The 202862-nt window shown below is 42.4% G+C and overlaps 4 protein-coding genes and 1 non-coding gene across 11 annotated transcripts; 4 read left to right on the top strand and 1 right to left on the bottom strand.

Annotated features, from left to right (window-relative positions):
* Positions 1-12462: 12462 nt before the first annotated feature.
* LRP4 (LDL receptor related protein 4) lies at positions 12463-101311 on the top strand. Its single transcript, XM_041460094.1, has 38 exons — positions 12463-12632; positions 53169-53315; positions 64062-64178; positions 65773-65886; positions 66321-66437; positions 68877-69005; positions 69358-69477; positions 69608-69733; positions 71985-72110; positions 72559-72693; positions 72857-72982; positions 74019-74249; positions 74509-74665; positions 75016-75233; positions 81137-81313; positions 81835-81957; positions 82661-82869; positions 83484-83565; positions 84187-84292; positions 85079-85280; positions 85657-85846; positions 86096-86227; positions 86905-87045; positions 87734-87820; positions 88026-88197; positions 88280-88442; positions 88678-88903; positions 90297-90600; positions 90872-91090; positions 91402-91536; positions 91782-91890; positions 92221-92365; positions 92857-92970; positions 93280-93403; positions 94430-94497; positions 95102-95189; positions 95716-95857; positions 97991-101311. Exons 1-38 carry the CDS (start codon positions 12548-12550, stop codon positions 98324-98326), a joined length of 5742 nt encoding a protein of 1913 aa, XP_041316028.1. The 5' UTR covers positions 12463-12547; the 3' UTR covers positions 98327-101311.
* A 1625-nt stretch (positions 101312-102936) lies between these two features.
* Positions 102937-156530, top strand: CKAP5 (cytoskeleton associated protein 5). Of its 4 annotated transcripts, none has more exons than XM_041459941.1 (45): positions 102937-103025; positions 113334-113425; positions 113961-114154; positions 115244-115450; positions 117866-118037; positions 118965-119097; positions 119383-119486; positions 119858-119971; positions 120171-120275; positions 122825-122914; positions 123017-123181; positions 123963-124091; positions 124866-125048; positions 125960-126073; positions 127267-127377; positions 128506-128598; positions 129209-129394; positions 131039-131133; positions 132448-132505; positions 132585-132710; positions 133046-133182; positions 133333-133507; positions 134037-134150; positions 136232-136360; positions 136965-137159; positions 137797-137932; positions 138649-138737; positions 139567-139677; positions 139956-140078; positions 140726-140875; positions 141264-141467; positions 142154-142289; positions 143065-143258; positions 145458-145630; positions 146743-146916; positions 147356-147476; positions 148152-148331; positions 148782-148969; positions 149357-149429; positions 150227-150415; positions 150527-150661; positions 150941-151024; positions 151118-151277; positions 152916-153070; positions 154147-156530. In XM_041459941.1, exons 2-45 carry the CDS (start codon positions 113369-113371, stop codon positions 154396-154398), a joined length of 6213 nt encoding a protein of 2070 aa, XP_041315875.1. In that variant the 5' UTR covers positions 102937-103025; positions 113334-113368; the 3' UTR covers positions 154399-156530. The 4 variants fall into 4 exon arrangements, with proteins under 4 accessions (XP_041315875.1, XP_041315873.1, XP_041315876.1 ...); XM_041459939.1 differs by having other exon boundaries at positions 154144-154874; XM_041459940.1 differs by having other exon boundaries at positions 102970-103055; positions 154144-154874.
* On the top strand, positions 147524-147634 carry LOC121349600. The gene has a single exon (XR_005954564.1). It is a non-coding gene; the product is annotated as a small nucleolar RNA SNORD67 (small nucleolar RNA).
* Positions 156531-157336: 806 nt separating the features above from the next.
* Positions 157337-167481, bottom strand: F2 (coagulation factor II, thrombin). Its single transcript, XM_041460181.1, has 14 exons — positions 167214-167481; positions 166146-166309; positions 165178-165202; positions 164919-164969; positions 164337-164442; positions 164125-164255; positions 162217-162513; positions 161749-161862; positions 161350-161473; positions 160701-160868; positions 160202-160375; positions 159907-160085; positions 158602-158672; positions 157337-157855 (listed from the first exon to the last, which is right to left on the bottom strand). Exons 1-14 carry the CDS (start codon positions 167290-167292, stop codon positions 157712-157714), a joined length of 1827 nt encoding a protein of 608 aa, XP_041316115.1. The 5' UTR covers positions 167293-167481; the 3' UTR covers positions 157337-157711.
* A 7972-nt stretch (positions 167482-175453) lies between these two features.
* On the top strand, positions 175454-201032 carry ARHGAP1 (Rho GTPase activating protein 1). Of its 4 annotated transcripts, none has more exons than XM_041459881.1 (13): positions 175454-175562; positions 180026-180209; positions 181011-181103; positions 191560-191647; positions 191889-192020; positions 192497-192583; positions 193187-193285; positions 193996-194103; positions 195351-195427; positions 195819-195896; positions 196444-196572; positions 196723-196826; positions 197238-201032. In XM_041459881.1, exons 2-13 carry the CDS (start codon positions 180071-180073, stop codon positions 197415-197417), a joined length of 1314 nt encoding a protein of 437 aa, XP_041315815.1. In that variant the 5' UTR covers positions 175454-175562; positions 180026-180070; the 3' UTR covers positions 197418-201032. The 4 variants fall into 4 exon arrangements, with proteins under 4 accessions (XP_041315815.1, XP_041315814.1, XP_041315817.1 ...); XM_041459880.1 differs by lacking the exon at positions 175454-175562 and adding an exon at positions 175607-175882; XM_041459883.1 differs by lacking the exon at positions 175454-175562 and adding an exon at positions 176137-177587.
* Positions 201033-202862: the final 1830 nt, after the last annotated feature.

The following is a 202862-nucleotide window of genomic DNA, read 5'->3' as shown; positions in this document are numbered from 1 at the left end:
GAGATTCAAGTTGTCTAATTTAAGGTGTCTACTACTACGGGTTATTTAGGACTACAGCTGTGAGGGAGAGACCTTGATTTGAAGGTGAATTGTAATAAGCTAAAATCATACAATATGCTGAATTGTAAGGGACGCAGCAGAATCGTCGAGTCCAGCTCCTGGCCCTGCGCAGGACACCCCAGCAATCATTCCATGAGCCTGAGAGCATTGTTCAGATGCTTCTTGAACTTCCCAGGTCTTGCTGACCACTTCCCTGGGTTAATGAAGTCAATGTGTAGCAGCTTTGTTCCAGAGAGCAAGGAACTGAAGGTGTGACCAAGGAGATCCTGTAGGGTCATGTCCTTCTGTCCATACTGTCCCAGAGCTGGAATTTCTGCATCCCTTGTGCTCAGGAGAGGTAGGTATAGGGAGCCTCAGGAATTGTCCCTTCTGTAGATTCAAGTAGAAATGAGCAGAAAAGTCCTGAGTCGCAGGGCTCCTTCTGTTCTTGGCTGGGAGCTTGTCTGGGAATGGCCGTTGTACCAGGGATGTAGGAGTGGCAGAGCTCTTCATGTGGCTGGAAGCAAGCCTGCTGGACTCCTCTTTCCCAGAAGCTGATGTGGCTAAAATTCCCAAATTACTTCGCAGTTTCTTTCATTACCATTAGAAAAAATACCAGCCCAGGATGTAATCCTGGAGGTATTACAAAAAAACCTCAAACAAACCAACAAAAAAGGACTGCAGATGTTGTCCATGTTTTTAATGATAAATGCAAAATAACAGAAATTAAATCAACTATTTGTACATGCATATGATCTGCCTTCATTCCACTAGAGGAAAATGCGGAGGCATTGGTAACTCAGCTTTAATCTATATTTAAAGGACAGCCGCATTTAAAAAGGGCAAACAAGATGTTACAGCTTAGCTGTTAATATCCCACATAAGATTGCCTGGACTACTCCTTTGTCTTGTGTTCTGTCTTTAAAAGCATATGGCTTAGATAGAAATGTTTCAAAGATGGGCAGAGAGAATAGTTTAGGGAGCAGACAATGAAACACTCCAGCATGAAGAATGATTGAAAAAATGTAAGATTGCCTTAAAGAGGATAAGCATAACATATGAAATGATGTTACCTAAAATTATTTGTGCTACAGTGAAACTCATTCAATACTCCAGTTTGTTCAGTTTGACATTTTGTGCATTCTGTTATAGGCTAGAAATTTAAATATGGGATTTTCTTAGTAATAGATACAGTTAGATCACAGAATACATTGATACAAGATATTTTTGAGCACAGAAATTCAGCAGAATTTAGAAAGGAAGTGGATTCAAGCAGAATGAGGAAACACAGGATTATGTTGTTACACACATAAGCAGTGTCACTGTTTAAAAGCCTCTTCTGTAATGCTGGTCTCTTCCAGCTGAGCTGGTAGGAGCCTTCCACAGGTTGTGCACTTTTCTTTTTGTTGTTTAAACCATTTCTGTAAACCAGAGTTTAGCCTTGATTAGTAGCTAGCTAGAGCACTGATTTACAAGAGGCCTTTAAAGTCCAGTTTTGAATACTACATATTCTGACATCTCTCTGTTCTGCATTTTGTTTACCAAGGACATTTGGGCATCCAAATCAGTTTTTCAAGGAGGATCAGTTGCATTACATTGGTACATTTTGTGCACACCCTCTTTCAGAGTTAACGTGATCTTGATCTGATTTAGCTTAATTCACTTTGAAGTGTGGTTTAAGAAGAGTTTCAGAAATCATATGTTTAGTAAACTGGGCTATGTCCAGTGAGTCCATGTCCAAGAGTCCATGACCACAAGTTTGAAAATAGTTAGTTGTGTAATTTAAATTTCATTATGAAATAAAATGTCTTTATTATGTTAAGATGCATGGACTAAAAATCTTTCCTGTGTAAGTTTTGTAAGTGTTTCTCAACAACTTAGCTAAAATCAGGTTTCTGTTTTCCTCCAGAAACACATACTTTGCCCCTACTATATTAATTGCTTTGCTTACTCTCTGCTGATTTTATGTTCATCTTCCTGAATTATACTATCAATGTGGAACTAAAATATTTTCCTTTTATTAGACAAAGTTCTCCTGAGAAACAGCTCCTCTTTCAGAGAGTATTATATAGAATAATAAACAGGACTAGATAGCAAGAAAAAAATTCCAGAGGAAATGCCTTGTTTTAAACAGATTGAGTCACTTTGCCTGGCTTCTTTAATTTTTCTTGGAATGAAATATTTAATTTGCTTAGAATTTTAACAATTACTACTACAGTAGTTACAATACAGCCTGTTAGGTGCCTTAGAAGAAACAAAGTTTTTTTTCTTCAAGTGACTAATGTAAATGCTGTTGCTACAATGTACAAGAACTAAGCTCTGGGCAGTCTTCTGCATTGTTCCATCTGACTGTGAAATCAATGTAAGACAGTTTCACAGAAGCACTAAGAAAATGTCTCTAGCCTTTCTTGTTTATCCTTTGAGCATCCAAAGCTTTATCCTGTTTTAAAACATAGTTAGCTAAGAGCCTGTCTTGTGCAGAACTCAGATTTTTTTACTTTGATAGTGCTTTGTGTTCTTTGAGGCTTCCCACGTATTTTCCAGATGAGTTTTTCCTTGTACATAATAATTAATAAAATTGCAGGTGTGATAACAAAAAGACATGACACATGAAAAACAAATTATACTGTGAGGAAAAAAACATTGACTTAAATAACTGTCAATCTTTATTGATAATCTATTATTTTGGGTACAGTAGCAGAGATAAGTTTTGAGGAGAGATCTGAAGAAATGGAGAATAAGAATTTCACATGCTATTATTTATGTAAATTATTGGGAATCTTGTTAGTGAAATTAGAATTCTATTTTGTAAGTAATTTTAAAAATCAATGGCACTGAAGCTGGATGATTAATTCATGAGTCAGTTGCAAACCTATAAAAACCTCTCATTAAATTTTTGATTTAATAATTATTTATATGGATTATGATCAAACTCTCTAAACACATACACTAAAAATAAGATTATCTTAAATAAAATGGTCAGCCAAAACCACAGTGAAATTATGTGATGAAATCCATGTTTTTATATTGTTGGTTCCTCAAGAATCATTTACAGAAAAAGATCCAGTACTTCTAGTGCTTCTCCTAATCTGAGCCTTCTCAAACCGAATGAATTATTTGGTTCACAAGATTCACAGAATTCACAGAATCACTAGGTTGGAAGAGACCTTAAAGATCATCAAGTCCAACCCATGCCTTAACACATCAACTAAACCATGGCACTGAGTGCCATATCCAGTCTTTTCTTAAACACATCCAGGGATGGTGACTCCACCACCTCCCCAGGCAGACCATTCCAGAACTTTATTACCCGTTCTGTAAAAAACTTCTTCCTAATATCCAGCCTATATTTTCCTTAGTTCATCTATAGCACAGTGGTTTTTCACAAATAAATGAATTGTTTTTCCCAAATAATGCGGTATTAATTCTGGTTTACCTTTTCAGGTAAAACCTAGACAAGCAGGTTGGACTTACACTATTCTTTAAGATCTTCAGAGAAATAAGATTCACTAAGTTTCTCTCTCCTAGCGTCTGCCACAAGATGAATTCTGGAAACAACATGTTTTTCAGCTAGTGATAGGTAACATCAGCAGCTCTCTTAAGTAGCCAGCATTTGTACCATTACAGAGCTTAACTGTGACACCAGTAATTGTACCAGGAAGTCTTAAGTCAGGAATATACTTAACTAGTAAAATATCATAAGCATACAGGAAACTGTGCTGTGAACATGATGCCATCATAATTTTTATTTTATTTCCTAGTTTAACTTCATTTTAATCTGAATTGCTAAGATTTTATTTTCCCTCTTGAACTAGTGGACAGAAAGAAAGTAAAGAGAGATCTGATCTGATTTTGAGATCTGTCTGTATTGTTGATGTTGATTTAGGTCTAAACAAGCTCCAAGATCCTTGTATTTTAAATAAAAGTAGGTGGGGAGAAAAATACCTCTTGAAATAGTCTTCTACTCCTCAACCATAGGAGTACTTTTGAATTCTGCACAATGTGCTTATGAGAAAAGGGAATAGAAGTATGACAGATCCTGTGGCTCAGGGAGGCCACATGTTCGTTTTCAAATCAATGGTAGCTGTAAGTTGTATAATAGATTCCTGGCATGTATTAAATGCAATGTCCAAATTCTGATTTTGAGTTTAGTGTTTAGTAAACAAAGTTGGCTTTTTTTGTAAGAACAAACTGTTGAAAGACTCTCCTCCAGTTTTTGTTCCCATTATCTCATCAGGAAGGAAAGGACATCTTTAAAAGTACTTAAGTACCAAGTGAGTGACCCTTCTCTGTTGGAATGCCGCCCCACTAATGATGCAGGGAAGAAAAACAGCCATTTCTGGCAGAGTTTGCAGGATCTCTCATGCCAAACAAAAAGTCTAAAATGCCTGGTAAAAATAAATATCACTATGAAATTCTGGCATGGGAAGCATTTCTGACAGCCAAGGCTTAGCTCATCCTGGGGGGTAACCCATAAAGGCCAGAAATTTTCATTCTTTGTTTCTACTTATCGAAGGTTCCTTGCAAACATAAGCTGCCAGACTCTGTTATCCATTAGACAAGGTGTCTGTGTGAGAAAATTATAATAAGTAAATGGTTCTGTGTGTGTGTGCAAGAGAGCAGGCAGATCTAAGTGGGAGTGAGCTGTTGTGTCTGGGGATGAAGTGAAGCCCTGTGATGGCTGCAGTGGCCAGCTCTTATGGGAAAGGTGCATAACTTTCTGTGTGCAGAACAGAGATTAATCACATGCAAAGTACTCTGAAAATATTTTATCTTATAACATCTGCATAGAAAAGCAAATGATGGAATCAAGGGAAAAAACCAATAAAATGGAAGAAAGTGGAGATCACAGATTCATTAAAATAGTGGAATTCTTGCTAAATTCTAAGTCTGTTAGCTACACAAAAGGGCATTTGGAAGACAGCACTGCAGAACCCTGCCACTGTACAGGAGTTGCAGTCAAAATATTTTTCCAGCAAAAGCACACATCCATAGCCTGGTGATTCACTCCATGGTATAAGAGGACATAGTGATGAATGTTTTTTTTTCCTTTTTGCTACATAATGCATAAGTGTTTTCAAGAGTAACACCTTTATGGAGTCACTAGAGGAGAAGATAGAGATCAAACAATGATATGTCTGTTGGAGTACTTAGGAAGAGAAGCAAATCACTTACTGAGGGAGAATATAAGCCAACTGAGACTGAAACAGTAAATGAAGATTATGGCAATTAATTCTAAACAGACCAGAGGAAGCATGGAACATTTTTCAGAATATAGTAGAAAATTAAGACCTAATTAATTTTTATCTGAGGAATGTTTTTTAATTTTTCTTTTGCTTTGTTAACTTCATCATTCTAGTTTCTATACCACAAGAAAATAGATTGACCATTCTGCATTTGAATCTGATAATAACATTAGTTATTAAGAAAACATCCTTAAGACTCTAACATTAAGTGTTAAATTTTACACTGTGTTAGTGAAGGAAGAGGTGTCCCTTGAATATATAAAGTTTAGATGTGGATCTGAGTTTCAAATTCTGTGGCTACAGTCCATTTCTAATATTTACTAAGCATACTCAGTGTGCTCTGAGTTATGTGAAACAGAAACAAGAGAAAGCTATAGTCCCTATGACATGGTCTTCCCTGTGCATTAATAGTGTTGGGTTTTGCTCACTCAAATCTCTGATAGAGTGTCCAACAACTCTGACATAGAATGAAGCACAAATGGAAATGCAATACACAAATTCAGATTACCTTAAACTCTTAGAATGCTAATATCATGTTAAGTAGTCAAGTTTCTAAAATCCTAAACTTGCAATGAAATGGACACAAGTATATGTGGCTGGGAGGTTGGATGTGTGTGCGTACATGTGGGTGACTCAGGTAAAGGGGGTGTGCAAGTCTGGATCTTGCTCCCACCTGTGCTTTTATTCAGGTCTCACCCAGTGCTCATAGGGAGCAATTAATTTGTTCCCTCACTCCCATTTTTCAAGAGCTAGTATGACAGAGAGAGATATGTTAAGCGGTATCTCTGATTCAGCCACCTGATAGGAAAGCAGATGGTTGACATCTTATCAGAAACACTCAAGGGTTATATCTTGTTTGTGTTGGCAGTACTTGCCAGACCTATCATGCCAATAAAGTATGAGAAGTGAATCATCTTCAAAAAAGAAAACTCTCTTTATCATTCTGTCTACATTTTTATATCTCCATAGTGGCTTCTGCAAACAAGAAAGGTGTGTGAGCTGAGAGAAAGATGTTTATGTCTTTCACATCTATTCCCATGACTGCTTGTTTCTTTACAGGCCCAATTTATGTATTCTAGGTTTTTTAAGAAAGGAAAAGTCAGCTCATCGAAGATATTCCACATACTGAGATATAAGGTCACCTTTCTTCCTGATTGTATGATTGATTTTTACCACAAACTCCTTGTGTGAGTACAGAGACTATTGATGGCAAACTACATTAATAGCTGGAAGTCAAAGAAAGACACAGGTCCTAGTTCTTTACAAAATACTTCTCTGTGGAGTCAAAAATTAATTTAGGAGACACAACTTGCTACTTATCCATTTGAATGTGTTTGGGGAATAAAGGTGGCTAGGCTTCTATCCTCAAACTGAATTCTTCTTTTGCTGGCTTTTGAGAGAACATTTCCCTTTTAAACTCTTCCTCTTTTCCTTTTTTTCTGTGCCAGAGTCAAGGTATTAAGCTGTGCAGTTCCTAAGGGTAGGCCATAGGCTACCTTTGCAATGCAGACATTGTGCAAGGCCTGGATAGTTGCCATTTCACTGCAGGGAGGAGTCTCATCAGGAATAGAAGAGGGTGTTTATTTGCATCATTTTTACATAGAGGATGTTAGGGAACCAGCAAAAGAAGGAGCAGAACCAGCTTTCAAAAACACAGGAAGAGCTACCATCTTAGAGAAAACATTTGGTTTGGTCTATTTGGTTTTTTCCTATTTTTTCCTATTTTTCCTATTCCTATTTTGAGAGCTAATTTACTTATGGTTTTGGGTCCTTTTCTTCTTTTTTTTTTTTTTTTTTTTTTTCCTAGAGTAGAAGATTAAAGGGCCTTGGAAGTTGTTTTTTGTCCCATCTTCTAGATACACACACGAAAAGGGGTGGGTTAGATGAATCTGTACTTTGGACATGACATTACAAAGGACCTTTTGCAAGATTCTTTACATCTCAGCTTTTGAATGTAGCCATTTAATGTAATCTTTAGTTTTGCTGGTTTGCACTGCAAAGTAGAATTAATAGTAGTCCATGAGATGATCATAAAGTTTCCCAAAACAAATGTGCAGTTGGGAATGCTTAGAAAGCAGCAGTTAAATGAAAGGTCAAGAAAATTAAGTAACACCTAAATTCTCATCTGCTAACCTGAATTTTATATTTTTGAGAATGAAAACAATTGTGGTAACACTGCAGAAGATGGCATCTAGTTTTATTAAGAATAAGTGAGCAGTAACTTGAGAAACATCAAAGGGGACAATGGTGACAGTATTTGAATGTTTATGACACCTACAAGCATCTCTGGGTACACAGTAGTAGTGCCAGTACTTAGAAAACTTAAGGAAAGGCAGCAAAGGAAAAGGTGATCATATAAAATATAAATGAATGTTTAAATTTCATTTAATGTATTTAACATGGAGACCATAATTTACAAACTAGGTAACCAAAAGATGCAAAAGCTGTCAATCCCTCAGCTCTTTGGAAAATTAAACTATTTCTTTACATCAGTGAAGTTGGACACCCAACTGTCCTATGTATGGGTAAAATCTGACTTTTAACTTACCTGGCAACCCAAGCTACCACCTCTTTAGTTCACTGGTGGTATGGAAGAGGGAACTGGTGTGGGTAATGTACCAGTGAAATAACTAAAGAAATTAAAAGGGCCACTGGAAAATCTCATGGTCTAATACCTATAGTTTTATCTTAAACTTAGAGCCCTGTTGGGAACGTTTTGGTGCTTTCCTGTCTTTTCTGTTTATTTAGTGGAGGTCACTAGTAAAACAGAATTTGGTCAGAGTGCAGAGTTTGTAATTATCTTTCCAGTTTAGAATTTCCATTGTAGAACCTAAATTCGATAGGGGTTCCAAAATATCACCTCATCCAGTCTGTACTGCATCAAGACTAAACATATCAAGGCCAGTACCAGCATGCTTATCAAATTGTGTTCTAATAAAAATCCAGTGGAAGATCCACAGTCCCCCACGTCAAACTGCTCCGTTGTTGAAAAATCCTCAGATGGAATGCTGATCAGAAAAATCTTTTAAGTACTTCTTGTTGCAAATAAAGTTGACTCTTTCATGTCTTTCTACTGGAGCCATAGAGGATGGCTGATCAACATCTCTGTAATTAGCTGTAATAAATATCAGAAAGCTGCATCTGGCTTGAAGCTTTTATTTCTTGACTAGGCATACCTAATTCTTTCCGCTTTTTTCTCAAAGGTCTTGATTTACACATTTCTTGTTCTTGTTATTTTCTTGTTTCTCTCCAGCAGTTTTTATATTTCTATGGTGTTCAGGCAGGACCAGACACAGTATCCAACTGGGGCTTCAGTATTATGCGAATTTAAGAAATCAAATTGTCTCATATGTGACACACCTGTTAAGGTGTTCCAGAATTCAACACATTCCTGGCAGTGCTGCTGCACTGGTGTTTTATACTGCTTGTTATCCTAAGATGCTGTACCCGTCTAGCCTAAAATTCCTTGCAGTTTATTCATTTTTCATTCTGTTTACAAAGAATAATATGTTTCTAACTACTGTATTTTTCCTTGTTGGTTTTTGGACAACCTGACCAATTTGTCAGTAGGATTTGGTGTGTCTGATCTCATCCTTCCTAGTGTTTCCAGCCCTTTGCCTTTGTTTTGAAATTATCAGTTGTTGTAGCACAGATTTTACAAGCCTAAGTATTGCATCATTTAAGTTGTCAGTGAACATAGTAGAAAGAACAGAACTCAGGACATATCTTGAAACAGATCTGAAGTGCCTTTGCCTTTTGAAATAATGACTAATGACCACTGTGGTTTCCTTCTATCAGATGCTTGCACATCTTCCCATATCTATATTTAAAATGTTGTTCTATGGAAGTGTCTTGTGAGATGATGCCAAAAGCCATACAAGGTGTATCATGTGTGTTGCCTTCTGGTCACACAGCAAGTTTTACATGACTTAAAAAAGGGAACTTGGTTTAGCACAAATGCATTTTACTAATTTTTCATGTGTTTTTCATTCTAGTAAATTAATTAACTCTATCTCAAGTATTTAGAACATGATTGCTCCAAACCTTTCTGAACACAACAATTAAACTATTCAATGTGTTGTTCTCTTCTACGAAACTTGAGGTGTGGAAAAGCATCTTCACAAGGAAAAGCTCATTTGAGCCCTTTAAAAATACCTTGATAGGTGAGACTTAGACATTTTTTTCTTTGTTTCCCCCTTTCTTTCTTTAAACCTATTAAGATCTTTGCAGTTTCAAAATAGATAAAGTGTATTTTCCCTAATAATCCTACCTCATTCTGGTCCCTTTCTTCTTTTTCCAATGACACCATGTTCTTGGTTGTCTTTTTTCTGACACAGGTTTGTTATTTAAAATCACCCTGAAAATGAAGCAAACTATTAGTTTTATTTCAGAACACTTATTTTCTATCATTGGATTGGTTTATTTCTCTAATGTTTCTTTTTGGAGGGGGTGTATCTGAATTATATCCCAAAATGGTTATTAGGATAACAATCTTCTTCCTGTTCCATTTATAGTGACTGGTTGAGTTTTTTTGTTTGGGCATGTTGTCATATATATTAATTGTTAATTACATTTTAATTACTTCTTTCTCATCTGTCTCACAACACTTGCGTTATATATCACTTATCAGTGATCTATAAATTATTGCAGGTTACTTCATGGTGCTCCTCCCTCATAGGTGTGGGTAGAAGCAATTACCTACGTTGTGCATGGGTTGAAGTGTTTTCTGATATTTCCATAATCCTAAAGTTATTTGGTCTGAAAGAGGCAAGACCAAAGCATATGGTTAAATTTTACAAGTCTTATTTAGCAACTATTCTGCTTTTACCATAAATATCCATTTTACACTGCATAAATCTACTTTACAATTATTCCTCAAAGATCCCACATGTAATCAGGGCTATATTCAATCAAAGTATTTATCAACATGTAGGTAATTGAGAAGTTTATAATATAAATGTTCATCTGTTCAATTACAACCTATTTAGGAGATTTTTGGGAAAGATAATACTATGTGCTTCTTTAACATTTCACCAGGGCATTTCAAAATTACTAATAAGACAGAGATACAGTTTAAGGAAGTTGAGCTTAGAGAGGAAAGTGATTTGCCAGAATACAGTGCAGGATGCAGAAGACTGGTAAACACACTTTAACAGAGTGGGTAAAAACATCTGTTGTCTGGGGAGAGAAGAACTGAAGAGCTAACAAGTGAATTTATTTGTATTTGGGACAATATTTTTCAAGAGGCTTTTGTTTCAAACACAGGGAAATACTCATCTTAACAGCTGAGTGTTCCATGATCTAAGTAGATAATTATCAAGTTCTTGTCTGTGCTTTATCACACTCAGTACTTCAGCACCTAAACTTCTGAAAGCTTCTGTGAGCCTGAAGTCAGAAGGACTCCTCTGTGTTATACTACCTGATGATCTAGCCTTAATAAGAATATAAACTTCAATGAATTTTGGTTATGTTGCTCTGTATTTTAGGGAGATACAGTGAGGGTTCTGCATTCTAGTCAGTCAGCTGTTCAGTGTGAGGTTATTGTTTTCTCTTAACTTTAACCCACTATTCAGAATTCTTCCCCTTCTGTCATCTTAAACTCTGATATCTTGGAGTTTATTACTTTACCATAATGGCATATACTTTCTGTACCTCAGTCTGTCACTGACTCCAATGCAATATTAAAATAGAGAAATTTTTTAATCTCTTCACCTCAACAGTCCCTCTTGACTACCTGTATTTGTTGTTATCTTCTGCAACTTTGCACATATTGCCTATCTTGCACTAACATGGATCTATTCCTATCTTGAGGCAGTGGTTCTGCATATAAAGAAAAAGTCTGCTTTTTAAAAATTTTGGTGGCCATGTACAGAAGAATTTAAACATGGTTTGCTGCTTACTGTTTCTTGTGGTATTACTGCTCTTGGGAGTTCTCCTCAGTGAAGCTGTGTTGGATTATTTTCTCTTTTCACTGAGCACAATTTGTCAAGACTCAGTCCCTGTTTTAATTTTATGTTGACGTTTTTAATAATACTCCTTGTCTTCACCATTTTACACTTAATTAATAGGAATGGCATAATTCAATCACATGCTGTGCCATTTTCTTACTCTTGTGACTGTTTAAGAGATGGGATTAATTGCAGCTTCCTCTGGAGTCATCTATGGGAAGGCTTTAAATAACACTATTTCTATTACTGGCCCTTTGGTGTCAATTTGACAAAATTCTCATCTTCCTCTGTGGTCCAGAATTTGGACTATCTGAGTCAGCTTTCTGTTCAAGTTAATACTTTGAAATCAACTGAGATTAATTATTTAACAGTTCCTTGCATTGTCAACCCTATGCATTAAAACGTCAAATCATACCAAAAAGATCATAAAACTGGCTCTAAGGGCGACCTCCAGTGAAAGCCCGTCTGCTTTTTAATGCAGCACAGAGCATAAGCCAATTGTCCAAGAGTTCATTTCTACTCCTGCAGGAAACGACCCTAAATCTTTTTGTAGGGTACGTGAGATTCATACATAGTTAGCTACCTTCGGACACCGCGGCTATTAGAAAAACACAAAATAGCAGAATATTGTCACGAACTGAGGGAAAAATCAGATGTTTCTCATAGGTAGCAACATGCATGCTGGCCAAAGGGCTCGTGAACGTTTCCTTTTCGAAGGGAGTTTGGCAAACGGGGACGGGACGGGGAAAAGGGCTCTGCGATTTGTCCTGGGTACAGCAAGCTGGCACAAGTCGGGAAGCGGTGGCAACGCGCTGGGACCGGAGGGTAGCGGGCATCCCTGCTGCGGGCAGCCGTGAGCCCGGAGCAATGTTACTTGGCGATGCTGCGGGAGTTGGGACAGGGAGACACGACACCGACGGCCCCGAGCCGCTTTAGGAAGGGCTTCCCCGCCAGCGGTGAGGGAGCTGTACCGGAGGCTGAGGGCTCTGGGCGAGCCCAAGGGTCCCGCTGCGGTGACGGGCGACGGCCCCTCGGGGTGAGGAAAGGAGGTGCGCGCCTCGCCGCGGGACCGCCTCTGCCGCGCCGAAAGTTTGCGAAGTGCCTCGGCGCTGGGGAGAGCGGGGCGGGGGCTGCCCCGGCGGAGCTCCTCCTTCGGGGCCGGGCCTGGGCGGGCGGAGAGTGGAAGGAGCCCCCGGTCCCGGAGTGCCGCGGCTGCGGACGGAGCGAGCGGCGGTCGTGCCGGGGTGCTCCGCGCAGGAGGAGCCCGCGACGCTGCTGCGGGCGGCCCGGGCACGGGGCCGGGGAGCTGCCACCATGAGGCGGCGCGGCGGGGGTTGTCTCCTGCCCGCGCCTCCGCAGCTCCTGCTGGTGCTGCTGGGAGCGCTGCTCCGCTCCAGAGGTAAGCTGCTGCCGCGGCACGCTCTGCCCCGCGGCAGCGCGGGGGGCCCAGCTGCCGTCCCGGGCTCGGCGGCGGAGAACCGTGCCCGGGCACAGAGCCCTGCCGGCCGCGCCGCTCACCTGCCCGCGGGGCGGGGAGCCCTGCCCTGCGCCGCCCCGCCGCGCTTTGTCCGCGCCCCGTCCCGCGCCCGGACGAGGGGCTCTCGCCTTCGCCGTGTCGCGGCGGGCTGGAGCCGGCGAAATGCCCCGGCAGGCCGGAGCGCGGGGCGCGGAGAGGCGCTGCCCTGGGGGCGCCCACGCGGCCGCTGCCCCCCGCGGAAGTTTGGCGGCGGCGGGCGCGGGCTTTGTTCCCGCGGTGCGAGCGGCGGGCCGGGCCGGGGCGGGCGCGCAGGTTGCCTCGCAGGCTGCCGTGCCCGGCGTGTCGGGACAGCCGCCGCTCCGGAGCAGGAATGCAGCCGCGCACCCGCCGCGACGGGCCCCTTAAAGGTACAGCTCGGCTCCGCGGTGGCGCCCCGGGCTACCTGCCTCGTCTCGGCGGGGACTGGGAGTCCTCCCGCAGCGCCCTGGCACGGCGGGGCCGGAGCTGGAGTACCAAAAATAGTGATGAGGGGAGGGTTTCACTGCGCTCTTAGCGCGCCGGGAGGTAGTCTCTTGAAGTCTCGCCATGAAAACTTTAGCTTCGTGGTTGCTCTATCAACTGACATCTGCTGTTTCTTCGTCTTGTGCTGTGGTTCTTGATTTTTACAAGTGCGCCCGGTGGAGAAGAAAACATCTAAACGGTTCGCAGAATTATTTATAAAGAGTTACAAGGCTTTTGGGGGAGGGGTGTGGAGAGGAGATACGTACCTCATTTCTTTCCCTTCACTGCTTTGGCAGCTGCTGTATAATTTCACCCATCCGTTTTCTCCTGTGCTACTCTGAAATTACAGGAAGCATTTGCAGTAGTGCTGCTGACCTCTATCATTCTACAAGTATTGCCCCTGGGGCACAATCATAGGAAGTTTGGGTTTCAAGTAATATTATTTCTCTTCTAACAAAAAAACTAATTGCAGGCAGCTTTGAAGAATGTGCTAAGCCAGCTTGGATAGACTGACTAGAGAGGGCTGTAGTTCTGCATATCAGAAAGCCTGCTTTTTAGGAGCCAGAAGTGCTCTTGAGTTCCCAAATGCCACACAGATACTTAACTGCCCTCTAGGAGTGAGAAGGATCTAAAAGATAGATCTTAGTGTAGATACAGATCTGGATGTGTTTTATTTTGGCTGTTACCCAGGTGTTCCTAGTTAATGTGTCTGGGCTGTTAACAGCCATGTGGGGGATGTCTGATTGTAAAATGCAAGTTTGTTAGTAGGTGGTTGTTCCTTGATGTGTCTAGGATGCTTTTTTATGGCAGCATGTTTCTCTTTCAAGTAGTTTTCCCATCAGTGCACTTTTGTGTATCCTCTTGTCAGATGACTATAAGTTTATGATTGGATGTGCCAGCTGGTTCCAGAAGTGAATATCCTCTTTCCTTCATCAAAATATGAGGAAATAAGGACACAATTCTGCAATAAGGACACAATTCCTGAGCAATCTTTTTCCTATTTGAAGCAAGGAAAAACATGAGGAGAGATCAGGATGGAGGCAGCAGAGAAAATGCCAGAATTTGTGATGAGTCAGTGTTCTTTCACTTAGCTAGAAAATTTTCAAAGTTGTCCCTTAGAAGTACCTGCAGGGGTGGTGTGCAGCTTTACTGTCAGAAAGCATTCACGGAAGTTGTGATGCCAAACAGGTAAGCTGTTAGAAACATTTGGTCATTTACTGCTCTGCCTCAGTGCAGGAGAGCGTAAAGCAAACAAGTCTGCAAGACTGACCTTTGACTCTTTTGTAGTGGATAGTGGCAGATAAAACTGGAGAAGCCAAAAAATCCCCAAACCAAACCAACAAAAGAGGTCTGCAAGTATCTTGAGCTCTTGGAAAAGTGCATTGCAGGTAAAAACAGGTGTAGAGAGGGAATTTAATGCTAATTTCCTGCACTGCTGGTGGCTGGAGCAAAGAAGGACCTGGTGTTAAGGTGGTCTGTGTTAGTATAAATACAGAATGTCACAGAACCCGTCTGGCTGTTGTGTTTGCTGTTTTGGCTTCTGGAGCTCTGCCAGAAAAATACATAGCTAATATCAGAGCTTCACTTCTGAAACATCTTGACTATGTTTTGTAGTTGGAAACCTGAATGTGTTACTTTTGTGGAAGTATATTTTGCAGTGGGAATCGCAGTTCCAACTGCCTGTGCTTGGCATTGCTGTTGGTTCTGAAGCTATTAGCCAAGTGCAAAGCACCTATTTTCTTACTGTCAACTTGGAGCTGATAATGTTGTCCTTCCTGGGTGTGCTGAGAGTGCCAGGGTTTGCTGAATCATCAATTTAGATGATATTCACAGATCTCTTGATCACCCTGAATTATCTTGACTTTTTTTTTTTTTTTTCCCCAAAGTGATGATGACACTGAGTAGCATTCCCTATATTTCTAAAATGAGGAGCAACATGCTGCAGGCAGTAACGAGTGATGTTTTTTTTGTTTCGCTTTTGACAATTCTGTCTACTAAAACATAGTGGAAAAGCATATGGCATAAATCTTCCAATATGAAGTTAGCATTATTGTTTTATTTAGTGTGTATATAAGCAATTTTATATTATCTTTCTAGAAGCTTTCAGTTGTGTGCTATAGTACTGTTTTCTGCAGTAGAGAAACTCTTCTTGTATCTTGGGAGTGTGGGTGTGTGCAGCAAGAAAATTAATAGGTGCCTAGTTGCATAAAGTGTTTGCATTTCCAGAATGTCTTGTGAACCTTGAAGAGGGATATTCTCTTCCTGTGGGCCACAAAATGTGATTGCAGAAAACTGGTAGTTGTTTTTCTACATTGTATTCCTTGAAATTACAGAAGTAAAAAGTGTTTAGATGCAAACATTATCCAGTTGTTTGTAGTTCAAACCAGAAAACAGTACGTGCTGTATGTTAACTAGAAGAGAAATCAAAGTGATTTGTATTTTGTTTTTACTTGTAAATGCTCTCCAGACTAGTGAAATTAACATTAAAAAATAGTTAAAACATTAATTCTATGAGAATGATCTGTAGTCTGATAGTGCTCTTGAATCTTCATGCACTCTTGTGAAATAGGCAAATATTATCCTTGTTTTGTAAATGTGGGAAGTGAAGTAGAAATTGTCTTGCCCAAGGCCAACTCCATTTGCCCTAGAATGCAACTTACCGTCGAACACAATAGAATGTATGCTTCATAACACTTATAAAAGCTGATAAAGAGATATTATCTTAAAAACCAGTCAAGGTTTTAAAAATAGGTTTATATAGTAAGTGCATGATCTGCAGCTTCATTGAATTCCTTTGCTGCTTGTGAATATTTCTCTTTTTAATAATTTATATTGCTCTTGCTGATGGTCAAAAGATGATAAAACCACAGAAATTTTACTGACTCTGTTGGAAAGGGTGAATTGGTAAATAAAGTGTTATTAAAAGAAATGTAAAGGAAAGGTGGATACTTAATTTCTCTAGTCCTCTGTTATTTCTGGCTTAGCTATTTGTGATGTTTTCTTATATGGGTTTACATGGTCAGGTGGTATATATGTAGACTTAAACTGACCATCTTTTAAGATGTCTGGCTTTACCTGATAAAACATCCAGAACTGGAGCTCTGGCATACAACAAACCAACTCCTTTAAGTGCCATACTGTATTTAGCAGCTGCGTTTCACACAAATCATGGCAGAAAACACTAAATATAATTGTCATCCACGGGTCTTACTTTTGTGTCTGTGGTGTCAATGATTCTTTGCCATTGCTGTTGGGTTAGGTATTACTCTTTTATGGGATTTTGTTGTCTCTACTGTGTGAAAACTGGGCACTGTAATGCTCCCTGAATCTCTTCTTTCTTCTGTCTGTAGATTTCCATTTCCCTGTACTAAAGATAGTAAGCGTATGGATGCAGGGGCTTGTTATTCTGTAGACTTGTGGTTTATTCATGCTGTATATCTGGTTGCTCTGGGAATGTTACCTGGGAGTATTTGACTGCCCTCCTGTTGTGAGTGAATTCATGTTCAGGTTTTTCAGCTTTCCAGGCATGTTTTCTTTGCCTCTCTTGTGCAGAACTGTCTGTTAGATGCTGAAGTGTTCCAGCCTTTGCATTTAGTCTGGGGGACTCTTGATCTGCAATCATTCTTTTTGTGAGCAGCAGATCTCCTTGGCTGTTGTGACCCTAGATGAAAGGAGACTCACTGTGTAAGGGCAGGAAAATAAGTTTTCATAAAGACTTTATTAACATCAAATAGAGCTGATGTTTGTTGAATTTTGTAGTGCTGAATTGTGAATGACTGAAATTCCTCATATCACGGAATTAGGTAATTTAATATAGAAGACAAAGAATAAAAGGGAATTGAAGTATCATGTGCCCAATTCTGATGGTATGAGATACATTAAGCATTCTGGTGTAACACCTGTGGGTTGAAAAGTAGTAACAGAAGCTTTGTCTGTCATGATGTTCTTAGGTGATTAGGTTCTTCTGGTATTAGCCACCAGTCAACAAGTCACAAACCATTAAGACTAACAGACAGTAATGTAGATGTAATGTAGATATTCAGTGTTTGCACTGCCAGTTGCAGTTTTGTCAAAAAGTGTATGACCAAAGACAGCACAGATCTTGTTTCTCAAGCTGTTGTATGTTGATAGCAACTTTCTGGTGTTGCAGCACTCAGAAGTAAAAAGCACCAGATTTTTAGCTTGAATGGGTTAGGGTTAGAATAAATTCACCTTCCTGTACTGATGAGGTTTTGTAAAGAGCTGTTGTCCAGCAAAGCTTCCAGTAGATAACATATTTGCCTGAAAACAGCCCCCATGTTCTGTAGTGTCAAGGTGGAATTTTCTGCTTGGTGTTAAATCTACCAGCAGTGAGACGTTATCATGACTCCAGGCAGGGAAGACCCCTCTCCTGGCTACCAGCATGGTGACTTCCTCAGTATGCCCTAGCAGGGCATAGTCTTCTGTGTCTCTTTGTTACTGCCTGACAGCCCCTCCCAGCTGCTGGAGCTTTCTGTTTCTATTGCATAGCAGCAGTTCTTTAATCAGAAATCTTGTTAGTATTCAAGGATAATTGATCCGACTCTCTGGTAGGGGGTGGGGACCCAGCCTTGCATCCTTCTCCTACTTGCCACCCCCAGTTTGACCCCTGTTGTCTCTTTGTTTCCTCCTGTTAAGTTTGTGCCAGTGATATGTGTGTGTGCTGTTTTTCCAAGCAGCCTGAAGTTGGCTGTAACCAAGAGCAGCAGTTAAATAGAGCCCGATTTCCCCGCTTCCTGGCGTTCAGTTGTTCGGCTCCATTTTCTGGTCTTCAGTGTTTTTGATTTGCAGAGAAGGAACTTACTTGGTGCCCCCGGGCATCTCTTAAACCCATTAGAACAAACTCCATTATTTCACTGTACTTAGAAATCCTCCTCCTTTAGCCCCAGCATCCATCAAAATAATGTATCCTCTGTAAGGCCCTCTGGAAAATGTTTAATAGGATCTTTTCAAACTCAAGGAGAGTTCCAGTTGGAAAGGGGGAGGGGAGAAGGCTAATGGAAGATCTGACTGTGACTTGCAGTAAGCCTGAACTTGGCCTGTGTCAGCTCTCCCTTCACCTCCATGCTGAACAGAGCGAATCCAACACTGGGATCAAAGCTGGAAACAAAAGGCTTTGGGAGAAAAATTTCCCGTCTGGCCAAGAGGCAGCCACACAAAAGTGGTGCATAATTTATCACTCAAGGTTTATTTCTGCTGTGCTCCTTCTGGAGAGAGGAGGAAAAAAGAAGTGACTCTCCTGCTGTTTTGAAGTGGATAAGTGATGGCTTTGGAGATTTGAGGCAGGAAGGAGCTAGAGATACCATGGAAAAACCTTTTCAGTGCATTCTGTACCCAGCTCGTCTCTTCTCAGTCAGACATTATTTCTCTTGAGGGGAACCCTATTCTTGCATTTCGAAGTTTCAGGGAGTGAGGACTTTTAACTTCTCTGGTAATTTCCAAATCAGAGTGGAGTGGTGTTGCCCTTGGCAAAATCAAGGTCTTTGACTTTCCGAGGTGTTTTTCTTAACTTAAGGATTGGTCTAGATGCTATGGCTTTGTGTAACATGAAGGAAGAGGCTACGTTTGCCCCAAAGGCTTTATAGACTTAATTGGACATCTGACATCTGATAAGGATCAGGGGTGTGATAGTTCTACTAGGATAGATAAGGTCAATATTAAAATTGTATTGCTTTCTAATTAAATTTCCTTTAGCTTTGATTTGATGGGAAAAGCTTCCAAAGTTTTTCATTCCAATCACTTCTTAGAACAAGGATAGAGAGAGGTTTTGGGTAAGAGTTGGCATCAAAGACTGCTGAAAGCTGGTAACTGTGTAAATAAGGATGAGGAAGCAAATGCAAGAGTAGTGTAAACCATGAGAAGAAGGTAAAGGGATATAGGAGTATAGATATTAACAGAAGCAAAGATAGGCATTTTGGAAATGAGAGCCAAGGACTTGAGCTGGCAAAGGAACTGAAGAGCCGTGTAAGGAAATCCAAGTGGAGTAATTATGTGGAATCTGATGGCAGAAAGAGTTGTTAATTAGGTAGGATAAAAGATGGAAATTTTGAAAGTGAAGATGAGCATTAAGCATAATTTAACTGCTGAGACAGGGAAAGACTTATTTTACTAATGCTTTAAAGGAGGATGTGACAAATTGTTAGGAATCCGTGACAGTAGAGTCCCTGACCAAATGGAGTGATTTTATGAAATATTAGGAGCCTAGCAATGGAGTCAGAGGTGGAAAGGGAGACTATTAGCAGAACACTGAGATGGTGAGCCCATAAGATACCTCCATCACCACCTCTGTCTGCAGTGGTGGGATGTGGAATCTCAGCCTTGGGAGCACATAAGCTGGAAGGATTTTTGAGTGGGATGTCCCGGAAGGTATTTTGGCAGACAGTATTGTCTGGAAAAGTGTATGAACTGTGAGGGCAGAACTGAAGTGAGAGGCTAGAACTTTGGAGATAATTGCTTGGACAAAAGCATAAAGTGAGAATAGGAGAATACTATGGGTTTGGTAAGAAGTCTGGATATAGAAACAAGTGTAAGTCTGGTGGCAGAAAACTTCTCCTTTCCTGGAAAAGCAGCCTACTTCTCTTTGCCTTCCCCATTAAGAATTGCTGTGTGAAAGAGTGAGTCATTATAGTGAACAGTTAAAACAGACACCTGATGTTCTCAGCCTTCTTCTCTGAAAGGCTCATGAGAAGCATTCTGGGACTGTGCAAGGTTAGAGGGAAATACACACTCTGCTCCTTTAGCCTGAATCTCCAGCTCTGTCAGTTCATTTGACTTGGTGACAGCTGGTAGTGCTGGGAGAGGTTCTTGCTTAAGGTGCAGCCATTCAGTGTATCAGAACTGTCTTATGGGATCTAGGATTGGAATAAAATAAAGACACACCTTTCTTTCTTTCTTTTTTTTTGCCTTTGTGCTCCCACCCAATTTCAGTTCTGAATTTCCATAACTGCTGAATAGTCAAATCCTTTCTTTGCAACTCTGAGGGCAGGGGAAAAAAAAAAAGAGAGAAGTCTTGGGGTTGTAATTTCCTGCTTCTGTTCCAAGCTTCTGAGGATGAACCAGGAGGTGGGATAATTCTCTGAATTAAAACTGCGTTTGTTAAGAGGAAGCCAGCTTTACTGCTGTCCTTTCTTTGTTATTCAGACTTTGCCACTTCTTCAAGCTTGACAAATTTAAGAAATTAGGTTTTTGAGGCCTCAGAGACTGTATTCTCCTCACTGTGATTTTTGAAGCCTGCTACTCCTGAAAAGCCTGAATTGAGCTTGTTTTGGCTGAAGGACATGCCACTAATTTGTGTTGCCTTTATAAAAAGGGCCTTGATCAGCACCTATTAGTACCTATTAGCATGAGGAAAAACTTAATGAGTGTCTGTGAGAGAAATCTAGAGAGTTTGTGGTATGGGAAACAGGAGATAGATTGGAGGCTTTAATAGCCAAGAAACAGGAGAGAATAGTCATTGGTAAATAGGAACTACCTGCACTTCTGTCATGGATCTCAAATAGAAGTATTCAGTGTTTAAATCTTAAAAGCATGATGCAGGAATAAGTGAGAGACTGGGTCAGGAGTTCTTCAAGAGCAGTTGTCATTGCATTGCAAACAGACCTAAGTTAAGTACAAGGACAGAGCAGGTTGAGCTCAGAGCTGTGTTCGTGCAGAGATGAAGTGGTGAAGGGAATTTTCTTGGGCATTGTCTTGGAAACTGGGAAGGACTGATTTGTCCAGTTGGTGTGGTTATGGCCCTTTGCTATCTTAGGGAAGGCTGCCTCTGCATCTGACTTCTTCCCTGATCAGTGAACAGCAGCTGCAGGAGGGTATTGACTCATGAAGAGCTGGTTGCCGAGCAGTTGCCTCCCCCACAAGGGTGGCAACCTCATGTGTTCCAGTTTGAACTGTCACCACTCATGAATCAATACTGTCTGTAAGCCTTTGCTCACTGCATTTTTGAGTGTATGGAAGAATTCAGACCTGCAGTTAGCATTAGCTTAAACAGGAGACCTTTAGGCCTTTTGGATGTTAGTTGTTGGTTTTAGGGGGTTTGTTTTTGTTGTTTGATTGTTTTGTTGATTTTTTTTTCCAGGCACAAGGTACTTTTATCTGGGAAGCAGGTGGATCCTCTCCCTGTGCCTCAACTCCTCCAGAAAGGCAGATTTGTCATCTTTAAATCTTTACAGTTATGCTGAGTAATTTCTACGCTACCAGTACTCAAGCAAGAACAACCCTGGTGTTCCTGGATTTCTGCAACCTTCAACTACAAACTTTGGTTGAAGTAGCTTGCTCACTAACAGGAGAAGCCTGTTATTTCTCTGAGGTTTCTCTTGTTTGTGACCTGCCTTCTGTGAACTGGAAGAGGAGGAGCTGTAATCTTCTGTTGCTGTTAGTGCAAATTCTAGACTAGAGCAAAATAAGTAAATTGCTTAGGTTTAAGTTTTCCAGTCAATTGTCCCTAGAAAATGTTGGGTGTTTTTTTGGTGCTTCTTTTCTTGCTTTGTTATGGTTAGTTCTTTACTCATAAGTCTTTAGAAGTTTGGGAGCAAACTTTTAAACTTGAAATGAATATCTAAAAAAAAAAAGGGGGATAATTCCTTTGATACTCTGTAGTAACCTTTTCTTGGTTGATTGTGCTGGAGAAGCAAACTTGATGATGGTTATCTGGAAGAATAAGAGAAACTCAGATGATTTTTTTGAGAAAGGACCCATGAGCAGTTGTTGTGATGAGATGCTTTAGAGCAGACTGGCAAGAAATAGGGGGTGGCAGACACTTGCCTCCTTTAAATGCTTGGCAGAACCCCACTTAGCTTAATTGAATACCCAAGGTGAAACCTAACAGTTACGATATAGAAATAATGGGAGATACAGGGCAAATGAGACCTGTATACAGTTCATCAATTGTAGGATAAAAATAAACAGCACTCAGACAGTAGCCTTCGAGCTAGGAAGGGAGTGAGGCAGAGATGACATCTTTGGTATGTACATCTTGCCTTACCCGCTCAGGCGAAACAGCCTCTGAGCACAGGCTTCGATTAAGTGACTGGGACAGCTGCCAAAACACCTACGTTAGCTGGCTGATGTACTGCAGTGCATTGGTCCTGCAGGTTAATCTGGGAAAGGCATGGAGTGTTAGCTGGGTTTGTCTTGGGTTTTTTCTTGAGCAACATTGTAACAGCATGCTTTGCATCCTGTGTCAAGATCTTAAACTAAATGTGGTGGCAGTGCTAAAAGTGCTTCTTGAAGTGTTGTGAGGACAGAGGGCCATTGGAATTACACCCTAGAAGACCAGGTAGCCTAAGGAGCCAGCTTTGTTGACTGTGCAGACTGCGTACTAAAGTCTCTAATGTGTGCTTTATGGCCCCATGCCCTTTAGAGACAAGCAGAAGGGGAGTGGCTCACAGGAGCAGAGTGACAGTAACTCCATAAGGAGAATATTATCTGTTGTGGGATGGAACTGAGCTAAGGTGGGTAGACAGCACAGACCCTCTCCAGCCCCACCATAATGAGCCTCAGGAACCTTTGCATGCTTAAGGCTTTGTGTGGCTGTGCTGGCTGCATTAGTGGACCTAGCAAGTAGGACGTTTGAACTGTTCAAACCATTAGAACTGAATACACTGCTGAGATTTTTCTCCTATACTAATCAAGAGTAAATTAAATATTTGACTCCCACAAGAACGATCTCCAGAGCTCTGTATGTTCTTCCATTGTAACCAAAGGGAAGTCAGCTTTTTTATTTTCACATGTGCAAAGACATGAAGTTACTAGATCTAGAGATCTGTGTAATGATTGCTACAGAGTAGGACTGGGGGGATTTCCATTGCTGATCCTAGCAGCAGCAAAACCAATTCTTTTTATGCAATCTTATCCAAAGCAGCAAAAATTGTCTCTACCGGAGAGCCATAGGCTGAAACCAAATGAAAATGCTATCCAAGCCTATGAAAACATTGTTTCTGGGGTTTGACGCTCTTTTTGAGGCTTGGGAAGCAAATAATTTAATCCGAAATTCACATGAGAAACTAGTCAGAATCTAAACCAGAACACAAGTTTCTATAGCAGAAAAAAGAAGTCCGGACCTGTTAGCCAACTGAACTGCCACAAGTTATTGTGCAAAGTTATTCTGCTGGCACTTAGTGCCAAGTGAAATGTGCAAAATGAAGTCAGACTTTCATGAAAGTCGGAGCTGGCATGTGCAATTTGAGTTGCATTTGGATACAGGGAGAATACCATAAATGATAAATGTTGGAATGAGAAGTGAAAGGAGAGGCTGAGAAGAAAATTTTATGATCTTAGGAGTAAAAGACACAATATATTAAAGCAAGGAACATTTATCTTACTAGAAATAAAATGTTATTCTTTGGAACATTTTCATTTCTATCCTTGGACTCCAGGCCATATGTCCCTTTCTCTTAAAACCTCTGTGGAGACAGGCCCTTCATATGTTGAATCTACTTCTGGAAAAAACTCAAATGTGCTGCTTTTTACATGTGGGTAACACTTGCAGAGCTTGTTTTGCCAATAAAAGTGTCTTTGAATTGATTGTGGTGGGATGTGTTACAAGTTCTGATGTAATATGAGGCTCTTTGCAAGTGCAGATTTTGATGAGAACTCATCTCTAAAATCTCTAGTAATTTTATTTTCTTGTTGCTGTTGTGAATGGGCTCCTTTCTTTCTGTGGCCCATTGTTGTATGGATGATGTTTGGAAATGAAATGTTTTCCATCTGGTTAATAAATTTGATTTATCCGTGGAGGCCTGAACTGCTGTCTTTGCTAGCACGAAATAAACAATGTTCCAACTGTCGCACTTATCACCCACTTGCCTTTCTCCAGATCCATGTCTTTTGCAAGGATCTTAGAAGAAATGACTCATGGATTATGAATTGCATTTTACCAGTCTTCTGTTCCTTCATATCTATCCATTTAGTCCTTTCCTCCTGTTTAAACTTGGTAAATTAAACACACTGCTTAAAACAATTAAACAGTGGGCTGGACTGTGGAGGTCTGGTTTGCCTGGACACAGTTGGCAGCTTGTTTCAGGTGGCATGAAGAATGCTGCTCCAAATGACTTCCAAGAGTGTGTTACTGATTCAGAGTAGGGTTTAGTATAACCTTGCTTTATGGGAAATATTGTCATCAAAATACAGTTTTATGGTAATATATAGCCCATGTTTTGGAATAGCAGAATTGGAGGAGATTTTGCTCCTGCTCCCTTTTCTTTTAGCCAAACTTGATTTCTCTGAGAGACATGTTTTTTGGCAGGGATACTAGGATGTTGTCACTGCTGAGGGTTGTTCTTCTCTGCCTGCAGTGTGTGTGGCTTGGCCTCCAGCTGCTGGGCTTCCTTGGCCCAGGGGTGTGGTTTCTTGTTGTGCCTGGTCTGGTGTAACTGGGGGTCGTCCCAGAGAGCAGTCTCATTCTCTTGTCCCTTTGATAGGTCTGTGTAGATATCTGCTGGATGAATCAGTCCAGCTTGCTGGTTTGTCACAGAACTGGCTTGCAGAATGGTGAAACCACAGGTTGTGTGGTGTTGGCAAACTGAAGTGAATTGCTCCTCAGTGAGCTCATCAGTATAGACCTGATGGAAGGACACGGGGAGGCAAGACCAACCATTTTTTTGGCACCGACTTGCTGTTTCTTTGCTTTCCCTTGATAGTAATTTGGAAAGGCTTTCCCTAGAAATATGGAGAGGTGAGAATTCAAGCCCAAGATTTAATTTCTGTGGCTCACATAAGCATAGGTCTCTTTATTCTATTGTTACTTGTATGACAGTGCTGTATTAGCATCCAAGTGTGGTGAAAGATGAACCCATAGATGTTGCAACTGGTGCAGTACATTAATTGGTGATGCCCTTTGTGGTGGAAACTTCTCTTCATTAGGGTTGCAAGAAAAGACCTACTATCTTATTTTAGTTGGGCTACCACACACTAAAGTTATGAGTTGTTGCCAGAGAAATGGTCAATCTGAATATGAAAAGCTTTATTGCCTTGCTAGTGCCTTGATTCTTCTTCCTTAATCTTACCTTTTAAATGACTGATGTCTAGCAGAGAGTTGGTTTTTGACTCTTTATTCACAGACTCTGGATTAGAGTTTTGCTTGCTCTCCCCACCACTCTCCGCTGATGTAGTGTGATGATGGTTTCACAAGCCCAGCCTGGGTATGCACACAAAAGAAGGCACAATCCACTCTCTTCCTGAGCCGACGTGGAAGTGGCAGTGGTGATGCAAAGTGTCTGGCTAGTTACAGGAAGACAGAGCTAGCTGTGGGAAAGCATAAGCTGTCTAAATGGCCATTCCTGTTCTCCCTGAATGAATATGTGGCAGGCTGAAGGGGAAGATGTACATAGGATGAATCTTACACATGAATTGTCAATTGGCTCATGTAAAGATTCACTCTAATGGAAATCATAGCTTCACAGTGTTACATGCAGCATGTGCATAAAATAAGAACAATCCTTATTCTGAAGAATTAATAATTTCTACATGTAGTAAATTGATAGATGTATGAAGTAATGAGAAAAAAACTCCACAATGAAATACTGATTAACATAGTCAACAGAGGCTCCACTTAAGCTTTGCCTTCTAGTCTGTACAGTGATGCTTCTTCCTGCCTCTCTTTTGAAGCTGCCTTTCTCTAATTGTTCTTTTCCCCCTCTGATACAATGCACACAAGATTATCACAATTAGACATGTTTGTTGTGTCTGAGGTTTGATACTGTGAGAGTGAAAATTATTCTCAGATGTAATGTCTAAGAGGATTTAGTTGCTCTTTTTGCCCTGAATAGTTGCATGCTCCTGTTATCTGCCAGCATATTCAATAAACAGTCGGCACTAGTCTAATGAGGAGCATCCTATCGAAACCCAGCTCGCAAAGATCTGTTCTGCGTCCGTTACTCTTCCACTCTTTCCCCTATCCTGACTGTAGCATGTCTTCGGATGGATCACAAAATGGTATTTAACCATGTAATCACAAAGGTCAAGAAATTTGAGAACAGAAGCTTAACTTGGGTTAGAAATCCAAGTTTTAACCCTAGATTCCTGGCTTGGGATAGTTTAGCTGTTGCCAGCTTTACCTAATAATTGTTAAATGTTCATTTTTGCTGCTTTGTAGCAGCAAGGTAGATTGCTGGGTAGAATTCTGTAAATACATAATTAGCTCCAGTGGCTGTATTTACCCAATAGCTCAAGTGTTTTTCCCTGCACCCCCTGGAGATCAGCTGTACAGAAGGTGGGTTGGGAGTGTCATCTTTGCAAACTGTTACATAAAGATTCCCTATGTTTGTTGGGCCAGGTGTGCTAATGGCTAGGACTGGGATTTTTTTACTTTTCTCTCAGGGTAGTTGACAACTTTATTTTGGAGTCCACAGACTTTTTTCTTTTGAGGGTAAAGAAGTTAACCATGGTGACTAGTTGCTTAATAGCTGGGTTTTTTTTTGCACATTAAAGTCAGTGGTTTTTTTCCCAGATTAGAATGTTACATTTTTAAACATTTACTTAGTCAAGTGTAGAATGATCAAATTCCGTGTGTTTATTCCTTTTCATGAGAATTTTCAGCACAGTAGCATGCCTGTCCTACTGCCAAATGCACACACTTGGTAAGCGGACTGTAAGAAGAAAATCACGCATGGCCCACTGTAGTAAATACATTTTTAAAGCCTTAAACAGGAAATGACCCCAACTACTTCTGTCAGTTTGCCTCTGAGGTCATGGTTCTGCAAGCAGTGAAGCAACAGAAGGAATCAAACTGGGCTGGGTTAGGAAGAGTTGGAAGATTCTTCAGGTTTGCATCTTTATGAAGCTCATTGCCCACTGCATAACTTTTGCTTATCTGTGGGTTTTTTTATCAGACTGCACGAAGCTATGCCAGGTTGTAGGGGTTGTAGGACTGGCAGTTAGAGAAGGAGGGCTAAGAGCTCCTGAGGGTGGGACAACTGATCGATGTAAAATCACCATCCTGAGGCTTCTTTCTAGTTTTGAGCAAACATCATTGTGTTTCTGGAGAACCTGAGACTTGTGTTCTCACTTAAATATAGTTAAATCAAGACTGCTTTCTGTCCTTTGCTTATTGTGCGCAGAAGCAGGTTTGTTTCAGAGGGATACCTGGAAAGAAATCAAGAAACTAGATTACAGCATGAAGGGCAGAACATTTTATCTTCTCCATGGAAAACAGACATGTTCCTCTGAGGACTTGATACCTAAATCATCATGTATGTATTCAGTCTGCAAAGTGTTTGTGCAGTTTTAAGGGGGGGTATGGGAATGATTTCCCAAATGTTGTTGCTATTTGTAATTCCACATTATCAAACAGCACGTTTGATAATGTACAGTAAAAAAATGAAGGGAGGGTAATGAAACTCTAAGCAAGCTTCTCAAAATCTGACTTAGTGGACCACATTCAGTCTCAGAATAAAGGGCCAGGAAATGGGAAAGCTAACTGAACTCAGCCTCTGAAGCTGAGATGAATGCTATAATGACTGTAATGCTGTGTAGCTTAATTGGGTACTGTGACTTAAGCTGACCTGATCTTGACTCATCAAGGCTTGTTGGCTGAAGGTCCAAAGGTACCAGATGTTCTTACTCAGAGAATGAGCCATTAGAATAGATGTTATGTTCTTACCATGTCTGAGAACAGTAGCATAAGATACCAGAAAAATTCAGCAAATTTAGTCAACATACAAACTGGACACTAAGGCCTTTTCCCCGCCATCAGAAATACTTTTTTTTCTTTTTTCTTCCTGACTGAAAAAAAAGTAATTTTACTGCACAATTATTGAAAATAGCTCCTCCACTTAGGAGTGGAAAGAGAGGAAAAAAGTCTGTATTCAACTGAAAAAACTCCCAAGAACTTCTCAAGGTAGACTGTAATTAGTGGAGGTAAAATTCTGCTACAAGTAGACAAGTAGCCCTGTCACTTCTCTACTGTTATCCAGTCATTTTAGGTAGCATTTATAGCACTGATGGGCTTGGGTTCTCTTTGATCAGAGGAAGTACTCTATATTTGGCTGAATAATATTGTATTGCAATGCCCACAAATTGGCTCAAAAGCCTGATTCAACTTATTTTGTCTGCTGTACCCTACTCCCCAAAGTATGGTGGAATAACAGAAGGAAAATTGCTCTTGAGTCATTGTGGTAAGTGTATCTGTAAGGCAGGAGACATCACACTGTCTATTCATGGATTTTGGCCTTGAGATCGTGGTTCTAGCAAAAGGAAGTATGCTTGCATTGGGGACACAGAAGAGTTTAAAAGCTTTTCAAGTAGGAAAAATTCTTCCAGGGATGAATGATGTATCTGCTTAAATGATTTGAGCTTTATGAGGAATCTTTTATTTGGATAAGCACTTCAAATCCTGGAACTTGGTCCAGGAAGTAGTATCAGAAGCAGTTCTTAATAATATTGTTAATACAGACTGTTCTCATGAGAAAAATCCACAGGCATCTTTAGCCTGCTTTTGTATGGAAGCAGTGGTTATTTCAATATGTATGCATAACTTCTCACCCAAAAAAACTGGTCTCAGAGAACAGAAGTTTCATGAAAATAGGCAGCACAATAAAGGGAAGGGACCACAGGAGCAACCTGGCTGTGGGTGAAGATTCCTCATGAGTTTGCATTTTTTTAGGCATGAAAGAATCCCCTCCCTCCATTTGGCAACAGATGCATCAAAATTGTCTGTTAAGAGACGAATCCATCGGAAACTGCTTTATGAATCCTGTTTCTTGTGTAGCTATTGAGATTATTCAGGTGTGCAAGTTCAGGTCTTACTGGGCATAAGCCCATTTCCAGGTCCCCAGGCAGTGGCAATGGTCTGAGTGGTTAGTTCATCAAGCTGGGAGATGTTTAGTCCTCTCTCATTGGGAGGCAAAGGCCTTTAATGGGCTTTAATTGGGTTGCACTTTGGAACTCAAAAGCTTTGTTTGGTTTAGGATGTGGCTGCTTGGTTAGAGTGTAATATTTCTGGAAAGAAGCATGTTAAACCTGTGTTTTGAACTAACTGGCTGCTGGCTATTTCCCAAATATGAATGAGGTTTTGGGTGGATTTTTTAAGTTTTTTTTTTTTTTAATGTTTAAACTTGTGAAGTTTTTGGACTGGATGTTATCAAGTTAAGGTTCTGATATTGTGCTTATCCCCAGCTTAAGGGTCCATGGAGGCTGTGCTCTCTTGTATACCAAAAAATTCTAAGTAGAATATATGAAATAATTAGTACTCCCAGTGATCTGCCTTGTGCCTCTGAGTGACTGAATATGAGGTAAAATATTGCTGAATGTTACAGTTTACAGCCTGGCAACTTTAATTTATTTTAGCATGCTGGGTTATAACTGGAGATTTAGGAACTGTGCACAAGTGTCCTGAGGTAATGTATTGCCAGATAAGATCCTCTGGATTGCTGGGTCTAGTCTGATTGAACTGGAAGGAAGCTGCAGGCGTGACTCTCTTTTCCCTCTGGAGGTGTTCCTCTTGCTCTTCAGGCCGTGTTACAAGGCCTGCATGCCTCAGCCTGGCCAGGGCAGAAGATAGCTGAGGGCTTTTGCTGAGTGCAGGGAAAGGAAGGAAAGGTGTCCTATTTACTCTAAACATCCTCAGTGTCTTGAAGCACAAGAGAGACATTTTGTAATGCAAGTTGAACCAGTTCTGATAGTTTTTCCTAACTAGTTACATCAGAAAGGCCAAGGATCATTACTTCTTTTGCTGATTTTTTTTTTCCTTTTTTTTTTTCTTTCAACCTTCCTCCCCCTCCACCTTTTGTCTTACTTTCAGTTCACCCATCTGCATCTGGTCTTGCCCAGGCAGCTGCTGCTCTATTTGTATGTTCCCTGGGGGAGCTCTGGTGCTCCTTTAAGATCTCCTGTTGCTTTGGGAATTCACCTTTTAGACATGGTGCTTCATTAGCCTCTCTCATTTATTTAGTACTGTGAGAAAAGATTTCCCCTCCCAAAAAGCAGAAGAACTAGTTTCCAGCAGCATGTGCTTGAGAGAAGAGTGTCTCTATGTAAATAGAACAGGTTTAAAAGCAATTGGCAAGGGAGCAGCTGGAGAGGTTTTGAAGGAATATTGTTTGACCGAGTTGGCGCTGTGAGGCCCTTAGGAGGCTGAGGCTGAAGAAATCCCCCCTGCTCGTTCTCCATGCGGAAGGTTTGTCCACTGATGAGTGACTGCACTGCCTCTGTGCACTGCTGTCTCTTGTCCCCTGCCTCGGTCTCAGCACGGTTGCTCCTTTTTGTTGCAGCTCGTTAGAGGAAAAATAGCCATTTGGGATTTTTTCAACCATTGGGTTCTGCATTTCCTCATTTGCCGCCCCTCTCCCCTGCCGGGCGTTGTGGGAGTCGTCCCCTCTGCAGGCGATGGTGGGAACGACTCCGGCCTCACTTATCATCAGTGACAAATCAATGGCAGCCTTCAGAAAGCTGGCCCCCAGGATCCCCGCTCGGCACAGCTCTGGAGCAGTGGGAGGCTTCCCTGGTGGATAAAGGACTCCTTGCAGCCCTGACTTGTTGCCTTAAATCTAACTGAGGAAACCTTTTCAGTCTCTTCATCAGTGGCCCCCTCCCCTCTCGATTTGTCTTGGGGAAGGTGGCGGCTGGTGGAAGGGGGGCACATGGGGAGGTGGGGGCAGACGAGAGTGGGAGAGCATTGGGGTTTGTAACACTTTTTTCTGTTTCCTTTTCACAATAGCCTGGCTAGTGCATGCAGAGCTGGGCTCACAAAGCCTCCCCGAAGTGCCTGGAGTCCCGCAGGGCTCCTCACAGTGAAAGTTTGCTGTGTGTATTCCTACCAACAATACAGCTGGGCCCAGCAACAGGCTCCAGCTTTGGGCAAATATTTCTACAGCTTTTCCTTAATCGCTTTTGCGGGAAGGAGGGTGAGATGGGTTTGAGAGGTAGGAGGGTGAAAGAAATTTTGTATATGCAAAGGAGACAAAAATGCATATGGGTGGACGGATTTATCTCTGGCTTCTGTGGTCCAGGCTTCTAAAAGGAACCTTTGTCAGCATCTGTGCTAAAGCTAGAGAGGGTTTGGGGGGCATCAGTTGGATCTGAAGGAGAAGGGAGATTAAGGCAGACAGCACATAGTGGTTTCAGCTCTGCCAGTCTAGTTTTTTTGTTTTCCTTTAAGAAGGAAGCATAGTTGACAAGCCCTTTCTGTGTAGTTTAATCCAAAGTGTTGGTGTAGACTGAAAGTACAGCCTTTTTTTTGTGTTATGTCTAGCTCATTTCTGCTTTGCTGTTCTGTGGGGTTTATGCTTGAATTCCTGTTCTCTCTTTACCTGTGAATTCTCTCAGCTTCTAGTTTATTTGATCTGGTTCACAACTCAAGACTGGAAGAAATCAGAAAAGTCATGTCCCTTTAAAACAAATTATTTCACCTTCACTGTCTGATAGGTTTTGGACTTGGATGTTGCTTGAACCCACTGCTATAGCCCTGGGATAGACAGGTAGGTTCTTATCAATGTGCTGGTTTTGTCTCCTCTTTCTAAAGCTGCAGTGGAGATACCTAAGCAGCATGAAACTGCTTGATTGGGTCAAGAAGAGGTCATGTGAGCCCACTTCTCTGTTGCATTATGAGGAAAAGTTAGCCAGGACACTTTCTTTAAACATTGCTTTCTGCCTCTACAGGTCTGGCAGTAAGCTTGGTGTTCCTACAGTTTGGAGTTAAATTCTTACATTAGTTAAGCTGTGTTGCATGTCTGTTAAAGGTTCAAATGTCATCTTAGACCTGAGGTTTTTATTACGGTAGGAATGGTACCAGAAGCATAATCCTTGTTCCAGGTGTGTTATGTCAGAAATTAAATTTGGGCAGGAGGTGCTTACCTGTGTCAGTGTTCTCCAAGAGCAGGGAATACTTTTGCTCTGAGATCATGGTTCCACAGATGCTTCACACTGAGCATAACTAGGGGCTGCACATATGGAGACTGAGCTTCCTGGACTCTCTGTCCAAGGCCATATGCAGGATGACCGAGACTACTGTGCAATGGTAAAGCTGAGAGTAAAGTTCTTAGCATGGATATAACTACTGCTTTTAAATAAGGGATATCCTTGCCTTTCATTTGGAGATGAGCACAGAATATGAATCGTTATTTGTAGGAGGAAATTCCTAATAGGCCAAATACAGATCTGAGTAAAAAGAACATTAGAATAGCATCTGTCCTTATGTAGATGTTCAAGCACCTTTACCCTCACTAGCATTTGGTGACTGCACCTTTGTTTTCTATTACTGATGATACAGTGTTTGTAGAAGCATTCTATACATAGAACATCACAACTAGTAGTGAGGCAAGGTCTGTAGGAAAAGAGAACCACTTTAGTTAGGCCAACTAATGTGGCTGGAAAAACAAACAAGATTTAGGGAGCAGTTTGTCCTGAGAACTAAAATAGAAGCCTAAGTCTTTAAGTTAAGCACAAGTTGAGACCAGTCGCTTTGAGTTCATCTTGACTGTGTTGGTGAATTGGTTATTACAAAGTTCCTGATACTTCTGGAGCAGAAGGGGGATGATATGTAGGAAAGGAGTTAGCACATTAGAGTCCAAGCCTACTCCAGTCCTTGCCTGATTCTCTCTTGCAGTTGATTAAGGTGTCACCAATTTCTGACTTTCCAGGCTGAAACTTGAGGGAGAGAGAGAAGAGTTTCTGCTTCAAACTGTCTGTGTAGCTTAAGTTAGAAATTATTTGGTGAGTTTGGAGAATAAGGATGGAGAGTGCTTCCCCCGCTCCATGTTTAAAACCTTGCCATAGTACAGAAAAGTTGGAGGATGTTAGGGAGCCTCTCATATTCTAGAAATTTAAAAATAAAATAAAAAAATTAAAAAAAAAAAAGGAAAGGAAAAAACCCAATCCAAAACCAGGACAAGCTTAAGGATTCTTTAGTTTCTGAAATTCACCCATGAATAGTGGAGTTGTAAATACTTTGCAAATATTCAAATACTTCTAATATTTTAAGAACTCTCAATCAGTATTTGTATGTGCTGAGTAGGAGTTAAAAACCCTGCCAGCAAAAGCCTCTTTGATGCTCACTGTGGTGGACATTGACTATCCAGTCACACAGACTTGGGTTACCCAGGAGCTCTGCTCCAGTTACTGCTCCCTGCAAAGGGCTCCAGAGGAGCTCCGGTCCAGAGAATGCCTTCTGAGAGCTGCCCTGTGGGCTGAGGGCTTCTTTGCTGACCTACAGGCCATGAGGAGGAGGAGGAGAAGGCAGCTGCAGGAGGCTATTTCTGTGTGCCACAATGCAGTGTTGAAGATTGTGTTGCAATGCAAGAAATAGCATGGAGAGCTGAGTCTGTCATCCCACAAGGGATACATGCAAAACCAGTACAGCTGTGTGCTGTAAAATACCAAGTAATACGATCTGTCTGCCCGGTCAAATTATTCCAGGTAATTTTAAAGGGTTAACTTTTTGGTAACTAAGTGATCCGGATGGAAAAGAACTGCTCTTTTGCCATCAGCATGCACCTGGCTTAAACTTGTATATTTGTCCTCAGTGGGAATAGAGAGAAAAGTGACTGTGCTGGCATCTGATTTGGACCAAGATTGAATTTATGGACATTTTTCAGGGGAGGAAAAAAACAGTAAAGTTTAGAACAAAGGAGTAGCAGAAGAGAATTGAAGATTATAGAAGTGGGAAGCTTGTTAAGAGACAGAAAGAAATGAGGGAATGTGGGTGTGTGTAAGGAGGGTAGTGGGTGTGAGATGGGACACTCTGCCTCGAGCTCTTTTTCTCCATCTACTCAAACCTGTACCTCATCTCCCAAGCTCATCTAGCCTGTACCTTTTATTCCCAAGTCCTACTTTCCTATAGTGGCTCACCCACAAAGCAACTTTTATCTTTCACATTCTTTTCTGTAGCCTGTCCTTTTTCTTAGGAAAAGGGGACTTGCTGGTTTGAGAGGCCTGAGGCTGACCTGTTTGGCACTGTGTTTTACCTTCATATCACCTGTGTTACTCCCCTTCTGCAGTGTTTTACAAGCATCCAACCCTTCTGCAAACCATTCTTTGGCTTTTCAAGTTGGACACTTGGAAACAAGTTGGACACTTGGGTTTCTGTCGTGGGACTCTGTCAGAGGTCTAGAAAACAGAGCTGATGATACCATTTAAAGAAGTAAGATGTGAAGGTGTATCTGTGTTTATGAATTGCTTGACTGTTCTCCTGATGAATACCGTACAATAATTGTGCATTGAATTCAGGAGTTTGTGTTGCAAATAATACAGAGATTGTGTGGTGCCATAAAAGGGCAGAAGCTGTGCAGGTGAATTTAATTCTGGGATTTCATTAAAGCTTTTTCTACCTTGTTTCTAATGGATTTTAAATGTTCTGTGTAATCAGTAACAGCTGGATTTTTCTTCTGAAGCATGCTGCGTAAGATACTGTCTTTGCCAGACTGTTGTTCAGTTCTGTGTACCAGGAAGCAACCCTTTTAAATTCACACCTGTGAAATGAAATTTACTAAAATCTTCCAGGCCTCGGCCCCTCATTTCCTTTCAGTGGAGGGAGGGAGAGCTGGTGTTGGGGGTGTGTCTCCTAGTATGGTGTTTACTGCTACCTCTGGTTAACCTGTTCTTCATGAACCATTCAATGCATTCAGTCACACTAGTTATTTCCTCCTCTGTTGAGGAGTATATTTGTATATAATACAATATTTTTACTTGGACTTGTCCCATAGTGATTCCTTTCTCTTTCTGCTCCTGCAGGAAGAGAAGGTCCAGGTCTCTAGTACTGCTGTGCTTGCAGCCTCTTTCAGTCTCTTTTGACCCATTCCTGTTGAATGAGAACGTTGAGTAAAGGCCACAGGTCTGCAGATGAAAAACACAGGGAACATGAGTGGAGATCCATGTTAATTTCCCTCCGGAAACTGCTTCTCTGTAATTACAGTTCCAACATCCTCCAGAAGAAAAGGGCCCTGTCCCCCCCGGCGGCCCCCCTGGCAAATTTGATGTTCCTTGCAGCAGGGAAACCAGGCGTGGAGCGGAGCAGGTCAGCTGGGGCTTGAGAACGCTCCCTTTTGGTGTCTTCATTGCTGAAGGGGGGTGGGGGGGCTCTTGCTGTTCTCAACCCCCTTCTTGCCCCTTCCCTCAAATCTCCCAAGTAAATACAATTTTATTTTATTATATTGCTGCTGATCTGCTGTTGTTTTTGATACAAAAAAGGTGGAAGGGGCAAGAAGGAACGAAAGAGTCTGGCGACAGGAAGAGATGAATTGCTGAAGAATGACACTGGCAGGGACTATTGTTCATTTTAACGCTGGAGCAGGAGCAGAGAGAAACGTTCACACGCCATTCTTGGGCATCCTGCTGGGCAGGCTAGGAAAGGGGCATTCCAGCTGGTCGTGAGATTTGGCTGGACAGATTGAATTGGGCTGAATAGAGTGCTCGCCGTTTTTTATTATTATTATTATTTTTTTTATAAAGAAACCCACTGATTAATTGCAGTGGAACCCGATTAAAGGCAGAGTCTGAAACCCACACAGACATTAGACATAAAGCTGTCAGCCTACCAGCATGTGATGACTGGGCCTTAACCCTTTACAAGGCTAATGGGGGAGGGGGATCCTCACCAGAGTCAACGTTACTCAGTCTGTGGATACATGTTTGTGAGAGACCAAACTTCTGTCGTTTGGGGAAGGAGTTGTGTGCACAGCAGGAGACCTGTAAACAGACTATATCTCATGAAAGACAAGGGACTGGAGAATGAAAATAGGGTTTAGGGTCATTTTGTTCATGGAGAGGTTGTATGAGGGTTTGCTCAAATGTTACTGGCTATATTTTAATAGTTTTGCAGAATTCAGTAGCCCTTGTCCACCATATCTGTCTCTCTTTCTGTGCAATCCTGAATGTGACAGTAAGAAAAATTCTGCAAAGAGACCTGTAAAGTTCCACAGATTGCATGGGGAATATTGCAAAAGAACTTGGTAGAAACATGAAGAACATAAAAACCAGGTGAGTATATAAAGGAATGCTATAATGTGTGTGAGAGCAAAGCTGTAGTTGAGCTCAGTGTAGGAGCCGGTGTGGAAAGTGGATGGCAGCTTGGACATATACTGTGTCAGCAGGGATGGGATGGAATTTCAAAATGCTTAGAAACCGCTTTCTAGGACTAAGAACTCATTTCTATTATATATTGATTTAATTTTACAAATTTTGAAAAACTTCCACGTTGTGATACTTGTGGTTTTCTTTAACCTATTTTTTTGCTCTTCTGATTTAGTGTCTGGACATGGTTCAATGCTCTCTGCTCATTCTCTTCTTCTTTAATACCCTGTTTGTAGCTTGCTTCTGTTGAGAAGCACAGATGATTTATTCAAATAGACTCTTCAAGCTTTGAAAGGGGTCTCTGTGTTGCAGTGTGAGGAGATTGGTGGGGGGGCAGATGCTCTTACCCCCCAGCAATGCTCAGCTTCAAGTGTGGCACAGTAAAGGATGGCACATAAGTCCTCTAATGAGTGTGCTCTCCAGTCGTTTTATCTTTTTCTGCAGCACCCTGTGCACATGTGTGCCCACTGGCTTGGAAATGTTTCTGTAGAGAAGTGGAAAGAGTGGAGATACGGTTGGAGCAAACAAAGGTCCTTTGTGGGTTCTGGGAAAATGACAGAGGGGTTGCTTTTTGGTCTCTAAAGCTCCTCATTCTTTCCAATTCATTGAATAGTTAAGGTTGGAAGAGGCCTTTAAGATCAACGAGTTGAACTGTTAACCAAGTACTGCCAAGTACACCCCTAAACTATGTCATTAAGTACCATGTCTACTGCCTTTTGAATACCTCCAGGAATGGTGACTCTACCACTTCCCTGGTCAGCCTGTTCCGATGCTTGACAATCCTTTTGGTGAAGAAGTTTTTCCTAATAAAGCTAAACTAGGCCTTCCCATGTGTAACTTGAGACTACTTCCTCTTGTCTATTGCTTGTTACTTGGAAGAAGAGACTGACCCCCATTTCACTGCAACATCCCTTCGGGGAGTTGAAATGGTCTCCCCGAGCCTCCTTTTCTTCAGGCTAAATACCCCCAGCTCCCTCAGTTGCTCCTCATTAGACTTGTGCTCCAGAGCCTTCTCCAGCATCACTGCACTTCTCTGGATGTGCTCCAGCACTTCCATGTCCTTCGTGTAGTGAGGGGCCCAAAACTGGACACAGCACTTCAGGTGTGGCCTCACCAGTGCCAAATACAGGGGGACAATCACTGTCCTGGTCCTGCTGGCCACACTGTTGCTGCTACAGGCCAGGATGCCATTGGCCTTCTTGGCCACCTGGGCACACACATTGGGTCATGTTTAGCTGCTGTCAGCCAGCACTCCCAGGTCCTTTTCTGCTGCTCAGTTTTCCAGCCACTCTTCCCGCAGCCTGTAGTGCTGCATGGGGTTGTTGCAACCCATGTGCAGGACCTGACACTTGACCTTGTTGAACCTCATGCAATTTGCTTTGGCCCATGATCCAGCCTGTCCAGATCCCTCTGCAGTGCCTTCCACTGCCCTGCCACAGATCAACACTCCCACGCAACTTGTCTGCAAGTGACTGAGGTGTGCTTGATTTCCTCATCCTGACAAAGACAGTGAACAGGACCAGGCCTGATACTGAGCCCTGGGGATGACCACTGGTGACGGGCTACCAGCTGGATGTAGCTCCAGGCACCACCACTCTGGGCCCAGCCATCCAGCTGGTTTTCTAGCCAGTGAACAGTGAACTCATGTGAGCCATGAGCAGCCAGCTCCCCCAGGAGAATGCTGTGGAAAGCCGTGTCAAGCATTTTACTGAAGAGGAGGTAGATAACATCCAGAGCCTTTCACTCATCCACTAGGCAGGTCTCCTTGTCATAGGAGCTTTCTGAAGTGGAAATTGCTTCTCTTCCTTTTTTTCTCCTACATCTCTGGTCACTTCATTCAGAATGCAGGTTGTGCCTTCACTGGCTTGGCTTCACAAGAAGCAGCTGTCACATGGGGGAGTCTTCATGCTCACTTCCTGTTGGGAAAAGAAAAAAAAAAGTCAAAACATCGTTTTTAAACTCACTCTGTGTAGTCATTTGTATTTCATGAAGGGTTTGAATATTCAAGGAAGGTCATTATGCTAAGTCCTGCAATTCATCAGTAAAATGAAGAACAACATGAACTGATAGGATCTTGCATTATTTTCACTGCATCGTATTAATGAAAAAGAGACTGCTTTAAAAGTTCTTCCTGCAGACAGCTATGTACCACTCCCTTTGAGAACATGGGATCTCTTGAGGAATACTGGAAATACTCACTCTCAACTGACCAAGGATGGCAATCAAATTTTGTGGTAACTCAGCATCAGTGTAGCCCAAGGAATCAGGAATGACAGTTTCCTGAGATTCTTATTCTGTATTTTGAACGTGGAGATAGGAAGGTAGATGTTAACCGCTGTAGTGCAAAAAACCCTGTGAGCAAGTGGGACTTAAAATGTCTGCTGTTCATGCAGCTGAGTGTGGAGGGGAGGGACTAGGGGAGTCAAAAAAATCTGTACTAAAATTCTCCTGTTTCTTTTTCTGCTGTTCATTTGTGGCTTCCCTTCCTCTTCCCCACCACCTACTAGCCCTGCTGTAGTCCTTTCCTGCAGCTCTGTTAACGTTTAACAAATTTCCCTCCAGTTCCTATGTTTCTTTTGGCTGTAGCTCAAGGCAAACTCCCCAGATCCAAAACTAATTTAGGGCTCTGAGCAACAGTAGCATTTAAATGTTGGCTTTGTGCCATCAGGCGGGCAGCTCTTCACTGAGAAGAAATCTAATTCCAGTGTTTATTAGATTAACAGTGGCCTCAGGACTGGACTTCCTTTTAATGTTGTCCTTTTAAGAATTGTAAGGCTAATACAGGAACTTGGGAACCCCCAAGGAGGGTCTCAGGACCCTGGCTCTGACCTCTTTTTTTGGAAGCAGGACTTGGATCTGACTTAATTTGGGTCAGATGGTATAGGGGAGCAGACTGGTGAGGTAGAGCAGGAGGTGTTGACTTCCCAAGCAGTGTGTGTAAATCCTTCCATGTTTGTGCAATAGTGGCTTTGATTTCCTGCAAGTTTGTTTCAATAAGCTCTCTGGGGTAAGAACCTGGGTATGGAAGGGCAAATTGTGCCCTGCTTAAGTGGTGGACTGGGACTGGGTAGGATCTGTTTTAATTTCTCAGTTTGGCCACAAGCTCTTTGGGAAGTCACTTAAGGCTCAGGTTTCCAAGCGTGAAGACTGCCTGTGGTGGGAGGTATGAGTATTTTGTAATACTCAGAGTCAGTTCTGAGACTCTTAGGCCAGCCGTGTAATGATAGTTAAATGTCTAATTTTCTACTGATTTTAATCGCCTTAGGCACCCAGATACTCACAGTTCTGTGCTGTTTAGCTTCCGGTTTTTTTGCTCCTGTATTGAAGATAATACTTCTCTGCTTTTTAAGAGGTGTTAAAATTGTTCATGAGTAGAAAAAGGCAACTTGACACTGTAATAGTAGAGACCACCCACATACCTAGAAAGATGTGGTTCCATGACTGGACCATTTTGCTTTTTGTGTGTCTTCCTCTGCCTTCCTCAGTGTTAATGCTCTTATTTAATTGAAAGTGAAACCCAATGTGAACAGTATGAAACTGGCTGTAAGGGATTCTCTGGTGCTTTTTGCTATTATGTTTAATTTTTCTGGGGTGTGAGTATAAATGCACTGTGGAACCTGGGGGTTTTTAGAAGCAGCACCTGAGACTTCCAGTTTAAAGAGAGGAAGAGTTTGATGACCATGTTCTAAGTGTTGCAAAGCAGTCTGAAGTCCAGGTGCTGTGGGAGGTGTAGGTCGGTGCTTCATGGGCTGCCCTGAAAGCAAACAAATGTGGGTGGGCTAAATAGGGGGTGATGTACAGTATAGCTGCCCTGCAGTAACCCCAACACTGACATTCTTGTTCTTCTTGTTGGCAATTTTGTTAGAAAGAACTTACCCCACCTGAGCCCATAAAACATATTTGCATTAAACTTGTGTTTTTGAGTGCACGTCTGCGTGTGTGTGTATGTGTGCATATATATATATTTTAAAAATATTGCTGGTAAAGGTTTCTTTTTTACTTTAAAGTTAATCCAGTTCTCTGGTAGGCTGCACAGTTGCTGTGATGTCTCTGTGGTTGTGTGGTACCTCTCTTTTTGCCAGACCCAGCTCCATTCTTCCAGCTCAATCTGGCCAGTTAATAATTGCCCATTTGCCCCTCATCCTCTGAGGTCAACATAATATCATGTGTGGAGTTATTTTTTAGAAAACAACATACAGAACAACTCTCTTTGTCCCAAGATAGCTCCATTTATCTTGTGGTTTGTGCTTTTGAAGTCCTCGTGCCCGTGGGATTGCAAAAACGAGCTCCTGCCTCCTTATTGCCACAAAACCACATTGTGTATCCTATCCCTTCCCTGGAGGACTCCTCTGCTAGGCTGAACTCTTGTGGTTGGCTTCCCAGTCTCTCGTGTGGCAGAGCTGGAAAGCTACAAAGCTCAGATGCTCCACTGCTAACATGAGAGCCTCTTTACAGAATACCAAAATAAACTCCTTAACATGCTCTCTCTGTAAGAAAACAATCTCTATCTTGTCCAGGAACCTGGTCTTTTTTGTATCATGCCATAATGATGGGAAGAATCTGACTGCAGCCTGCAAAAGCCAAAATGGTTTTTTTTTTTGGAACCGCTTGATCTCTTTGTGCTATGTGCCTGTACAACTGCAGTCCTGCTAGAATCTAATGTTCCTTGAAAAGGAAGACTTTTCCATGGAAAGTGGACTTTTTCCCCTTTTACTTTCTGAAAAGAAGTGTATGGCTATCAGAATTGGATTGTTCTGGGACTGTACAGAAGTCTTGAAAAGGTTAAATAAATAAATGAATTTTCTGGGTTTTGGAGAGAAGTTCTGGAGGGTAGAATGTCCTTACAGCTCTTCCAATGCCTGGCGCGTCTGAAAGATGAAAGAAGCTGGCTGATAATTTCCTGTGGGACTAAGTTACTTAGAGTAGTTCAGAGAGCCAATGCCAGGTGAAACCTTGAAGACAGAATAAAAATGGCTTTGAAATTGTGTTGAGCAAGGTTATGGGTAATTTGTAAGTCGAGAGAGCACTGGAGAAGCACTGATGCAGTAATTAACAAAGATCATGAGTGGTGTGGCAGAAGGAGCTTTTAAATCAGAAGGAAAAGGATTTTCCTGTAGACTTTGTGGTAAGGAAGTGGCTGGATTCTGAATTTTCCGAAGCACATTTATCCTTGCAACCCAGATCGAAAAATGCCACTAGTTTTTCTTGGATCCCTGAAGCCTCTGAGCACAACTTCTCAAGCAAAGATGGTAATGGTGCTGCCTCCTCTTAACTGCCATCTTTTGACCACTCCATTTTCCTTTTGCTCCACCTGAAGGCACCTTAGCTGCTCATGACACTGCAGGTAAATCAGTGTAGTTTACAGACAGTAGATTAAAACAAATTGGCATTAATTCCAGTTTTTGTTAATGCTGTGACCTGTAACTGTTTCCTTAAATAGCCTTTGTCATGATTGGAAGCTGTTATTGTTTAACGCTATGTGGAGACAGGAAGATATATAGCTCTCCTGTATGAAACTGAAAACTGAGTGAGGATTTTTTTTCTGCTTGTTTTTAGCTCAATTCATATTTAGTTAATGGTGAGATGACAGCTGTGCCTTTCTCAGCTGTGAAGCAAGGAATTCAGTGAAACTCAAGGATGCATGCATCTTGGAAGAGGAATGGGAGCAGAAGCAGAATAGATGTTGGAAAAGCAGTGATTGTTGGTTTGGCTTCAAAATTAATACTTGAGTTACTTAAAATAAGAGAAGTGAAGTAGAAGAGGGACGAATGCGTGTATTCAAATTAAATCTTTATTTTCTCTTACTGTAGTTATGAGTGACAGATGCCAAGCTGGTTTTCATTAGGTCTTGTAGGTTGCTTGCATTCTTCTCCATTTAGTGAAGGGGAAAGATTGCAAAGAAATTCAGAATTTCTACAATAGCTCTGAGACTCTGATTCTTTCAGGTTGTTTCCTAGAAGTGACAGAGCATATCCTTACTGTGACTATTATAAACCTTTGATGATCCTGTAGCTGAGATAATGTAAGGATCACTTTAGGATAATTACTTCAAGGATGAGAGAAATATATCTATGAAGTAATGGAAAAGTTAAAGGAAAGCTCACAGAACTTAAAATGCCAATGTTTTCTGCCCCATAACTGGAAAAACAATGCCCAGTGTTTCACTTCCATGAACTTTGATATAGCAGAATGTTTTCTGACTGTTCAGTGACCTTCATTCGTAAGTGCTGTCAGGCTAGTGAAACTCATGGGTAACTGGACTAGGTGAAATACATCAGAAGTACCCTTTTCCTGTGGATTATCTGCTTCAAACAGCAGGTTTCTTCTCTACCTGGCTCTTACCAATTTCTTCTCTACCTGGCACGTAGTAATTTTGCGGGTCACCTGGTAACATTTCTGCTGTTGTGCTATTATTTTCTAAATTTTAGTGTACTGCATGATTCATGATAAATTGACAGTAAATTGTTTGCAACCTTTGTGGAACAGAAAAGGGTAGAGGTTGTTAGTGTGTGGATTAAAAAAAAAAAACACACTGAAAGAAATGGAAAGTTATGTGTCTCATATTGCTGAAGTGACTAATTCTTGCAAAGCATGATGTAGGCTTAAGGTAGTATTTTAAAGTGTTTGTCTAGCATGTGTGTGTATTTTAAAAGGGCCTGAGTCCTGTAGCTCTGCCTGTCAGGCCGTTATGGTCCAGCTAAACATTCCTGCAATGTTTGAGGTTGGATGATGATGTCCTTGAGTGATGTTATGCAGTAACAACCTTTTGTCATTCTGTCTATTTCTCAGTGGACAGTATTTAATTTATGTTTTAATGTGCTAAATTGGAATGATCCTGCATGACAGGTAATTTAGTGCTGGGGTAAGTCCCTTGGATTTTTTGTTGCAGGTCTCTATTGACATGCAGTTGCACAGGAGCCTGCAGCTATGTAAGAAAATGCTGCTTCATGTTAAAATCAGCAAAGCATGTTTCTTGATGGCATCCTTCAGGTATCACTCTGCACTTCATAATATAAAATGGATGACATGCTCTCTGCCAAAGAGAGAAAAGCTACAGGTAATGAAATGCCAAGACTGAAGGGATGCTTTTAACAGTAACATGAAAAAAATTTGCATGGTGGGAAACCAAATGTTCCTGCTCCTTGGAATCCAAGTAGGAAAAATTATTTGGACCCCAGAGAAAATATACGTATGTGGGTTAAAGGTATGTAGGAGGCTCAATCTCTTCCAGTTAGGGCCTTGGAGGTAAGAAGCAGAATGTCAGAGGTAGCATACTGCAGCTCATGGCTTTCTGAGGTCTTTGCACCTTCATAGATTCTTGGTAAAACAAACAGATGCTCCCACTATCTAATATTTTTGTGCACACTATAGGGAGAGTGGGAGAACCATCATGCCGAATTCTGATCTTTTGAAAGGCTCAAAGACTTTTTAAAAGGGCTATTTCTGTTAACATAGGACATGATGTTTGAAGCAGGCTGATATGGTGCTTGGTTTCTTGGATGTCAGCAGTGTTTGACAGATGTGTGGAGCTACAGAACAAAACCAGCATTTTCTACTCTCCTGCCAGCTCCAAATGTTTGACGGAACCTTGTAGTTACAGAAAGGACATTTGCCATTTAATGGCTATTAAATATGCAAAATGTGTCACTGTATGGTCACATTTCAGCCAAAATATCTGGAAATTAGAGTTGAGGTGTTTTACCAGGTCCTTACAAAGTAGTTCTGCTGTTCCCAGGAAGGGGCTGCGTAGGATTCTGAAAAGAAGGCTGAGGGAAGAAGTCACAGAATGGTTCAGGTTGGAAGGGACCACAGCAGGTATTCTGGTCCAACCCCCTGCTAAAGTAAGGTTATCCTAGATCACATGGCACTGGATTACACCTAGATAGTTTTTGAGTATCTCCTGTGAGGGAGACTCTTAATCTGTTCCAGTGCTTGGTCACCTGCACAACAAAGAAGTTCTTATTCTTGAGTGGAACTTTCTGTGCATCAGTTTCTGCCTGTTGCCTCTTGTCCTGTTGCTTGGCACCACCGAGCAGAGCCTGGCTCCATCCTCTGACACCCTCCCTTCAGATACTGACAGAAATTGATGAGGTCCCCTCTAAGTCATCTCTTCTCAAAGCTGAACAGGCCCAACTCCCTCAGCCTTTGCTCATAAGAGAGATTCTTCATCCCCTTAATCATCTTCATAACCCTCCACTGGACCCACTCCAGGAGCTCCATGTCTCTCTTGTGCTGAGGAGCTGAGAGCTGGAGATACCACTGGAGGTGTGGTCACTCAGATACAGCTTTCTCCTGTCTAGCCTCACCTGTTAAAATTCCTCAGTCTATTTGAAATAGTTGTCATTTACCTGATATTTCATGCCTGCTTTTGGACAAGAACTTAAGGCTGAGATTTTGATGTGTTTAACACGGTTTAGTAGTTGAAAGGTTCCTGTTTCTGTACTGAGATTTCATGTGTTGTCCACTGTGAGCTACTTCCATAGGCAACTAATAAGTTGCTCAGGAAACAGGGCATAATATGTTTCCTATTCAGAAAAAAACCCAAAACCTCATAGAATTGATAGTTGTTGCCTTTTGTCTGATTTCAAGAATTAAATAGTCAGCAGAGAATAAAAATACACCATGTTGGTTCAGGCTTCAAACAGAATCTTGAGTCTTGAGGGAACTGTGGGCCATAACACACTTTTGATAAATGTTTGGTTACTGTGGTTAGAATGTGATGCCTAATTTTCCTGTACAAGCCTCAGTATGGACCTTAATCTTACATTCCTCTTCTGCAGATGGGGGGAAAGTGTCTTCCTCCATGATGTGACATTTATGCATAATTAGCTTAAAGTAATTTTTTTGGCTGCCATATTGTGTCATAGCAGAAAGCAGTGGCTAGTCTTTTATTATTACTCCTTGGTTTTTTTAGGCATTGCTGCATCCCAGCCTTTTCTATTAATTTGCTCAATGTGTTTCAAATTAATTTCCACCAGATGCACTAGTTTAAAAAATATTTTTTTAAAGGTTGAATCTTAATTTCCTGCCCATAATTCTAATCTTCTAAGGTTCCTTCTGTATTATTTCTTTTTCCTCTGTTGTGTTTGGAGCAGAATATTTCCTATTTTGGTATCATTTGCAGACTCCTTTAACTTGATACTTACTCTTTCTTCCAGATCATTAACGAAGTTATTTAATGGGACTGGATCTAATGCTGATCCCTGTAATACCTACTAGCTATCTCTACCCCCTGCAGCTTGACTTGCTGCCATTTCTCATTATCTTTTGTTTATGGTCCTTCAGCTGACTTTTTTGATCTGTGTTTGCTGGTAGCCCAGCCAATTTGAATAAGATTTTGAGTAGGATTTCATGGCAATAATAATGCACAGTCTTCTATTCAAAGACTCTGTATATGTAGAAACAGATTAAACTTTAAGCCTCAGTACATTGTGGTGGCATAATAGTGGTATACCCACTTGTAGAAGGGAAGAAGTAATTTTGTTGAGCTCTGTAGAAGATATAGATAGAGTTAGGACAAGTATCTAGAGACCTCAGTTATAGTCAAACTGATTATTGCAAGGTGTTAATTTATGACTTTAAAGTTTTGGAAGAAGGAACTGTAACAGTTGCTTCTTAATCATTGAGTCTTTTTATGTTCAAATCAAATGCTTCTTCAGTGTATTTTTTCCATAGTTGTTTCTGTAAATGCTTTCCTGCTCCCTGAATGCAGGTAGAAGTTTTCAGTGGGATTGCTGGTCTTTAATTCTGTGGGATCAGAATTGGGATCCAGAGACTCAAGCACATTTTTAAAGGCCTCCTATTTCTCTCCCCACGCAGTGTTTCTGAAAATACAGCTTCTGTTCCAGTCTCACTCTAACTTAGTCATGCACCCATTGCACCAACACTCAGTCAATTTGCACTTTGTTGTACCCCTTCTTTTCTTCAAGTCCTAGTTAGCAGATGCACTGTGGAATTTCTCTTCCTTATGCTTTCTATTCTTTGTGCTCACATTAAGTGTAACATTTTTGAGGTCTAAGGTGTGTAGTTGTGCAGTTTAATATGGTAACTGAAGCTGATTGTGCTTGATAACGTGCCTCTCCCTAGCACTTAGTGCAGTCACGTGTCTAATTGAGAACAAGCTGGTTCAGGATTGGGGTTAGCCCTGCTTTTTCAAATTGAAAGGGGAACTTCTAGGACTAGGAAACTTTCATTCTCACTTGGAAACTGCCAAAGTAGGCATCATATTCCATTACCAAAAGGCTGTAACATCTTCAGTCTCTCCTCTGGTTTATGTGGTTTTGTTGAGGGTTATGTCTTTTTTTTTTTCCCCTTAACCTTTCCACTATCACATACTTCCTCAAACAAAACTGTAACAATTCTGTTTAAAGCTTTGAAAACTTTTCGATTGTTCTTCCTAGTGATGTTAACTTTAGTCTAGGCAGGCTTCAACAACTTGAAGACCATGTGGGTACCCAATCAAAACTGCTTCAGATGCTTCTGTAGTGGGAGTAGAAAAGAAGAGAAAACTGTTGGCTTTTTATCAGTGCCTGGTGCCCCTTCTGACATCCGGCTGTTGTGCTGTAATGTTGCCTTTTCTGTGTCTGCCAGCAGAGCTCTGAGTTTAAACAATGGTCAGCAAATCCCTCTTCTAAAGCTGGATTAACTGTACTTTTTCCTTCAGTGGAAACTGCTATTTGGGTAAGAGAGGAATCCAGAATTTTCATTTTCCTCAAGACAGGCAAGCAAATAAATCCGAGCTTCTTTGCTATAGGAATTCAGAGAAGTGCTGGATAAAAAAGCGAAGTGTATCATCTGAATTGTGCTCAAGACCATCTGACATATCCCCTCATCAAGATGTCTGTGTGATAGGAATGCAAAAGAGAGCCTGGCCTGGAAGTGGAGAAAGGAGCATAATTGTTTTCTGACACAGACCTTCTAGCAGTAGGTGGGCAAGGTGTTAAAAAGGCTATTAAAGGCTATACTGCAGAATTCACTAATTTTAACCCAAAGTAAACAGATGTTCATGAGTTCTTGAAATACAGAAGAAAGAAATTCAGTACATCTGTTGAAGCCGGGGCAAAATATTCTGATGCTTATTCCAGATTTGTTCAAAAATGCATCTGGGGATACCCTTCCATGCTTTCTCTGTGGAAAAAACCCTACAGCCTTATACCCATCACTATTAGGACTGAAATTCTCGCCTTTCACCTGTAATGCTATTAATCACATTCCATTTTATTTAAACAGTCCTTGATTTCTTTTTTCCTCTTTGTCACTCTAAGTGTCAAATGTGTCCTGTATTTTCATCTTCATTTAATATCCACTTATACCTTCTGTCCTCACAACACGTTTTTCTGTGGTAGAGTTAAAATTATAAAATATGGTATTGTCGTATTTTTGGTTCTGTCTCTTGTAATAATGAGGTTTGCAGAAAGATCTCTGCCTTCCATTGAAGGTCTTCTGTAGGCCACAATTAGATACCTCTCCATGGAGGGGGAGAAACCCAAATCCATATGTTACTCAGTGCTGGTCCATGAGAATGATTGTTCTTTCTAGAGGCTTCTGATTCTGAGCTGAACAGTCTGCAACTGTAAATAATGCCAAATCTGTTTGTAGTTCTGGCTTTTCTAAAGCTGTTGGCACTGTTTTCCTTGTAGCATGGAAGCGCTTAAGAGATACTTAGCCATGGTTTTAGCCGTGCTATCCAATGTTACAGGTACATGAGGAATTGGAGGGTGGTGCAAACAAACTGATGGCTGTGAACTTCCTGCTGCTGATTTTAAAAATAACAATAAGAGGTTCTGTGTTAGGATCAAAGGGAAAAGATAAAATCAACAGGGTGGTGTGGAGTGGGAGTCTCTTTTATGTAGCTGGTTCTTGATACCTGGATAAAGAAAATTTGGAAAGGCAGCATGGCATTGACTATTAAAGCCAGATTCTTTTGCAGTTGTTCATTGAGGAAACTTCATCCATATGTGAATATGATAAAGTTCTGATAGTGCTAGAATGCTACTAGAGACTGACAGAATGTGTTGATCCCAACAAAAGATGCTTTTTACAGTGAAAACAATCATGCTGACTCCCCTCTACCTCCCCAGAAACATGACAGAGTCCCTGACATCACTGGAGGTTCTCAAGATGCAACTGTACAGGGTGCTGGATAGTCTCATCCAGGCTCCATTCTCCACAAAAGGTTGAACCAGGTGATCTTTTGAGGTCCCTTCCAAATTGGGCTGTTGCATGATTCCATGTTGTATCAACAGCCTGTCAAAGGTTGAATTGCTGCAAAGTAGTGTTAAGAGCTGCCATGTGTCATTTTCATTAAAGAGGGAATGGGTTAGAATCTTTCTTTTTGGAATAAAGCATGCCATCAGGATTTAAACAAAACAGTGTTTTCACTCTCCACTTGAAATTTACTGTTTCTGTCAAAGCAACAGCTATGGAGCCCAGTTTGGTAATTATCCTGTCTACTTAAGTTTTCTTAAATAGAAAAATATTTTTATGAATCTGTAGCAAATAAAGGGATGCTCTGTAATAGCTCTGAGGGTTGCAAGTGACTTTGTCAGCAAAATGAAGTTGTGTATATTATTAGGTTTTGCTTTATGGGGCCATATTGTTTGGCCTGATGAAGAGTTACTGGGAGGTGAGGAAAGCAGAGTAACAACCTACTGTTTAAGCAGCTCTGCCCTTGCTTGTCTTCCCCCCACCCCCGAAAAAAACCAAAAAAGGACAGAAATAACAGGATGATAATTGACTTCTGCTTTTCAGCCAGAAATGACATAATTGCTTTGCCAACTTTAGACATAAAACTACATAGAGGCTAACTATTGTTTCAAGAGAGGTGGTGGCAACTCACCCTTCCTTAGGAGGCATTTAATTTATCAGATATATATGAAGTTTTGGAGGATATTTGGAAGCAATCTGAAGAAACTGAGCATACTATGCTAATTTTAAGGTGATGGCAGATGTTAAGTATGAGACTGTGTTTAGACTGACTTCCTGTTTTTAAAATCTGGAGGTTGTTTGTTTACTTTGCTAGAAAACTGTTTGGTTACTGGATCCTGCTGGTATACATCTGGAGGGAACCAAACTACGGACAGCGAAGATAATTTTTTAGTTGTTTGTACCCATGGGCAAGTGAGAGTAGGAAGTTTTTATGTAGTTACATGAAGGATCAGGAGAGGCCATGAAAATGGAGTGATATCAGCTCAGCATGTGGCAGTATCTCTGTTTAGCTTTTTTGTGTCATTTTGTATATATTCCGTTGCTAAAATATGTTAGGGTTTTTCCTCCTACATAAGTGAAAATATTTTTGAATACAGAGCTAGTAAAATGTCCAAGCCTGCAATGTAATGTAAAGTTTTGGGAAAAATATTTGTTGTTACTAAGCCCAGAGGTCCTGCTGTTGTTCCTGCTCCAGAATAATGTGTAGAAGTGCAATTAGATATGTCCCCTTTGATTGTTGGTCCAGTTGCCTGAACAGCAAGCACTGATTTCCATCCTGTTCCTGGCCCGCTGACTAACTGGGATTGAAATGTGACGCTGGAGCTTTATGTGTGTTTGGTCAGCCTTCTATCTCACTCTCCCAGTGTTTAATGAGAGTTTGAGGTAAGACAGTAGATCTCCTGCTAAGGCTTCTAGCACCAAGTGCACCATTTCCGCTTGGAGTTGGAAAAAACATGCTTCTCATCTTGATCCTTCCTGACCCTCTACTGTTACAGATACAGTTACAGGATAGTGTGACTGGAGCTCTGAGCACTGGGAAATATTCATGAAATGCCAAAGGTGAAATACTATCCACAGTAAAATAATTGAGAAAATTCCTGCTACCTTCAGGTGTGCCAGCTTTCATTCACCTTGTTCTTTTGGCTGGGAAAGACTAACCATCCAGGATTTGCTTCTGAAACTGTTCTAGGTTGAAATCAGTGTACTTTCCCAGCAATCATGTGCATTGCTTGACAAGTGCAAAACCAGGGTAGATCATGACTTATAAATGACTAGAAGGCTATTTCTCCTAAGGGTCACAAATCACAAACCATTAGATCTGCACTGGTTGTAATTTGAAATAGTTGTGCAAAGTGTGCTTACATAATGGCACTACAGACACCAGCTAGTGCATATGAGAGAGTGGTGGTATCTGGGTCATAGCGTGTCCTTCAGCTTCCAACAGTTTCAGTAGCATGATAAAATCACAGAGCAGAGATGATGGAACATAGCAACTTTAATGAGGTGAGAAGAACAGATTTAGTGTGTGTGTGCTTATATGTAACCTAATATTAGTAGCAACTTTGAAGAGCGCTGTGCGTTTGACAATAGAGCAGATTAAGTTACAGTTTGCAGACTGGGACAGCTGCACTGATTCTTTCCTTGCTGTTGCAGAGCTGTACTGCCATGCTGCTCATGGGGAAGGCCAGAAAAGCTGGTGAAAGGATTAAAGAACTGGTCTTCAGAGGAGGGGCTGAAGGAGCTAGGTTTAGCCTGGAGAGGAGGAAGCTCAGGGAGACCCTGTCATTCTCCACAACTACCTGAAAGGAGGTTGTAGGGAGGTAGGTGTCTTTTCTACCAGGTACAAAGTGACAGGATGAGCAGAAATGGTCTCAAGTTGTGTCTGAGGAGGTTTAGATTGGATATTAGGGAAAATTTCTTCACCAAAAGGGTTGTCAGCAGTGGAGGACAGACTACCCAGGGAATGGTAGAGTCTCCTTTCCTGGAGGTATTTAAAGGCATGTGGATGTGGCCCTTAGAGATGCATTTTAATGGTGGATCTGGCAATGCTGGGTTCATGGTTGGACTTGGTGACCTTAGAGATCTTTTCCAACCTAAATGATAGTGGTCTTGTGTACTCCAACAGGAAGGGGAGTTTAAGATAGCTGGGATGAGTGTTTAGGGGTGCTTTTGAGGATAATGGTAGAAAATTGCTTTGGAAAAGGTAGTTTAAAGAGCAGCTACTTTGGTTACAATGTACAACTAGTTCTGCCTTTTTAAAAGGTTGCAGCACCTACAACAGCAGAAGATGATTTATTCTGAGTTTTCTGTGTTGTCGGTTTGAAGAAACCTGTTTGATTTTTGTGGGTGGTTCTGGTTCTTCGGAATTTCCATTAGTTTATTTCTGCTAGTCTGAAATGTTGCATAGATGATGAATTGCTTTTCCTTAGGAATATCCATTGCTTTTTTTGCCTTCTGGCTACATCACCCACTTGCTGTCCTTTTGAGCCAGCCGTTGCCCTGGCCATACCTGGTAAGTCCTCTGAAGATGTGACTGCTCTGGCCTCTTGCATTCCTTTTTCACCTCCTGTTCTTTTAGCCTTTATCCCTTGTTATACCTGATGATGGCTGTATGTATGCAGTAATACCTTGAGATGTATGTTTTGTACTAAACCTTTCAAAGGTAACTTGTAGTGGACATGAGTGAAAGAGTAAAAGGTTTTCATGCCCATGACAGACTGAACAGAAATCCCACAACCATTTGTTGGGTGCAGTTCAGCTTGGAAAATAGTTTGCAGTTAAGGCCTTGCAACCTGCAGTGTAACATTTGCAAGCAGGCAGTTGAGGCTGGCAGAAATCTTTTCAGCCAGTTTTATGCAGAAGAAACATAATGTAATCCTTTTTCAAGGAAGTGCATTCTCTCTGAAATGAAATCTTTGCTTTACTGGCACAAGTGAATGTCTTCACTGGAGGGAATTCTGCTGTTCAAAGAGTTGCAGAAGTGTTACATCCCTTTTTGTAGATATTGCTCTTCTCCATTAGAATGGAAAATAAGGAAATTATGAGGCTTGTTATTTCTTTTTGCTTAATTGATACAGCAATTGACTATGGTTAATCACAGGTACACTAAATGCATGAGTGTGATCACTGAAATCAAAAAGCCTGAAAATAGTTCAGTATGTGATTACCACTTGGGGCAGGTATTTCTTTATAATTCTTTCCTTATGATCTGCTGTTTAATTTAAGAGCTTTAGGTTTGTTTGAATTGCAGAAAGAAGGAACCATGCAAAAAAATCCAACCAGAATGGGTTGAGGGAGTTGATTATTGATAATCATTTGTTTAACAGTGATATTGATTATATAGATTGTCTACATAATGTCAGACAGAACTTTAGGCATGACCTTTTCCTTTTGGGGTGTGGGGGGTGTTACAACCTGTTCTTTCTCAAGGTAGAGATTTTTTTTAAGAGAAAGTGTGGGATAATATCCTAAATAGTTGCATTTGCTCAGGGGTGAAAGTCAAGAGTTGTGTTAGAGTATTGTTCTGAAGGTGGGAAAGGAGGGCTGGGAGATCCTTGGGCTAACTTTAAGGCTGGAAAAAATATTCTTATCATGTGGACTGCATTTTCAGTTTGTAAAACTGAAAATCCTCTTGCTCTCATAAATGTCAGTTTTGCACAGCCTAGTGTAACAGTTTAATGTTTACAGGTAAATAATAAAAGATATTTTTTCCACTTTCACTGGAAACTGAAATGTCTAAAATAGTGACATGCAAAAGGTTTGCATCTAAAAAGTTTAGGGTTTGGAGAAGACTCTTCAAATAGCAAGGATTCTACTTCAGAGAGTTTTCCCTTGTATTATAGTGTCAGAACTAAGTGAAGAGCAGCAGCAGCACTGTGGTCTAGGAGAGGACTGACTTTGTAAAATAAAAGGGGTGTTCTGATACCTGGCATTCCTTGAATGTTTGTGATTAGCGCTGAGTTGTTTTTCAGCTGATTCCCAAGTCTCTTTTTGGCAGATTGCACTTTGCTTTTGCCTTTCCAAGAAACTGTGCATAGTAATTGATCTCCAATTTCAGCATGTGAGGAGGGTGAATATTTTCCTTGGCAGTCAAGGATGTGTTCTTACACAGTTGTGTGTACACACTCTGTGTGTACACAGAGAAAAATTGATGTCACTTTGTATTTAATGTTTACTCTAAAATAGATGGGATCTCTTCAAAGCATCTCTCTTTCTTTTTTTCTTCCTTTACAGGTATTACAAGTAGCACTGAGTGCTCCTGTGGGCGTAATCATTTCACCTGTGCTGTCAGTGCTTTTGGTGAATGCACGTGCATCCCTGCTCAGTGGCAATGCGATGGAGACAATGACTGTGGGGACCACAGTGATGAAGATGGCTGCAGTAAGAATACCATCCTTGACTTGTGTTTGGGAAAATTGAATATCTTTTTCTCTGCAGGTGCTGCCCTGTTTTACAGGCAGATCCTACCATTTGTGTGACAAAAGTTTTTGATTGTAGATGACTTGTACTTTTGACTGACTCGGAGTCAAACAAAGCCATTGTCCACTGATATAAAACACAGTGAAACCCCAACTTCAGCTTTTTTTGCAGCTGGTTTTAGGTGGTGGTTGGACATGAATATGTTAGAGGGAGAGAAGGGACAGAGAAAAGCACCTCTCATTTTTCCACCCTTGCAAAAGCACCTTCTCTGAGTTAAATTATATGATAAAATATATATATTTTGCTGTAAATATTAATGGAAAATAAACAGTGTGAAGAGGCATATTGAGGGTGTCTGCCCTCCTAAGGAACATTCTAGTTTCTGTCCTTGCTGCCCTGTGAAGGGAGGGAAAGGCAAGCACTGAAACAGCATTCATTGGTCTTGGGATCTGCTGAGAGCCATTACCTTGCAGGTACTGTGTATCTGTATAGTGTTGGCTTCTGTGTAGCTGAGCCCAGCAAGGTGAGAACTGATGGGACATGTCATTCTGAGTGGATGTAGCATGATAGAGATGAATAGAGAAAGCCTCTTTCTGTTGAGACACAAGTAAGTTCCTTTTTTACCTCATCTCTTTGGATTCCACAGAGCATGGTAGAATTGAAGAGTAGAAAAAAAGGGCTGGTTTCATGAAACTCCTTTCCTAAAAGTTGCCCTAGAGCTGAAAATTTAAGGCTCCTGTAAATGGACATGAAAGAGATTTATCTTCCTCTGCTGGATCTTTCTCTAACCTTTCCTGGTTTCTGCTGTTGATTACTGTATGGAAAGGAGCTTTCCTAATCTTTCAAATGTTGTCTTAAAGAATCTCTTCTTCCTTAAATGTGGGAGATGTAAATCCAGCTTCATGAAAATTTCCTGCCTTCTCAAGTCTTGTTTCTTAAAATTTTGTGAAGGTTAAGCAACATGGAAGACCTTGAGTCTTGGGGAGGTGAGGCATATCCAATAGCTAAACTGGTTTTACTGGCTTTTTACTAAACACGGTAAAAAATTCCTTTTCTTGTGGGTTTTTTTTTTTTGCAGGTAGGTGAGAAGATTGGGGGATGGTGGTGGGATTGTTTTAACTTTTTTTTTTATGGGCTCAGTAATGATTTAGACAAGAAATACTTCTTGATACGATTTTCCTGGTAATTCAACAACTTCCAGCACCAAAAATTTCAAGCTAAGCAGTCATGGTAGGACTTGGGGGTGAGTAAGATAAGATCTTCCATAGGAACTAGCAGGAGGTGCTAACAAGAGTTGCTTCATACAACATATGCTTAAACTGTGAATCTCCTTGCCACAAAACATTGATTCTGAAACTTCAAACATTCTCAGACAGCAATTTGACAAGTTTATGGATGTATAATCCACTAAGGGCTGTTAAAGATGAATATGCCACCTCTTGTTTGGGAAGTCTTTGTATTACAAGTACAGGCAGATTTTGTGTTTCAAGGAAGAACATGTTTTTCATGCTACTTTCTTCCACTCTTCTCTTGGTGTCTACCGATGCATCATGTCTCTCTCTCTGTGGCCCTAAAGAGAAGAACCTATTGGTCTTGCACAATAAGATATCATATATTAAGGAGATACAATATATTAAGGGGCTCTGGCCTGTATCTATTTGAATGGAAGCTGTGCAAACCAGGAAACAGTACTGAAGTGTGAGCAATCTGCTGATATTCTCAGGCAGTGGAGGTTAGGAACAATATAAAATAGAGGTAGACATATAAGTGACAGAATATAAAGTGATGCAGAGAATGTGGGAACTGGGTTTGACTTCTGCCTTTTTTAATTTACAGTTTCTAAGAAGGTTGGCCTCTGCAGTTAAGACAACAGAAAAAATTTCTATAAATACATTGGCAGCAGAAGGAGGGCTGAGCAGAGTCTTCACCCTTAGCTGAATGTAGAGGGTAGCATAGTGTCAGGGAAATGAGAAAAAGGCTGTGTTACTTAATGCCTTCTTTGCCTTAGTCTTTAATGCCAAAACCAGTTGTCCTCAGGATACCCAGTTCCTTGAGCTGAAACTTAGTGACAGAGAGCTGAGTGAAACCCCCATAATCCAGAAGGAAATAGTTAGAGACCTGCTATGCTGATTAGACACCCATAAGTCTATGAGCCCAAAGGGATGCGCGTAAAAGTAATAAGGGTGAAAGAACTTGCCAAATCACTTTCAGTCCTTTAGCAGCAGTCCTGGTTAACTGGAGAAGTTCCAGTTGAATGGAGATTGGCAAATGAAGCACCCACCTACAAGAAGAGTTGGAAGGATTGTCCAGGGAACAAGGCCTGTCAACCTGACCTTGGTACCAGGGAGGGTCATGGAGCAGATAATCCTAGTGCCATCATACAACATGTGCAGAACAACCAAGGGTCAGGCCCAGACAATGGTTTTACAAAAGGCAGGTCCTGCTTAACCAACTGGATCTCCTTCTATGACAACATGACCCATTTAGTGGATGAGGAAAAGGCTGGGTCGATGGGCTGAGACCAGTTGTGCAACGTTCAACAAGGTGAGGTGTCATATCCTGCCCATGGATCACAACAACCCCAGACAGCATTACAGGCTGGAAAGCTGCACCGCAGAAAAGGACCTGGGGGTGCTGGTCAACAGCAGCTGAACATGATCCAGTGTGTGTGTGTCCGGGTGGCCAAGAAGACCAATGGCATTCTGACCTGTATCAGCAATAGTGTGGCCAGCAGGACCAGGACAGTGATTGTCCCCCTGTATTTGGCACTGGTGAGGCCACACCTGAAGTGCTGTGTCCAGTTTCGGCCCCTCACTGCAAGAAGGACACTGAGGTGCTGGCATGTGTCCAGAGAAGCACAATTGAACTAGTGAAGGGTCTGGAAAATATGTACTGGGAAACTGGGGTTTAGCCTGGAGAAAAGGACGCTGAGGAGATCTCATTGCTCTCTACAACTACCTGAGTGGAGGTTGTAGTGGGGTGGGGGTCAGTCTCTTCTGCCATGTCTCAAGTGAAAGGATGAGAGCAAATGGCCCCAAGTTGCACCAGGCAAGGTACAGATTGGACATTAGAAAAGAACTTTTCGCCGAAAGAGTGGCCAGGCATTGGAATAAGTTGCCCACGGAGGTGGTGGAGTCATGGTCTCTGGAAGCGTCTAAGAGATGTCTGGATGTGGCACTTGAGAATATGGCTTGGGGGTGGTATAGGTTGACTGTTGGACTAGATAGTGTTGAGGGTCTTTTCCAACCTTCTGTGATCTTATTCAAGATATAACTTGTGCTGTAGGTCTCTGCAGTTTAGTGATAGAGGAAAGCTAACGTGTACAGAGGAGGACTGTAGGTTTGACAAGATGGAAGGGGAGATAAGGAGCTCCATTTATTCAGAGTAGTAAAGTCATTCAAGGGGGAAGGACTAGAATAGGAGCTGCCTTTTAAAATATTGCATCCTGGTCAAATAGATACAAAGAGAACTTTTTCAGCTGACAGCCAGCAGTACTTGAAGTGCAATTTAGTGGAAAGAAGAAAGCAGAAATAAAAGTTAACATTTCTGTAGCATCCTTCGCCATATTTCTTAAGTGCATGACTTCCACGCGCACATTCAGGGTTGCAGTGGAGGAGACTGAGGAACACTTACTCCTTTAAGCTTGTTATATCTTGCTCTGAGTGGCTGCTCATTATGAATCCAAGAATGATACTATTCTTAGCTTGTACAAACTAGATCAGCTCTACAGTGTAGGTTTGTGGTAATTGTCTGTACTGTTTTGTGTGTTACTTAGTTATTAGAGCACCAAACCTTTTTGCCAGAACAGGTTGCTTGCTAAATCCCTCTATTCTGCTTGGCATACAGGAGCCTTTTGAAGGTATACTCGTTTGTGGGGTTAACCTTCCATTTTCTCTGCTTGCTGACTGTGCCAAGCAGCAAGAGGGCAGCAGGAGTGCAAGAGCAGGAGTGGGGCTTGAGCCCCTTGGAACAGCAGCTTGAACTTTAAATCAATTTAAGCTTCTCACAAATCAGCAGTGATGCACACAGTACATGAGAACAGTTGGTTCGCTAATTTTTCTTTCCTTCCCTGGCTGTTTGTCTGTGACATGCATAAAGTTTACTGGTTGGAGTGAAATTTTGAGCATCTCTGTTTTGAACTTGATTTATCGTTTTATTTTTTGACTGAAATTATTAAATTTCTTTTAATACAAATACTGAGCTAAAGATTTGGGTTGTTCTGATTAAGTCATCCAGCAAGACCTAGATATACTAAAGGCCTACTTTAAAAATTCCTCAAAAAACATGGGGCTAGTCTTCATGCTGGAGTGGGCCCAGTTGTTTTTTCTGACTTATGAACCACAATCTGCATCCACTTTATATGGAGTCTTCTGAGATGCTAAAGCTATTTAGATTCTTTTCCAGCAATTGTATGGATGTGCAGCTCTGAGTTTTACAAGCAGGAATTATAATATCAAGTAGATGTCTCTGACTGGAAGAGTGAACAGATGTCTTTACAAGGAATCCCACCCTTCCACTGATCTGCTGCGAGCTAGTTTTAGAGTTACAGGATTTTCTTTTTTCTCCTGTGAATGTCCAAACTTTCCAGAGAAATAAGTCTGCAACCATACCTTTTTAGAGTGTACTTTTCTTCAGTGTATTATATGCTCATATGTGTACTCTAAGCCAATACAATAAGAATGAGTTCTATCTACTTCCTTGGGAAGAGGAGAGGAAAATGGGAAGACACTGGCCTACTGGACTCCTAATAAACAAGAGACTGAAACAGGGTGGGGGTTAAGGTGAAAATTACTTTAGCAGTCAAGATTCAGTCTTGCACCTGTGTCTATACAGTACTGCATATATGCTTGAGTAGTTGGCTGGAATTTGCTAAATTCTGTATTAATGCAATTTTCTAGCCTTGAATTGGTAGTCGGTAATTTTGGTTAAAGAATAACAGCTTGAAATGCAGTGTGTGGTGTAAAAAAAAAAAAAAAGAAAGAAAGCGAGATGCTTGATAGCGAGTGGAGTTACAACTGTGAAAAACAGGAGCAGACATGGGAAACACTCCTTTTGAGAGATATTTTCAGTTTAAAATATGGTGTTTTACTTTGTATTTTTAATGTTGTGTTGCACACTATAAAACAAATCACCACTTCCTGAGTTGATTGCAGTAAATTTTTCCTCAACTGTCACTGTTTCTGCACACCCCAGGCACTTTACATTTGTATCAATGTCCTTGGAACATCTCCATAGGTATTTTCTATTAGTTTTGGGAGAGCCCTGCCTCTGCTTACCTGTGACAGAAATGGCTCTCCTTGCAAATTTGAAGCCCTGCTGTGATTGAAGCCAATTATTCCGTGACATGTTTGCTTCCTGCTCTGGATCATGTTTACAAGCCAGAGTGCTGTAGTAATAAAATAGCAATAAGTAACCTGCCAGCTGTCGTGCCAGCTCCGTAGACTTTGCCTGGTGTCAGCTCTCTGGCTTGCTGACAGTGTCTGGCTTGGAAGCCCTTGCTGCACATGCACAGAGTAATTCAGCTGCCTTCCTGCCTTGTGCCAGCAGAGACTGCTTTGGGCTGTCCCTAACGAAAGCCGCATGCAAGAAGAGGAATGGTTTTCATTCTGCCCTCCTGCACGCGCTTTGAAGTCCCTGTGGTGTGAATGAGTCGTACTTCCTGTGGCAAGGGTGAAAGGACAACTGAGTAAACTTGGCCTGAGGACTGATACATAGTTCTGTTTCTCACAAGATACACCAAATCTCCCCATAACCATCCTTCCAGAAGAGCTTTCTTGCTCTGAATTTTGGATCTGTATCATATATAATTAAATTATAAATGTGTTACTTTTCTGGGTGCAGATGTGTTTGCTTACCTCCGTGCACAGTTGTACAATACTCCTTCATTTGAAGGGACTGAAGAAAAATTTACTTTTTACCTCGAAGATTATTGAAAGTGATCTGTTGTTCCCATCTCATGGAGAAATCTACATAGTTCCCGTTGAGCTACAGCTCATTCAAGCCCAGTAGAGGGTTTCTTCCTTGCCAGGCAGGGCTGTCGCTATCACCTGCTCATCAGCCCCACAAGAAACATTTTTAATGTGAGGTTAGGATAAAAATCTTACAGGTCTTTTATTAAAATTAATGGAAACTTTGAAAGAGTAATTTTCCTTCTGCCATTCACTCAATCAGGAGCTCAGATGCAAAGGCTCGGGTGAAGCTTCACTTCTAAACTTCAAGTTTTAAAATCTAGTAACTCTTGTCACAAGTTAAGTATTCTGTTGAAAACACACCAGTTCCCTATCTGCAATTTTGTCATGTTACTGGGCCTGGAGTATGTATGTTTCCTTTAAAAGGCACCAGAATTAATGCAATGCCCCCTCAGGCAGAGTGCTTGTGATCAAAGGACTGTGAAAGATTGGATGCTGATAGTCTTTATATTTTTTTTTAATTTTTTTTTCTTTTGACCCACAACATCCTTAAATACAGTTCAGCAGTGCAATAACATTTTATGTTAAACTGGAACTAGATTTTCCAAGATGTTTGTTAGTAAAATGCAATGCCTCCTTTTTCTTCCTGAGAGTGGACTAACCTCCTTTATTTTTGTCCCTGGACTTTTTGCCTGCTGTGCTGCAGATCTCAGCAAACAGATCTGTTTGAGGGTATGTGTGTGTTTATACATATGCACGAGTATGAACATAGCTGGGGGGTCAGGCTGCGCTTTTCTAATATCGGTAGCGTGTTTTTTTGGTTTTTTTTTGTTTGGTTTTTTTTTTTTTGTTTATTTTTGAAATTGACTTCTCATTCTTCACATGAGTGGGAGTTTGTCTAATTAAGCAGCCAGTATTGTTCAAGCCTCTCTGCGTTCCAGAATTTTGAACACCAGTTGCTTGCTGTCCTTGGGTACAAAGCAACCTGCTCACCACAGGCAACAGGGATAAAGTGTTCAAAGGACAGTGGGACATGATTCAGTCTGTGTTTCACCTTATAAACGTTCCTTTTCCCCTGCCCTCCCCCTTCTCCTTCTGCTTGGCAATAAAAGAGTGTCCTGTGTAATAGGAGTTGGGAGAGGGGGAGGAATAGCAGGCTTATGATAGACCTAGCTTTGCTGAAACATTGGATGATGTCCAGTGTGACCATGCAGAGGGATGAGCTCAGGGAAATGGTTGGAAGTTCAAAGGCCTTTTTGTATTACTCACTGTCAGTTGACAGATGTGCTCTCTTTAGCTGTTGCTGCCCAGCCTAGTTCTTCCCACTGACTCCCCTTCCTTGGGTTTGCTCCCCATCCTGCCTCTGGCTCTGCCTGGGGAGGCAAGTTAATACCTGTCTGTCTGGGCATTTGCCTGCTTTCAACTCCATCCTGGGACTTGCCTTGGCTCATCTCTCTTAGGAAAATATTGTTTCTTTGCATTGATAAGGAGAGATCAAGCTGGAATTGAGCAGAGAAGGGGGGTTGAGGCTTAACTGTGTTTACTGTTGGCATGGCCTAATCCTGCTGTGAGTACTGGTTAAAGCACCTTACTACAATCTATGATTGCTTTCTTATCAGGGGAAGCAATGCCTATGAAGGACTTGCTGCTGTTTCAGAAATTAATAAATATTCTTCATTTTACCGTTTGGAAAAGGGAGGAAAAGAGGCAGAACTGTCCCAGGGTCATGCATCAATATCAAGATGGGATGAGAATATGGGGATTCAGTTTCTAGTCTTCTTGATGCTAATCCAGCTTGTCCTCCAGCAAGATGAAGAGGTCTTGTTCCACCTCTGTCAGTGAAAAGAGTTCTTGCTGCTTCATTTGTATTTCACGTGCCTACCTTGTGACTATGGCTTTTAAAGTTAGCTGTATGAGTAAAAGCAATACACTTAACCAGACTCCATATGTCAGAACAAGACATAGAGATGGTTGTTTGAGTGTCCTAAGTGTGACCTCCTAACTTTTGAATTTCCTCTTGAAATTTCCAAACACTTTGAATGTATTTACAACAGTATTAAACATTCACTGTGGGCTAATGATATGGCCTTGGCTTTAACTCTATAGAAATAAAGCTCATCAAAATATGAGGTGATAAATGGCGAACAGAAGAGCTGATTAGTAACAACCCTAGAGCAAAGGGCTGTGCAGTGGAACTGGAGCCTGATGTCCTTAGAACAAATAGAAGGAAACTGGAATGTTTTTGTGTAAGCAGTGTGCTTTTTAGTGGGAAGAAGGGATTGAGAGGGCAGAGTTAGGAAGAGGGGGATTAGGAAGATTGCCCCCATGTGAAAGCTGCTCCCAGAATTTCTTGCATCTTCTTTTGAAGCATCTGTTTCTGACCATTATTAGATTCAGGTTACAGGTTTATGTGGATTCCTGCCCTGATCCCATTGGCAGTTCCTCTGCTCTAGGAGACATCATCCCTCATTCATCAGTTTGGGTTTTTTGGTCTCAAGTGGGTTTGTGGTTTTTCTTCCTCCTTTAAAGGAGAGCTCCTGTAGAAGGAGATTTAATCCCACCCTGCCCCCACCCCAGTGTTGTCTGGGCTAGCACACACTTGCTCTCTGCTGGGTTAGGGAATTTTGTCCTCCTTTGTATATGGCAGTTTGTATTTTGCTCTCTTCCCCTGTGCTTAAAGCTTGATTTTTATATCTAGGGGCAGTATGAAATTGGCTGAACTGTTCCCTGTAGGGGTGGAATTTCATTTTATGTTGTTAGCTCATGAAGGGATGCAGCAGTTCAGTGGGATAATGGTATCTGCTCTGAACCAGCGCTAATGGCTTAACCCTCTGGGAGCATGAAGAATTCTCCCCTGGAGAGTGAGCATGCAAATTCCCTTCCAGGTGGCTCCTGTGCAGTCCTTTGGTGATTAGTCATGCTAAAGCATATGCTGGGAGGATGGTCTTAGTCCTGAAATTGTAGCTGAGGCTAGGGAAGATTTTTCTCAGCGTGCAGTGCTTGGAAGTTGTTCTTAGGGGAGAGAGGTCTGATCTGTGGGACTGATCGTCTGAGTCCAAAAATGTCCTGGTTTTATTTGGAAGCAGAGTTTGGAAAGTGGAGAGTTTTCTACTTCTACTTGCCCTGAGGAAGAAGACAAAATTCCTTCTTTATTTTGCTGCAGCAAACCAGCAAAAGTGAAATATAAGGAAAGGGGTCAGCTATTGAAAGATCAGGATGCTGTCAGACCTGTGGAGGGAAAATACAGATTTTTGTGCTTCCATCTCCTTCATACCCTTCTGGAGCCTAGAAGTAGCTGGATATGAGATGGATAGATATGTGCATGGGGTAGCCTAGACATGATGGGAAGGACCTTTTCCCAAGGGCCAGTGCCAAATTCTTTGAATGTTGAGAACAATTACATCTGTAGTGATGTCCTCAGATACAGAAATGCCTGCTACACAACAACTGAAAAGATGATCTGAATTTGTGGTTAGAAAAATACATGTTAGAGAAAGTCTGAATTTATCTGCCCTAATATATTCTTAGAGAGGGGGGCTTTTAGGACAGGCCCTTGGTAAAAAATGTTGGACAACTTTTTATGGAGAGCAGTGAATGATTTAGTATGTATAATACATGCTTCTTTAACAGGACACTGGTGGCAGTCCTGGGCCAAGGGGAAACTGAGGGTTGAGAAAGCTGGAAAAACTGAAAATGTGACTGTTTGTTCACCTTATTAAATCATCCTCCTTTTGTGTGTGGCTGCTGTCTTCACCTTCCTTTTTTACTCACCTCCCTCCACTCTCACTCCCACCTCCAGGATAGTGTTGGCAGGAAAGGGAGTAGCAGCATAGCAGAAAAGGGCTGGCCTGCCTGGTGACAGATGGGAATTGCTGTCGGCAGGCTGGGCTGGGATGAAAGGGTTTCAGGCAGTAGCCTTTCTAGCCCTCGCCCCATCACATCGCCGAGCAAATGCTGTTCTTTGGAGAACACACCTGTCAGGAGCAGTCTTGTGCAGCCCCTTGCTTACCACAGCTGGCAGCACTTAAAAGCATTAACCTCTTGGAGTTGAGTGTTCCTCTCATCTGTGGGGGAAAGAACAGGTATGATGTTCCCCCTTGAATTCCAGCTTTGTGGCTCCAGGCCTCTTCAGACACTGTGGATTTTGTGGTTCCACTCCATTGCAAACAGACTCTTGTGTAGGCAAGCATCATCCTATGTCTGTCCCCTTCTTCCATCTCTTCTGGATGGAAACCTTGAGCAGGCTTTGGATTCTCTTGTCCACACCTGAGGTACAGAAAATTATCCCCATCAGTGGATTCCTGCTTTCTCAGCTTCTCCTTGCAGATTTCTTAGGCAAAAAAACCTGACAGAGTCCCTATGCTGAAACACACTGTAGCATGTTACTTCGTAAAGTCAAAACATTGCTTCTGATAGTTCTCACTCTAAGGAACTTGCTGTGTAATAGAAACAGGATGGACTGCCCTGGGAAGCATGCAGGAAAGATGTAGATAGTTTAATTTTGCTTGTTGTAAACCAAGTGCAGTTATGGGAGGACAGCAGGCTCAAGGAAAAATGAACTCAATGGGGCAATTGCGACAGCTTTGTTGTGGAAAGGTCAGTGTTTCTCTGGGGAAGAGAGATTGCCAAAGTACAGACCTACCCTGATCCCCCCTCTAAGGAACAGCTCTTCCTGATGACTTGAAATTTTGTCTTTTGTTTCTAAGAGATTTAGCTTTACTCCCTCAGGAGGGAAGGAACTTTGTTTTCAGGAAGGAAGCTGGTTGCAGCTCCATGAGGTGTTTCTTTGCTCTTTCAGTGCTGCCCACATGCTCCCCCTTGGACTTCCACTGTGACAATGGAAAATGTATCTGCCGGTCGTGGGTCTGCGACGGAGACAATGACTGTGAGGATGATTCTGATGAGCAGGACTGCCGTAAGTCACCTGTCTGAGGGAAGAGGGTGGGTGCAGTGCTTGCCTGCTGTGACTGGGGGAAGTTTGCCCTTTTTATTACAGGAATGTAAGATTCTATCCACTGAATTGGACCACTGGGTTGTAATAAGCTATATTCTGCCTGTGACAGAGGTGTGTACCTGTAAGCCCTGCTGCCTTGGCACCTGGCTTGCTGTTCAACTGCCTGTCTTGGGGGAGGGGATGCTTCTCCATCCAGCTGTAGAACCGTTTATGCCCTGCAGCCTTGCTAGTTAATGTCCCATGAAGCACTTCCCTGAGCTGGGCTCTTCATGCCCTCCCCTGTTAGTGGAAACACCTAACCCCTGCCAAATCCTACTGAACTGCCTGTCTGGCTGACTTCCTGTGGCCTCAGGTTCCACTGTCTGACTTTTCTGCAGTGCTGGCCTGTCACCAGCATCCTGTCCCTTCAAACAGGGCTCCTTGAGGAGAGGGAGGTGCTGTAGGGATACTGCCTACACAGAATTGTGTGCATGGTGCTCCAGAGTGACTCTGTTGGAGGAACCCCATTTGAAGAAGTGTAGGAATAAAGCTCTTGACTGTAAAGTACTCCATGTCCACTGCATGCATGGAAATGAGTTCACTTTCTAATCAGTTTATCCCTGATCTTTGCCTGCTTTTTGGGCAAAGAACTGGGAAGTAAAGTTCAGGGGTTGACATCCTGTGTGATGCTCTGGAATGCAGGACTAAGCTCAGTTTTCCAGTCCATTCAAATATATTAATGAAGGAAAAGATGTGTAGGTCTGAATCTCTTTGGTTTTCTGTTTTTCATGAAAGGTTGAAATGCCCTCATATGTAAGACAACAGTTGAGAAGGGTGTGATCAAAAGATTTGGAGACCAGTGAAAGGAGAAAGACAAGGTTCTGTCCGTGAGAGATTCCTGGAGGGGTTATTCAGGTTAGCAGTAACCATAGGAGGGTTTTTGTTGGACTGGAGTCCTCAGGTGCTAAATTTGCAGTTCCTTTCCTTTCCTTACTTGTCTGCAGACAAGCTTCCTTAGGAGACTGGCAAGGAGAGTGGAAGTAGGCTGCAAATACTGAAGTGTTTGCAAGAGGAAGTTCTAATTTTCTCTCTCCCTCTTCAGTGAACATGTCCTTTGTTTTGAAGACAGCTTTGACATTGTTGTGAAAAGAGGGTGGAAATACAACACTGCTAGCAGTTATCTGTTAGATAATGATAGAGACTATTAACTCATTTAAAAAGAGGCTAGGATTCCTTTTTTCTGTGTGGGATTGTCTTGAGTTTGGCTTGAGTACAGTGCTAGAATACATACCAGCATAGGATGGGTGGCTTCATCTCTCTGTTCCAGCTACTTCCTTCAACCTAAACCTCAAGTTTTAGAGCCTGCTGTACTGTTGGTGTGTGAATGGAGTGGAAAAGAGACACTCAAGAAATCTCCCAGTGGCTCTCCTGGTATTTGTTAGGAGAATCAACTCTCCAGCATCACTGTGTCCTTGGAGGATGACGTTGCTTGACTTGTAACATGTCACATATTTGGTGTTCTGCAAGCTAAATCTTCTTGCCTTTTCTTCACCTTACCCCTGTTGTGTCCTTGCAGCTCCAAGGGAGTGTGAGGAAGATGAGTTCTCATGTCAAAATGGATACTGCATTCGCAGCCTGTGGCACTGTGATGGTGACAATGACTGTGGGGACAACAGTGATGAGCAGTGTGGTGAGTTGATATAAATACTGCCCTCACAGTACTTAAAAGGAGTTGTCCAGCCTGTGCAGTTCTAGGATTCCCAGAACACAGCTAAGGCTCCCAGCTGGCTTTTCTGGGCTGAACTTGTGGGATATTCCATTCCAAGGCTGGCTGCTTAGGATCTTGGGCTATGTGCCTTACCTGCCAGGCAAAAAAAAATCACTTGAGACCTTTCATTCCTTGATGTGGCATTGTGAAGTCCCCTTGGGTTCCTGTTGAATCCAGCACTGTGTGTTGTTCAGTGAACAATGATGGTTTTGCTCAGGCCCTGCCTGACATGGGTATGTATGGTTTCATGAGCAATCTTGTTTGTGGGTGCCCTAGGAGCTTCAGGAGCATGGTGTGGTGCTTTCCTGGGTACTCTGAGAAAAGCCAAGGCTTTGTTTGCATTGCTGTCTCTGCAGATATGAGAAAGTGCTCAGAGAAGGAGTTCCGTTGCAGTGATGGCAGCTGCATAGCTGAACACTGGTTCTGTGATGGGGACACGGACTGCAAGGATGGCTCAGATGAAGAGAATTGCCGTAAGTACTTTTCTTTGTAATCGCAGGAAATAGCCCTTTGGACCTGCTCTTGCCTTGGGTTTTGGCATGTTTTCTGCTGCAGAGATCAAAAACAAGTTAGTTCTGCCTGTACTGGCAGCTATGCTACCTTCTGCTGCCTACCCCCGAGGGCACAAAAGAGTGGTGCCTCTCTTGTGTTACCTCACAGGCATACTTCATCTGTGCTGTGCTGCTTCTCTTCCTTCCCATAGCTGTGACCTTGAGTCAGAGCAGGAGGTTTATGCTTTACTGAATATAGCTCTCTATAAAACTGGAGGACTTGAAGGGCAGCTGGAAGGCGAGAATACTATTTCCTTCTTTTTCCTCTTGTCTGATTCCAGACTGAAATTTTGGAAGTGGAGGGGTACTCTGCTTATTGAAACCACCCTCAGGTACTGCACTCTGAAGACATCTCCTACCTGTCCAGTCTCTTTTCACTTAAATGCTTTTTGCAAGATGTTGCCCAGCAAGTGACCAATGCTGAAGGAGGGAGGTGGTGTTGGGGCATGAGAACCCCCAACAGTTGTTTCCTTCTTCACCTTCACAGGCTTGTAGCAAGTGGGACAGGAGTTTGTGTCCCTTTCTAATCCACACTGCTTCTCTCCTGAGTCTGTGAGCACTGTCCATGTCTCTGGAACTTGCAGTGGTCCCTTCCCCCTCCCTGCTCTCAAAGGCATTTTGCAGAATTTGTTCTAGATAGCAGGAAACTTCAAAAGGCTCTGGGAGGGGGATGAGGGCCGCCAGCTCCTGAAGGGCAGGGGGAGTGGATGCATGGGGGAGTTGTCTTTTATCTTTCCAGATAATGAGACTTGGCAGAAAGCCAGGGGCTGCAAACATTTCTGAGCCAGGAAAGGACTCTAAGAGGAAGTCAGCCTCTCTCCCTCTCCTTTTGCTTTCTGCCTTTCTCGTTCCCTTGCCTGTCACTTCACCGAAGGCCATGAATAGACCCTCAGGAAGGGAAGAGAGATGTTCCAACGTTGCCTCCTGTGGGAGTGGAGGGGCACCCAGAAGTGGTGTCCCTCCACTGTTCAGCTGTTTCTCTGAGCTGAAATGCTATTTCAGTCCTAGTTGTCAGTTGTCTCTATAAGACATTTTAAGTAACTTGCTAAGAAGTTCAGTTTGGCTACCTCCTGCTCTTTTATCTTCATCCATGTGGTTGTCATTTTTTTCTTATCTACAATCATGTTTGCCTTTCATCTGGGACAAGGTGGGATTATACTCTTCTTTCTTGTCTGGGTTTTTTTCTTTTCTTTTTGTTTCTTTTGGGGATGCGTGTGTTACAGTTGAATGATATATCATGATAATTTAAGTCACAGACTTAATTTTCTCAAGGAAACTGAAACACTCAGGCTCCTTTGGTGAAGGACACATTGACACACATTTTCATATCCAGCCACTGACACTCACTGAATTAAAGCTCTTAGCTCATGCCTTCAGGCTGTGCCCATTTCTTCAAGTTGGACAGGCAGGTGTAGTTCACTTCCTAGACTACTCTTTCTTTTCAGTCTTTCTTTTCCTTTTTGTTTAATAGATTTTTATTCAGAACTCCTCAGCTGGGAGACTTGTATATCTGAAACGTACAGTGCATTCTCCAGATAGTATGAGAAGACGTGTCAGATTCTGTTGTATGGGACTCAAAATATTTTTCATGCCTTTCCACTTAGTGTACTGTTGAACAGAGAACAGTAGGCAAATCCTTGACCATTAGTTTGTTTGGCTTTGCCCAGGGTCATCTCTCTGGCAGTGCTCCTTACTGAATAGGCATGGTTGTTTTGGCCAGAGCTTGAGAGGAAAGGGAGGGGGAAATCCTCAAAGGTCAGGTGCTGGCCTGGACACCCTGCTGCTTGCTTGCTTCCTTGGGTCTTCAAGTGCTTATTTTTGTTAAAATGTTAAAGGAATCATTCCCTAGTTTAACTTTGCATTCTGACATGCCGCAGTCCTTAATATGGAGCTATCCCTAAGGTTTCTTTATTTTTCTGTTTTTCTATCTACCTTTTTTCAGATTTATTAAACAATTTAAACACTTTTTTGGCACTAAGACTTTGAGACTAAGTGCTTTGAGCATAAGATGGAGGGTGACACTCTTGGATCCTTTTTGAGGCTTTCCCATCAATTCTTCATTCATATCTTTTTGCTTCTCTAGAATTTAACAGCTCTTGAAAAGTTTCATCTTTATACCCTAATATCCTATGTAACTTTTTTTAAAAATTGTATTTACTGGATTGTCTGCATGAGTGTCTTTATATATGAGTTTAACCTGCTTTTCAATGAAGCAAAACTAGCATTCTTCTCTGTAATACAAATCATGCAGGGATAAGCAGCTTTGAGTACTTGCCAATCCATTATGGGACTGAAAAGGTTGCCTCTAAACTAGACTGTGCCTTGTCACCTCACATATTTTTTCTTTGATTGCTTTGTTAGCATCAGATGTTCCAGCTGCCACCTGCAGCTTGGAGGAGTTCCAGTGTGCATATGGACGCTGCATCTTGGACATCTACCACTGTGATGGTGATGATGACTGTGGGGACTGGTCTGATGAATCTGACTGCTGTAAGTCAGCACAGGGTGATGTCCTTGTCCAAGAATCAGAGTTGCAAACCTAAATGCATTTTGGGTTGGCTGGAGAAGGGGTTACAGTGTAGATGGCAATCTAATTGTTCACACATAATCTGTCTCCTTCATTATTAGGGGTTTTGTTTAACTCTGGAAAGTGAGAATAGTGATGTAATCACTATTCTGTGTAATCAGTGCACTTCTGCTTACAAGAATTGCTACAGTTTCCAGAAGGAATCTACTCAGGACCAAATTCCTTAATAGTGGGGGGTAAGGGTGAAACTGAAGAGCTTTGGGGATTGTTACATTGGTCTGAATTTGCTCTTTTTGTGTTTTATCATCTCTGCAGCATCTCACCAGCCTTGTCGCTCCGGGGAGTTCATGTGCAACAGTGGCTTGTGCATTAATGCTGGCTGGAGGTGTGATGGCGACTTCGATTGTGATGACCAGTCAGATGAGAGGAACTGCAGTGAGTGCTGGGAACTGGTGGAAATATTATGGTTCTGTGGATGCAAAAGAGTGTTTGGGACAGTTAGCTTTGGAATTGGGTCTCCTCTGATCCTTCTTGCTCATCTGATGTTCCTTTTTCGGGCCCTCAGCTACATCTATGTGCACAGCTGACCAGTTCCGCTGCAAGTCAGGACGCTGTGTCCGTCTGTCCTGGCGTTGTGATGGGGAAGATGACTGCTCTGACAACAGTGATGAGGAGAACTGTGAGAACACAGGTTTGACATGCTACTTTTCTGCTTAATAGCTAATAAAGTTTCCTAAATCCTGACGATAGTAGGTAGTAAAGTCTCTTTTGTATTGCTTCAGGGACTTGAGCCTAGAGTTTCTGTCCTTCCCAGAGAATGGGATCTGTAGGCTGTCTGATATGCTTGCCAACTTGTGCAGGTCTGTGTGCTTACAGTAAGCTAGGTGAAGGTGTTTTCTGGTCAAGTATCCTCCTGTCTTGTCCCTACACTATGAATTACCACAGGGCTCTGGGACAATTCCATTCAGACTTGGAAACATCAATAATGTTACCAAGTTACTACCTTTGTCACAGGGGCTATACTAACTTATGCCTTCTAGGTAGTTCTGGATAGCTTTCCTGCTGCATTGTGAAGTTGCTGAACAATTCTAGCAGACAGTGGAATCAAGAAGGACATTTAATGGAAGAGAAGAACAAAACCTTTGTTTTTTTAGAGGATTAAGGGTGTCAGCTTCCCACTTAGATTTTTGCTTAGGAGTTGCTCTTTCTAGTATTCATTTCACATATTGCTATTCCTTTGTGTGATAGTGGTTATGGGGAGCAGGAGGGTTTCAACACACCCTAGTGTTATGGTAGGATTCAAGGAATGTCTAGAATCTTCTCTTTTCCTTAAAGTCTTCAGGATGCCTGTAGGTTTTGTTGAGGACTAGAGTGTGCTGGTCCATGAATTTATCCTAGTGAGTGGAGCCCAGCTATGTGTAATGATCCTTCTGCATCAGTGTATTCTGAATAGTGGTTTTAGGGGTGACAAAATGGATTTGTGAAACTGTACCTCTTGTTTTGGGGCTGTTGTGGAGTGGAGAATGGCTGTTCCATGAGGACAGCTGAGCTCAGAGGACCTGGAGAGGCACACTTTGTAGTCATTTGAGGGCAGCTGCTCTTGATTGGTCAGCTGTTGTGAGCATCAGTGTGGTGATCCTGGAAAAAGCAATTGTACTTAAAGACAAGCTGGTAACCCTGTTTCCTGATAACGAAGGTATTTAGAGATACTGAAAGAAGCCAAGTCAAACTTCCAGAGCCATTGAAATTCACTGTCTCCGTATCAAACCAAGCACAAGGTACAGTTACTGTAAGGTTATTTGTGCAATTCTACATTAGGCCTATAGTGAAAATTTAACTGGTTTTTCCAGAAAGTGTACTTGCTCATCTAAGTGACACAGTGTGGTGTCCCAATGTCTGAAGCAAGAGTTAAAATCCCCTTGGCCTTAGAGCAGAGTTACATTTTTATTGGCCATAGAGAAGATTCCTAAAATACTAGGCAACCAGCAGGTGTAAGGATCTTTATGTTTGATACGACAAATGAAGTCCAAGTTTCAGAATCCTTCATATACAGTATTCCTGTGCTCTGAAAAGTGAATCTGCATGTTGTCTGGTTTTATGTTCCCACTTGTTATGTCTATAGTTCTTAACTGTACTTGTTAATCTCACAACTACCCTTTTCCACACTGTTTACAGGCAGTCTGCCAATCTGATTGTTTCTCTGCTGGGAACTGTATTGTCCTATTATCTTTGTAAGATTATCAGAGGATGATGATTTAGGGACCGCTAATCAAGTTAGCTCAAGAAGTACAAGAAGTAAGAGGCAACAGGACAGTGCAATTATTGCTGAAGAAACAATCAGATTAGCCAAGTCCCTACAAACAGTATTACTTTGCTTACAAGAATTCTGTACAGTCCCCTTGCCAACAGCAGAAGTTGAAGCGTGTAGGTCATGTGAAATCCTGTTGCCTGAACTCAGATTTCAGGGATGCATGAAAATCTTATTCCAAGTCCATCAAAGTACAGTTAGGGCTAGACAAGATGTTCCTTTCTAGGCAGGCTAAAGATCCATAGCTGTTCTGGTGTGACAGATCAGATTATGAAAGTGAGGAACTGACTCCTCATTTGCACATGCTGAGTAGGGTTGTGGATTCTGGAACCGAAGGGAGCTAAGCCAGAACCTTCCAGTCATTCTAAGAGAAACTAGTCAGATAACTTCACAGTAAAGCAACAGTGGATGCGGACTGGCGGACAGTTTGCAGACCTCCAAATCAGCATAAAAATATGTGGAGCAGTAAGGACTGCTAGATGAGCTGAATTCAAAGGAAGAGAAAGTAATGGATTTGTGCTCATATGAAAAGTTTGTAACAGATCTTGGAAAATGTTCTGTGTTCTTTTCTTCACCATGACTATTGTTCCATCAGTAAGCTGTGATGTGCTACTTTTTCCTTCTTCTATTGCAGGCACCCCTCAGTGTGCCCCAGACCAGTTCCTGTGTGGGAATGGGCGTTGTATTGGCCAGAGGAAGCTGTGCAATGGAGCAAATGATTGTGGAGATGGCAGTGATGAGAGCCCACATCAAAACTGCCGTAAGTCCTCCCAAGTTCAGTCTTAGACGTAAATGGAGGCCCATTAATGTGTGGGAGTCTATCTGGTCTTACTGAAGGGTGTGTGTAGAAGGGAAGTCTGAGCTGTGATAGTGGGGACAAGTTAAAGATTGAGGGAAAAAACCTTGTTGTTTTTGTCAGTTAAAGACTGCACACGAGGAAAGATGGGGAAAAGATTATGATCTCAGATATCACCATTTGTCTGCAGAGACACTGAATCCTAAAAACATGTTAATCTGAGCTCCGTTGTCCCGTTCATTTGTGGCCTGCAGAGGAGAGCTCTGGCTGCAAAGAGGAAGTTTCCAGCACAGCTTGTGTCCTCCCCCTCTTGTTCAGCCTGCTTTGAAGGGTGACTGCTGCCTAACAGCTGAAGGCAAGAGCAGCTGCTTTGTGGTTTCAGCTCAGTTATCTTCACATGTTTCTTCCGCAGGTCCACGAACAGGGGAGGAGAATTGCAATGTCAACAATGGTGGCTGTGCTCAGAAATGCCAGATGGTACGAGGGATGGTGCAGTGCACTTGCCACACAGGTTACAGGCTCCTGGAAGATGGCCGATCATGCCAAGGTGGGTTTTTGGAGCAGTAGCCTCCTCCCTGCTCCTTTGGTATCTTTGAAAGTGGTGGCTGTGATAGGGTGAAAATCAGAGTATGAAAGCGGATGCAATCTGTCTTGAGATTTTCGGGTTTTTTGATGGTCTATCTAATGGTAACTTTCTCTGTAACATGCAGATGTGAATGAATGTGCTGAGGAAGGCTACTGCAGCCAAGGCTGTACCAACAGTGAAGGAGGCTTCCAGTGCTGGTGTGAGCAAGGCTATGAGCTGCGACCTGACAAACGTAGCTGCAAAGCTCTAGGTAAAGGGGAGTTCAACCTAACAACACAGCTGGTGTGTGTCTGTTGGTCCAGTTATCATAATTATGTCTTTAGTGCTTCACTGGCAGCATTGTGCTGTTCACCAAACAAACATATGAAGGAAAGGAGGTACCTGGATTTGTGTTAGATATGCCTACATTGTTGATAAATGTTAATGAGAATGTTGTGTGATTTTGACCATGGAGAGAGGTACTACACTGTTTACTTTCTCTGCCAGGGTGATGGCCCTTGCCTTTTCTTCCTAGTCTTTTGTCATTCATTGTGACTCAGAACCTGGGACAAAACAAGCTTTCTATCTCTGTTCAGGAAGTGTCTTATCCTTTCCAATGAGTGAGGTTGTATCACAACTCCTTGTGGTTTGACCCTTTATGCTGGTCACCAATCCTGAATGCTGTGAATGGCTACTGTATGGAGATCTGCTGGGGGTTTTTTTAAGATATCTATACACTTCTTTAACTTTATTCCTCCTCTAATGTAGGAGCTGAGGAATTAGAAATTTCACTTAAAAACTTTAGATTTCATTAGGAATTCCCCTAGTGATATCCATGAATGATGTTGATATTTTGGGGATGTTTTTTTGCAGTGGAAATATCTGCTGAGTTTATATCTGGCTGAGGCAGATTTCAACTGTGTCCTGTCTGTATTAGAAGGTGTAGTAGAGCATGTGTGTTTGCATGGCTAGGAAATGCATATAGGAAAAAGAAACTCTAGTCCAGCTGCCAAGTGGCTGTATAGCGATATGGTTTCAGAGGCTGAGGGGAGGCAGGCTTAGGTAGGACCTGGAATGATTGCTTCTTGCTGAGTTAATGTTTGCCAGGTTTAAAACTGCTCATCTTTGAGTTAGGACTATGTATACAGGATGTAAAACAGCTCTCTGAAGTGTTCTGCACTTGAGGATTGATTTCTGCTGCCAGTACTGCAAAACTCTGTTCTGGGACTTGGTGCAGAGGGAATGGTAGGCAGGACGCAGTCAAACGCTGTCAAATACTCCAATGCTGTCTTCCTGTATATTCTTAGGGCCAGAGCCCGTGCTGCTCTTTGCCAATCGAATTGATATCCGACAAGTGTTGCCTCATCGCTCTGAGTACACGCTGCTCCTGAACAACCTGGAGAATGCCATTGCACTTGATTTCCACCACAGCAAGGAGTTGGTGTTCTGGTCTGATGTCACGCTTGATCGCATCATGAGGGCCAATCTGAATGGTAGCAATGTGGAAGAGGTGGTTTCCACAGGGCTGGAGAGCCCAGGTGCGTCACCGCAAAAAAGGCAGTGGTGTAGGGTGGGTGAGTGGAGGAAAGTGGGGACCCAGCCTTCGGAAAAAAGTGCATCTCCCTGAGGAAGGGTATAGGTTGCATGGAATGGGTGTTAGGTGAGTGTCACCCTGGAGTTAATCTTGGCTAGCAGGAGAAGAAACTGGGCCTCCTCTGAAGCGGACAGAGAAAGGGAACTATTTTTTCCGTGCAGATCCATGGTTTCATTCTGTATTTAACTCTGTCTTGTACGTAGGTGGACTTGCTATTGATTGGATCCATGACAAATTATACTGGACAGACTCTGGGACATCTCGAATTGAGGTAGCAAACTTGGATGGCACTCACAGGAAAGTGCTTTTGTGGCAGAACCTGGAGAAGCCCCGAGCAATTGCCCTCCATCCTATGGAGGGGTGAGTGAAAATATGGGAAACCAGGGGGAAACCCCAGTGAACCCTCCATGTACATACTTTTTGTTGAACATTGAAAACCCCATTCTTGGTCACAAAGGTTACCTTGGGACTGAAGATGTGAGTTGGCACTAACAGTATGGGAAACCTGGCAATGCTGGGACCCTTCAGAGCCTTAAACGTGCTCTGCAGTTTTCAGCAGGCTGGGTGTTACTTTCTACTTCTCCCATGGCTGTGACCCAGTCTCATGCTTGAGGTCAGAGGACTGATGTTGCTTTGCCATGACAGGGAGTGATGTTGGGTGCAGTATGTGGGCCACAAGTTTTCTAGCTGTCTCTCCCTGTCTCCTCCAGTACTATCTACTGGACTGACTGGGGCAATACTCCCCGCATTGAGTATTCCAACATGGATGGCTCTAATCGGCGCATCATTGCGGATACACACCTCTTCTGGCCCAATGGACTGACCATTGACTATGCAGGACATCGAATGTACTGGGTGGATGCCAAACATCACGTCATTGAGAGGGCTGACCTTGATGGACGCAATAGGAAGGCTGTTATTAGCCAGGGTAAGTAACAGGCTTTCTCCAGGGAATGCTTTCTGCAGTAAAGACCACAGAGCAGCACAGTGCTGATCTGAGTTTGAGACACCGGCTCCTGCATCTGTGCTTGTCTCCTATTCTTCCACTGTGGAATGAATTCTCTCACCACTGAGGGATGGATTTTGCCATCTAGTCATCAGCAGCTGCATCAAAAGCAGGTTGAGGCAGGTGAATCTGCTCTTGTGAGACTCCACCTGGAATGCTGCGTCCATCTCTGGGACTCCAAACATAAGAAGAAAGTGGAACTGTTGGAGAAAGTCTAGAGGAGGGCCACAAAGTTGATAAGAGGAATTGGTGTACTCCCCTACAAAGACTGGAAAGAAAGTTGGGGCTGTTCAGCCTGGAGAGGAGAAGGTTGTGTGGAGACCTCATTGCAACCTTCCAGTATCTGAAGGGAACCTACCAGGAATCAGGAAAGGGACTCTTCATCAGGAACTGTAATGTTGAGACAAGGAGTCTCAAATGGACTGGATACAAATTAAAAAAGAAGGGAAATTCAGGTTACGTATTAGGAAGACATTTTTTACTTGTGAGGATGGTGAAGTGGTGGAACAGGTTGCCCTGAGAGGCTGCGAATGCCCCAGCCCTGGCACTGTTCAAAGCCGGGTTGGATAAAGCCTTGAGCAACCTGGTCTAGTGGGAGGTGTCCCTGCCTGTGGTGTGAGGATTGGGGCTAGATGATCTTTAAAGTCCATTCCAGCCCCGTAATGTTCTATCTTTGATTATAGGACAGCAAAGAGGAATTGTCTGTTAAATTAGCGTGAAGTGTATTTGAGCAGCTTGAGTGTGGGGAAGCCTAAGGGCAGTGGAAAGAGTATTCCTTGTCTCCCTGCTAGCCTGAGTCATGTTAGATGTGATCATATTCCTGTATTGGATGTCTGTAGTTCTTAACTGTACTTGTTAATCTCACAACTACCCTTTTCCACACTGTTTACAGGCAGTCTGCCAATCTGATTGTTTCTCTGCTGGGAACTGTATTGTCCTATTATCTTTGTAAGATTATCAGAGGATGATGATTTAGGGACCGCTAATCAAGTTAGCTCAAGAAGTACAAGAAGTAAGAGGCAACAGGACAGTGCAATTATTGCTGAAGAAACAATCAGATTAGCCAAGTCCCTACAAACAGTATTACTTTGCTTACAAGAATTCTGTACAGTCCCCTTGCCAACATCAGAAGTTGAAGCGTGTAGGTCATGTGAAATCCTGTTGCCTGAACTCAGATTTCAGGGATGCATGAAAATCTTATTCCAAGTCCATCAAAGTACAGTTAGGGCTAGACAAGATGTTCCTTTCTAGGCAGGCTAAAGATCCATAGCTGTTCTGGTGTGACAGATCAGATTATGAAAGTGAGGAACTGACTCCTCATTTGCACATGCTGAGTAGGGTTGTGGATTCTGGAACCGAAGGGAGCTAAGCCAGAACCTTCCAGTCATTCTAAGAGAAACTAGTCAGATAACTTCACAGTAAAGCAACAGTGGATGCGGACTGGCGGACAGTTTGCAGACCTCCAAATCAGCATAAAAATATGTGGAGCAGTAAGGACTGCTAGATGAGCTGAATTCAAAGGAAGAGAAAGTAATGGATTTGTGCTCATATGAAAAGTTTGTAACAGATCTTGGAAAATGTTCTGTGTTCTTTTCTTCACCATGACTATTGTTCCATCAGTAAGCTGTGATGTGCTACTTTTTCCTTCTTCTATTGCAGGCACCCCTCAGTGTGCCCCAGACCAGTTCCTGTGTGGGAATGGGCGTTGTATTGGCCAGAGGAAGCTGTGCAATGGAGCAAATGATTGTGGAGATGGCAGTGATGAGAGCCCACATCAAAACTGCCGTAAGTCCTCCCAAGTTCAGTCTTAGACGTAAATGGAGGCCCATTAATGTGTGGGAGTCTATCTGGTCTTACTGAAGGGTGTGTGTAGAAGGGAAGTCTGAGCTGTGATAGTGGGGACAAGTTAAAGATTGAGGGAAAAAACCTTGTTGTTTTTGTCAGTTAAAGACTGCACACGAGGAAAGATGGGGAAAAGATTATGATCTCAGATATCACCATTTGTCTGCAGAGACACTGAATCCTAAAAACATGTTAATCTGAGCTCCGTTGTCCCGTTCATTTGTGGCCTGCAGAGGAGAGCTCTGGCTGCAAAGAGGAAGTTTCCAGCACAGCTTGTGTCCTCCCCCTCTTGTTCAGCCTGCTTTGAAGGGTGACTGCTGCCTAACAGCTGAAGGCAAGAGCAGCTGCTTTGTGGTTTCAGCTCAGTTATCTTCACATGTTTCTTCCGCAGGTCCACGAACAGGGGAGGAGAATTGCAATGTCAACAATGGTGGCTGTGCTCAGAAATGCCAGATGGTACGAGGGATGGTGCAGTGCACTTGCCACACAGGTTACAGGCTCCTGGAAGATGGCCGATCATGCCAAGGTGGGTTTTTGGAGCAGTAGCCTCCTCCCTGCTCCTTTGGTATCTTTGAAAGTGGTGGCTGTGATAGGGTGAAAATCAGAGTATGAAAGCGGATGCAATCTGTCTTGAGATTTTCGGGTTTTTTGATGGTCTATCTAATGGTAACTTTCTCTGTAACATGCAGATGTGAATGAATGTGCTGAGGAAGGCTACTGCAGCCAAGGCTGTACCAACAGTGAAGGAGGCTTCCAGTGCTGGTGTGAGCAAGGCTATGAGCTGCGACCTGACAAACGTAGCTGCAAAGCTCTAGGTAAAGGGGAGTTCAACCTAACAACACAGCTGGTGTGTGTCTGTTGGTCCAGTTATCATAATTATGTCTTTAGTGCTTCACTGGCAGCATTGTGCTGTTCACCAAACAAACATATGAAGGAAAGGAGGTACCTGGATTTGTGTTAGATATGCCTACATTGTTGATAAATGTTAATGAAAATGTTGTGAGATTTTGACCATGGAGAGAGGCACTACACTGTTTACTTTCTCTGCCAGGGTGATGGCCCTTGCCTTTTCTTCCTAGTCTTTTGTCATTCATTGTGACTCAGAACCTGGGACAAAACAAGCTTTCTATCTCTGTTCAGGAAGTGTCTTATCCTTTCCAATGAGTGAGGTTGTATCACAACTCCTTGTGGTTTGACCCTTTATGCTGGTCACCAATCCTGAATGCTGTGAATGGCTACTGTATGGAGATCTGCTGGGGGTTTTTTTAAGATATCTATACACTTCTTTAACTTTATTCCTCCTCTAATGTAGGAGCTGAGGAATTAGAAATTTCACTTAAAAACTTTAGATTTCATTAGGAATTCCCCTAGTGATATCCATGAATGATGTTGATATTTTGGGGATGTTTTTTTGCAGTGGAAATATCTGCTGAGTTTATATCTGGCTGAGGCAGATTTCAACTGTGTCCTGTCTGTATTAGAAGGTGTAGTAGAGCATGTGTGTTTGCATGGCTAGGAAATGCATATAGGAAAAAGAAACTCTAGTCCAGCTGCCAAGTGGCTGTATAGCGATATGGTTTCAGAGGCTGAGGGGAGGCAGGCTTAGGTAGGACCTGGAATGATTGCTTCTTGCTGAGTTAATGTTTGCCAGGTTTAAAACTGCTCATCTTTGAGTTAGGACTATGTATACAGGATGTAAAACAGCTCTCTGAAGTGTTCTGCACTTGAGGATTGATTTCTGCTGCCAGTACTGCAAAACTCTGTTCTGGGACTTGGTGCAGAGGCAATGGTAGGCAGGACGCAGTCAAACGCTGTCAAATACTCCAATGCTGTCTTCCTGTATATTCTTAGGGCCAGAGCCCGTGCTGCTCTTTGCCAATCGAATTGATATCCGACAAGTGTTGCCTCATCGCTCTGAGTACACGCTGCTCCTGAACAACCTGGAGAATGCCATTGCACTTGATTTCCACCACAGCAAGGAGTTGGTGTTCTGGTCTGATGTCACGCTTGATCGCATCATGAGGGCCAATCTGAATGGTAGCAATGTGGAAGAGGTGGTTTCCACAGGGCTGGAGAGCCCAGGTGCGTCACCGCAAAAAAGGCAGTGGTGTAGGGTGGGTGAGTGGAGGAAAGTGGGGACCCAGCCTTTGGAAAAAAGTGCATCTCCCTGAGGAAGGGTATAGGTTGCATGGAATGGGTGTTAGGTGAGTGTCACCCTGGAGTTAATCTTGGCTAGCAGGAGAAGAAACTGGGCCTCCTCTGAAGCGGACAGAGAAAGGGAACTATTTTTTCCGTGCAGATCCATGGTTTCATTCTGTATTTAACTCTGTCTTGTACGTAGGTGGACTTGCTATTGATTGGATCCATGACAAATTATACTGGACAGACTCTGGGACATCTCGAATTGAGGTAGCAAACTTGGATGGCACTCACAGGAAAGTGCTTTTGTGGCAGAACCTGGAGAAGCCCCGAGCAATTGCCCTCCATCCTATGGAGGGGTGAGTGAAAATATGGGAAACCAGGGGGAAACCCCACTGAACCCTCCATGTACATACTTTTTGTTGAACATTGAAAACCCCATTCTTGGTCACAAAGGTTACCTTGGGACTGAAGATGTGAGTTGGCACTAACAGTGTGGGAAACCTGGCAATGCTGGGACCCTTCAGAGCCTTAAACGTGCTCTGCAGTTTTCAGCAGGCTGGGTGTTACTTTCTACTTCTCCCATGGCTGTGACCCAGTCTCATGCTTGAGGTCAGAGGACTGATGTTGCTTTGCCATGACAGGGAGTGATGTTGGGTGCAGTATGTGGGCCACAAGTTTTCTAGCTGTCTCTCCCTGTCTCCTCCAGTACTATCTACTGGACTGACTGGGGCAATACTCCCCGCATTGAGTATTCCAACATGGATGGCTCTAATCGGCGCATCATTGCGGATACACACCTCTTCTGGCCCAATGGACTGACCATTGACTATGCAGGACATCGAATGTACTGGGTGGATGCCAAACATCACGTCATTGAGAGGGCTGACCTTGATGGACGCAATAGGAAGGCTGTTATTAGCCAGGGTAAGTAACAGGCTTTCTCCAGGGAATGCTTTCTGCAGTAAAGACCACAGAGCAGCACAGTGCTGATCTGAGTTTGAGACACCGGCTCCTGCATCTGTGCTTGTCTCCTATTCTTCCACTGTGGAATGAATTCTCTCAGCACTGAGGGATGGATTTTGCCATCTAGTCATCAGCAGCTGCATCAAAAGCAGGTTGAGGCAGGTGAATCTGCTCTTGTGAGACTCCACCTGGAATGCTGCGTCCATCTCTGGGACTCCAAACATAAGAAGAAAGTGGAACTGTTGGAGAAAGTCTAGAGGAGGGCCACAAAGTTGATAAGAGGAATTGGTGTACTCCCCTACAAAGACTGGAAAGAAAGTTGGGGCTGTTCAGCCTGGAGAGGAGAAGGTTGTGTGGAGACCTCATTGCAACCTTCCAGTATCTGAAGGGAACCTACCAGGAATCAGGAAAGGGACTCTTCATCAGGAACTGTAATGTTGAGACAAGGAGTCTCAAATGGACTGGATACAAATTAAAAAAGGGAAATTCAGGTTCCGTATTAGGAAGACATTTTTTACTTGTGAGGATGGTGAAGTGGTGGAACAGGTTGCCCTGAGAGGCTGCGAATGCCCCAGCCCTGGCACTGTTCAAAGCCGGGTTGGATAAAGCCTTGAGCAACCTGGTCTAGTGGGAGGTGTCCCTGCCTGTGGTGTGAGGATTGGGGCTAGATGATCTTTAAAGTCCATTCCAGCCCCGTAATGTTCTATCTTTGATTATAGGACAGCAAAGAGGAATTGTCTGTTAAATGAGCGTGAAGTGTATTTGAGCAGCTTGAGTGTGGGGAAGCCTAAGGGCAGTGGAAAGAGTATTCCTTGTCTCCCTGCTAGCCTGAGTCATGTTAGATGTGATCATATTCCTGTATTGGATGTCTGTTGCAGGACTCCCACACCCGTTTGCTATCACTGTGTTTGAGGACAGTCTGTACTGGACAGACTGGCACACCAAGAGCATCAACAGTGCCAACAAATTCACAGGCAAGAACCAGGAGATCATCCGCAACAAACTCCACTTCCCTATGGACATCCACACGCTGCATCCCCAGCGTCAGCCAGCAGGTAACTGCAGAGCGGGTAGAGACTCATTTGAGCCACATCCTGAGCCCAGCAGGTGGACACACCCGTGCCTGTGCCCGGGGCTGTGGCAGAACTTGCTCCACCGCCCTCGCCCTCGTGTTGAGGTCGCTCAGGCGGTACCTCGGAGTTGGGTGTTACCGCAGCTCCCCCTGCTGACACCGGGGCTGGAGGCCTTTCAGTAGGAAATACTTGGGGCTTGTTTACACAAGAGATGTTTTGGGATGGGGAAAAATCATAAGTGGACGTTGTAATGACTGACATCTCCCTTACTCCTCTTCAATTGCCATTATCTACTCTCGAAGGGCATTGAGTTAAATGTTCATTTTAAAATTGTGCCCTAAAAATAGAGTTAGTGCTTTAGTTTACATGTTTCCTTATTTTCAGTTAACTTCTGGGTTGGGAAGTTATATCCACGTGGTCTTGACACCTTAGCTAGTGTTTTTCCTCATTCCTTTACTCTTTGCTTTATGTGTGGTTGCTCTTGTCTTTGGCTACTTGAGCAGGGAGAAACCGTTGTGGGGACAACAACGGAGGCTGCACTCACCTCTGCCTGCCGAGCAGCAAGGATTACACCTGCGCCTGCCCCACGGGCTTCCGCAAGACCAGCAGCCATGCCTGTGCCCAGAGTAAGTGAGGTGGGACCATGTGCTCAGATGTTCAGTGGGTGGCAGAGGGCTGGCAGTGGGACTAAGCATCAGTGGTACTTGCTTCCAAGGAAATGCAGCTGAATAGACTGAGTTAGAAGTATTAAGGGTCCTGCCAGAGGATGCGTCACCTTTTTGATGCATTTCCCTGTTCTGTATTCTCACTGCCCTCACTAGTCTTCATGGATGGGGATGCAGACAAATTCCACCCTTGGTCCTTATTTCAGGGCTGCTATTAGGACCATGCTACCTGGCACAGCTGGTTGTTTTTCTGAAATGCCCATAATGGCTGTTTAAGTGATGAACAAAAAATTCAGTCCTCATCATTGCCACATTTCTCTTAGTTTGTAACTACATGAAAGAATTTGACCAACTATCTCCCAGATTCTCAAGAGCTATTTTAAAATAGCTATTTGATTTAGAGGGATGTCTGTGCCATCCTTTGAAGAATATGGTTGCCCTTGTTCCCTCAGCATAGGTTACACCCCAGGAGAGAGCTCACAACCACTCTGACCCTTCTTTCCTATCCTCTCCCTGTGATATTTTGCTTCCAGTAAAAAAAAAGACCTGCCAGTGAGAGATGATGTAGGTGGTTAATGTTGTGAATATAGCAGGGAATTGTCTGTCTATCACTGTATTGTTGAACTTAGAGAAATTAAAAGGAGACCTTTCGACCTTTGATCAGGTCTTGACAAGTTCCTGCTTTTTGCCCGAAGGATGGACATCCGTCGGATCAGCTTTGACACAGATGACCTGTCAGATGATGTCATCCCCCTTGCTGATGTTCGCAGTGCTGTGGCTCTAGACTGGGACTCAAAGGATGACTATGTCTACTGGACAGACGTTAGCACTGACTCAATCAGCCGAGCAAAATGGGATGGATCAAACCAGGAGGTACAGTGTTCACTGTGTGTGGAGCTCATCTGGCCAGGAGACTCCTTGAGCATCAGATTTGAAGCCGGTGGGATACACTGGCTTTTTAAGGCACTGCAGTTCATGGTGGATCTTTTGTTCATTAGTGTGCCTAGTTCTGACAAACTGATGAGATCACTGGACACTTCATAAACAATTGGGTGTATGGAGAGCCTTGAATGGGGAAACATGAAGTGTGGTGATTTGTGGGCTGTGGTCAATTTCTTTGTTGTAGCCCTAGAATCTGAAAGAAAGAAGTATTAAATCCTCTGTTACATTAAAATTGGAACAAGAGTCATGCTCTTTGGGAATGCTTTTTGCTCACACTTCTAGGCTGATGGTACTATAAATAAGGCAAACAGAGTTCAAAGTTTGGATTTGCAGTTTGTACAGGCAAAAAATCCCAGAAGTTTCTCCAAATAAAAGCCTTCTTTGGACTTCAAAGTCCTTAATGTTCTCTCTTGTACAGCACTGCTCTGCTCAGGTTTTTGCCTTTTGAAAGTTAACATAATTTGTGAATGGGTAGTGCATTGGACAAGTACTTTCTCCCTAAGGTCTAATTTCACTAAGGATTTTTTCTTTTTGTTTTCATTTAGGTTGTGGTGGACACCAGCCTGGAAAGTCCAGCTGGACTTGCAATTGACTGGGTCACCAACAAACTATACTGGACTGATGCAGGTACTGGGATCCTCTGCTTTATGTAGACTTCTGTCTTCCTTATTAGTCATGAAAACTGAAAATCAGTTGGGTAGTTCTGTCTGTTTCATTCCAAATTTATCTAATTTCTGTGTAGCAGAAAGATGGAGTTTCATGTCATGTGCTTCTAACTGAGTGTGAATTGAGGCACAACCCTTAGTTTAATTCTCTTTGCAGTATCCCCAGTACTAATTCTATAAAAATAGTCATCACTGTTGTCTTGTTGCTGAGCTTGTGATTGTGTGCATTTATGTATCTTCCAGCAGTGTATCTTGTGGTGCAGCAGGTCATACTTGGAGCATGTTCTCTGCTGGAGAGTCATAGTTAAGAGAGATATAAGGAAGATTATTCTTTTCTAGCTGTTCTCTCATGGTATGGGGTTTTAGGTAAGATGTAGATTATATACAGGACTCCACAGCAGTGACAGGCACAGAGGTGACTTGAGAGGATGAAATGTGACACTTTAAGCCAGATTTCTTACCTCTCTTCCAGCTAAGAACACAGATGGATATAGGGGAAGAATGCACTGTTGTATGGAGGTTTTTTTGCCTTAGCTCTTGCAATTCCTATTTCATTTCTGTTATTTTCTCTTGACTTTTGTAGGAACAGATCGGATAGAGGTGTCCAATACAGATGGGACCATGAGAACTGTTCTAATATGGGAGAACCTAGACAGACCTAGAGATATTGTGGTGGACCCTGTTGCAGGGTAAGAGAGTCTTTCTTCTGGGATGACTTAACAATTCTTGCATGTCTAAAGACTTTCTGGTTCTTTGGTTTTGTACAATTTTCCTTCTTACTGGTGCCATTGTTCTACAACTTGCTAGTGACTGAAACTAGAGATGTGATTTTAGATGCTAATAGAACAAGATAAGCAGAGGTAATTGCCTGTTGTGCTGTGGAGCTTGCAGGAGCTGGCTGGTGTTTTCATTTGTTTATCCTGAGGATGTAAAACTAAAGATGTGGTACAAAAATGTTGAGAATGTGCCCATCTAGTTATTTTCTGTTTCTCTGTTGCACATATATGTTGAATTTGTATTCAAGCTCCTGCTTATTGACTTGACTTTCAGTTAGAAGGATGTTCTCAGACCTTTTGGAGGTGGGGATAGGGTGGGTAGGAAAAAGCTCACCAGCCATTGCTTTAGAAGTGTTGAATGAAAGAGTGCTATTCTTTCCTTGAGTGGACTACTGGAAGACAAATGCAGCAAAAGTGTAAAGGGCTAGTGGTGTACATTGCTAAATAATCAGTTAATTTAGACCTTGACCTATTTTCTTGAATTTTTCTCCTACACATGGTAATTAGGCCAGCCCATTAGCAGTAGAAGGTATGTAAATTTGATTGTGATCTTAGGTACATTACAAGAACCCAAGGCTGGACATGAGCACATTAATACTTTAATGCTTCTCCCTGCTAGGGCCTGAAGGCACCAGACTCGCTTGCTTCTCAGGCAGTGAAAAAGTGTGGGCATTCACTTCTGTCTGGGCTTCTTCTTAGGTTCATGTACTGGACTGACTGGGGAGCTAACCCAAAAATTGAGCGTGCTGGGATGGATGCCTCAAACCGCTTGGTGGTCATTTCCTCCAACCTGACATGGCCCAATGGCTTGGCCATTGACTACGAGTCACAGCGCTTGTACTGGGCAGATGCAGGCATGAAGACCATCGAGTATGCCAGTCTGGATGGAAGAAACAGGAGGGTAAGGAAGCCATCTTTGAGGAGCAGGTCTGGGAGTGTGAACACCAAGTGATGATGGTTCCTGCCTCTTTTTTCAATGGAAAGGAAAATGTACAATTCAAAGTACAGAGTGGCTTTCACTGAGGAAAGAACTCCCTTTCAATTTGAAAGTATGTGAGGGAAGTTTGAGGGCCAAGGTTGCATCACATTCTCCTTTTGCTGTAATTGTATGTTATGATGTTGAGAGGGAGCAAGGGAAGCCTCTTCTCCTTAGTGACTTCATGGTTACTAATATAGGTATAATTTATATATATATATATATATAATATATATTTTTAAAATATTTTAATTTATATAATACAATATTTTTCTTTGGGTGATGGGGGTAATCTGAGCAGGTGCTGATTGGGAACAATCTGCCTCACCCCTTTGGACTTACTCTTTATGGTGAGAGAATCTACTGGACAGACTGGCAGGCGAAAAGCATCCAGAGCGCAGATAGGAGAACTGGGCAGTCTCGGGAAACACTGCAGGACAATCTGGAGAATCTTATGGATATTCATGTTTTCCACCGGCACAGGCCACCAGGTACAGAGCTCACACCGAAGCCCCACTGAGCTGAGAGCTTGCTCAGGCTCTGCCGTGTGGCATGTCTTTTCTGCAAGGAGCTGACCTGTCAGCCCTCATTGTCTTAAGTGTCTGTGTGGAGTATGAGAGCATGAGAATTAACTCTTGACTTGGTATTTGAGGGCATTCTAGAATGCTTTTCTATAGCTGCTGCGTCCCTTTTTTGTGCCAGTGCTACTGGCTCATGGATTTTTATCCTCTTTTCCATAGTACATACAGCATGCAAAGTTAACAATGGAGGCTGCAGTCACCTGTGCCTTTTGGCACCTCTTCCAAAAGGCTACAGCTGTACTTGCCCTACAGGGATCAATCTGCAATCTGATGGCAAGACCTGCTCCCCTGGTGAGTGTTCTCTGTGGAATCCTCATTGCAGTTTTGTATCAGAGCTACATTTTGCCTCTGCCTCGTTAGAGAAAAAATTTCACTTTTATGTGCTTAAATGCTTTATGCCTTGAAAAACCCATTTGGTGCCTGTACCTTCAATTTGAGTGGGAATTACTATGAAGAAACTTACTGATAAATGGATTGATGAAGGGGACATTCTTCTTGAAATTATGTTGGCCAAGTAAACCAAATGTCACATTTTTTCCCATACTTTTGCCCTAATATTGAGGTGAATTCTTAAACTACAAGGTGATAATATTCTTTAATAGGTCTGTAAACACTCCTTCTGTGGGACCCTCTTCTGTGGATGGTGGAAGGCATTTGGCTTGAGGCCGTGGTAATCCACTTTTCCTCCCTAGCAGGAATAAAGTGACTCCTAATTTCAATTTCCCACACATATTAGCAGAACTAAGTCTTCTGTGAGTGTTATGCCTTGCAACTTGGATGTAAAGAAGCATTAAGTGATGCTCAAAAAAGTGAACTTTTTTTACACAGACTGTCCTTAAGCCAAGATCTGTCTGAGACACTTTCCCTTTTCCACTGAAGTGGTTGTAACACCAAAATACTTGATAAATGATGCCTACAGTTGACTGAACTTGTTCCTCACTAATATCTGTCCATTGTCCACTCTGCAGGAATGACCAGCTTTCTGATCTTTGCTAGAAGGACTGACATCCGGATGGTCTCTCTGGATATCCCTTACTTTGCAGATGTTGTTGTCTCAGTCAATGTCACCATGAAGAACACCATTGCAATTGGAGTGGATCCTCATGAAGGTCTGAACTTCTTTTTGTATCTGACTGTGTTTGAAAGGCAACAAGTAACTTCCTATCTAAATGTCTGAGTAAAGACCCAGGCACAGATCTTACTGTAGGCTGTGGATTTGGGTAGATTTTTATTTTCCTTGTATGTGCTGCAGATAATTTGTTTCCAGCGAGGAAAGGAATATCCTTACAGGAAAAAAGAGAACCTAAACTATATGGAAAAATACTGCCTGCAATATCGAGTGGGCTTTGTATTTGACAAAGTTCCTCTTCCTGAGGCCTTTTACAGCTGTAGAGCTCAGGCACTGGTTGTTCGTGTGTAGTTAACATCCGATGCTGTGGTGGGTGTAAACCATGTTGCACTGTAAGGTAGATGGTCTCATTTTGAGAAGTCAGAGGTGGAGCTCTACTAGTAGCTGATGGTATTGGGTGTTCTCCATCCCTGTGTGGAGGTCAGACCTTGTGTAAATATCCTACATATTTTGGGGAGAATTGGAACAAGAAAATTTGCAGTGTTTTATCACTCTAGCTTAATAATATTGTGCTGTTATTATTCCTGTACAATCAGATCCAGTTTGAATAGTGTAGCAGGTAGTCGGACACCTGGATCTGTTTTTTAAGGATTTTGCTGTTTGGTTGCTGGGGTTTGGTTTGGTTTTGTTCTGGGCTTTTTCAAGTTTCTCTTTCTTCTTCAATCCAGGAAAGGTTTACTGGTCAGACAGCACATTGCGGAAAATCAGTCGCGCTGCACTTGATGGCTCACAATTTGAGGACATCATCACTACAGGTGAGGGAGATTTTGATCTGAGAGCCTCTTTGTCCTTTGCAGTATGAAAAAAGAGATTCTCCGATACCCTGGTAGAATACATTTTTGGTGGAAAGGCAAGGAAAGACTAAAGCAGTTGCCTACGAGATGGACAAGAGAAATACTAGAAATTCCTGACTAAATAGGGAGAAAAAGCAGTGACCAAAATGTTTTGCTATTTTCTCAGGTCTGTTGACTACAGATGGGCTGGCTGTGGATGCTATCGGCAGGAAGATATATTGGACAGATACAGGAACAAACCGGATTGAAGTGGGCAACCTTGATGGCTCCATGAGGAAAGTCTTGGTCTGGCAGAACCTGGATAGCCCTCGGGCAATAGCTTTATACCATGAAATGGGGTTAGTGTTGTCACGAGATTGTCTAGGAGTAACACAGGACTTCTGACCTCCTTTTTCATAATACTTGCTTGCTTCTCTCCAGGTATATGTACTGGACAGACTGGGGTGAGAATGCCAAGCTGGAACGCTCTGGGATGGATGGCTCTGCACGTGTGGTGCTGATCAGCAACAACTTGGGCTGGCCTAATGGACTGGCAGTGGATAAGGCTGGGTCCCAGCTGCTCTGGGCTGATGCACACACAGAGGTCTGATTCTGTTCTTCAGTGTTGTTTGTCATTGGGTATTTGGAGGCTGCTTTGAAGCTCTTGAACAAGTTGTTGAAAGAGCAAGGGGAATGTAAGCTTTTCTGAGAGTATGGGCTATGGAGGGAGAGGTGAACCTGAATAACATCACTTGCCAAGATTGTTTCCTCCTTGCTACAGTAAGTGCTAGCAAGAGAAGTGTTTTGAGTATGGGCTGATGTTCCACTTCTTCCTGTAGCGGATCGAGGCTGCGGATCTCAATGGCGCGAACCGCCGCACCCTGCTGTCTCCAGTGCAACATCCCTATGGCCTCACTTTGCTGGACTCTTACATCTACTGGACTGACTGGCAAACTCGCAGCATTCACAGGGCTGACAAGGACACTGGTGCTAATGTCATCTTGGTGAGGGCAAACCTGCCTGGCCTCATGGATATTCAAGCTGTTGACAGGGCACGGCCCCTGGGTAAGTTGCTTCCCAGTTGGTGGGTGTCAGTGGTGGCGAGGGGAGTCCTTCAAAGCTGTCATTGGAAACAGTCCTTTGGTGTAAAGCAGGAGTGATAGAGTGACTTCTCAAAAATCAGCTTTTCTTATGATGCCTTCTTTTAAAGCATCACTTCTTCCCTCTTTAACTATTTTTGCACTTCTCTCTGTTTACCCGGCTCTATAGGTCTAGTGTTGATTACTGCATGCTTTTTGACCCCTTTGTCCCATTTCCTTCATTGGATTGCACTGAGAACCTCATTCTTGCACACAGCAGAGCCACTTTGTTAGGACAACTGAACAAGTCATGCCATATTAGGCTTCACCAGACTGTACTGACGTTGGACAATTTCCCTTCTATAACTCCAGAAAACTCTAATTCTTCTTAAACCAGTTGCTGAAATATTATTTCAAGTTCTAGTATTATTTCCCAATCACTGCAGGCTTCATCTTCTTGTCTGCCTCTTCGCTCTGCAAAATCTCTGCTGCTTTAGTTGCTCTTAATATATCATGTTGTCCAACTATTCTGTGCCAGAGTCAATTCTTTGTTACTCTTTGGGGATCCTGTAACACCCCATCTTGCCTCCTTGCTTTTCAGTGGAAATTGTTGCTTTGTGCTGTGGTTTTATTTTGGTGGAATTTCCCCAATACATGCTTCTGTAGGAAGCTCTGCTGTTTTTCCTGTGGTTACTAGCAGCAGAACATCACTCTTGACTGTATAACTTGGCAATAAAACTTAAAGCTGACCAAAAGTCTAGCCATCGTATCCACATTGTCTTCTTCCTATTCCCTGCAAGTGCCTCCTGGGCTTATTCCCTCCTAGTAAATGTATGCTGGGTTCTTTACAATTTAAAAAAAAAAATTATATGACCCTAATATGTCAGGCACTTCCAGCCGGCTTCTCTGATGCCTTTGTTTACTTGCCACTGTGTGCAGCTAAGTTGAAACAGAAGCTTCTTTGTCAGCCTGGCCTCTGGTACATTGTCACACTATTTCCCTGCAGGGTTGGATCTTTCTGTCAGCATTACCATTTGTAGCAGTAATAAAGTTAAACTGCAGTTGCATAAATCTGGGAGCACTTGGCTGTTTAGGAGCAGTTTTCCCTGGGAAAACTATGATTAGCAAGGAATGCGGGTTAAGATTTTTCTTCTAATGATCCCTCTTCTTCTGGACCCTCCTGTTCTCCTTGCCAATCATGCCCATACCTACCATGAGTCTTACAGAAGGAGAGCCTCTGTACAAAGGGTTGTAGCTTCCCAGCAAGGCTGGGATGGTAAGGATGAACTCAGCTGCTAGCAAGTTGTGCATGTATGTAGCCTTTAAAGTAAAGCTTTGGTCTGTGAGATCCTAAAACTACACTTTCCCTGTTTCTGAAGGCTTCAATAAATGTGGAGTTCGTAATGGTGGCTGTTCCCACCTTTGTTTACCTCATCCCACTGGCTTCTCCTGTGCCTGCCCCACTGGCATCCAGCTGAAGAGAGATGAGCAGACATGTGACTCTTCTCCAGAGACCTACCTACTTTTCTCTAGCCGTGCTTCCATCCGTCGTATCTCGCTGGACACCAGTGACCACACAGATGTGCACATACCTGTCCCTGAGCTGAACAATGTCATTTCTCTGGACTATGATAGTGTGGATGGCAAGATTTACTACACAGATGTATTTCTTGATGTTATCAGGTAGGTGCCAGTCAACTGCTTGGCCGGTGCCCAGGTCACCTGTGACTTGTGCTGAGTGTGCCAGTAAACTGGGGAGACTGAGCACTACACCAGTACTTAACACCTTGTCTTTGCTACACAGCATCATGCTGAAGGTGTGTTTAACCTGCTGGACACAGGGGCAAAAAGTCTTAGGGAGGTATTAGTATGCAGTGGCCCTGTGATTGATGGAGATCCAGCTTTCCAGGAACTAGCTGTTCCTCACTGCCCTTTGTCATTGATTTTGATCCAGGCGGGCTGATCTGAATGGCAGCAACATGGAAACTGTTATTGGTCAGGGTTTGAAGACTACAGATGGCCTGGCAGTGGACTGGGTTGCCAGGAACCTCTACTGGACAGACACAGGGCGCAATACCATTGAAGTGGCTAGACTGGATGGAAGCTCCAGGAAAGTGCTGATCAATAACAGCCTGGATGAACCTCGAGCCATTGCTGTCTTTCCCAAGAAGGGGTAGGTTTGGGGTTACTGGTGGGGCAGGGGGAAGGGCTGCACAGAGGCAGGCTGGAAGAGGAGGTTGTGGGAGGAAGAAGACATGTGCCATGTGAATCTGCAAGTACCAGTAAGGGGTTGACTCTGAGTGACTTGCACTTGTCAGGCAGACAATGAATTTGAAGGTTGGGCAGATAGCTGTGAGAAGCAGGCTACAGACTATATTATCTTTTTTGAACCTGAAGAATCTGGCAGTTTCATTCATAACTAAAACTTTCCTTAGGCCAAATGAAATGGTCTCCTCTTCTTACACTTGTCTTTTATCTCTTCAGGTATCTCTTCTGGACAGATTGGGGTCACATTGCTAAAATTGAACGGGCAAATTTGGATGGCTCTGAACGTAAAATCCTGATTAACACTGACCTAGGATGGCCCAATGGATTGACTCTGGATTATGACACCAGGAGGTTAGTGAAAGATTTTCCTATACTTGCATAGGGTTAAGGGATGTAATGAATTTTTTAGCACTCTTAGCTTCATTTATTGGAGTAGCACTGTGGGTTTGGGTTTGGTTTTGGAGTGTTTTGAGGCTTTCTTCTATAGCTTTTATTTCCTGATCCATCCTATGATTCCATGATCTTGGTCAGTAAATGACTAGAAAGTAAAGAGAGGTTGTATAGATGGAAGCTCACCTCTTTCCCTTTGCCTTCAGGATATACTGGGTGGATGCTCACCTTGATCGCATAGAGAGTTGTGACCTCAGTGGGAAGCTACGACAAGTGTTGGTCAGCCAGGTGTCACATCCCTTTGCTCTGACACAGGTGAGAAGGTTTTCCTGCTGCCACCATTCTCCCTGGTGTATTGATGAGTTTGTACAGTGGAGTTTGGGAACAGGGAAGTGTTACAGTCTGAGGAAACCAAGATGGCTGAGGGGATTGTAGTTAAATCTTCTCTGGAGCTAAGAAAGGAAGTTTGTCTGAACAGCGGGGTGTACACAGTCATCTTCTTTACAGTAAGAGGGTAAGGGTTTGAAAAGGCCTTTGTTTTGGGCCTTCTGCCACTGGGATATGTTTTTTCATGGGCACCCTGTGTCTACATGACTAAATATGCTAATTATGGCTGTGATTTTTCTTTGCTGTCTCCCTGAGCAGCAGGACAGATGGATATACTGGACTGACTGGCAAACGAAATCTATCCAGAGAGTGGACAAATACTCTGGGCGGAACAAAGAGACAGTCCTAGCCAATGTTGAGGGATTGATGGATATCATTGTGGTTTCTCCTCAGAGACAGACAGGTAAATAGAAGGACCTTGATTCAGGCAAATTCTTATTGGAGACCAAAAGAACTCTAGAACTACTGCACTATTGTGGATGTCAAGTAAGGATGACATTCTTTTTTATGCTCACACTACTAACTCATCTTCCCTTAGCTCATTCTTTGTCTGCCTGTGACTTTTCAGCCAAGCACATCTTAATGGTGTTCACCCAACATTGTGTTAAACCAGAAGAATGTGAGGTTTTTGGGTTTTTTATCTCTGCAACTGTGTTGTCTGGGCTTCTGTCTAAAGAGTTCCAGTACCTTCCTTTCAAGACTGCCCTAATGCAATTCAGTGTTTGGCTATTGTCATTACTTTCTTAGCAATCAGATGACGGGCATATGCCAAAAACATAATAACTTGCTGGATTTCTAAGACGTATTTCTGGCTGAGCAGCAAAGAAGGTTGTTGTTCTGAGCCCCCTTTTTGTTCAGATGTAACATATTTAGAAAATTTTTTGTTCCTTCCAGGTAGTAATGCTTGTGGAGTGAACAATGGAGGCTGCACTCACCTCTGCTTTGCCAGGGCTTCTGACTTTGTCTGCGCGTGTCCAGATGAGCCAGATGGGCGGCCCTGTTCTACAAGTGAGTTTACTGAGTGTCACTTGGGCAGTAGCTTCCGTAAGTGAGCCACTGCTACTGCTTATGCAGTGGCAACCAGAGCAGCTGAGGCTGTCCAGTGTATAGATCTTACACAGTCATGTATTGGAACCGAGGCCAGTGGTTGTGAGTGATAGAGCCTTCTTGTCCTTTCTGCTGACAGCCTGGGCTTGAGATGGGAAGGCTGCTCATATAAGATATAAAGAGTTTTGGAAATGGCCTAGACAAGCCTATCACACTTGTTTATCTGCCCCACAAAGTTGGAGTCCTACTTATTTTTCTCTGTTGTTCTAGTTCCTGGTGTGGTGCCTCCTGGTCCGGAACCAACCAGTGTAAGTGAGAGGAGTCAAACACCACCTGGCAGACTAGGTACTTCAACAACCAAACCTCTCACATCTCTGGAAACAGTGGAAGGAAAGTAAGTGTTCTTGTTCTCTTGGAACAAGAGAACAAGTGTTCTTGTTCTCTTGGGGTGTGAAAGCCCCAGCTTTTGCAAGGTTCCACATGCAAGCCCCCTCTGGTTACAATAATCTGAATATACTTATCCCTAGCCAAAAGAGGATATTCCAGCTCCAGATTTCACATTCTTAATGAATGAAACTATTACGACAAAGATGCAGTTGAGATGGCAAAGAGCCATTGTTGAGATGGCAAGAAACAGGTGGAGATCCTTTGTGTCCGTTTTGTTGAAATGTGTGTGTAGTCTGACTGTACTGAAGTGTTTAAATCTGCCTTTAGCTCATGTATCATTCATTTGATTGATTTTTGAGTCTCCTAATTTTGAGAACTTATTTCTGAAAGGAGGACAGAGGAGTCTGTTGCTTCAATTCACTGAAACATCTCAGACTAGACCCACGCAGCTGAGAAAATGGTTCTGCCCTGGGAAGGGGATAGCTTGCTTGGGGCAGAACAGAATCTTTGCAGCTCTAACATTTAATTTACAATGCGGGTAGTTAAGAGACTCTTTTCTGCTAACTCCCTACAGCCTGGTATTTATACAGCTCAGCAAAAGAGTAGCTCCATAGTATATGGTTGAGTTATTTACAGAGCAAAACTTGCACTCAGCTGAGTATGATTTCTTGGATGGAAATGTCTTCATGCTGACTCTGAGACATTTTGATTTTTGCTTCAGCACTGATGCTGAAATTTGTTTCCTGAAAGATATGAGTACACTTGTGTACCTGAGAGGCAAATCTAGAATGAATTGGATATCAAGATACTGCAGACCGGTAATGATCTATCCATGCACACCCCCTATATATATGTATGTATAGTTATCTTTTCTCGGGGTGCAGAATACAGAAGAAGAAAAAGGAAGATCTGTGGTTTTTAACTGGAAAAGGAAGGGTTTTCAGTGCTAGCCCATTCCATCCTGTTTTTTGATACCTTTATTACTGTTGATTCTACTTTCAGTAAATAACTGAAATGTCCTTCTGTCTTTCAGCTGCTCTGACAAAGATGCCAGGCAAGGCTTGTGTACTCGTGCCAATGAGGCAGTGTTGGCCACCATGGGTGAGTTGCTTTTCTTTAACTCTTCTCCACCAGGGTTGTTCCTCCAGATGTGCTGAGGGCATTCCAATCCATAGTGTCTGAAACTGAAATTTCTGAAACTAAGACTTGAATTACTCAAATGCTCTCTGAGTAGAGCAAAATGCCTCTATAGGCATTCATTAACCTAGATGGGGACTTTACCAAGTGACTCTTTGGTCTGAAGAATAGTTGTCTTTTCTTTCATCCTATACCTCATCCACTGGGCTCTTCCCATTAAGAGTACTCTTATTTCTCTGTCCCCTTTGTGTTTAGTTGAAGATGGTTGACTGTAGTAATTGCTTCCCAATGAAGGAGTAACCTGTCAGCAAGGGGGGTCTAACTCCACCATTACAACCCCATTACCAAGATCTTCACACTGCTTGGTTTGCTGGGGCCTGGGTGGGAGGAAAGTTGACCATATGTTTGTTTCCTATGAAGCCAAACAAAACCCTCTGCTAAACCTTAATGTGTTGACATTTTAGTTTACATACTTCTGTATGGGTAAAGCCCCAGCATCAGGCATTACACCAAGGTCAGTATTATCCAGTGAAATATAAAATGAGTTACTCTTGGTATTCACTTTCAGGAGAAGGACTGCATGTCAGCTACATTATTGGAGGTCTTCTCAGCATCTTGTTTATTTTGCTGCTTATTGCTGCTTTAATTATATATAGGTAAGTGATCTTTTTTCTCTCTCCTGGCCAATTGTAAACTCTTGAGTTGTAGGAGAAGGTCTCTGAAAGCACTAAATCTTTCTTTATTGTCCTTTACAGTCCTTCTTTCCTCCATTGGAAAGAGTGCTTGATGATTTTATTTGCAAGGTTTGAGTCCTGTGCCTCTAAAGTGTTGGTCTGCAGTTCTACTATTTGAAAGCTTATTGGCTAAATTTTCTGCAGAGAGCTTATGAGTTATGGACAGGAATGTGAGATAATTCGTATCTCAGTAAATATGTGAGCTCATGTGCTTTCTGACAGATAACTTCACCAGTTACTGCCATGACAGCCTTTGTGATTACATGGCAGTGCCTTGCTGTAGTGGTAGCTAGTAAATGGACTCATTCCTGAAGAGCCAGGTGAAGCCAGGATTCTGTCTTTGAGGGACAGTGGAGATGGCTGAAGCCATCCACTTGCTGAGCATTCAGGAGCATTTGGATCCTGGCAGGGGGTTCCTGTGACTTTTCTGACAGCTCTCTCCCTCTAGGCATAATAAGTCCAAGTTTACGGAGCCTGGCTTGGGGAACCTAACCTACAGTAATCCTTCATATCGGACATCTACCCAGGAGGTGAAGATTGAATCCATTCCCAAACCAACCATGTACAACCAGCTGTGCTACAAGAAAGAGGTAAGAACTGCTACTAAGGACATGGGAGCTCAGCTCAAGCTGCTGTTGAGTATTACAGGCCTCACTATGTGGAAGGATTCCAACTTGTGAGCATTGACTTTTAGGACACAGAAGGACAGCTTCATTGAATTGTTCAGACTGCTATGGACATCAGCCAGCAGCACTTCTTCCCCAGTGAGCTGTAGTGAATTTGACCTGTCTCTAGTTCTCTGCTTCTTACCCACTCCCACAGTGTCTTGTATTTCATTTGCATTGAGTGATGGCCCTCAAAAGTGCACGAGCCAATTGAAATTGTCTTCCTTGGATACAGGTCCTGGTTAGTGACTGTTGCACCAAGGCTGCTTTGGACAGTCACCAGGGGAACCAGGCAGCCAGAAGGGGTTTGGTAACAAGAAAGTGGCTCCTGGCTGTGCATGGCCTGAAAGGGGAGGGATAGGGGAAAAAAATAGAGGCCTTATTAAATAGAGCATTTTAAAGACCCTTCAGAGGTCCGTACTTTGTGCCGCATGATGGAGAGAGTTTAATATATCTTGCAGCACTTAGTTTCTCCTCTCTTTTCTCCTCAGAAGCTTTCTTATCACTCAGATAGCTTCTCATCTTCCCTCTTCTGATTTCCGTCCACATCCTCACATCAGGTATCACTACTCTGTGTGTTTGATCTTGCCTCCCTCACTCAAGCTCTGCTGTGTGGCTCAAGCGCTGTCCATACTAATTGCTCTTTCTTGGTCTCCTCCTCTGCTTTTATGTCCTTAAACTAGCTCTACTGTCTGTCAGGAACATATAAGTTATTTTCTATGGCAGATTTTTTGGTCTGGGCTTTGGCTACTCATACTCACTGATATTTTAAAAAGACAATTTATGTTAGGACTATTTGTGATTATCTGTTAGATCGCTTGGTTCGTCTGGCAGGGATCGCAGACTTACAAAGGGAAGAGTTTTCCCTTACTGTTTTTCAAAGGTACTTGTAGCTATATTTTATTAAAAATCCTTTCCTAGGATTTTTCCCCTCCAGAGGAGCTAGGAGCCTCAGGAAAGAAATGTAAACAATAACTATCTGCTGCTGTGGAATGCAACAGGTGCATCTTCCATTGGTCCATGTGGATTGTTTTCAATTGATGACCAATCACAGCCACCTGTGCCAAGGCTGTGAGCAGACACAGGATTTTGTTATGCATTCTATTCTATTCTTGTTCTTTGTAGCTTCCTGATATTTCTTTCCTCTCTGTTCTTTTAGTATAGTTTTAGTGTTGCATTTTAATATAATATATAGCATAATAAGTTAACCTTCTGAAATAGAGTCAAGACTTGTGTCTCCACACACAGAGAGTTCATCACAACAGGTACTATCCAATAGATTCCCCAAATCATCAAGCCATTTTAGCCCTATCTATTAAGGATAAGCCAGTATTATTTATCTGGGAATCCAAATCCTTTCTGCTTTTTTCTTAATTCCAATGCTCCTTGATATACACAGATGTATATTTCCCCACTGCCTCCACTTTCTCCTCAGGGGTAGATCAGGTGCTCCTTATTTCCTAGTGAGCCAAGTTAGATTTCACTATTTTAATCTCAGTGTGGTCCCTATTGCCTCTGATCATTTTCGTTGTTTCCCTATAATATCCTTCCCCTGTGCTGCTGTGAGACTTGGACTCAACAGTGGTATTCCAGCTGTGCTTTGCTGAGAGGTGAATCTAGAATGACTCAGATGTAAAGATTTGCAAACCTAGAATTGATCTTCTGCCTACTTTTACCATGTTTTCTGTTTGTTTCTGCTTCCCATTTTGTTTGGTGGGGCTTTTTTCCTTCCTTTTTAGGCTGTGTTCTTACTCTCTTCTGTCAGGGAATATGTATAGTTGAATGAGAAGAGCAGCCTCATTGTCATTCTGCTTCCACGACTGAAGAATCATAGAGTTTGGAATGAGAGCCCTTGCAGGGAGGGCTCGTCTGGGGGTGGTTCCGAAAGAACTAAAGGAAGCTTAAAATGGGCTCTGTCATTGTGGCAGTTAAAGCCAGTGTCTGTTTACATGGAGGTCCAGCTCTTTGTCTGCTTCCTTGTCTTCATTCCAGCTCTGCATTGCTCTTTGCCATATTTTTCCATAGACCTATTTTTTCATTCATCTGTCTTCTCCCTAGACTGGTCCTGACCACAGCTACACTAAGGAGAAGATCAAGATTGTGGAGGGAATATGCCTTTTATCCAGTGATGATTCTGAATGGGATGACCTTAAGCAGATTCGGAGCTCCCGTGGAGGGATCCTCCGGGACCACGTCTGCATGAAGACGGATACGGTCTCTATCCAGGCTAGTTCTGGTTCACTGGATGACACTGAAACTGAGCAGCTGCTGCAGGAAGAACAGTCTGAATGCAGCAGTGTTAACACAGCAGCAGCCACTCCTGAGCGGCGGGGCTCACTCCCAGATACAGGCTGGAAACACCAACGCAAGCCCTCCACAGAGAGCGAGGTCTAAAGTACACGTGACTTTGGAAACTGTTGTACCCTCCCTACCCTCTGCTCGCACAAAAACCACAGGACTCTGCCTGCCTGGCAAGGAAGGGCACAGAGACCAGCCTCTCTTGCAAGGGGCCTGAGACTGGGACTGCCTTTCAGCATGGAGCTTGGGCAGCTGTGTTGTTGTGTTTGGAGAAGGAGGATGGGTGGGTTGGTTGGAACCCAGAGACCCTTTTGACTCATTTTCACTGTCTGTGGTTTATTTATATGTTCCCTTTTCCTGGAAGTTGCCACGTTAACTTTCGCAGTGACTCGTCTGGCCTGAATCTGGTTCAGAGTGTCTGTTCCCTGGCAACCTGCAAGTCCTGTGTCATCCAGCTCACGGTCAATGCCCATGAAGAGAGCAGAGCTGCCTCATTGCTGGCTCGTGGTCACAGAAGTACCCCTGGTCATTCCAGCACTAGCAGCACTCTTTGAGGCTTTGTGTTGAGGGGTCTCTGACATGAGAGAGGTCTTGGTATAGATGGGATATACTTTGGGGCTCAAGAGGACATTGACACAGCATCAGGTCACCTTGTAAAGACATAAAGAGGATAACCACAGTTGCCAAGACTCACTTCATGAGAGCATCACTGCTTACTTTCATATCTGCTACTAAAAACTTTAAGGAATGCTCAGATTGGAGCACTGTGTCTGTTGCTGGCAGTGGACACTGCTCCTGTTCTCCCCTTTCCTGTTAAAACACGTTTCTACTCTGGAAAAACAAGAGTCAGCAAATGCCCCTTTCACAACTGTTCCCTGTGGGTACTAGAGTCTGAGTGCTGAACTTCAGACAAGAAGAAATTGATATTTTACTTAGCTCTACAGAGCTAATGGGGGAAAATGGATCTCAGTAAGACCTAAATTTTACTGATCTTTGCATAACTGATATATAAAAAAAGAAAAAGAAAATTTGCTAGGTCCCCACTAGTCCCAGTTCTGCAAGGTCCCAATTCTTTTGGCCTTTAGGACCTTTGATTACCATAATAAGGGAAAAGAGAAAATTCCTAGGTCGAGTCTTTCCCAGGAGAATGCTCAGTGCTGACAGTTAGGAACTGCTTTATTACTAGGCTGAGCCCATTTGACCTAGAATGGGAGACAATAATCAGGAGCTGCAAGGGCCATTCTAAGTAGTTGTTTATCAGAATTGCACTTTAAGTTCTTCTGTTACCACTAAATAGCTCTCCTTGCCAAAATAATTTTTCCCATCAGCTGCATGAGCTTTAGTTCTCTGGCCTCCGAGACTCTTACCCTTTAGGGAATGTCATCCTACCCTTGCAGCCAAAACCCAGCATCATTTGGAGCTGGGTCCTGCATGCTCCCAAGGACTATTGCCACCTTTTCATACTCTTTTGTCATCTGTTTGTTCAAAAAGAAAAAAGAGAAAATAATGCTTGACACTTGTTCAAAAACAAAACGTATATTAACCCCTCAAATCGCATGGTAAAATATTAAGCATTGAGCCAGATCCTTGGAAGCAGAACTTCCCTGAAAAGAATTTCTCACTGCAAACTTTGTAACCTCTTTTATCGTGTGGAAGGAGGTCAAGTACATTCCCATCCATGGTGTAAAGAGAGCAAAACATACACTGGGGTATGGTTCAGAGGTAGGGGGAGGGTACATCTCCCATGCAATATTTTTTTTCAGATGATTAAAAAGGAGAATCATCCTACACTGCTCGAACCTTATTTATATGCTAACAGGCCTGCTACCCCTGAAGAACACAACAGTTGCCAGTAGTTTGCCTGTACTTTTCACAGTAGAGGTAGCTTTGGGATAGATGGGGGAAGGTTGCAGCTTTGACCTGGCTAGGTGGCTTGAGACTCTGTCCCTAACTGCACCATTGGGCTGACTGGAGTATATTCCTGTGGAAAATGAACTGGAGCTAAGGCTTGGATTTCCCTGTGTTAATGTGGGACTCTTCCCTATTCCCAGAGGGATTTATTTTTATTTTTTTTTTAATTAGATTTTTATTTAATTATTTATTTGTTTGACTCCAGCCTTGGAAGCATTGATTTTGTTGAGCAGAGGCACTTTTGGATTGAGGTGTGGACTTGACTGGGAACTGAGAAAGGAGTGCATATCACTGACATGGACACTGCTAAGCCACTTCACGCAGGGACAACACCAGAGGGCTCAAGCATAAGCAGAAGAATCAATTTGAGCAGAAACCATGTGTAGGGGCAGAGGCATCAGGGCTGGGAGTGGGGAGATGGGAGAGGAAGGCTCTGACCTGTAAGAGAGCAGGGTTCCTTAGGGTTTTGGAATGGGTTGTTCTTTTTTTTCCCAATAGCTTATGTGACCATGCACCAAAATCCTGAGGTGGGACAGGGGTGAAGGGAAACATCTGCCCAGACCTGTCACTTAATCTTAAGTCAGCCTGTTTTAGTAATTGCTGTCCAAGTTGCAAGTGTGGAAGGGAAAGGAAAAACACAGTCAGTCTTTTCAACAACTTATGGTGTTTGTGATCTCCACCTTGATCAATATTCTCTGCTGCTTCTTAGGAGAGACCCTGTGCACTCCAGCCTAACAACCATTCATAACTGCTCTCTGCTCCCTTCAAATGGTTATGGTGAAAAGGAGCAATAAAATGTCACACAGCCTCCTCCACGAGTGAGGGGGACAGAAGTTCATGTCTTTTTTTCTAGGGACAGCCCCAGTGAGATGCTGCCTTGGGGATGCATCATGGTTCCCCATTCTGGGGAGCAGAAGACCCTCCTTGCACTTAGGATGTTAAGAATGTAGAAAGGCTACTGGAGGATGATCTCTTGAGCACTGATTTACTATGTAAAAAGCAAACCTCTCTCCTGTCTGTCCCGAGCTAACGTCAGTGATTTCCGTGTGTTCCTGTGTAATGGTTTTAACGTTACTCACTGGAGACATTGGATTTTCTGGAGTTATTTAACCACTGTGTTCAATATTTTAGGGGTTGATGATAATTTAATATAAATTTAGCTTTTCTTAACCACTCTGCCTGGCTTTTGGTTGTGAATCATACGTGTTATTTGGACTCTCCTTTGAATGAGGAACTCCCAAACCTGCTCAGACAGAACCTCAACGTTGCTTCATTTGAGAGGAGCAAGAAGATAGGAACAGACTTGGGTTCTTAGAAAGCTGAATGTAGCATACACTGTACCCCTATTGTTCTGAATCAAGGACACGATATCTGTACTCACTTCTGCAGATTCTTTCACACACGTAATACTTCTCACTCTGCCCCAGCTTGCTTTTTCACCCCCTCTTTAACATGGCAATAGCAGAAGGGGCTGTTCATATTGGCGTGTATTAGGACTATAGAGATCTCAAGCCTCTGCTGAGTGGAAAATAAAGTTCTGAAGAAGAGCTGCTTTTTCGTTCTGTAGGGGGTTTTGTTTAAGTTTCTGTTGCCTTTTTTTTTTACAACCAAGAGTTTAAATAGTGCCAAAGGCTGAGTAATGAATGAAACGTCCACTAATAACTGACACTGCAGTACTGGTGCTAATCTTGTAACACATTCTGTCCCTTTCTGATGAAAGAACTACCTAAAACATTTAAAACAACTGTATTTCTGCTCATTTCACAACTGAAGCACAGTGCAGAAGCCATTTCAGTCAGGTCATGAAAAATTGCCTCTCTTCCAAAAAACTGATGGTGCTCACATGGCATGGTGGGGAGAGGGCAGTGTAAGATTAATTGCAGTTGTTGCATGGCATTCTGCTGTCCCTTGTCTTCTATTCTGATCACCCATAAAATTTTTTCCTTCAATTTTTTAAGGTGAAATGAAGAAAAGGAGAGAAAACACACTGTGCTCCAAAACCAGTTCACGGAATAGGTCAGGGTGGAGAGGACACTGTGGGTCACCTGAGCTAACCTCTCTCATCAAGCAGGGTCACCCCAGAGCACATGGCACAGGACAGTGTCCAGACAAATCCTGTGATCTCCAGTGAGGGAGACTCCACAGCTTCTCTGGGCCATTTCCCAGTGCACGGTCACCTATACAGTAAGGAAGTTCCTCCTATTCACGTGGAATTTCCTGTGCATCAATTTCTGCCCGTTTCTTCTTGTCCTATGGCCGGGCACCACCGAGCAGAGCCTGGTTCTCCTCTGACAGCCTCTCTTCAGATACTGACAAACATTGGTGAGGTGCCCTCTCAGTCGTTTCTTGAGTTGCTGCTTTGCAAGCTCACTGACCATAGCAAAGAGGAGGCCCATTCCTCTGTAACAGGATCTTCCCCAAAGCAGAATCCATCAGCTCCGAGACGCTTTAGCTCTTTGCCAACGGGTCCCGCGGCCTGACCCGGCTGCCTTAGGACGTGCGCGCCTCGCCAGGCGCTGCTCCGGCCGTAGAGAGCCCGGCAGCCGCCTCCTGAACGCTCCCTGGGGACACGGCGGCGGCCGAGAGAGCGGACGGGCACGTCTCGGTAGTTCCCGAGCAGGGTGCGTCCGGACCGGGCCGGTGCCGCGGCGGGGCGCGTTCCCGCGGCGGGGCGCGTTCCCGCGGCGGCCCCGCCGCTGTCTCGGGAGCACGCGCTGCGGCTGCCGGATTCAAATGGGCCAATAAGAGGCGCGGGCGCGGGTGCGGGCGGGGCCGGCATCGGCCAATGGGCGCGGCGGACACTGGGAGGTGCGGGCGGTGCTGGCGATTTCAAACCCCGCCGAGCAGCCGCCGGACCGTCGCTGGCCCGACCCGCCGGGCCCAGGTGAGACCCGCTGTCCTTGTCCTTTCCCCGGTGAGCTCCGGTCCCTTTTCCGTCCGCTGTCCGCGCCCATGGGAGGGTGGCTAGGCCTTCCTCCGCCGCCAGGCCCGAGCCTCCCCGTTTCTCCCGGGGACCGTGTCGAGGCGTAGTCCCCGCGGTGAGACATCTCCCCACGGGGGTGGCCCGGGCCCGCGGGCTGCGGCGGCATCCGCCCGCAGAGCCCGGCGGCGTGAGGATTGCGGCTGGTAGTGGCGAGAGGCCGCGGCCTGTACCGCGCCGCGCCGCGGAGGTGCAGCTCGCTCAGGCCGCCGCCAGCCGGGGGGCGATGGGGCCGCTGGGAGCCGCGGGCTCGGCAGCTCCGCTGGGGCCGCCTCTGTTCGTCGTGGGCTTGGGGCTGCTGGTGGGGGCCTTCCGTGGGAGGCGGCCGGGATAGCGGGCCTGGGAGCCGCCGGGGGAAGGGGGCACCCCTTAAGGGAAATGCGGACCGAGCGCCTTCTGTCCCCTGGGGCTGCGTGCAGCATCGGTTCCCTCTCTAGAGTGTCCTAAGCAAAACGTTCTCTGGGGTGATTGTAGTCCTAAAACCAAAAGCGCGAGCTGATCTCTTATTTCTGCAGCTGTGTTGTTGGGTGCCAGTGTTAAGATTGCCAGAGCCCCTCACCAGGAGGTGCTTCCTGTTGAATCCTCTCTAGTATATGTGAAGAAGAGCTGGGTGGAAGTGTGTGTCCCATGCTTCTGCACACACACCTTTCCCGCATTTCATTTGATTTTGTTTCTGAAACAGATAGTCTTGTGATTCTTCCAAAGACAGTACTTTTCAAGTTGGCGTGCAGAGAGTTTTCCTCCTGAGTCTGGACGTTTTTGGGTCGGAAGACAGAGGCTGAGGAATGATTCTTCTGTGTGCCTTAGGCAAACCAGGATTCTGTTCTAAGAATAAAAAAATTTTAAAAAAATCATATGTGCTACGGTTTTCTAACTGATTTGTGTTTGTTGTGTATCATCTATCTGATTATGCTGCAATTTTTACTTTTTGCTGATTTTAGTGTTTGCTTTTCTGCTGAACTGCAGTGCAGTGCAAGTTGCCTTGTGCAGGTGAGAAAGGGATGAGTAGTTGTCGGGATGTTGAGCTACCACCAATGGGAGCCTTTTCTAATGTATTACTTTTGTATCAAAGAAAGTGATGCTATAGGCTTTCAGTGAATCTATTAGTTTGAAACTGTAAAGCTGCTTAGTTCAGAATGCATGGAGTCTTGAATATTGGAGTATTCTAACGGTGTACTCACAGAAGTCTGTTACTAAAACTTTGAGACAGGTTCACCTCAGAAGGTAGAATAATTGAGTGCAAATTGCCTGTATAGTTTTGACTCTTTAGTGTCCAACGTGAGATCAGTTGATTGTACAAAATTTAGAATTTGGTTTGGTTTTCTTGCCTCAGGCTTGGCCTTTCTTTAAACTTCACTGTTTTGGTAGCTTCCCCTCATGTTGAACTTACAGATTCACTGGTTTTTTTTTTTTCTACTTCAAGAATTGTGGTAGGGCTAAGCCTTATAAGCAACATTGAGAGAGTGATATATCAAAAAGGGCCTTTAGGTACCACAGACTGTTTCTGAACAAATGGTTGCAGATGTATTGAAAGTAATTCTCAAAAACACCAAGTTGGGTAACTAGGTGACCTGCTGTAGGAGAAATTATGTGACGACTTGACGAAAAGAAAATTGAATTTTAGAAGTATGGGAGTTATTCAGACTGCTTTAGATCTGTATCGATGGAAGGTTTCTCCCTTGGTATTGTAATATGAAAAAGGGAATGCATGGTGATGGAACATGATTCCTGGTCCTTGTACACATAGGACTTGTATTTTGTCAGACTTGACTTTCAGGCTGGCTCTTGTCCTTCCCCTTGTATGGGCCTTGTAGTAAGCTGGGCCTCTGCCTCTGACAACTTGGTCTGCCACAGTGGCATGAGTCTCATGCCAGAGTCTGCTAAAATGGGAAGATCTTGTTTCTATTTAATAGTCGATGCAGAAAAGCTGAATTTCAGTGTAATGTTATAAATTGTTTCACTTTGTGTGTTTGATGATAAATTTACAGCTGAAAAGCACTTAGCATGTTGGGCGCTCCTTCAGTCAAATTTTTTTTTTTTTGCTACCCCGTTGTCACCTGCAAATGCAGCACTTCTGTTTGCCCCTTCTTATACATCACTAAAGCACATCTTGAACAGTACATCCAATTAGAAACTGCGCTGCATATTTTGTGGAGTAGAGATAACTATCTTAATTATCTAATTTGGAGGATTTTGTTGTGTAGGATGCGTGACTGGAAGGACACTTGAGAGATGTAAATGCTTGCAAACCTTTAAATAAGGTTTTCAAAACCACGGTCAGTGTTCATCTGGTTCCCTTTTTTCCTGTTCGTACCTCTCCTCTGTTTCACACTACCAGCAGCTATCCTTATGTGATTTATAAAATAAATGTATAAACGTGTATTGCTAATTTGTTTGTAAACTATTTAATGTGAATGGTTTGTCAAGTCTGCCAGAGTAGGATGGCATTAAAGCCATTTGCATCTGTAGCATAGTGGTTGGTTTAGGACAACATAGTCTGAGACTAATATGGTGTTGCTTTGCTGATGCTTTGTTGTAGACTATTCCCAGTGGTTCATGTTACATGGGTGGAGTTCTGAGGTGACACTGAAAAGGCTTGTACCCTTTTGTTTAAACTAAATATTGCCTTGCACTGGGCAGTGTTGCTCTGGCTTGTTTGAATAGAGTCTCTTGACCTGAGCATTTGTACATTTGTCTGGGTTGTCTGCGACAGCTCGGTTGCTGCAAATGTCAGATGTTGAAAAGCAGAAGCTGCTGTGCATGTTTGTGCCTTCCTGTTGCAGGGGGTAGAGTGAGGTGGTGAGAAAAGTAACTTGGGCAATTATTCAGTGGGAAGCATGGCTGGTGCTGGTGGTGCCTGGAAGAGGTTTCTTTCTTCAGCTAGCTAAAAAGATGGCTGGAGAAATACAGCCTTACATCACATGGCTTGATGCTCTTCTGAGGAGGAAGCAAGTGACACCCAGTTCCCACCATACCAGCTTCTTCAGTTGCTATTGTCGCTATAGAAAAGGCATCTCAAAATGTCAGACGATGAGCTAGAGAGATTGCTGATGAATCAGCTCCACCAGAGTGCTGTCATTACACATCTTGCAGCAGCATGAAATGCGGGGACGGTATGGTGCCAGGCTCTTCATTCGTATCTTCTTTGGAAGGCACTGTTTCTCCTTCCCCACGGCTGGCCTTGTTCCTGCTGTCGGGTTTCAGAACCGCTCCCTCCTTCAGTTAGGGCTTGCTGGATGATTGGTGGCCTGGGATAATGTCTGCTGCATGCTCGGGTATGACCGCAGCTCCCTCTGTTAGAGTAGTGATTGTTCTGACGGGCATGGGCGTTCGGGGTATGACTCATGAGGACAGCAGGCCTGGCGGGCCAAGCTGCTCACTGGTCGCCGGCCCGGCGGCCCCTTCTTTGCCGAAAGGCGGCACCGCGGCCGCCGGCAGGGCCGAGCAGCGCCTGCTGCCGCTCGCCCGGCCCCGCGGGGGCGGCTCGGCGGCGGCGGGAAGGGAGCGCGATGTGCCTGGGGCTGCTGCGGGGTCAGCGCGGCGGAGCCGCCGCCGCTGCCCTGCCCTGCCCTGCCCGCCTTTGTCTGGCCCCGGCGCGGGCCGGCTCCCGGCGGCGCTGGCAGGGCCCGGCCCGGCCGTGGCGCGGGGGCGGCGGGCACAGACAATGCCGGGCGGGCGGGCGGCCTGCTCGCTGTGCCCGACTGCGGCCTGCGGCCAGACACCCGCGGAGTGGGAAACGTCGCCGGGCTGCGGGGACGCCTCTAGGGCTGCGGGCAGAAGTGGAGGGGGTTTCCTTCTGGAAGGTGCTGGGGATGGCGGGGGCGCCGCTAGTTGCAGAGGGAAGCCGTGCTGGAGGGAGCTTCCCTCGGAGAAGGAGGGAGCTAGTGATGTCTCCGCGTGAGCTTTCCTTCATCAGCAGTTCAGGCCGTCCTTTTAAAGAAAATCACATGAGCCTTTTCATGCCTGAGCTTTGTAAAACCTCTTGAGAGGTGGGGGCCTTTGCAGCTTACAAGCAGAGTCCCACTGGCAGCTTTCACTCCCAACTGTCCACCCTTAGAATTATGTCAGTGCATGCCTGTGCACTTGCCCGTGTGTTGCCCTTTTCCCTTTTGCCCTTCTCGGCTCCCTAAGACTGGCTTCACTCCAGGCTTACCCATGCAGTTACAAATTGCTTTTGGTCCTAGCTGTAACAGAAGGTCAGTTTATTCTGCATTTTCTCTCACTTTCATATGAATGGAAAAGAACGGCCCTGGTTACTTTCAGAGGCCATGTATTAAAATGTATTTTTCCAGATAAATTAAGTATTTGTATATCTTACAAGCAGCTTGTCGTTTGTGCTATTAAAATTTCACTGAGGTGAGGACATACAAGTTAAAGCAGGCAAGAGAGAATTTAATGCTGTTTGTTTTTGAATGCCATTTCATTGCTGCTGAAAGAGTAGCTTCCCTTTAGCATGCATTTCTCCTTTTTCTTTTTATTCTGAGGTCTTTATTTTTTTCATCATGAGTCTTTATATCTTGCAACTTACAACTCATCTGTCAATTGAAAATGCCAGCCTTTAAAATTATATTAAATTTTTATTGCTTACTGTGTTATGATTACTCAAGTCTTCAACATTTTTTCAGAGCTACTTTATATTGTGTCTAATGGGAAGGTTTGGCTGGCAAATAAAAAAAAACACGTGTTGGGCTAAACTTTTAAGAAAGTAAAACTTTGTCCTTTCAGAGCCAAAGAACAAATGTGACCCAAAACTGCCATTAAACAAATAAACAAACAAATAATTCTTTCTTCTGAGAAAACTGTGGCTGCACTACCAGAGGTCTGTCTGCCAAGAAGTGTAGTTTTATCTGAAATGTGGCATCCAACTATATACACTGCAAATTTGTGCCCTGCTGTATAGGAGCATTTCAAACTGATTTTTCCTTTAAAAAGACCTGTCTTGATTTTTCTGAACTTATTCTTGAGTAATGCTTTTGAGAACCTTTCAAATTATGATATATTTGATAATGTTCTTGTGCAACAGTAATATTCAATAGGTGAAATAGGGAGAATATTCATAGGTGAAATACTTTTCAATAGGGAGAAATAGACAATAATTATCAATAAACAGCTGGTTTTGTTTAGCATAAAATGGCTTCCTAGTTTGCTATTGTGCATCTGTAGAAAATGGTCTGGAAGCTGACCCTTCACAATAAAATACAGTGATAGGTTGTAGCTATGATATTTATTAAAAATCTTACGATTTTTTCTCCTCCTGAGGAGCTGAAAGCCTCAGGAAAGAAATGTAAACAATATCTGCTGCTGTGGAATGCAACAGGTGCATCTTCCATTGGTCCATGTGGATCGTTTTCAATTGATGACCAATCACAGCCACCTGTGCCAAGGCTGTGAGCAGACACAGGATTTTGTTATGCATTCTATTCTATTCTTGTTCTTTGTAGCCTCCTGATATTTCTTTTCTCTCTGTTCTTTTAGTATAGTTTTTATGTAGTATTTTAATATAATATATAGCATAATAAATCAGCCTTCTGAAATAGTGAAACCTTGTGTCTCCACACACAGAGTACACCGCAACAATTGGTGATGAATGTATACTTCAAAAAAAAATCACATTTTAGAATGCTAATGGTGTAAGGACTTTTCCTTAGCATACTATAAGCTTATAAGTTAATGTGATTCAGCTCTACAAATTGTAGCAGGAAAAGCATTTATTTAGAAGTTAAGAGCTGTTCAGAGTAGTACATGGTGAATCCAAACTTTGATGTTTTCATACTTTCTCACAATCTTTTAGTGTGTTGATACATTTGTTTCCCAAACTTATATTCATTTGGGAATTCTCACTTTTACATTTGAAATTCTTGCATTTGTGCTGCCTTGTACATGCTTTCCACTCTTGCTGCATTTTGTGTGATCTCCCTTTAAAAGATCCTGTTCTTTCCTTGATGGTCTTCATTTTCTCACTGTTCTGTAATACCAAGATGCCCTGCCAAGACCTGTCAGGAAAGATTTGTTATTCATCTCCACTACTGATTTCTTGGGTGACTTGCTTTTGGAAATGTTGCATTGACCACTTTTATGACAAGTGTCTCTCACAAAACTTACTTTGGCAGTTCAGTTGCTTGTTTTCTGGATTTTATCAAAATGAGTGTTCTTTCTGAAACACTTAATTCTGTTTGTTCCAAGTTGTGGCAGCAAAAAAAAAAAAAAAAAAAAAAAAAAAAAAAAAAAAAAAAAAAAATCTATGTAGGTCAAACACTTCCTTGCTGCAAATTCACTAGTAATAACAGAATTTAGCTGTGTTATTGTATAATGAGGCCACTTGCTATTTGGTTGTTGAGAAGTAATGGCTTGAGGTTTACATGTCTTTGCAAAGAAGCTTTTAAGAAAAACCTTTTTGTCAAATATGGGATGCTCTGTGATCACACAGAATCTAGTGACTTAATTGAAAAGAGAAACAATTGTCTTTTATTCTGTTAAATGCAAGATGTAGACAGTACAAAATCTTGGCATTAGCAGACATGAGCAGTGATGAAGCTAGAAATACTGGATGTTTAAGAAGGAGCTTTCCCTCTGTGACTGTGGAATACTTTCTGAGAAACTGTCTGTTCTAAAGGGATTTGTAAATTACTGGGGGGAGTGCAATTTTATCACTATTTTTAGATGCCAGATTCAGTGCAGAAGGCAACTTAACCCATTTTTTAATTGAAGTATCGATTGTAGATGTTAATGACTAAAAATAGTGGGGGAACTGAGTTGACCAGACTGAAAAAAAACAGGTGAAACACTGTTTCATGGTGATTCAACTCCCTTCCCTATGTCTCTCTTAGAGTGTGTGATTCCCCTCAAGTTAAGCACATTATGATGTGGGAACGGAAATTTGAGATGCTGTAGTGTATCACTACTGTACAAGCAAGAGGTTGTACTTTGTGGCAGTGAACTGTTGTGTATGTGTGAGGATAAAAATAATTGTAAATCAGTATCAGTCTGGTAATGGACAAGCCTTTTTAATGGAGTTGCTGTTGACTTTAGGGTTTAAGCTGAGTTGAGGTTTGTAGTACTTGCTGGGTACTTGATTGAGGACTGTCCTATAGTAAGGCTTCTTTCCTTGGCAGGACAGATCTCTGGAGAGAAATAATGTTTCTTTTTATTATTGAAGTAGGAAGTTCATGCTTTTGTCTGTTTTCTAAAAAAACAGTGTAGATGTCTAGTACAGGTGCCAAAATTTTATCCTGGTGTTTCTGTTGCTGGCATGTGTGTTTATGCTTTCTTCCCCTTTTTGTTTTTGTTCAGAATAACTACTATCCTTGTATTGTTCCTTATGTGTTCTTCAACAAAAAAAAGTATAAAAGAGGCAATAGCTTGAGTTAGTTCCAAGTTTATGATTAAGAATCAGAGCTACCTAATTTTCTATAAAGTTCATTCTGCTTGTTCTTTGCAAAAGTGTGTGACTTTGGGGAGAGACTACTGCATCTATTTATGTTGTCTGCATCCACACTGAGGAAGTACTCCATTATTTCTATATTGGTGTACTCAAATGAAGATATTCCTAATGCCAGTTTATACTGGCAAAGCTGTCTTTGCTGACAGCACTTGGCTGCAGAACTAACTTGAGGGATGGGTAATTTTACTGCTGGAAACTGTTCGCTGTAGGGCATGCCTGCATCCATTGCTAGGTGGACTGTTTGGAAAGCTTTTCATGTGAATTCAGTCTCATTTCTTGCTTTTGGAGAGAAGTCATTGTCTTCATAGAGTTAGATATGTTTTTATGTTTTACCCCCCACTTCTGTATTTGCCATGAGCATGTTGCTTTTGGGTGTGGGGTAGTGCTTTTTGTGTTTTGGTGTGCATGTTTGGTTTCTGTTTTTTGGTGGGTTTGGTGGGGTGTTTTTTGTTGTTTTTTTTAATAGGTAAAATGTATTGAGTTTGAATCAGGAGTCTATTCATTTCTATTTCATTTTGAGCTCTCAGTAGACTGAAGGAGGGATAAGAGAACAAATGAGAGGTTGGGGCAGACAAAACATAAGCAGGAGTTTAAGCAGATGAAAGCAGATCCATTGCAAAAGACTGGTGGGGTTTGGATGCAGTAACTCATTTGCCCTTCTGACGTCGTATGATTGTTTGGGATTGGTATGGCCTTTGAGTTCTATTCTCATTGTAAATTTTGATTTGGACTACCTTTTTTGTCAGTTCCTGACATGGAGGAATGCTGTGACTAGGTTTGAAAAAATTTTGGGGCTTTTTTTTTTGTTTTTTTTGGGGGTTTTTTTTTTTTTTTTTTTTTTGTTTTGTTGTTTTTTTTTTTTTGTTTGTTTGTTTTTTTTTTTGTTTATTTGTTTTTGTTTGTTTTTAGTAAGTTGAGCATGAAAAAAGATAGTGAAACAGAATTAACAGTTCAGTAGAATGGGTTTTAGGTAGCCTCACTTTTGAGTACTTTGCTTCTTACATAACAAGCAGATCCTTTCATTCTCACTGGCTTACAGTTCTTTGGCCCTCCCAAAAAAAAGTGTGCTTCTTTAGAAGTATGCTTGCTACCACTGTGCTGATGTCAAGAAAAAATATCCTTACTGTTCTTTTGATGAGAAAGGGAATGATAAGGGCAAACCATAATAATGCTTGGATACACTTGTTTATGTATGTAGTCAGCTTGTGTTCTGACATTGACTCTTGTTTTACTGCCATTGGGCAAATTAATAGTTTATGCAATTATAGTGAGAGCAGTATTAACATCCATAGGAACTTGTAAATATTTAAGGCAAGCTTAGTGTAATTTGCTGTGGGGCTGTGTGTATCTGTGACAGGTAGGGATTTTGGAGTTCTTTGTGTTTCTTATGGTTTTTCTTTTTTAATTATTGGGAGGTTGGGTTGTTACTTAAGTATCTTCTAACTTATCCAGTAAGGAATAAAAAAAGAGCTGTTGCTAGCCTAATTTTGCTGTCAGGTTAGCTGTATGTCTTAGTGTTGTGTGGCTGATAGAAGGCTTTGAAGTATTTGCTTATATTAATTTATGTGAGTGAAAATATGCCTCTAATTCAAGGGATTACCTGTCTACAGAGACCCTCTGACTGAATTAGGTGAAATACTTTGTAGGCCAAAGGCTGAATTTCTGTTAGGAGCATTTTGCTAGTGTTGTGTACTTATATGCCTGTAGTGATAAATTGCTGTGTATGGCTGGGTTTTGGCTTGGTCTGTGAATTCAGACTGATGTGTTGAAATGTGTTACTCCCTCTCTGGTTTGATTTTGTGCTTATAAATAACACTGGGAGCCCTTTCTACTGCTACTGCTATTTTCATTTTGCTGACCTCTCTGCTTCAGACTGGTTCTCTCATTATTTTCTGAGCAGTCAGATTGTTTGTACAATAAGTCTGAGATGGGCATTGAGCCTAAGATCTCATCTGTCATACCCTAATAGTCAGTGTTCTTATTTTAATCTAAAGCAAAGGGAGAAGGGGGAAACCACTAAAACTTGAATGACTAAGGATTTAAACACTACATGTGGCAAGAAATTGATCTCTTGTTGACAGTTGCTGATGCTGGCTACATTAGAATTAGGGTAAAAATGGGTTTTGTTCCTCTTGGTGAATCTTCATTTCAATTGTGCTGTTTGTAAAGTTGTTAAAAATTACTGTCCTTACACTTGCAACTGATTATTTTTTGACACTGATTCATGGCACCTGTTGCTAAAAGCATGTGTCAGTAAGAGCCAGTTTTTAGTGTTGATGGGAACTCAGTTTGGTTTAGTGCCTTAGCTGTAGTACATTCTTCCTCAAGCTTAGGTGAGGTTATATTCCACATGCCTTTTCAGCTTACTAAAAGTTTCACCTATTCAAACTTGTAGCATGAGAAATACTACAAATTGCACTGCTCTCTAATCTTTAATGGCTTCTGGTAATTTTCTAGAGCTAAAAAAATAGTGGTCTGATTTTCAAAGTGTGCATCTAAATATAATTACAACCTTGGATTGCATATTAGCAATGAGATTTGCTACAGAACTGGGGAGTTGTATTGTTTTGGATTTTTTTGTTTTGTTTTTTTGTTCACTTGTTTTGGGGGTTTTTGTGTGTGTTTTGTTGTGGTTTTGGTTTGATTTTTTGGTTTCTTTATTTTTCTTTTTCTTTTTTTGTTTTTGTTGTATGTTTTTGTATTTTTAGGTATAAATATGTATTCACCCAATATGTATTCTTCTGTTTTCTAACTTGTCCTTATCTCCACAGAAATTACTGTAGTTCTAGAGAGAGCCTGATTTACAATGGGGGACGACAGTGAGTGGATGAAATTGCCCATTGATCAGAAATGTGAACATAAGGTTGGTAATCATGGATTTGGTTTGCTGCGTATCTCTGCTCATTATGATTTTGTAGTGTTTCTGTAACTAAAATACTCTGTAATTGGGTAATCTTGACAGCTGCACGGTGAGAATGTCAACAGATCTGAAACTGCATCAGCTCTATCCAACCTAGAGGCTGAATAACCTCTATTAAGCAGATTTTAGTAGCGTTATATGGCGTAAGCTTGTATGCTGACAGATAAGTACACTCATTCACTTGGAGAAATTACTCATCTGTAGCTGAAACTGTTGCTGGGCTCCCACCTCCTCATTGGTGTTTGCTGGAACTTATGAAGAGCAGGGGGAAGACTGGCATCTCTCTATCCCATATCATTATTGGCGGGAGAAAAACAAGTATTTTGTCCTGTTGCATGTCATTCATATAGACATTGAAGAGAAATCTGCAGGTGCCAGCTTGCTGAGCATACTTTCAAATATGATTGAAGAGCTTTGTGAGAGTGGTGAGTTAAGGTTGTAATGGCACAATATTTAAATGTCCAATTTCTGGTTCCAGCTATGGAAAGCCAGACTAAACGGTTATGAAGAAGCCCTTAAGCTCTTCCAGAAGATAGATGATGAAAAGAGTCCTGAATGGTCCAAGTATCTTGGATTGATAAAGAAATTTGTGACCGACTCCAATGCAGTGGCTCAGCTGAAAGGACTAGAAGCAGCGCTTGCTTATGTTGAAAATGCTCATGTAGCTGGGAAGTAAGTAGCCTTTTCTTGCTCCTCTTAGGACAGTTTTATATGCCTCTCTGAGAAAGGCTGCAGCTGCATGTAAATTGTGCAGTGGCCGCTATCAATTCTGATCGCTACTGTTAAGAGCAGAACTTGCTTTCTAATCTAGAGAACTTGCCAAATGGCAGGCTTTCCTTGTGGATGGCCTCCATGTGCATATTAACTTATCACAACTTGCTTGCAGTGGTCTAAAAAACTATTGAAGGCACTAGTAAACGTTTCTGAAATGGTGAAAAAAAAGAATCACTAATGTGGTGGTGTAAATGCTGTGAACTGGAATCTCTGTTCTTGTTTGATTGAAACAGTCTTACCTGTACAGGAGGGAGCCCTTTTTTTCAGTGGGATATTTGTGTAATTCATACATTAAATTAAATATGTTTATGTGACATTGCATCCAGCATAACCAATATGAATCTTCATACCTGCCAATTTCTTCACTGGATGCTTTTTAGTACTTCTGTGTTGTCTAGCTCATGAAGTAGACCATACTCCTGAGGGTGAAAAAGCACATAATAGGCCAGGTTAGTGCTTAGGTCCACTGACTTTGTGACCTGATGAATTGAATAAAGGTCTTACTTAAAAACAAATTAACAAACCCAAAGCTGTGTTTGAAAATCTAACAACCTTGCGCACTCCTTGATTTAAAATTTGTGTTAATGATTTAGTTCATGTGAAGGTTGGAAGTGTATGTGAAATACTGTGCTGGGATTATCTTAACTTATTACAACATATATAATTCCAGGACATGGCATTTATTTGTGAACCTCAACTAGAGAGTGTTAATACAGTCTTGAGAATGTCTGCTATTCACTGTTGTAGTCTGGTATCAGAATGATAATATAATTGTGATCTGCGTTCTTTTATAAAACTAGATGTCAAAGCTATCCCTTAAAAATGTTGTTTTTTTTTTCCAAGGTTATTTTAGGATGTAGTCTCTTTTATGTGAAGACGTGTTGGGTCTTAATCTGGATTTGGTGCTGTGTTTTTTTTCTGTGGATAATGAAGTAGAACACTTAATTCACATAAATGTTCCAAAAGTAATACTCTCTCATCTTTCAGGACAACAGGAGAAGTAGCATCAGGAGTTGTAAATAAAGTGTTCAATCAGCCAAAGGCCAGAGCAAAAGAGCTCGGTGAAGATATATGTCTCATGTATATAGAAATTGAGAAAGGAGAGGCGATACAAGAAGAATTATTAAAGGGTCTGGACAACAAAAACCCAAAAATCATAGTAGCATGTATAGAGACACTGAGGAAAGCACTAAGGTAAGCTTTTAGTTCATGGTGTTGTGGTTTTCTTCTTTGCTTTTTCTTCACTCCAGCAATATCTGAAGTTTAATTTTATTGTCGTCTTTAGCAGGCCCTTGTTATTGTTGAGTAGAATGCATCTTTCCTGAGTTGGTATTTTTTGACAGCAACAGTTGGCAACATCATGGGATTTGTTACATGTGAGGGTTGTCTATGTTGTACTAACCTAATCTGGATCTACTTTCATTCATGGTAACTGTTTACCAAACTTGATTTTCCCAGCCTCTGAGAGAAGGGCAAGATTAGTGTGTCTTGTTCCAGACTGTGAAGCTTCTCTTCTGAATATCTGTAATAAGCTCACTGATGTGAAAACTAAAGCATAGTTTAGTTTTTTGTTCTGGTTTTTTGTTTTTTTTTTTAAACCACTGTTTTCCTCACTGATGTGAGCATGTTTAATTGGGTACACAGTGTGTGTTTTTAGAAGAAAGGAGAAAAAAACAAAGTTCATTGCACAGTAAGCTCCTGTTGTCCATATAATAATTCCTTCATGGAAAAGGAGAGCTGCTAGTGCTCCCTAAAAATCAAATCCAATTTAAGATGATGTAGTAGGCTTCAGTATTAGATTATTTTTTGGTTCCACATCAAGTTTGTTTGCTGCCTTTGAGTGAAAAATACTGAGGCTTTATGAAATTCTTATACTTGATGTATATATCATTTACTGACCATTAGGGTTTTTTTAAAGGAAACAGAAAATTTTGAAATTAATGGACAGAACACTTCTTTCTGAGTAAAGCAGCTCATGTGAAAACTGTATAATGTATGTGGGGAGTGCCTTATGTTATACATCTTTTAGAGAACTTGCTGAGGCATACATAGAGATGATCCTTGTTAAACTGATTGTTTCAGGCTTCGGTAATATCAAAATAAAGCTTTGGGCTTAACACATTACTTATGCTTCTGCTAAGTGAAACTACTGTCCTATATTTGAGAATATATTTTAGCTGTTTTAAATTGCTTATCTGGTTAAATGTCCTTTTAACAGTGCAGTGTGATTAGAAACCTGCATAAACTTCCTCAGTATCTTTCAACTAACTGCTTCTGTAAAATGTGCCACATGTCTTTTATTACTTGCAGTATTTTATTATATTTGTGATGTTAAGATCAAATACTCGCATGCAGCCCTGTTGGCTTAAACTCCATCTTCTACTTCTGAGTTGTGTTGCTACTTAAATTTTTCTTATACTTTGGTAGGCTTTCTGCATTGATAACAAAATTTGTCTGTGTTGTACCTAGGTGGGTAGCTTGAATGCATAACTAGTTTAATTTCTGGTGTTTTCTATCATGTGTTAAGGTTTCTATTCTTTCTTGTTATATAAATTAGATTATATGAATTAGATACAAATAAGTTTGCATAGGCATTTCTCCAAATATGCTCTCTTCTAAGTCATGATAGAAAAATTGAATTATTGGGCAACTCATTTGTTCACATATTTACATCATGTTACTTCCAAGGCCTGTTTTGAAGGTGTTTATACTGAGTATTTTTTTAAAATTGATGTGGAAATAAAATTATATGCACTAGAATTTCTGGAAAGTGAGACATGTAGATTTTAGTTCTTGAGCAGGCTTTTTTGCTAGCTTTTTTATTTGGAACTTGAATTGGAGGGAACCATAAGAAAAAGTGTGATTGATAGAAAGGTGATTTCAGAACTAAGAAGAAATGTTTCTGAATAAAAAAAATTAATGCTTTTGAGGTGATTTATGTATGATACCTTAGTAAATACAGCAGTTAACTTTATTATGAGTTTGAAAAGAAAGTTCTTATGTTCTCATTCATCAGTGATTGAAATAGGAAGTTTTGTGTATTAAATGCAACAGCATGTAGAATCTTCTCTCAAGGAAGGGTGTTTGGCTGGGGAAGCTTGTTTTATGTGTTCCTTTAGTGTGGCACGTATTTCAGCACATATGTTTTCTGTGAAGATGACCCAAGCTCACTATAATTATCTGGTGCAACAAGTGGAAAAGTGACTAATGCTTTTACTGCAGTTTGTTTCCAAGGATAGACAAAGGAGGTTCTATTCTGATTAAAAAAAAAAAAAAGTAGGTCATACAAATTTTGGTCTGAGGACAACTTCTTCGTCTTTTTTTCCCCCCGACAAGGGAGCCGATTTAAACACTGGACTGGATTAAGTGCTTTGAAGTAATTTGAGAGGCCTGATTTTGTAATTCCAAGCTGGGTGTGGAGGTTCATTTTGATAGGGCATATATTCTTTAAATTTTATGGTAGCATCTCAAAATAATGGTTTGAGTAGATGACAGAATTGCTAAATGTGCGTTGGAAGACTTTCATAGACTGTTTTTTAGAAAATGAGTTATTTGTGGATCACTCCCTGTTCATGGACACTGATGCTATTCTCTGTGTTTCACTGTCAGTGAATTTGGTTCAAAGATAATCTCACTGAAGCCAATCATCAAAGTATTGCCAAAACTTTTTGAATCTCGGGAAAAGGCTGTTCGAGACGAAGCCAAGCTCCTTGCTGTGGAAATCTACCGTTGGATAAGGGATGCTTTGAGACCTCCATTGCAGAACATAAATTCTGTTCAGGTAGGCAGGAAGTATTTCTGTATCCAAACATTTGATTCTCATCCTCCCTGGTTCTGTGATGCTGGCACTCTTAAAGCCAAAACTGGAATGTATTTTTTTAGCTCCATTTAACTCTACCCAAAATGTTGGTCACTCCTAGTCATTTGTAAGGAAATCATAACAGTGTTTGGTTGCTCTGAATATACATGAAGTTGTGGGGTGAAGCTTCGTATTGGAACTGAGGATGACAATTCAGCAGTAGAATGTAGCAGAATAGTTGCCCTTACAAAAGACCCTTGCAGTGAAAGTCTTTGAGTCAATAATTTTCATTCTGTTTTCTTTTTTCCTGAAATTTTTTCCTCTGTGCATCCCTTCATACTTATTCTGATGATGGTCAGGATGTGACTGTTTCCCTTCAGGAAATAGCATTGAATTATGATAGACTATTTCATAATTTTAAAATTTTACAAGTTATGCATCCTTTCCTCCTACCCACTTGAGTTAATTATGTTCAGGTGGAAAACAGTAGCTTGCTATAAAAGGGCATGGTTAAAAAAAACCAAACAGTTTCATCAAATGTAGCTCAGCATGTTTGTTTCATCTCAGTTTTAGTGTGCATGGCTGTAAAGGAAAGCTTCCTCCATGCTCAGCCATTTTTATTTCAAAGTGTCTACAGAGGGTCCACACCATTCTGAGAGGGGCCATTGTTCTGACTGTTCTACTATTAGTTCTTACGTAAATGCTGTGCAATAACTTTCTCTTCTTTGACTGAGTATATCCACAGACTTTTGAACAGTGAATGTGAAGTCACTCCTTTAGTGGCAGAAAAAAGATAGTAGTGAAAGGTAGTGCTGTCTTGGCTTTGAAATGGGAAAACTGTAATGGCTTGCTTGTCTTGGAGTATGTCCATAATCTCTCTGATATGATGATTCTTTTCCCTTTTGGCAGCTAAAAGAGCTGGAAGAAGAATGGATCAAAGTGTCATCAGCTGCTCCTAAGCAGACCAGGTTCCTGCGTTCCCAACAGGAGCTGAAAGCAAAATTTGAGCAGCAGCAGGGACTTGGAGGAGATGCAGATGGAGGTAATCTATTTAATCTGTGAACTCTGTTGGCAAGTATATTGTATATAGTTGGTGAAGGAATGCATTAAATTGTAAAGAAGCCTTTGCTCAAGCTGGTGCAAAACATGGAGTGCACTACACAAGAAGAAAATGTGTCTGAGGAAGAAGCTTTATATGAAAGAGTATCTATCTTTTGAAGTAGCAAATTCACAACTGCTGATGGCACTTTCTGAGCAATGAGCCTTAGGTGGTGCTCAAGTCAAAATTTTGTGTCACTGCTTATACATTTCTCTCTCCTGGTTGCAGGAGATGATGATGAGGAAGAGGCGGTACCACAAGTAGATGCATATGAGTTGCTTGAAGCTGTAGAAATTCTCTCCAAGCTTCCCAAAGACTTCTATGAGAAAATAGTAAGCATAAACTTAAATACTACCTGTTAATTCTTTGTATTGCTGATGAGTCTTAAGACTTACGGGCAGTTCTGCAATGTGTGCTTTAGTGCCATGTGGGTAATAACAAACTCGTGTTAATAACATACGGGCTATTGTAAATAAGTTTTAAAGTTTGATTTAGCTGCAAGAAAGCTGTAATTTTAAGGGGCTGAGGTATGTCCTGGGAAAGGACTGTATTTCATATTTCACGGCAGTTACTGATGTTCAACTGTAAGGAGAGCTTGATTTTCTCAAGTTGGAATCAAGGGTTTTAATCTAAGGCCTGTGGCAAGTAGGCTTCTCTAGAACTGTTTCTATTTATAGATTAATGTAAATTATTTGCTCTGCAGGAAGCAAAAAAGTGGCAAGAAAGGAAAGAGGCTCTAGAGGCTGTTGAACTGCTAGTGAAAAATCCCAAGCTGGAGTCAGGAGACTATGCAGACTTGGTGAAAGCACTCAAAAAGGTAATCAATAAAACTCAGAGTGCACATATAATTTAATATTTTTATAATTTATTTGTATGATAGTTTAAAAGTTACAGTTGATATAATACTCATGAGTAGAAAACTACTAAATGGAACAGTTGTGGAAATAACCCAATCGGTGGCCTGCTGATTATTGTAAGAAATTCTTCCATTTCTCTGAAACTGATTTTCTCTTCAGGTTGTTGGAAAGGATACAAATGTTATGTTAGTTGCTTTGGCTGCCAAATGCCTTGCTGGACTAGCTACGGGCCTCCGAAAGAAATTTGGACTGTATGCAGGGCATGTAAGTAACTGAGTATGTACTTTTTTTTCCTGATTTTATTCATGCTGGACACCTTTTTTCCCTTTCCCTTTTCCCTGTCAGGCCTTGGTATTTATCAAAGGTATTCTTTGTACAATTAGGAATGCTTACCAACCCCTTAAAAGAGTAAGCATTGAAATACTTGCCTAGATCTTTGTAGCTTAAGTTTGAAAGGACCTTCTTCATTCATATTCAGCAACATGAAACTTTCTGTTGCAATATAAGTCTTCTGTACTAAGAAAATTTAATTGTTTTGCCATTAAATGAACTTTTATTTACATTACCTTGTCCTAGAGATACCCCTACAGGAATGCATTTGTAGGCCACAGTGGAAAAAACAGCTTCTAAATCAGAGTTCTACTTAGCACCTCCATGGTGTATGTTTTATGTTGGTTGGGTTTTTTGCATGTTGGGGGAAGGTAGGTGGTGGGTGTTTTGTTTCCTTGTTGCCTGGATTTTGTGGGGTTTTTGTCTGCCTTAAATAGCAAAAAATTCTGAGAGTTTTGGTACCAAAATGTTCTGGTGCTCCAGTTTAGTGCTGTTTGTTCTCTCCTATGGTGCTCTTCTCTTACCAGTAGCTAAAATCAGGGAATACAGGGAAGCTTAACTAGTATGTGGAAGCAAAGAGAGCTTTTAATAAGTTGCAGTTCTCACTTGTTTCTCAAGCCTGTGTCACTGTGTTCTTTAAGCTGTTCAGTCAAATTTTTCGTGTGGTGTGCAAGAGTAATGAGGTTAGAGAAGTGATGTGCCTGGCTGCTGGTAGTGTTGTCTCTGAATTGGGAAGTTGCTGAATCTCACTACTTCAGAAACATTCAGGTCTCTTGAATGCTGAACAAAAGTTTGGACAGTCACTTTCATTCTGAAAGCTGTCTGTAGTTATGAAAATGATTCTGGCATTTGTTTTATAGTTGATTTCTGAAGGTTAGCCCTTATTGCTACAGAGTTAGTGTTGAAAAAGCCAAGCTTCTAAAACAAGGGTGTAGCTCTGTGGTTGCCAAGCAAATGGCGTTGAGAAGATGTCTTTTTCAGTAGTGTAATGGCAGCTCTGAATTGCATAATCTCAGTACTCATTTTAGCAGTTCACTTGATTTGTTTGCTGGATTTATTTACTTGTGAGGAAGATGCAGACTTCTCCTGAGAGTGGGCATGGAAGTGTTACAAAACAGAATTGTTGCTAGAATTGTATGATTATAGACTCTTGTTACTTAAATATAGGACTGCAATGCTAATCTGCAATCTGTGTTCCAACAAGAGTGGTGAAATCATGCTTAAAATCATACTCCTCACTGTAATTGAGTACATGTGTGCCACCTTCACCTCTGACTGCATTTGTACCCCTGGACTAATTTTTCTTCTTTCCCTCTCACATGGGCTACGGTTTCTAACTTCCATGTTAAAAAAATGCTCATTTTTCCTGCCAGTATTTTCTAAAACAGAGGCCTAATGATTTTAATTATCTCTTCCTTATGACATTGTTCTCTGTGGGATGTAGGGGTATCTAGCACCTGCAGTAGCGTGTTTGTCTTTGTGGTGCTGTCTGTATTATCTGAAGGTTTTTTGAGTGTTGAAGTCTGTGAACTGGGAATTTGGAGGCTGCAGTCCAAGATACCACCACAGTACTTCACAAGGGGTTGGGATTCCATAGTCAGCTTCTGAGTAGAAAGCAAATCTATTTTTTGTTATGCAGGAGTGTATAACTTTCTGTAAAGCATCTGACTGCTTCCAGATGATGAACTGTTACGTTTATGAAAATTTTGAGAATAGCCTGCTTTCCATAGTTAAGATCTGCATGTTTCTGGCTCAGTGACAGAAGTCCTTACTCTTACAGAGTCCGTACTAAAATGGTCTTGTTCACATTACTGGCACATCTGCAGTGTAGTTATTTTTACTTTTTTTTCCCCCCTTAAATATTTTATTTATTTGGGATTTTTTTTTATCAGTGACTGTCTGAGCACCTAGACTAGGTAGAAATTGCTGTCAAATTCCAGTATGGCATAGTTTACTGTCAGATGTGATTTTTCAAGGTGGTAGATCTGAAAAATATTGCTGCAGAGAGGATTCCAGTTGCTTTAGAATCATGATCTTACCAGCTGTGGATCAGATGAGGACTTCTTAATGAGCCATGCTTAATGCTGTCAGAAAACTGGGAAAGAGGGGACAGGTTAATTGCCTTCTTGGATTCTTAGAACACAGCAGCTCAGCACCCTTTATGTTGTGAAATCGTTCATTTCCATTCTATTGCTCTGTATTCCAGCACAATTCCATAATCTGTAATTATGTGAATTTATCGGTATGCCTTTTGTTATGAATTTGTTTAAAAATCTGTATTTTTAATAGAGTGACTGGAATGAGTTTAATGTTGGAAAACAGCAAGAATAAACTAGTTCAGACTGCCGTTGTGTACTTCTGGAGGGGTACAGTGGAGATGTTTGAATTACTGGCTTCTCTGCAAAGTACTGTGTGGTAGACTATCAGGCTTTCCAGTTATGTTAGTGAAGAGGGATTTGACATTTTTGTTCCCTTTTCCATAGGTTGTTCCAACAATCTTGGAGAAATTCAAAGAGAAGAAGCCCCAGGTAGTGCAGGCACTGCAGGAGGCCATTGATGCAATCTTTCTTACAGTAAGTAACAGTGAAAATTTCCCCACTGTCTGAGAATTGGTCATGAACTTTGATTTGCTTTTCTCTTTACTGAAATAATGACTTTTTTATTCAACACTGTAGACCACATTGCAGAACATAAGTGAAGATATTTTGGCAGTCATGGACAACAAAAACCCAACAATTAAGCAACAAACATCCCTTTTCATTGCAAGAAGCTTCCGACACTGCACACCTTCTACTCTTCCAAAAAGCCTGTTAAAACCTTTCTGTGCTGCACTTCTCAAGGTAAAGCAGGAGGAGTTGATACTCCTCTGGCATTGACTTGAGCACTGTTGTTGTGAAACCTTGGATAGTTTTGGGAGAAAGACCCTGAAGGTAGTGCAGAGACCAGAGAGCTCCTGTGTGCTTTGTAGCCCTCAGAGCTTGTTTTGACTGATGTCCAACTTGAAGGTGTCTGTCAGGGGAGCAATTTGGTTTCCTTTATCTTAGCTTTTTTGAAGCTGTAGACTCACTAATTTGGTAGTAGATTAAGACAGTGATTTACAGCTATTATCCCAGACACTGTCACTTGTATCTTGCACACATATCTAAGTTTTTTTTGGAATGCTATTGTTTAGTATGAATAAAAGAACAACCATCATTGATTCACACGTGGCAGTGACACTGGAGCATTTATCAATGTAAGTGATAATGACGTATACTTTTTTCTTATTGCAAACGGCCCTTTCCTTGGTGTAGGCAATATCCCTGGCTTAAAAAGTTGAGATTATTACAAGATTACAAAACTTTAAACTCTTTATGAACTTTCATGATGTTTAAAGCATGAATGTTCAACCTCTTCTTGTGGAAAAAACCCAAATATGAGAAAATGGCTGTATCTGAGAAAAAGTAGATTGGGTCAGTACATAGGAAAACAGAAGTGTAAAACAGCCTTTTTCTTTCTGCAATGGAATGTCAAGGATTACTCTGTAGTAGATTTGGATTCTAAACAAGGGGTGAGGATTTGTATAGAATATGTTCAGATATGAGCCACAAGTCCTATGACATAAATTGTCTTTCTCTGTAGCATATCAATGATTCTGCACCTGAAGTAAGAGATGCTGGATTTGAAGCATTAGGCACTGCCTTGAAAGTAGCTGGAGAGAAAGCTGTGAATCCATTTCTAGCAGATGTAGACAAACTAAAGCTTGATCGCGTGAGTATTGTTATAAATGTTGTAAAAAAGGCTCCATTTATCCATTTAAGATGCATCTTAGGCTAGAGAAGGTGAAAGATGATGCTTTAGCCTAATTAATTTCAGCACAGATTTTTGAATATGTATTTTTTACTTAAGTGTTACTGGTGTTGCAGGGAATCTGAAAATCTCTTCATTCTTATAATAAAAGTATCTGGCTGTATTATCTGTGAGGTGGGTTGTGAGGTTTAGTTGTGGCTTTGGTTGGTGGTATATGGAGTTTTGTTTGTTTTTTAACACTTCCTTGTCTGAAACAAGCTTTTAGGTTACAACCATATGGTCTAATTTTGTATTACTAGATAGGATGTGGTATTAAAGACTTACTTCCCAACAAAGAAGTTGTTGTATTTTTGCATAAGCTGGCAGGTATGTTGATTGAATGAAAGGTTTTTTAGTTTGAGATGCTCAGAATTCGTCTTTGAGCATCTAGGAGTATCAGTAGGATGTCAATGTTTTCTTAGTATATAAATGCACTTCATTTTGAACTAGGAGAATTATTTTGGCAATACGGTGATGGTTAATGCCACTGACTGGTTAACCTTACTTTTGAAGGAGCATCAGATAATAATAGCATCAGATAATAATATGTTGGAAAGTAAACTACTTAAACTCTTCACATTTTTTCCACAGTAGTCAAGTTTGAGCCACTGCTGGTAAAGGGACACTGTGCATCCAATTCTGGTAGCTAAACAGCTTCTTTCTACCCCCGCTTTTTTTTTCCCCACTGCTTGGCAGATTAAAGAGTGTGCTGAAAAGGTGGAATTGGTTTATGGTAAAAAAGCAGGAGGAGCAGCTGAGAAAAAAGAAGGCAAGCCCGTTACTGGAAGGGCCACTGCTGTTCCAGGGCCTGCAGGAGATAAAGAAACAAAAGATGCAGCGACCAAACCAGGACCACTGAAAAAAGCATCTGCAGTGAAGGTGAGAGGCTGTCTGACAATTAGTTGTCTGTGGTTGCATCAAATAGTTCCTTACTGCAGATCAAAGGTAGCATGTTGGACATTTGCCTCCACTGAGCTATCACTGTCCTTTTGCAGGAGTAGGTGAGCCTAACAGCAGAAGGAATCTGTGACTTTCTGGGAATGTAATGGAATCTCAGTTTTTAATGATACAAACTGTCTTGACACTTACGTCTTAATACCAGATTTTGATTTTGAAATAGTGATAAAAGACTGGAGGCATTCAGAGGAGCCTCAGATGTTGTAAGATTGATGTGCTCTGTGATATAATACTGCTTGGCTGAAGTCAACATTTCTTGTAACTAGCAAGATTACTAGTTAAGTATTGGGTATTTTTTCAACATAATTTTTAGTTTGCTCCTTTGTATATTTTGAGGTAGTTTGAAGTATTAGCCTGTATTTTTTTAAAATTATTCTTTGGATTTTAAAAATTGACTGCAGTAGATGTCTGTGATATGTTACGTAGTTCTTCAAGTGGGATACCTGGAAGTGAATTGAAGAACAGAATTTTTGAAATTTTTTCAGTACTTAGATAACGTGAAAGAGACACCAGTCACAAGTTTAGTATCTAACCAGTATCCATAGGAAAACATACAGATTAAGTAATTATTTCCTGAACTTTCACAAATATATAATTCTTTCCTTTTTCATCTTCCATTGTCCTGTTATGTTTTGTACAACCTGTAGTCTAAAAGCAATATATTAATTAAATAAGCTTTAGCTTATCTCTCCCTGCAGTTGTTATGCTATTAGAGAGATGTGTTTTTCTGACATTAGAATATATAGAAGCGTAGTATAGCAAAGACAGCAATTATTTTGATATCTGAGCTAGAGACCTATTTGATCTTGGCTAACTTGTCCATTACTTTCTAGGCTGGGGTCCCGCCGAAGAAAGGCAAGCCAGCTACAGCTGCAGGTACAGGAGGTGCTGGGCCTAAAGGCAAGAAGGGTCCTGAGACCAAAGAAATCTTTGAGTCAGAGCTCTCTGTGAGTATTCTGCTATTCTCTGAAATACAAAGCCCTCTGTAACCAAGATTGTAGCTTTGGTTAGTCAGTTCTTCAGGTACTACAGAGTTTTTCACAGAGGTTTCTTGTTTTTGTTAGGAGAAGGGAAAGCAGTATGTATGACTTTGTAACTGGTGAAATAGGACTGTGGTAAATACACCTGTTCTTCAGGCTGTTGTTGGCACCAGGCCATTTAAGACATAAAGCAATAAATCATGCCTATACCCTATGACAGGGGTATATTGTGTTCCCTGAAGTAGGAAGAGATGATGATAAAAAAACAGCAATACTTCATATGTAATTTAGGACACATGATTTGCTGAAGGAGTCTGGTATTAAAAGCCTGAGAATACTTAATTCTGGAGTTTACATTGAAATCTGAAGTGAAATAAAGTAATAATTAAATGAACTAATATGTTTTGTGCTGTTCATATTAAGTTGCATTTCAAAAAAATTACTGAATTCTGCATGTTAGCTGACCATCTACCTACTTTCTTGGTAGGAAGCTGGATAAACTCAGGTATCTGTGGCTCAAACAGTACCAAAAAACCTATTAAAGTTTTGTTAGATGTATCTGCAATACATCTAGCATATGGTTTGGACTGTCAATCCAAACCACAATTATATTTGGAGTGTTGCTTAGAGTGAATAATTTGTATTGTGTATCCAGCTTATATTGTTAGTTATACAGTTGAAAATGAGAATACAGTTCCTGAAGGTGATGCAGACACCTGTGAAACAAGGGAAGTTTTTATCACTAAATAACTTTCTTTTTCCATTTTGGTAAAATGGAGACAGAAGATAGGTCTTCTGTCTGCCCTCATCAACTTCTGATTTGTTGTTGTCAATGTCTACTCAGGCTTGATCCAACATTACCTTGCAAATTTTAGGTTACCTCTGCTTGATTCTTTAAGCAGATTGACTATCTGCAGAGTTTGTTATACTTTCCAGAGATTACTTTTCTGTTGCAATGCAATTTTAGCAGCTTTCTAAACCCATAAGACTCCTAAACCACAATCCATACTAAAATCTTTCAATCTACAACAGAACCCTTTTCCTATTTTGTAAATGCACCACAGTACAAGGGTCAGTCCAGTATATTACCTGTCCTTAAGGTTGCTGCCCCCTCTGAAGGGACCCAGTGGAGTGTTAACCTTGTTTTGATCTGGCTGCAGATAGAAGTATGTGAAGAGAAAGCTGCTGCTGTCCTTCCAGCTTCTTGTATCCAGCAGTTGGACAGTGGTAACTGGAAAGAGAGGCTTGCCTGCATGGAGGAATTTCAGAAGGTATGTTTGGAACAGTTGATAAGAGAGGCTATAGGGGAAAAGACAAAACAAGTAATAATTTCTTTAGCTCTTTAGGCCTGATAAGTCTCCTGAAATGCTGACTACTAGTAGTTGTATGTCAGCACTTCAGGTGGACTAAACAATACTTGAAAAAGCCAAATGGCTTATATGGTTTAAATTCCATAACATTGGTGGACTAAGTATTTTACCTTAATGTAGACAGTTGTGCTTTTGTCAAAAATACTTGTATTTTGATTGAGGATACTTAGAGGTATTTTCAAAACTCCAAATAATTGTAAAGCTTGGTCTCAAAGACAGCTAGGTTTAAACAAAAGGTTTGCAACAACTAGGCCAGATCTATTACAAAGAAGTTCCTGCTGTTTGTATGTTAGGCAGCAATTGATTATAATCAACTATTTATCAGTTGAAATTTTTATGTTTAGAGGCTTATGAAATACTAGCAGTCTTCACAGCTAGTGGAAAGTGCTTCATGTAGTCACAAACAAAAAAAAAGCTTCAACTGTAGATGTACAAGTAGTTCATACCAGTATACAGTGCAGTAATGACTAAGCTTTTAGTATTTTAGTGGGAAAAGTGACTAACTTCAGTTGGGAAATGGTGACTGGCTGCATTGAAATGCTGCTGCAGAAGCCTGCTTTATTAAAATATTGCCATTTCAATTGAAGGAATAAGCCTAAGAGCTAAACCCCGGTCATTTAGATCATAGTCAGGCTTAATCTCTGCTGTGTAGTCAACATTCCAACATGAAAGCTCTATAATATACTTCATCTTAAAACAAAACCAGCTTTTTGAGGGCAGAGTGGGCTGTTAGGGGATTTTGTTTGTTTGTTTTTAATTAAGTATTAAATTCCTAGTATTGGAATGGCCAATAATGATTGTTAAGGAAATTTGTTAAAGAACATTAAAGGAATAGTGATGTGAATGCTGTAGGTTAAATGTTGGTTCAGTACCTCAGACTCTGTAAAAGTTGCTCTTCAGGTGAATTATTATGCTGGGAATTTCTCTAATTTAATTCAATCTTAAAAAAATACTTTGAGGACAGTTGAGAATTTCTGTTAGCTTTGTATAATTTGTGACCCACTGGCTAACTTAATGTTCATCCTTTAGGCTGTTGAGCTTATGGAAAGAAGTGAAATGCCTTGCCAAGCCCTAGTAAGAATGCTGGCCAAGAAACCTGGTTGGAAGGAAACAAATTTTCAGGTAATACATTATCCTTTAGTAACTAAATAGTCAATTTCTGTTAATGTAAAGCAGTTTCCAGCTAAAGGGCTGTAGTTGCGTATGTCACTGTGGCCACAGTTCTGACTGTAATCAATGAGAACATAAACTCTCAAATTGGATTTTATTTCTGTTGAGAATTGAGATTCTAGATGTCATCTAAAGAGTCTCTAAAGATTGTCTTTAGGTGTATATGTATACATGTGAATATATGTATAAGCATGTGTGTGTATATAAGTTCTAAAAGTAGTTAATGGCAGCCCAGTATTAGTGGTTGTGTGTGTGTGTATATATAATAGTTTGTGTGTGTACACAGTTTTTGTTCATAGTCACACAAAACACCTGTGTGTACAAAATATGTGTGCATAAATACTTCTGCATATTCAAATGTGTGTATATATATGTACAAATAAAAATTTTGTCCCTATGTTAGTATTTATCCACAAATCCATGTAATTCTTATATGTGTCTATAGTATTTACCCACAAATCCATATAATTTTTACATGTATCTATAGACACATAGAATGAGAAAAATTAATCTAAAATACACAAAGACATGAATAACTTTCTTGCTGTTTTGGATATTGCAGGTGATGCAGATGAAACTGCATATAGTTGCATTAATTGCACAGAAAGGAAACTTCTCCAAAACTTCAGCACAGGTTGTGCTGGATGGTCTTGTAGACAAGGTTGGTGATGTGAAATGTGGAACTAATGCAAAAGAGGCCATGACAGCAATAGCAGAAGCATGTCAGTTGCCATGGACTGCTGAGCAGGTGAGTGAGCAGCAAAGGTATTCTTTCAGTAAATAAAATCAGAAATAACATGTAGGGTGTCCTTTCAGTCTGAGGAGTAAATCCCAAATCTTTGATTTTTCTCTGTTGCATGAAAGTGATTTGTTTGCTCTCGAGATGCTTCCCGAGGCAGAAGTTAAATATATATTCCTCTGAAGTTGAAAATAGACTCATAGGATGGTTTGAGTTGGAAGGGACCTTAAAGATCATCTAGGTCCTGTCCCCGCACCATAGGCAGGGATACCTTCTACTAGACCAGATTGCTCTAAGCCCCATCCACCCTGGCCTTGAACATTTCCAGAGATGGGGCAGCCACAGCTCCTCTTTCAGTTCAGACCCAGTCTTCTTTGTCCAGCCACTGTATGCGCTTTTCAAAAGTTTTCTTGGAGACCTCCTTCAGGTACTAAAGGGCTACAAGATGATCACTCTAGAGCCTTATCCAGGCTGAAAAATTCCAATTCTGTCAGCCTTCTCTCATAGGAGAGGTGCTCCATCTTTAAATCATGGTGGCCCTGCTGTGTACTCATTCTAACAGATCCATGTCCTTCCTGTGCTGAATGCCCCAGAACTGGATGCTGCACTGCCGGTGGGGTCTCACAAGAGCAGAGGGAATGCCCTGAGAATCCCCCCCTCACCCTACTGGCCACACTGCTTTTGGTGTAGCCCAGAGCACAGTTAACTTTCTGGGCTATAAATACGCATTACTGGGTTGTGTCCAGCCTCCTTGGAGGGGCTGGGTGCTCTCTCTTGCGCACATTCTCTCTCCACTCATCCCCCAGCCTGTGTTGATACTGGGAGTTGCCCTGACCCAGGTGCAACACCTTGGCTTGTTGAGTCTCTTCAGGTTTCCATGGGCTCACTTCTCAAGCTTGTCCAGGTCTCTCTGGATGGCCTCCTGTCCTTCAGGTGTCCATCAAGCTTGTTTCATCACAAACTTGCCCTCAGGAAGCCCTCAATCCTTTTGTCTGTCATTTATGATGTTAAATGGCACTGGTCCTATTATGGATCCCTGAGGAGTGCTGCCTGTCATTGATGTCCATCAGGACTCTGAGCCATTAACCACTAGCCCCTGGATGTGATCATTCCACTAGTTCCTCACCCACAATGGTCCACCCATGAAATCCATGTTTCTCCAATTTAGAGAGAAGGATGTTGTGGGGGACCTTGTCAAAGGTGTGACAGAAGTCCAGATATATAGTGTTTGTAACTGCACTGATGTAATTGCTCTGTCATAAAAGGCCATGATGTTGGTCAGGGAGGACTTGCCCTTGGTGAAACTGTGCTGGCTGTCTCAATCACCTCCCTGTCCTGCATGTGATTCAGCACAGCTTCTAGGAGGATCTCTTTTATGATCTTCCGAGGCACAGTAATAATGAATAATTATCTAATGCTTTTTTTAAAAAAAAGCAGGTGTGAATCTGTAATAAAGGTGCCTCTGGCTACCTCTAAGTACTTCAGGAACTTCTGGTTCACTTCAGTTCCAGTTGTATCCTGCTGCAGTGACACAGTTGCTTTTTCCTTTTCTGTTACCCCAGCTTTTTCTGTTCAATTGCCCTGTGTTTTTTGCAGGTGTCTTGACACCTGGTTTGCCAGTGGAAGTTTACACTTAATTCTCTTCTATTCCAGGTTGTGGCTATGGCTTTCTCTCAGAAGAATCCTAAAAACCAGTCAGAAGCTTTGAACTGGCTTTCAAATGCAATTAAAGAGTTTGGCTTTTCTGGGTAAGTCTTTTAGAGCAACTTGAATGAAAATGTTTCTAATTTGGAACTAAGGTCCTGTTCATCTGAACTCCAGTTCCTTAAACTCCGATGCTAGCCATGTTTTTCTGGCTCTTAAGTATATAACTGAAAGTATCTGGCATTACTAGTACAGTGGGATCTGATTACACTTGTAGCTACTTTACTCATCACTCTATCTTCTCTGAAGAGCATGTGTCTTAAGGTACTTAAAGGTGTGGACTGGGCACAGAGCTGTGGCATTGCATACCTGTTACACTCCTACTTGGATACACCTGCACCCAGTTGGACCACTATACATTTTATAGTTGAAAATTAAAAACCACAACAACTGAATCTGACAACCTACAGAAGAGTGCATAACCAGCATGCCTGTTCATCTCCTTGGGAGACATTTTGAGGTTGATTACAGGTGGATGATGTTTCAGCTGTTATTAACAAAATAGCTGTCTGGCATTGTGAGTCTGAGAAATTATTTCTCAATCAGAACCGGGGATAGCGTGCCATAATTTTTAATCACTAGTCTTTTAACTGAATGTGGTTAAGTACGTATAAATAGTTTTATCCTGAGAAAAAATCTCTAAGCAGGGAAAATGTCAAATATCACTTTGACTACTTGGGCAGTTACTATGCCTGTCTTGAGATATTTTGTGGCTTTTAAATGGATAGTGACATTGATTAAGTCTGGGAAATAAACTCTTCTTTAGTAAATTCTACCAAAAATATATATTTGCAACATGGAATGTGTATAGATGTGTTATTAGGACAGCAGTGTTCGAGGCTGCACAGATAATACATACAGGATTTTAAACCTTTCTTTATTTCTCTTGTAAATATCCTTTTGAAAAATGTGCCTTTTTCTGGAAGATCATGAGACTAACAAAAATAAAATAAAAAAGACCCACCACAACAGTAATATACCCTCACTTTTATTGTGTAGTCATGTTTCAGACTTAAAATGTTTCTAGATTAATTCCTCAGTATTTCAGTTCTAGCAGTCACATGGATTGTGTAGTTTAAGAAACTTTCCTGCTGTGATAATAGTAGGCTTTTGTATAAATTGTTTACTGATTGATTTTCACAGTAGGCTATTCTCCAAACTGATCTTTCAGTAGTTATTTAAGCTGCTACTATCATATACCTGTGATATTTTATGAGTATACATGTTTTCTGCATCTAAGTTAGCTGTGTAAATCTGTCTAGGGGTATCTTTTTTATTTAACATACTGTGATGATTTTGTTTGTTGATGCTGTTTCCTGTGTTGTGTTTTATTTATGGGAGACATCTTTTTTCCACAGATTAAATGTCAAAGCTTTCATCAGTAATGTGAAGACAGCTCTTGCTGCAACTAACCCAGTGAGTAAATTTAGAATCTTAGTCCTGAATTATTATCAGTCCTTAATTTGAAGACTGAGCTTTTTCCTCTTTTTGGCAGGCTGTGAGGACTTCTGCCATTACATTGCTGGGAGTAATGTATCTTTATGTGGGACCTTCTCTGCGAATGTTTTTTGAAGATGAGAAGCCAGCCCTTCTCTCTCAGATAGATGCAGAATTTGAAAAGGTATGAAGTGGACCTCTCTTGCTACCAAGTATCATTAAAGCTACTTTATAACTTCAGTAGCTGGAGTTTGTAGTAATACTGTGGTCTAACCCTTGGGCCTGTAATTGAACCAGATTTGTAAGACTGCACAAAGGCTGCAAATTCATTATGTGTAGCTATCTCAGTAGTCAGTCTTTTTCATTATGAACTTTAAAGTTCCTGGGTTTGTTTGAATAGTATAATGGTTTAGAAGTCTGCTGTCCTATCCAGTGCATTCATATCATACAAGTGGTTCTGTTTTTAGTGTCAAATTAAAAATTGTAAAATTGTTGTTTCTGATTTTGTGTTGCTTGCAGATGCAAGGACAGACAGCACCAGCTCCAACTCGTGGCATTTCCAGGCACAGCGTGGGAGGTGGGGATGATGGTGAAGAAGAAGAACCGGAGGAGGTTGGGAATGATGTTGTGGATCTCTTGCCAAGAACAGATATTGGGTAGGTTTGTATTCTAGTGCCTGAAGATACACTGCAGTTCAAAACTTGGCATTTCTGCTTTCTAGGCACAAATCTAGGGTGTTAAAGCACTCAAATACTAATAGAGCTATCACTAAGTAAACAGGCACTTTACCTGTTTTTCTCTTGCAGTGATAAGATCACAGCAGAATTAGTGTCTAAGATTGGGGATAAAAATTGGAAGATCAGAAAGGAAGGTCTAGATGAAGTGACAAGCATAATAAATGAAGCAAAGTTCATTCAGTCAAACATAGGAGAACTTCCAGCTGCTCTGAAGGGTCGTCTCAATGACTCCAATAAAATCTTGGTATGTTTTTCAAAATCCTGTTTCAGTTGTTTCCAGCTTAAAACTTAAGGTAGTCATGATTTCTGAACCCTGCTTATTACTGTGTGGTCTCTTTCAATGTCATTAAGTCAGCAGTTGGAAAATAGTGAACTGTGTGTTGCCAGATCATATATTTGCCTATTTTAATAAATATTTGCCCTTTTTTTTCATTTAAAGAAGCTGAAATGAAAGGAAAAAATTACCTTTACTCGAAATGTAGTATAAGGAAATCTTAAAAGAATTTCACTAATTGCTTCATTTGTGACAAAAGTGAATTGTCCCTTGTTTGAAAATGTTTTTACTTGAAATTTAATTTGCTCAGAATATGCAAGTATGTTTTAGTTTTCAGTGTGATGAATTTGAAGCCTGGAGTAGGTTTCATTGAGCAAACATTCTAAAGTAAAAGCTTAATATATAGCAGTATCTCTTTTCCCTGTACAACTGGGAGGTTTTGCACAAATGCTTGTAACACTGCTGTATTTAAAACCTTTTTTTTTTTTCTTACGTACAGGTGCAACAAACACTGAGCATTCTTCAGCAATTAGCAACAGCAATGGGCCCCAATATCAAACAATATGTGAAAAATTTGGGGATTCCTGTCATTACAGTCCTAGGAGATAGTAAGGTAGGACAGAGGTCATGATCTCTTTGCTTTATGTGTATCTAAGCTATGCCTGAAAGGTGGTTGGTAGTTAAAACTTCCTTGGAATCTTACCAATGTTTTTAAAAAGTTATTTCCTGAATGATGACTTATTATTCAAGTATAAATATGTGCCTGAATGTATATTCAGATGTATTTCCTCCTTGTAACTGAACCCAGTGAAACAATCTGGCTTTTAAATCAATGTGGTGACTATATGCATATTTCTGCTGCTGAAAGTACAGTATTTTAGACACTGAACAGGTTTGCTTGATAAAGTTCCTTGTGGAATTTTTAGTGTATCACTGTGGATTCCAGTGTACATTGTTGTTATCTTTGTCACTGTGTAGGAGACCTTTGAACTGTAGGTAGACACACGACATTTACAACTGACACTGATGCTTGTATAAATAACACCAGTGTCGAGTTTGCCAGGATGCTGTAGCAAAATGAAGCTTAGGACCATAGGGAAAGAGCTATTTGAAGCAATGGGCAAAAAGGCTTGGGAAGGTTCCAATATCTTTTGCCAGAAGTCATGGGCAATTATTATCAAAGGTGGCATACTTCAGCTGTCTCTGCTTGGAATGTGAGTAGGAAAAAGAGCAGAAGCTGGATCTACCTGTCATAACAGTGGAAAGACTTGGACTGGTTCTAGGGCTAGATAAAAATCTCCCAATTCAAACTGTTTTCTCTTAAGTGTCTTCAATATCTGAGATTTTATGTGACTGTTCAATTCTTTTAACTCACCAATTATCCTGAGGTAACAACAGTGAGCTCCTTTTGCAGAGTCATAGAACTTTTTAGGTTGGAAGGGAACCCCACTGCCAAGACAGGGATACTTTCCACTAGACCAGGTTGCTCAGAGCTCCAGACTGGTAGGAGAGTTGCAAGTATGTGGTTTAAGGATAAGACCAATTGTAATTAAGTTACACTGTTACTAAAATGCATAATACTGACATAATTTGTAAGCACTAATGCCAACAGAAGATTGTATGCTTGTTTGAGCACTCTTACTGTGGAAATTTTTTTAAAGTACTCCAAGTGCAAGATTTAACTAGTTTATCAAATTTTTCAAGTTTTTGAAGATGAAGATGGTCCATTTTGGGTTCCACTTCAGTATGTTTATAGTGGACCCACTGAATAATTGAAGAAAATAATCAGCTTGAAGCATGAGTGAAGACAAGTCAAATTTGGGTGATGGGAACCAAGGCCTTAGCAGAGAGGCTGGTGACCATGTGTTTATCTGCAGCATGTGATTTGTTTGTTTTTCTCAATGAGATAGAAGATGGGAGAAGTTGGTAAAGCAAGGGTGCTGACTTCTTGTTTACATATATGCTTGGATGTTATTTCTGAATTTATGTGGTTCATACTTAACTAAATGAGTCTGCTACGTTATTAGCTTTCCTCAGAAATTCAGCCTACAGGAGAAGGTCTTATGTATAAAGTCATGTCTAGACTGATAACATTTTAAAGAACCATGGTTGTTAAATATTCCATCTGGCTTCTCATGACTTCATATAGCTACTTCAAAAAAGGGTGCTGTTCTAAATTTTGCTTGGAAAAAACAAGATGGAAATTGGTAGGAATTAGAGGGCTCCCTCATTCCTGATTTTGCTCATGTGTATCGTAAATGAGAGTGCCTAATAGCAGGCTCCATAATTCACTTGCCTTGATTTATGAATGTGCAGCCTATTTAAGCACTTTATAAGTCACTAACATTATTTTTTTGGCTTCTTTGAGAGTTAGACTCCCAGAATTGTCTTCAGTGAATGGTAGAATATAAAAGTAATTTTAGAGATACCCTTTCACACTCTTTATTTAATTTATTTTCTAAAAATTATGGTAGATGAGTATAATGTCTGACTGGGAGATTGCTGCAGCTGATACCATCACTGAAACTAAATTCTTCTGAATCTTAGATTTCTCAAGCTGCAAATAAAAGAGATTTCAAAGCCTGTGATGTGGAAACTTTTTGCTTTCATAGGAAGGATGACTATTGCTTCTTCTGTCGTAATCTTCTGACCCCTCTTTAGGTTTATTCTTTTTAAATCTTGTTCTTGCTGCAGAATAATGTTCGTGCTGCTGCACTGGCAACTGTGAACGCCTGGGCCGAACAAACTGGCATGAAAGAGTGGTTGGAAGGGGAAGACCTGTCAGAAGAGCTCAAAAAAGAAAATCCTTTCCTAAGACAAGAGGTAGGCTTCTGTCAAGTAAACTTCTTATGTGTGTCAAATCAAAACAACCTTATGTGCTATGGACTCTTTATCTATGCAGACTGAAATGACACAATGCTACCATTATATGGGAAAACAAGTAGCTGTGTATTTGTTCTGACATAAAATTGTTAAACCTTAAAAGGCTAATAACAAGCTTTCTTCCTGCATGAGAGCTGTCATTTGGACTTCAGTGCCTCTAAAATGAAACTTCTGTCTGTTTTGATTAGTGTTCTAGGAGCTAGTTTGTGAACCCTCAAATTCACCACGGGACCGTACTGGAGGCATTAAAAAGAGCAGCTGAAATTCTATTCCTTTCAAAAGGAAGAAACAGCCTGCAAAGAGACAAGGCTTAAAGATTTAAGATAGTTGTGTGTTAACATGCGGTACTTAACTTTTAATTTTTGTAATTGCTGGTATGAAAATTGATGTTGTTGAAGAATATTTGTCTGAAAAATGGGTGGGTTTTTCGTACTTACATTGTAGAATGTAATAGTACGTGAAGGACTGCTATTCAGACTCTCGTGCCTTGACACAGCACTGTGAATGCTTCTTTAAAAGCTTTTATTTTAAAACTTTCTTTCAGCTTCTTGGTTGGTTGGCTGAGAAGTTGCCTGCCCTCCGTTCTGTTCCTTCTGACCTGCTCTTGTGTGTGCCTCACCTGTACTCCTGCCTTGAAGATCGAAATGGGGATGTGCGCAAAAAGGCACAGGATGCCCTGCCGTTCTTCATGATGCATCTGGGCTTTGAGAAGATGGCAAAAGCCACTGGCAAGCTGAAGGTACTTCTGTTACAAAGATTAGATCATGTGATCTTGAATGTGTGAATATTAAGTCCTATTCACAGTCTCATGACATGCTGTCTTGAGTCATGTAAGCTTGTCTGCATTGAGTATTCTCAGGAAGACTGAAAATAGTATCAGGAGCTGTGAGCTAGATGTTTCTCTACTTCAGAAAAGATTACTGCCATTACAAGCTTATTACTTCAAGAGTTTGCTATTTATTCACTCTGATTTTCTTCCGAAAAAAATCTATTTGCAGATAGCTTCCATACCAGTTCCTGTCCCACTCTATGCCTTTCTACTCATATTTTAACATTATCTCTAGCAGTTTGGTTTGGCTGATGGACCCCTGAGTGGTGACTAGGCACGCTACTGATGTCCAAAGACCACTCACCTAGAGTGAGTTTACATATTTCCCATAGATCTTGCAGAAGAAAATTTAAGGAAAGATATTTTAACTTGGAACAAAAGTATCTGAGAACAATGATGTTTTAAGATGACCATCCTCCAAGATGCTTAACAGAGCATGGATTGTTTCAAACTAATTTTGGTTTTGTTGTCTGTAGCACATATTGGAAAGATTAGTGATAGACATTATTAAATTTATCACTTCTTTTTTGCACTTTTTGTTCCCTAGCCAACTTCCAAAGACCAGGTGCTGGCCATGCTGGAGAAAGCCAAAGCCAACATGCCAGCCAAACCAGCTCCTCCTGCTAAAACATCTTCCAGAGTGGTAGGAGGAGCAGCTCCAGCCAAATTCCAACCTGCATCAGGTAACCTCTCTGACATTTTGGGAAATGATTGAGAAAATGGTGGATTTTGAAGCTTTTTGACATGCCAGAGGAATAAACATATTTATCTGGAGAAGAGGTATTCAGCATAGTTAGGGTTCTGGTCTTTCTTGCATTTGAATCAGCTTCCAGTGTAGGAGGGTGTTTCCTTTCCTCACAACCATCTGTCAGCTGCTATTTGAAAACTTGAAAATAGCTACTTGGTTTTGAAGCTAAAAGCAAGCTGGGCTAAAGGGGGAGATTTTTTTCTAATACTAATCTGATTTAAATATAATTTTTTTTAATGTTTTCACATTATTCTTTATCTGGACTATTTCCACAGTCTAGTTCACTGTGGGACTGCCAGAATGCTTCTGTGATGGGATTAGGGGACAATTGATTTGAAGAATCAAACTGCTGGGGCTAGCTTACTCACGCCAGGTTCAACTACAGCTCTAGACATTAGTCTGCATAGTATATATGTCTGCATTTTTAATTGTTTTCAAAAATTGGTTGAGTACCATAATCTTAATTAGGAAATTAGGAAAACTTTGTATGCTAATGTGGAATTTAAGGGACTTCTTTGGTGGGTCTAAAAGCCTCAGACATAAGTGTGATTAAGCATATTATATCACAAACATTTTTCTTATGTCCTAAGAAGGGAAAACTGATAACCTAAAATGGGTTTCTAGATAACTTTAAATGGTCTGTTTCTCCAGCATTTGCTGATGATTTGGGGTCTAATACTGTGGAATCCAAGCCTGATCTCAAAAAAGCCAAAGCAGGAGGACTCTCCTCTAAAACTAAGGTATGTTGATTGCCTTTTGTGTAAAATCAGTTTTATTAAGTTAGTAGCTCTGGTTTGTTAATGTGTTGTAGGTAGAAGAGTGTAGTCCTTGCTGTGGACAACTTTTATTAAAAATCTTCATGTTTGTCTGAACTCTGAAATGACAGATATTCCCATGTCACTTACCTGATGGCTGCTGTTGTCATTATCTATTTAATTGCTAAACTCTGTACTGTCAAAAAACAGTCTTATGAGAAAGTCTGTCTGTTCTAAATTTTCCTGGCCTCTTTGCTTTTGTGCTATTGAAAATTCATTCTTACTATTCCAGGTCCAATGTTATACTTGAATGTTAATTTTGAACCCATGTATCAAAAGAAATTAATCTCTGCCTTAAAGTATGAAGGGTAAGAAGTTTTCAAAGTCCCAAAAGGGAAGGAATATGCTTAAAAACATCAAACTCAACTGATTACAGTCAATTTTTGGTTACATTTTGCTGTTGTTTTGTGTTACAGTAATTTTGGTTTTTTTTGCTGTTAATAATGTTTGTCCTATATATATAACTAAAAATAACCCAAATTGTTCTACAGTCCCATTGTCTCCATTGTCTGAAGTAGTGCTGTAACAAGAACATTTGCTGTAACATTTGATGTAGGTCCATATTCATGGTAAGAATGAGCAGAACAAACCTTGAAGGATGTTGTAGGTTTGCTGAAGTCAATGCAGTGTTCTGCCAGAATTCTGCTGGTAGAGTTAAGACCTTTGTTGTCAGACAGCTGTTTATTCTTAAGAGTTTCCATTCCAAACCTTCTAACACATTCTCAGCAAAGACTTTTCTATGGCTTATTTCCAGCAGTCAGATGTTAATAGCAGTATGTCCAAGGGTAATGCCCGCCTGTCCAAAGCTAATACAAGGCTCAGCAAGGGCAGTTCGAGTGTGACAAAGAGCCAGTCTATCAAACAGGTACCACGGTGGGTTTTTGGGATGTGTGTGGGTGACTAGCACACTGGTTGAGAGTGGTGTCATAATTCACAGGGTACTACTATGCACTACTATGGGTGTTTCTTCCACAGCAGCTGAGCACACACTTTTAAACTTCTAATCAACATTTTTCTTTCAGCTTCTCTCTGGCTCTTGTACACATATGCAGCATGAGGGTGGCAAGTATCTAATGCTTGCAGTTGCTGGGACTGAGGCATATATATGGCTTGTGTTGCCTGCTAATACCTTGCTTCTTTCAGGTACAGGGAAAGAAGGTGATAAGCAAGCCTAGTCTGAAGGAAGATGATGATAAATCAGGCCCTATTTTTATCATTGTCCCAAATGGAAAGGAACAGAGGATGAGAGAAGAGAAAGCTCTGAAGGTGAGAAAAATCAGAATGTGTTCACAACTTTTGAAGTGGAGGCTTTTAACCCATTCTTTAGTTTCTAATTTAGAGTTTAACGTACTGTGGCATGTGTTAGCCACTGTCCATCTCTTGGAGTCTGATTCTTGAGTTTAATTTTGTACATCAATTGTGGTGTTTCTTCTCTGATTTTCAAATTTTGTGCATTTATGTACTGTTATAAAAACCTAAGGCCTTTTTACATTTTTCAAGTTGTGAAGTATCATTACACTTAGTCAATTCTTTTCAGGTACAATGTCAGAGTTCTAGGGTACATTGTAAATGCTTTAATATACTTATTTTGAGCAGCCCCACTTAGCAATTTGTAAGGAAAATTCTGTTACTGAAAGATGCATGTTATTTGTAACTTGCTAGTAAGTAGGCCTGTCTGGAGCTTAAAAACAATGGCTTTAAGTGATAATTAAGGTAATAGCATAAGGGTAATCAGTTCATATGTAGAAAACTTGTAAAAAAAGGGGCAAACACCACTGATTTTTCATTATTTATTGGCAATAAGAAGGCTTTGAAAACACATTCTAAAGCAGATTTAAAAGATGTTCAATCAGCAGCATCTGTGAGGAAAAAAGGTATTGCTTGCTATGAGTTCTAAATGCTGCCTTTTACAGGTGTTAAAGTGGAATTTCACTACTCCTCGTGATGAATACATTGAGCAGCTGAAAACTCAGATGTCCACTTGTGTGGCCAAATGGCTACAGGATGAGATGTTTCATGCAGATTTCCAGCACCACAACAAAGCACTGACTGTTATGATTGAGGTGAGTTTGGATCTGTGGTAGAAGATGAGGCTGACAGAATTGCTCTTTGCTATGAAAGATACTGCTTGAATTAAAATAAAATAGAAATTTTCTGAGGAGCCTGGGTTGTTGTTCTGTGTGGTTGAAACCTAAACATACATAGAAATCATTTTTAGAGATATGACGAAGTTGGTATTAATACTGTTTCTCAGGAGAAGGGAAAATTTCCTCACCAGAGACTTCTCTTAGAATTTCAAAAAGCCATGTAAGTTAAAAGTGAATATGTATTGTTTTAAGAATCTACCATTAAATGTAGATTATCTTATCAGACATAGCTTAGCTTGTTTTCTTGTTGAATGGTGTATATATGTGTTTCATTTACGTAACTTTTTTTTTAAATGCCTTCAAGCACTTGGAAAGTGAAAAAGATGGAGTCATCAGCTGCCTGGATTTGATCCTAAAATGGCTTACCCTGCGGTTCTTCGACACCAACACAAGTGTTTTGATGAAAGCACTTGAATACCTTAAATTGCTTTTCAATTTGCTGAGTCAAGAAGAGTATCACCTCACCGAAAATGAAGCATCCTCTTTCATCCCATATCTTATCCTAAAGGTACAATTTGTTTTTCAGAAACTAACGTTATTTTTCGTGAGGATTACGGCTGGATACCATCAAACACTGCAATATGTTCATTGTAATTATATTGTGACTGGAGATAAGTCCAGTTGGTGGCTTGTGTGAGATTCAACAGGACATGTTTATTTAACCTGGAGAAAAGGAGGCTCAGGGGAAATCTTAGTGCTCTTCATAACTACCTGAAAGGAGGCTGTAGTGAAGAGGGAGTTGGTGTTGTCTTTTCAAGTAACAAGTGAATAGAATGGGAGCAAAAGGACACAAGTTGTTCTAGGGGAGGCTTACACTGGATATTTGGAAAAATTTCTTTCCTGAATGGGTTGTGAATCACTGAAACGGGCTGCCCAGGGAAGCGGTTTAGTCTCCATCACTGGAAGTCTTTAGAAGGCATGTAGATGTGACACTTGGAGACATGGTTTAATGGTAGACTTGGCAGTGTTGATTTAGCAGTTTGACTCGATGACGTTAAGGTTGTCTTTTGTCATGGTTACAATTCTGTATTGTGTATTTCCCTTAAAAGCCGTTGACAAAAAAAGGATTTTGCTTTGAGAATGATTCTGGCTTTCCTAAGACTATTTAGAATAGTTGAAAGTATCATGAGACTGTATAAAATATTCTGTATTTCTTCCCCTCTTTTTCATTTTTTTACATTAATTTTCCATTAGGTAGGAGAACCGAAAGATGTCATCCGTAAGGATGTACGTGCCATTCTGAACAGAATGTGTCTCATCTATCCAGCCAGCAAGATGTTCCCTTTTATCATGGAGGGGACAAAATCAAAAAACTCCAAACAGCGTGCAGGTGGGAAATGGCCTGTTGAACTGCACATGTGCAAAGCACTTGAAATTGCTTTGGTTTACGTCTTAAAAAACCCAGCATAAGAATGTTGGGTGGGATGTGAGATTTGCATGCACATGGCGTTTTATGCAGATGAGTTTAAAGGATGAGATTTTCAAGTAGTATCATATTGCTTTTTATTTTTTGGCATCTTTGTATCTTCCAAAGACAAGTAATCACTTAAGTTGCTATGAGTATTATGAGTTCCTTGAGTAGGCTTGTTTTCTTAGTGAAACAGTGTTGGTGAGAACGGAGACAGTACTATTTCCCTACTCACCAAGGGAATCAGTTAATCTGAGTAAGGAATGTCTCTACACTGTACATCTGTCTCACCACAAGTAATGTCTGTAATAAAGTGTGGCGTTTGTAGTTCAAACAACTTCCTGATCACTTTGAGAATATTTTATCCTAATATAAACAGAAAGTGAAATTGTGTATGTAATGTAGTATTGCAAGCTCACAACTGTTTACGTGAATGTGATGCTAACTGTAGCATTGCTCATACATGGTTATGGGAAATACTTCATGTGTAGAAGGGTGACTGACAGCTTCTATCTGTGAAGTAGTCTGCTGTAGCTTACTATTGATCCCATAAATCCCCTGGAGTATATCTATCATCAGCTTTATGATTGGCATTTTTTGACAGTGAATGTTCAAGCTGTGCAAGCAACACAGGAATTGGGAGGGCTCTCTTCCCAGCAGCTTTCAAGTTGAATGTTCATATGTTATCTTCTTTTAGAATGCTTGGAAGAGCTTGGATGTCTGGTTGAATCATATGGCATGAATGTATGCCAGCCAACTCCAGGGAAAGCCTTAAAAGAAATGGCGACCCACATTGGTGACCGGGACAACACCGTGCGCAACGCTGCACTGAACACCATCGTGACTGTCTACAACGTCCATGGTGACCAAGTGTTCAAGCTGATTGGAAATGTCAGTATAATTGCAAATAGGTTTATGGGGGATTTGGGTTAGCATGCTGTGCTTGGTGTGGTTTGTGGGATTGTTTGTTTGGGGTTTGGTGGTTTGGTTTTTCTTCATGTCCTTACACTTCTGTAGGATATTAGCACCGTTTTGCTTGTGATTGGTCATGGTACATCTTGCTGTTGGTGTCAAGAGCATTTTGTAGTTTTGAAAATAACTTAATACATCATGGATCCTCTGATGGCTATTTGGTTAATCCCAGGTTGTAGAATATATGAAATCATGGAATGGTTTGGGAAAAAAAACCATTTAGGTCCAAACCCCCTGCTATGGGCAGAGACACTTCCAGGAACTGGATATCCTGTTTCATTGCCTCAGCCACTCTCACGATCAAGAGTTTCCAATCAAATCTAAATTGATCATTAATTTTAAATAATTATCACTTTTCTATCACTGTGTGCTCTTCTTAGAAGTCCCTCTCCAGCTTCCTTGTAGGCCCCTTTTAGATACTGGAAGACTGCAGTGAGGTCTCCCCAGAGCCTTCTCTTCAGTATGCTGTCAACCCCAACTCTCAGCCTGTTTCCAGTAAGAGAGGTGTATATAACCTTGATGTGCATGAATGGGGAAGAAAAAAAAAAAAACCAACCTGGAAAAAAAAAAAAAGACTGACCTTCATGGGAATTAAATTGTTTTTAAAGAGTAACTTCCGTTATAATCACTTGTACAAGTAACACATCTGATTCAGAGTATTTGGATAACTTATTTGGCCCAAAAAGGCTAGTTGTTGGGGCTCCAATAAGTTCTCAGCTTTTTTTTAATCCCAAACATCCAATTGCTTTGCAGTTGAAGTCTGGTGAATTTTTCTTACTTGCTTCATCTTACTGCATTTCATTTAAAGTGTCAGTACTGTGCCGCTTTGTATTGCTGCTGTTTTCCTCTCTGAAAATTATACTTAACCATAATAATCTAAAATGCAGTAGAAATTAAAGATGGCAGAACTCAGTTTCTAGTGTCCAGCAATGGAGAGCTAGTTCACTGTGTTTATAGTTACTGTGCATATCAGATTAAGTACACTGAATTCCAATCTGAATCAAGATCAGTTAGATCATTTTTTACAGTTCTGTTCTCTGGATTTGGCCTTGGTAATGTTTCTAGCAGCATTAAAACTGATGGGAGTGTGATAGATATTTTAATGCCTTTGCAACTATTTTGTGTTGTGTCATATGCCATAGGGCATACAAGCTATTGGATGGGTGCTTTATGGAATATGACAAAGCTGCCCTGCTTTTATTTTTTTAATATTTCCAGCGTCTTGAAAAGTTGAAATTTAATGTGATTTATTTTCTCTACCTAATGGTAACTATTCCCATGAGAGGTAATGTTGTGTTTTCATTAACGTCTTAGAGTTCCATCCTATTTAACTGTTGTTCAGAGTGCAATCTGCTTCTGCCTCAGTTTTACATAGTCAGTTTGCTTTTGAATTTTCAAGGTAAAGGAAAAACTGTAGCACCTGAACAATTCAGCTCTTTCTAACCATGACTTCCTGAACTTCAGTATGATCCATCTATGGGTTCTCAGGAAGGTTTCTAAATCACAGGGATGCTGGAAAGTACTTCTCATGAAATTGTAAAGCCTAGTTTTGTTCAAATAGAGTTATTGGTAGTCTTCAGTCTGGTAGATGAGCAGGTAAATATGAATCTTTTCACTACCTGAGTTGGAGCATTAAGTTGCCTAATCTGGTGCTCATATTTAATTATGAGTACATTGAATGGAACAATTGTTAGAAGAACTCTGTCTTCTGTGGCGAGGTCCAGAGTGTTCAAGCACTGCCTGGTCTGCTAATAGGGGATATTGAAAGGTGGATGGGGCTTTTTTTGTTTGGGGTTTTTGCAGCAACACATGCAACAATTAAGAACATGGGATAATACTATAGTTTGAATTCAAGATTGTTTCTTGAAAGTTATGTGGACTAGAAATAGGTGTATTCTGTATTACAGCTTGTCAACATGGTTTAATTATCTCTTGAAGTAGCACCTGACAGTTCAGAGTGCTCTGGTGAGTTTGCTGCTAGGAGGTAGCATTGACAGCTCCCACCTTCATATTAGAGTACTTCAGTCTGCACTGATAGGTATGGTTTGAATCCTGTAGGTGACTGAGATTTCTAAAACCCATACAACGCAGGATGAGTGAAAGCATTGTGTGTTACAGCTTTCAGAGAAAGACATGAGCATGCTGGAGGAAAGAATAAAGCGGTCAGCCAAGAGACCCTCTTCTGCTCCAGTAAGGCAGGCAGAGGAGAAACCCCAGCGTACTCAGAACATCAGTGCCAATGCCAGCATGATGCGCAAGGGACAAGCTGAGGACATGTCCTCCAAACTCAAGTATGTAATGTTACATTATGGTTTCTACCTGCATAGTGTGTGTGCTAATATGTTGGACAATGTCATTTTAGTTCTTGTATCATCATCTTCGCATGTTGTGAAAAATGGCCAAATAATAGAAATCTAAATGTCTGAAATTTTTTTGTCTTGTCTGTCTTGAAATCTTTCTAAATGGTCTTGTGCCTTTTTTCACTGCTTCTCCATGGACAGAATTATGTATCGCACTTATAGGATGTAAGTACTGCCCACTAAACTCCTTGGTAGCAAGGCTCTTGTATCTTTCAATTTCTATCCTAGCCATCCCTTCCTGAGGGTGACGGGTTTGCCATGGCTAGTTCTAGGTTATTTACAGGTCTCTGAATTAAGGAAAAGAAAGAAAACAGAAATACAGGTTTCTGTCAAGGTGACTGTAGATTAGGCTGCAGACAGACATGACACTCCCACATTAAGCAAGTGTTCAAAATATTGGGAGAACTTGCAATGTGTTACGCTAAACTTGGTATTTGTTCAGCCGTGTTCTAGTTGTGTTAGACATGAAGCACAAAAATGGATAAGCGTGTGTGAATTGTACAGCCTGGGGCAACAGTACCCAAAACAAAAAGCTCAGAAACTATTCCTTGCCACCTGCTCATTATTTTGGAATAAAACTCTATGCTAAGATGTATGTATTCAAATATTTCCTTGAAAAATCTGATGTGCAGCATAGGTCATGTGGGATGCTGTGAATCTTAGATTCAGAGGAGCTTGTGAGGTTGCTCTGTGCATGTGCATCCTGTCCATTATTTAAAAAAAGGCAAAAAAAGCCACTCAAACTTTCAAGTTCCATTCTTTTACTAGTACTGTAAACTGTGCTAGTTATCCCAAACCATGCATACCTGGCACAGGATGGGGCATCTTGTGGTTTACAAGAGAAACTAGGAAGGCAAGTAAGTAGCAGCTGCTCTTCTGGCCTACAGAAGTTTGTTTTACTGAGGACTAGGGGAAAGGCAGAGGAAGTTAAGGGGCTTGAATATAATCCAAACTGCAAAACCTGTGTTAGTATGAGAGCTTTAGAGCTAGTGGATGCTATTGCTAATATTCTTGCCTCTTAAACTCTCTCCTGATTTCTGTAGCCAAAATCGCAACATGGGCAGCCACTCAGAAACAACACATACAGTTCCACGGGAATTTCAGCTGGATCTTGATGAAATTGAAAACGACAATGGAACCATCAGATGTGAGATGCCAGCACTTGTACAGCACAAACTAGATGACATCTTAGAGCCAGTCTTGATTCCTGAGCCCAAGTGAGTTTAGTTTTACCTCCTAAGTGAAATCAGCAGGACTGCCTAAAAAGTATTTTGAGAAGGTGTGAATTGATGGCACTAGTTTCTACATTCAGACTTGTTTTCATAAGAGAGTAATGTCAACTAATTTGAAGAGATGGCAAAACAAAGGTCTTCTGTACTCTCCTGAAATCTGGAGAGCCATTATTTTTAATGAAAAACAGTAGTTCTGCTTAGGCATTTTTATAGTTAGAGGATGTTGAGTTTGTAAATGCATCATCAGTGTCTTTACAAATAGTGCAATAGACAATGGTAAAAAGGAATGATTCCTTCCTTGAGAATCCTCAGTGAAGAATGAAATCCTTTTCCCTTGTCTCTAATTCATCATTGAAATACAGCAGTTAAGCGTGCATTAAAGTAGCTCTCCAAAAAGTAAAGAACCCTCTTTTCAACCCTTTAGAATCCGTGCTGTGTCCCCGCACTTTGATGATATGCACAGTAACACAGCTTCTACTATCAACTTTGTCATTTCCCAAGTGGCCAGTGGTGATATAAATACAAGCATCCAGGCTCTGACACAGGTAAGTGAATTAAGGTAGCAACTAATCACGCTGTACCAGACTCTGCCTGCGAGGGTGATGAGTTGCACTGTGGTGGAGCAATCATGTCAGGTGACGTGGGCTCTGCTCAGAATCTCCCTGATGACAAAACTAAGTGCACAGGGGCCATCTGACTCGCTTTAGCAATAGAAATTCCACTTGAAAGATGTAGAATAAGCTTAATGCTTTTTTCATTAGTGCTTCTGTGTTATATTTTTTGTTTTGTCAAATTATTCGTGCTATGAGTTTGTAAAAGCCCGTTAGTGAAACTTTTAAATTTGAACTGCTTTAGAGATCCTTAGCAAAAAGATTGTCTTGCCCCGTAGTTTTTGCATGAGTTGAGTGGCTTTAACTACTTAGAAGTTTTTATTTGTCCAGAAGATTTCATAAAAAATCCAGAATGTATAATGCAGCTGCTGATGTTTTCATTTGTGTAGGAGATAAGATTGCCATTCTCTAAAATATCAGTAATTGATTGAGTTTGGCTTAGCAATACAAATTCTCTAGCTACAGATTTGGGGTGAAAGCTTAGAATACAATGGCCTTGGCAAGTGGATTGGTCAGGGCAAAACCTTTCCTACAGAAAAGTATTTATTGTTATTTTGCACTGTTTGCATTATGTTGACTTTACTAGAGTGTTTTGTATTTAAATCTTAGATTGATGAGGTACTCAAACAGGAGGACAAAGCAGAAGCTATGTCTGGCCATATCGACCAATTCTTAATAGCCACATTTATGCAGCTCCGGTTAATCTACAATACACACATGGCAGATGAGAAGCTGGACAAAGATGAGATTGTCAGACTTTACAGCTGTATTATTGGGAGCATGATCACGGTAAGGCTTTGCTGTAAAAGATAAGGTGAAGAGTAAATAACTTCTGTGCAGAAGCTGTGGAAGAATGGAATGTCTGTTCTGTACCTAGGTTAGCTAACTACTGAGTCTTTCTTACGAAGGTTTGTTGCCAACTGCTAATCAATGCATCTTTTGAGAGTAGGTGGGGAATGGGAATTTGGGGAAGGGAAGAAGGTCTCTGCTTCTGCAAAAGACTGCTTCTGCCACTAAGACTTCTATTAAGATCTGGTTTTAATATTCCTTACCTTTTGAGTGCTGAGTTGGTGGCCTGAGTATTTTCAGAAGTCACTCAGTAGAAATAACTTTCTTCATAGTTCTGTTTTTACTTTTGTGGGAAACAGGGAGATGTCATGGTTTGACAGTGTAGTCTAGAGAAGTCTCTATACTAAAGGATTATGTGCAGGGAAAACTAACACTTTCTTCAATCTGTAGCTATTTCAGATAGAGAGTCTGGCTCGAGAGGCATCCACTGGTGTTCTTAAAGACCTAATGCATGGTCTTATTACATTAATGCTGGATTCTCGGGTAGAAGATCTTGAGGAGGGTGAGCAGGTCATCCGATCAGTCAACCTCTTGGTAGTTAAAGTTCTGGAGAAGTCTGACCAGACCAACATCTTGAGGTAAGTAATGAAAGTGCACAATTAACTGCTCTTTTTACTTGTTCTCTTATGTTCCTTGAATGGCCAAGTTTTAGTCATTTTGTAAGCAAAGACCGGTGTCTGTAGAATCATTCAGCTAGCTAATAAAGAATTGTTACTGATTGTGATCAGAATTTGACTGCACAGCTGGAGGCAGGCTAAACAAGCCACCTTAGTATGGTTCTTTGTGCTTTGAAGTTCAGCAGACTGTCTTAAATTCTTGTAACATACTAGAAAGAGAGAAGAGCTGTTGCATATCTGCTGGACTAACCCCAGTCTCTGGTGTGCTATTCTGTGGTGAGTTGGTATTTTTTTTTTTTTATGTATAGCACTTTTTCTGTGAAACCTTTATAAATTTATTCCTTCTAGTGCTCTGCTTGTCCTGCTCCAAGACAGTCTTCTAGCAACAGCCAGCTCTAAGTTTTCAGAACTTGTCATGAAGGTGAGCCTGTAGTAGAGATTTTGAACTTACATGGTTTCTCTGAATCATCTTACCTGAAAGAAGAGATGGAGTTAAAAAGAATTAGTGTTGATAACTTGAAATATTTCTTACAACTTCTATAGTTCTGATCTTACTAGATGTCACATATAGGGACTTTAGGAAGGAGCTTAACACCTGTTAATAGTTTGCAGAAGCTTGTGTACACTAATACAAACTCCATGCAGAGGTGCAGTCCTGCAAACAGTCCACCTGCTGGGCTTGTTTGATTGGGCACCACACTGTACTATGGATTCAAACAGTGCCAGGCTGGAGCTGACTTCTATCCTGTCATCTGTATTGACAGGCAGAATGAACAGGCAAAGGTCTGCATTTAAAGCATGAGCATGATCTTTTCTTACCATACAACACCCTTTTGTAAGTGGTAAAATTTAAAGACAGCTCAGGTGTTCTTAATGAGGTTAAACCTAAAGAACTTGTGTTATGTGTAGGTGTACATAGCACATATATATATTATCTACTGAAATTTCTTCACACAAAGCATTCAGTCTCCAGTTATAGGTAGAGAAATCAGTACCTTACTTATACATCAGCTCTAAAGAAAGATCTGGATACTGTACAGCCAGTAACAAAGAGAAAGTATGTACCAGTGCAAATATAGCTTGAGCAGCAGACACAGTGCATGCCTGTATGATGTGCTAGCAGAGTGAAGTGGCTCAGTGATAGTGTTGTGTAACTTCTTATATAACCAAGTGCTTCTTTCTTGAGTTGTCTTGCTTTAAGTCGTCCTCTCATTCCAGTGTCTGTGGAGAATGGTGCGTCTTCTTCCAGAAACCATTAATAGCATCAATCTGGATCGGATTCTGCTGGATATCCACATTTTCATGAAGGTCTTTCCCAAAGAGAAGCTGAAGCAATGTAAGAGTGAGTTCCCTATTAGGACATTGAAGACGCTGCTTCACACCCTGTGCAAGCTGAAAGGGCCCAAGGTCAGAGCAATCACTAGTCATATTTTTTTAAATTGTATGTTCATGCAGTCTTTAGAGTATTTCCTTTTCTTTTTTCCATTTTTTTTAAATTCCCATTTTTTCTCATTTTAGATCTTAGATCATTTAACAATGATAGACAACAAAAATGAGTCTGAGCTAGAAGCTCATCTTTGTAGACTAATGAAACACACTATGGAGCAGACTGGAAAAGCTGATAAGGATACAGAAAAAGGAGCTTCTTGCATAGTAAGTAAACAAGATGTGTACTGCATCTGACCTACTAAAAGTTAGCCATGTCTAAAACAGCTTTTAAACATTTCTCAGAAGGAGTCCTATGGCTTCATCATGTCCTTGCTCACATTCTGTGTATAAAGTGGCTGTGTAGAGCCCTGATTACTTCCAGGTTTTCTTCATCTTGGAAGCTCTGTATCCAGCTAGCACGTCTGAGGGTGTCACGGGTTTGTCTGATTTCTTTTTGGTTTTATTCACTTCGTTTTTAAAGTCTGCTTTTGTTTATTTTTTTAGGAGGAAAAGGCTTCAAAAGCCAAAGTCAATGATATTTTGGCAGAAATATTTAAGAAGATCGGCTCAAAGGAGAACACCAAGGAGGTGAGTGCCCCCTTCCTGCAAGAAAGAGAGCATGATACACTAGAATGGTCTATGCAGCAGTTGTAGTAATACGTAGCAACTTTTCCCTCCCAGGGTCTGGCAGAACTGTATGAATACAAAAAGAAATATTCTGATGCAGACATTGAGCCCTTCCTGAAAAATTCCTCACAGTTCTTCCAAAGCTATGTGGAAAGAGGCCTCCGACTGATAGAAACAGAACGGGAAGGGAAAGGATGCATTGCTACTTCTACAGGTATGTGTTGTAGCAAAACTGATTGGTTTGTGGGAAGCAGAAATAGAACAGTTACAGGTCTTCTGGTAGAAATTAATATTTGCATATGTTTATGGATTTCTGAAGCAAGCCATGTATTTTCTTGCTACTTTAGTGGCTTCACAAGGCAGCATTTGTAGGGAGTATGCATTCTTTGTTTACAAAAACAGAAGTTGGAACCACGCTAAATGTCGAAGACATCTGAAAGGCTTAGCAAATGTGGTTCTAATCCATCCTGTCTAATCCTATAGTGTGGGTTGAACATTAGCCTGTGTTTCATGTGTCTGGTATGAAGAATTGGTTCTGCAAGGTATAAAGCTGGTTTAAAACAGCAGCACCAACTGTCAGATTCTCCGTTTACGTTTTTACTAAAATACATATAGGATGCTTTTTAATAGTATTATTTTCTGTCAAATTGGAAAACTTATTTTAAATAACATGAACTGGTTCTGCAGAATTTGTGATGAATTGGATGAATTACTGTAAAACTGTTTGTTGCTTAGTCTTTTCGTTACAGATAAATACAAAGGAGTATTTAATAAAATATTAGGGAAGGAATGTGACAAATTATTAGCTGACAGTAAAAGCTGATACACAGTCTAGCAAAACTACCGCTAACCTTTATTTCTTAGTCGTTTCATAGTGTCCTGTGAAACTTGAGCCTTTTTTCTACTGCTGCTCCTTCTCCTATCCCTGTATTGTAGATTCCTTTAGGAAGATGGATGATGTGAGGTTCTTTCAGAACTTCCTAAATGTGTCCACCTATGTAGGACAGAAAATTCTACCTTGCATCATGAAAGTCTGTACAACTGAGAAATACTAGTTCAGCAGTTTTCAAAACCAAATTTATGTGCCACAGTTGTCTTTTTTTTTTCCTCCCTAACTTTAAGTCTGATATAATAAAACATGTTCCATATTGCAACAGTGCTTTATTAAGAGTAAGGTGTAAATGCTTAACCTTAATTCTTCTTTTATCTATTTTAAAGACCCTTGTAGTAAATTAGTGAGAACAAATCCTTGTCCATGCTAAGTCTTAAAATTTGCAATTTTTTTAATAATGGAGAAGTTCGTTTTGTCATGTAAAAAAATTCTTTTTCTAGTCTCTTGGTAGGGAAGCTTTAAAAACCTTGTTATGTGCATTCCAGAATCACTCTTTGAGACTGAGTTGGAGTAAAAAGCTTCAAGTTGCACAAATGAGAGATAAAGAGGGGTTAGAATCTGTGGTAAGCCCAAAAGTATAACTAAACTAGAAAAGGACAGGCAACTCCAAGTGTTTCCCACCTTGCCAATTGCTCAGTTCTCCCGTTGGACATTATGGTCACTGCTGATGCACATCAGCATCTTCCTCTCCCCACACTGTTCTCTTCAGCTCTTGGCTTCAGCGCTTCTAGAGCTGCTCTGCAGCCACGGCTTAAATTTCTCCATTTCTTTTCTTGGTTTTCAGTTGTCACTTTTGCAAGGAAATGAAAGGCCAGATATATCTATACTAGCAAATGCAAATAACAGGTTGATTAATTCTTCATCCATTGCATCTTATTTCAAGGAACTGATCAAGAGGTTTACACTTTTCTGATGTTTTAAATGTTTTTACTCTCCTCCTTCCTTCCCCTCATTGTCCAGGAATTTCTCCTCAGAGGGAAGGAACATGTGTTCCTGCGCCTACCCACACTGTATCTTCGTCTATAGGAAACACAAATGGGGAGGAAGTGGGGCCTTCAATTTACTTGGAAAGATTAAAAATCCTCAGGCAGCGTTGTGGCCTCGACAATGCAAAGGTATTGTACTTGACAACACTTGTAAATCGCCTGGAGAGACACTTGATTTGCACTTACCCCCTTTTTTTTTTTTTTTTTTTTTTGAGCCATAAGGCAGATTGCAGTCAGATTTTATGATCTTTCATTTATAATGCATGTCATAGCTACTCACTGCATGTCACTATACCTAGTGTAAATGGCTTTAATCTCATTACTTGGCCAAGTAGGCTTGCATTTCAATCCACTCTGTCTGCATCACTGGTGTTATGTGCAGGTTGTTTCTGCAGGCCTGCTCTAAAGCAACCATAAGAGCTGATAAAAGTTTGAAGTTTTATATATTTTGGGTGTATTGATGCTGAGGTGCAGGAATGCTGAATGAGCTTAGTACTGGAAACCTGTGGACCACAATTTCTTGCAGTTCTGCGTGTTAGGAATCTAGTGCCAATTCCTAAAATTTGAATTCAGCTATGTGAGAAGTGATGTTCACTCTAGGAATAGTCATCCAGATGCATCACTGGTTTAACCTTTGACACAAATTTGAGTATCAGTTTAGAGCTCTGAGGAGGGGAAGTGCTTCCTAGATCATAATAACAAGGTAAGTAACTCAGATGGCAATGTCAATTGGTAAAAGAACAGTGAATTGACACTTTAATTCTTTGACAGGTTCAGTCTTGCCAGTCAGTTAAAGTTTCCTTCTCATTCTTCCAGAAAACTCATTGTCTGCTGATGTTGCACATAGGTAGGGATTTTTCTCTAGTTACAATTTAGGCTGTTCAAGACTCTGCCAGTCTATCTCAGTAGAACTCTGGTCTGCAGGGAATTTTTTGATCTTGAACGACTAGTTTCTTTGTGGTCCTGTTGGCATAAAATGAAACATTAACTACTCAGATGATTGAGCATTGTAATTAGCTTTTCATGGTTCTGACTTCGACAGCAACTGACTTTATTGTTCCAGATCCACTTGTGTTGCAGTTCTCTTTCCCTTTCCTCTGTTTTTATTGCTCATAGAGATGAAAAGCCATTGATTATGATTTGTACATTTTATATGGCCTTTACCACTATATGTCTTAACACTTCACTTTCCTCCCTCATAGCAGGAGGACAGACCCCCTCTGACGTCTCTGCTCTCTAAACCAACACTCCCTACAGTTGCATCCTCTACAGATATGCTTCACAGTAAGCTCTCCCAGCTGCGTGAGTCCCGGGAGCAGTACCAACATCTGGACCTGGACTCCAATCAGACTCATTCCTCTGGCTTTGGAACTACCCTGGCTTCACCCTCTTCTGCAGCGGCCAATATCGATGACTTGAAAAAAAGATTGGAGAGAATAAAAAGCAGTCGCAAATAGAGATGCAAAGAGACGGTATCGCTGTTGCTTGGGGCTGTCTTCAGCTTTAGTTTACTAAACTAGAAGTCTTCATAGTTAAATGGCCTCGTTTAGGCCTAATGTATACAAACTGGTTTATGTATAATACAGTGGATTTTGGGGGGTTGAGTCATTGTGGCACAAGTATTTGTACATAATCTGCTTCTCAATGAGCATCTCTTTGACTATAGAAGGCTGTCTGTGTATTAGTTTTAGTGTACAGACCTGTAAACAACCATCCTCTTGCTCAGACTAGTTTCTCATGACTTGGGCTTTTTATTTGTAAAGTTGTCTTTAAAATCTTTTCCTAGTTCTTAACTCTTAGACTTCTAGTGATTTCACTTTTAATTTTGTGAATTCTTCTCCATGTAATCCTTGAACTGTTGATTCTGTATGGACACATGGCATGAAGTAACTAATTTAAGTGTCTTTTGTAAATAAAGTTTGCATTAACTATACCAGTCTCTATAGGAACAGCAGCAACTGCTGGTTAGAGGTCACTCTATTTCTGAATGTTAGTGACTGGGCATCTAGAAACTGAACTAAGCTGACATGAACCTTGGGGTTTGGATACACTGTAAGGAAGATGAGTGGAAATACACTAGCTGTGGGTGCAGTCCTGAGACTTGGCACTCTATGAGCAGTAGTACATTTTTTATATAGTTGCTTTTTTTGTTTTTGGAATGTTTCTGTAACTTGAAAATTATTCATTTGCTGAAATGTTTATTTTGAATTATCTAGTCTTTGTGATGCCTTTACCCAGATTATGTGGTCCCATCTGAGGGAGTTTTCTTTGAGGGAGCCTGCTGCTGTTGATATGGAATAGAGTAGCAGTGGTGTATGGTCGGTGGACTCATTTATCCTGAACTCATCTGATTAAGCAGTGTTCCTCATTCAGGTAAACCTTGCTCACTACATTCTTTTTGCTCTTAAACATCAGATCTTACCATTTTGTAACTAAGACATCTAAGAGAACTAGTCTGCAAAAGTTGAAGCCACTTTTTCTTTTTTTTTTTTTTAATGAGTGAAGAGCCTTTTTCAGAAGCTCCAAATAATGAAGATTTAAGACACACTGCATGTTCTTTCTGGCCCTTTCATTTCTAGGGAGGTTGTGTATTTTCACCTTACTGCTGCACTTCCATGTGAAAACTGGTTGTGAAGCATAAATTGCACATATGTTCCTTAGCTAGAACAGTGTTATTGAAGGGTTGGACAGGCAGGCTTAAAATAACACACATATATGCTAGATTTTTAATCTGTTCCATGTAGCTGCTGCTTTTGTTGCTTGCTATTTGGACCAGCAGTCTCTACATAAGAGCCATTGCTGAAACTCTCTTGCCTGATTACAGTAAAAAAGTGACTTTAAATTAGTGCTTGTACAACAGATCTATGTCAGAGCTGCTGCAAATGTCTGAAATCTTCCTTTCACAGGACCCCTAGGCTGGGGTTGCAGTTGACATAATGCTGCTTGGTGCTTATGGTGAGTTTGCACACTGATAGCAGGTGACCATGAGCATTCTCCATCCTGTGTTAACTGATACGATGCCATTCATTGCTCCACTGCCTCGATTTAGTAGTCAGTCTCCTCTCATAACCTGAAATGGGTGTGCACTTTTGGAACAGAGCTCTGTTACAAGTGGAGGTTTGGCCCTTATTGGTAAGTGCTGTGGTTTTGTGCACTTAAACTGGGGCAGTTTGTGAATAGTTTGTGTTGGCTACAGTTACACTAGAGTTACTGCCACTACCTCTCAATTACTAGCTGCTCTCTGAAACTTAGTGACATTTAAATTAATCCATATGTTCCTTTACCATATTCAGCAGACATTCTGAAGAACTATTTGTTAATTAGCTCAGGATGTTAAAACAGCAATGCCTGCAAACCTGCATAAACTGTTTTAAATATGAAGCTGATTCAGAAGTCAAATACAGGAATAATTGAGTAGCAGAAGATATAGTTGTTTTTATGAATGAGTTTTTGCCCTGTGTCTTTGTAGTGTTTGGTTGGACTCAATATCCTGGGAGTTCTGAACTAAAACTTGTGCACATAAATTAATAAAGCCTAATCTTTAGCCCAGACAATATTTAAATAACATTAAACTGAATTTTCAAAATTATTCTTCTGTATTGTTTGTAACAAGTCAATATGAACAGTGACTTTCTCCAGAAGCTGTATGGTCCTGGTTCCCATCTTTTGTCACAGATTATTTGATAGTAGTAAAGGGGTGAGGCTTAACATTTAAACATTAGAAGGGCTAAACATTTTCAGTGTTCAGTGTATGTGGTTATCAATGACTTTAAACAGTCATGAAACTTGAGATGTTAAGGTTTTTTCCTTCAGATTTTTTTCAAAGGTTGGTTTTTGTGCTTTATTTGGGCAAAAATCTCATTATTGTCTTAGTAGAAAATTGGGCTGAACAAATTGGGTGGTCAAGAATTTGTTTCCTGCTGTACTTCTGGGTCCTCAGTGGTCCACAAATTCCTGCTAAAGAGGAGTTTATGAAAGACTGAAGCTTGTTCTTGGAGAGATCCCTAAACAGCCTTTATAACACAAGCAAACAGGTGTAGTGCACGATGTTTTCATTGCAGGCTTTGACAATTACCACATTAATTGCTTCCTTCAGAATCTTGCTGTGCAGGTGGAAAGTACACAATGAGCACCCAGCACCACCTACTGTGTAGGATCTTACTGGAAGTGCTGCTTAATGTATTCAAGCCACTATTCCTTTGTAGGATGAATTGCACACAGTGGTGCTGGTATTTATTGCTGGCTGTTGTAGCTGTGAACATGGTTTGTCTGATCAAAACAGCTTCTAATTGCTTTACTTTTGACATTGGTGTTTTGTGGAATGCTACAGGTGCTGTAGGGTGGTTATCTCTGGTACATACATGAGTCAAAAACTAGAACAGAATATTAGTTGTCTTGAAGGGAGGAAAGGGATAGTGCATGAGGGCATAGTCTTGCTTGCTGTGACTGACAAGGCCATTATGTGAGGTCCAAAACCTGTTGATTATAGCTGGTGGAAGGGAGGGGAATTTGTAAGTACAACAGGTAATTAGCAGTATAGCTAGTGCTGTGGTACTCCTGGCTACTGTCATGACTTAGATACAACTGCTGCTAAACTCAGGATGAATAAAAGGAAGAAGATGGGTTTCAGAGCTTTTATTTTCAAGAGCTTTTATTTTCCTTTTGTCAAGTTGTAAGGATATAACTTGTTTTACTTCAGGATCTTCTCTGCTTATGTTTTAAAGTGGAACACTGTAGCAAAACTGAGACCAGGCAAGGTAAATGCTTCATCTATCGCCCATGATTTTCGATGACTTTTCGTATCCACTTTTTTAGGCGGAATACATGAGTGTAAAATCCGTATTTGCCATCTCTGTCACAGCCTTCTCCCCATGAAACTATTCCCACTTGATACCAACGGTTGTCATCTGGGTTCTGAAGTAAAGAAAAAATGGGATTGGCACAAAGAGCAAAAGACCTTGATGGAATCACAGAATCATTAAGGTTGGGAAAAACTTCCAAGATTAAGTCCAACCTTTGACCAAACACCACCATGTTAACTATACCACAGCACTAAATGCACTCTTTCAGTGAAGAAATGCTTCCTGATGTCCAGCTTTAACCTCCCTTGGCTCAGCTTGAGGCCATTTTCTCTTGTCCTTTGCTTGACAGGAAGAAGAGGCCGAGTGCCACCTAGCTACAGCCTCCTTTCAGGAGATCTCCCCTGAGCTTCCTTTTCTCCGGACTAAACAAGCCCAGCTCCCTCAGCCACACCTCATAAGACTTGTGCTCTGTATTGTTTAGCAGTTTGGTTGCCCTCTCTGATCTAAACCTTGGATGTGCCTCAGTCTGTTTAATGATGGATGCTACTTTGTGATTCAGACTGGCATCTCCAACAGAGTTTGTTGGAGTAATTTTGTCTCTACTCTTAAATCTCTAATTAAGAATTGGCCATCACTCATGCGTCCTGCAGGTGATCTCCCAATATGCTGAGAGCTCAGTACAGAAATGGGGCTGGATGACTGCAGGATTCATCTCCATTGCTCACTTTGGGCATGTGCTGGGTTTGCTTCAGCCACTCAGCAGTGGCTCAACTCTGCTGCTTTTTTTTAGAGTATGAATTTCGGCACAGAACAAACCTATCTTCGTGTGTCTTATAAGCTTGAACTTGTTGAACATACCTTCATTACAAAAGGTCCCCCGCTGTCCCCTTCACAGGCATCTCCTCTCTTTGGCGCGTCAGGACTGTAACCTGCAGGCAAGAAGAATGAACATTTGACTGCAGGGGGTGTGGCTGTGTTGGCCATGTTTTCTTTAAGGCTTTGGGATAAATAGCTTAAATGTTTTGGGACCCATGAGATTGCTGATTCTGTCAACTTGGACTTCTGTTTCTCATATATGTTAAAATTCTAACTTTGCATCTGTCTTTGCAGCATTCTTGAATCTACCCTCTGTTTTTTCATCAGATTTGCTGTTAGTGTCAGTTGCACTGACACCGTACAACAGCTACAGCTTGAGCTACTGTGCTTTTCTTGTCTTAGAAACTTATTTGTAATAATCCATCTTCCCTCTTCTTCTATTTACTACAGAAATTCACTGTTATCCCCACTTTCACTTTCCTGTCACTGTAAGTTCTGCTTTTCATCTCCCCAGCTGTCTTCCTGAAGTATCACTATGAAGAGGAAGAGGATTTCATTCATTCCTGATGAACTGGATAGTATCTCTGCACGTTCCTATCACCTGTGTCTTCATTTTTTTCTGTATGTCTGCATCTCAGCTATTTCATAGAATGTTGTCTAGAAAGAGAATCCATAAGAGCTCTTTGTTTTCAGCACACTCGTGTAATTGGCTTCTATCCTAACTCAAGCAGGCGCATGCGTTTAGATGCAAGCAGCACAAATTTAGTAAAAAATCTCAAGGCTTGCTTGTAGGAACTGATAAAGTCTGCACAAATGAAGAATATAGCAGAAACTATTAAACTGGTACATAAATCCATAGTCTCTTGGTAACTTGAATTCTGTGTCTACTTCCCTTCTCAATCAAAAAGGGTATGATGTTAGAAGAGTTTTAGGAAGGTAGGAGCCTTCAAAATTTGTGGCTATAAGTATGAATGGGCTCCAAAAGATTGAGACAAGCTAGTAGGTAGGATAATAGGTGCGCAGCCTTTAATTTAGGAAGTCACTGAACTGCTCTCTGTACTGATGAAAAGATAATTTTATTTGTGCTTAGTTCTCCCACAGCTACTGCTGCTACATAGTACCATTAGACTAATGCCTGACACAGGTTGGTGTTGCAAACTTTATTCCTAGCTTTAAGTTCTCCAGCTTTCCTGTCTGAGAGCTGAGAAATTTTTTATCATGGGAAAATTCTTTGTGGAGGGCATTTGCAAATTTATCAGAAAGTAACCTTGCTGCATGAGTCACACCAGGAGCTCAGAGCCCATGACTTCCTTGGCAGGTTGTGCCTGTGACTCCAGTGTTACTTACCTGCACAGAACATGTTGTCAGTGACTTTGACTCTGGTGGATGCCTTGCAGGTACTTTGATCTACTATGGGCACATTGACTTGTTGCAGAACTGTGGGCAAGTTGGAGGGGCTGGTGGCCCATGTTTCTTTCAGGTTTCCCCAGCCACTTACCCTCCCTTTGTAACCTGCCAGCATCAGCCTGTGGAAGGAAGCACAAGTATAATTAAATGTATTGTAACAGCTTTCTTCTGCCTGGCACTCTCACTGCAAATAGCCTTGAGAAGTCATGTTTTTCTCTCTCTCTCTTCTCCTCACCTCTGCACGACCTCTTTGGTAGGCAGGCAGACAGGATGGATGTAGTCACTGAAGCTCACGGGTCTCTTTAAGTGCATGAGTGCAATGTCTCGGTCCATGTTCTCTTTCCAGTTGTACTTGGGGTGGATGATGATTTTATCCAACAGAGCAATCTTCTCTTTATTCTTTTCATATCTGAAATAGTTATGAAGGAAAGAACTCGCTGTACAGTAGCAGCTGAGAGTCTTCTGGAGTTTATGATACTCTCAGCTTTGTACCCTCTGAGACAATGCTGTCTTTACATAGGAGCACCCTTTTAGATTTCCCAGGCTTCCTTGCTCCCTTTCAACCTTCAGGATCAGCAAGAGCAACAAATGACAGCCCCATTAGATCCTGTTATTGAGAGGCATGTAACATTAGTTATAATACTTCTGTGGATACTGAATGACAGCCCAACTCCAAAGTATCTCGTTACTTCAAGAGGAGGTCTAGTTCCTTCTCACTTCATTCAGACTCTTACTTTGCTCTTATGTGCTTGCCAATCCGCACCAATATGTCATTTGTAGTTAAGTTCTTGTCCCAGGGTGGATAAAAAAGACAATGAGCAGCAGTTAGGATCCAGCTGTCACTGATGAGGCTGGCACCACACAGCAGCTCCTGAGGAGACTTTTTGTAGAGCATCACCTGCCTGAGAGATGAGGAGGAAGGAACCCCTTAGCAGGACTAAATGGGTCCTGGTGTCTTGCAGAAAGTGCAGATCTGGCAGTGAGCAGGAAACAGCATTGCTCTATACAGACAAAACTGAGTGAGTAGCTCTGTAGCAGAAGTTTTCCCTGGACATGTATATCCTATGCAGTAGGCCATTTACCCTATTTCTTTTACCGGAAGAATTTTCTCATCCTTTTCATTCCAGCAAAGCTGGAAAGAGGAAGACATGAAGATGAAACACTCCAACACACTTGCTTTCTCCGGTGGTTGCATACTTGATTCAAGAGGTGAGTTTCTTTCCAGCTTTTTAGTACTGCTCTGTCAACCACTTGGAGAAGCTTTGACTAGAATCTGTAATTTATGCACGCTGTCTAAGATAGGAAAGCCCTTTTATTTCTATCTGCTTGAGCTGAAGAGAAGGAAGATACAATTACCAGAGACTATGCAAAGACAATACTTACCAGGGGGCGCTGCCAACTTCTGCGTCAACCCCACTGACAATTCTTCCTGCATAGGATTCCAACAGCTCCCTCTCACTTTTGTCTGTTATCTTTTTCTTCTCAAATAAAGGACGAGTGCCACAATCTGAAAGCACAAGCAATCTGGCTTTGCTACTTACCTGATTTATAGTGGAGAACTCTTGTCTGCAGTCAGCATGCAAAGCTGGAAGCTCTTAGAAAGGAAGTGCTTACTAGCTCCATGATTGGAACTGGATATTGACTTCTGAGAGTTCTTCAAGGAGTTTAAATATCTTCCCCTGCTTTTAACAGCTTTTGGCTAGCTTATGTTTCTGAGGAACAGTGAATGGGAAGAAGCTACAGCCCTTCTGCAAACATGCTGTACCTAGAGTTTTTGCTCACCTGCTTCACCTGAACCAAAAGTTTTTTCATCAAAGAAGGGTTTGAACTCTTTAGGAATAGTAGAACGTCCTGCCATTCCCTCAAACTCTTGGTTCTCATCTTCTAGCGAGCTGTCTGAGAGATGGAAAGACAAACAAGGCAAAAGGCTTAAGTGTAGTTGCCATAATAATCAGCAATGTAAATGTTCCTTTCCCCACATCAGGGTCTGATGAAGTTTTAAAACAATAGTGCTCTTTTTAATGTGCCTTGTCCACCAGTGTGAGTTTTCAGGGAGAACACCTGGGAGAGGTAACAGTGCTATGCACCTGAGGCAGGTTAGTATATGTGATATATGGACAAACAAGACTCCAGTGTGCATGGTGCATGTACATCCTTGTCTATTCCTTCCAAGTCAAGCACTTCATATTACTCCAGTTATTTGCCACTGCCTCAAATATGTGCCTACCCAAACCTATGCAGACTTCTCACCGCAGTAGTGCAGATCACAGTAGTCAAAGTAGGGTGATTCATCTATGACACACCAGGCACCCTCGTCATCTCTGTCTGGATTCCGACAGTAATTCTCCTGCAGCTCCACTTCTGGGTCAATTTGTTTTCCATGAAGCACCTCTTTGGCTTTCTCAGAGTTCCATGGCAGACACTTAGCTCCAGACACAGTGACTGAGAGAGTCCCTGTGTAAAGCATGCCTTTCTCTGGGTCACAAGGCTCTGTTGGTGCAGGTTCTACGGCCCGTGGAGTAAATGGAACTGTTGTTCTGTCTTCACCTGGAAAGACAGAGAACTTGTGATTTAAGCCACAGCTGTGCATTCAGAAGTGCTATTAGCAAGTAACACCAGAGCCCCTTTACTGAAGCAGAGTTCCATGGTGCCTCCCGTTATGTGTAGGAACCCCCACTGTGTTTCCATGCATGTGGTGGCCCTCTAAAATATTGCAGTGTCAGAGATGGTTCAGCAGTATGTGAAGTGAGGCTGGCACTATTCATCACACTTCTCTTTGTCACTAAGATATGAGGAACAATTTTGTGTTTCCTTCTGGGCCATCTTTGAGAACCAGCTCAAGGAATGGATAGGTGTTTCAGGCATCATCATTCTGCTGTATTAGCTCCATCAACACCTTATTCTAAAATGCATAACTGGGCCATATTTGGGGGAGCCTTTTACTGTGGTATTCTACTAAATTTGCAAATTTAACTTTTGCCAATGTTTCTAAATCTAATGATAAGTGAAAAATTTCCCTGCAAGACTTCTCACGCTTTTTCTTGCAAGTGTCCTAATGACTGCAAGTTTTAAGCAGCATTTCCTGAAGGAGTGGGTACTCAATCTCTTTTGGCTTGGCCTCAAGGGGCTTTCTCCTTGTGCACAGCAGGAGTCCCCATGTGAAGAGAGACCCCGTTTGACTATTCACTGTGGTACACAACAGCCACTGGGCAAGTAGCACTCACCTTTATCAGTGGGGCTGCTTCTGTTTTTTGACTCATGTCAACATGATTATAAAAGAACTGTGCACAATCCCAAGGCTTTTCTAATCCTGCTATAGCCATGTACATGCAAGTGTAACTGTAAAATATTGCTGGTCAGAAATTAACTGGTGAACAGAGTAGCACAGGTGCCTGATGGCCTCAAAGCAGAGCAGTATTTCTTCTGTTTGTTAGATTCTGCAGACCAGAGCAATGGTAATCGCTTTTGAAATTTCAAAATACCCCATGTCAAAATGGTTGCTGACCTCTACGTTTTGCTTATGAGTTGTTGCTTCTAGTCTCTGTTTTTGGAAGAGAAACTTCTGCTGTGTGAGAAGGTTCTCTCCTTTACCAATACTTCTGAGACAGAGGCCAAGCCCCAGGGGAGATGGCTGTGTACTAGGGAGAAATGGGAATGTTTAAGTGTAGGGGGATGATCCTCCACATTCAGTTCAATGATGAGAGAAGGGCATCTTCTCTTTACTTGAGATTGTGAGTATTAGACTGCACACCTCCACAGGAGAGAATGTTAAGGCAGGCAGTCAAGCACAAACTGTAGTTATTTTGTCCTAAAGGTAGGAATTCAGACCAAAAAACATTATGACTCATGGCTGTAACAAATTAGAGATAACTGGGCCAGGATTTTGGGATGACTGACTAGAAAGTACTGTAGTACATTCCAGGGTACTGCTGACACTGGTTTTAATTTAGATCTAGATTAGTATAATCTAGAGAAAACAGCTTGTTATGTATGGGCAACTCAGTGACTTTTCTTCCTCAGCTCCTTTACCCTTTAAGATGCAGCTTCTCTACTCCTACTGCCCTCTGTTCATGTAAGCATTCCCCCTCCTTAACCCTTGACTGCTTTAGCGTCAGTCTCAGTGCAGTGTTTTGCTGTGAGTGAAGTGCTGGGACATACCACACACGGGGATAGGACACGCCTCCCGTTCTACCGTTGGGTCTCGGGTATAGCACCATGGGCCTTCTGAGTTGTTGTCTGGGTTCCTGCAGTAGTTCTCAATGAGGGTGGGATAAATGGTGGCATTAAATCTATGAGAGACCAAGCTGGTTAGGCTAAGAAGGAAGGACACCCCAGAGGACCCTTAAAGGGATATGCAGAAGCGAACTTACTTAGGAATATGTGGATATTTGCTTGTCCACACTTGACATTCAGTCCCAGACTTGGTTTGGCTAATTGTTCCCCGATAGTTCTGGCCCAGCCCAAGAGCGCAGTTACCTGTCAAAATCCCAACACAGTGTAAGCCAGTCAGTGGAACTGGATGTTGCATTTTTCAAGGTCATGTCCCTTTAACTTTTGCTGGGTGCATGAGCCTGCAATAGCAGAGGTATTTTCCTGTGAGAAGAGCACACAGCCTAAGCTTTCTCTGCTTCATCAGAAGGAGTTATCCCTGAGGGCTCTGTGCTTTGCTTTGGCTCAGAGCCTTTCTGAGAGGCTGCTCACACCTGACTGTGTCACAAGGATAAGGATATTTACCCTGTGCTATTTCAGTGCACAAACCAGATTGTTTGTTGAAGTGATTACTGGGGAAATAAAGAGTAAGAAATAATTTCAGATTCATCCCCTGGTATGTTTCTTTAAAATTAGATGGCTTCTCCAACATCAGTTTAATTTTTTTCTGTACAATCTCTGCAGGAAGCAAGTTCCTGGCACTCACTGTATCAAGGAGATTGAGGTCAGCATGAAGTTCATACCTTCTAGACAAGCATCCAGAACTGCCCTGGACTTTCCCAGGCCCTGACATACTAGCAAAATAAGAAGAAAGAGACAAATTATATGAAAGAAATCCAAATAAGCATCTTCATTTGAACCAGTTTATCATCTAGAGACAAAACACAAGTGCTTAGCACTGGAAAGTGAGCTCTTAAAAGAGGGAGCCATCTCTCCAGGATGAGACAGTGGATAAGGGATAACTAAGGGATAACAGTACTTGCAAGACTCAAAACAACTTACCTTGGTATTTTGACCAAAATATGTCCTGTAAAAAAAAAATAAAAAAAATTTAGGGACACAGAACATCAAACCTTTCTTGGCTACTGCTATTCAAACCAGTAAGAGAACGTCCCATCACAGCAAAAGGAAAGACTAACCTAGCTCTGTTTATACCAATTACTGTGGAGTCAAAGCAAAAAAATACGATACAAAACCACATTCCCACACATCAGACTCGGGAATCAAGACAGTGCTGTTGTATCTGAAGAGACCAAAGATGTTTACAACCTTCATCAAAGTGCAGTGGGCTACAGTGCAGAAGTCCAAGCAGCTGGACCTGGAATTTCTAAGGCCACAGATCACATGTAGGTATTGCTCATCTCTGCCATGCAGCCTGAGGCCGATTGCTATTGAAGTACTCCAAAGAGGTAGTGTCTTGCTGGCTTAGGCTCCTAACTGTTTATCTGTTGGTTTTTTTGGGGTGTGAAATTCTACAGGGACACCAGCCTTGGAGCTAGGAGCAAATCCCAAAAGGATGCAGCACAAATTTGGCAGAGTGAGTCTGGAAACCAGAAAAAATGACAGGTTGTGCAAAAAAGTTTCAGCTCAAGGGAGTCTGAGGAACCCTACCTGGGAGTAGTCAGTGTTTTGACTACTATGCCAGTGCATCTGTGAGTGTCTGGGATAGCAGTTCGCATGTGGGGTACCATGCTGAGCTAGAGAAAGATGCTATTCAGGACCAATGGCACCTTGTCACTTCATGCATAGAGAGGGAGAGAAAAGAACATGAGCTTTCAGGTGTATTCCCTGCAGTGTCTCAAGGAGGGAAGCTCCCTAAGGAAGCCTGAGCTTGCCATGGGGCATGCACTCATCAGCCTCATCTTTTAGTTCACAGAATTGAGTATTACAACCCTGGCCCCTGGTGGTGTGGGCAACCTGCTGGTGTGTCCCTACAGAGGCTGGCTGGGGGAATGTTTCCTGGTACGTACCGTCTGATCGGTGGATTCCAGGGCTTCGAAAGCCTCCTCATAACTGCATATCTCCTCCAAGCACTCTCGCTCCAGGTTTCCCTTAAGCATCTCTTCTAGAAATCCCTTGTTGGCACGTCGGTGGCGCTTGAGCAGTGACAATGCCTGCCCCTTTTCCAGGAAAACTATCAGGTCAGAACACTGCCAGTCAAAGGGCTGCTCACAGCCAGAGGGCACCTTTGTCTCCCCTTGCAGTTTCCAAAAACCCCATGCAGCTGATGTGGTGATCCCACAGCCCAGTCACCCCCAGGACACCATACAGAGAAGAGAAGCCCTGTCAGGTCTACACTTGATGATCAGAGCAAATTCTCTGGAATTCATCCCGTCACAGCTCACATCCCTTATAAGGAACAGAAGTGAGAGGAACATGGCTTCCTCAGCAAAGCTGCTTTGCTCATTTGCATTTAGATAGAGGCTTGTTTGCTTTGAGCCTGCTGCTGTCCCTGGCCCCAGCCACTGTATTTCTGTCTTGCAAGTCTCAGATCACTGTGATAGGCACAGATTTGTTCCATTTCATATTCAGAGCCTCTGATTTGAGACCTGGAGACAGGTCTTCCCCTACACAGTAGTGGGTCTGAGAGAACTTAACCTCATGTTAAGAAAAGGCATTTAGAAGCTCTAATAAAAGGAGCAGTGAGCAGGAAGGCAGCATATTTTGTATGACCTAAAGTTTTGATAAGGGACAGCTGGGAAGGCAATGGAGAATTAAAGTCACGTAGGTCAGCAGAGAAACTCTATCTCCAAAAGCCCCATGGTTATGTTAGACTTGATCCTGGACTAAGCCACAGTCTCCTCCCTGCCATTTCCGAGGTGACCCATAAAATCCACTGACTTGCTGTCACCAGCTGACAGATGCAGCTGCATCCTCCTATGTTCACTCCATTCTCAGCATCCTTTTGCTCCCAGCTTCAAGCTTTTAGCCTGTCCTCCTGACTTGAGGAAGAAAACTTGCCACCTGTGTTACCCCTGGAAAGAACTATTCCCGTCTTCCTCCTGTCATCTACTGGTACTTCTGCCCTCGAGTCTTACCTCCAGCATGGCTCAAGGTGAGGTGCAGAAGGCTGGAGAGGAGCAGGCCCCTCAGTATGCTGGTTTTGGTCTGCGCCATGCTGTACAGCCCTGGCTGCGGGGGAATTGCAAAGGAAGCAGAATAAGCAGAGTCACAGCCCTGCTGGGTTAATATTGAACCAGAATGAAGAAACACGACTCCAGGTCATGGTGTGTCAGGGACAGTGGAACTCTTATCCCTCCTCTCTTGGCATCTCTCTCTCCTGTCAGAGCACTTTTGTTTCCTTACTTTAAGCTTCCTATTTCATATCTGGGATGATGGCATGAGTAGCAAAAGGACAAGTTTGTCCCTTGCTACAGGGCACAGGGAGAACTCGGGCCAGAGAGAGGTACCTCTGCCAGCTCACAGCCATCCCAGCCAAAGAGCTTGCTCCTTTTCCCTGGCTTTGCTCCTGTGCAGCCCCTGGCACCATCACTGCCTCCCCATCATGCTGGTTCGGGTCCCTGCCACTGACTCTTCTCAAAGGCTGTACTCTAGCAGCCTCAAACACAGGAAGACTTTGAGATCTTAGCCATTCCCAGTCCTTCTCTTTTTAGCTGCAAGCCCCCCTGATTCTCCCTAGTGCTCAGTTGTCTTTCCTTCCTGCAGTTATCAGCAAGCTCAGCCTCAGCTATTTTGGCACCACAACACACAGCTTCAGTGCTCCCCCTTCTCCCTTGCCCATGACAATGAGCAGAAAGGGTGCCTTTGACAGCCCATTTGAAATTTAGATCTTCCTCCCAGTTAGGTTAGTTAGCAGTGCCATTGGCAGTGCATTCTTCCCGATGCCTTATAATTCCCAGCTGACTGGAGGAGGATGAAGCAGCATGAAGGCTGGGCTCCCCCTTTTCTTCCCCCCATAGTGGAACGTACTAAAGTCCATCCAAAAGGAAACAGAAACTATGACAAGCAGGGAGCTAGCACACCCAAAACCAGCCAGGAAAACAAGGGCTTCCAGGAACAGGGAGAGAGGAATGGTCTGGATGTCATGACATCAGCTATTAAGTCAAGAAGTGGACTACCAGAGCTCAGAAGGCTCTAATGATTGCTACAGCAAGCAGACTATTGGCAAGACTGGAGAAAGAGGGCAATGTGGGGGTAGTCTCGGGAATTGCCAGCAGGGAACAAAAGTGCTTCCTGCCAGCAGAGAGCATATTTTGTGCTGTGCCTCTGTGCAGCTGATACATCTGTAATGTTTATCTCCATAGAAGGAGTGCAAATATTAGCATTAGGGTGGCTGAGGAATGACTCTGGACACTGGTACAAAGAGCAGTTGCAGAGGCTTCCTTCCTCACATAAGAGTGTCTCCTGTTTTCATCCACACACATCTCTATTCCTCGCTCTGGATTTTGGAGAGGCGCCTTTAGGAATGGCTGGGATTCCCTGGGTGGAGAGTGTGTGAATGGGATTAGACACAACCCTAGAAATACCCATGTTACTTAGCAGGGGAAATGGCATTTAGGCAGAGAGCACAGGCAGGGACAGGGAAAAGCACAAACAAGACCGGTGAGATCAGAGCTGCTGCTGTGTCCCACACAGCCACCTCCACTCCTAACTGGAGGAGGAGCAGCTTTCAATCTCCTCAATCACTTTAATTTCTGCATCTCTGTCTCTTCTTTATAATAACCAGGCAGCATTTACACTGTAGCTTAAGTCAAGGTTGTTATATTTATGCATAGATTTTTACCCTCTTCTTGTCTTTCCTTTAAAGGAAAGGTCTTACCACCTTCCATGGGATCATGCAGAATATAAAGCTAACTTTAAGCATCACTACAATACAGCAGTTAAGTTTGGTTATCAGACAGGTATGAATATCTTCTAATACCTACCTATGCCATCTTCTTTAAACATTACTTTTGCTCTGGTTCCTGCTTAAGCATTTGTTTGAAAAACCCTTACTGAAACTGATGATGATTCTGTCACTATGCCTGTCTGCTTCTTGTCCAGCTGCTGTTCTTCTTTCCCCCGTGATACAAGACAAACCCACCTATCAGGGCAGCTAGGCTGTTAACTGTAACTGCTGAAACCTTTTATTTCTAGATTACTCAAGGCTACATCTATCACTTAGGTGTCTTCTATTTTTTCACTTTTTGCTTTGTAATTGGAGATTTTCACTACATCCTGGGACATTTTGCAGCCTTTTCTGGTGTCTCACTGCAATGTTAGTAATTAAAGATCCTGACTCGTCACATTGTGGCCTTTCTCATTCTGTCATGTGCTTCTAGGGCTCCTCTCTGTTTCTCCCATTCCTGTGGTTAGCCTCTGCAGCAGCACAGCACGGATCAGCTATCACCTCTCCAGGGGTGTGACTTCCACCCCTCCAACATTTAACTCTTACATTCCTGCAAGCAAATTTTTATAATTTCATTTTCTTTCTGTCTTCACTCACCCATGAATGATGGATGCTATTTTCTTTGTTAGGACAAGAGAGTTAAGATACCTTTACCATCCAGCGTTAGGGCTTGTAACAAAGGAGTCTCGATCTCTTTCCTTCTATGTGTTGATTTGTCTTTTTAAGTAAAGAAAGCCTTTGGCAATTTTTTTTTTCCTGTGTAACTACTTTTTCAACTTCCAGGGAGCAGAATATGGCCCATTTTCTTTGAGCTTGGTCTGTGATGGATAGTTTGCTTGTTCAGTAGTTGAGGCATTTATCAATCTGTTCCTAAAGTGAGTTATACAATTTAATCAAAGCAACACCTTGGATACAATCAGAAAGATGAAACCCTTATCCCTTCACACGGGGGTTTCCCCTATCACTGAGGGCCAGGGAGCTGCCAGGTGGGGGAGGATTTCAGGACCCAGAGAATTGTCTCCTTCCCTTGCAGCCTGTTCCTTTTCATTCAAACACCTTGGTCAGGTTTAAGCCAGTTTACAAGTTGGCTAGGGAGTGAACCCTGACACCACCCTGAGGTTTAAATGTAACATTTGTGTGCATGCCTGACACCTGGTGTCACCCTGCCAGCAGGAAAGACCCCAATCATCCAGAAGACCTTGGCACTTGTCACCCAGGAGTGTTGCAGCAGCACCCCAAAGCTTTGGTGAAGCCCTGCCAGCATAGTGGACTTCATTACCCAGCAGAGCTGTGTGCTTGCAGCTTGAACCTGTACTGGCAATGGGTGCACAAGATCTCCAGCCAGCTGGGCAATCCACATGTCTGCTGTCCTGACACATAGCCTTCACTGGCACTGAAAGGCAGCATGCTGTGTAACTGCCCCCATGCCAGGCAGGCACACATCCTTTTCCTTGCTATCCTTCTTCCCTTCTCACCAGCTTCCTGACAACTGCACCAAATGTAATGCACTGGCATGAGGGCTTGTTATGGATCCCAATAAAAAAGGCACTCAGAGCCCACAATGTAGTCATTAAAATACCATTTGCTGGACATAATACAAGAAAGGGTATGGCATTAGATAATCCCATACCCCTTCAGATGCTGCAAACACCAAGCTACACAGCACTGCACAGCTATCCAGTCAGGCCACGGCACCCTGTATGGATCCCATCCATGCTGAGGTTCACCAGCACCATGGTCTTTAGGGCTTTTATAGGAATTTCTTAGGAGTAAACAACTTTATGCATCATTTTGCTGTCAAGAAAAAGGTTGTTCACATGAGAACATGCTGTTTCTAAGACAAAGACATGGTGGTGGCATCATCACCAGGGGCCCAAGGGAATCACCTATGGGCTCCTCAGAATTAGGCAGCTAAGCTTTTCTTGCAGCCAGGTGATACGTGCAGCACAGCACAGACATGCTCCCACCTACTCAGATCAACTGTCAGGTGAACAATGTTTCTTTGAAGACCTCCTATTCATAATTGCTTCTTCTACTTCTCTCCTGTTACTTTGGAATAAAGAAGCAGATCAGCCATTTAGGCAATAGGGGTCTGGGTTCTCTCTGCCCCTTCCCCCCATTGCTCCCCCTTCTCTCCCAGTTCTGCTGTGACAGAGGGCACATGCTTCAAACACAGCAAACGAGCCCAGCTCCAGTGAGAACATTCCGCAGCTGTGTCAATATTTGAGTTTGGATAGGCACAAAGAGAGAACAGTAGGAAGCACTGCACCTTCAAATACAAGCCCACTCACATGCCTGTGCTCCAAGCACTCAGGGAAGACTTAGCTTGCATGCCCCTGTAGAGAAAATAATTAAAAATTAGGATACCCAAAGGTTTATCAACTGAATTCACCTTCCATCTTTACATCACATCAAAGTGTCATGGATCCTTGTCTGCAAACACGTCATAAAAGTTAATGAAAATAAATTTAATGTAGAAACCACAAAGAGCAGCTTTTAGGAGTATCACATAACTGCATTCATAGCACCCCAAAAGGGAACTATTCTACTTATGATTCTCTGGTGCCTTGTGCAGTGGGCATAAGAAACCCAGAGAATTTAAAGCTACTAAGAAAGACTAAATTTAAAAAATTAGAGGAATTGCAGATGTTTGAGAGGCATAAGACAGAGAGCAATAGCTAAAACTGAGGATTCAGCAAATCAAAGTGGTGTTCCTATAACAGGTGGAAAGGGAGTGCAGAACAGGCAAGTCTCAAAGACCTGTTAGGTCTGGTATTGTCAGCTCTTCCTAGGAGGTCAAGTTCACATAGCTGTGCACTTCATTCCTGCAACAGGACTCATTTACAGCAGCATGCCTCAGTTGGCAAACAGGGACTGAAGAAGATGGAGCAGAAGGGATATTGGGATGTAGTTGTGGCAGTTCTGTCTTTTAATGTTTTGGTGCAGGGATAGGAGAGAAGGGAAGAGAGGAAGCAAGAATGTGTGAAGAGAAAAAAGGGAAAAAATTATTGAACCCAGTATGAATGTGGAGAGGAAATGGAAAATCTATCGGGGATGAACTAGTCAACCTTTATGTGGAGAGGTGAGGAGCCTTTCAGCTGGGGACACTGAAAATTGCACAGTGAGACACAAAACTACCCTTTTCATGTCCTCAGACAGACTGTCCAGTCACCATAAGCGAAGGAGACTGACAGCAAGCAAACCAGGTGACAGCAGAGAAGACACTCAGCCCTAGCTCCAAGGCAGGACTTTGCTTCTGCTAATTGTGAAAAATGCTCTTCATATTACAAGCTACCTTGTAAACACTTGGAAAGCTGCTTACCAGTAATGTCTGGCACCAGCATGAGCTTCAAATGATCAGAAGCGATGCTTAGCTCCAAGAATAAAAGTCCAGGAAAGCACATGAATAGCAACGAGTAATTAAAAAACTTGAAAGGAGGGCACTGTTCAAAGTCACTCCTTTGAGACTTTTCCTGCCTTCCCCGCAGTGCACTGTCACTGACTGACAATGTAACACAGGCAGAAGAGAAGCACTGCTCATTAATGCTGTGTCTTCTCTAGGAAGTTCTTCCCATCAACAACCAATGCCTTCTCTGTGCCAGGCCCAGCATGTGGCATGTGTAGGCTCATAACTTCAACGAGCAACTACTGCAAAGACTCACATTTATACAGGCAGTTGACTCCAAGACTGCTAATTCTGCCTGGGGCTGAGGCACAGGGCCTTGTTGCTAACAGAGATGAGAGAGCTAGATTTTATTTTGTTTTTTTTACCTTGTTTTAATAAGTAAAGAAGATCAGCCATGTACCAGTCTTGATCTCTACCACTTCTGCCACGGCTCCTGAAGCCCATCTCCTCCTGGATGATGACCACGTCACTCAGTGAGGCCTCATCCTGTGTCATAATGCATTTGTCCTCATGCTTGGAGAGGATGATTTTGATTATATCCTTTGCTGATGGACACATGGCCTTTGTCCTGTTTGCCCCAGGATCTGAGATCTGCCTTTAGACTAGTAAGTAGTAATACAGTGACTGCTGGCTGTGATCAGCAGCTCAGCCTCACTCAGTGGCCTCAGCACCTCCACCACGAGCAGGGTGAGCTCTGCCACAAGCCCCCCCTGCTGGCCCTTCCTCCATGTCTTCTTTCCTGCTGCCTCAGGTAGGCCCTGAGCAACTGAGGCCAATGTAGTGGCAAGCTCCTCAGACTCCTTTTACCACCTTGTGTGTGAGCACATGGTGCACAAGGCTCTGGGGAAGGGCGTAGCCCATGCCACAGAGCTCGCATTTGCAGGGATTACCAGCCAGGTGGGATTTCTGATGGCACCACAGCTTTGTGGCTAGGGTGTAGGACTTGCTGCACTGCTTGCAGGTGAAAGTGCACCACCCCACATGCAGGCACATGTGGTTGCACAAGGAGCTGGAATTGGCCAGGTGACACCCACATATGGCACAATCGCACCCCTTGGGATCAGCTGGCCAGTCCCAGCAGCCAAATGGATCTTCCTGTGCATGCAGAGAGAGAGCCAACATGCAAAGGCCTTGCCACACTGCTGGCAGGACAAGGGGTGCTGGCTGTTGTGCAGGACCTCATGCTCCTGCAAGTCTCTCTTGGGGCAGCAAACCTTGTTACACTGGGTGTACTGGAATGGCCACATGGCCCCGTGGGCCAATGTGTGGGTCTGGAAGCTCCCTTCTGAACTATAGCTCTTGCCACACTCTGTGCACAGGAGGGGCTTGTGGCCAGGGTGGACAAAGTGGTGCTTCTTGGGGTGGCAGAGCCACAGGAAGGCTTTATCATAATCCCTGGAGCACCACCTGTGCTTGATCATCCCCTTTTGGGACAGAGATTTTTATACAGGGGCCTGGGCTGCCAGAATAATCCTCCACCAGCTGTGTATACTCCTTCTGCCACTCGGGCCCCTGCAGTGAGACGTTCCCCCCATGCTCTGAGAAAGCCAGTTTGAAGGTTTTGGAAGCTTTGCTCTCCTTCTCACAAATCTCTACAGTCTCTCCTTCTGTAGGACTGACTGGGCTTCCTGCCCAATTGTCCTGCCACCAGAATCCTTCAAGCACTTCTGGAGTGAGCTGGCCAGAGCATGCACCTTGCATGGCTTGCCAACCAAGGGAGCACTGAATCAAACCCTACTTGAGGGAGGCAACAGATCCAGGTCTCCAGGACTTGCTACCTGGAGTCCCATTTCCACTTTTTTCTGCTGCAGATCTGGGATCCACAACCTTATCCAATTCTTCTTTGCACCTGCCACTGGTCTTGATGGTTGAGAAGGGCTCGACATGCTGATTCTCAGTCCCCAGCACTCTAGCTTGTCATGGCTCATGTTTGGAAGCTTCTTGCAGCCTGTGGAAATATTTGGTGGACAGCCTGCTAACAGGGTCACTGAGGACTGTGGTTTCATCAGCTGCTGGAGACTTCGGGATCCCCGCACAAACACAAAAGGCATGACCAAAAGGCATGACAGGTGAATTAAGGCTGGCTGTTATGTGACATGATTGCTGCTGGATAAGAGGAAGATGAACGCTGGAGACGGATACTCTGCTATGCAGTAATCCTGCCAGGAGAACCATTACTTTTATGATCTTTTTCCTTTTTAAACTGGGGAAGAAGAACGAATCTCTGTTTCCTCACCACAGACAGTACCTGTGCAGCATTCCTATTGTTTCACGACTAATATTTCTAGGACGTATTGTCACGACTGGTATAAAATAGGGCAACACGCTCTTTTCTCGGCTGGCAGCTCCTAAAAGCGATGCAGGGTCCGGACCGCCGTCCCGCAGGGCTGGAGGGCGCACACATGCCGGGGACAGCTGAAGGCGCACACCCGACGCTCGGGAAGGCCGGGCCGCTCATCCCACCCACTCTGGGCCTCGGCACGCACCTACGAGGGGCTCTGCGGCGGGGCTGGCTCGGGTCCCCCGCGCCTCCGCAGCCGCCCCCTCGGCCTCGGGCGCTCCGTGCCGGCGGAACGCTGCGAGGGAGCGGCGGACGCGCCCGGACGGCGGCCGCGGCGGGGCGGCGAGGGGTGCCCGGGGAGCGCGGCCGGGCTCTGCCTGCAGCAGCGGGGCCGGCGGCCTGTCCTCTTGCTGCTGGGGCGGGGGAGCGGCCCGGCGGCTGGGCTGAGGCTGAGGCTGTGACTGAACGGGCCGGGGCTGGGCCCGGAGCCCCGAGCGCTCCGCCCGGGTGTTGCCGGGCTCGCCCTGTATGAGGGAGCGGCTCGGTTCGTCCGCGGTGCGCGCCTGGCGGGAAGAGCGCGGCTGGTGAAGCGCCGCGGGCACCTGGGCGGGGAGAGCCGGGCCGGCAGCCCGCGGTGTCCTGGCCACCGCTGATCGGGGCAGGCGGTGCAGGTACCGCCGGAGCGGCGCCACCGGGCCTGCTGCTGGCTGCTCCCACCTCGGCGGCTGCGGCGGGGCTGGCGCTGGGGCTGGCTGCCATTAATCCCGGTGCCCAGCAGCGGGGGCTGGTGCTTGTCCTGCCTTCAGGCCATTGGAGCGTACTAGGGGACCTTTGTTGTAACAGTGTAAATAGTAAGTTCGTGAGTCTCGTAAGCAATCTTGAGGTTCGCTCAGGGGTCTCCCAGGAAATGAGTCGAAGGGAACGGGAGAGAGCAGCTGTATTGGTGGAGGTGGAGGGGTGCAGCCCGCGCAGGGCTGTGTGTGCCCCGCTGCCTCCCTCACATGTGAGTCCTGGGTGGGTCCTGCACGGCACTGAGAGCAGCTTCTGTACTTTGTGCAGCAGCTCCGGAGAGGACGCTTGGAGGGTTCAGCACTTTTGCCCTCAGACCCTGCAGAGAACCAGTAGGGGGAAGCTGACTGCTCGCTAGAGTGGATTTCCAGCAGGCGCGGAGGTAGCCTTCAGCAAACGGATTGAGATGAGTGGGGAAGGAAGGCTGCTCAATTAAAAAGCTGTTGGAATAATGAAGGACCAAAGGGCTTTCCTGAGCAACAGTGTGTCTGTCCTGAGTTTACTGGTCATGGTGAGCCAGGACAAGGTCTGGCCCTTGACCTCTACATTCTTTCAGGGTAGTACCAGCGTAGAGATGCCCTCGGTGGTATCATCGGTCTTGATGTGAGGGAAGGCAAGGGGTGGGCTTTGTGGGTGAGTCTTGGTTCTGGACCTCATTCATGCATGTGAGTACCCTGAAGGTCTGCTGCTGAGTAACTGCTCCCTTTTCTTTCAACGTGCTTGTTTTTAACACTAGCAAAATGCAGTGCCTTGATTGATGTGTACAGAAAAAGAGACGTCTGTGCAAATAGGCTGAAACAGAGAGGAGGTGGGGATGGCAGCAGGGTCGTAAAAATAATCGCGGTACCAGGACTGTGTTGCATCTGACCATTGCTTGTTTGTCTTGCATGGAAGAAGAGGCCACTTTGCTTGTGTAATTCTTTATTGTATGTACAGCTCCAGGGTGTGGTAATACATGCATGGACATATTTTGAAGTGTAATTCACTTCTGAACTAATAGTACATCTGGAAGAGAAACAGGAAAAGGAAACTACCAAGCAGGTGTAGCTTAGAAATAAGTGATAGAAAAGCAGTGAAACTGAAATTGCAGGAAAAAATAGTTTTCTTGAACAGCAGCTACCAGGATTTCCTGGATATAATGTGAATGGTCTTCCCTGGGTAAATTCTGAATCTTATATAAGGAACCTTCAGAATTCCAGAATTTGTGTGAAAATTGTATTTTAATGGTCTGAGTTCTCTCCTTTAGTGGAGTGTGCTGTTCTCCATCATATGTCTCTTATATGTAGACAAGCTAATTTTTATTACACAGCAAGTGTTCAGGTGTAGTGCAGTTGCAGAAAACATACTTAAATACTTGGAAAAAAAAAGTAACAGTTGGCTTTTTAGAGCCTGGCAGTAAGTAAATGCTTCTGCTGCCATGTGTGATTCTTTAGGTTTTAAATCTTTGGCTAGAATTTTTGTTTTTCAAAATCTAGGTATGTAATTTCTCTGATTATTTGCTATATGGAGTGTACCACTTGCATCTTATCATGACATTTATGTAAAACAGATGCAGTTTTAAAACTGAATTAAATCTGTTGAAATTCTCTTTTATTGTTAAAACACATGAAATGTTTTTAACAAAACTACTCATTTTAACAGCTATATCACCATGGTGCATATGGATTTTCTGTTTAATGACAGATCCTTAGGGATCATTTTTGAGTACACAGGGAAGCATCTCATGCAGCTGCACTATGGGAAAGTGAAACGTGTATCCTTATATGAAGATGCTCAATTTGTGTCTTACATGCTAACTCCAGTTCTCTCCTTCTCAGAGCCTGCTAGCTCCCAAGCATTCAGAGGATTTCATGTCCTAAACTGCTCTATGGTTATCTGATGTGAGATCCTGTGCTTTTGCCTTTTGTATGTTGGGAAAGGGCTGGAGAAAAATCTGCAAAACCTTCTGTGGCTCTCTGGGTATTACAGTATGGTTCACAAGAAGGATCTGAAATCTAAGAGGTCTGCTCTGGATCCTGCTTCCATTAACACCATGGAGCAGTAACCTACGGCCAAGGAATGGAGCTGGCTGTGAAAACTGCATGAAGGTATCTGGAGAAACTTGTCTGTTTTTCCAAGGGAGAAGGCCAGAGCACTATCCACTGGGCTCTTTTTGCAGTGTGGATCCTGCTAACAAATTCCTTCTTCCACATGGTGCCACACTAAGATTAATTTTATGCCTCAGGGAAATCCCCCAGTGTTGTCTCTGGACAAGTGCTGCAAGTTGACTGTGAAGCCAAGTGGTGAGTGTAGGGACAAGTGTAGGGACACTTGGTGACTTGCTGACCCTGTGGCAGTACCATCACTGCTCTGTGGGGGGATTTGGATTTGGTCCCCAAGTGTTTCAGGACTTGGCTTTGGGGAAGTAGTTGCTACTGGATGTCCCCAAGAATCTCCCGTGAAAGGCATGTCAGTGGATGGCAGCAGTAAAATGTGGGTCCTCTGTCCCCACTAGGGCTGGGAAGTCCCTGAGTGCTGTGAATGCTGAGAGGCTGTCCTGGGGAGCCATGGATGCTTCCTCAGCATGAAGCACTGGCTTTTGGGGCTGCTGAGCTCCTGTGGGAAATGCTTTAAGCACGCTGAGTCATAGGAGTCAGTGCCTGCTGTTACCATAGAAATCAGATCAGCTGCTAGGGGTGGGGAGTCCTGGTCCCTTGGCTCCACTGCTGCGTGGTTCCAGCATGAGCTCACGGTGCTAGGGAACCTGGTTTCTTGCTCCTTGCCCTGTTGAGATCAGAGGAGGTCAGGCAGCTCTGGCAGCCCTGGCAAGAGGGAAGGGAAAATAATTTTGCTTGGATCTTTGCATGGCTGCAGTGGTGGCATTCTGTGTGTCTGATGTGCTGTCTTGATGACCTGCTCTCTGTATATGTCATGATCTTTCATATTTTGGGAAACATTGCATTTGATTAGCAATAACTTCCAGTCCTTTGGGAGCCCCAGAGAGGTGAAAACTGGTTGTAAACTGGTGAGTAGCAGATAAGGGAGGACAGGAAGTAAATAATAAGCTTGGAATGGTCCAAAGGGAGAAGAGGACCACTGAATATGCATTTTCCCGTGCTCTCAAAATGCATCCCCAAGCTTGGTGGCAAGTATAGACCTGACCATGGACATGACACCTTCCAGAGCTCAATCTCTCACAGGTTTTGTCCTCTGTGCTCAGTCTGAGTAACTGTTTCATTGTTTTCTCTGGATGAATATATACTTTCAAGCTCTAGGGGTGGAAGATGCAAAACATTGTTGCCCCCTCTCCATTCTGCTACAGGAAATAGCTTTACTGGGAATATACTTTTCACACTAAGGTGTTGTGCCTCCTCAGATCATCTTTGAACCCTTTGCTCTCCTCATAAAGCAAAATAAGCACAAGCATCACTGTGAAACAATGTTATAGAGACTCTTGCTGATGCAAGGTGTCACTTGATTTTTCTACAGTTCCTCTTGGCTTGCTGCCTGCTGACCACTGAATTACTGTGCACGTGGTCTGTGTGAGCAGTCCAGATCTACTTAGTTGTCCTTTTTAATGTTTCCTTGCTCACTTCCAGGAGACTGAATTCAGAGGATAACAGCTGCTTCCCAAGGATTGTCCTTAAGAGTTGGTACTCTTTGGAGGTCCTGTATGCTGTGCTAGCTCAGTCCCAGCTTTAATGTATCTTCTGCTTCAGATGAGAGTGAGAAATATTTGCAAACAACAGCAAATGCACTGAGCTGTTTCTTGGACCGTCTTAATTCTTTGATCTGCTTATTGCATGCTTGGTGAAAAATACTCTTTCAGGAAGTATGGCTTTAAATGAAAGAGATGATTCCTTGCTGCTAGCTATTATGTAGGAGAAAGGATTTACTGGGTGATGCTGAAAGGAGATGAGGATTGTATGTGTATTATTCTCCCTGTTTTACTAGCTCCGCCTAAAACATTCCTGTTTTAAGGAGCTGCTCACTTCTCTGTTCAGCTCGAAACACACTGAAGCACCCACTTCAGTGTTGTTGAGAGCTCTGGTTCTCCATTATGGGGAGATGGAGGGGGGTGATTCTTGGGAAAGCTTCCAGCACTGGGCCAACTGTGGAAACAGCCGGGCTTTGTGCCAGCCGTTCAGAGGGAGGGGGAGCTCAGAGCCATACAGGGAGTGAGTGTATCAGGCAGGGGCTGGTGCAGCCTGTCGCCTTCTGTGGAGTCCTGGTGCTGCTTCTGTTTCAGGAGAGAAAAACTATTCTGCCCAGAGAACCAGAGCTCTGGTCAAGCAGAGACTCCTTGAGAGGGTTGGTACAGCTCTTGATGGCCTTTGATAGCAATTGCCATGAAAGAATCTGACATGTTGAGCCTCTGGCAAGGAGGAGGAGGAGGAGGAGTTTCTGCTTGTATTAAGGGGGAGGGGACACAGTCTCTGGATAAGTAAGGATAAGGGAGTATTGGGGGAAAATCAGTGAGAAGGGCAAGTGTGTCTGTAGGGAGGTAGATTTGTGATCTCTATGTCTCACCTAACAATCTCTGCAGTCTGTGTTTTAGACACAGCAAAATAAGCTGCGGTATTTGGGGACCATGGCTACAGACCCACTCTCAGAGCTTCAGGATGACCTGAACTTGGATGATACCAACCAGTCCCTCAGCCAGCTCAAACTGACCTCCATAGATGATAAGAACTGGCCATCAGATGAAGTCCCTGCTTTTCCCAAATCAGGTGAGTATCCTGCTTGTTTGGGATCTGGGTTTTGGCCAAAAAGCAGTTGTTTGTCTTGCAGCATTGTGGTCATATCTACATATACAGAGAGCCCCAGCTCCATTTAAAAGCTTTATAGACACATTAAACTTGTACACACCCAAGTGAATCAGCCTCAGTATTGAACAGCACTGAAAAGTGCAGAGCCAGCTGCTGTAAATAATCTCTTCTCAGTCCTGTGCCTGACTGCATTTTGGTGCCGACAGAATAGATGTGCTGTAAATCTTTGAGTATGCTTCATTATGGTCTCTTGCAGGAGAGTTTGGCCTTCTGGACTGGAATGGTCTCAAACTGGTGGTCTCAAGTGGTCTCCATCTGGGAGGTGGGGCTGGAAATCTGAGTTGTTGCTCTGAAATCCTGTGCTGTGAACTAGGAGCAGAGAGGTCAGGAAAATTAGCTCAAGGATATATAGTATGACCATCCATCAAGGGACTATGTTAAGATCCTCCTTTCCTAAAAAGCCATGATGGTGTCCTTGGGTTTTGTCTTTGTGAATATTTGTGATATATCTGAACATTTTTTTGAGAGAGTGTACATTCTGAGGGACACATACGGATCTCATAGGACTGAGAGGACTCTTCTGAAGTCATTGCTGCTCTTGTCCACTCAGAATTTCAAAAGTGGATTTTCAAGGTGTATAGTTGCATACATTAGTCCCTCCCATGTAGAAGTGCCATTTTTTCTTATATCTCTATCTTTCTGTACTTGCCAATGTGCTCCTGATCCCTTTTTCTGATTGCTTGTTTCTTGTACTTTGTTCAGATGACTCCAAAGGCTCCCCTGAGCCTGTCACTCACCTGCAGTGGGATGATCCCTACTATGATATCGCCAGGCACCACATTGTGGAAGTAGCAGGTAGGAACCTTCCTGTTTTCTCCTTTGATGTCTTTGCAACTGGGCTGAGGAAGGACTTTTCTAATAGGGCTCTGGGGACATCTGCTGTTTGCCAAGCCCAAGTGGCAATGACAGGTGGCACAGAAAGAACATCAAACTTCTTGAATGTTTGTGATGTGTGTAATTATCCACTGACTTCAGCTAAACTTGGGTTTTTTCTTGACTCTTACTGACTTGATTATATTATTGTCAGAACTCAGTTGCTTTTGCTGAATTGTTTTAGATATGGCTCTTTACTACATCCTGAGCACAAAAGTGGTTTTTGCTTGATAATGCTGCAGAAGTTATGAAGTTAAGCAATACAGCTGTAAGGTCCTCAGCTGACTGAGTAATCCACAATAGGTGGCATCACTCATATCTGAATGACCAGAGCTTGCCATCCTGTCCAGAAATAGCATGTACAGAAATCTGAATTAGGGGGAATAGGCCTGTGTTCCACTGCAAGGAAAGACCTGTTCATTCAGAGTCACAAGCATTTGGATTTTCTTTGTGTTTTCTTGTTCATATTATTTTATTCATGCTAACCCTTGGTGATATACTGCTGGGACCTCCATGAGAAAGAATTTTGGAGGTATTTTTTAGGTTGCTGTGGTGAGCCTGAGTGAAGGGTAAGGCCAGTTTGTCTTGTGTTCCATGTTTTTTAAAGAAAGAAGCACTTCTACAAGTTGTTGTGATTTGATTCATACTTCCTGCTTGACTATAGCCACCTCCTACCCCTCCTGCTGCCACCTCCTACCCCTCCTACTGCCATCTTTCTGTACCTTGGTCCCTGTCCCACATGTGAATTGTCAAGGAAGCAGGGGCACAAGCTGGAGTCCTCCTGATTCAGGGTTGTTCTGCAGCAGAGTTTGACCACAATGGAAAGAGTTTCAGGCACTTACTTTGGTAAGAGTTGTCTTGATATCATTCTTTTCTGGGCAGTTTTCTCAAATAAGCTTTCTTTTTCCTGATCTCTCATGTTCCATCTTTTGTGGAACAAAATTATAATGGAAGACTCAAAACGTTGTTTATTGTTTTCCTGCTCAGTTTGACAGGTCAGGTGTTTGACATTTGGGCTATTATGCTTTATAGATTTGCCAGAAGTGTTTTCATTTACAAATGTGTTGCTAGGCTTCTTTTCATGAGGCTGGAGTTTCAGGACTTGGTTTTATAGAGGTCTGCACCCTAGTCTCTGCTGCTGAAACTGGAAAGGGACAGATGTGTGGACTCCACCATTTCAGTGGTAATAGCCAGAATATTTGGAATGTGAATGGCACAGGTCACTGGTGTTTGAGGACTCTGGGAAAGGGTGAGTTAAATGATAACAGCTGTTCACTTTAGGCTAAGCTTCAGACAAAGTGCTTAGCAGAGTTTAGATCAGAGACATTGATAAGACTGGAATGTCAGCCCATACCAAGGATATACTTTGCTGCCTCCTGAGATAAACACCACTCTTTCTGAGGGATTTCTGTTCCAAGGTAACATGACTTTTTCTTTGACAAGCTCTCTGAATGGAGTATCACTCCAATGGACGTGTGTGTCAGTGGCTCTTGGAATGTAGCCATTTGGCCATATGACACGGTATAGGGTAGCTAATGAAGAATTAGCCAGCTTCCTGAAAGGATTCCGGGCTGGGATGGTGGCTGACTGAGAGCCATGCCTGCATTCTGAACTCTTTCCCTGTTGTGGTTTAAATTTGTATTCCTAGTGAGCTCTGTGTGCCTGCAGTGTCTCTGTATAGTGCAGAAACAGCTCAGAGAAGCTTCTGTTCTTGGCTCTTGCTGGCCAGTTTTCACCGGTAGCTGATGTGTCTGAAAGCATGTGATGGTCCCACACATGGCATGTGGTGTGATGCCTTCCTTGGCACTGGGAGATCTTGGAGCACAGATCCAGATAGAGGATTTGCTGCCGTGTAGGTTTGAGACTTGCTGGTTTCTCATCTCCTGAAAGGAGAATTTAGGAAGTTGATCAAAGAGGTCTCACTTGTAATCTTGGTTCTGGAGAAGCTGTTAAATTTTTTTTGTGGTGAGTGATTGAGAATTCTAACTGTTCAGAGTATCTGACAGGGTAGTCTTCTCTGGATTGTTGTTGGAGGCAAACAATCCGGGAAAGTCTGGAAAAATCCTATTAGGGGTAGCCCGGAGAATAAAAATCTCACTGGAGAATTAATATCAAACTGTTCAGATGTGGCTCTGCTGACAAATTGTGTTTGTCAGCAGCTCCAGGTGCAATGAACTGGCTATGCTGAGGCTGAAGCAAAAATACCCTACATCTCTTGTAAATATTAGCAAATGGCAGCAGATCAAGGATAGTTTTATCCACTCTGTTGATTCTTTAGCTTTCTGTCCCATGTCCTTTACTGTTCTGCAGCTCAGAGCAGAAAGCTTGTGGCTAACTCTGTTCCTGTGTGCCCTGAAATATGTTCTGGGGTGATGATGCTATTTCGAGACAAAAGCAAAAGGCTGGTTCCCATCCTCAGGCTGAACTCCATGATCCCAGTGTTATCCTGTGTGGTCAGAGAAGTAATTGCTTCTTGCTGGATGTGTGCATGGTGTTGATAACTTAATAAAAGCCCAGTTTTGATGGCAAAAAGTTAGCACACTCGTTTTCTAGCTGACCTTAATTCAGTCCAAGGCATGCTGGATTTGAAAAGTCTGTCTATCTGACCTAAGAGGGGAAAGTACTGAAAAACATTTTGCAGAGTTTCCTAGGAAAATAAGCTTTTGGAGTTTGTTTTTCATTTAAAATAGTGCAGCAGTTTCATGGAGACTCTCCTTTGTGCCCTATGCTCCTGTCTCTTCTGGGGACTAGGATCTTGTGGGAAGAGGCTGTCCATGGGAAAGGAGCAGGCATGTCACTGCTGTCCCATGTGGTGGTGTGTTACACAAAGATGACAGCAAAAGGCATCCGGGCCACAGTCCTGAGGGAGTTTTCAGAACTGGAGTTATTGTTAGGAATCACAGTATTTTAGTTTAAGGAAACATTCTTTTGGTTCTGGGACTCGATGCTTTTCTGAAGGAAGATGTTGGTGTTCTGCTGGTCCTTTCAGACCTGCCTTAAAGTGTGTGTTTATGAGCGTTTTGCGCAGGCCCTGGAGAGGTCTCTGTGTGGTTTTATTCTTCTGGACTCCGAGTGCCTCTTTTTGTGAGCACTGTAGCAGTGAAATTCTTCTTTACACATGGCCTGAAGCTGAAAGAGAGGAGGCTTGATTTCATTGCACAGTCCGCTTCTGCAAAGTGTGTTTTTTTCCTTGCTTACGTCACATAGCATTTGGAGGAAACACAAGCTCCTGGTTGAGGGCTGTTAAGGAACTATCCTAAGTTTCTGTTGTGTTGAGAGTTTCTGTGTTCTCCTGCCAGTTCTTACATGGCAAAGGTGCTGCTTCCATCTTCTTGGGGGTTGAGGCAGACTAGACGTGACATAGTCTTGGCCTTGAATTTAGCGCAGGCTGAATTGCAAAACTAAAGCGGGTAGTTAATAATAGCCTAAAGGAGGTTTCTGGAGATGGCAATTCATGCTGGAAACCTGTGGCTGTGTAGGAAGAGCAGAGCTCTTGTCAGCTCTGGCAAGGTGTTCCTTCCTCATTCTGCTGCCCAGTCTGAAATACTGGTCTCTTCTTTATGGTCAATATGCAGAACTATGGCTATGAGGTTCATCAGCATTCCCATTTTACACAATAACTTCCTTGCTTTCTTTTGGGATAAGAAAACAGGGGCCTAACATACATTGGCATATAAATTTCTCACTACCATGGAGGGTAGAAGGTAGTGTATCAGTGGTCAGGAAAGTGGCTGTCACTATATACTCCATCTATGTAATCCCTGCCCAGTGATTTCAAAACTTTGTTGGAGCTCAAAACATGTTTCTGCTAGTTTGTGTGGGGAATCTGCTGCATCACACCATTGTTTGTCAATCTGTGGTGCTGTCCTTGCAGAAAAGCTGTGATACCAATACGTGTAAGACCTGTAACTGAAGTGGGAAAACAAGGTGGAGAACTATGAGTGTACTTTCTTTTGTGTTACTGGATTGAAGCTGCAATTCCAGCAGTAAATCTGTTTTCATTACTGAATCTGGTACCAAACCTACCCAACAAACATGACTGCAGGTGCCAAAGCTGTAGCTGGTGCTGATGATTTGCTGTAGGTGTTGGTGATTCACATGGGGAGGTAAAATCAATCTCGGAGCACCAGCAGTTGTTGTTTCTCTAAGCAGGCAGAGGTAGATGTGGCAGACAAAACTTATGTTGAAGATGTGTTGCAGGGTGTCTTTGGTGGCTAATGGACTCAGCAAAGGTCCATTAGCAAAGGGTAACAAGGGTCCATTTCCCTTCAGCCATGGTACATTGTTACTGGCTCCATTAGTAGAGACTTGCTTGCATTTCTGCTGCTTTTGGATGTAGTTTCCAGCTTTTAACTTTTTTATTTGTTCGTTTGTTTAAGAATATTTTGTGTGATAAAAAAGTGTGAATTGCTTCTATAGAATTGAGTCCATCCAAAGCAAGCCCAGCTTGTGCACCATATTTTAATATGCAAGGTCAAGGGAAGGGAGAGTATCTAAGGAATTTTAAGTTTATAAGGGAGGCTAAGAGAATGGAGAATTTCTTCCTAGAGCTCTGCTCTGCAAAGGCTCCTGTCTTGATAGGCTCATGTGGGTCTGTTGAGAATATAGCTGTGAGAGTCATGGAAAGGGGCTGGGTGTGATAATAAAATGGCTTCATAAACTATAGGAACCTTTTTTAAATTCGAATTGACAGTTCAGTTTTTTTACTCAGAATCTACTAATCATGAAAAAAAAGTTATGGGTGTGGGATGTGTTATTCATATGTATGGTGCCATTCTCTGTACACTTCTGAAGTTGTTCAGAGGACTTCAGAATTAATTGCAATTAACACTTTTAAAAGTGGCAGTACAGCAGTTAACATTTTGGTGGCAGAGGAAGTGTAACAGTAAGGGCAAGAAATTTGATTATACAGTTAGTCGCAAATTCAAAAGGGAGATTTGGGAATCAAGGCTTGCTGTTATTGCCTTTAATTGTTTTTGCAGAGGAGCATGGGGGAAAGATGAAATGGAAGGAGGTTGAATCCTGTAAGACAGCAGCTGAACGCATCCCAGTGGCAATCTGGCTAGGCTCTCAGGCTTTACCCTCATGATTACTTTCTGGGAAAGGGTGCAAAGCTTGGCTTGCTATAACTTTTTTTCTGTTCCTCCAGACCAGGGTGCACTTGATGGGGCCCATCCAGGTAGGTAGATTTTTTGTGGCACTAACATTTGGTTCTGTAGATCATGGTATTCCTTTAGCATGACCATGGCCTGTAGCTGGACTGTCTCAGGGGAGCCCAAACTTTGCTCAGCCTTGGGCTGCACTGGCAATTTTTCAGGAATCCAAAGGCTGCACAAAATTGTTGTCTGAGGGCTGCACCTCTGCCTCAGGCACAGCAGAATCATCTGGACCAAACTGGGCGTGTGGGCTTTACTTTGGGCTCTTCGGGGCTCATGGGTCTCAATGTAAATCCTGTTCCTGTCCTGTCATGGTGGTGGCCTGCTTGGACCAGTTCAGTTTGAACTCCAGTTCATCCTGTTATCTTTTGTGGTTTGGAAGTTCATTCTAGGATTGCTTCCTGTTCTTTCACATTATCTGCTGCTGCGCTCATGTGCTAAGCAGCTGGCACTTAAAATGGATTCTACATCTGAAAGCAACTGTTTTCTTTTTATTCTCCATTTGGCTGCAGACATGTTATGTTCTGGTAGCTTGTTTGCCCAAAGCTATGCTTGACTGCCCTGGGCTTGCTGAGCATTTGTTAATACTCTCCGGACTTCAGTCCTAAGTCTCAATAATTTGGCTGCTGGTGCTTTCATGCTTCTCAATGTACATGAAAACTTCTATTGGTGTGAAATTCTTACTGCTAAGACCTTCACACAATTCATGGAAATGCTGATTCTCATTTCCTCATTATGTGAGTCTTCTCCCCCTTTTTCTATGCTCTCAGACATCCTCCCATTCTGCATTCTTTAATCTGACCCTCTAGTATATTTTGTATCAGTTAAAGCTTTATTCACTTCATAAGGCTTTCTGATTCTCGCAGTGTTTGGATATTGGGAATATCAAGGTGGATGAATCATGCATTAAAATACTTCTGCTTTGATCTGCTTACCTTCTTTTCCTTCAGGGCTAAATCCACTTGGGAATTCAATAGGCAACTAAAATCTACTATGCTTAAACGTTTCCCAGCTGTGCCATAAGCTTAGCACAGCTAATTGAAATGAAATTACATTTGACAGATTTTTTACTCAGAGTGGCTCTGATTAAACATGCTAAGCTTTGTGAAACTTGTGTAGTAATATTCCAGTATTCTGTAGTGGTGCTCTTTCCTTGCCCCTCAACTCTGTTAACTTTGCTGTTTTAGCAGTAACATTAGCTTTTGGTGGCAAGTTTTATCCGTCTGCATTGTCTCAGTATCAAAGTACTAGGATATTCCCATATTAACCTTTCAACAAGATGGGCACCTAACTGAGGCAACCTGATGAAGGTAGGAATGAGCAATCTCTAGACTGCAGTTAGGCTGCCTCAAATCATGATATATATTTCAGGATATGTAATGGATATATTTCTGTTTACCTAGAAATAGTAAATAACAGGATTTGCATGCCAAGTATGTATTTTCTATGTTGGCTGTGTAAATTCATTTAATGCCTTGTCTTGGGACATTACTGCCATCTTGATGTGAATTTCTGCTGTGATATGTTCATATTGCTGCAGGTTTCAATCTGAAACATTTGCCTCAGTATTTTAATTTCAGCCCTTTTAGAAGTTTGGCCTTGCACTCATGGCTTGGAAACACAGCAGTGATTTTCCTTGCCCCTTGTCTTAGAAGTGCCCTGGACATGCTGCTTTTCAAGTGAGAAGAAAAACACAGTTCAGGCCTTAAAAGTTGCATAAAAATATTCAGGGACTTATGTCCATCAGTGCTACACGTTCATGTCTCTTTAGAGGAGCATCTGTCTTGTCTGGCTTTAGATATTGGCTACTGTCTTGCTCTTTGTTGTTAAAAGCAAAATAATCTGAATCACATCCTTCAGGGAGGTATTTTAATTCCAGTGTACATTGAAAATATTTAAGTCGAGGTGTTCTCTGAGTACTGATGGTATATAATTCGTTATTGGTTTGTTGTTAGCTACTGAGCGTTCCTCATCTGGGAGAGGTAGAAGGCAGCCCGAGAAGCCAAGTGATTACTTCATGGTCTGTAGTTGCGTTCAGTGGAAACTTCAGCTATTTGGAATTGCAAACAAGGGGTGAAGACCTTGTTTTCACCCCTTGTTTGCAATTCCAAATAGCTGAAGATATAGATACATAAGATTAATACTGCAAACAGGAAAGCAAATAGTACAAGAGATGGAGCATCTGGGAAAGATCAAACCTGATAAGAATCTGTTCTGTAGGAGGCAGAGGGGCCACCTGAAGGTAGTTTCCTCCAACAAGAATGCATGGAATGGGCTTTAGGTTCTTGTTTATAAATTGGAGCAACTAATTGTTCAGCTTTGGTGCTGAATTTTTTATTTTGTCATGTCTAGAGCAAGAAGACTGATCAGATATATGTCAGGTAGAAACAAGATTGGCAGTTGATGGTTTTGAAAGTTTCTGTGTTGACAGGCTGAGCTCAGTGTGATGAAACTGGAGCAAAACCCAGAACTCAGAAGAGTGCACGCTGGTTCCTTTGTAGGTCTCATGCATAAATTCATTCTGATTTGGAAGGCAAAGCAGGCCACTCCTTTTTCAGTCATCCTGGGCACTGTAGATTATCTTTTGATGTACTTGGTCCTGGAAATTGTCCAGGGAATACATGCCATCTCCCCTTTGAAAGAATCATAGATTGTCTGTTTATTCTTTACCAGCGATCCCAGACTATGTAAGGAACAATTCTGTAGACATTGCATAGGCCTTGCTGTAGGCTTTTATGTCATTTCAGAGAAAGCTATTTAAGGTATGTTGTTCTGGAATTGTGATTTGTCAGGTCTGATAATCAGTGCCCAGAAGCCTGAGCTGAGTGTATGGCCACCCACAACATGGCACAACCATGGCATTGTGCTGCAGAGGCCTGCCTTAATTAAACTTGAAGTCTGCATCTGGCCCTCAGACCATCCACTCTGGTGTGAAATGCAGCCTCAGTTAACTGAAAGTCATCTGTTCTGAATTTAGCTTAGAGCTACATATGATCTGCAAAGATCTGTTGTCTTTCTGACCATTCTCTTTCATGACTATAAAACTCAACAGATTCTCAAATGCTGCATCTTCTTGGTGCTTTATACAGGCAGGAGCCTTTGTCCTTCAGACAGAGACATATGAGTCGCACAAGACCAATGCGAAGGATCACAATATGCCATGTTCCTTGCCCAGGACTTGTAACCTGCACTTAGTCTTTTAGACAGCTCAATTACATTAGACCTGGCCCTAAAGCTCACAATGAGCTATCAAGAAACTCTGGGGTAGGCAGAGAGTGGGCTACCATGGGATGCGCGGTGTGATGTTGGTCTTTTGGCCTGGCTGTGACTGTACCCGGTTGTTCCAGATGAGCCTTGCATCACTCTCCTAGTCCTGCATTCCAGGTCTTGCGTCCTCCCCCGCTGCTCCGATCTCCGCATGTGAATGTCAATGTGATGGCCTGTGCCGCCCCTTTCCTGGTCCTACCTAGTGCTGCTGCAGTGTCCTTAGCTTTGGTAGAATTTCTGCCTTGTGTGCATTGGTAAATTCTGTGTTGTCTGGTGACTTGAAAATGGGACTTGCAAGGTGAAAATAAAAATGAACAAAGTAGCAAGAGAATCTGTTCTGACAAGATGGGGACAAAAGGGGGCTGGTGGCATCTTAATGTCATGGCTGGTGTGTATGAATTCTCTGGCTGCTATTTGTAGCACCAAGTGGTCATCTGCTAGTAACAGCATTCCCAGAAATATCAGGTTTGCTGTTCTGAGACCTCAGTTGCTGCGTGGCAAGTGTAGCCAAGCGATAGTTGAGGACCAGAGCCTGTGCGTAGGGGAGAAAATGGCTGCATGAATTTATAAATCCATGCTGGGAAAATGATGCATTTCAAGAGGAATGGTGTACTGCGGGTCAGTCCTGCATAAGTAGTGATCCTTGCTGCTTTTCTGTGCTGTGGTCTGTGTGAGATGGTTTACCATATGGGAGTAAGGAGGGTATTGAGTATAGCCTCAACAGCCCCATTCACTGTTGCACTCTCTGCTTGTCAAGAAAACACAGGTTTCAGAGCAGGGTGAGTAGCTAAAAAGATGGGAAGACTTTTACCCTTAATACTAAAGGAACCATTTAATCTCCACTGCTGCTAAAAAGAAGTCATCTTTGTGGAAATTGATTGGATGTTGTGTCTGGGACAGAATCAGACTTTCCCTCAAACTCTGTATGTCTGCAGGATTTGTGACCTGGTTCTCACTTATGCAAATCTCTCTATTCCCCAGCATGTCTCCTAAGCTTGGCCATGCTTTGTGTCTGCTTGGACTTTGTTCATGGGGCTGAGATCTCTGCTGGCAGAAGTCCACTGATGGTTGAAGACTTGCTTTGGGGAAAACTTGGCTTGTTGTCTCTGAAGCCTCAAGTGGTGGCTGGGAGTGTCCTCCATGACATGATGGTGCTTTATCGGTTATTTGGCTCCAGTGTGATGGGGACTGTTTTCTGCATGGCTTTTACAAAGAATGCTTTGTCGTGCTGCACTTTGCAGCTCCTTCTGTCTCAGGCTGGAAAAATCTCTCTGTGGATGGAAAATCTAGGAAGAGGTGAAGAGCTTATTCTACAATCCTTCTGGAGAATCCGGCAGCCCTGCTTGGCCCATCTGTAGAAGAGACTTTTCTTTGGAAAGATGAGAAATCATCTGGAACTCATCCAGAAGAGTTCTTATCTGGAACTGCTCTTTTTCTAGGATTTCTTTTGTTTCCAGGATATGAAATGGCCTGTGTTCTGTGTGCAGAGCTAAGCTCCAGGTGAAGCAATAAACAGATGCACCAGACTATTAGAAGCTAGTGTGGACTGTGTGCAGGGTGGAAGGAGTTATTGTGCAGGTGAGGGGCAGTTTTCCCTATGCCTCCCTGGACATGTGTGCATCAGGAGCAATGCCCAGGCACAGTTTTGCAGGATTAATACTCTGAGCACTCTGCTCCATCCCTATGTGCCCCGAGGCATTCTGGTTTCCAGTCCTTCATCTCCATTCAGGGCTGGAGCAGGGAATCTGTTTTTGATTCTCACTGTTGACTTGCCAGGCCCTTGGTGTTCAGGTTTCTGCTTCCACACTAGGCCCATGATAACTGCTGAAAATCAGATTTAGCATTGCTGGCAGCTGTGCCTTGTTACGATGGTTTCTCATTCTTTCTTTACCTCTTGCTGCCAATACCACAATGAAGTCCTTAACTCCCTGTAATCTCTGGCATTTTATCTGCAGGTGATGACAAATATGGAAGAAAAGTAATTTTGTTCAGTGCCTGCCGGATGCCCCCAAGTCATCAATTAGATCACGTGAAACTGCTGGGGTAAGTAGAGTCTTAGTAGGCTGCTCCTAATTTCTTAAATCTGACCTAATTCTCAGCTGCTGGATTCCTGGGGACAGATCCATCTGCAGTAGCTTCTTTAGCTGGACATGTCCTCCCAAGTGCTTACCTCCATTGCTGGAGATGCAAATCCTCTGTTATGGCACACAAAAAGAGTCCCAAAGGGAAGAATAGCCTCTCTGTAGCACAGCACAATGTGAGTTCATCAGTTCTTTCTTCTCAGGTACCTGAAATTCACACTGGACCAGTACGTGGAGAGTGACTACACTCTGGTGTACCTGCACCATGGCCTGACCAGTGAGAACAAGCCATCCCTGAGCTGGTTGCGGGATGCCTACAGGGAATTTGATCGCAAGTGAGTAAAGCTGCAGCAAGCAAGGATGTTATGTGCTGTTCTGTAGCCTAACATAGAGGATCTTCCCCAGCCCCACTGTGTAACTTGGTGATCATAATTCACTGTCACTTACTCTCCTGCTTAAGGAGGTGGATTGTTGATAAATACAGACTGAATCATAGGTTAAACAGCTCCTTCTGTAGTTACATCCTTTAAACCAATGGGCAAGCAGCAAACCCAGGACCTGGTGCAAGTGTGTCAGCCCCACAGTATAATTGTAGGTTCCTGGGTAGGCTGCTCACTGGTTTTAGATGAATCTTGGAATACAGGGTAGCATGCCTACAGCTACGGAGCATGGGAGAGCAGAGGCCATGAGTGCTGGGGTGTGGTGAGGCCCAGTGCAAAAGGCATGAAGCAACCCTGGAGCCTTAATCTTGTGGAAAGGTTGGTTCCTCTGCTTAAAGTGCAGCTTGTCATTACTGGGCTTCTCTTGACAGGTACAAGAAAAACATCAAAGCCTTGTATATTGTGCACCCAACCATGTTCATCAAGACCCTCCTGATACTCTTCAAGCCTCTGATCAGGTAGGAAGGAAGCACTATTGGAGGCTCACCTGCATGTTCACACTTCAGGGGAACAATGGGGCCTTCTCAGAGGGGCACAAACTGAGCCCAGGCTGCCAAGCCTATCCTGGAGTCTCTCACCTTTCTCTGTCTCCTCCTACTTCTGAGCTCAGAAATGCTCACACACCAGAAATACCTCTTTAGGAACCTACAGAGTTTGCAGCTCTGTGCTACTCCTTTTCTCTCCAGCCAAGTAGAAGTAAAAAGTTGCAGGCTCTGTAACTCAAATATTTAATTTATTGTGATACTGAAATAATAACTCTATGAAATAATTGGGAGTAAAATCTTCTCGAGCCTACTGCTGAACACAGGAAGGAGAAATGCACCATTTGAGGGAGCCTGCTGCTGCTAGGGCTTCTAATGTATCTTGGAAAGTCTTTGCATCTCCTGGTAAAATAGATGGAGTGGGAGAGCTATGTGGGTGACATCTCTGCTGCTCAGCCATACCTACCCTTTGCCCCACTGATGTTTCTTGCAGCCCGCTGCTCTCCTTTTCTGTAAGAAGTCAGTTCTGTTACTGGATTTCCCAATTCCTCACATATCTACCTTTCTCTTGTTTTTCAGCTTTAAATTTGGACGAAAGATTTTTTATGTGAATTACCTTAGTGAGCTGGAGGAGTATGTGAAGCTGGAACAGTTGGGGATCCCAAGCCAAGTACTAAAGTGAGAATACTGTCTGTCTCCCCCTTGCTTAGGGGTCTGTGAGAGGGGACCTTTTGTAAAGAGTGGCAAGAGAAGGAAGAGATTGTTCCACTCAGGTTTTGCATGGTGTGCTGACACACTGCCTTCAGGACTGGTTTCTCTCTGTATTCCTTCCTGTGTGTCCTTGGCCCCAGTCCCCAGTTCTGTCTTTGAGTTAAAAATCCTCCTGCAATGGAGAACCAATCCTGCATCTCCCACTCACTCCCTGGGGACTTTCTGCAAGATACTGACCTTAACACTGACCTGGAGCTCATGGTGTGCTTCTGCTGTCGTCTGGGCACCTGCTTAGCTCATTCTGCACTGCTCAGCTTGTCTTTGAGGCTTCCCAAAGTTTCCATAATCTCAGTCCTACCAGATTGCTTCCCTGTCCCACACCCACATGTGCATCTGTCTCATCACAAGCAGTGCTGTCCTGGCCTCCTGCCCACGCTGTTACTCAGCTACTCCACCTCTTGATTACAGATAGATACTCCTTTTCTCCCTGCTTTTTTTTTTTTTTTTGTTCTGGCAACCAGATGTTTGTTCTTGTGCTCCAGAGCTGCCCGTGGTGGTTTTGCATAGGTGTAATTGACTGTACTAGTCTGGTGCTGCTACCAGTGGGTGTGCAGTGCTGGGTTCATGCACTTTCTGGGAGGTGGAGTGCGTTTTTACTAGTCTGTTTTTTGCTGCAGGTATGATGAATACCTGAGATCCCTGCAGAAACCTCTGCAAGTGCCCCAGAAGCCAACACCCCCACGCCCACCACTGCCAAACCAGCAGTTTGGAGTCTCCCTACAGCAGTGAGTATTTCTGGACTGTGTTGCTTTTGCCCTGACTTGTTTGGTATGAGGTCACTGTATTTATTACTGAACAACAGCAGAAAATGGCTGAGAAATTTCTGGCAGTTCAGACTTCATACTAAACTTTAATAATTTTCCTGAGGAACTCTGTGCTCGTGTCCAGATCCTGACTAACTCAGTTCAATTCCACCCTCTTGATCTCTGGGTTAGATTATTTTTGCAATTTAGGGTCACTAAGGGAGGAGCAAAATAAGAGCCATGGGGACAGCTTTATGATACTAGAAACTTCCTTTTAAGCAAAGGAAGTCTGTAGGAGGCTGACAGGGTTCTCTTTAGGACTATGCTACTTTGAGAAGCGCTGCAGATTTGTTTCTTAGTTGTTTTCCAAATCATAAATTCTATTTTAAAACCACCTCTGTTCAGCCTTGTAGTATTCATTCCTGCGCAGTGACAAAGGCAAACACAGACACTGGCAAGGGCTGGTGATACTGAGTAAGTGTTGAAGGTATTTTTAACTCTGAGTGTGGTTTTGCCTCCCTGGGGAATGAGGAGGAGCCAGTACTGTGTAGCTAGACACATCCTCTGAGGCAGTCTGGGAACACATTCCCCAGCTTCAGTGCAAAATTTCCAGATGGTGTTTGCCATGGTGCCGTGGTGCCTGAGCTCGTTAGCAGCCTGGGAGGGGTGAGCATCTCCCAGCTATCGAGTGGTCTGGACAATCGAATGTGAGGGTGGCAGCAAGCACCTTGGCGTCATGAGGTTTTCCCTGACGGCCATTTTGTTGATAAATCTTTGGTTACAGGAATGTGGTGGCCAAAATTTTTTTTCTCATGTGTCAGCTTCTTTCTGCCCTTGCTCCTATGGGGAAGGAAAAAGGAAGCGTAACCCTTTTCACCTGATGCATAACTAGCATCCTTGCCTTCTGGGAAACCCTTTGCCCTGGCGTACAGGGTTGAGATTTTTACAGAGGATGGAACTCTTTGCCCTGGCATATACAGGTTGAGATTTTTACAGAGGATGGAAAAACATTCCTATGGTCTAGTAATGACCTTGTAGTTACTCCAGTGAATGATGTAACATGATGGGTGAAGAGGATAGAAGGCCAGAATAATGGCTGAACCAGGGATGGGGATAGCAAGATCATACGTAGTACAGCTTGTGTGGTAAATTCGAGAGTTGGAGGGTGCATGTAGGGCAGGACCAGTCCTGTGTGCCAGTCGTATGTAACCTGTTGTTTCTTGGTGCAGTCTCAGGGAGAAGAGCCCTGATCAGTCTCCTGTTCCTCTGGTGGTCAGAGACACCATTGCTCACTTGCGGGAGCATGGTAAGTGTTTGGGGATGCTGCAGTCCCATATTGGTGACCTCTGTTCTGTCCAAGCTCCCATCAAGACTGTGGTAAGATAAAGAAGAACAGCAGTCTAGAATAGGGTGTAAAGCCTGAACTAGGTGAGTTAGCCTTCAAGTGAGATTCTGGAGGGCTTAGGAGACCTCCTTATTTTAGGAGTCTGTGTTCCCACTTGTGTAAAAGTAGCCAAATGCCGATTGTATCCTTTGTCTGATAGTGGAAGCAGAAAGAATTGTTGTACTCTAAAAAAGGGACTTGTTGATATCTGTCTGAATGCCCCACAGCATGGATTTATAATTGTTAAGGCCAGCATTTTTAGAGATTCTCACATGGCTGATTTTTTTCTTCTCCATCTGCTGTCACTTCACAGCTCTTGATACAGAGGGCATTTTCCGGAGATCAGCAAATACACAGGTTGTCAGAGAGGTCCAGCAAAAGTACAATATGGGTAAGTGCCCAAGCACATCAGAGCCCCTCTCATTCCCTGATTACTGCTGTGCAACTGCAACTGTGTAGGAACTAGTCCATCATGGATTTTCTCCTTCTTTGATAGGTCTGTAGGTGAGGCCTCATCTTGGGGTATGAGCTGAATTGCAAGGGAGAAGTACCTGGTACTTCTGCTGTGTGGAAAGCATATTCCTTCCCACTCATATTCCCCTTATTATCCTTTTTTTTCCTGAAAGTTTCCCTGTTTCTTGGGGTGAGATATACCATCTTACTCTGGTTATACTGAAGGGACTTAAGATGACCAGGATGAAACTTAGTCATGTTTCATTTGATGACTTCTAAAAATGTAGTGCTGGATTCAGCACTGCTTTGTATATGATTTTGGGACATATTTTTCCACTCTTCTAGAAAATGTGTTACTTCAGGATTCTGTGTTTTTTAAAATACCTCTTCCTTAGTTTCAGACTGTGGCCATCATGTCCTGTCCTTTGTCTGGAGGAGGTGCTGCTTTGGCCAGTGAGCACTGAGTCTCTGCTCTACTTTCTCAGGTGTACCTGTAGATTTCCAGGAGTATGAAGATGTCCACCTCCCTGCTGTGATTCTCAAGACCTTCTTGAGGGAGCTACCTGAGCCCCTCCTCACTTTTGGCCTCTACAGCCATGTTGTCAGCTTCCAGAGTGAGTTGTAACAAGTGCTACTCCCTGAATGTTGCATTGGCTAAGGGCAAAGATGTCTTAGTGGAGACATGCATGGGATACCTTGTGACTGCCAGCAGGGCCTTGATCAGGATGGGTGCTGAGGATTGTCCTGTCTCTCTTGATTTTTAGGTGTGGAGGAGGTGAAACGTGTGGAAGTTGTTCGCAAAACGCTCCAGGATTTGCCGGAAGAAAACTACCAAGTGCTCCGTTTACTGACAGCCTTTCTGGTGCAGGTGAGCAGTAGCCTAAGCATTTGTTTGTCCTAACGCTGAGAGGTGCAGGCAGGCCTTCAGCCTAAAGAGTGCAGGCATACAGCCCGCGTGGTCTGTACCAGGGAGGCTGGAAGCTCCCCAGGGTGGAGGTAGAACTACAAAGTAGCTGAGTAGAAGAGGGGCCTCACATGTGCTTTAAAGTACTTCCTGCTGCCAAGAAAGCCACTGCATGGCCATTCAGGCAAGGGGGAAGATCATGAGTGGTGATCTGGACTTGTAGAGATATTATCTGACAGTACTCTTGATCCTGTTGTTATGATATAGCCTGGTCAGCTTTTGTCTTCTTATTTTCTCTGTCTGGCTTTGGGAAAGGTAGGCAGCTGCTGTGCTATTCTGTAGGATTCACAGTCGTCTCTTTCCCTTCCCACATAGGTCTCTGCTCACAGCGACAGAAACAAGATGACAAACACCAACCTGGCAGTTGTGTTTGGCCCAAATCTGCTCTGGGCCAAAGATGTGGCCATCACTCTAAAAGCCATCAATCCCATCAATACCTTTACCAAATTCCTGCTGGACCACCAGAAGGAGCTGTTTGAGGCTGCGGAGGCCTGAATCCAGGCCAGCCCACACCTGCACACTGTGCCCACCTTCCCCCTTCTTTGTCTTGGAGCTGTGATCAAGCTGTCTCCAGTACAAAGGGACCACTGATGTGGGTGATGAGCAGAGTGAGGGCTGTGGAGATGATGGTGAAAGTGTGCAAGTAAGTGAGCAGGAGACCTGCAGCTCTGGATGGGCAGGGGAGCTGGTCTCCCAGCTGCTGAGACTGGAGTCCTAACCCACCTGCACAGCTCCTCCAGTGCTCATCACCAGTCTTCTGCCCTCTCAGATGACCTGCCATCTTTTCCTCCTTCCCTTATGTGCAGTTTTTCTGCCCTCCTGGTCCCTTCCTCAGCTCAGATCTTTTTGTTCAAGCTCCCAATAGCCCCAGCTCACTTCTCCTTGCCTCAGCTGGGCTGTTTGGGCTAGGGTGGGGTTGCTGGGTTTTATGATGAAGACATTCTTACTGTGAGTGCCATTTCTCAGCACTGAGCATGCATCCTGCCTTTCCCCAGGGACACCTAAAGCAGGGAAGGGAGCAGCAGGAGCCCTTGTGCTTCAGGTAGCAGCATGTCCTGCACTTGCAAACACCACTCTAGACCCCCTGCTTTTGGCAGGCAGGTGAAGGACAGGCTCATGGCAATGGGCTGTCAGACTCCATAACAATGAAGGTGAGTTTAGCCCAAAGCCCAGCCCCTCTGGGGTCACCCACTCCAGGTACTATTCAGCATTTGCTGGACTGCAGTGGGTGACTTGCCTCTGTAGTTATCCAGCTCAGGTGTGTTTGTCCCTCCAGCAGCACGTCCAGCCTGGCTGGGAAGGTTCATGCCAGGCTTGGCTGTGCGTGCAGGCCAGCTGTGACCCTTTGACAGCTGGTGAGTCTGAATGGCAGGAGCAAGTGCCCTGGTGGCACTGAGCTGCTGAACACCATGAGGATCACCATCTGTCCTGGCAGCAGCACGAGGCCTCCTCTTCTGGCACAATTATCTGTGCTGACTGGCACAGGCCGCCTTGACTAGTTAGTTGTCTTTTTGAGCACAACTTTCCCCAGCACAGTGTAACAGAGAGCGTGGCCTTGATGGAAGGTCTGTGGACTGGGGCTAACCCTCACTATGGAATGTACCAGGCCTGGATTACAAATTTCTGCCCAGGTGCTGAGCACTTGTGCCAAAGCTGTGAGGGAACAGCTATTCCATGCCAAGGACCTTTGCTGTGTCTCCTCCTGGGTTCATACTTTGCACCCTGGGATCTGGTCAGAGACATCCTGTATGCCTTGGGCACAGCTGGAGAGATCATGTTCTCTGCAAGGCAGGCTCAGAATGGGGTGGTCCTGGCACCTCCCTGGGGCAGCTGTGATACTGTCACAGCATCTCTGTTGGGTTTGCATTGCCTCATTCCCATTACCTGAGCTAAAAGAGATCCTTCTCCTCAGCCTGGGCCTGTCTGGGTTTTAGGAGGGAGCTTCTAGCCTTACTTCACTGGTGTGATTTACCTTTGTATCTTGTGCCCTGTGTGCCTGGGCCAGACCTCCGTGCTGCATCTGGCCTCAGGGACAAATCTTTTGGACCAAGCAGAACTGTTTTTTTTAAAGCTACTGGATGCTAAAGAGAATTTGCTTTTTCATAATATTTTAGCCTGCCTTTAAACACTGACCAAGGGTCAGTGCCCCTGGTGTACTCAAAGTAAGTGGCATCTGCTGCAGGAATTAAGGAGATTGCTGTTTTTGCTAAACTCTGGAGTGGGGATGGGTGCAAACGTAGGCAGCTCTGCAAGGCAGTGCAGGTCCAGGCAGCTGCCTTGGAGGAGGTACACCAACATGTGGGTGGGAACAGTGCACAGGAAGGTGAATATTACTAAGACTTTGAGCTAGAGAGGTTCTAAGATAGGACTGGATCTGATCCTTTCTAGATACCAGGAGACTTTGCCATATGGAGGCTACTAGGCTGCTGACTTCTTCAAGTCTCCCTCTTCCAAGAGTAGGAGCCTTCTCTGTTTGGCCAGGATATGAATTGTTTCATCCTGAACAATTCACAGCAGTAGCTAAGTAAATGTTTTGGAGGGAGAGATAATCTGCTCCTAATTCACTTGTGGTCTCTTCTAGAGTGAGTTAGCAGGGCTGATGTGCTGTGGAGGAGTAATCTGTGGTGGACTGGTGTGGAGAGAGGTGTACTTCCCCCAGTGTTTAAGGGGCAAGGCCGTGGAGGCTGAGGGAGCCCAGTGCAGCCCCTCTTTCCCTGTAGGCATCCTGCTCTGTGGAGGCTTTGGTAGGGGGAGAAGGAGACTTGGTGCTCTGACTGTATCTGCAGCTGACACTGGCTTCACCTTCATCTCCATAGAGGAAAGGCAAGCCCAGTTAACTTCTGGAACAAATGCCCAAGCTCAGCAGCCTGGAATCCAAGTGCCTGTGTGCATGAGGCCTGGCCCTATGCACTCTCTGGGGAAGGTGGCATGTTCTGGCCTTGCAGAGCAGCAAGGACTGTTCCCTGCCCAGTAGCCAGAGGAGCAGTGCTGGAGTAGCTCCTGTCCATGGGGAAAGTGGAGGGAATACTGCAAGCATCTGAGTTCTGGCTGAACTTTGGTGGTTTATTTTAGGGTATTTTTGGGATTTAGGTTGGTTTTTTGGGGTTTTTTTGGTTTGTTTTTTTTAGTGAATTCTTGAAATGACGTTTCCTTTTTTAGCAAAATAGAGGCTGGTTCATCCCCTGCTGGCAGGGATAAAAGCCTGCTCCAGTTCAGTGCTTGCAGGGAGCAGATTTGGAGAGTGTTCAGGGAACTACTACTGCTCATGGTGGGAAAGTGCTTGCAAATCCTGGAAGGGACCCACTGTAAATATCCCCTTTCCTCTGCTGCTCCTTGTGCTGGAGCTGCTGAGGGCCCTGGAGCAGGCACAGTAACCAGGGTTGCTTTTGCAGTCTGTTCTTCTGAATGCCTTGTATTGAAATATTCCCTCCTGTGAAAGAACTGGCCCGGGCCTGCCTGCAGCCTGTGTCGGGTGGGTGGTTACCAGAGCCTGCACCTGCCAAAGCCAGGGGGTTAAATTCCCTCCTCACATGGGCAGGGTGCTGGCTGGGCTGGGTTTCTCTGCCTTGTATAGGTCGGGGGTGGTATACAGTTACGGTGCTGGTCTCTGTTGGTTTTCTCCTTGCTATAGAGCTGCCCAAGGGTCTCTTCCCTGGCTTACCTGTCAGGTTAGCTATTAGGCGTTTCTTCCTGTGGGGGTACTTGTTCTGCATCAACCTCCTGCTTTTAGCACCTAGAACATTCCCCTCTGCTAAGCCTCCTGCTGTCTTAATGGCCTCTGATCACTCCCTTGCCCAAGCTGTGAACTGACACCAGAGCTTCTGGGTGGTGCAGGGGGTCTGGGGCCATCCAGATGCCTTGTGTGTTAACATGAGAGAGCTGAGGGCCAGATTGGTCCCAGCTTCCTTTTTTATGCACAGGGGCTCCTGTGCAAAAATTTCGGCTTTGCTTTTGTTGCTGGTGTTCCCTGCCTTCTTCTTTGTTGATGTTCATCAGGTGCAGGCCTGGGTTTTCACAGTTCACACTGTTTATTTTCTTTTAATCTGCACCAATCTTGTATTTCACAGTTTGCACTTTTTGTATTTCAATAAAAATCAAAATGTAATCTCAGATCCAGACATGTTCGTCAAGTGGCAGCAGCAGTGACACATCTACAAGAAACAAGTAGGGCTGTCTATACTGCCAGCTACAACCATGCTGCAAGGAAGGAAAGTATGAAATGCCTCCTATGTGAGAAACTGAAGAAATACTAGGTTGCAGGAGCCTTGGGCTGGAAACAGAATTAAAACAAAAATTAAGTAGTATAGATTTGGCTCTTCTGAAGAGGGCTGTTTTTCCATGTTACCATCTTCCTGTCATGATGAGCAGTCTGCCTAGGATTTCCAAGGGTGCCAAGTGGGAGTCACTTTAGGATTAGCTGGCTGAGTTTATCCTGGAGCTAGATGATACACTCAGCAGAAGCCTACACCTTCTCATTTCAGTGTATGTGGATTGATAACTTGATGAACAGTAGTCTGGTTAGGACCACCACACTCCCCTTGATCCATATTCAGTTCACTACTTTTTCCTAAAGACTGCAATTTGCCTGTTACATCAGTAAGCTTTTTGGATAGGATGCAAGAATTAGGAGTAGAATGGAGAGTGCTGGGGCTAAAACCATCAGCACTGGGCAGTAGCCTGACTGCTGGGATGTCAGTGATGGTATGTCAGGGTCATGTGTTGATGCTGATGTCTAAACTGTGTGCTGCCTGTCAGTTTTTACTGTACCAGTTAAGGGCTTCCCAGTGTTGCCAGTTCCCCTTCTGCAGGTTGACATGGCCCCTGTAATGGGGTCAGTGTGGTTAACGTGCCAACTATACAGCGAGATCTCAAACCTCCTCTCAGTGTAGCAGCTGGTCCTGGCTCTGGGCTTTGTCACAGTGACCTGCCTGGCATTGTGCTGTAGCAACATCAGCTCAGAGGAGCTGGAGAGCAGGTGCATCTGTCCCTGACAGGGAGCAGCAGTGGCAGAACCTACGGTATGTGCAACCATGGGCAGTACGGAACACAGCATGAACACCATTGCAACTGGACACGTTCTCATGAGTAGCTGCGCCCTGACTTTATGGACACTGTTCTGAGAACATTTTTTATAAATACATAAAGTAGGCTCACAAAGTGATGGTATTTAATTGTTCATTACCTTGGTGGTTAATCATACTTACGTGATTGTTTACTTTATTGCTTATTTCCTGATGGTTTTTCCAATCCCTTGTCTTCCTGATGACATGGTGTAAATAATGGATACTGAAAGCCCTGTAGTAAGCCCCAGATCCTACAGGATGGTTTCTGTGAGTTTTGACACTGCACCATGTCTTTTTGAAGTTCTTGAAATGACACTCATAATTACACATGTATACATGCATATAATCTAGACAGCTTGGTATCTGTAAGATTCCAGCAGTATGCTCAGTTTACTGTGTTACCTTCTGAAGATGTGATTAAGAAAAGATTGCTTTTATTAGTTACCCTTGTATTCCAGGCTGGAATATTCCCTTCATAGAAGCTTCTAATACACAGAGTAATTTTTCTTTTTTTCCCTCCATTTCTGTCATTTTATTCACTTTATCTTTTTTTATAATAACCAGACACCCTTTACACTGAAGCTTAAATCAGCAGTTGTTATTAGTACATGGATTTTTATAATCTTGTCCTTCCTTTAAAGGGAAGGTGTTGGTACCACACCTGGCATTATGTGTTATACAGAGTTAACTTTTACCAATACTAGAATACAGCTGTTAATTTTGGGTATTCTTTCCATATTTTATTAAGTCTCTGCTATCTCTCCTGTCAACTCAAAACATTCTTATGCTTCTTTAAGTGTGTAGTAGCAACTATGTACAATGCGAATTCTGTGGGTATATTTTCCCCTTTTTCCTACCCCTTTTCTCTGGAGATGAA

The sequence above is a fragment of the Pyrgilauda ruficollis genome, unplaced genomic scaffold (assembly GCF_017590135.1).
Source record: "Pyrgilauda ruficollis isolate IOZ18807 unplaced genomic scaffold, ASM1759013v1 scaffold14, whole genome shotgun sequence".
NCBI lineage: Eukaryota > Metazoa > Chordata > Aves > Passeriformes > Passeridae > Pyrgilauda > Pyrgilauda ruficollis.
This window is presented reverse-complemented; position numbering and strand designations above follow the sequence as displayed.

Coding starts and splice junctions, on each gene's coding strand:
- LRP4 (XM_041460094.1), top strand. CDS start 12,548: ATGAGGCGGCGCGGCGGGGGTTGTCTCCTGCCCGCGCCTCCGCAGCTC. Junction 12,633..53,168: donor AGCGCTGCTCCGCTCCAGAG/GTAAGCTGCTGC, acceptor CTTCCTTTACAG/GTATTACAAGTAGCACTGAG. Junction 69,006..69,357: donor GTCTGATGAATCTGACTGCT/GTAAGTCAGCAC, acceptor TCATCTCTGCAG/CATCTCACCAGCCTTGTCGC.
- CKAP5 (XM_041459939.1), top strand. CDS start 113,369: ATGGGGGACGACAGTGAGTGGATGAAATTGCCCATTGATCAGAAATGT. Junction 118,038..118,964: donor AGAACATAAATTCTGTTCAG/GTAGGCAGGAAG, acceptor CCCTTTTGGCAG/CTAAAAGAGCTGGAAGAAGA. Junction 126,074..127,266: donor TCTTTGAGTCAGAGCTCTCT/GTGAGTATTCTG, acceptor ATCTGGCTGCAG/ATAGAAGTATGTGAAGAGAA.
- F2 (XM_041460181.1), bottom strand. CDS start 167,292: ATGGCGCAGACCAAAACCAGCATACTGAGGGGCCTGCTCCTCTCCAGC. Junction 166,310..167,213: donor CACCTTGAGCCATGCTGGAG/GTAAGACTCGAG, acceptor CTGACCTGATAG/TTTTCCTGGAAAAGGGGCAG. Junction 164,256..164,336: donor AAATATCCACATATTCCTAA/GTAAGTTCGCTT, acceptor GGTCTCTCATAG/ATTTAATGCCACCATTTATC.
- ARHGAP1 (XM_041459881.1), top strand. CDS start 180,071: ATGGCTACAGACCCACTCTCAGAGCTTCAGGATGACCTGAACTTGGAT. Junction 180,210..181,010: donor CCCTGCTTTTCCCAAATCAG/GTGAGTATCCTG, acceptor TACTTTGTTCAG/ATGACTCCAAAGGCTCCCCT. Junction 196,827..197,237: donor TGACAGCCTTTCTGGTGCAG/GTGAGCAGTAGC, acceptor CTTCCCACATAG/GTCTCTGCTCACAGCGACAG.